At 40.2% G+C, this 276,837-nt stretch overlaps 3 protein-coding genes across 8 annotated transcripts; all 3 read right to left on the reverse strand.

Annotated features, from left to right (window-relative positions):
- Positions 1-1,796: 1,796 nt before the first annotated feature.
- On the reverse strand, positions 1,797-11,539 carry macir (macrophage immunometabolism regulator). Of its 3 annotated transcripts, none has more exons than XM_007893132.1 (2): positions 11,497-11,539; positions 1,797-3,560 (listed from the first exon to the last, which is right to left on the reverse strand). In XM_007893132.1, exon 2 carries the CDS (start codon positions 3,544-3,546, stop codon positions 2,923-2,925), a length of 624 nt encoding a protein of 207 aa, XP_007891323.1. In that variant the 5' UTR covers positions 3,547-3,560; positions 11,497-11,539; the 3' UTR covers positions 1,797-2,922. The 3 variants fall into 3 exon arrangements, with proteins under 3 accessions (XP_007891323.1, XP_042194772.1, XP_007891322.1); XM_042338838.1 differs by lacking the exon at positions 11,497-11,539 and adding an exon at positions 11,415-11,462; XM_007893131.1 differs by lacking the exon at positions 11,497-11,539 and adding an exon at positions 10,004-10,079.
- Positions 11,540-13,598: 2,059 nt separating this feature from the next.
- ppip5k2 (diphosphoinositol pentakisphosphate kinase 2) lies at positions 13,599-85,791 on the reverse strand. 4 transcript variants are annotated; one of them, XM_042334082.1, is made up of 32 exons: positions 85,729-85,791; positions 77,487-77,895; positions 76,589-76,784; positions 74,661-74,751; positions 73,722-73,807; positions 72,725-72,879; positions 71,642-71,743; positions 70,799-70,960; positions 69,935-70,056; positions 68,497-68,598; positions 64,479-64,565; positions 64,184-64,259; positions 62,256-62,365; positions 59,142-59,227; positions 58,460-58,585; positions 56,462-56,583; positions 54,003-54,185; positions 51,233-51,374; positions 50,126-50,349; positions 45,016-45,143; positions 43,146-43,260; positions 40,799-40,906; positions 39,228-39,344; positions 38,046-38,213; positions 33,507-33,680; positions 30,600-30,669; positions 28,527-28,646; positions 27,294-27,356; positions 17,415-17,549; positions 16,957-17,070; positions 15,622-15,744; positions 13,599-13,650 (listed from the first exon to the last, which is right to left on the reverse strand). In XM_042334082.1, exons 2-31 carry the CDS (start codon positions 77,625-77,627, stop codon positions 15,626-15,628), a joined length of 3,744 nt encoding a protein of 1,247 aa, XP_042190016.1. In that variant the 5' UTR covers positions 77,628-77,895; positions 85,729-85,791; the 3' UTR covers positions 13,599-13,650; positions 15,622-15,625. The 4 variants fall into 4 exon arrangements, with proteins under 4 accessions (XP_042190016.1, XP_042190019.1, XP_042190030.1 ...); XM_042334085.1 differs by lacking the exons at positions 13,599-13,650; positions 27,294-27,356; positions 28,527-28,646 and having other exon boundaries at positions 13,990-15,744; XM_042334089.1 differs by lacking the exons at positions 13,599-13,650; positions 27,294-27,356; positions 28,527-28,646 and having other exon boundaries at positions 15,535-15,805.
- A 9,610-nt stretch (positions 85,792-95,401) lies between these two features.
- pam (peptidylglycine alpha-amidating monooxygenase) lies at positions 95,402-212,886 on the reverse strand. Its single transcript, XM_007893118.2, is given in 27 exon segments — positions 95,402-96,286; positions 97,202-97,264; positions 99,309-99,512; positions 99,922-99,981; positions 102,231-102,330; positions 103,027-103,145; positions 105,452-105,661; positions 106,257-106,461; positions 106,741-106,813; positions 108,736-108,852; positions 115,099-115,228; positions 126,389-126,703; positions 137,404-137,418; positions 137,421-137,474; positions 138,345-138,526; positions 146,125-146,228; positions 146,359-146,435; positions 147,348-147,428; positions 151,671-151,738; positions 153,592-153,640; positions 165,150-165,233; positions 174,317-174,408; positions 177,647-177,734; positions 183,787-183,844; positions 201,868-201,982; positions 202,363-202,815; positions 212,855-212,886. Coding segments are annotated over 26 exon segments (2,928 nt in total). The 5' UTR covers positions 202,455-202,815; positions 212,855-212,886; the 3' UTR covers positions 95,402-96,113.
- Between the last annotated feature and the right edge of the window lie 63,951 nt (positions 212,887-276,837).

The following is a 276,837-nucleotide window of genomic DNA, read 5'->3' on the forward strand; positions in this document are numbered from 1 at the left end:
TGCAGTGTCCTTATTCAATATAACCCCTGGTCAGAGGCCTGGGAATAGGAGCATTGGCTTCTGTATTTAATTAAAGAAAATAACTAAATGAAAAACAGGAAATGAATAATCTAGTTTAATCTATGGATATGATTCTCAAAACTGTGATGGTCAGATTTTTTTGTTCGCATTTTACAATAATGGACACTATTTGATTGTTCTTTTGAGATTTCAGGCAGAATTAGCTAATTTAAAGATCTTATTCGACTATTTGGAATAAAGGCAATTCCTCTTAGTGTCCTAGTTAACAAGCCTTCAAACACCTCATAGCTGTTTTTGGCCCTTTCTGGTGCAAATCAGTGCTGTATTTGCTTCCAAAAACAAAGTCTCTACACTTAACAGTAAATACTTTTGAAGCTATTTGAGCCATTTCAATGTGATAATACACTATAGAAGCGCAAACTCATTTAAATTGTTAAAACCTAGCCAGTAGATTTAACAAAATATTGCTGAATGATTACTTTACTATGATTTAATAAATAATTTTGTTTATCTCAATAATTTTACTGATCTTTATAAGAACAGAACCGTAAGAACAGAGGCAATAATAATCCTTAGCTTTGATATAGGTCTTACAATGAAATGACTTAAAGTGCTTCACAGTATATTTCTGTAAAGGGCAGCGATTGTATTTACAACAATTGCGGCAACAAATTGTTGGACAGTAATATCCCACAAACAGCCATGAAGTGAATGACTACATTTTTACCTGGAAGCTTGATGGCTCAGACACCAGGAGAAATTTCCTTGCCTTTTCGAATAGGGTCATGAGATTTTTAATGCCCATCTGAAAGGCAGACAGGACCTTGGTTTAACGTCTCATACCAAGGATGGCGCCTCCTGACAACACAGCACTCCCTATAGCCTGAGCAATGAGATCAACGTCCCAACATAGTGCCTGAACCATCAACTGTCTGACTCAAAAACAGAGTGTTGCCAACTGAGCCAGGCTGACATCAAGCTGATGCACGATATATTTCACCTGTTGTTGCGTTCGCAAAAGCACACACAAAAAAAACACATTGCATTGGTGGTAATGAATGGGCTATAGATCTCCAATGGCCTGAAATACATTTTAATGTTTCTAGAACCACAAAGGACGTTTAAAAATCAAAAAGTAAAAGGATTTTGAGTGAGTTAGTCACACCTCCCCTGTATTTTAATTGGGTCCAGAGTATTTCAAATTCTTTTCATAATTCTTTGCATTTCATTTGCTAATTCCCAGTTCATATTATGTGAATGTAAAAGGTGCAGTATTTTACCCTGTAGTCATCTTTAGAAACCAAAACAAACCTGTGGAGGACACTAAGTTGCCTTAGGAAGCCAAGCTATAAATAATGGACAGTTATTTGCATAAGATAACAACCTTATTTCACTGGACTTTGAACCCAGTTTAAACAAGCTGTGCCAGATAATGGAGGTGTACAAGAATTCAAGATTGTGATGGGCAGTACGTAAATAGAAGACATTCAACTTTTTTCACAAACACAACTTATTGAAAATGAAGAGTGACAGCTAATCCTGATTAATGTGGATCTTCCATAAGTACAACGTAAATGTGAACATTGAATTAATTGATATCAGTGCATCTGAATTCCAAATTTAGATCAGAAACATCTGAAGGTTCCTGATCAAGCCTGTGCACAATACAGGCGACCATTATATTGCACATTGGAAAGTTTCTGGATGAAACAGAATTAATGCAGCCAGCTTTACTGAAACAGCGTTCAAGTTTAAAACTATTTAAAAGTTTAAAGAAACCAGTGAGAAATTTGTTTAATGCTGGTACTTCCTTAAGTTAGTTACAAATATTATATATACTGTACCTGTATTAAGAAGAAACGTTTCATAACATTCAAAAGCTAAAACATACTGCCAAAAAATTGTTGATCTTTAGTTACTCATTCACACACACATACTGACACAGGCTGACTTTGACCTGGTAGGCTTCAAGTTACTTTTGGCTGTCATCCTCCCATTCTACAAATGTCAATCATTTTCATTTGTATATGTATTTCACTGATGTTGGAAAATCCAGGTTTATGAAACATCAGGAATGGACTAGTTCACGTAGTCAGCTTTGCTGAAATTTACTGAAAGTTGAAGCACATTTAGTATTGTTGTTCTCCAAAAAATCTTTAGGATTTCCAGTCAAAAATCTGTTTGTGGCAGCAAATTAGTGGGAACAAGTTCAAATAGCTGTCTTCTGATATATTTCAAATGGTTTAATAGTTCAAGTTTCAAGTGTAAACAAAGTCTTCATATAACTACAAACTATGGCGTCAGTTTAAAATGAGCTTTTGGCATTTACTGATGCCCGAACAGCTAAAGATTACTTAATTGGTGAATAAATACAGGTCTCAGGAACTATGTATGGACACATACAGTATTTTAAATGTTTGCCGATTATAGGAAACATTGGTATTACTTATATATTAATTCTTAAATTAAACAATTGAAAGTGAAATGAAAGTGTCCTAAAGAGGATTTTGATGAGTACATTATTATTGCTACAAGACAAGGGCTAGCAATACTTCAGCCATTTTGTATTACACCTGCCATAACTACAACAGTGAAGACCATTTGCCACATTTACCAGTTACCAGTAACATTGGAGCTTCTATTCTTTCTGGAATGTAAAATAATCCGCCTACACTATCTAATCCACATTAATCCTATCAGAAAGGGCACTGCTTTTGCAACCTGGTGCAGTTTGTATAGAATCAATATTCCATCAGAGAAGTTTAAATATCTACTGTCAAATTATCCAGTTCGTTGACTCCATCAATCACAATGAAAAGCGGGCAAATATCCCACTGATTCTTGCAGATCCAGTGTTGCTCCTTATACCGCTTGGATAAAAGCACCGGATGCTTTTTTATTTCAGGTTTTATTTCTACTGAACACACGTTCCCCTCGGAGCGTGAGATGTTGTAGCTGGTACTGTAGCACTTCTGTGTCTGCAGGTTCCTTGATGTTCATTTTATCCAGGTTTAGGTAATCCAAGGATTTTGACTGGGCCCTCTTACCCTTAATGAGACAAAGTGGCAAAGGGCCCCGCAGACATCTGCTGGGTTCGAAGGACAATGACTTGACGGTTCTCTCTCCTGAACTTGGCATCCTTCGTCGCCTTCTCCCATTCGCGGCTGGGATCTCGTACGGCTGATAGTATTGATTCTTGGTTCTGTATACTCGGGAACTTCGTGTCAATCCCACCTCCCGCTGCTTGGGATGTTGGCTGGGCAGAGCCTCTGCTACACTTCCCTCACTACCTGACCACCTTTGAGCCAACTTTAAAAGCTCTTCACCTGTAGCAAAACCAACTAAGAAGTTGGTGTCCATGTGAAGGATCTGATAGCCGGACACAGTGCGTTTGATGGGCGAGCAGGGAGTGCTGGAGCTGCGAGGCCTCTCAGGCTCAGATTTGCCAGCAGAATTCAGATCCACAGCAGGCGCTGAAAGGACAGACATAGCTGCCCTGGAAATCCCTCCGAGATCCACTTCCATTCCCCAAACGTCAGCTGTTAGACCAAAGTACAACACAAGACTTATTAGGATGCTAACACTGACGAGCACAGTCATTTAACAAGGTTAAAGACATGGACACAATTTGTGCAATTTTGCCTCTTAACAGTACCATATGTTTTAATCAATAACTGGGAAATCTTTAGCTCCTTGCTAAAACAACTCTGAAGAGTCTGAGTGATAATATAACCAGGGGAATGAGCACCTGGATACAATCTCAATGTCAGACACATTATATAAGAACATAAGAAATGCTAGACGAAGAAAGACCAAGGTCCATCTAGTTCCCCTTCCAACTTCCTGGCAGTCACATGCACATATGTCCCAAACTACCTATATACTATATCTCATAAGGTTATTTCCTAAAATAAAACTATCTGTTTGAGAGAATCAACACTTCTTGCTTCAACTGTCTCCCTAAGGACCCTGTTTCATTGGTTCACTGTTCGCTCACTGAAATAGTGTTTGCGTAGATTTGTTCTGAATTTCACCCCCTTCAATCGTAGGCTGTTAAGTATATAAGTCGAACAAAACCAGTTTCAGTATCAAGGCTGCCCTTGAGCTAGATAATAGCCCCATAAATAGGAACTACTAATACTATGGTTTACCTGCACCCAAATGGGGCACAGTAACTTGGGGCGTTCGCCCAACGTGAAAGGTGCATAATCAAATGTAATTTTGTATTGTATTGTAATAACAATAACGAACTCCAAACCCCATCACGCCAGTCCTGCCAGGCTCTCTTGATCCGTCACAGATGGATCCTCACGCTCACCTACAAATCACTTTGTGCTTTCATACCTCTGTACATCTCCAACTTGCTCACATCCCACTCCTCTACCTGCCCCTTTCACTCAACTGCCTTGGGACTTCTGTGCATTCCCTGACTTCTATGCTCCACCATTTGTGGTCGTGTCTTCAGCATCGATTCTCTGAATATCTGGAACTCCCTGTCTCAATTCCTCAGCCTTCCTTCAAATTGAACCTGAAGATTTCTCTTTGACCATGCCTACCATCATCTTCCCTTGGGTCAAACATTGCCATTGATCAGTCTCTGGGAGACTATCCTGCGTGACAGGCACTATATAAATGCAAGTTGTGATAGTTTATGATTTTGCTCCATTCAACTGTAATATATTTTAAATGTACCAAAAATAAACAAAAGGTTCATTCCGTTGTTCCAGGATCATTCAGTTCATCTGTAATTTTTTAACCAGAGATTTTGCCAACGTCCTCTGTCCTGATTGTGTGAAGTTGCTAAAAGCTGTATTTATAATGTGGGCATGTTTGCAAAAGAGAAACAAGCCAATTACAAATAAACCCATCCATTTAAGAGGTGAAAAAGGCAGATGCCATTTGTACAAATTAATTAAGAGGAATTGGGGTGAATCTTGCAGTCTATATTTCGAGATCTCTTTAAGTCTCAAATATGAATTGTCAGGATGTTCTTGAAGTGGACAGGTCCCACCCACCATTCTCAAGGCCAACAGCCTGAACCAGGATCTTGCAATTATCTTTTGGTTCATCGGTTGGTAATCTTTACTTCAGTTTTACTAAACTTTACTAAAACTCAAGAGTAAAGCCGTAATTTTGCGAAGCAACAGTTCAAAACTGTGATCCCCAAGCCAGAAAACAAATACACATCATAATAACAAGAACAATCTTTGCATCTGCTATAGCTCCTTTCATATCAGGAGGACATTTCAAAGCACTTCACAGGATTTGTTGTGAAGTGCATTGACTGTGTATTTTATAGGTGAATACAACAACCAATATTAATACAGCAATGTTCCACAGTATCAAGAATGGTGTCAAGGGGGGAGGCAGGAGGCAACCCCTAGTATATCCAGGTAATCCATTCTGGATGCTTAAAGAATCTCTAAATTTAGGACCACAAATTTGGCCCTACTATTTCAACACTTTGGAACTAAACTCAATAGGATAGGATGCAAGGCTTTAATAATAATAATAATCCTTGCATTTGATATAGCGCTTTTCACGTCGGGAGGACGTCCCAAAGCGCTTCACAGAACACACTGTAAAGTGAATTAACTGTATATTTGTGGGCGAACGCGGCAGCCAATTGCGCACAGCAATGTCCCACAAACAGTCGTAGATTGAAAATGACCAATTTATTATTGTTTTTGGTTTTGGAGGGATTATTATTAGGCGTGTGGAGTAAGGAAACTTGCCCAAGGTTTCGCCCTGCCTGGAATTGAACTCAGGTCTCTCGCTTGCAAAGCGAGTGCTCTAACCACTGAGCTACAGGACTCCACTTTATAATCAGGAAAAAGACTTAATTGGATAATTTTAAAAATGATGAATGAAGTCAAACCCTCCAGAGGAGACTGTATAGACCACGAGAGCTTTGAATAAAGGTGCTTCACCCATTTGATCACAATTCTTTCTGATAACCCATTCCAACTGAGTATTCTGTGTGATGAAATACTTCCCAGTATCTGTCCTAAAAATTGTCCTGCACAACCTTGAAGCCGTGCCTCTTGTCCTGCTGCCTGTGCATGTCCTAAAATATTGTTCTGCGATTACACTCTTTCCAACAAGCACCAAATGACAAACTAACAAATAACTTGTATTTATAAGTTAGCAGGACAGCGTTTCGGAGTGCTTAACAGTGACAAATCTGACCCTGAGCTAGGGAGAGAAGGGATGAGATTGTAGGCACAGTCGAAGAGAAAAGTCTTCGGGTGCAAGGTGAAGACAGGCCAGGAGGGGAGCAAGGCAGAGGGTTTGAGGCAGAAAGTTCCATATTTTCGGGGCATAGTGGCTTGAAGGCACAACCGATGATGATGGAGCAGAGGGGATGAGGGACGTGCAGGAGGCCGGAGCCAGCTGAGCAAAGAGTAGTGAATTTGGGTGAAAGCAGGTCAGAGAGGTAGGGAGGTACCAGGGCATGAAATAATTTGTACACAAATATCTTGAAATTGATTTGTCTGGAATAGGGAGCCAGTGGAGTCTGGACACCGGAAAAATTGAGGCTGGAGATGACGAATGAATGAATAAGGGTTTTGGTTGCATTGGGTGTGAGATAATAATAATAAGCCTTGTATTTGATATAGCTCTTTTCACGTCTTCTAGACATCTCAAAGCCCTTCACAGAACATGCTGTAAAGTGAATTGACTGTATATTTGTGGGCAAAGCGCAGCAGCCAATTGCGCACAGCAGTTTCCTTACTCCACACGCCTAATAATAATAATCCCTCCAAAACAAAACAATAATAAATTGGTCATTTTCAACCCACAGACGCCGTGGATTGAAAATGACCAATTTATTATTGTTTTGTTTTGGAGGGATTATTATTATTAGGCATGTGGAGTAAGGAAACTTGCCCAAAGTTTTGTCCTGCCTGGAATTGAATCCAGGTGTCTCGCTTGCAAGGCGAGTGCACTAACCACTGAGATTCGGTTGCAGGCGGGCAATATGGCAGAGTTGGAGGAAAGCGTTCTTCTACAGAGGCTGGGTGTTGGGTAGGAAGAACAGCTGGGAATTAAGCCTTGGTTGCACATAGGTTCAGTGAGTCTGAACCTGTCCCATTCAGCATCTAATATATCTCTATAAAGTCCCCTCTGAGATGCCTCTTTTCAAGGTTGAAGAATTTTTTATAAAAATGATAATAATCCTTCATTTGATCCGTTCTTTGGAGGAAACGATAAACTGAGGTCCCGTCTGCCTGGATGTTAAAGACCCCGTGCCACTATTCAAAAAGAGAAGGGAGTTTCTCCTGGTGTCTTGCCAACAAATCCCCCAAATACAATTGGTCAGTCAATCCATGGCTGTTTGTGGGACATTGCTGTGTGCAATTGGCTGCTCCATTTCGTCCACAAAATATAGTCAACTCACTTTACAGTATGTTCTGTAAAGCGCTTGAGACTTCTCAAAGATGTGATAAGGCGCTATATCAAACGCAAGGATTATTATTATCATATACAGTAAAGTGGATTGTCTGTGTATTTTGTGGGCAAAATGTGGCAGCCATTTGTGCACAGCAATAATAATAATCCTTGCATTTAATAAAGTGTCTTATCACATCTTCTAGACGTCTCAAAGTGTTTCACAGAATAAACTGTAAAGTGAATTGACTGTATATTTTGTGGGCGAAATGTGGCAGCCAATCGAGCACAGCAGTGTCCCACAAACAGTCGTGGATTGAGTGAAAAAAAATTGTTTTATTTTTTAAAATTTATATTGAAAGAATTATTACTCCCGAAAAAGCGATCCATCAATTGACTAACAACCGGGTTCCTACTTACTGCTCGGTAAACAGATGCGAGTGGAGTAAGGAAACTTGCCCAACATTTCGCTCTGCCTGGGAATCAAGCCCAGGACCTCTCACTTGCGAGGCGAGTGCTGTAACTAATAAGATACAGGGCTCCACAATGTCCCAATAACAGCCATGGAGTGAGTTACTAATTCTATTTGGGGATGGTTGGACAGGACATCGGAAGAAACTCTCTTCTCCTTTCGAATAGTGCCACGCGATCTTTAATGTCAACCTGAACAGGCAGATGGGACCTCAGGTAACGACTCATTGAAGCATCTCTCCAATATTGGGGATCAGCCTTGGTCTCTACTCTGCACTGTCTGTAGGGCCTTTTGTTGCAGTGATCAATTGTACAATTCAAGAATGATTTTGTGGAGTCCTGTAGCTCAGTGGTTAGAGCACTCGCTTTGCAAGCGAGAGAACTGGGTTCGATTCCCGGCAAGATGAAACTTTGGGCAAGTTTCCTTACACCACACGCCTGATAATAATTCCTCAAAAAAAACGATAATAAATTGGTCATTTCAATCCACGATTCTTTATGGGACACTGCTGTGTGCAATTGGCTGCCGCATTTTGCCCACAAATATACTGTCAATTCACTTTACAGTCTATTCTGTGAAGCGCTTTGAGACATTTAGAAGATGTAAAAACGCAATATTAAATGCAAGGATTATTATTATCAAAATCTAATCCTGCTATGTAGTCCAGCATACTTCTTGGTTTGTTTATTGCTGCCATACACTACTTGGACATAGAGTGCAATGACTCACCTAGCAAATTCCTACTTTTTAAGGTCTATTTTTACTTCCTACGTGTAGTGCCCTGAATTTACCTCTGTACTCAATTTCAATAGTCCATAATTAATTCAGGTAGATATCTTGTGGAGCTGTTTCACAAATCTGCCTCCACAGTTCTCCCTGCCTTGCAAATGTAACTATCATGCAGTGAATCTTCAATTCTAGGACATTTGTGTATACGAGGATCATGTGGAGTCCTATGGCTCAGTGGTTAGAGCACTCGCTTTGCAAGCGAGAGACCTGAGTTCAATTCCAGGCAGAGGGCGAAACCTTGGGCAAGTTTCCTTACTCCACACACCTAATAATAATCCCTCCAAAACTAAAAAAAAACAATAATAAATTGGTCATTTTCAATCTATGACTGTTTGTGGGACATTGCTGTGCGCAATTGGCTGCCGTGTTTGCCCACAAATATACAGTCAATTCACTTTAGAGTGTATTCTGTGAAGCGCTTTGGGACGTCCTCCCGACGTGAAAAGCGCTATATCAAATGCAAGGATTATTATTATTATATTATTATTATCAGGAGGTTTCCAGGATTAACTTGAGACATTCCACTCAATCTTTCTCACTTAAGATTTATAATCTCCAAATACAAGTTATATAACAGAAACAACAAGAATTCACGATTTGACAACGTGCCTTATTAATTCAGCAAAGTGATTACATTACAAACGTTTAATATTTTTGCTTTCTAAGAATATTTTTCAAATAAAAATCCAGGCAGATGGACATTGGGGAAAGTACCATGATTAGCAGTTGGAAAAGGATAAGAAAAATGATTGCTTGGGAGACTTCCGCCCAATAAATAAAGTTGTTTTGGGGGGGGGGGGGGGGCGGGGGAGAGAGTCTCCTCAGAGGAACTAACAAAGCTGAAAGAGAACAAAACTAGGTTGATATATGGTCTGCTGGTTTGGGTGGTGCTCACTCTAGACGGGCAATAGTGCTTTAAGGGGCACTTATCCTATTTAAACCCGACACCTCCAAACCAGTCTTTGGTCAATATGTGCGGTCTATTTCATGACCAACTGACTGCCCAGACGGGTGTTATGATTTTTAATACACGTTTTCAATCATTGACATATCTGCTCCATTTTCTGTTTAGCATTGAATAACCAATGATGTCATTCATGCACCGCCTTAGCCAATGCACTTGCTCACTGCTCGGATGAGGAAATCAGCAGCGAGTGAGCGTGCGCTGGAGGAAGAAATAGCAAATAAAAATGTTTTACTTCCTTCCGGCTGTTCTCCTTGCCCAATTTTTTTTTTAAAAAAATCATAACTAGTGGACTCTGGGCTGCGCTTCATTAACTCAAACCACATTTGTGGGCGCTTGACGGGTTCGAACATTGCAATTCTTACCTCTGATTTTGCCTGAATCCTTCTAAACCCAACCCTGGCAGTGACCAGAGGCTTGTGATGAACACTGAGCACACAGCATGCCCTTGTTCAGGCAGGTTTGGGAATGCTGCAGCTCAGCCCTGCATGTCATTGGGAATATCCTGTACAGTGGCTGCACACACAGACCATCAATAGACCACACACATAGCAGGAGAACCAGCCCTACAATAAATGCCTCCAGCACCACCCCCACCCCCCCCCGGTCCAGTCAGCGGCCTCTCCCCCCCCCCCCCCCCCGAGAAGGCTCTGTCCAGTCAGGTCTGAACTCACAAACACTGACCTGGAATATTCATTTCCCATTCTGAGCAACAACAAAACATCCAGACGCCCAAACCCCACCCGAGAGGAGGAGAGGCTGCAGGTACCCCAGCACAGCCCAGCACAGCCCAGCACAGCCCAGCACAGCCCAGCACAGCCCAGCACAGCCCTGCACAGCCCAGCACAGCCCAGCACAGCCCAGCACAGCCCTGCACAGCCCAGCACAGCCCTGCACAGCCCAGCACAGCCCTGCACAATACAGCCCTGCACAGCCCAGCACAGCCCTGCACAATACAGCCCAGCACAATACAGCCCTGCACAGCCCAGCACAGCCCTGCACAGCCCAGCACAGCCCTGCACAATACAGCCCAGCACAATACAGCCCTGCACAGCCCTGCACAATACAGCCCTGCACAGCCCTGCACAGCACAGCACAATACAGCCCAGCACAGCCCTGCACAGCACAATACAGCCCAGCACAGCCCTGCACAGCCCAGCACAATACAGCCCAGCACAGCACAGCACAATACAGCCCAGCACAGCCCTGCACAGCACAATACAGCCCAGCACAGTACAGCCCAGCACAGCACAATACAGCCCTGCACAGCCCAGCACAGCCCTGCACAATACAGCCCAGCACAATACAGCCCTGCACAGCACAGCCCTGCACAGCCCAGCACAGGCCATCCCTGCCCAGCCCTGGGGAGGATGGTCTGTGTCTCAGCCGCTCCCTCCCCCCCTCCCGTATCAAACCTCCTTTTGCTTTTTCAAAACCGGGTGGTGGGGTGTGGGGGTGGGGGTGGGGGGGGGAGAGGTTGGAGGGGGGGAGAGGTTGGGGGGGGGGGGAGAGGTTGGGGGGGGGGGGGGAGAGGTTGGGAGGGGGGGGAGAGGTTGGGGGGGGGGGGAGAGGTTGGGTGGGGGGGGGAGAGGTTGGGGGGGGAGAGGTTGGGGGGGGAGAGGTTGGGGGGGAGAGGTTGGGGGGGAGAGGTTGGGGGGGAGAGGTTGGGGGGGGGGGGAGAGGTTTGGGGCATTTGTGCAAATTGCCCCCAAAATAATAACAACAGCAATCATCGGGCACCACACTCGGGTGCGCGGGGGCAGCGCCGACACCAACCTGCGGTTCAGCTGAATCGCTGAGAGCTGCGGTCTGTGTGTGTGTGTGTGAGAGTGTGTGTGAGAGTGTCTCTGTGTCTTACCTCTGAACCAGTGGCTGCGGAAGTGCAGTGTCTGTGTCTGTGCAGTGGCAGTGGCTGTGGCAGTGCTGAGGGTGTAACAGGGGCTGAGTCCAGCGCAGCGCAGCGCAGCGCGATCTGTCACATGATTCTGATGTAAGCGACATGTCAGCAACTGGGAGCTGCAATCTGTCAGGGACTGAACAGGAGAGCAGCACTGACCCGGGGGGGGAGGGGTTAAACAGGGATTTTCATATTTATTTGGTAGTAAAACCAGGAGCAAATTTATTCCAATGCTTTTTCGTTCCTGTTCCTTCCAAATCAGAAATGCACTGTTCAAATCAATGCCCCCCCTCCCCACTCCCCCCCCCCACCCAAAAAAAAAATTAAATTAAGTCCAAGTTTCATTTTCTGCAAAATAAATTTCGAGCGCTGTTCGCTACAGTCCTCGAGTACATCCCGGGCCGTAAGAATGTTTTGCGTGATGATTTTAGATGTGTATTTGTAAAAACCCTCGATTCCAGGATCACTGACGGACAAATACAACTACTTGGGTTTATATAGCGCCCTTTCACGCAGGGTGGCATCCAGGAGCTCCTGCAAATATCAAGTCCTGGAGTGAGATCTACCCTTCTTCAGTTGAACGTCAGCAAGACTGGGGCTCTCCTTGGCAGGTTAATGTGATCAGCAACTTTTCACCTCATGCAACGACCACATTGGTCTGCACAGATTCTCACTCCACCTTCTTCAACCCCCAAATATTTTCGGACTCTCGGCTTTCCCTCACCTGCACAACTACCATTCGAAACCCCTCCTACTCCTAACAACTACATTCTCGCTCAGCTCAATCTATTCCCGAACTCCTAGCGGATCAAATCGAAGATCATCTTCAAATATCTCCATGGTCTCGCACCACCCTACCTCCTTTAGCTTCTCCAACTCTACCGTCCCAGCTCACAGTAGCCTGCTTTATGTCCCTTAACCAATCTGCCAACTTTCGGCCATTCTGCTCCTGGTCAATGGAACTCCGTCCCACCCAATCTTTGAAACGCATCTTAAGAACTATCTTTTTGAGGCTGCTGTCCTCAGCTTCTCTCCTGCTTGGGGTTACCAATCAGGCATTTGAAGTACTTTGAATCCAGTGACAAACTGGCTCCCTAAAAGGGCTTGGGATTGTGAGATAAAATAGTGAGGGGCAATCAGGAAATTTCCTGTACAGTCCGATGCTGAATGAGCCCCTTCCGAGTGTGGACCAGGTTAATCTGCCACTGCTGATAAATTTCCCACGATTGTCCAGTTAGGATCATCCGGGCCACCAGAGCTTGCAGGGCGCCAGGAGCTGAGGTGGAGCTGTGTAGATTGATGTTATCAGTGCCTGAGGTGAGAAGGCACTGGTAGGAGCCAAGCAGGAGAGCCTGTCAGCTTGACTTTAAACAGGAGACAGTTAGCTCTCATCCAGGCCTTGTTGTCCAACAACCAATCAGTCAGAACTGCAGTGGGCCTGGAATCAGCAGTGGGGGCAGTGACAGCATTGAGCGTCATCTGATTACATATGGAAGTTAACCTCATGCCTACAGATGACATCGTCGCAGGGGAGCGTATAGATATTATAGATGAGGAACAGAGGATGATCACTGCACATGACAGTCCTGAAACATTACTATTTTCACTTTACGGCTGTTTGTGGAACATTGCTGTGTCTAAAGTTAGCTGCCGCATTCACCCACAAAATAGTTAATGCACTTTACAGTATAGTATATCCTGTGAAGCGCATTGGGTTGTCCTATTGATGTTCAAGGCTCTATACCAAATGTAAGGATTGTTATTATTACTACAGACAAAAGAAACCTATCACTTCATTCAAATCTAAAGTCATTGATTAGATCACTGCTATATAATTACGCCTATTATTTTTCATTACAACTATGGAATTGGTGGGGTAGTTTTATTGGGTGGAATCCAATTGTAGCATTTAAAGTACAATCATATCCTTGCATATCATTTGTATTGGATCAGGGTGGATAATAATACACATATTAGATCAGATATGGAAACATTACTCATACAGTAACTTCACACATAAAACAATTTTTGCAAATGTATTTGTATTAATAAGGAGTAAATTCCATCTCTTGTTGGAGTTCAATGTTGTACAAATCAATCTATTAGTATCAATACCTAGAGGAGGGGAAGAAAAATAAAATGAGACAGATGCCCATGGAATTACTGTAGCTTTATCAGTTCACCAGTGAATTTAATCCAAATATTTCCAAAGAAAAGAACAGAGAATCCTACTAAGAATAAGAAGACTAACCTTGTGTAGAAAAAATCCTAATGTAAATGTCATTTTATCAAGAAAGGATATTCTATATAAGAACAGTTTACTTCAACAGCTCAATATATAATTTACTTAGCATAAATTGTTTGTACTATAAAAATAATGTGAGTTTCAAAGCATGTCAAATTGTGGCTGCAGGTCAAATTCATAGAATTTACAAAATAAATACCACAGCTGAATTATTCTTTAATATATTTTTATTTTAAATGGCTATGAACCAATACATTACTGATCAATCTTCAAACACCGAATATACAGATGGCCTTTATTAGAGAGCAACCATAGACTCTAGGTGTGCAGTAAAGTATGTACATTAATTTTGTTCCAGGAACATTTAAAAAACTGGAATAATTCAGGACAGACTACACAGCCAATGTAGAGATGATGTTTTGTGCTTCATAAAATGTATTTGATGTAAACATTAAAAAGCAACTGGGAATAAAACTCAATGCATTATAGAATACTTTTTACAAAAAAGTACCTGTAATCAAGGGGTTATAAAAGCAGATCTAGACAACACAATAATATTCACACAATGGGAGAATATAGCAAGGGCTTAAATAAAATTAGTTTGTAGTCTACACGTGTGATGTAACAGTCTATATTGAGCAGTCCCATAGGATAATGAAACTTTAAAAGATTACTTTACATGCATTTGCTAACAAGAAACAGGAATAATATAAGAGGGCAGGCACACTATATAAATTATACTTGAGAAAAGTAAAAATATTTGTAAATAAACATCTCATGTATTTTGTTTTGGATACTCAAGCTCGGTGATGGTTTCCGCAAACCCTGGCTTTCGTAGCTGTGAACAGGTAGTGAGAAAGGAGGCAGCAATGTTTACCCATCATATTTTGAAGTATATTAAAGTATACAACTGTAAACAATCCTCAACTTGTATTATACAAAGAAATGCTTATTTGTTTTGTAAGAATCTTAAACTTTTTAAACACTCGTAACTCTGTGGGTTGTATAAATAAATCTGCATGTGAGGGAAAAACAAAAACCCTGCACAGGATAAACCATCCAGTAAAATAACAGCTTAATTTGGCAGCAGTTGGTATGTGATAAAAAAAAGTCTTCTGAAGTCCAGAAAGAAATATGGTCAAAAGCAAATGCGATAGCTAGAATTTTATCATTTATGTACTTGCATTTTCATAAAAACACTAGGTTAAGATGTTCTAGGGCACCAAATTAGCAAACCCAATTCTATTATCAGCAGGGAAAAATAGATGGAAGTAGTTTGAATACACCCATATTTTTTGATCGAGTAAAATGTGGTGTAATTTTTCCAACAGAAAAAACTTCAATTTTTGATTTAGTGAACAACTTCTAAAAACTAAAATTGCATTCATTCTCAAAGTTTAAGCATATCAACGAATCCAAACCTAAACTTGTTACCGTTTCTTTCTGAATCAATAAAATTGCTACAGCAACATTTGTTTTGGGTGAAGCTATACCTGTATGTAAAAGGAAAAAAAGACTCTCCTAACCTCAAAAGAATATGAGAATCTCAATAATTAAAGGGAAAAAATAAATCTAAATCATCTATCACAATAGATCCAAATCATCCCATTTTCTGAACTACTAAAACATAAATATCTAACTTCTTCTTCTCTAATTGAAAGCCGTTTATAAAGCTCCAGTACAACTTGCATTAACACAGAAAGTTAAAGGGTACATTTTAAAAGTTTTTATCAAAAGAATACATTATTTAAGGCTCATTTACACTTCAGATTATTTACATTTCTTACAAAGGATTTTTAAAACAGTTTACTTCAAGGGCATTCATTTTGATTCTGGAGCACCTGTTTAGTCATCTTCAGTATTCTGTGGAACTACACATCTGTCACCTAGGCCAATGGAAGGTGAATTTTCTGTTGGTGAAGATGGACCCGCGCTGGACACAGTGCTGGAAGGTCCGCTACTGACTGCATAGCAAAAAAGGCAAGTAAATTCATCTTCAGTGGATTCACACTTATGTTAACTGACCTAAAAGGCAATATCATATTTTTATTGTAGTACTAAAAACATTCACTGCTTGAATAAAGTAAAGTAGCCAACATGGATTCACTACAACATTAATCAAAACAAAGGACCAAATTGGTTCGAGAACACAGGATGAAAATGTTAATAGACAAAATGACAGAATCTAGTGAATAATGTAGTAAATTAGGAAAAATAAATACAGTATAAAACAAACACTAGTCTTTTGATTCCTTTATTTATTCAGACTAATAGCCTACCTAATACAAAGGCTCACCTGGCCCCACCCCCTGAGATCGAACCTCTCCTTTCTCGTTCTCCTTGATCTCCCTGCCATCTTCAACCACTCCCTCTCCACCGTTCAATGGTTTCTCTTCCTGGCCCCTACAGTCACATGGTTCTGTCCTTTGATCCTCTCCTTCTCACCATCTATATCCTCACACAGGTCCATTTCCACATGACACCCAACTCTCTCTCTGCCTCTATCCTCGATTCCAAAACAAATTTTAAAAATATAAAAGCCAGTGTGCTCTACAGTATCAACTAGGTGTCAGCCAGATTCAGTTTGTAGCACTCTCATCTTCAAATCAAATGTGGGGCTCAAGACTCACTTTAAACTCACAATCTTGGATAACACTCCAATACAATGCTGATGGAGCACTGTATTGCTGGAGGTATCATACTTCAGATAAGACATTAAACTGAGGTCTTGTCTGCCTATTGAGGTGGACTTGAAAGATTCCATTGTAGTATTCAAAAAGTGATGGGAGTTTCTCCTGCTGTTCTGTCGCACAATTCCTCAGATAAAATTGTTCATTCACTTCATAGCTGTTTGTGGGAGACTGCTGTGTGAAAATTTGTTGCCTCATTTGCCTATAAAAGTTATTACATTTTACAGTATATCCCATGAAGCAATTTGATATGTCCTCCTGACATGAGACACTATAGAAAATGCAAGGATTATTATTTTTAAAATGCTGATATCATGTACAGAATGTAAATGTCACAAAACTGAAAGTGATATTTATGAAAGGGTTGAATGAAATCAAAATAATTATACAGAAGAATTTTTTTGTATCTTTAAGAAATAAAAATATTACAAGTGTAATTCACCTCTTAGAGAATTGTTTTGTCATATAACATTTCACTCTACTTACAAAAGTTAGTACGGTCACCTGATGGGTTTGATGATAAAGGTAATATTGATGGAAGTATTCTTCTGGGAGTGTATGTATTTAAAAATCTTCTACCCAGATTGTGATGTGCAGAGCCTAAAGGGAAAATAAAAGTATTAATATTAATTCTACACATGACCTTTCATCTTAAAAACACCTGTAATACTCCAGCTAAAACAGTATTTTTGCCAAATAATTTTTTTAAAAATCATAAAAAGCAAAATTTACTTAAACAGATCTAGAATGCAACTTTTTGTTGAACAAAATAAGAATGTATCAGGTATGTACAGATAGACTTACTATCTACCAAATCTTTATTCATGGCTGACCATTCTAAGTATGACTAATAGGGTTAAATATTTGACTAGGTTGTACAATAACTGGTTTTGGTGGTATGTTCTTATAGTGGAAACATTTATAGAAGTGTGTAGTACTCTTACTTAGAGTTCCAGATGGAACCTCGGTAGTGGCTTTGGAAATTGCGGCAAGAAATTCATCCACTTGCTTCAGAGACAGGGAATTGTGAAGGGTTTCAAGAGGGCAAATGGAAGGCACCATAGAATAGAGTTCAAATCCTGTGGAAAAATAAAGCAATTCAATAACTTAAAAATAACAATTCTAAGCATAAATAGTCAAATAAGAAAATTAAAAATGCATGTACATGTAATATGCACAATGTAGACACATGCAGACGGGTTCACAAAATACAGTGTAATGAGACTATATGCCAAATACCTTTACATAAAAAGCATCCAAAAACAAATTGGACACATGCAAGAATTTTCAAATAACACAAAGCCCAAGGCAAATGCACACATTTTTTCTATTTTGCTTGGATTCGTATGCTTTCTCCAGGGTTCGCTGGAAGCCATTGCTAAAGCTCTCCACTTATCCCTCAGTAACCTCAGATTTTGAAATTAGTAATTTCAATGAAACAGCAATTTTGCATTAAGAATTCCCCATAATTTTGGCTGAAGTAAGTCTGAAAACAATTAGGTCAGTTCCATATAACTGCACATTCAATCTCTAAGGCAAAATATTAGCTCTCTGAGAAAGCTATTTCTTCACTAAATTATATTAGATATTCAAAATTAGCTCACATATCAGTTAATATCGGGATCTCAAACATGATATTCACAACCTAGATTTGTTGCATTAATTGTTTTGCCTGGTTTGTAATTATCAAATTGCATTTCATAGCAAGTGAATCATGAATTCCCAATTTTTGCTCGCTGGCTTTTTTGTTTTGAACTTTGTTAACTTGGAATTTGCGATTTAAATTGTCAGAAGATAAGTATTTATCAATGACATATTAAAATAACAAAAAAACATTGAGAATGTGGATGCGATCATTTTGAAATTTGCTATTTATATTAACATATTAGAATAATATTAAATGCTCTATATATATACACCTCAACATACACATTTTAAAAGTACTTTCATTTTAAGAAAGAAAAACTGAAGGGTTGCATTTTAATTGAAGGAATATGGATTTTCAACTTCACGATCAAATCTCAGCTATAATACAATTGTTTTTTTCTATGGAAAAATATCTGATATAGAGTAAAATATTTAAAAAAGGAAAAATATTTTGTTATTATTTAGCTAAAACAAATATTTTATTTTTTATATTGAATTAGCAGATTACCAAATGCCATTTCTAGCTGCTGTTGAAAACTGCTATAGAATCAAATTTTATGCAACCTCTTTCTTTGCATCATATTTAGCTGGTTCTTTTCATCGAAACCCAAGTTCTAGTGGTGGTAGTTCATAGCAATTAGTCTTGGTGAAAACATTCTCTAAAAGTTCTAGAGAATTTTACCAATTCTAAGAAATATAAACAAAACACTTTATGATAAAGGCATTTTTCCATGACAAATATTACAAGAGTTTTCCTGCATCTTAATTATACATTAATAAATCCTATTAATTAATATAAAGAAAATAATTTTGCACTTGGAATCTGGAGCTCTCTTCCCAAAATGGCTGTGGGTGCTGGAACAATTGAAAATGTCAAGACTGATTTTTGTTAGGTAAGGGTATCAAGGGATAAGGAGCAAAGACGGGTAAATGAAGTTGAGATGCAGATCAATCATGATCTGAAAGAATGGCAGAGCAGTCCTGAGGGGCTGAATGGCCTACTCCTGCTCCTATGGAATCAGTAGAATAATATTCCGGGATAAGCTATGATAATTTACAGGGATAAGGGCAAAGGTGAAAGCATGAGTTAAACAGTTCCTTTCACAATTTTTAAAAAAAATTTCAACAAGTGAAATTGAATGTATTTCAAATCTTTCCATCTCCCTCTAACCCCGCAGGTGCTAGTCATGCACTGACTTTAATCAATCCACTTCTTGGCCTCTACCACTGACATTTGTGATGGCCTGCTAGGAGATGCTATCGATTCTCTATGAACGAGGCATCCAAACTCCATTTAATGCTTTCCAACACAAATGCATGAGAACATGGTAAATTACTGGATTAAAATTTTGCAGGATGGGGGGTAAGAAGAGCAGGCAAAAGGCAACTTAAATTTTCTTCATAGCAGTCTGCAGTGTTATGTAATGCTGCAGGACAACTATAATATCAATTTTAGTAATTACTTTGTGTTTTCTCTTTTATCTAACTCTCCCATTGAATACGATGCTCAATGCTGGCCTGATCTAGATATTAGGAAATGCTTAAGAGGATGCTGAAATGACTCCACCTCATAAGTTCACTTCCCCCCAATTTAGTGGTTGCTAAATTTAATTAGTAAGTTATTAATAATAATTCTTGCATTTGATATAATGTGGAAAACATCTCAAAACTGTTCAGGAGCTTGTGTAAAATGTAACTGTATTTGACCATAAAATGACTAAGCTAACACTGCAGGCAACAGCCTTTTTGAAATAACAGGTCAAAAACAACTTTTAAATACATTTCTCTAAAGTACAAAGTGCACAGATATCAGTTCCTTTAATATTATTCACTATTTCTTTATTTTTTCCTTGTTGGGTGCTTCATTCTTCTAATTTGTTTCAGTTTAACAGATTCCAACCAATCAGCATGCAAAAAAAAGTTTCAAGTACAATTTTCATAAGGCAATATAGATCAGTTCATTAAATGAATTTCCATTCCTCAGCCATTTATAATTGGTGACCAATACTGAAGCTAATTTTTAATAGTATTTTTAAAAGTAAAACAATATGAAATGCTGTTCCAGACTTTATTTGGTTTCATAACTGGGCAGAACACAAATATCAAAAATGAACAACAGCTTCATTAATTGTATCTGCCTGTAAACCTTTGAAAGAAGCGAATATGCTCTCATATTTGGTCTCATTCTTGCACTCAGATGCTCTACATAAAAGTGCAATTTCCTCTCGATAAATTTGGAGGAAACAGTTTTACATCTTCATGCTTTACTGAAGAATGTTTAAATATTAAACTTCTCCAATGAGGCAAAAGGTCCCAGTGTCAAATGTACCATGGCCTCCAACTTTTCATATGAAACCCTTATAGCAGGTAGCACAATTATTGAAGCTGGGGGAAAAAAAATTCAATAGGGAGTTATTAAGGGATTTATAAACCCACATGTACAGAGGGAATTACAAATGTCCTTATAATTGTATAATTAACAACGAATGAAAAGGATTGGCAGTTAATTAAATGCTTAATACTTTTTTCTAACCAAATCAATTGAACTTCACTGTTGAAAAGCACAATTTGAGTCACTGCTATGGACAACAAAGTGGTGATCTGAAAATAAAGGATGTTTGCTGTCTGATAAGAAGGTCACAGTTCACCATTTTCTGGCCAGAAGTGGACTTTAAAGATATGCAGTTAAATATTTTCACAATCACTTTGTTATGGAAAGTATGCCCGATGTATAATTTTTGATTTTGTTTTTAAGAATGGGATACATTATGAGAAGACCTCAGTAAAAGGAGGCTTCAAGTTGCTTAGACTCAATACTTCAAAAATTGTAACTTTTTTGTAAGCCAGTTGTCTGACACGTGCGGAAACCCATCTAAATCAAATAAAGTTCCATGCATCCCACCTATACATGGAAATTCAAGAGATTTTTTTTTAGTATTTAATGGGCACTCTCTCCCTGGAGGGACACATTCTGCTTACCTAATTCCATAAAGTATTAGGTGCAGGTTGGCAAGAGCCAAGGCTTGGGGATCGAGGAGTGGGCAAAGGAGATACTGATGGAATCTAACCAGCTAAACCTGCATAGCTTGCCATTGAGAGTACTGCCTGGGAAGCTTTCCCGCGGCTTGGTCCAGCTAGAATCACCCTACCCGTTAAGGCTTTGGGTTGCAGGGTTAACAGGAGTAGAGTGGGAAAATTCCCTATTCCCGGTGAGTGGTCTGCCCTTCCAAGTCCTGCCGATTAGTAGGACGATTAGTCCAGCCTGACTATGTTGTCATCAGCAGTGCCCTGGAGTACTGCGGACCTGGTTGCCTTTGGAAATGAACTACTGAGACAGGCCACAGAGGGTGGGCTCAATTCTGATATTCTGTTGCCAGATATGTCAGCTTCCAATTCAGCTTCAAGGATACCCCCAAGGAGGATAATCACTAGATGGTCATTTGTTGCAAGTTTGAGCCCTCAGTAGTTGGATAGTAGGTACCAGGAACTCCCTGCAAGCTTCCTAGTGGGCAACGCAACTCAGCATAAAGTGTGTGACAGCAATGCTACCATCTTCCTGGTCTGGAGCTTAGACAACATCCCTTCCCACTGAGTGATGTTTCCACCAGTTGGAGGTGCGGAACTGTTTAACTCTGCAAGCCAATCAATGTGGATTCCAGGTGCTGGATGTACGAACGCATGATCACGAACTCGGACTCCATGTAACGCTTTCCAGCAGCTGTCTCCCCAAGCCAGAGTTCCCTAATCAGCTATCTGATGGACATCTGATGCCTTCAGGGTGTGCCCTTCGCTGCTCAGACCTTCAGGCAGTGTCCAGGCAAAAGTTGGTGTCCACCACAATCCCGAGGTACTGATAAGAATCAACAATTCTATACTTCAATCAATACTCTCGATGCTTTCTTTTGAGCCGTGCAGAACCATGATTCCACACCTGAGAGCACCCATCACCATGTTCCACTAGTTGCCCCAGTGCTCAAGATGGCAGGTGCCGTGTAGAAGGTCCCCAGGTGAGTCCAACAGCAGCACAATATCGTCCACAAACAGAAGAACTGCAATCCTGTCAGAAACACCTGGAACAGATACACCAAGTCCATGCCGTCGCTGTCATCCAACACATTGTTGATGAATACATTGAATAGGGTGGGTGACAATTGGTAGCCTTGCCTTCCCCTCCTTTCAAGAGGCTTAATAATAATAAAGATCCTTGCATTTAATTTAGCACTTGCCTTATCACGTCGTCGAGACATCCCAAAGCACTTCACATAATATATTGTAAAGTCAATTGATTGTATATTTTGTGGGTGAAACGTGGCAGCCAATTTCGCACAGCAGTGGCCCACAAATCATCGTGGATTGAGTAACCAAATTATTTTCTATTTATTTTGATGGAATTATTAAATTATTAGAGGGATGGGCTCAGTGAGTTACTATCAACACTTACATGTTATACAAATTCCAGATACACTCCAAGATTTGGCCATCATTTCAACATTCGCAGGAAAATAAGTGCTTTGAATGACTGACTAAATGCAGTCTAATGTAGATAAGCAGACTATTCAGATACTCCAAATAATACAATTATAATTAACATCTAGATGTTGTCATCATGTTGGTCTGGAGCCTGGCTGTTTTCAAAAATAAACGGCCAGTCTCAATGTAGCTATCATGCTGGTGCTTTACTGAGAGAAAATCTAAGAATCTTGCCAAACATACATCAAAATCATGAAGTTATCACATCCATTTCATCAGTCACATCTTGATCATATTTTGAAACATTTACTGGTTCTTGCTCGTCATTAATTTACCACTTAAGAAGTTATGAAAACATCTGCATTTTTTTTTCTTATCCACTCAAGTCGCTGTAGTATAAAAGCTTTACAGTGATCCTTGACTTTTATTTTGCATACAACTCTACTAACATGTACAACAAGCAGAATTTATCATCACATTGTTACTTGCATGGCACAGTGGATTATTCTGATGTTATTACATGTGCAGGTACTCTATTTTAAATTCAGTCATTATAAATGCAGTACTAATTTTAGCTGAAGTTGAAATAGATTCTAGAATATTCTAATCAGCAATGTGTACTATAAAAATATTTCCTCAAAGAATTTAAGAGTACTTGACCCATATTCATGTAGATTACTTAAAACATGTTGGATAAATGTGCATTGACCTAAATTGTAGGATCAATTTTGATTCTGTATTAGGAACATTTTCCAAATTGGGTTCTGGCTATGTAGATAAGTTCATTTCACTAGGATTTCTTTTCTACAGAATTTATTTGTGAAGTATAAATTTATCTTAAATTTTCAAATGATGCATTTTGCAACAAAACTGTTATCAGATAAAACTTCATAATACGAACAGCTGAGGTCTCTGGATAGCCATCAGGATTGGATTATCCTCTCCCAAATGAGTGGTGCTAGAGCTATTCGTAATGCTCCAACTGGAGAGATCAGATACCAGAAAACTCAGTGTAAAGCAAGATTGAACCTGTGAAGTTCGGGTCTTCTGGTATATGATGCACAGTAGGGCCTTAATCTGAAGACAATCAGAAGAATCTATGGCTATTAGTTTCCAAAAATATGTACAAGATAAAGAATTTGCAACTGCTGGAATCCCTCAGGATTCTTTCCTTAGTTGCGTGCACATAATTGTACTTTTTTTTAAAAAAAAGGTAAAGGTTTTAGGTATGTTATTTACATTCATTTATTAATTAATAGAGCCTAACTTTTCTCCAAGATTCAAAGCAATATCTGTTCTCTTCATTTTAAAATAGATTATGAACGTTGCACAATTAATTTTAATTTTCTCTTCCTTCCTCATTTATCAAAACCCTATTATTCATAGAATCATACAGCACAGAAGGAGGCCATTCAGCCCATTGTGTCTGTGCCGGCTCTTTGAAAAGAGCTATCCAATTCAATCCCACTCCCCTGCTCTCTCCCCAAAGCCCTGAAAACTTGTCCTCCCCAAATAATTATCTGCTTCTCTCTTAAAAGATGTTATCATACCGGAGCTTGGGGAAGAATACTTGCCATTATCCATGCACAAATTAACCATGCACACAAATTCATGGATTGCACACACGGAGACTTATATTAACATTCAAACAATATTGTTTCACTCCAGTCACTCCCTTCACAAACTCCTCCAATCGGGTTTCTGTGCCGCTCACAACACAGAAACAGCTTTGGTCAAAGTGACAAATTACATTTTGTCCATCTGTTACCAGGGCTCCCTCTGTCTCCTTGACCTCTCTGCTGCCTCCGATACCGTTGACCACTCTATCCTCCTCCGCCACTTCTCCTCTCACCTCAACCTTCATGGTTCTGTCCTTGAATGGTTCAGATCCTATCTCTCACACCTCGTCTCCACTTCATCTCCACCAACGTCTTCTCCTTTAGTGCCCGCACCGTTGTGCGGTGTTCCTCAGGGCTCTGTCCCCTCCTCTTCAATATCTAAATGCTTCCCCTTGGTGACATCATCCGCAGACACGGGGTCAACTTCCCAACTCTATCTCTCTGCCTCAACCTCAACTCCAGGATCACTGCTGTCCTGACAGAATGTCTGTCAGACATCAAGTCCTGGATGAGAACTAACTTTCTTCAGTTCAATGTCAACAAGACTGAGGTTCTCCTGATTGGCTCAAGTCAACGACTCCACACCTCAGGTACTTATAGCATCACCATCCATGGATGCACACTCCACCTCACTGAGCCAGTCTGGAACCTTGGCGTCTTGTTTGACCCTCAACTATTCTTTCAATCCCACATCCGTGCCATGACCCGTTCTGCCTTCCACCACCAACGCAACATCACCCGGCTCCACCACTGCCTCACCACTCAGGCCACCGAAACCCTCATCCACTCATTCATCACATCTAGGCTTGACTACGCCTTCCCAACTCCTCCCTTCACAAGCTGCAGATCATCGAGAACTCTGCAGCTATTGTCCTCTCCCGCACCAGGCTCTGTGACCCCATCAGCCTCACCCTCACCCAACTCCACCGGCTCCCCATCCCCTGAGGATAGAGTTCAAAATCCTCGCCCTTGTTTTCAAGGCCTTCCATGGCCTTGCCCCTTCCTACTTCTGTGACCTGCTGAACCCATATCAACCTGTCCGCTCCCTCTGCTCAGCAGGCTGCTCCACGTCCCTCGCCCGGCCCACTCCACTAACCGGCAGCTGCCCCCACTCTATGGAACTCCATCCCACATTCCTATCGCCTCACTCCCTCCCTTCTTCGAGCTGCGACTCAAAACCCTCCTTCGGCCACCCTCCTACTTTCCCAGATCCCCAGCTCGGATCCAAATCCCTGACTGTCCAGCGCCTTGGGACACTCCTCCCAACGTGAAAGGCTCTATACAAATACAATTTGCATCATATTGTACGTTAGGAAATTTTTTAAAAACTGGGTGATTACTGGGTGAACGATTAGAATCTTCTAGTGAAAATCTGGAACTTTCTTCCCCAAAAGGCTGTGGATGCTGGATCCGTTCACATCTTCAAGACTGAGATGGATAGCTATTTGTTAGGTCACGGTATTAAGGGACATGGGGCAAGGGAGGGTAATTGGACTTGAGGTACAGATCTTATAGGAACAGGATCGAAGGGCTGAATGGCCTACTCCTGTTTCTACGTTTCCCACTTAAATTGTAAAATTATTGAGTTCAAGGCTCAATTACTATCGTCATAAGATTAGGAAAACTTAAATGGCGTAAAATGACAGCAAGACTAGAGTGAATTTATCATTTCTAATTTCAAAAAATTAAATTGATTTTGATCAAATTACATTTGTATTGTACATACATGGGTGTATGTACAAAGACAAGAGCCAATATATTTGACTGTCTACCCAATATTTATGTTTGCACAATAGGTACTCCACAACAAAATTCTTTTGAATCAGATTTGTTGAATTAGTATGCAGTGAAGTTCCATTTTGTTTCACGTATTTTAAAGAATGCTTACCAGGAGCACCAAAGATTAGTGATTGATCCTGATTGGATTTTTAAAAAGGTTATTTTTGTAACCGTTTAACAAATCTCCAGATTTGTTGAATCCCAGAACATTTTTAAAATATTCATTTAAATATTAAAAATAAACTGTAACATGGTTTTATCTGTAGGCAATTTTAAAGAGGCCTTCTTCTAATGCTAAAATGAAACATTGCTTTTAAGCTCAATTTTGTTCAGCTTTTGTTCACTTCATCAACCTGCGAAGCTTGGAGAAGTTTTGAATGAAATTTTCAACATGTGGACAGATATCTATTCTTTATTAACAGAAGAACTATAACTGAACTTCCACTCTGTCCAGGTTTATTAGTCTACCAAGTGATTTAAAAAAATATTCTGATTATTTTAAGTGGTCAAATAACCATGGTTTCTAATATTTTTTTTCTCAAACAGGCCCATTTATAGCCAACAAATGGTATAAGCTCTATTACAATAAAAAATGAAAACATTAGTTTTTTGCTCCAAATTCAAAGAATGTTTTAAATGCATATATGGTGAAAACAATACGTGTATTACACTTGATGAAAGATAATTTAGAAACTCTGTACAATACAGATACTGTATGTAATCTAGCATTTCTGGAAAACATGATATAAAATTGACATTAAAAAGTGTCAAATGAATTTATATTTAAAGAATTCCTGATATTCATCTTCTTCCAGATGAATAATTATGAGAATGCACTGAAATGTTTTGAAATAGACTCACTCATTCACTAATTTTACCGCGGTTTTGCTAATAGTTATGTTAATATAACAACTGCAGATATAGCTATGGAGTGGCCTCTAAAGGGTAAAAATATCATGCCACAATTAGTAAAGATTTCTGTTAACACTCATTATTAGAGAATTGTTAATATTGAAATGAACCCTCTGTATTTTAATAGTCAAATGATCAATTATATAGGACAAAAACTTTTTCTCATACAACACAAAAATGTTACGTATGATGAATGTATTTTAATGAAAACACGAAAGGGGTTAAAAAAGAGAAGTATTCCAGCAATTCCAGTGTTTATAAACACACTTTCAAGAGATGTATCAGTTTTGAGATTAAGGTGGATGAATGGTTGCACAAGTTTGCACCTGAGATTGAAAAAAAAATGAAGCAAGGGGTAGCATCTTTCCGGGGAGGGAAAACAAAAAGCAAACATACCATTGGTTGGGTGTCGAGCAAATGAGATAGAAAATCTTTTTACAGCAGAACTGCGTGTGGTGTCTGAGAAAGAGAAAAACAGGTACCTGAAATTTGAACAGCTACCAGAACAGAGTTTAAAAGGAAGGGTTAAGTTAGGCTGCATGCAGGGTTATTTAGAGGGAAAAAAGTCAGTGAGGGTAAAACTGTCAGCTGTTACAGATCCCTTTGTTATCAATGAGTGTTAAGAGTACATTGCAAATTAATGTCAAGGAAAAGAATCACAACAACCAGTTAGTGAAAGTATAGAAAGTACTTTGCCACCATTTAGTGACAAATGGTTCCTAAAAAGCCTTCTCCAAATCACCATTCTGCCTCAAATCTCAGCCTTCACAGCGGACTTTGATTGACTACCTAAACTGATAAATTAATGAGGCATTCTTGACCTTATCTTTATTTAACATGTCAATAGTTATGGTCCCAGAAAGTAACCCTCATCTTCTGCCACCATAAATAAATAAATCCTTGCATTTGATATAGCTCTTTTCACATCTTCTAGACATCTCAAAGCGCTTCACAGAATATGCTGTAAAGTGAATTGACCGTATATTTGTGGGTGAAACGCGGCAGCCAATTCCGCACAGCGGTGTCCCACAAAGAGTTGTGGATTGAAAATGACCAATTTATTATTGTTTTTTTATTTTGGAGGGATTATTATCAGGTGTGTGGAGTAAGGAAACTTGCCCAAAGTTTCGCCCTACCTGGAATTGAACTCAGGTGTCTCGCTTGCAAAGCGAGTGCTCCAACCACTGAGCTGCAGGACTCCACACCATTTGTCTTGGAATGTTACAATTTAATACTGGAATGTAATTGTATGCAATTTTATAGCAAAGTCACACAATAAATTTTACAGCTGGTCAACTAGTATATGCATGAAGCATTAAGTTTTCAAAAAAACTCAGATTGGAAATACCAAATGCAGGAAATCGATTACTTAGGAAAAATGATAAAGCTTTGGTAAACATTTTTGAGCTATGTTTGGTGCATATATATGTATCTAATGCAGTTAGAACACTGTGTAAATTTTTTGCCTGCAGCATAAACTGGTGATCCATATGATACAATGAGCGTGGACTGGTCTTCCAGGCTCAGGTTTTGGAAAGGGAGAAATAGGATTCTGCTATTTTCAACACAGAATTCCAATATTTCTGAAAAAAATTGGCTACAGGTTTGCGTAGCGATATGTGCACATACCATCAAAGCAGCCAGATGATGTCAGCTTTTTACGATGCGTACGAGCATAATCCTGTAGGTTAGGCGCACTCGAGGAACCCCCAAGCACAGTAGTGCTAAACAGGCCTGCACAGTGAGACCCTAATGGGAGTTAGAGAAAACACATACAAACCAGGTGTTCTACGTTCCATAGAGGGATACATGCAGCATGCCTTAGAATTACAAAAGATTGTTTACTGGCATGGCACACACAAACAAGTTTAGGCATTCCTTTATGCACACACATCACTTTAAAAAATACGAAGTTTAAACAGTTAAATCTTATATCATCAGCAGATGAACAGTTTCTCTGTTTAAAAGGCTAGAATAATATATTTACAGTCAGGGTATTTAAGCTGGAACAAGGACCTCTCCCTCAAAGAAATAAGAAAAGGGTGATGCTTTGTAAGGCGGTAGGTTTAGCACATCTTATGATGTGCACTTATTTATCTAAATGCACTAAACCTACTACCAGGCATAACATCATCCCTAAATATGTCTGCAAAAAGATCGCTCCAAGGTTTACATTGGTCAATTTACGGAACCAAATATGCTAATATATAGTATACGTCAAATCCCCTTATGCTTGAAATGTTCTTTCAAAACATTTTGGCCGAACATTTTTTGCATCCACATTTTTTTTAAACATTTTTTTTCGAGTCAGCAAGATATCTGTCATGTACAGAAACCCATCTTCGTGCTTAAGAGTTCTCCAAACCAAATTACTGAGAGTTCCACATACATATATGGTTGTCTCAAAGAGCTTCGCAGAATATACTGTAAAGTGAATTGACTGTATATTTGTGGGCGAAACGCAGGAGTCAATTGGGCACAGCAGTGTCCCATAAACAGTCGTGGTTTGAAGGGACCAATTTATTATTTTTTCTTGAGGGATTATTAGCAGGCGTGTGAAGTAAGGAAAGTTGCCCAAGGTTTCACCCTGCCGGGAATCGAACCCAGGTCTCTCGCTTGCGAGGCAAGTGCTCTACCCACTGAGCTACAGGACTCCATATATGATCTGATTCTCCTGATAAAGCTAGGCTTGCTGGTCTTTCATCAACAGTACCTTAAGATACTGTGGACCTGCCTGCCTCAAGAACTGAGCTAGTGAGACCACCACAAAGATTTTATTCAATTCTGATATTGGCATGTACGTCACCTTGGAGCAGCATAGTCTAAATAGACCTGTCTTACATCCCTTCAAGGTTAGTCACTAGTTGGTCATGAGACATCTGATAAGTGCAGGTTTGGGTACTGCTAGGTGAATACCGGGTACTATGAATTACTCACAAGCCATATTTTTAAAAACTGAACTGTTTTCCAACACATTGGAATCTGTGCTAAACATAGGAAATCCAAATACATGATAAACAAAGGAATCGCAGGTGATAAAAGATTTATGCCAATAATTTGCTCTCAAATGCATGTTAACTGTTCAAATGCAGTTACTCAACACAAAAGTACACATTTTAAAACTGATTTCATAATCATGGTTGTCCGTTCGTGCTCCTTTCCATGGGACAAAATAAACATTTGACTGCTTTCTAAAAGAGAATACTTTTTAATCAATCTAAATTTCTGACTGAAGGAATAAAATAAATCAAGATCTTATAACAAATATCAATCATATATAAACAGATGCCAGGGTTTGTTAAAATAAGTTGCTGCACACCATGCTTTTGTAAGTGACCTCAAATCCAGTCACAAGGCAACACATTACTCACGTGGTGATGAATCTTTCAAATGGGGCAGTTTTTAAGAATCAATGTGGGTTTTATAATCAGAAGGATTTAAATTCTGTATTCACACTTTGCATGTGAATTTGCAACTTTCCTAAATATGAAAACAAACCAAAAAGAAACACTAAAAACTATGGTCAAACCCAATAAACCTGTATGTAGATTATTCCTGCAAACTTCCCATGTAGAAATCCTTTTAAAACCTGCACAAATCAATTTACGTCTGGCAACACTCTACTCATTTTCTATTACTAACAATATAAAATGAACAGTGTTGGATTGATTTCACACTCTTCCAAACATATTCAGCACTTACCAAGTCCAGTGTATTTCTGTTCTGTATGTGACCTTCCAGGTCGCAAATGGTTACTGCTGTCTGAGAGAACCTGCAAAGAAGTGGAATGATATTTTGAATATTTGAACAGCAACAAGAAACAGCGTTCATACTGACACCTGCTTCAATCAGTGTTAATAAGCTGCATGATAAATGTTAGTGGAAACATATAGATGCAGACAATGATAATTCATGCAAAATCTCCTACCCTGAATTGAATCAATTCCACCTACAATATTTTTGCAATGGAGTGAACACAACAAACATCAGATTAACACATAGCAGTAAAGTAAACAGATGAGGAAAATATTCAACTATAACAGAATACAGATACCATTCTATTGCTACACCAGTTACCTACACTGAACCCATAGAGGCAAAGTTGCACATAAGAGCTTGCGGAAGAATAATATATCTTAAATACCATGCAGACAGAACAAGAATATATTTTGGATATTGCATATTCTTCGTTAGGTTTAAGTTGCAGTACCTCTTTTCATTTAATTGTGTTTTATTTTAGGAACAAGTAAATATGTAGCCATTTCTACTGATAGAAGAATGAAATGAAAAGTTTCATAGGGTAACTACTTTTCCTGAAGCCCATAATTTCAAGGATGTGGACAATTACAAAAACCTGCATGTACACAGTACCTTTCACGCAGGCTACCACTATAGAGTGGTGCAGTTGGACACCAAGCAAGGGGAAAGGAGAAGTTGACAAAACTGTGGTTAGGGGGTTAGTGTTGAATGGCGCACAGGGGTCAGGAGAATGCACAGTAAGCCGGGGGGGGGGGGGGGGGGGGGGTGGGGGGTATGAAAGGAAGGATGTATAGAAGTGTGGTATGAGCAAGTAAGTTTGGGCATTTGTATGCAAGGGTGAGGGTCTTGAAGTCAATCTAGACAGAGACAGGGATCGGGACTGGAGGAAGAAAAATAGATTTGGGTGTCAACTGCATTCATGTGGAAGTTAACCCATTGTCTGTGGAAGATGTCATCAAGAGGAAGCATTTAGATACGGAAAAGGTCGAGAATGAAGCATTGAGGTACAACCAGGAGACAGGAGGAGGGCAGAAGGAGAAACCGTTGGAGGAAACAAAGCAGAGTCTGTGGGAATTGAACCAGAAGAGTCTGGTCCCACACAGGTGAACAAGGGAGGAGAAGCAACCTAGGGGATCAGTCGAAATCAGCCGTGTCATCTGTGGGACACTGTTGTGCACAATTGGCTGCCACGTTTTGCCCACAAAATATACAGTCAATTAACTTTACAGTATATTCTGTGAAGCGCTTTGAGACATTTCGAAGACGTGATAAGGTGCTATATCAAATTCTAAAATTATTATTATTATTAAAACGACAACATCCTCACCAATATAAGATAATAGCTATCAAACAGGAATGTATGGTTTGATCTGAGCTGTGATAAATTAGCTAATATATGGAGAGAAACTTACACAACTGTAGTTTTCATTGGAGAACAGATGGAGAGAAGCCATAACTTACATTTTTAAAGTACTGAGAGCAATTAATTTATTGACTTTTGAGCACAGAACTGCAGGGCAAAATCAAGATTTGTTCTGAAGGATTTCTCCCAACCCCTGCCCTAAACCTGAGATTACTGGAATTCACTCCCAATGGTGTCATAGATCAACAACTTTTTTAAGAACAGAACTGATTTAGGGTCAATAAAAAGTAACCACAGAAACAGCTAAATGAATGCTTCATGGAACATTATGGTATGAGGTGCTGAGACCATGGAAATGCTACCTCAATTAAGACATCAAGTCAAGGATGTACAATGAAGGAGGTAACATAAAATCAGTATTCTGGTATTTTGATTTGATTTATGGGTTAGTGACGGAGGGTGTAGGAAAGCAGGAAAAAACTCTAAAAAGCATTTTCTTAGAGATTAAATGGGTCAGGTAAAGCTTGTGACTGATTCGTCTATAAATTGTCCATAAGAGCTTAATACTGTACTTTGTTATTACATTCTTGAACGGGATGGATAATATGAGTTTTCCTCTTTGATGAAAAATGTCCCATAATAATGGTGCTCCACTAACCAACTCTGCTAAACATTTATGAAACATTGGTACACAGGAAACTGATAATAATTCCTCAAGAAAAAAACCCCAATAATAAATTAGTCACTTCAATCCACAACTGTTTGCGGGATATTGCTGTGCGCAATTGGCTGCTGCGTTTCATCCACAAATAAACAGTCAATTCACTTTATAGTAAATTCTTTGAAGGGCTTTGAGATGTCTAGAAGATGTGAAAAAACGCTATATTAAATGCAAGGACTATTATTATATTATAATTGCAACTCAAACCTACAAGATTTAGAATACTTAACTTTAAGTGCTAGGATAGCATTTTAAAACTGCTATGTCAAAGCACCTTCAGGTTTTAATTGCAGTATTTAACTGGGATGCATCCAACGAGCAAGTTATGACTGTTTTTAAATATAGTGATAAATGAACTGGGTACTGCAACATTCAAGTTAGAGAACTAGCCTTCCAAAATTCTGTAAAGAATAGCATAAAGAAATGCAAGAGCAGCATCCACATTAAGTTCTTGCATGGATAAGCACCAAAATAGCAAATCTTATTTAAATGTGAATAAAAATAGTGTCATTCATTACAAATAAAGAAACCATATTAGAATTACAATAATTAAGTCTAATATAGCCTAAATAAATAGATTAATTATTTGTAGCAAATAAGTCTACTTAATTGGTCAATTGAAAATACTTAATGTTAATCTTTTTATTATTATGAAGGTCAGCGTTAAAATTAATAAGAGGGGCTTTAAAACAGACTCGATGATTACTGTGAATGTCTGATCAGTGAAAATGGCAGTTTTCATAAGAATGAAGGAAAATTGAAAAACCTGTTGCCATGAGCCAAAAATACTTGATGTGAAAGCCAATGATTTGGGGGAGACAGGGGAAGAAGTGATTTGTTCCCCTGATCTGCGTCTTCGACGCCCAGTACCCACACCACTAGTGTAATGCATCCAGGTACCACTACACTCTGGGCTAGACAAACTCAGGGGGCTCTCTTCCTGGAAATGAGAAAAGGGGGCAAAAACAACAGCAAACCATGCAAGTTAGACACAAGTAAGCCAAATAAATCATAAAATTACTACCAATTGTGCATCATAAATCACTAACCATTCATTATACGACAATCGATCTTTGAAAACATTTCTTTCCCCCTACCCCCATCCATTAAAATGGATTGAAATAGCCAAATTCTTCACTTTTAAAAATCTAAATTTCTGTTGTAAAAATGTGTAATCAAGTACAGAATAAAAGTTACATGTGTAAGATACACAATAAGGATTAACATACATAGGATGGAAATGGTTAAAAACAATGTGTACATGATTAGCAGAGTAGACATCTTGTGACACTGACATTCACTGTCAAAATTGGTGCAAATGCTTCTGCTTTTGGCAATCAATCCATTTTAAACTCAGAGCAAAAAGACATGCTTAAAAATGTTGATGCTGCTTGTTTATTATATTACAAAAATTAAACTCATAGCTACATTGGATGTCCATTACATGCCATGTTTAACTTTACTGTAGATTATAGAAACCAAACAGATGAATTTTAATAAAACATAAAAGTGAAAACTGATGTAGTTCATAGTTTAACAATGAAGATGGCAAATACTAATATCATCTTGAGACTACTCCTGAAGCTAATGGACGATTCACACTTGTGCCTCACCATTATGAAAGCCAGTGTTACTTACTAACAAATAAGGGCCACAATCTCTTGCTCAAGCACTATGCACCCGTGATTCCCCATATAATAATTTCAATCATTTCACAGTGGGTATTTGCGAAGTAGAGGCCAAACAATTCACCACCTTAAGGTGGGAAAAAAAACCTGCAGGTCTGATGCTCTATTAAATATATAGTTTTTATAATTTTAATTAAGTCCTTTAATTTCCTCTGGGCCAACTGGGGTAAGACTGCCCCATCAGAGCATTTTCCTTTCTTTCTCTCTCACTGGACAGCTGAAAAGGGATGATAATGTTGAATACCAGCTCTGGCAACATTCCATGACTGAGCAAGCTATGAATGGAGACCCTGAAAAATAAAACTGCAAGTCACAGATAATAAATAATTTGCAAATATATATTTTAGGATGAAAAGTTTCAGCTGAATTTCTGGTTAACCATGTAGCTAATTGAAGTATATTAACTGTTAAAATAGATTCCACTGGGACGTAAAAGTAGAAAACAAATATTTTAATTATAGTGTACAAAATAGGGTAATATGCATTATATTGCCATGACTGTCCAGTGCCTTGGGACATCCTCCCGACGTGAAAGGCGCTATACAAATGTAATATTGTATTGTACAAAAACAATCCCTAAACTCTAGCAAGGATTAATATTATTAAATATAAAATTTAAACATTTTTGATTTAACTATAAATGTATAGAGACCTGGGTTCAATTCCCGGCAAGGTGAAACCTTGGACAAGTTTCCTTACTCCACACTCCTAATAATAATCTCTCCAAAAACTAAAACAATAATAAATTGGTCATTTTCAATCTACGACTGTTTGTGGGACACTGCTGTGCACAATTGGCTGCCGCGTTTCGCCCACAAATATATGGTCAATTCACTTTACAGTCTATTCTGTGAAGCGCTTTGAGACGTCAAGAAGACGTGAAAAGCACTATATCAAATGCAAGGATTATTATTATTATAAGATTAGCTTTGTGATTTATTAGCATTTGTTATAATTTTAGACTAGGTACTTTCATCCTGATTATACTGGTCTCTGAAAGTTAACCATTTCACACATATAAAGAACGGTTGAGAAATGGGTGATTATGCTTGTGCTCTAATGAACTTGTGGCCAAGGGATGAAGGATAAGGAAAAGGAATGGGAGGAGGGGATGGAATTAATTAAAACTTGACCATTGTTTATAATTGCATTCAGAAAATCAGATTAGTTTGATAAAGTAGGTCTATTAGATCTTATTTCTTTTAATGTACCTCAATTGAAAGACAATGGATGAGGCTTAACTGTAGATTTTTAAGTCAAATTTTATATGACCTTTAAACATTTGTTCTACTTTTTACTCAGATCACTCTGGAGTGATTTGGTCTAACAGCAAAACTTAACACACCCAAACCAAAGGTTGCACATTTGTCAGATTACATATACAATTCTGCACCGCAGCCACGTCAGACCATCATACAGGGTCAGGCTAAAGTTGGGATCAATGAAAAGAAAGAACCCAAATTATAATGGATTGATCAACAAATGGATATGATATGAAAAAAAAGCAGATTAAAATCTCAGACTTAAAACTTCAGTTTAAATTGAACTTTTCAAGTAGGTGTATGTAGGAATATAGCAAGGAACTTTTACACTTGCTAGTACATATGTTTGGTGAATAACGATCTAAAGAATTACATATTTTGCAAATGTTTCACGCACTCAAACAAAACGCAAACAAAATAAAATCAGCAAGTTGTAGCACAATTCCTTGGAAGCAAGCTGAATTGCAAAGTTATTAATTTGGACATACCAATCAGCGTAATTTCATGATATGAAGGGGAAGCATTAAACAAAGCTGACCGTTTTGCAATTTGTGTTGGCAGGATGACTAGATTACGTATGTCTACAATGCCTCTGTAGCAACTAGACTACAATATTTGCAGTGTTAGATATAAAATGTTACATTGAAGCAAATAATTTTCTAGACGTGTTAAAACAAAACATATTCCAGATCTATATTAAACAAAAACACAGGATCAAATATATGATAGATTCCCATTATATACAATTCCTTATCACAGTACATTTCTTTTGCACCTAATTCTGCATTTCTCAGAATTAAACTGTTTAAAACATCATGAAAACTTCTTAATTATTTGCTTGAAAACTCAGTACCGAAAAACTGATTTTAGAGTTTTAATTGCGTCTTTCCGTAGTGCTTATGCCTATAAAAATACGTTCCATGAGTCGTTGTCAAATATGCAGTAACATTAATGATAATTAATATGCAGTAACATTAATGATAACATTACTGACAATTAATGTCCTGCAAATGTACCCACTACAATGCTACTACAATTACTGTCTTCAGCATTTCATGATCAATATATTGAGCACAAGAAAATAATACTTTTAAAACTGTAAAACACCACCTTTTAAAATACTAGTTACATAGATAATAGAAACAGAAGTAGGCTCTTCAGACCGACGAGCTTGTTTCACCATTTTAAAAGGATCATGGCTAATCTGTACCTGAAGTCCAGTTACCCGCCCTTGTCCCATATCCCTCAATACCCTGACATACCAAATATCTATCTACCTCCATCTTGAAAAGATGTAAGTACATCTTACAAAAGGTTTAATAGTAAATTTATTTGGCAACTATTTAATTTGTGTGGTGTTAACAGGTGTGAGATAGAAATGTTCTGTAGAAACACTGCAAATGTTATTCCTCCTTACTGTATAATTGGTTTGTGATTCTACATGGCACTTTTATCTCATCTCTACCTTTTCAACACTGAAAAAGCCTCTGATTAGGCTCTGAATGTGGGAAAATTGGGCATAAGATTACAATTTTGGATTCCCTGGTATTGTACAAAGGTTAAAAAGCAACAGTTTTCTACTAAGTATATATCAAAGTGAGCAGATGATTTCTAGGATCGATGGAATAGGAATGAGGGACTTCAGTTATGAGAGGCTAGAGAAGCTAGGATTATTCTCCTTGGAGCAGAGAAGGTTAAGAGGAGGCTTAATAGAAGTTTCCAAAATGATGAGGGGATTTGGTAAACAAGGAGAAACTATTTCCACTGGCCGGTGGGTCGGTAACCCGAGGACGCCGATTTAAAATAGTTGTTAAAAGAAACAGAGGGCAGGTGAGAACAAATGTTTTCACATAGTGAGTTGTTCGGATCTGGAATGCAATGCCTGAAAGGGTGGTGGAAGCCGATTCAATGACAACTTTTAAAAGAGAAGTAGATAATTATTTGGGGAGGACAAGTTTGCAGGGCTATGGGGAGAGAGAGGGGAAGTGGGATTGATTTGGATAGCTCTTTTAAAAGAGCCGGCACAGACACAATGGGCTGAATGGCCTCCTTCTGTGCTGTATAATTCTGAGACGGCTTGAAAGAAAGTGAGTAAAAATAGAATATAGGAATTATGGACTAACTGTCTATTATTTGTATTATGATGGCTGTCCCCGTTTAATATTATACTTATGCATACTGTTGCATTTATGATGTTAAATCTTTACTTTTTTTGTTTAAACCCTTCTCTCTGGTGGCAGGGAGGCACTACATTCTTTTCTTACTTCATGCAAAATTACAGAATTGTGGTGTCTTTACAAACATCCAAAAAGGTTCTTTCATAACAAACGCACTTCCTTTAAAATGATCACTTACTTCCACCGAGCCTATTTTCTTGGATCGTGGCAGCGGGGATTTTCGGTGTATATAAATGGGGTCAGATACCATGGGCCTGAATAACACCAGGGTCTTTTCAGAATCTTCTCTTCTTGAAGCCAAGTCTTCTTCAGACTCGCTCTGGGAGGATTTCTTTGAACCTTCACTCTATTTAGAAAAAAATAACAAAAGCAATTACCTCTAGGAGCTCATCTTTCCTTAGAAAATAAATTGTTTTACATTTAAATAATTTACTGAGTAGTTTTTTTTAACAACAACAAGATTTCATTTATAGAGCGCCTTTCACGTCGGGAGGACTTCCCAAGGCGCTGGACAGTTGGGTCGGGACCCGAGCAAGGGGGGGAAATGGTCAGGGTGAGGGGAGGGAAGGGAGGGAGGGAGCGAGGAGGGGGTAGAGAGTCGAGAGGGGAGCTGAAGGCACGGTCAAAGAGAAAGGTCTTGAGACCGGCCTTGAAGGAGGAAAGGGAGGAAGAAAGGCGAAGGCACTGGGGGATGGAGTTCTAGAGCCCAGGGGCTAAGAGGCTGAAAGCCCGGCCACCGATGGTAGGGCGGTTGGGGCGGGGGATGTGGAGCAGACCGGAGCCAGAGGAACGGAGGGTACGGGCAGGTAAGTAGGGGGATAGTAGGTCAGAGAGGTAGGAGGGAGCAAGGCCGTGAATGGCCTTGTAGGTGAGGATTAAGCAGGATTCTTACAAAATAAAATTCCATAACACAGAAGAAGGCTATTCAGCTTAAAGTGTCTGCTAGTTCTTTCAAAGAGTAATCCATTGAATCCCTTTTCCTGCCTTTTCCCCACACTCCTGCAAATTACTGCTTTTTAAGATATCTATCTAGTTCTCTCTTGAAAGCTAATATGGATGATGGAAAAATCTTCAATATTTTCACTATTACCTGTAATTTTGTCAAACTTTTTAAATAAATTACACAAAATTTAAGAGTCCATTGCCAAAAACATATATACAACTCCATTTTTAATCAACTCTAAAAATATAATGGTGATTCAGTTTTGGACAATTCTCTAAAATAGAACAGATTGATTGTCTGTGTAAATAATCTTTAAATATATTTTGTTGGTAGGGGTTATGGCCTTTCACATTGAAAAAAGCCAACAAAATTCCTTGACTACACATACAACTCAACATTACACTCATACAAAAATACCTCACGTGAAGCTGGTCTGTATCCAAAACCAGATGGAATATTTTTATCTTCCTCACATCCTTTAGCACCAGGGCTGAAGTGTAATTCAACATGAAAACGTTCCTCTGAAGAAGGGTCCTAAAAGTTAGTTATGAGAAACAATAGACTGCAGGGATCAGATTAAATACTTCGCTTTGCATTTATCTATCTATTATGGGTCATGGGAGAGAGCAAATGAGTGACTTCCTTCAGTCTGAGAAAGCTGCTAAATAACATGCAACATTGACCTGGAGGCATCTCTCCACTGTATAGAACTACATTGTTGACATGTGTTGCCTCTCCAAAGCAATGAGGTTGATGCCATGTCATGCCATGTAACATCACTCTTTTTTGGTCAGCCTAGGTAGGGTCTGACCATGTGAAAACCAACCATCATGCTAAAGTGTATCCAAATCACACAGAATTTGATGCATATTACGTATAGATGAAAATGTTTGTATCTAGGATGCAACACCCACTCTTTCACAGAGGGACGCAGCACACCCGTGCTTATCCAATACTGTAGAGTATTCGGTACAGCTTGGCAAGAGCCAAGGTTTGGAGACCCCAGGGTGTGGGTTGGGGGACTGCTGGAGGTTAACCAGGTAAAACCCCACAGATTGCCACTGAAAGTACTGCTTGGCAAGATTCGCGCTGCTCAACCAACTGGGAACACCCTACCGTTACCCATTAGGCCTTTGGCTTAGAGTTAAATTCAAAAATTGCATAGAGTTTGGTTAAATACTTTACCACATTGGAGGGATGTACTATAATTAAACATACTGAATTTCAAATAAAAAGTTAATGAAATCTATGAATTGAAATCTAGTAATTGCTTTATCACATTGACACAGAGTACAGAATGACCTCACAGAATCTCACCCTCGAGGGGGCGTGCTGGAGCTTGTAAAAGTCACAGAACTTACCAAAAACACTCATATACAACGCAGCATTTGATGTTTTTTGGGAAAGGAGGAAAGAAGCGGGAAAAGACAGACCACGGCCTAATTTAAGCCATAAAATTAGGTATTTGAATGGAACTTTGAAACCCCAAAGAGCTACAGAACGTTGAATTAAAATAGCAGAGGTACTTACTTATATTTCTTACTTCAGGTGAAACTATTCTAAACCATCAAACTTTGGTTTCATCTACACCTAGGGAAATGCTTAAGCCACCATGTAAGTAATGTGACTTGAGCAATAAATGATTATTTTGACAAGTAGTATAATTGGGTGAAGAAAGTTGATGGAGGGAATCGGACATTATTCAAATCTCTGGTGAATAAAATTTGCTTGTACAGTATAAAGAGGATTTGTTAGATTTCATTTGAGCAATATAAAAGAATCAGGTCATGAGAAAAAACAAGTGCAAGTGAATTTACATTTAGTTGAGCTAGACTGAATTACTCACAGGAAATATGAATTAATTATAGCTATTATCCAATACTCCAAATGAAAATAAAATATTTAGTATTAATGAAAGGGTAAGTAACTATGGTATTTTCTCTAGGTGAGAGAAAATGCATTTCTTCAGCGTGCAGAAGATGTAGTACCTTGTTTGGGTCCTCATATAACATGATAACAATCTGAGTCATGTAATTCAGCTCACTAACATAGTTCAGATAATCCATCGCCCTTTTCCACTGATCATCTTTGGTCTCCTGAAGGAAGGAAAGCATGAATAAAACCTCTATTTTTAGAAATATTATTACTTTAGAAGCATTTCATCTGAGAGGTTAGTGATTAAATCAATGTAGTCAGAGAAATTCCTGTTGCAGCAAGACAATCCTACACTGGAGTCCTGTAGCTCAGTGATTAGAGCACTTGCCTTGCAAGCGAGACCTCGGTTCGATTGCTGGCAGGGTGAAATGTTAGGCAAGTTTCCTTACTCCACTCGCCTCCATTTACCTAGCAGTAAGTAGGAACCCAGTTGTTAAGTCGATTTGTCGATCGCTTTTCCAGGGCTAATAATTCCTTAAAAATAATAAATTGGTCACTTCAATCCACGACTGTCTGTGAGACACTGCTGTGCGCAATTGGCTGCCGTGTTTCACCCACAAAATATACTGTCAATTCACTTTACAGTATATTCTGTGAGACGTCTCCAAGACGTGATAAGGCGCTATATCAAATGCATGGATTATTATTATTAGACTTAATAGGATATAAAATTCTTATGTATGCCTGCAGACTGGTCAGTGCACTTTACAGTAAATCCTGAGGAGCACTTTGAAATATTTTCCTGATGTGAAAGGTACTACATCAAATGCAAAAATTATTTTTCTTATGATTATTAAGTAACATTACACTGAGAATGTGAACAAACATTTGCTGACAATGTCAAGGGAGCATTTTATTGATATTATTACTGCTATTTTTACCAGTTCTGAAAAAGTGATATTTCACTTCAGTTTTATTAAAAGGCATGATGGATTGGATTATTAAGAAAGACTCAATTGAATGTCTATTCAGTTTAACATTTAAAAATGTATCTGCGTATTGTAAACTGAGGTTACCTGATTTACAATAAGCCAAATACTGTAAATTAAAAATACTATTTCACATATTGTATTGTACAATATATTGTATTGTATATATTATACGCAATATATCAAACACATTATATTGTATGTTATATACAATTGTTCGGCATATTTAATGTATTAGAAGATCTTACAATGCATTGGATCAGTTGGTAGCACTCTCGCTTCTAATCAGAAGGTTGTGGGTTCAAACCCCCATATCAAGACATTGAGGTCAAGTGCTAGGCCAATACTCCAATATGATACCGGGGGAGCACTGCATTGTGAAGTCATTCGGATGAGATGTTAAACCAAGGTCCCAGCTTCATGTTTGGGTGGATGTTAAAGATCCCACTGCACTATTTCAAAAAGAGAAGGAAATTTCTTCCAGTGCCCTTGTTGTCAATTCCCCAGACTGCAGCATTTGCTTACAAAATACGTGATCACGACAATTTACAGTAAAATTGAGTACCTTTTCGAGATTTCCTCCTGATCAAAGTGCAAAGATTATTATGTTGTTGGGTTTACATTGTACTTCTACAAAGTTCCAAGTATTTTTTTAAAAAATTATGCCGGTTACTTAATGTCACATGAACAATATTACTTTTCTCATAAAATTACATGATGCATACAATATACTAATTGCAGTTAATCAGTACCATAAATGTCCACATACTGCGATTGGACGAATGACCAGCTAATCTGCAGGGAGTGAATGATGGATTTTAATGCAGTACACCAGAAATTCCAGCTCTTTTGAAATATTGTCACTGGAACTTTAACCTGTATCTGTATTGACCAGAACAAGAAGATGGAATGTTAGTAAACATCTTATTTGGATCTGTTAGTTAATGTCTTATTTGAAGGATGGCATCTCCAACAACACAGCACTCCCTCAGAACCGGACTTTAAAACAAACTTTTATTGATGAAAGAGAGTGAATTAAAACCAAATATCTGCATTGTTTCTAGATCCACAATTATAGCAGATTTACGACTAAAATTCCACCTTGCCTTGCATGATGCATATAAAATTATATTCCTGCTTCATTCTAAACCTAATACATATGCATCCAACTGAATTATGCCCCACCCCTCCATTTTGGAGCTCCAAAAATGCGATTTGCAATGAAGACCCTAAGAGGCGACAATAAAGACCCTTGCACACTACATGCTTTGGGCACTTAGAGTCTAGATTTTAACTCATACGGAGTTAAACTCTCAAACTTCCGACAAGGTGAAAGGAATGCTACCAATAGAACCAAAATGTCAGTCCAATCCTACACAATCCCATTCCTCATTCCCAAAAAGTAAGAAATACAGTAAAGGTTTCTGTTTGTGAACTGAAAATAAGTGAATGGTAGTTTTCTGATGCTTACATCACACAAGGCTCCATAGCGCAATAGAGAGAGAAGCGAGTGTACATGGCTCTCACTGGTGAAGTATAACCGTGTACGAACATGCCGCTCTGGAGACATCACTCCCCTGGAGTATCTGAAAAGTATAAAAATGGCAATTATTCTCAATATATTGGAAACAATATACATGTAATCGGATTCTAAACAATTCAATAGCTTTACATGATGCTATACAGGACAAGTGGAGTCCTGTAGCTCAGTAGTTAGAGCACTTGTCTCGCAAGCGAGAAATCTGGGTTTGATTCCTGGCAGGACGAAACCTTAGGCAAGCTTCCTTACTCCACACACTTGTTAATCTAGCAGTAAGTAGGAACCCGGTTGTTAGTCGATTGGCGGATCGCTTTTCCGGGGGTAATAATTCCTTCCAAAAAAAATAATAAATTGGTCACTTCAATCCACGACTGTCTGTGGGATACTGCTGTGCGCAATCAGCTGTCACGTTTCACCCACAAAATATACAGTCAATTCACTTTATTTTGTGAAGTGCTTTGAGACGTCTGGAAGACGTGATAAGGCGCTATATCAAATGCAAGGATTATTATTATAAAATAATATATTCCAATGTAATGCATATTCAGTACACTTATGGAAACTATTCAATAATCATAACTGCAAGTGATACTTTTATGGTTTCTGTACACTTGGGCAATAACATTTTCCCCATCTTTCATGCAAATTGATCAATTACATTTTTACATCATTTCAGATTATTAGACCAAGTGAGGCCTGAAAGCATTCCTGTCTGAGCACTTGTCTTGGAGTGACGAGTTATCAGGAATTCACTTCTGAAAGCTTGTCACTCCAAGGGAAAGTGACGAGTTATCCCAAGTGGCAAGTTAGGCATACATATATATTATACGTATACACACACACACATAAATAAATGTGGCTGGGATATCGACATCATGGTTACTTAAATGGCAATGGCAAGTTAAGCCAGGGTCAAGTTATCATAGTTTACTGTATGTGTCATGTAAATTGCTCTGGCTAATACTAAATTTGTTAAATGCATAATAATAGTAAGTCAGTTATTTCTCACTTACAAAGTCATTTTTAGTATCAAATTGTTGTTGTGCGGCTCCTTTCTATGTTTTAACTTAGTACTTCTTCCAAATATATCTTTATATCTAGGTGTATGGTGTGAAACTATGGTTCATGCTGTTCCAAAGTTAGTATATATGGTGCTTACATTCATCTAAAATAATGCAATGTCCTATCTTAAGAAGCTTCTCAGAACATGAGCAAAGTAAGGCCATTTCCACAAGTGTAACTTCCCAAACACAACTACCCAAAACGCTTGCAAACAGCTTTACTTCATTTTCCAAATCTTACTTCAAGTTTGCTACACAGTGCACATTTTTTTGTGGCTATTGAGTCTATATGCAGAAGAACATTGCGTCAGCTCAGTCTGTAGTACTCTTGCCTGAGTTACAAGGTTGTGGGTTCAAGCCCCACATCAGGCCTTGGATCGTATAGTGTGACACTCGAATGCAGTGCTGGGTATGTGCTGCAATGTCAGAGGTGCTGTCCTTCAGTTAAGACATTAAACGGAGGTCCCATCCATCTGCCTGCTCAGTTGAAAGTTAAAGATCCCATGGCACTCTTTGAAAAGAGAAGGGAGTTTCTCCCAGTGTCTTGGCCAATAATCCCCCAAATGAAATAGGTCATTCAATAAATGGCTGTTTGTGACACTGCTGTGTGCAAATTGGTTGGCAGGTTCACCCACAAAATGTAGTCAATTGAGATGATCTCCCACATAAAAGGCATTATCCCAAACAAAATGATTAGTATCATGCATTAGAAAGTACATTTAGTGTAAATAAAAACTTACAATGGATGTAGTTTGTTAACAGTATCATCATCCTGTGTTCTTTGCAAGTCTGAGCGAATTTTCCTGATCAAAGGAGTGCAATAGCCTTTGGCAATATCCAGTTTTTCATCCTTAGTTATGCCATATTCCTAGAACAAATACATGGTCAACAAAAGAATAAAGTATACAAAATCATTCAAAATATGAGGCTATTTAATTGCATTAATTGAAGGATAATGCCATTTGATTATTCCTTGAAGAATAATTGTAATTTTCAATTGTACCACAATCAGAAGGAAATAGTTGTGATACTACTAAATAATAATACTTGGATTTGACATAGCGCCTTATCACATCTTTGAGACGCGCTTCACAGAATATACTGTAAAGTGAATTGACTGTATATTTTGTGGGCGAAATAATCATACATATTTTGGAAAGCTAATGTTATCCAGAAATATTTCTAAAGAGGCAAAATTATCAACATTGTAAGGTCATCTTCATTGCTGAGATAGAAACACCTTTTGTACACCACTTAGATAACAATGGATGAAGTTGTGATTGTAATGATCACCCAACTGTTTCTTGTGCTGATCTTATCATTGATCTTTGTTTCTTGTGCTGATCTCGCCCCTCAGCACCACCACTAAGTAAACATTTTTTGCAGGATAAGCAAATAATACAACATTCCTAATTAGTATTAAGTACCTTTATTACAGTTCATCAAATACATTGCATAACTAATAGGTAACTTTGGAAGACCCATAAGTGGGCGATGTTTCTGTTTAAGAATGAAGATGACCTCAACAAGGTAGTTAAATTTCCATTCTACATCTTCCACAAAACCCTGGACTCTTGACTGAGCGATACCTTCAATAGGATGCACTGTAGAGGCGAGATGAAATACCTACATTTAAAAAAGATATTTGAAATTTAAGGTGACAAGAACGTAACAGTTCAAAGTAAGTAAGTTGTGAAGAAGTAATTTCAGAACCCAAAGGTATGGAACCGCAGAATCTTTTAAGAGAAATTTACAGCACAAAAGGCCATTCGGCTGATCGTGTCAAAGAAGAATGATTAGAATTTATTCAAGGTTCTCTTTATAGATTAGGAGATGTAATAAAATTGCCTGGAGAACTTTCCACCAGAGAATAAAGAAGATTTGTGTGGTTACAATGTGTAAATCGGACTTCAAACTTAGATTTAGATCATATGGGTAAAAGTACATTTAAATTTGCTGTATTTAGTTAACTTCACTGACTCCAATTCCAAAAGCAAAACTTCTTTGTTTGGGATCATATACATCTTTGGTGGAAATCTTGATGAAAGATAGAGGCTCCACTAATCAAGGCTGAAGAATCATAAATATCAAAGCTAGGACTTCATGTATGTTTTCTCAGCAGGTGGCTGACACGTGGAAAATTATCACCATGTTTAAGAGAATCTAAACCAGCCAGAGTTCCATATTTGCATGCTACCTATGAATGGAAATGTCCACATGTGGAATGGAGTGCCCTCTCTCTTACTGGAGGGCACATCCTGTTTACCTAATTCTGGAAATGTGTCCACATTGGCAAGAAGACTTAATTAAAGGCTCCAAAGGGTACTTTGGGGTACTGCTGGAGTTTGACCAGTTAAAACCACATAGCTTGCCAGTGAAAGAACAATCTGGCATACAAGTTTCCAGGTGCCATTCCAGCTAGGATCACTGAACCTCTTAGGACTTTGGCTTGCAAGAATAAAAGGAGCCAGGTGCGACAAATTTCTGCTCCAATGTCGGTCTGCCTATCTAAATCCTGCCAATGAGTTAGGAAGACTGGTCTGGCATCTGTGTTTTTTGGTCAGCCGGGTAGCTGACACATGTGGAAACCCATTACCATGCTTAAGAATATCCAAACCAAACTGAGAATTCTATGCACTCCCACCTCACATGGAAATTTCAGAGATAGATTGTTAGAATGGAATGCGCACTCTCTCTCTCTCTGGAGGGAAGCATCCTGCTTACCTAATTCCATAAAGTATAGGCGCAGGTTGGCAAGAGTCAGGGCTTGGGGACCACAGAGGTACTGCTGGAGTCTAACCAGTTAAAACCGTATAACTTGCCATTGACAGCAATGCCTGGCAAGCTTTCCCACTGCTCGTCCAGCTAGGACCACTGTGAGGACTTTAGCTTGCAGGGCTAACAGGAGCTGAGTGGGAAGTTTCCCTGCCTGCCCTTCCAGGTCCTGCTGATGAGCGAGGCTGGCTTTGCTGTCATCACCAGTGCCCTGCAGTGCTGAGGACCCACCTGGCTCATGAACCGTACTACCAAGACCACCACAGAGAGCTGGCTCAATTCTGACATTCCGTTGCGAAACAAATCAACTTGGAGACAGTTCAGCTCCAAGTAGACCCCGTTTACCCAACCGGATGCCACTTTCTCTGGCATCTGCATTACCTTAGATTACTGAAAACCTACCTGGCTCAGGAATCGAACTACCAATATCATCACATAGTTAAAAATAGATTCTGACATTATGTTACCAGGCACGTCACCTTGGAGTCAGCTCACTAAAGAGATTGTGGAACTCATTACCTGAAGCAGTGGTTGAATCAGACAGTGTAGATGCATTCAAGAGGAAGCTAGACCCTTCACATGACGAAGAGGTGAATAGAAGAGTACGGGAAGGAATAAAGAAGGGTTGAAGAATCGTGTAGAGTATAATCACCAGCATGGATTGGTTGGGTTGAATAGCCTGCTTCTGTGCTGTACATTCTTTGTAACCCACCACACCAGGGGGAATTAGTCATAAGCTGGTCATTTAACATTCTACAAGCAATCTTCACCTTGTGAGCTCTCATTAGGCTTTGTATGAGCAGCACAATTCAGCATGAAACATACAAGAGCATTAGTACCATCCTCCTGCCCACAGCTCGGACACACATCCCTACACAGTGAGTGATAATTCTACCAGTTGGAAGTCCGGAGCTTCAGTAGCAGCTATTCACCTATCTACAATACAAATTTACATAGCATCGTTCATATCAAGTTTTCCCAAGATGCTAAATAATACTGGGTTGGCACCCGAGCTAGGGGTGGGAGTCGAGGGGCTGGGGAGGGGCAAGATGACAGAAAACATGAGGAAAGTCTTGTGAAAGACCTTGAACGAGGTGGGGTATGATGTGAGTCAGAGGGATGAAGTTCCAGAGTGGGGGCAAAATAAGCTGAAAGCTCGCCAGATGGTGAGGCAGTTAGGGGTCAGTGTATGCACAAATTCAGACTCTATATAATCCTTTCTGTCATCCAAAGCTTTATAAGTTCCTCATTAGCCATTCAATGGACATTTGCCTTCAGCGTATGGGTTAAATTGGAATTTCTCAGGAAGGGATGATAAATGTGGCTTCCATCTGAGATAGAAGGTTCAAAAGATATGTCTAAAATTGGCACAAAAAAGACTCCAAAATCATTTTCAATAATCAAAATAATCATTTTCTTTGCTAGCTTAGGGCAATGAGAATCACCATTCTCAGTCTTCATTTCTGAAGAACTCGGAAGATGAAGGGAAACTGAGAAAAACATCATTGATACTGCTATCCCCATTACAAACATCAAAAAAAATCAAGAAAGTTCTTAATATCAATATGTTACAAACTGATGCATCCTCGATGAGCCTGAATGCTGGAACAATGATCTGATGTAAATGTAATTTATGCAGGTCACAAGTACTTGATTCAGTATTCTGAACTTGTCTAAATGCTGGACCCAAATTGTCTGATTGCAAATAAACCAGCCTTTGTCAAGCAATGATATAATACTCTTTGTGAAGTTCTTTAGCAATGTCTGCCTGCAAAATCTCGGTTTCTATTGAATGAAGACTGCGAAATGTTTGATTTGGTCATGAACAGACATAAGAGGCCATCCTCGTGGAGTCCTGTAGCTCAGTGGTCAAAGCACTCACTTTGCAAGCGAGAGACCTGAGTTCAATTCCAGGCAGGGCGAAACCTTGGGCAAGTTTCCTTACTCCACACGCCTAATAATAATCCCTCCAAAACCAAAAACAATAATAAATTGGTCATTTTCAATCTACGACTGTTTGTGGGACATTGCTGTGCGCAATTGGCTGCTGCGTTCGCCCACAAATATACAATCAATTCACTTTACAGTGTGTTCTGTGAAGCGCTTTGGGACGTCCTCCCGACGTGAAAAGCGCTATATCAAATGCAAGGATTATTATTATTATCCTTCTTGCTTGAGTCCTCAGAGAACGGCTCTTTTGGATCTGCTGAGTTATCATCTGAATCAGGTGGTCTCAAAGCCTTACATTGCAATAGATGTACCTGTACTCCGGCTGCTCAAAGATAGCACTAACAGAAAAGGGTTAATCAGAGAGGTAAACTAAAGTGTTTACCCTGCCAATGATTTAATAGAAGAATTTATGGCAAAGAAATATCAGCTCCAATCCCCAATACTTCCTGGTGAAGAAGTACAATAAGTGACACAACATGGATGGCATCAGCTAAGGACTAAGAATTTTGTTGACTCCAGGGGGAAAAGTCCAAGTCCTAGTGAAACAAAGTGTTTCTAATTCTTTGAAGACATAAAATTCCTAAACCAATTTTTAATATTGAAATATACCTAGAAATACAGTTCAGATCATAACCAGATCTATACACACAAAATTAGTCCCAAAATAATTTAATTCAGTTGCTATAGACCACAACATCTACATAACTATTAACAGAACTGTATGGCTCAAATAAATAAAACTCAGGTGGAGTCTGAACAGATGCTTGGAACCCATTTTTTTCTTTATCATAACTTGGATCATCTTTTTCTAGCCCAGATCAGAAAGTCTGAAAGACATGATGTGTACAGAGGATGTGGTATGAATACAATATAATTATTAGTTGAACAAAGTCTAACTTTGGAAGAAATGGAAAGGCAGCAACTCCAATTGGTCTGCCAGCAAAGCTACCTTTCTTATCCAAGTGTAACAAAGGTGATAGAAGATGAATCGCTTAAAGAAATAGCAAGGACACAAGGAACCAGGAGGGAAGAAAATTGGCCAAGGTTCCCTCCCCCCCACCATACAAAATAATATCCTGCAAAAGGACAAATCTAAATCAGATATTTGAAAATGTAGTTTCTTACCTGAGGTATGACAATGTCAGCCAATGACTTTGATAGTCTATAAAGTTCCATTGTATTGTTCAGGTCTAAAGAACTGTTGTGCTGAACATCATATTTTATACAATCATAAACATCAGGAATTTTACTGATATCATAACGTCCATTCTTCGTTTTGAAGTCCTTTTCTAGTTTTGCCCATCTTCGCAACATCAGTTCGAGTGATTCACTGTGGTAAAGCTGAATATCTGTATACAATAAGGCAAGAATGTTTCCTTTATAAGTACAATAATAATGCTTTCAGTCACCTTTCCTTTCCCCACCTTTTTTTTTGTTAGAGAGTTGCATATCATAGAATTATACAGCACAGGAGGACATTCGGCCCATCCTCTTCGATCGTGCTTAAGTCCACCTCCCCTGGTTCGGAGTCAGGCTCCTCCACTGTTAAGCGGTCTGAGACACTACCCTGCGTGGAGGGCGCTATACAAGTGCAGTTTTTGTTGTTATTGTGTCAGTGCCGGCTCTTTGTCATTATAGTACATTATATTACTGTCTATAACTTGAATATGTCTCAAATAACTCCATAGATAATTACCATCAAGTGCAGCAAACACAACAGCCAATTTGGACATTGTGTGTCATGATATCTAATTTAACTGGAATAGTGTTGATCAGTACTGTTAGTACTGCACTGGAATGTCAGCATAACAGTGAGCTCCAAACTAAATATGGGGCTTAAACCCATAACCTTCTAATCCAGAAGCGAGAGAGAGTGCTATCAGTTGAGTTAAACTGAAAGATATAGGTCTAAATCAAGTGTATTGATAAGAGCTATGCAACATTAACAACCATTTAACCTGGCAGTGGGGTGCAAAGAGAGGACTCCAAGTCAGCATTGAATTTAAGAGTCAATTTGAAACCTAGATTGTGAGTTCAAAGATTCATTTTGGAACTTCAAACTCATAGTCTAGGCTGCCCTGAAGTAAACTAAGGGAGCATGTTTTAGCACATTATTGCTCTCTATAATGCAAGGATTATTTTATTGATTAACTTTTTTTAATGTCATAATAGGGCGAGAATCATTCTCGTGACATTTGTGGATGAATGAATGCTGTACATTCAACAAGTTACCAGCTGATTTGGGGTCTTCCATCCTCTGTTTGATCTGGGAAGTCAAGCTCTGGACCAGGAAGTAAACCATATCACAGGTCTTTACAGGATTTTTGATGAACTGCATTGACTTAATTAGAGAGCTGCTGTTAGTTGGTGCAAGCTGCAAAAGACAGAAACAGTTGAAGGAAACGAAAACTGTCATAGGTTATTACTAAGCCATAATACAAAGATTATTTTTAAAGAATACTCATAAAGGGCAAGCATATATGAATACTACCATGCCACAGAAATATGTACAAACAAATTACAAAAAACATGCTTACTTCTGTCAGGTAGTACACTTCAAACTGAAGAATAGCTGTCAGGAGTGCATTCTAAATAGTCTTGGAGGATATCGATCAATAGTTCAATAGATTAATACATGGGTTGAAGGGGCTTAACTATGATCAGCGGATTGGAAGACTGGGGTTATATTTCTCAGCGCAAAACAGGTTAAGGGGTGATATCAATGAGGTATTTCACTTAATTGATAGGGTAAGTGGTGGATAACTTCGCTCTTTGGAAGAGGAATCCTTTATGAAGGGGCATACCCTTAAAATCAAAATGGTTAGAAGCGAGGTCAGAAAGCATTTCTTCACTTCTTCAGAGTTAAGAAGATGTGGAATGCTCAGCCCCAGAATATTGTAGAGGCAGAATTAATAGGTATATTTATGAGGGATCGAGAGATACTTGAATAGCAGAGATATTAAGGGATATGGCAAAAGGGTGCAGCATTAGGATTAAATGATCTGCCAACTGATGGAACAGACTCGATGGGCTGAACAGCCTTCTCCTATTTCTTTTTTCGATACCGTGAACCACTCCATCCTCCTCCACCGCCTCTCAACCTTGAAGGTTGTGTCCTTGAATGGTTCAGGTCTTATCTCTCACACCGTCTCCAATTTGTCTCTGACAACGGTTTCTCTTCCAACCCCCACACAGTCTTATGTGGTGGTCCTCAGGGCTGTCCTCGGTCCCCTCCTCTTCACCCTCCACATACTCCCCTCCCCGTTGGTGACATTATCCACAGACATGGGGATCAACTTCCACATGTACTCAGATGACACCCAACTCTATCTCTGCTTCCACCCTCGATTCCAGGACAACTGATGTCCTGACAGACATCAAGTCCTGGATGAGAGACAACGTTCCACAGCTGAATGTCAGCAAGACTGAAGCCCTCCCGATTGGCTTGAGCCAGCGCTTCTGCACCTCAGGCAGCATCAACATCCACGGATGCACACTCCACCACAACAAGCCAGTCAGGAACCTGGGAGTCTTTTTCGACCCTCAACTGTCTTTTTTCCCCCCATGTCCATGCACGACCCCCTCTACCTTCCCCCACCTCCGCAACATTGCCCAACTCCACCACTGCCTCACCCCTCAGGCAACCGAAATCCTCATGCAGATATTCGTCACCTCGAGGCTCAACTACAGAAACTCCCTCCTTATGGGCATCCCCAACTCTTCCCTCCACAAGCTGTAGATCCTCCAGAACCCTGCAGCTCATGTCCTCTCCTGCACCAGGCTCCGTGACCTCATCGCACCCACCCTTGCCCGGCTCCACTGGCTCCCCATCCCTCAGAGGATAGAATTCAAAACCCTTGTCCTCACTTTCAAGGCCCTCCACAGCCTTGCCCCTCTTACATCTCTGACCTGCTGACCTTCTATCAACTTGTCCGCTCCCTACACTCAGCAGTCTCCAGCCTGCTACATGTCTCCTGCCCAACCATCGGCGGCCAGGCTTTCAGCCTCTCTGCCCCCAACCTCTGGAACTCACACAATCCCTTTGCCTGATTCCCTCCTTTACCTCCTTCAAGGCATGACTCAAGACGCTCCTTTTCGAGTATGCCTTCAGTCACTCTCCTACCTCTCTGCCCTACCTCATATCAACCCTGCCCCACAACCACGCTCGGGGTGCTGACTGTTCAGCACCTTGGGACGTCCTCCCGACGTGGAAGGTGCTTTACAAATGTAATCTTGTTGTTCCTATGTTGCTAACCTGCATTTGTCCAGTTTTGGTGGATTGTGCACCTTTTATTCCATAGATCTAGTACTGTCACTCACTAGTCAAAAGGACAGCCCCAAATATAGGCCACAACACCAAGAAAGTCTCAAAGCACATCATAACATTTCTGTAGGGGCTCTGTATTTGCAGACAGACATGGCAGCCAATTTTCACACAGCACTGTCCCACAAACAGCTGTGAAGGGAATGACCAATTTTATCTGGAGGATTGTTGGTCATGACACTAAAAAATACCTCTCTTGTCTTTTAGTAAGTGCTATGGAGGCTTTAATATCCACCTGAACAGGCAGCCTGAAGTTTAACATTCAACAGTTTAACGTTCTATCAAAAGATGGCAGCTTGGGGTGTCGGCCTAAACTACGAGCTCAAAGTCCCAATGTGGGGATTGAACCCACGACCTTCCAACCCAGAGGCAGACATGTTATCAACTAAGTTACAAACCTCTCTGCAATCTGAACACTGACCAAATATTAACATGAGGGGAGAATGAAAAGAAATGAATACAGGTAACTCCATCCTCTGAACCTGACAAAATGTGAATCACCATTGCCAAATTTAGACAGAACATTGGGTGAAAAATATAATTAGATTCAACTGATAGAAATGCAGTAGAGAATGAAGCAACAATAATAAACATTTTTAAAAAAATCATTGCTATTGTTAGATGACTATAAAAACAAACTAAGTGCACAATATTAGTTTGAAATTAATAGTTACTCACCTTTTCATATTCTTCAACACTGAAGCCTCGATCTTTCTGTAGGATGTCATGAAGTCTTGCTTTCACTCGCTGCTGGCAACTGCTCAGGGAATCACTGTCACTGTCTAGCAAGCCATTCATGTTGGCACTTTTAACCATCTGAACAAGGATTGGGGTCAGCTCCCCCTCCAAAGCTAGCAATCCCTAGTCATAAATAGTCCAAAGCAATTTTAGACACTATTCTGGTTGCCAATATATTACTAATATAAAAACATACACCTGAACATTATCAGTCCTTGTTTTATTACAGGAAACATAACCTGTAGGAACACACCTAGTTCTGCAAAAAAGTTTTGAACAGCCAATGAGAATTTCTGTTCTTAGTAGTGATAAAATCTGATTTACAAAATTGTGGCAAGATTTCAAATGCATCATAATGTGAAAGTACTATGATAAAAAATTGTTGGGTGCAAGATGATGAATGCATATGCAATCAGATAGCTTTATTTTAAATGTTGTTCTGATCAGAATAATTATTCAATTATTCCATATAAAATAATTATAATCCTTGCATTTGATACAGCACCTAAAATATCAAATTGTCTCAAAGGTGCTTCACCAGTAGATGTTAAACATCATGACTATTTTTAGGCAATGCCTAAAAATTATTTTATATATAGTAAAATTCCACAAACTGCCATGGGGTGAATGCCAAATTTATCTGGGGGATGGCTGACCAGATACTGAGAAAAATTCCCTACTCCTTTTGAATAGTGCTATGGTATATTTTTAGTCTACTTGAAAAAACTTTGGTTTAACATTTAATCCAAAACAACAACAACAAGATTCCATTTATAAAGCGCCTTTCACGTCAGGAGGACGTCCCAAGGCGCTGCACAGTTGGGTCATGACCTGAGCAGGGGGGAAATGGTCAGGGTGAGGGGAGGGAAGGGAGGGAGCGAGGAGGGGGGAAATGGTCAGGGTGAGGGGAGGGAAGGGAGGGAGCGAGGAGGGGGAAGAGAGTCGAGAGGGGAGCTGAAGGCTCGGTCAAAGAGGAAGGTTTTGAGACCGGCCTTGAAGGAGGAGAGAGAGGAAGCAAGGCGAAGGCACTGGGGGATAGAGTTCCAGAGCCTCGGGGCTGAGAAGCTGAAGGTCCGACCGCCGATGGTAGGGCGGTTGGGGCGGGGGATGTGGAGCAGACCGGAGCCAGAGGAACGGAGGGTACGGGCAGGTAGGTAGGGGGATAGTAGGTTGGAGAGGTAGGAGGGAGCAAGGCCGTGAATGGCCTTGTAGGTGAGGATGAGGATCTTGAAATCAATCCTCTGGGGGATGGGGAGCCAGTGGAGGCGAGCGAGGGTGGGAGTGATGTGGTCCCGAAGCCTGGTGCGGGACAGTACATGAGCTGCAGAGTTCTGAATGACCTGCAGTGTGGAGGGAGGTGGCGGGAAGGCCGGCGAGGAGAGAGTTCCCATAGTCCAGCCTTGAGGTGACAAAGGCGTGGACCAGGGTTTCAGCAGCGTGAGGGTTGAGGTAATGCCGTAGTCTGGCGATGTTCCGGAGGTGATGGAAGGCGGTGCCAGTTGTGTTGTGGATGTGAGGGAGAAAGGACAGCTCAGGGTCGAACAAAACGCCGAGGTTCCTGACTGGCTTTGAGAGGTGGAGAGTGCAGCCTTGGATGCTGATGGTGTCGGTGCCTGAGGTGCGGAGGCGCTGACGTGAGCCAATCAGGAGGGCCTCGGTTTTACGCACGTTGAGCTGAAGAAAGTTGTCTCTCGTCCAGGACTCGATGTCGGACAGGCAGGCTGTCAGGACATCGGTGGTCGTGGAGTTGAGGGTAGAGGAGGAAAGGTCGAGTTGGGTATCATCCGCATACATGTGGATAGTATAGCACCTCCAACAATTCAACATTCCCAGAATAAAGCCAGCCTAGATTACGAGTTAAAACCATGAATACCAAACCTCCTGACCCAAAAGTGAATGTGCTACCAACTAAGCCAAACTGACCTCTTAGTTTGTCACAGACATACACCCAAAATTGACTGAAATAAACGTAAGGATACAGAAGGATGCTTGAGATGTAACCAAAGAGTACCATGTGGGAGTATGGTGCATATCGGAGCACCTTCTGAAAGCTGCAACTGTGACTTATCAGGGTGGATGCGGGATGCAGGGTGGATGTGGTGTACCCAGGGGCGACTACCGATTGTTTTAGAGGGAGTATCCCAAAAAACATGTGCACAACCTATGTGTGGTGAAAGAATGCAGTATAAACAACAGATCTGGTATCGGGAGAAAGGAAAAAAATTGTGACAGAAGATGCTGTACATTGCTTTTGGTTGGGATTTCTGTTGTACCAAATATTATATTTATAAATAAATTTATTTAAAAAAAAATGGGGCTGCAATTTGTTAAGAGGCACTTGTTTGCAGAACCAGACATGGCTGGAGTATTTTAAAAAGTATAAATATTATATTGGTAACCTTTGCAAAGGCTGCTGCAGTCATTTGAACTCTACCCTCATCTGAAGCATAGATCTTTAGATCATGGCGATAAGTACTGTGCAATCGGAGTAAGCCACATCCTGGAAAGCCTGCATAATCTCCTGAAAACAATACACAAAAATGAATACAAATTCAAAGCTGGAAAATCCAGTGATACTGGATATTGAACTCTCCAAATCTGAATGAAAATATGTGTTACCAAAGAGCAAACAACCCACCAATAGCCACAACTGAAACTCTGAGATCTAATTAGCAAATACAAAGTTGTGATCTTTTAGCACATAATTCAAGACAGGCATAAATTTGTCATGATAATATCCTAACACTAACAATTCTTGTATTTGATGTAGTGTCTTATATCATTGAGACTTCTCAAAGTGCTTTGTAAGATACAATGCAAAGTGTTTTTGACTGTGTATATTGTGGGCGAAGCACAGCAGCCAGTTGCATGCAGCAATGTCCCACAAACAGCCATGAAGTGAGTGACCAATTGTACTTTGAGGATTGTTGGTCAGGACATCAGGAGAAACTCTCTTCTCTTTTCAAATAGTGCCATGGAATCCCGAATAGGGAGACAGGACCTCGGTTTACTGTCTCATCCAAAGGACGCACTTCCAACAATGCAAAACCGCCCCCCATTCCCCAGCACTGCATTGGAGTGTCAGCTCAGACAATGTGATTCCAAGTCCCAACGTGAGGCTTGAACCCACAACAATTTGACTCTGAGGTGAGAGTGACATTATTGACTACATCTTTGGATTTCCTAAAAATTAGCAATATAACTTGATATAATAATATTAAAGTAAATGTTAGATTTCAGTGATGAGTATTGTGATATTTGTTGTTAAATCTATCCTACTTAACAGTTGTAACAGGATCATATCACATTTGTCATTTGTTTTTACTGGTACAAAACAGAAGTTGCAATGTTCCTATTGGTCACAACATTTTTGGATACAAAAATACTGTACTACAATTATCTCTTAACCTACTGTGATCTCCTTATATAAATCTAAACATAAATCATTATTTTATTCTTGGTAGATGTGTAGTTCTTAAATCTAGTTTCTTTGCAAAATATTTCGCCCACAAATATATGGTCAATTTACAGTATATTCTGTGAAGCACTTTGAGACATCTGGAAGACGTGAAAAGCGCTATATCAAATGCAAGGATTATTACTATATAAAATGTGTATTTTGATATCCAACACTGAACAGTTATGTGTTGTGCACACAACCAGATGAAAACACCTGGTTTAGTTGAAAATAAAGGAAGGACAAAAGGTCCAATATATTTTCTGATCACTTTTTACATCCTCTAATTAGCCACTAATACTAATAATGCAAAGGACCCATGAACAATTCATAATCAAGAAATGAACTATAGAATTGAAAGAAGTGTTCTTCTCATTAGCAAATTCAATTTCTTGACACTAACCAGAACCCTCTGGTGCATTAATGTAGACATGAAAGACCAGTTCACTGTTTGAGTCCCTGTCTATGTTGAGTTTTCTACTCTCAGCTAGACTGCGTGAAGAGGCTAAACTGGATCAGCCTTCTCAGATTTAAGGAGTTTAAAATGGGAGGTTACTGGTCCTAGTCCTTCTTCAACACTTTCTACCTGTAATCATGTGTTTGGTAGCTGGATTGGGAGATGGCGCTCGGCAGTGTTGCCTTCTACACTTCAGTCATCTGCCACTAACTACCAAGGTTCACACATGAACAATGGCCATTTGGGCAGTGTATCAGTGCCTGCAGAACTGCACCCCAGCATAATGAGACTGGGGACCAGAAGCAAAAACATGCCAATGTGAAGAAAATTGGAAAATTCATTAGACATAAATAATACTGAATCTCGACACATTCGCAATACTATCCAAAAAGCTTCCTATATTATTAGGTGCAAAACCCAGAAATACACATAAACAGATAATCAAGAATGGACATAAATGTGCTGTGTTATCTTTTGTTTTACCTTGCCCTCCTGGATACATGCATCTAAAAGCACGGCCTAACTCTTCAGCTTGGACCCTGCCTGCTGGGGTTAATTCTCCTCCCCATTTTAATACCAGGAGCAATGATGGTTCTTCCTTCCTGCTATCTGTAACAATAATTAAATTTTAAAATGACTTAAAAATAACAGTATTAGAATGAACAGAAGTTAACAGAAAACAAAATTACTTAAAACTTAATCTCATCCCTTTTTCAGGATAAAATGCTTTTCATCTTAGGGGTCAGGTACATTGAGTGTCACAGTTAATATGTAATATCTGCCTTTATACAACAATTCTATGAAATGAAGTCAGGTGGTAGCTGGATGTCAATGCAGAACCATAACTCCCTCAACTCATCAACACCAAGCAAAGCAGCCCAAATAAGTAGCGGGAGCACCCCTTCATGTGCTATGCATATGCTTCATTGTTAAAGCAATTATTTTGGACAGGAATCCAGGAAACTGAAAACTGGCTGAAATCACAACCTCAGTGAATCCAGCCAGGCCCAAGCCAACTGATACCATCCTTTAAAGCAAGGGCTTGTAAGTCTCTCATAACTAGCAAGGAGGTAGGTTTACTTCCCCCTCCCAATCCACAAGTTGTTGAAACAGCAATGGACATATCCCAATCATAGTTACATGAGGACTCCGCCCAGAAGCTTACCTTCTTCTTCGCTTGAGGTCTTTGGACATCCTTGCGGAAGATAAGTTAACTGAACTTTGCGGTTTATACCAGAAAAGTGCCCATACCTGATAAACAATTTTAAAAATCGAGAGAGAAACCAAAACAATATTAGAACCATCATGCTTAGAACCACTACAAAGTCATCCGATATCAGAATGAAGTGTTTTCTGGTCCACAGTGTTGTTAGTCCCATTAGAGTGAATGATCCTATTCCTAAACACATCTAGCTCCACCAAGTAATTATCTTCACAGTATGTAAAGGTGGTCTCCCCCTCCCCCGTACTTAGATACAGTGAAAATCAGGTTCAGTTGGTAGCACTGCTCACAAAAGTTTGGGAATTCAAGTTCCACACTGGGACTTGGAACCCATATTGCCGACGCTGATACTCCAATGCAGTTTGGGGGTGTTCTGAATTGTTGGAGATTCCGTCCTTTGGATGAGACGTGAAACAGAGGTCCCACCTGGCTGTTCAGGTGAACGTTAAGGATTCCCAAAATAGAAGGGAGTTTCTTCTGGTATCCTATCCAACTATCCCCCAGTTAAAATTAGTCATTCACCTTGAATTTGTGAGACACTGCTGTGCACAAATTGGCTGCCACATTCACCCACAAAACATGGTTACTGCACTTTATAGTATATCCTGTGAAGTGCTTTGAGACATCCTCGTGTGTGAAGGACACCATACCAAAAGTAAGGATCATTATTAATAATATAGCACACAAATGACATTAGCAAACAGAATAACATTGCTCTCACTTTAGCAGCTTGAGCTCACCAGTCAACTTAGAAACTCTTCAAAAACAGCCACTGTAACTAGAGTATTTGTTGATTTTATGTCTATGCATTAGCGCTTAAAGAAACTATCCAAAGCAACCAAATTTATATTTATAAAGTCGTTCAGAAGAACATCTCAAAGCACTTTCATGAAAGAGCATTTACGAACACACTCTAACATCCAGGGCTTGGTATCTACCTTGATTGGTATAGAGCAGCAGCTGCTGCAAAATTGCCATGATGTTCCATCAATGGATATGGATGTCATGCATTTCATGCTGCTCACCAGGAAGCTCCCAAGAAGTGCTGTCCACCGAGCGAAGGTTCAAATCTGCTTTATTGGACGTCTAATGAGCAATTTATACTCTTTAGGGGAAAGCAAGTGAAATCTCCTTGGAGGCTGAGCTGGTTCTAAGGTAATGTGTCTGGCAATAATAATAATCCTTACATTTGATATAGCGCCTTATCACGTCTTCAAGACGTATCAAAGCACTTCACAGAATATATTGTAAAGTGAACTGATTGTATATTTTGTGGGCAAAACACGGCAGTCAACTGCGCACAGCAGTGTCCCACAAACAGTTGTGGATTGAGTGATTAAAAAAGGATTAAAAAAGGAATTATTACCCCTAGAAAATCAATCCGCCAATTGACTATCAACCTGGTTCCTACTTACTGCTAGGTAAACAGACTTGTGTGGAGTAAGGAAATATGCCCAATGTTTCACCGTGTCGGGAATCAAACCAGATCTCTCACTTGCGAGGCGGTTGCTCTAACCACTGAACTACAGGACTCCATGACAATGGATTATCTGGATGCAGTCAATCCTTTGTGGTGTTCTCAGTAGTCTGGTTCCTGAGCCAGGTAGGTTTGCAACACTCCAAGCACTGTTAATGACAGACCGTCAGGTCTGGCTCGTCTGCAGAATTTGGAGGGCAAAGTAGTCATTGAGGGCAATGATTTTTCTGAAAGGTCCTGTAAATCCTGCAAATTAAAGTCCTAATTGGTGAAGTAAACAAACAGTGGGAAGATTGCCAGATAATGCTCTCAATGGCGAACTGGGCAGTTTTAGCTGGTTAACCTCGCCTACAAGGCCATTCACGGCCTTGCTCCCTCCTACCTTTCTGACTTACTATCCCCCTACTTACCTGCCCGTACCCTCCGTTCCTCTGGCTCCGGTCTGCTCCACATCCCCCGCCCTAACGCCCTACCATCGGTGGCCGGGCCTTCAGCCTCTCAGCCCACAGGCTCTGGAACTCCATCCCCCAGTGCCTTCGCCGCCTCCTCCCTTTCCTGCTTCAAGGCCGGTCTCAAGACCTTTCTCTTTGACCGTGCCTTCAGCTCCCCTCTCGACTCTCTACCCCCTCCTCGCTCTCTCCCTTCCCTCCCCTCACCCTGACCATTTCCCCAATGCTCGGGTCCTGACCCAACTATACAGCGCCTTGGGACGTCCTCCCGACGTGAAAGGCGCTCTATAAATGGAATCTTGTTGTTGTTGTTAACCTGCAGCAATACCCGGTGCACACTCCAGGTTCCCAAGCCTCAAATAGTGCCAATTTGTACTTAATGATTTCTTAAATTAGGAACGCAGGGTGTATCTCATCATGGAGAGTGCACATTTCATTTTCAGACAAATGGGAAATTGCCTTGTGTTGGTGGCATGCTATACAATTTGGATACTCTTCATCAAGGCAATGGGTTTCTGCATGCGTCAGACACCCAGCTGAGCCCCCCGAAAAGTGCTTTACAAATTACAGACTGACATAGTATTTGTTTATTGCATCATGTTCATGTATCCTGTACAATAGCAGGTCATAACTTCAGGTCTAGCCTTTGACTATAATTGAAGGATTAAATTAATGGCAGATTAAATCGTTGTATAACAATTCAATGTACAGGACTGTACCTATTCTATATATTGTTAAATCATAGAGGAAAATTGACTAGGAAGCTAGGAAAACACCCTACTATTCTTCAAGATAGTATCCTGGGATGTTTAACCTTCATCTGAGCCACTATAACGATCAGACATTTGTCTCATCCAAAGAATGACGACTCCAAGAATGCAGTAATTTGAAGCGCTTTGAGACGTCCAGAAGATGTGATAAGGCGCTATATCAAATGCAAGAATTATTATTTTCTGCCATTAATGACAGAATTGTACAGATATTAGTTTTGAAAACAACATTTTATCAACACAGCAGAAAGTATTCTTTGTATGGAATAAGATAACCATTATCAATGGTTACAGAACAATTCTACTTCTGCATTTTTATTGATTTTTACACATTTTATTTTATGTAAACAAGAATACTCACATCTCAAGTACGGATTTCAGTTGTTCAAGTTTTGCTTTACTTTCTTCTATTTCTGAATCAGTCTTTTGGCCCAGCTCTGATAAAAGTTGTCTTGCAGTGTCCAAAACTTCCTAAAAGATTATTTGAAAAAATATGCTTTAACTACCTTAAACCAGAGTCCATTACAAAGACTCTTATGAAACTAAATTTTATTTCAAATTAGTTATATTGGTTTAGATGCTATTGGGAGTACAGCATGCAATTCTGTGTGCACCATTACCAAAAGAAACAGGAAACTTACAGAGAAGATTAGCATTAATACCAAAGATGAGTGTTTATGGTTTTCAGCAACAATTCAAAAAATTAGGTTTTCATCTAAAATTATATCTTTACTACAAATCTGGTTGGTGAAGTCCAAGACTTAGCACTATTTAGTCAGAGTTTGTATAATGAATCTGGGTGACAACTTGACCAAACTGTAGATGTACAAGACCACAAAACCAGAAAAGGCTACTTGACTCATCAAGTCCACTGATGTTCAACTACAAGTTCTACATTGTAGAATTTGCGTACTTTCTCTATCTTGTGGTGAAATAAGTTTCGCAGGGATACTTACTGAATCCTAAAGGCAATCAGGATAAACTGTAGAATCTTCAGCCTTCATCAAATATCCATTATTCAAATCTGATCTTCTTCTCATCCCCAACATGTCCCACCCATCCCAGCATTCAGAGGCACTGGGCTGCTTTACATCCCTGCTCTACCTGCCTTAGCATCGGTGGTTGGACTTTCAGCATATTTTCCCCCATGCTCTGGAGCTCCATCCCTTTGATTCGCACCTTCCCTTACCCACTTCAAGGTTCTCCTCAAATCCTTTCTCTTTGACTTTGTTCAGCCATTTTTCCTCCACCCCCAACCTCCCTTCAGGCTCCATCTCCAGTTCGGGTAAAAACCCTGAACTATCCAGCCCTTTGCGACATTCTCCCAATGTAAAAAGGGTTAAAAAATGTGTACTATATTTGCTTAATTGGTGAAAACTGCCTTGAATGCTGGTTATTTTAGCTGTCTGCCCACATAGTTTGGTATCGTTAGCAAAGGTTATGATTGTTGCATTGGTATCAGAGTTTGCGTACACATTAATTAAAGTTGAACTTATTGAACTGAACTACATTCCCCTTTTTCTATACATAAATGCATCAAATAATCTTGTTTTCCAGAACCATTGAAACTCTCTCCAACTGAACCCAATTAACTTATCTAACATATAATAAATAACAACAATAATCCTTGCATTTGATATAGTGCTTTTCACATCGTCTAGACATCTCAAAGTGCTTCACAGAATATAAAAATATAAAACAAAATAAATTGGTCACTTCAATCCACAACTGTTAATACACAGTCAATTCATTTTACAGTATATTCTGTGAAGCGCTTTGAGACATCTCAAAGACGTGAAAAGCGCTATATGAAATGCAAGGATTATTATTATCATAAAGTGAATTGACTGTATATTTGTGCGTGAAACGCGGGAGCCAATTGTGCACAGCAGTGTCCCACAAACAGTTGTGGATTGAGTAACCAAATTATTTTTTTTTGAAGGACATCCAAGCTTATGATATTTTGGATCCAGCTGATCCAAAACTCTGCTGCCCTCATACTCACCCACACTAACTTCAATCGCACCCATCACATCAATTCTAGCCAGACTCCACTGACTCCATGTTGCTGATTGTATCATTTTTAACATCTTCACATTCATTTTCAAATCCCTTCATGCTGACACTCAAATGCGTGAGTGGTGCTATATAAATGCAAGTTGTTATTTCCGATCTGTTACAGTATTTAACTCAAAGGACTACAAATCACACTGCATAATTATGGGTCTCTGAGACCTGTGAAATGGTGATGCATCACCTTCAGGAAGCTCTAATAAAGCATGATCTTGCCTGTAATTGCTTTGGCTTCTTTAGCTTTATTTTTCCTTCTTTGTATCCATTATATTTTTCAAAGAGGTCAAAAAACCTAACAGATTCAAAGTGGGAAACAACATTAAAATTGTACATTATAACATACAATTACAATACATACATATTTTGAACTGCAGTGAAAATGACAACCACATGATTCAATACTTTAACAGATATGCAATATAAAAACAAATCTACTGAAAAAGCTCAAATGACATATACGTAAAAATATTAAAAACTTACTACTTCTTAATGGGTATAAAGAGTGTCTTACCTCTGATGCCTTACTTCCATTTTCATTTTTTGCTTTGGAGTACGATCCCCATGTCTTATAACTGCTATAACGCATCGAAGCTCCATCCTACTCAGCAACACAGAAAATCAGAAACTGAGCATGCAGGTTTTCAAACCCCAAAATACACTCACTACACTTTTCAGAATATCCTATGAAGCACTTTGAGACGTCTTAACGTGAAATGCGCTGTATCAAATGCAAGGATTACTGTTATTTATTATTATTATTACTTAGGTTCTAGGAAGTAGTACCATTCTGCTTGAATGACTGCTAAAATAAGGCTAGTTTGTTTGGGTGCTTTGGGCAAGTAAACGAATACACTCAATAACAGCCCTCTTTATTGTACATATTTTCCCCATACCCTGAAATGGAGCGCCAGAATGGCCCAGTTGGTAACACTTTCGCTTCTGTGCAGGATGTGGATTCAAGCCCCACATTGAGATTTTAAACTAGGCTGACACTCAAATGGAGTGCTGTGGGTGTGTTGTATTGCTGGATGTACCATCCTTCGACAAGATGTTAAACTGAGGTCCCATCTGTCTGTTTTAGTAGACATTAAAGATCCAATAGCCAACAATCCCACAAATAAAATTGGTCACTCATTACATGGCTATTTGTGGGACACTGGTGTGCATAAATTGGCCTACAAATTACAAAGCCATTTTACTTAAAAGTAAAATACCTGTGCAGTACCTTTGGGACGTTTAGACAAAGTGATAAAAAGCTATATCAAATGCAAGGATTATTATTATTATCATCTATTAGGATGTCTGACTCCTTTTGTTCCACTGCTATATAATGAGCAAAGGGAAGTCTATGGCTATTTTTCAACTTCTAGTACCATGCCAAGTGGTTGTAACTCAACAACAACAAATCTACATTTATAGATTTGCCTACATTTGTAGTGTAAATTTTGCTATCCTTCTGCTACCTTGTCCTCCCTCCTTTCCCTCCTCGTCTCTGGCACCTAAGCCATGATCGCCATCCCCCCTCTCCCACAGCCCGCGGGCTAATGCTGCTCCACTGATTGCAAGCTCCCAGTCTCTACGTGTATGTTTTGGCTGCCGCCCTGACCTGCTCCCTCTCACCCCCACCCGCCCCAACCAAAGTGACGGTGGTGTGGCCCTCATATCCCAAGCTTCCGCTGATCTATCTCCCTTTCCCTCTGGCTGTTTTTCTTCCTTTGAGCACCTCACCCTCTACCATCCCTCCTCTCGCTCCCTCAAAATTCTCCTAATTTACCAAACCCCCTAAACCTCCTCTCTCCTCTCATGCCTGTCCCTCTGCTCATCATGGGTGATTTCAATCTCCATCTTAACTCCCATTGCACCTCCTCCTTGAATTTCACTGCCCTTCTCACCTCCCTAAACCTCACCCTCCACATGAATTTGCTGACCCATAACCATGGCCACCCCCTCGATCTCATCATCACACATGGCCTTGACATTTCCGACCTGTTCATCATGGACAAGGCCACCTCGGACCATTTCCTCATCTCTCTCTCCTCCTGCATCCCCTCCCCTCTTCCAAGCCCACCACCATTTTTTTCCACCCCTGGAAGAAGCGTTTGTCACTTCCCGTTTAGATTACTCCAAAGCACTCCTCGCCAGTCTCCTCAGCTCCACCATTCACAAGATCCAGCTCATTCAAAACTCTGCCGCCCACATACTGACCCAGACCATACTCTGTACCCACATCTCACCAGTTCTGGCTAGTTTCCACTGACTCCCCATCACCAAATGGATTGACTTCAAGATCCTCTCTCATGTTCAAATCCATTCACTCTGATACCTCCCTACCTCTGACCTCCTCACTCCCCAATCCACCACTTGACTGGCAATGACCTCCTGCTCGGCCCTCACATCCTCCACCCCACAATTGGAGGTCATGCTTTCAGCCACTACGTCCCAAGACTCTGGAACACTCTCCCTCAATCCCTCTGCCTTGCCCCTCTTTCAAGTCCCGCCTGAAAACTCTTCAACCGTGCTTACAGCCACCTCCCCCTGGCTTGGAGTCAGGCTCTGCCACTGTTAAGCGCTCTGAGACACTACCCTGCGTGGAGGGCCCTATATATGTGCAAGTTATTGTTGTTATTGTCGTCCTCCTGGATCTCTCTGCTGCATTCGACACAGTCTACCAGCCATCCTCCTCTACCACTTCTCCTCTCATCCACCTTAGTGGGACCGCACTCACATGGTTTGGGTTCTACTTAACCAACTGCCTTCACTGCATCTTGGCAAATGGTTTCTCCTCCCGCTCCCACCCAGTCACTTGCGGGGTACCTAGGGCTCCATCCTTGACCGTTTTCTTTTCTCATTTATATGATCCTGTAATGTCATTCACAGACATGACACACAAATCTACTTTGTCTCCTCCAGCATTGACTCCATGTATACCGATGTTCTAGTAGCTTGTCTGGCAGACATCAGGGCCTGGATGAGCGCAAAGTTCCTGCAGCTGAATGTGGACAAGACGGAAGCCATACTCGACTCCTGTCAATGTCTTCACTCCTGCCAATCTGAACCCCTCTGCCTCCCTGGGTTCTCCTTCAGACTCACCGAACCAGTGCGCAACCTAGCCATCCAGTTCGACCCCCAACTGTGCTTCCTCCCCCACGTCCGGTCCCTGACCAGGACCGCCTTCCTTCACCTCTGCCACATTGCCCGCCTCCGACTGTACCTTACCCCAAATGCAGCTGAAATCCTTGTGTGCGAGTTTGTCACCTCCCTCTTGAATTATTCCAACTCACTCTTCACTCCCCAGCTCCACTAGAACTCTGCTGTCCGCATACTTAACCGGACCAAATTCTGTACCCCCAGCACACCAGTTCTGGCCAGGCTCCACTGGCTCCTCATTACCGAACGGATCAACTACAAGATCCTCACACTTGTGTTCAAATCCATTCACTCCCTGGCACCTCCCTACCTCTCTGACCTCCCCTCACTCTCCAATTCACCACCTAGCCTACGCTCGACTGACACCAGCCTTTTGCTTGTTCCTTCCAATCTCCACCCCACCATTTGAGGTCGCGCTTTCAGCCACTACGCCCCAAAGCTCTGGAACACTCCCTCTCAATCCCTCCGCTTCGCCTGCGCTGTCCTTTTTCAAATTCCGCCTGAAAACCTTCCTTTTCAATCATGCTTCCACCCCACCGCCTCTTCACCTACCTCCCCGCCCCCACCCCCAGCTCGGAGTCAGGCTCCGCATCTGTTAAGCACTCTGAGACGTTGCCCTGTGTGGAGGGCGCTATGTAAGTGCAAGTTATACGGTCAATTCACTTTACAGTCTATTCTGTGAAGCGCTTTGAGACTTCAAGAAGACGTGAAAAGCGCTATATCAAATGCAAGGATTATTATTATTATTAAGTTGTTGTTGATGATATCACCCATAGACATGGGGTAAACTTCCACATGTGTGCGGATGATAGCCAACTCTATCTCTTCGTCTCCACCCTCGACTCCAGGACCACTGCTGCCCTCACAGACTGCTTGTCGGACATGCAGATGACACACAAACTTCCTCCAGTTGAATGTCAACAAGAACGAGGCTCCCGTCAGCGCCTCCATACTTCGGGCGCTGACAGCATCACCCTTCATGGATGCACTCTACACCTCACGGAACCAATACGGAACCTCAGCATCCTGTTCGACCCTCAAGTATCCTTCATCCCCACATCCGTGCCATGACCCGCTCCGCCACTGTCTTTTGCCCCAGGCATCCGAGACCCTAATCCACATATTCATCATATCCAGGCTCGACTACGCAAACTCCCTGCTTGTCGGCCTCCCCAACTCCTCCCTCCACAGGCTGCAGATCATCCACCCCTCCTGATCCCAACCACCAGCTTGGGTGCAGATCCGACTGTCCAGCGCCTTGGGACGTGCTCTTGAAGTGAAAGGGCGCTATATAAATGTAATTTGTTAAATGTAATACTTCATTTAATCCATGACTACTAATCATTGTTGCTTTGTATATTACCCATCTGTAACTGACTTACATTGTGCCAGATGTGGTAGGTACAATAGGAATGTCTTCAGCTTCTGTGGGAACAGACCATGGAATTTGAAACTGTGGAGCTAACTCTCGCATAATAAGATTTCTGTAAAAGAAAAAAGCATTTATATAAAAAGAACCAAAAAATCTGAGAAATATAGTGGACGATTTAGCATACAGAACACACTGTGTTAAGTGATGCATTTGCAATATAGCATTAACCAGCCAACACATTGTTTATATGACGTGTGCAAAATGATTTAGAATTTTTTAAATATTACCACAGACACCATCTAGTGGCCATTATGTGCAAAGTGCCTTTATCTTTCTGAAATACAATTTCTCATTTGATAACAAGAGTTCGGCTGCAGAAGGTCCTTCAACCCATTTAATCTCAACTTTCCAGAACTTCCATCACAATATCAAGCTGCATTTTAAATGAATCTGATTTCCTGGCCTCAACCACCCTCTTGGTAACCTGTTTCAGTCGCTAAAGAAATACTTCCTGGCCTGTCCTAAAATTGCCCATTGCAACCCTAAAACTGTATGCTTTTCACCTGCTATCTGGAAAATCTATTCCGAGTTTGATTTCTGAATTCCACTTAAATTCTTAGATATGTCTATAAGGTCTGCCATGATATGTCTCTTTTCAAAACTGATTTTCAAAAAGAGCCCTAACTTGTCTAATTGTTGATCATAATACATTGCTTTAATTCTGGGGATCATCCTTATTAAGAGAAGGAAAGTGATCTTATCCCAGTGTCCTGGCCAAGAATCCCCAAATAAAATTGGTCACTCAGTCCACGGCTACTTGTGGTTCAATGCTTGCACTTTTTGCTCTTGTATTCACCCACAAATTATACATAGTCACATCACCTTAAAGGATATCCCGTGAAGCGCAATAAGGTGATAAGGCACTATATTAAATGCAAAGATTATTTAAGATTAATATTATTACTCTTCTCTGCACTGCCTTTCGGGCCTGGCAGCTCCCTTAAGTGGTAGACTGCAACCAGTATCCGAGATGCAGCCTGAGCAAAGCAGTAGACAGTTTGAGTGCGACTTGTGGATGGATCTGAACTCAATTGATTTGGCAATATTTGGCCCAGTCTTGTTTATTACTTTATTTATTGCTGCCTCACACTGATAATGACATGGAAGTGATGTCAACTAATATCTTTAGATCTTTTTCATCTTCCCTTTTGGCAAAGATATCATCCAACAAAATCATTCAGAAGTGACATACCAATGGTACCAGCATATTACTGTAGACATATTATATTGAGATGTTTACTGTATAGATATTGAAATTATTAAATTCAATTTGTTAATCTTTGCTTTAGATTCAACAAGCTCAATCTTACTCTAAATTAAAATTGGTAATAATTTTCTAAATCATTCTTCAAAGCAATAGCAGTGCTAGGAATGAACACAAACCTTACCCCAAAATCTTTGCACAATCATCATAATACTTCATAGAATTCTTCACAAAGCTGAAGCCATTGACATCACACACATACGATTGGCCATTGGCACGCAACAAGTCAAAGCCACAAACAGTTTGCTGTCAACAAATAAGTGCAGATACAGTTGAATCAATCCATCAGAACAATGTAAATATGCAGTTTCTTTAAATAACTGTCATGAGAAGATCATAGCTGTAGGTTGTACTACAATATAAAATCAACAGTTTGATGACAGTATTTAGCAAATTCAACAAAATTTGCATCAATGTCTTGGCCATCAAAATTAAAGATTTTACATTTGATTTAAGAACAGTCCGAGATCAATATGAAATTTGCATCAAACCTAATACTAAGCATAAGAAAGTGCTCCTTAAGAAAAATCCATTCACCTTCTGATGACATTTCTTACTTTGGTGGTATTATAATTTTCCGAATTGAACCTCAATAACTTTAAACAAAAGAAAACACCACATAATTTTTAAAAATGTATTAATGAGCCAATTTGAAGAGAGTAAGAAGAACCTTTAGAATGGCAACTCATTTCCAAGGTTAATATTTTGTACTCCAAAATATTAGATAAGGAACGAACATTAACTTTAATTTTATGCCACATTGTAAACTTTTTGGTCTAAATCAGTAATAATTAAATTTCACATTCAATGAGTAAAAATATAACTGCTCTTCATCTTTGAACCTTGATCGTATTCCCGAGAATAACCCTAACAAAGGTTCATTGCTGATGATTGTTAGTACAGCCAAAGAAAACACAACAATTCCAAGCACTTGGCAAAGATGACAATTGAATATATTGAACTGCAATCTTATAATTTATTCTCCTACCTTAAAAGCAAGGCAAACTTTCCAAGCAATTAACTTCTCTCTGGCATTGAGAATAACAGGATACCGAACTTCTTTTCCTTCACTGTCTCGCTCAACCTTGCCATCAAGAGCAGGAGATTTGCGAGCCTCTGCATGAGCATAATCTGGCCCCACTGTGTAAACCTTGACAACAAATTTAAAAATAAACTATGTAACTTTGTTGCAGCTGACAGATGTGTACATTGAAAAGGATGATATGATCTGCTTTCAAATTCAGTTTATCTCTGAGACAGATACAATGACAATACAGTGTATTAAGTTTAAGTTGCCTGGCAACATCTAAGATTTTTAAAAGAAATTCTTGAATCTTACTCGATAAAAACAGCAAAAAATGTGGGCAATAAATTCACTATGTTCACCTAATGCAAGCATTTTTATTGTAATAATAATCCTTGCATTTGATATAGCACTTTTCACGTCTTCCAGACGTCTCAAATTGACTGTATATTTGTGGGCGAAATGCGGCAGCCAATTGCGCACAGCAGGGTCCACAAACGTTCGTGGATTGAAATGACCAATTTATTATTGTTTTTTTTGAGGGATTATTATTAGGCGCGTGTGGAGTAAGGAAACTTGTCCAAGATTTCACCCTGCCGGGAATCGAACCCAGTTGTCCATCTTGCAAAGCGAGTGCTCTAATCTCTGAGCTACAGGACTCCATTCAAAGACTTCTGAAATTTGGATGATTAATCAAAAAATCTGTTGTGCACTTAAAACGCTTTAAGCCTTTTGATATTTGTAAATCGAACATGCACCATAATATGCAGAAAATAGGATTTACAGTAGTCTAATTAATCTCCGTACCTTTACATCTGTCCCATCCGTTGGCATAAACTCCTCATATATATAAGAACCAGTTTTTCTAACATTGCTTTCAGGAGAATAGACACTGCTTCTGCTGCCAATCTGGAAAGAAAGCCAGTAGCATTTCCATTATTTTGTGCCTATAGATTTCAAAAGCATAGCTGAGTGCATAATGTTTAATGTAACTTTGCAAAACATTAGAGTTCTCAACATTCAAACTTTGCAAGAGAAACTTTCGCAACACAATTCAGTCAGAATCATACAAAATAACCAAGGTAGTGCACCAACCAGTTCAGCACTCAGAGAGGTTGATAGAATCAGAATCAGAAACACATAGCTGCTAGCAAGAAATAAACAAGGTGACTTGAATCTTGCTTACATTAATTGTAGAGAGTTACGACTCAGGTGAGACCTGATGTCAGAAAAGCACACATCAGTAACAGCCTTGTAATTGGTTTAGAGGCAGAAATACAGTTCAGCATCATCAGAACACATGAGGAAGTGAAGTCATGATGACAGTGCCAAGGGGTAAAATGTAGATGACACCCTCTGTACACCAGAAACAGCATGGGATTGGAAGCCAATTTGAAAGATGTGAGTCTTTAAAGGATTCAAATATCCACCCAACTAATTTTGTTAACTGCAAGATCTCACTTCTGTAAATTATCTGGATTGCAGCATTTCACAAAATATTGTATTTACAATTTCAAAATGCACTGAAAGAAAATTTAGGCCAATTGTTTTCTTTCCTGTAGCATTCTCTAACTCAGAGCAATCATTCTAAATCTATAGGGGAAAATAATCTCTTATAAGGGGTTAGGACAGCATAAAATGCTTTGCATATACAAAGTTTCATGGGCAGAGAAAAGTTGCTTCCAATGAGTTTCAAATGCTGAATCAGTTGGGCTTAACCAATAGCATCTGAAATACAGTGTGTGCCAAGTTGCATATTGGCATCAATAGCAATTTAAAAACAAGCTCAAGTCATCGTTTCCTGCATTTTTGCATGCTATAATTATCAACAAAATACTACAGAACATCCCTTTCAATGCTGTAATTGTCAGCTAATACAGCAAAACATACTTTTCGGAAAAGTCTTTGGCTCCCTCCTCCAGCAGATGTAGGATAATATATATAAACATTGTGGTCCTCAGCACTCACTGGCTTCTCGACAAATGGCTTTTGAAAATTTTCTCCATTGACTTCAACATGATCTTCACCTTCCACTAAATTACATTCTAAGAAAAGAAAGGCACCCAGATGTGATCAGGATTAGGAGGCTACTGATATGAAGAAATAACAAAGTACAAGAGAGAACAGTCCTCAAGAGCTAGAATACATCTTATTTCTGCATTTTGTTTGGTCAGCCAGCAGTATGATATCTGCGGAAAACCATCACTATGCTTTAAGGGTATACAAACCAGATGAAGTTCAACATACATATGCCAGCTACACCTGTTGAATTTCTGTGTCTGGAATGGAACAAGTACTCTCTCTCTCCTCTAGAGGGAAGTATCCTACATACCTAATTCCAGACAATATTAATCGCAGGTTGGTAAGAACCGAGGACTGGGGATGCAAGAGTATGCATTGGGTACTGCTGAAGTATAACCAGCTAAAACTGAAAGCTTGCCATTTAGAGCCTGTCTGGCAAGATTTCCGCTGATTATCAACTAGCACCACCCTACCCCCAAATCTTGGGCTTGCAGGGTTAATAGGAGTCAAATGGGAAGAATCCCTGCTCCCTTGTCCCTCTAAGTCCTGGCCGATGAACCAGGATGACTGGTCTGTTATCAGCACTGTCCTGGAGTACTGCAGATCTGCCTGGCTCAGGAACCAGCCAACTGAGACTGCCACAGAGATCTGACACAATTATGATATTCAGTTGCCAAGTACATCACCCTGGAGTCAGCTCAATTCTTAAGGAGACGCCGCTTAATGTTCTCTCTTCTTTAAAGTATTTAACAAATTCCAAATATTTGCAATTGCACCCATTGTAATCAGATCATGGTATGTTTGTGTTACCATTATGGAAACCAATAGAATTAACAAATAAAACTTATAACTAGAGAATCGGTACCATCAGGTTTATCTGGATCACGGTTTAGTATTGCATAGCGTGGCAGCTCAATTCCTTCCTCCTGCAAAATATGATAAACTTCTCTCCTGTATATAAAAATGAGATGTTACATCATAAAATAAAGCATTTAAAGATACTTTTTAAACAATTTGATTATTTTTTGTAAGCCAAGACTTATATAGAACAGCAATTAGATAGGCTATCAATTTTCATATCATGTTACTTTTATAATACATAGTTAACTCTTAGAAAATTTCTCATATTGAAGTAGACAATGAGCAAGACAACCGCATTTATCCCAGGTAAGATTATATAATCAGTAAGAAACAAACTACAGTGAACTCCTGATAATTTGGTCCAGTTTAATTTGTCACTGCCACTTAAGTCATCATGCTGTCAATATCCTGGCTGCATTTACTGTATGTATTTATACATATGCCTAATTCACCACTATGGATAACCTGTTACTGAGCCTTTTTCCCTTGGAGTTTACTGTCAATTCACTTCAGTGTGTTCTGTGAAGCGCTTTGGGACGTCCTCCCGACGTGAAAAGCGCTGTATCAAATGCAAGGATTATTATTATTATTATTATTATTACTGTATACATGCAAAACATTGACCATGGAGTTCAAATATTTCAATATACTATATTAGGTTTTACAAACTATACAAATATCTTTTTGAATTTTGTCTGTTAGTCTCAATCTCATAACATAAGTTCTAATTCAAAGTGTTACGAGTGAATGAAAGTTTATTTTGTTGTGGAGCGGGAAATACAGTATAATCATTGTCAGCAAATAAGAAAAATTGTTTTATTTAACCTAATGTTTGACTTACATTTATTGATTCTGTGCTCAATTGTTTTAAACCCTTCAGCTACAGATTATTTAAACAAAGAGAAACCTTTAACTTCAGTAACTCATTGCTGAGAGAACTCACCTGTCTTGAATGTGATACTGCATGTTCAAATCATTAATAACAAATGGCTTCCTGAGTTTTCCATAAGCAACTGCTTTGTCCAATGGAAATCCTTAAAGGAAAAAAAAATGATCATGTAAGACTTTATACTTGAACTTTGACTAAATAAAGTTATTAAAGGACTGAAAAAAGACACAAATATTCTGTTTGTCATGCACATCTAATATGGACTCCTGTAACTTATTGGTAAGAGCACTCGCATTGAAAGCGAGAGGACCTGGGTTCAATTTCCGGGCAGGGCCAAACATTGGACAAGTTTCCTTACTCCACACGCCTCTGTTTACCTAGCAGTAAGTAGGAACCCGGCTATTAATCGATTGGCAGATTGCTTTTCCATGGGTAATAATCCTTTTTAAAAAAAAAATATTTGAAAAGAAAATCACTCAATCCAGACGGTTTGTGAGACACTGCTGTGCACAGTTGACTGCCCTGTTTTGCCCACAAAATATACAGTCAATCCACATTACAGTTTACTCTGTAAAGCGCTTTGAGACAGCTCAAAGACGTGATAAGGCGCTATACCAAATTCAAGGACTATTATTATTAATACTAATAAATACACTTAAGAGATTTGATTCATACAAATAATCCTCAATGCTCCAAGGCACTTTTTCTAAAGAAAATGTAAACTTCAAATTCTGTAACTTCATTTATGGTTTCAGGCCATTGTTGTATGTAAATTGGCTGCCACATTCATCTAAAAATACATATTTATTACATTTTTACCGTCATTACTGTGAAGCACTTTGAGACAATTTGACGTGATAAAGCTCTACAACAAATGCAATGATGCTACCCAATAACAACAACAAAATTACATTTGTATATCGCCTTTCACCTCGGGAGGTCGTCCCAAGACGCTGGACAGACAGAGTTACGGACCCGACCTGGGGGTCAGGGTGGGGGAGGATGCAGGGAAGGAAGCAGGGAGATTGAAAGCACAGTTGAAGCGGAGGTCATTGAGGTGGGTCTTCAAGATGGCTAGGGCGGGCTCGAGATGGAGGGACTGCAGGATGGTTCCAGAGGGTGGGTGCAGAGTGGCGGAAGGCCCGCCCGCCAATAATGGGGCGAGCAAGGCGGGGGGGCGGTAAAGCAGGCCGGAGCCCACTGAGCAGAGCGAGTGAACTGGATGGTAGAGTGTTAGGAGGTCGGAGAGGTAAGAGGTAGCAAGACCGTGGAGGGCTTTGAAGATGAGGACCAGGATCTTGAACTGTATCCTCTGTGTGATGGGAAGCCAGTGGAGTTGGGCAAGGTTGGGGGTGATAGGGTCACGGAGCCTAGTGCAGGAGAGGACACGGGCTACAGAGTTCTGGATGATCTGCAGCCTGTGGAGGGAGGAGTTGGGGAGGACGACAAGCAATGAGTTTGCATAGTCGAGCCTTGATGTAATGAAAGCATGTATGAGAGTTTTGGCGGCATGCGGTGTGAGTCAGTGTCAGAGCCGGGCGATGTTGAGGAGGTGGGGGAAGGCAGAGTGGGTCATGGCGCAGATGTGGGGTAGAAAGGGTAGTTGAGGATCAAACAAGACCCCAAGGTTCCGGACTGGCTCAGTGAGGTGGAGTGTGCACCATGGATGGTGATACTGTCAGCGCCTGAGGTGAGGAGATGCTGACAGGAGCCAATCAGGAGAGCCTCGGTCTTGTTGACGTTCAACTGAAGAAAGTTAGTTCTCATCCAGGACTTGATGTCTGACAGACATTCTGTCAGCACAGCAGTGGTCTTGGTGTCAAGGCTGGAGGCAGAGAGATAGAGTTGGGTATCATCCGCATACATGTGGAAGTTGACCCCATGTCATGCATAACAGAATGCATATGGAAACAATCAAATTAACTTCTGCACTCAAAGGATTAAGTAGTATTATAAACACCTTGAATTTGAATTGCTTCTACCTTTTGAATGGAAAGATATAAGACAGTCACAAAGTGGCCATTTCTCCACTGGCTCATTTAATATAACATCTTCTTCAAATAGCACAGTCGTAATGTACTTGAACAAGCAAAGTCGGCTCAGAATCTCACTCATTGGCTTGGATTTGGATTTCTTGGCCATGGCACAAATTCCAACAACGATCTGCCTTTCTGGTGGCTGTCGGACAAAACAAGTACAATGCAAATAAACAATCAAAACGTTTCCACATAATTCCATTCCCCCAAAAACTAAATAAAAACTTCACCATAGAAAAGTACACAATAAAAAATATGCTGGACTGGAAAATACAAATTATATTTATATAATTATACAATTATAATAGGTGATCAACACAAAGATTTACAGTTCATTTGGAATCCTGTAGTTTAGCAGTTAGGGCACTCGCCTCACAAGCGAGAGGACCTGGGTTCAATTCCCGACAGGGCAAAACGTTGGGCAAGTTTCCTTACTCCACACGCCTCTCTTCACCTAGCAGTAAATAGGAACCCAGCTATTAGTCGATTGGTGGATGGTTTTTCTAGGGGTAGTAATCCGATCAAAAATAACTAAAAATAATAATTTGGTCACTTAATCCACTACTGTTTGTAGGACACTGTTGTGTTCAATTGGCTGCCGCGTTTCACCCACAAAATATCCAGTCAATTCACTTTACAATATATTCTGTGAAGCACTTTGAGACCTCTCGAAGATGTGATAAGACTCTATATCAAATACAAGGATTATTATTAAAATATAAGTTTCATTATTCAGCTCTAAAGTACTGAATTAAAAAAAATATTAAAGTTGTTTCAAACACTGCATATAAACACTGGATTTACACATAAATTTAAAAACCACAGATATATACTCAGTACTCACAGAATCATATTCATCATCATCGCCATCCTCCTCATAACAAAAATGTTCAATCTTCATTTGATCCAAGTGTTCATCGCTTTCTCCATCTTGAGATCCAACGAAGAACCTGGGAGCATCATTCTTTAGGCGATGAATAGACATGACTATTCAGGCCTGCACTTTTGGTCTTTTAGTGTCAGCCAAAGTGCACACAAAGTTTCTGCACAATTATGCAATCAAATGGGATAGTACTTCTTTCTAAAATCTCACTTATTGATGATGTACTATTAGCTGCCAAATGCACTTCAATTTGTTACCGTAACGTCTGTATATTTTAATCCTTGCACATTTTTAAAGATTGTAGATAGTGTTCGTCGTACCAGTCCAGGAACTATTCTTGGAAACACTCAATGGGGTTACATTCTTCCTTCTAAAAATGGAAAGGTTAAAAATTGCACTTCAATTACAGGTAAATACATTTCTAGTCAAACAACTGGACTTTCCATAAACTGCAATGCAATAAATATGCCATTTGTTATTGCAATGTAAAGCTTAATCTGTGTGGTCAAAATCTGAAAATTGGACACAGGTTTACATTTTTTTAAATAAACCCTAAATAAGAAATGATTTGTAACAGTAACATCAACTTGTACTTATGCAGCACCTTTCATGTAGGATGAACATGTCAAATCGCCTTACATACATTATAAAGTGTGCCAAATAGGGAAAAGACAGATTTAAGGATTTGACCAAAATATATAGCAGTAATGACTCTGTTTCAGGGAAGTTCAGTTCATTTTCAACAAGTGGAATGCAGTGCATAGCTGACACTTGCAATAGCCTTCCACAAAAGTAGAAAACAGTTCAATTCTGCATGAAACATGGTCATTCATTACATAGTATAACTTCCTCACCTAAAATGGCAACAGTAATGCAATCTCTTTACAATACAAACTCCATTGATTCTTTTGAAGTCAATAAACAAATGGTTTTGCATGCATAATTGTTTTAGGATAAAACATAAAATATTAAAAATGTTTGAAATATCATACATTATTATCAAACAGCACATCATGTTGTTTACATACAGAATCATTTCTAAGTGGCTTCCATGGTGTACAGTATCGTAATCAATTTTTTTCAGTTTTTTGTTTTAAAACTATAAGGGAGGGCTACTTTTTTTAAAGAAAAACAGGATATATGCAATTCACTTTAATCAGATTACAATCAAAGTATTGTATGCAATCATTATTAAGTTACATATTATTTAATTTGTTCTTATAACATTCCTCTGTATTAAACAGGTTAAATATCTTAAAATCGCGTATGCGACTATATTTCTGATTAAATATCCTTACATAACTGAGATAATTCATATGGGCATAACATCTATCCTCAAGCTGCTGACAGGGAAAGTAATCTTAGATCAGGATCAAGAAAAAAAAGGGCGAATTGAATTTCCTTTTTTAAATGCTGAACACAGAAATTAAAATATTTTCAGCTTTCCTTTCTAACTTAACTCTCAAGGATAATCAAAAAAAAATCACAAAGCAGGCATTTTAAGGTATTTTTTTCTGGGGAAAATGTTTTTTTTGAAAAAATCTACTCGATTTTCTCCTCCCCAAACCACAATGTCGGTTCTGGAAAGGTGCATGCATCCTGAAATCTGCCTTGCTGTGGGCTCTGGATGCATACGCATCATATTTTGCTGGCTTTTCCATGGTTAGAAAAGTCAGTCAGAATTCCTCTGCTGGTTGTGTGTGTGTGTGCATGTGTGGCAAACAGCTGAGGAGAGGTCAGGCTCAGCTGTGATGCCCTCTATAATCGATACGCACTCCCAAGGTTCGCAAGTGAACCATAGCCATTTGGATCGGTTACCAGAAAGAACCAGCGCCTATGGAACTGCACCCAACAAGAAGATGGCCTATTAGCAGGAGAGAGACATATGCCAATAGGAAGAAAAACTAGAATTTTTTTAAAATTTAGACAAAAATAGTTTTTACCGATCGACCTTCACCAAAACAACATGTATTTATTAGTGATATTCAGTTTTTAAAAAAATCCTTATTAATTCTGCTTCCCTGCCTTTTATAATCTGTCTTGATTATTCTCTCTCATCAATTTTGCCCTCGGTGGATTTATCTATCACAACAATGTTTAGATATTCATATATAATATATTAATGTTGAATCAAATCAACTCTCTACGGTGGTGGTCTCAACAGGCCAGCGCCTTGGGACGTCCTCCCGACGTGAAAGGCGCTCAATAAATGGAATCTTGTTGTTGTTGTTGTTCCTGAGCCTTCCTACTTTGCTCCTGTTAACAATGCAAGCCAAAGCCCTAATGAGTAGGTAGTCCTAGCAGGACAAGCAACAGGAAAGCTTGGCAGACGGAGCTTTCAATGGTTCCATCTGCCAAACTATATGGTTTTAGTTGATTAAACTCCAGCAGTACCCCAACACGCCCTCTGGTGTCTCCAAGCCTTGGCTCTTGCAAGCTCCGCCTAAAACTCTGGAATTAAATAGGATGTTTCCCTCTGGGGTGATACTGTGCAGTCTATTCAAATACATTGGAATTTCCATGTGTTGGTGGTATGCATAGAAATTCTCAGTATTTTAGAAATTAGGAAACTGTTTGATTTGGGTAATCTTAAGTATTCTGCAGATGTTAAAGACATCATGCTGACCAAAAAATCATGACATACAGGAAAACTCACACAAATCGTATCAGTAAGGACCATAACATTTAATATGATTTACGCGAAGTCCGAGTTGCAGGCAAACTGTATAAATCGTATACAATCCGACGTAATCAATAATCTACACTGCACATGCTTAGTTCAATGCAGCCAGTAAACACATATGTGTACTTCGTCATTACAGTTGGTAAGCGTATGTGGGGTGACGTGTCCACATGCGCACTTACCAGCAAGCATTGGATTTGCAGGAAATTAATTAGTAAGTGATAAACAAGGTTTATGAATTAAGTGTGCATTCCATTTCAGACACAGGGAAATTTCTACGTGGAGGCAGCATACATACACAATTTCACCCATAAATATACAGTCAATTCACTTTACAGTTTATTCTGTGAAGCGCTTTGAGACGTCTAGAAGACATGAAAAGCACTATATCAAATGCAAGGATTATTATTATACTATCGCTCTAGTTTGAATACTCAGTGATGGATTCTGTGTGCATCGGATATTCAACTGACCAATAAATTAATTTTGTTAGTATGTCTAATAACCATGAAGGGTTAAACAATATTTGAAAGCAGTGATCCCAAAGAGGCAAGTGATCCCACATGTATCTTTACACTTTTACAAATATTATTTGGCTATAGGATTCTGCCAAAATAAGATTTGTTTCAATTGTTAACAACAACAACAAATTACACTTGTAATAGTGCCCTTCAAGTCGGAAAGACGTTGCAACTATTAATTAGTTAGTTTAACTAATTTATTTATTCTTAGGACCAAAATTTTTCATGAATACAATACCAAATGCAAATATTTTCTTCAATTATCTAATTTGAGAAGTAAAAGGAATATTTTACAATGCAATATTTTGGCATAGTTATGTGCAATAGAAAAAAGGATTAAGTTGTAAAACTGTATTCAGCCTTACTGAGATATTAGGTGAAAACAACCTTCTGTTGCAGGAAATACTTGGCACAAAGTTACTCTCATCTGCATCTAGAATTTACGACATCTGTGATAAATATGCTGAGATCAGCCTGGGAACAAAACCAGGTGGGAATGGAAACCAAGATTAAAGAAAAAAATACTAAAAACATTTAAAAGGATTTTTTTTAAATCAGATGGAAATAAGTTAATTAGGAAGATTAAAAGGGAAAGAATGAATACTTAGGAACAGAGAAAATTGTATAAAATCAATATATTTCACTAATTACATCATTCTGGATAAGACAGATGATATCTACGACTTATCAGCTCTCTGTAAACATGATCACTATATATCGTGCTTCGAAATTGCTAGTTAGAAGCACGGTGAGAGAATGCCAATCCAGGTGCTGTAGTCAAGGCAGAAACCGTATTAGCTTTCAAGAAGGAACTGATTAGATACCTTGAAAGGAGTACTTGCAATGGCATGGGGGAAAGGCAGGTAAATGGGATTGTATGGATCACTTTTTCAAATAGCCAACACACACAAGGGCTGTGTGTTGAATGTCTTTCTTCTGCGCCATAGATTTTCAAAACAAGAGGGCATAGTCTTAAAATTAAAGCTAAACCAGATTGAAGTGAGATCAAAATATTGTTCTTCACAAAAGGCTGTGAGAATGAGGAATGTACGATCCAGAAGGGCACAGATACAGTATACATTATAAGGGATGCTTAAAAGGCAGATCGATGGATATCCCATACTGAATATGGGAAGTAAAGATAAAGATGTATATAAAATATAAAAATATATTTTTATAAAACTATACAATTTCTAATCTCATAATTTACAGTTTTTTTTGGAGTTACAGTATGACCCTCTAGAAAGTAGGCATCCAAGGAATGCAAATTAAAAAAAAATTCCAGGGATAGTAATTGAATTAGCATAAAAGGATTTGTGGTAATAACTTCACTTGGTTAAGTTCAATAATTGGATAAAAATATCAACAGTTTAGTGCATCGAGGCTATTCAGGTTACTAAAGTGCGATGGTTTATTTCTGAGAAGGATATACTAACAGATGATGTGTGCATCTATACTTTTGATTCCATATAACCAATGATATTTGGATGGGTAAGTTAAATATCACCTCCAAGTATGGAGGGGGTCAAACGCCTCATTAAGCATAATCAAGTTTTCCAAAGAATTTTCCGGATAAGCATGGTATCCCGAACAAGCATTTCACTTTAGAACGTGCCAAGGAGAAAACTGAAAGAGATGTGGGGCATTAGTCAATTCATCGCTCACTTTGTCAAAACAGAGTGAGGCAGCAATAAACATGGTGATCAGAATACTAGATTGCAAAACCAGTTGAATATGGGTCCATAATCATATAATATTCTGGTCATATCACACATAGAATCATAGAATTATACAGCACAGAAGGAGGCCATTCAGTCCATCGTGTCTGTGCCAGCTCTCTGAAAAGAGCTATAGAATTAATCCCACTCTCCCGCGCTCTCCCCACAGCCCTATAAAAGTGTCCTCCCCAAATATCTATCTACTTCTCTCTTGAAAGTTGTTATTAAATCGGTATCCATCGCTCTTTCAGGCAATACATTCCAGATCCGAACAACTCGCTGTGTGAAAAAATTTCTCCTCACCTCCCCTATGGTTTCTTTTTAACAACTATTTTAAATCGGTGCCCTTGGGTTATCGACCCACCTGCCAATGGAAGTAGTTTCTCCTTGTGTACTGCATACAGCTCTGTTATACAAATGTAATGGTGTTGTTAGTCATTGCAACACAAGGGGGTTGTAGAGGCAGTGCAAAGGACAGCAACAAAGATGATCTCCAATGTCAGAGCAACGATAAGTAAATTAGGATTCCAGTCTTGAGAGAAGACAATTCCAAGGGGATCTCATTGAGGTGCACACATTTTTAAATGGGACTGAAACAGAAAACCCATATCAATACTTTAGAAAGCACCAAGACAATAGAACAAGAGGGGACAGGTTTAAAGTTGTAAAGGGCAATTTCAGGTCAGATACCAGGAAATTTTTCTTTAGTCGGGGGGGGGGGGGGGGATAAATCAACAATTGGAACAGGTTGCCAGGAAAAGTGGACACATTTAAAAAGCAGTTTGATGCTGTGATGAGGGGCTCATAATTTATTCTAGTGTAAAGTAACCTGATGATGGGTCTGTTTCAGCAAAAGTTGTTGCAAATGATTTGTAGTGGTGTGTTTATCTCTGAGTGTCAAAGCAACTGAGATTTAAAAATCAAAATTGTAAGGAAAGCTAAAGGAAGTTGGGTTTGTTTTCCTTAGAAAAAAAAGAATGCAAAGTGATTGGACAGAAGTTTTCAAAATTATAAATAGGATTGACTAATATTAGAACAATAATTTTGCACTTATAACACCTTTTATGTAGGAAGAACATCTCAAATAATTTTTTTTCAAAGATTGAGTAGGAGCCTGAGGTTAGCGGGAGATGGGGGATGTGTGGCTGGAGGTTCAGCCAACGAGATGAGACGTTTTTTTGACAACCAATGACTCTATATCAAATACAAGAACTTTTTTCAAATGAAGCAGATGATCAAGCCCGCAACATATTATTTTCAAAATATAGTAGCCTAAATTACTTTGTGATTCTAAAATATCAGAAACTAAACTTTTGTTGTAGTTCATAAGTCCATGATAAGGTAAAGCAATAAAGCAAATGGGTTGCTTTCACTTATTACAATTAGGCTGGAAAATAAAAAATAAAGAGATACTTGTCCACGTATACAATGCTTGTTAGACCTCATTTGGAGTATTGTGTTCAGTTTTGGCCACATAATCTTCAGAAGGATACACAGTACTAGCTTGGTTCACAAGACTAACAATACCTGAGCTGGGGTAATCCTGCCACTGTATAAGTCATTGGTGAGTTCATACTTAAGAGAACTGTGTACAGTACAAAAAAGGATATTGACAAATTCGAGAAGATACAGAAGACGGCAACCAAAATGATTGACTGGACTGGACTATTAGGAGCGACTAAGTATATTGGGTTTGTTCACGCTGGAAAAGAGAAGATTGAGAGGCGACATGATTGCTGTCTTTAAGATTCTAAAGGAGCAAAACAATATACATCACGACAGACTGTTTCAACTTGTCCAGAACAGCAAAACCAGAGGACACGGCCTGCGGTTGAAGGGGAAGAAATTCAGAACATATCTACGCAAACACTATTTCAGTGAGCGAACAGTGAACCTGTGGAACAGGCTCCCTAGAGAGATGGTTGAAGCAGGAAGTGTTGATTCTTTCAAACACAGATTAAATAGTTTTTTCTTAGGAATAACATTATGGGATATAGTATATAGGTAGTTTGGAACATAGGTGCATGCGACCGCCAGGAAGGTGGAAGGCAAACTAGACGGACTTTGGTCTTTTTTCGTCTCGCATTTCTTACGAACTGAAGGGACTTGCTTATAGCTGTGATACGAGGCTGAATTAGACTGGGGTTATATTCCTCAAGAGTAAAAGAAGTTCATGGGGGGGGGGGATTTGATTGAGGCATTTAAAATATTGAAAGGAAGCGACAGATTAGATAGTAGTCATAAAAGACATCGCAGTTATCTACTTTCGAGGATAGTTCGATGCCGGGTGGAAAACAATCATAGAAAGAGGCAGAAAATTTGAATTTCAGAAAGATCCAGAGATAAAGAGGGACTCCGAGCGAGACGAGAGGGGGAGAGAAAGATGTCGACTGAATCTACCCGGGTTTACTTGTGTCAAAGTTAACCCCCACCCTTTCCCTACTTGTCGACACCAAAAATAGACGCCGAAACAAAAACGAGAGAGAGAGGGGATAAAAAAAGGCCAGGACTTTTTATATTTTGTGGATAAATTTAGAAAAGATGGTTACGGTCTTCAGTGAAGGGAGGAGTGTCACCGATCTGATTTCAATGGGGAGGGGGTGTGTGGGGGTGTGTGTGTGGGGGGTGGAAGCACATCTGCAGCCACGAATGAAGTCAGGTCCCAGTGAAACCCTTTACTGCTGACACAGAATTACACACTCACCGCACATCGTATTCGCACACGAGCACAGCAGCGCCGACCAACAGACGCAAAACGGCGTCCTGAGACCACCGCCATGCGACTGCTGAGGATGCCATCCCCCCCCCTCCCCCCACTCTCTCCCTCCCCCCCCCACCCCCTCTCTCCCTCCCCCCACCCCCACCCCGAATAATACCTCACAACACAGTGCGTGTAGCTGCCACCCCCCGAACAGGCCGTGGCAGACACAAGCCCCACGCGGTGACGGTGACGGGGGGGGGGTTTGCACGATAGCATCGCCGCCCGCCCGCCCGCCTTCAGCGCATGAACGGCGGCTCCACGGCGGGAGGGGGTCCCCTTCCGCCAACGATTAAACCGCCGTCAAGGCACGACGAGCACCTCCATGCATTGCTGTTAAAGAGACCAGCAGTCGGCTGGTTTTTTTTCCCCCCCTTTCCCCGTCCCCTACCCCGCCGCGCGGCTGAGAAAAGGGTGGGGGGGTGTTTAATGGGAGGACGCAACGACAGTCTACCATATGTGTGTGTGTGTTTGACCAGTAACAGCCGCTGACCCCCGCGCCGCACGCGCGCTGACCGTTTACCTGCCTCGCTCGAGCTCCCCTCGCCCCCAACCAACCAACCAACCGCCGCCTCGCGAGACCCGCTCCGGCCAGCTCCGCCCTCAGCCTCACTCTGGCTCGGCAACGGCTTCGCCTCACTCACGTGGGGTGAGGGGGGGGGGGGCGTCAGTCGACGGCTGTTCGTGGGACGTTGCCGCGCGCTCTGCGGCCGTTGCCTTTCGCCCACGAAACATGCAGTCACTACACTTTACAATATCCCCTGTACAAAGCGCTCTGAGACGTCTGGACGACGTGATGAGGCGTTCTTATCAAGTGTGAGGATTGTGTCTGGTATTACGGGGAGCGCTGTCGGATTGAGACGCGTTGCCGGGGCCGGGGCCGGGCGGGGCGGTGGGGGGGGTTTCTGCGGGCGTCAGATATCCAACCGACCAACCCCAGCGCAACTCAGCCGCGGGCATCGGGAATCTCGCCGCCAGAAGGCAACCAAACAGAAGCAGAAAAGCGGCTCCCGGAAACCCTGCAAACCAAAGCCCTGAACCCATAGGGAGGTCCTGACGACGCGCCGCGGGAACGCTTTTGCTGCGCGGCAACATCAGTGGCGAAGCTACGTGGCTCTGAGCTGGTTAGACTCCGGCCAAAACCGGTTACACACGCTCAGGGGGTCCCCCGAGTCTTGGCTCTGGCCAACCTGCGCCTAACACTTTGCGGAATTAGGTAAGCAGGATGCGTCCCTCCAGGGAGAGAGTGCGCTTCCCGTTCCAGCAATGTATCCCTGGGATTTCTGCGTGGAGGTGGGATGCGTGGAAATCTCAACTTGGTTTGGACGCGTTTTGGATGGGTTTCCGCATGTGTCTTGACACCCGTCTGACTGATTTTTGTTAATATAAAAAGCAACGGTCATATAGCGGAAGGAATCCGTTGTGATTATAAAAAGAGACGGTCATGTTTGTGGCAAGGAATGTGCTTCAATACAACAAAGGTAAACCATATGTGATCATGTTAGAGTCTGTAATATTCGGTTTGACTCAACAATAGTAATTGTTGTTCATTTCTAATCAATTTCAATTTGTAAATTGATTCAGGGCATTTTTGTACATCACTAGTTAAGTGATTCAGAGATTGATGGAAATTAAGTTACAGTAGATGAGAATAAATAAAAGCGTTATGTAAAATTTGCATTTTACATAACACTTTATTAGCTTCTCAAAACAATTCACAGAATGAATACTGTAATATACTGTATAGACTCAACGTGTAAACTCAGTGTGAGTCTACTTAATTACCCAAATCCACAAAAAGGCTTCCTGCATTTAATTACTAAAGAGATTGGAGGGTTTTAGATGGGTTTAATTTTATTGTTGAACCTGAAACTAATTTCATTGTTGAACATGAACATTTGCCTATTCGTAGCAGTTGCTACAATTTACATTACCTGTAAAGCACTTTGAGAAATTAATGCCTTTATGGTAAGGCAAATGCAAAGATTATTATTTTGTTAAACTTCGAGGGAAAAAGAGAATTTACATTTAAGATGCTATCACCTATAAACACCATGTGTCCAGCAGATGGAGCTATTGATGAAGATAAACACCTCATATCTTACACAAGATTAATGTAACTGGAAAATAGCAATGAGACTTTGCTATTTGTAGGTCAACTTATAGTGACCTCTTCAATGCTTTCAACAATATTTTGAGTGTAAACAACCAGTAACTGAAAAAATAGTCAAACTGAGCATAAATTGGACATTGACTGCCCAGAGTGCTTTGAGCTCACATAGTTTGGCCACGTTGGCAGCAATAAAGCAAACATTTTAAAATATAAACTTCACAACTTACACAAGGAAGGGAATTGAGGGGAATGGGAGGCTAGGGAAGGGGATCAGGAAGGGTATCGGCTCATTTGGAGTATAAACATTAGCACAGATTATTTGAGCAGAACAGTCTGTTTTCATACTTTAGATTCTACATAATATTTTTAACTATTTAACTAAGAACCCAATTCCAGATAAAAGACACTAGCATTGATCCTCCATTCAAGTCCAATTTGTTTTTTATTTTGTTTTGTTTTGACTTTATTTTATGGAAAACATGTGAAGTGCTTTGAAACATCTCCCTGATGTGAAAGGTACTATAATAATAATAATAATCCTTGCATTTGATATAGCGCTTTTCACGTCGGGAGGACGTCCCAAAGCGCTTCACAGAACACACTGTAAAGTGAATTCACTATATATTTCAGATGGAAGGATTATTGTATTTTTCAGTCAGGCTGAAAACATGATGCAATATGGTAAAGAGTTCAGATGGGAGACTTACAGGTTTGTTTGCATCCCATATGGATAAAATTGGGTTTCTGGCTGTTATCTTCATTAAATACATCTAATGTTTCTTAAACCACTTAAAATTGGTTTATTAATGGATTAGTTTGAGTTACAATCATTTTTCCATTAATATTTCCTTAATGTAGAAAATAGTTCAGTCAATCACTTTCTTCTTTCTGTGTGGAAATTGAAAAATATTGGAAGCCAAGGTGTTTAAGATGAAGTCATAGAAACATTATCAAAGAATAAATTATGCCAAGAATAAATACCAAGCTGCTGCTACACTTGCCAAATATCAAATTCATGAGTTTCACAGTGCTACTTAAGTTTGCCCTTCAGCAGTTAATATAAACATATATTTACCAACACATGGTGAATTCAGCTTCTGTCTATTGCAGTCAAAATAATTTATGAAAAAATAATCACTGAATATCGCCCACAGAGACATATTACTGCCATTTTCAGTGTACAACATCAGGTATGATTTGATTCTTTGCGAATGGCTTCAGCACTTTCTTCAAAATCCTATTAATATTTATTTTCCTGTGAAAATATTCATCAATATGTTTTTGTCCAGGATCTGAACAATGCAGCTACTGGTGTAAAATAATCTTGACAGTTTAGATCTAGTTTGTCCTCACGACCTTGCTATAGTACTGTTCATATTGATCTCTCTACAGTGCCTTCAGCAATATTTTGAGTGTAAACAAATGGTAATTGAAAAAATAAAGCACAAATTTGACATCGACTGCACAAAGTTCTTTGAACTCAAATAGTTTGGCAGCAATAAAGCATATTTTCAAATATAAACTTCACAACGTACACAAGGGTAAAGGGAATAGAGGGAAATGGGAGGCGAGGGAAGGGGATTAGGGAAGGTATAGGCTCAGGATTAAAAAAACAACTATTTGGGCTGAATGGTCTGTTTCTAGGGTGTAGATTCTATAATAAATCTTTGTAATTACAGACCTCAACGGAAAAGAAAAACGAAACCAAGTTGGATGGTTTTAGTTAGTTGAACTCCAGCAGTACCCCCATGCACATACACACAAGCTTCTCTAAATCTTGGCTCTTGCCAACCCGCACCTAAACTCTTAGGAATTTAGGTAAGCAGAGTGCTACCCTCAGGACAAGGTATGCACATCAGACAAATAGAAAACATACATATGTGTAGCTCTTAGGTTTGGTTTGGAGACTCTTAAGTATGGTGATGGGTTTACATGTGTGCTACACACCCAGTTGATCAAAATAAAGTTGACAACATGACTTAGATACAGCATTATATACAGTATTCTAAATGTGTCAACATGTTTTTTTCCGAAGTGGTTTATTCAATCCAGGGTACAAAACGATGGAAAGCTCAGTCATGATTTATTTTGTTCTGTTTTTTTCACTGCTATGATTCCTATGGCATGTATGCTTTATACTTGTAAAAATGAGGGTAAGGCCTTTTTCCATGCCTTTACCCAAATCCTGCTATTGACTGGTTGTTATTCCCAATGTTTAGCTTTCTTTCCATTATTATTTTTATACTGAGAACATTTGCGTTATATAACTGAACCTGTTATGTAAGAAAATGTATGTTAACTCTAGAGCTGCCCAACAAGATAATTTGTTTCAATGTCAAGTGCTTGAAATCCTTGGTATCAGTCCAAACAAATTTGTTTGACCCAATCATTCAAATCAACCTCCTGTTCTGACTCTTTGTTGACTGAAACATCAGCCTTTGAAACCAATGTTCAAACACTAACTTTTGCTCATTCAGCAGAAGCATATGTTTATGGCATCAACACTAAATGCTGAAGAAAGCAAGTGTAACCTAACTATAGAATACAGATAATTATCCTTGCATTTGATATAGTACCTTTATCATGTCATTGAGACAATGCCTCAACCTGTTTCTGTATACTGTAAAGTGATATGACTGTGTGTTTTGTAGGTGAACACGTCAGCTAATTTGCACAGCAATGTCCCACAAACTATAATAATCCTTGCATTTGATATAGCGCCTTATCACGTCTTCTAGACGTCTCAAAGCACTTCACAGAATATACTGTAAAATGAATTGACTGTATTGCTATACCCTCCCCATCTCCCCCTCCTTCCCCAGCCCCTAACCATCCCTCCCTCCACACCTTCGAACCTGTCTCCCACTCCTCTCTCACCACCACTATAACCTGTATGAAACCGGCCACCTGCTCCCTCGACCCCATCCCTATCCCTCTCCTTTCCTCCCAGCTCCACATCCTTGCCCCTCTATTCACAGACATCGTAAACCCTTCCCGGTCCACTGGTACAGTTCTCATCCCATTAAAAACAGCTGTCATCACTCCTATCCTCAAAAACCCCCCCTGACCCATCTATGCTCCATCTCCAACCTCCCTTTCCTCTCCAAGGTCCTTAGTCCCTTCCTTTTCAATATCTATATGCTCCCTCTTAGTGACATTATCCGCAGACATGGAGTCAATTTCCACTTGCATGTGGATTACAACCAACTATACCTGTCTACCTCCACCCTTGACTCCGGGATCACTGCTGTGCTGACAGAATGTCTTACACAAGATTAATATAACTGGAAAATGTCTGTCAGACATCAAGTCCTGGATGAGAGCCAACTTTCTTCAGCTGAACGTCAACAAGACCAAGACCCTCCTGATTGGCTCCTGTCGACGCCTCCACACCTCAGGCACTGACAGCATCACCATCCAAGGATGCACACTGCATCTCACTGAGCCAGTCCAGAACCTGGAGTGTGCATCCGTGGATGGTGATGCTATCACTCTCAACTGTACTTTCTACCCTACATCCGTGCCATGACCCGCTCTGCCTTTCCCCACCTCCGCTATATCATCCGGCTCTGCCACTGTCTCACACCACAGGCCACCGAGACCCTCATACACGCATTCATAACATCCAGGCTTGACTACGCAAACTCCCTACTTGTCGGCTTCCATAGGCTGCAGATCATCCAGAACTCTGCAGCCTGTGTCCTCACCCCCATTCTCGCCTGACTCCATTGGCTTCCCATCAAACAGAGGATACAATTCAAGATCCTGGTCCTCATCTTCAAAGCCATCCAATGCTTCCCCCTACGTCTGTGACCTCCTAACCCCATACCAACCTGCCCCGTCCCTCCACTCAGTGGGCTCTGTCCTGCTTCCCGTACCTCTCCTCGCCCTTCCCACCATTGGCGGGTGGGCCTTCTGCCACTCTGACTCCACCCTCTGGAACTCCATCCTTCAGTTCCCCTGCCTCGCCCCCTCCCTTGCCTCCTTCAAGACCCATGTCAAGACCCTCCTCTTCAACCGTGCCTTCGATCACACTTCTTCCCCTCTGCCCTCCACCCTTCCACCCTCCTTGATCGTGATCCCCAGCTCGGGTCCGAAACATTAATTGTGTAGCGTCTTGTGACGTCCTCCCGACATGAAAGACGCTATACAAAGGTAATTTTGTTGTTGTTTATTTTGTGGGCGAAACACAGCAACCAATTATGCAAGCAGTGTCCCACAAACAGTCGTTGATTGAGTGGCACAATTATTATGATTTTTTTGAAGGGATTATTATCCCAGGAAAAGCAATCCAGCAATCAACTAACAACCGGGTTTCTACTTACTGCTGGGGACACTGAAGCATGTGGAGTAAGGAAACTTGCCTAATCAAACACAGGTCTTCTCACTTGAGAGGCGAGTGCTCTTAATTACTACAAGACTCCACTATGGAGTGAGCGACCATATTTTTATTGGGAGGGTTACTGGTCAAAACACTGGGAGAAACTCCTTTCCTTTTTCGAATAGTGCCATGGGATCTTTAACTTCCACCTGGACAGAAACATAGAAACAGGAATGGCAGGAGGAGGCTCATGTGGAGCATAAGCACCGGCATAGATCAGTTGGGTCGAATGGCATGTTTCTGCGCTGTATATTCTACATTATATCTAGGAGTAGGCCATTCAGCCCCTCGAGCCTGTTCAGCCATTCTATAAGATCATGGTTGATCTGTACCTCAACTCCAATTACCCACCCTTGTCTGTAACCCTTGATACCCTAACCTAACAAATATCTATCCACCTCAGTCCTGATAGGCAGACAAAACCTTGGTTTAACATCTTATCCGAAGGGTGGCACCTCCAACAATGCAACTCACCCCCTGCACTGCATTGGAGTGTCGGCACAAACTGTACGGGTTCTAAGTCCCAACATGGGTCTTGGACTCACAACCTTCTGAGATAAATAGCGTAAAAACAAAGCAAATATGCAAGGAACATGATAGAGTCAAGGTCGTTTTTAGAATTTTTTAAATATTACCTTAATATTAGTTATACATCCACTCAATATGTCAATAATATGATTCATAGAATATGTGGTAACTCATCTGCATCACAAGGTGTAAACTGAAATGTTTAAAAAATTTAGACAGGATGGGTCCAGGGAATACAGAATTTGCTGAAGCTGTCTGCGACATAAAATAATATTAGTAATTGTAGGGCTACACTGTGAGACTAGCCAACACTACACCAACATGTTAACTGATCATCTATGCCCTATTATCTATCTCTTCAAATATTGGCATTCTTCCAAACAGCTGTTTTCCTAGAATTGCACACATATATTCCCACAGTTAGAGACCCACCATCATGTAAATGAGTTTCCTTGATAGGCAGCTCATTAAAACATGCAAATGAATATTAAGTTCTTGTGAAAACATTAAAAAGAGCAATGCACAGAATAATTTATCTTGCAAATATGTTATGGTTCACTGTGAATCCCACAAATTGTTGTTTTGAACATTGAATCTGCTTGATTGTATGCTGAACCAGAATCTTTATGTTACTGAATGTATTTAATGTTGCTGAAGTGGATGTCAATTAAGAATAAACATCAAAACGTTTCTTTATAAGTAGGATTAATTGAATAAAATGAAAAATATGCTTCTTTGGGAAATTAAGCTCTTCAAACAGAATTTAAAGGGTTACCATCTGCATTGTACAAACTTGTTAGAAGTGGTTTTACAGGAAGCTGTCGATTGTATTAAATTGTTTTTCTTTGAAGGTCATCTTTCAATTATATCTCCATACTGTAATGACTTGGTTCATTAACCATTCAGTTAATTCATGTGAAGGTTGAGCAAAGTTTTATCTAAATGTTTCCAATTGGTAATTTCTTTAGTTGTGTTTTTTTTTAGTCCAAGTGGGATAAGAAATATTTTAAACAATAAATACCTGTAAAACTTCATTGTCCTCCACAATAATCAACTTCGGTATTTTTTCACTCATGATTATTAATGATTAAATCTTTTGATTGTATTAATTACACCATTTAAGGGGTATTGCAAAATAATCATATTTTGATACAATAGTATAGCAATATTAACAAATGTATTTCCCACCAGGAAAGTTACTTTCTACATGTATATATTAAGCATATTTGAACCCAAAAGACAAAAATGACACCCTAGAAACAAAACGAGGATCTGTGGTCTGGAAAGGTATGATTGGGCTGTTTGGCCCATTTTGTAGCAATGATTGTCTTGAGGAAAAAATGTATAAAACACTGTCGTCAAGTGATATTTCTTCCCTAGTAGTTTAGTATCCAGGCAAGGGTTTCCAAAGTTGATCATCATTGTCATCACTTCTGCATCTTTGTGTGTGCGTACACTGAAAATTACTTACGGACGTAGAAGTCTCTTCAATTAATCACCTGTTCTCTCAAAATTTGAAAGATGACAACCACATTCTGGTGTGCTGAATTTGGCTGCAGCTCCACTCTGTATCTTTTCATCTTCTCTAAACTACATGTATATTACTATTTGTAGGAAAGTTGATCTAGGTAGATAGCACCACAATTTGTTGATGTTGCATTAAGCAGTTCGTTGAGTGCTTGTATATAAGCCTGTGGCTGTGATTTTACACAGGATGGGTTTAAACTCTTTTCAATGGAAAATTTAAAAAAGTCAACTTTTTTTCTTTGTTGATTTTTCTCCCCGGCCCTCAAATACTTTGCCTACTTGGCCATTATTCATGTCCAAGTTAATGAGAATCTTGACTGGCAAGTAACTTGAGCATAGGAGGGTATCACAGATCTTGTGCTGTTATTGCCCGATGGCCACACGCTTTAGGTGTGTGGGGGGCAAATTAACCCAGTTAATATTCCCCCTGCAAGTTGCAGAGGCCAATTTTGTTCACCTCAACTGCTCATCTGTTCAGATTGGCTAGCCTAGACCACGGATCTATTTTCACTCAGAGTTGTTGGGATGTCCATCTGAACTGGCAAATGGGGCCTCAGTTTAATATTTCATCCAAAGGATGACATGGCATCTCCTTCAACAATGCAACCCACTGCAGCATTGAGTGTCAGCCTAGACTATTTGCATTCAGAGTCCTGACATGGGGCTGGAACCCCACAAAACCTTGTTTCAGAAGTGCAGTTCACTTGTGTGCTTTGGGGGAAACTGGCACTGACGTCAGAGATCCATTTTAAGGGTGTAATTGTTCTGTCCTGCTTATTCGCAAAGTATAATTGTGTGCACAGACAGCACGGTGACTCACAGCTCCAGACAGTGTAATGTCCCAGTGCAACACTACAGATATCTGATATCTGTAATAAACTTGTAATTGGGCTCCCCGACCCTGAAATCTCAATTTGGTGAGAGAACATTTAAAATTCTATCACAAAGGAAGGAAATTGAAAAAAAACTTACAATGTATTACAGACAGTATTGTGAATATTGTAGCAGAGGTAAGTGAATGAACTACAGTGAGTGTATTATGAACAAGGCTGAGATCAGATAGATACGAAGACAAAGAATCTATGAAATATTTAGCATAAATAAGTCTATATAGACAAAACATGGCATATTGGCTGTATCATTCAGCAAGCTATTTTACAGACTTTCTAAATTGCCTAAAAGTTTATTAGCTTTCCAAATGTTGTTCCCCCTTTTAAGAGAGTCTCAACTCTGCTCAGCCCCTCTATTAAAAGCCAAGGTTAGATTAAAATTTATGATGTAGGAAACTACCACAAAGGGCACAAATTCCAAATTATTTTCTACACCATTTTTTTTTCTTATTTTTAGCCATTTCAACCCTGAAGTTAGTCAGCAACTCCCATTCTATCTTCATAAGTCAGAGGGCAGGAAAAGTGCCTTGTGAATAGGTCCATAAACATCAGAGATGCTCTTGAATCAACCCTCCAGGAGATGCAAATGCAAGAATTATTATTAATATTACTGCTGAAGCTCTTAGGAATTTCGATTGCTATTTTTGACAATAAATATGTTTCTTTACCAGACCCATTACAAATTGAACAAACCAATCAATCAGAATATATTTGTACTGAAAACTTGCAAAACCCAAATGAAGGTTACCTGCATGAGTAATGCTTGCGAACACTTTATTACACAAATTACATTCAGTGACCGAAAATAGTGTTCTGACAATATAACAATTTTCCCCCAGATTCAATGTATTTGACATTTACTATGAATACATCAGAAAAAATTGATTTTTGTTGCAAATACAGAAACTTTATCTCTGTATACACATATTTTCTCTGCACCAAATAAAGCAAAAATGACAATTATGGAGAATCTAAGACACAAAGCAGCAGCTTTGTTTCTTTTCTGTGGCACAATTTAATTATACTAAAGTAGGCTGACAATGCTCGATAGAGAAGGCACAATATTACACACTGGAAATATAGACTAAAGTGCCAGACAGGACGGTAGCCAAATGCTACATGTCAAGCAGAGAAAACTTACTGATTCACCAACACAGGTTCATAGCTCTTGCAAAATAAGGCAGTAATAATTAAATAAAGAGTAAGATGGTCTGAAGCAGGAGATGTGCTTGAATTAAAGATAATACCTGGTCCCTAGAGTAAAACAGATTTGACTCTTCAAATATGTTAGCAACAGCATGATATGAAAATCTTCAAAAAAAAATAAATAAAAGTACATGTTGTATATCCAAAACAGACTAATACAAATACAATATAACACATATCCTGAATACATCTGCTTTTAGGGAAAAAGAATGAGAGTTCAACATATGGTCACCCTCATTGGATCAAACTTGAATTAGCATATCTCAGGAGGATGAGGTGGTTGGCGGTGCTGAATATTCTTCTGTTTCTGAGTCTGTGCCCTCCTCATCTTTTTCATGATCACTTCCTTCAGTACTTAGTCTGTCAAAACCCTTTCGACTGTACCCTCTGTGACTTGCAAAGAAGTTGCCCAGGTTAAGTCCTCGGCTGTTTTTTCCTGACGTAAATAAAATAATTTTGTTTTAATGTGGATATTCTGACAAATCCATTGTTTTCTATAAAAAAGGATATTGCACTTTATTGGACATATAATACATCTAACTTTGATTTCCTTCATTTTGAGGCAAAGTTTCAAACCACACCTAGAGAACTGGATACAGTTCTTGTCGCTGCAATAATTGGAGGTTGCATTGAGCCCAGAGACAGTACAGAGGATAGCAAAGTCGATAATCGGCACTGTTAGAGGAATGATTAGACAAGATAGAGTTCTCCAGTCTTGAGAGAAGAAAACTCATGGGGCTCTACAGAGGGGTATAGCATTTCAAATGGGATTAAAAAAGTGAACGCCAAACAATACTTCAGGATGTACCAAGACAATAGAACACAAGCCATATATAAGAACAGATATCAGGATGTCTCTCTTTACCCAGAGGCTAATTAACACCAAAATACCAGGAAGAGTGGTTGAAGCCAGGACACTGGACTCATTTAAAAAACAACCTGATGCTGTGGATGAGAATATGGGAGTTTTGGAAAGATGAGGTCAGATGGGCTGAAGGACCTTCTTTATCCACACAAATCTTGTGATCAGATCTGTTCAATACACTTCATATTTTCACAATTCTGGATTTCCATTTGTAAATTTATCAACATTTTATTGCAGTTATGTCACGAGGAATCAAATATTTCTGAATAAAAATTATGGTTTTAGTTCCAGTCAACATTACCGTAGTATTAGAATAAGAAGTATGAATTATACAAATTAAAGTAAAAAAAAATTGTTATTTACATTGTGTTTGTTATGTAAAATTGTCTTTGAAGTCTTTATGAACAATTACATTAATATGTACATTCTACAAATGCAGGAGAAATTACTTAAACACAATTAAAAATTATGTTCTTGCTTCCTTACCCCTAAATCTTCCCAAGATTCCTCCTGATGATTGTATTGACTCCAATTTGCTGTCAGCATCTTCTGTGTGGACAACATAAAATACAATGTCAGCCTATACACTGTCGTATTCTGTTTCTAATAAATTGGCAATACATTTTGAAAAAAGCACTGCAAGATTCATATAAAAGAGCTGCTCCTTTTGTGCAACTCCTTTATACAATCTTGGTACTGATACCATATCAGCGAAGCCAATATAACAGGAGTTTTATTGGTTTTGCTGATGTGATATAGTACCAAGTTGAAGCTGATACGATATCAGAAGAGATAATATATTTTGGCTCTTCTGATATAGCTTCAACTTCATACAGAATGATCAGCCTGGCTCAGTTGGTAGCACTCACCTCTGAGTCAGAAGGTTGGGGGTTGAAATCCCACGTCAAGACTTTATACTCATAGGATCGATTGACATTCTAACGCAGTGCTGGATTAGCACTGCATTATTGGAGATGTCATCCTTCAGATCAAATATCAAGGCCTCGTCTTCCTGTTCAGGTACATATAATAATAATAATCCTTGCATTTGATATAGCGCGTTTTCACATCTTCCAGAATAGACTGTACAGTGAATGGACTATATTTGTGGGTGAAACGCGGCAGCCAATTGCGCACAGCAGTGTACCACAAACAGTCGTGGATTGAAGTGACTAATTTTATTATTTTTTTAAGGGTATTAGGCGTGTGGAGTAAGGAAACTTGCCCAAGGTTTCGCCCTGCTGGGAATCGAACCCAGGTTTCTCGCTTGTGAGGCGAGTGTTCTAACCACTGAGCTACAGGACTCCTATATTAAAGGTTTCTTCACACTAACAGAAAAGAGAAGGAAGGTTCTCCTTGTGTCCTGGCCATTTATCTCCCTGATAAATTGGTCATTATTCGCTTCCTGGCTGGTTCACTGCTGTGCACAAATTGTCTGCTATAAATACAGTCACTTCACTTTACAGCCATCATTTGTGAAGCAGATGAGTCATATCACATGCAAGGTTTATTATTAATGTAGTGGTGAGAGGTTGGAGTGTGGAGCTATACTATCCATTTGCATTAAGGGAGAAATAATCAAGCTCCACACAATCATACTCAAACAAGTGTACAAAGTGCAATTTGTGCCATCATTTCTACCCAACGGAAGAAGAGTACAAATGCAGCATAATTTTAAAAACAGCTAGTAAATGAGCAGATTTCCAGTGGTAGCATACAGGTTCAAGTTGGCATAAAGAATAAAAAACCCAGTCCAGACCAATTGTAAAGGTGGCCTCATTCAAAATTGGGCTTTTATATTGCACCTTTGATGCTGTCATCAGAAAAGTAACAGCAGGCACTGATGTTCATTAGTGCAGTGTAATAATAGTAAAACATATCTTTAGATGTTTAGGAGTGGCTTATAAGGAATTAAATACCATATTTATAAGGTTCAGATTACATTATACAGTTTGGTATTAGGACAAAAATTAGTGGCTACAATTTCTGTTTGGTCAGCTGGGTATCTGACACCTGCAGTCACCCAACAACGTAAGAGTATCCAAACTATACAGAGCTCCACATATGTATGTCACCTACAAATGGAAATCTCCCTGTGTCTGAAATGGAATGTGCACTCTCCCTGGAGCGACACAACCTGCTTACCTAATTCAGGAGAGTATTAGGCACTGGTTAGGAAGAGTCAGGACTTGGGGACCCTAGAGTGTGCAATGGGGTACTGCTCAACTTTAATCAGCTAAAACCGTCTGCAATTCTTCACAAATAACAATGTGCACCTATATAGTTTCTTTCATGTTGGGGAAACATCTCAAAGCGCTTCACAAAGGAATGGGAGCCTGACCTGGGTGAGAGATAAAGGCAGTGGGGAGTGGGATGCATGAGAGAGATTTTTTGATGGAAGGGGTAACACGAGGCGGGGATTTTGAAAGAGAGTTCCTGAGGGTGTGGTAAATCTGAAAGATCGTCTGCAAAAGTTAGGGCAGAGGAGCATGAGACTGGAGGTGGCAGAGTGGCGGGAGTGGCCAGTAAAATAGGGTTGCCAGAAATCGCAGATAATTAATACAGTATTTGCAATATGAATTATACTGTGTACCTCCATACATCTTGCCCTTTCGCCAGTGGATGAAAACTCCGATGCCTACTAACACCACAACAGGAATAACCAGCAGTAACGTAATAAGGACGGGAGAAACTGCAGTGCTGGCCTGCTTGAGGATATTCTTCCTATTATGCTTCTCAAGCACATCAGGGGCTTTCATCTTGCCTTCTATTTCTGCTTCTAGAAATGTCTCAGTTGCTTTAAAGTTGACAAAAATATATAAAATCAGTTCACACCTCTTTCACTTAAGTCACTGATGGGGACATTTTACAATAATCACTCTTTGATACAGATTTGGTCAAATTAATTTCATGCAAATAAGTATGTTTTGACTTCAAAAACCTTTTACAATTGTTTAAATGTTGCCCACTAATACTGTACATTCTATATAATAATTATTCTTGTGTTCATTTATTTAATACAATAACCATAAATTGCACTATATAGCACCTTTCACATCAGGAGGTCATCCCATTTAAGAAAAATACACACTTGTATGTGAAAAATATGTATTCTTAGACGTTACAAACAACAGTAATTTTTACATTTATATAGAGTCTTTCATGTCGGGAACATTTCACAAAATACAAACACAGAAAATACTAACCATCAATTTCATGTACCTCAATACCGGGCCCCGCTTTCTTTACTGAACGGTGTTCAGCTTCTGAAATAGCAAGTAGAATTTCCGTAAAACAACTTCAATTCGTAAAATAAACTATGAAAAGAAACCCTCAAAAGTGAGCCTACAATATATGGAATTTCCCCTTATTACCTCCATGTTATCAAGGAGATTATTCACTTGCTGGTTGAACTCTTGCAGTTATGTTTTTTATGTTGACAAATCTGAAGGACTTACCTGAAGGACTAAGACCCATAGTACAGGATACCACTATTGCTTGTCGGATGCAGTCTGTGAAAATATATTGTGTACCACTCCCCTTATGCTCTATCATGAACGTGTCACTGGGAGTTGGGATTCTTTCCACTCAGCTCCCATTAACCATGCAAGTTAAAGCCTTAATGTCCTAGCTGGACCAATGACTTGAAGCTTGCCAGACAGTGCTCTGCGGTCCCCAAGCCTCGATGCTTGCCAACCTGCAACTAACACTCTGGAACTAGGTAAGTAGGGTGCATCCCTTTGGAAAGAGAGAGCACATTCTAGACACAGCAAAATTCCCATGCGTAGGTCGCATACATATGTGGAACAAATCATGACTGGGGAATACTGTGCACAGAAAATTATTTTATTCAAACTCATTCAGCTGTCAATACTGGAGGAGTAGCTTACGAAGAGGAGGGGGTGAGAAATAAGGCCAACCTTCCTTCAAAAATATTCCTTTTTCAATCTTTGGGTCATTTTTGTGTTGGGAAACACAACTTGAAGCCCTTTTGGCTCTTGTGGACAAGGCTTCCACTTTATGGATTACGCTGTTTGATGAAGTGGCAGCAAGAAAGCAGCAGCTCAAGATTATTACTTGGAGATTTCTTCTTATGCAGAGTTTAATTAAGCTGTGGATCACGTTACCAGAAGTGGCTATTGAAACTGAGCCAATTGCGATATTTCAAAGAGTGCAATGAGATAAATACATATGTAGCTCCGGAGGGAAGCAAACACAGCACAGGCACAATGGGTCAAATGGCCTCCTTCTGTGCACAGATTTGTTCGATTACAAGTGCCAAACAGCCACCTGTCAGCTGCAAGGAATGTTGGATTGGAGTCAGAGATGGAACAGTGCCCAAACTACAAGCAAAACTCCAAATCCTGTGTCAGTACTAGAAGTCTTAGACCTGATAGAATCAAGGATACTGTAGTTTTTTTTTGGATACACATCTATCCGCACTTGGTGGGTACTGGCCTGCTCCATGTCACCTGCATTGCCATCATCACCAGTTGGGTCTTCAGTCTTTCTGCTGCCACCCTCTGGAACGCCATCCTGGAGCCCCTTCGTCTCGCTCCCTCCCTTGACTCCATCAAGGCTCGTCTCAAGAGCTTTCTCTTTGACCTTGCCTTTGGTCATCCTGACACCTCCACCCCACCTTGTCCTCCACCCTTCTTGACTTCAATCTCCAGCTTGGGTGCAAAAACTTCACTGTCCAGCGCCTTGGGACGTGCTCCCAATATGAAATGCGCTATATAAATGCAATTTGTTGTTATCTGGCATAGTAAAAATGCCCTACTCTTGGTGTTAAGCATTGTCTTAACAAGCATTAACAAACACAGTCTCGCTACACCATTAGCCAGAGAAAGAAAAGGTTGACACCAGTCAGTACTGATGAGGTCTTCAAGTTGTCTTGAACACTTTCCTCTTCAAGCTTGGAGACTTTGACACCCCCATTTTATATAATTCCAGACAGCAGCTGTTCCCTCTAGCTTATGCAAGTGGTCAATTTTTACATCCAAGTCTCAGCAACCTATTTGAACACAAGGGGATTCTAAACTAAGCCGGATCCCAGAGGCTACACAACGTGCTTCCAACCAGCAAGGGTTGCTCGGCAAGGATGCAAACTAAAAATCCTTGGCAGAACTTTTCCTCCTTCTTCCAAGGATACCCAGGCCAATTAAGCTATTGCTTCCACTAGGGAGGTGAAATCAATTAATTGAGCATCGATCAGGAAATCAAACCCCAGACCTTCCTAATGCCACACCTTGCAATATGTTACCAATGGAGCCACTGGGGAGTATTAATTTTCAGAACCGTAACGAAATATAGAAAAGTTGTTCTATGTTCCAGGAGTGAAGAGAGCAATGCCCGTTTACCCAAGCTTCACACTGAACCATTCCACACACCCTTAATACACTGGAAAGAGCTATGTCAGCAAACTAGCAGGTAATAATTCATAGTCTGCAGGAAAAATACAGACAGCAATAAAAGTTAAACAAGAGTGTTGAAAAAAATCAAGTGAAAGGCTTACTTTCTGATGGTATGAATTTCCTCAATCTGCTTGCCTGGACATCCCCAATATAAACAGTCCTATCATCTGCTGCGACAATGTCATGTGGCATCAGGAAATTCTGAAGGAAAATAAATTAATGTTAGCGTACATGGAAAAGTAAAACATTATCTCACTGAAATCTCAAGATTTCTTAGTAGGATCTTCATTCTTTGCACCCAAAGCACATCTCTGTCCATCTCCCACTTGTTCACCATCTCCAATTCAGCTTCCTTCCCCCTTCGTCCTGACAATATCACCAGTAATGATGTTGCATGTAATGAGCATTACATACAATGCTTTGTACTCCAGCCCAAAACACCATTTAAACAACTTTATGAAAGTTTTAAAATGTAATTTTTTTGAGGAAAACACATAATTGAGCCTGATTGACTTCAGCACCTTGGGATGTTCTCCCGACGTGAAAGGCGCTACGTAAATGTAAATGTGTTGTTGTTATTATACAACGTTTTAATTTTTTTTAAGAAATTCAAGATTTCTTCCTCTAGGGCATCAACTGTTAGCATTGCCAGGCAGTTCCCCTGTACTTTGCACTAAAAGAATAGCACCCGAATATACACACCACTATAAATACAGTATTTTAATCACCTCCCAAAGCCAAATGTGGCCTCTAAGTTGAATCAGTGTTCAATTTAACTTGACATTTTTATAAATTTGGAGCTTTTGAAAACAAAAATCAGCTATTATTTTACATCATTATTATATATTAGTTTACACTCCTCTTAGCAAAACCTTATGATTTGTTTATTTCTGATACCTCTTTGGCTGGTTTGAAAATATCCAGTATTTCTCCAGTTGAAAAATTCATTACAAATCCTTGTACTGGAACACTATTGCCAACAAGTGCCTCTCCATTGACTGCATATAATCGACCACCTAAAATATAAAGTGAGTTCATAAAATAATGACATAAGCAATAACAATCAAAGCATGAATTTTAAATTTATTTTTCGGCGATGGAGATTTTTTTCTAATGGGAATATGCGCAAGGGGATTGGGTGGAGGCCATGTAGAGTTTAAACACCAGTATGGACTAGATGGGCAGAATTGCCGGTTTCCGTGATGTAATGTTCTATGCAATTCAAAAATGAGGGTGATTATGACTTCTTTCTTCTCTAATTATTGTAATGAGTTCTGGCAATCTCTGCAGTTTGTTCATGGTCCGATCCACACCAGAATAAAGCATTTCCTCAGAGCTGTTTGTATGACTATTTGCTTTGCGGTGTATGACATTTTAGTTACAAGTTTCAGTGTAGTCTTACTTTCTAAAACTACTATGTTTGTGTTGGTGTATAAAGTATCTCAGATGTTTAATTTATTATAAATCCACCTCCTCCTATTACTTGATGCTAACTTACTCAATGTAGATAAATGTTATAGCCGCACCAGAAATCAGCGACAGATATTTCTGTAGGGTAAGAACACCAAGTGTAGGTTATTTTGACTGAGCTATACACTGATGCATTTACTTTTCTCTATCACTCTAGAGCAGGGTGATCCAATCTTTTGGCTGCCGTGGGCTGGATTCCCTATTTGAGAAAGGTCCCCGAGCCGCATAAGCAATATTTTGTGTTTCCCTTCCAGAAACAACAACATTTTCATAGCGCCTTTTTCATTTTAGAAGGACATCTTGACATTGCTGGCTGGGCATCTGAGATGGGGTTGGGACTGAGAGAGGTGGGATGGGGAGGAGAAAAGATTGACCGAAAGCATAGTCAAGGAGTTAGGTTGTGATGTGCCTTGAAAGAGGAGTGAGGGACTCCAGGAATGGAACTTCAGAGAGTGGGTTGGCAAGAGACACGCTTGCCTTCCTGACACACTGCACCAACCACCAGCTCTTTAGAACTCAAAGGATAATAAAGATGGAATATCTGAAGTGTCACAAAGCATTGGTTGTGAGTTTGGCTAACAGAAAAGTGTGGCCACACTTTTCCTGTGGATTGCGCTACAAACATCATCCCTCCGCTACAAACCTGTAAAAGGACAATGTGCTCATCGCTGGGCCTCTGTGCACTGTTTGCTCAATGCTGCTAATGTGGGTGGAGTGGCTCAGGTCGTGCATGCGTGGGGAGTGTTGGGATCGTGGAAGCGGTGCAAGAGGGAAATCGGCTTCGCCTGCCAGTGAGCTCGACACCCGGCCTAACCCGAGCTCCTGCGACAAATTCTTGGTTTTTAGTATTTTAAACATAACTACATATTCAGGAAATATCTGCCTATAGTTTTAATCTGGGTTGTTTCACCAAAATGCGTCTCTCAATGGCAGCAATTAATCCTCTGCAAATGTACCACCCCTTGCAAGTTCCTGCAAAATTTGTCAAATGCCCTGCATTAGCCGAAGTACTAGCTGCCTTTTTTCTTCAGCAACAAACTTTACTTACAACATCATGATATCTCACACTGGTATTAGAAGTACAGGCTGGTTACTGCGGCTGTTTAAACCATTCATGCAAAGTGAAGTTAAATTAAAGCACACATCTGAAAGTTTAACGCACTTTAACCCAGAATTTGCATCTACTGTACAATTCCATGCAGTTTCAGCTTGTTTATCTCCAGCAGTATCTCAACTTGCACTCTGGGGTCTCTAAGCCGAAACTGCCACCTGCGCCTCATACATTCTGGAATTAGGTAAGTAGGGTGCATCCCTTTAGGGAGAGAGTACTCATTTGATTCCAGACACAAATAAATATTCTTGCATATATGGGATACATATGTGGAACTGTGTCTGGTTTGGGTATTCTTACGCATGATGATGGGTTACTGCATCCTTCATTATCCTTCTTCAATCAATATTCTTATTATTCGGTCACTATTGTTACCCTACCAGCTTCCATCTGTTCTAATCGAATCTGTCTTGCTGTATTTGTTTCTCTCTCCTACAATAGATTTGTTTCTGTCATACACTACAAGACATCCTACTTATAATAATACTTTACATAAATATGAACAGGAATAGTAAATGATTAAATGTGGTTTATGAATAAAGTGTGCATTCCATTCCAGACACAAGGAAATCTCCACGTGTAGGTGCCATACAAATGTGGAACTTTCAGTTTGGTTTGGATACTTTTAAGCATGGGCATGGGTTTCTGCACGTGTCAAGACACCCGACTGACCAAAAAGTTACAATTTCATACAAAGCGGTTTACTCTCACTCGGACACAGTACTTAGTATCCAGCATTACCATTGCCAGGTGTGTAGGAGACTGCAAACAGTCGTCCTCCAAATTCCGGGTGATGAATCTCACGGAGAAATTCTCCCGATTCTGCTACAAAGCACTGAATTCGTCCATTCTCCCTATCTGCGACACACAGCTGCCTCAATCCGGGCACGAACACCAAACTGTGTGGAATGAAGAATTGACCTGGTTTGGGTATCCTGGAAAGTGAACTCTCTGCAAGGCAAAATGTTAATGCTATTGTAACAATCCGTTTAAAAAAAGATGAAAAATGATTATTTCCAAAAGACAAGATTAAACATTAAAAAAAGGCTGACAATAAATTCAAGGCATTAATCCAATATAATTGCTCCACTGACATTCCAAATATAATTTCTCTATATACCCATAGAACTCAACGTTTGTTAATCTTATCAACAGCGAATAATCATTTCATGTGTCAGCCTAGATGTTCATAGCACTCTTGCCTGTGAGTCAGGTGGTTGCAGTTTTAAGACCCACATTGGGATTTTGAACTCATTGTCATTGGCTGACACTAACGCAATGTTGGCTGGGAAAGCACTGTATTGTCAGAGAAGCTGTCTTTTGGATGAGACATTAAACTAGTTCTATTCAGCTTCTGCCAAAACATCAGAACTCAAGGAACAAAGCATTCCAGGTCTATTTCAGTCTTGCTATAATATTCGAGACAGTTTAAATAATGTCATCCAAAATGATCGTTGAACATCAGAAATAAGACAATGAATACAATGAGTACAGTTTTCAGGAAATCAAGTCCTGTAATAACAAGTTTTCTCCAAAGATTATGTACCTTCTCCCCACTGTGTAATGAACTTTCCGTCTGGCGAATATTTAATAATCCTGCTGTTACAGTAGCCATCAGACACGTAGAAATTGCCATTGGCTGGATCTACAGCCACATCAGTGGGCTGACAGAAATGATCCTTGTCACTTCCAGGTTGAAAGGCTTGTCCCAGAATCAATAAATATTCACCTTTAGATCCCAGTTTGAAAACCTTTTTTTTGAACAAGAAAAATAGAAGCATTCAACACATTTTAAATTATAACCTGAAAATACAGAACCTGGTCATTTTACGATATGTTTACCGTCCAATTTCCTCTCAGGCAAGAAGAATAAAATAATTTTACAAAACAGATGTTACTTTACGTAACATGCCCTCTGCAGTTTGTGAAATGTTTAGTTTAATACTTCAGAAGTCAGAAACCTCATTTCAACTTAATCTCAAGAAAATCCTGAGGTAAAACCTGTGACTGTATCAAGTTTAAACTCCTACCTGATGAAGTGCCACATCAGTTACCCAGAAGTTGTCATCTTTATCTGTGCTAATGCCGTGAGGCAAATAGAAACTGTAATGTGAAGAATAGACCTTCAGATAAAATCATCACATATGACTGATTCCAACCACAAACAAACAACAAACATACAGTCTAGGAACCCTGAGTTACCACATTTGCTTTGCAACTTGATGCTAGTGGTCTTGAGTCTCAGGACTATTCATTCTTTAAATGTCGCCCATCATAAATGGTGTGGTTTTCAGCAATTCTGAGAGTGGTGGATTACAATAACATTTGGGTTTGATTTGTAAGATTTGCAACCAGCAAATCCTGAAGGGACCGTGTAGCTGTGACCATCTGGAACTCCACTCAGACATCAATCTGAGTTTCTAAGAAGTCAGCATCTCAGCCACGTTTCCAGAAAGTCAGCACCAAAACAACCAAATTCACTAGCTATAAAATCTTTTGCCACATATTGTTAATTACGCTTCACCAACAAAATATACAGTCGATTCACTTTACAGTATATTCTGTGAAGTGCTTTGAGATGTCTCAAAGACATGATAAGGCATTATATCAAATGTAAGGATTATAATTAAACCCCACGTGGTGAAATAAACAAGTGGCAATTAGAGAATATTTAGCAACATACAATTCCTAGTTTGACATGCATAAAATACTGTAAGGTCATTTTGCCAATTGAACTGGTTTGGGTCCAGCTCCCAGACAGATATTTGGCAAAATGAAGAAAAGGAACAAATTACAGCTAGAAAAGCTGCAACATTACTTTAGGTCAGATTTTATTATTCTGCTTTCCCTCAGTGCTAACTGTTGGAAGTTTTTACACAATAACAATTGTAGTTTCCTGCTGCATCAGCTAATAATATCTAACTAGGCACAGACCAGCCATCATACTTGGGGAATCTGTTATGTCTGCATGGCTCAATTTCACTCCAAGTAATGCCTTTACCAGCTGAGCCACCGGAAGAGCATTTTCATACCTCAGTTATATCATGAGCACTGATTCAACAATACAATCATATGAGCCAGCAGTATGGAGTTAGACTTTTCACTCTCGTCTTGAACTACCAACTACTTCAGTTCATATGTAAATACATGCATGAGCAAAGCACCACTGAACCTGCATTTCAATAATGGCTAATCTTTAATATTGATGAAAAGTCAGTAAGTAGTTTTGCTTGCTCTTTAAGGAATCTAGAGGACCAGCTGAGAACCTTTCTGGTCACAGTTGATTCAAAGACAAAGTATCCCCAGAAGTATTTTATTGAAGTGGCCGCACAATTCACTATGAATATTCTAGATCTGTACCTATTCTGCAGGCTGTGCCAGCTGAACCCAGCAAAAACGGAACTATAATTAGTCTATCATCTGCATCTTCTAATATTAGGGCAGCTCGGTAGCTCCAGCAAAAACACCCATAAAGCAAACAAGCTATTTCCAGGCAGTCCCCTGTATGGCACAAGATAGCTATATTTCAGGTGCAAGCCAACATCTGGTGACTGTGACATAGAAGGGAGAGCATCGAGAAAGTGCTGTTAACATCGTGGGTGCTTTACTGGCCTTCATGCAGCAGTGATGTCACTGGAGCACTAGTTAGAAGCTAACTAACGAGAAAAGCTTGGTGTTTCTGGCAGTGACAATAAACACTTTTGCTATAAGTAGAAAGGATTACCCATGTACTTTGGGCTAGATTTTATTATTTATGATTTCATTATTTACGGTTGTGTGCTAAGGCTTCGAGTGCATTTTGGACTCAAGTAGCTTTTCATGAATAATGTGTCTGTGACACTTTGCCATGAGTTACGTGTAGTCTCTTCCTTTACGTGTAAATGTCACAACGGAGCTAGGGCTGAGGAATGCCTTTCAGCCCATTTTCATTATGACTATAAGTAGAGAAACAAATGTGAAACAATTTAGTAAAAAAAAACTTGTCTTATATTCGGAACAAAAAAGCGTAGGTCATTCATACTTACATATTTCTTCCTACAGCGTTGAGGATTTTTAAATTAACTGGATCCACAGTGAAGATAGTGCTTTGTTGTATTGGTCCAATACCTTGTGGTTGATATATATGCTTTCGATCAAAAGAACTACAGTGGAGACAAATATTGAAAAATTATTAGTCTCAACCACAAAGCATAGAACAACAGCAGCATTTCTCACTTTTGCATAAAAACAACATTGCAATATCTACCATGACTGGTACTGGTAACACCAGATTTCTCCATTTATTAGTATAATGTGTAAGTCATATTTCCTATTAAATACGGAGATAAGTACTTTCAGGTCATTAGGTGTCAGCCTGGTTTAGTTGGTAGCACTCTCATCAGCTTGTGAGTCAGAAAATTGTGGATTCACTGTCAGGACTTTGATCTCGTAGTCTGGACTGGCAAACTAATGCAGTGCTGGGGTAGTCCTCATTGTTGGAGGTGCCATCTTTTGAATGAGACCCTAAATCAAAGTCCTGTCTGCTTGTTCAGATGAACATTAAAAATCCCATGGCACTATTCAAAAAGAGAAAGGAGTTTCTCCCAAGTATCCTGGCCAACAACCTTCCAAATAAAAATGGTCACTCACTTCATGGCTGTGTGTGGGACATTGTTGTGTGCAATTTGGCTGCTATATACACCCACAAAATACACAGCAACTACACTTCAATAGTAGATCCTGTGAGGTATACTAAATGCCTGGATTATTATTATCTCACACCAGGTAGGACGACCATTGACTACAGTATAAATCCTTAACAAAACAGGTAAACAAGTGCAGGTGGTTCTACTGAATCACCCTTCACATTTTAATGTTTGAGCAGAGCTGTCTGTCCTGTCAGCCGTCTGCAATCACTACATATTCAGAACCAGGTGGAAGGGTTAAAGCACAAAATTTATTCATTTACATCTGCAATACATCTCTACACCATTTACATCTCTAACAGATGGAATATGCTGGTTGGCAATGTACCATGTAATTATGTTAAAAAATCCATTTATCATCTTCTGCAAAGAACTACCCCATATTCTCATCAAATATAGACTATAAAAGTATTCAGAAATTTAAGTGCAAAATTAAAACCATGGGCAAGGGCTCCCATTGCACACAAGACAGTCAAAGAATCCAGACGGTATTCAAATTGGTTAAAGCGCTCGCTTTGCAAGCGAGAGACCTGAGTTCAATTCCAGGCAGGTCAGGGCGAAACCTTGGGCAAGTTTCCTTACTCCACACAGAGCCTAATAATAATCCCTCCAAAACCAAAAACAATAATAAATTGGTCATTTTCAATCTACGACTGTTTGTGGGACATTGCTGTGCGCAATTGGCTGCCGCGTTCGTCCACAAATATACAGTCAATTCACTTTACAGTGTGTTCTGTGAAGCGCTTTGGGACGTCCTTCCGACGTGAAAAGCGCTATATCAAATGCAAGGATTATTATTATTATTATTATTAAATATAAGCATCTTAGCAATTTTTATTTCCTATTTCCCAGCTGTTCTAACCGGCTTTGAAAGAACTAAGGCAGAGATTAAGGACCACGTTTTGGAGACCTATAGGAAGACTGTTTCGATAAGGCATTCCAGGAATGGACTTCAGCGTTACTGGAGCTTTCTTTCCCCCAACCCCACCTCTCCATAATTTAAAGAATCTCATTCTTTAAACAAAATTATACCATTCTCCACAAAAATATAGGATGGAGATGGAGATAAATCCTAAATTTGTGTAAGTAAGGTTTGGGACAGTAAGGTTCCACAGCCATGAGGTGAATGAACTATCAATTTGGAGGACTGTTGGTCAATTCATTGGGATTGGGATAAACTCCCTTTTCTTTATTGAATGGTGTCAAACGATCATTAAAGTCCACGTGAAGAGCATACAGACCTACATCAGCTGAATATTTCATTCAAAGTACCGCAGTGCTACCCAGAACTGCACTGTAGTATCAACCTGGACTATAAACTCAAATCCCAATTTGGCTTTGAATTCACAACCATCTGCCCCAGAGACTGACCCAAAGCAAAATGTAGCATCAAATGAACCAGGCTGATAGGTCAAAATCCTTTATTTGCCTAAAGTTACATTTATAATAATAATAATAATAATCCAAATTATATTTTTATTTATTTTGAAGGAATTAGAAAAGCAATCTGCCAATCGACTAACAACTTCTAGGTAAATATTGGTATGTGGAGGAAACTTACTCCATACACCTCTGTTTACCTTGCAGTTGCTGGGAAATGAACCCAATTCCTCTCGCTTGAGAGCTGAGTGCTCTAACCACTAAGCTACAGGATTTATGGATGCTGAAGGTGCATATGGTCAATCTTTACATGTGCTTTACCCAGATTACCCAATTATATTTTGTTATACTGTCCACTTACTGTAAGGTTATTTCAATCTATCACCACATGCATTTCTTGGTATATCTTATTATTTGACCACGAGCATGGTTAGGTTTCTTTCTTAACTATGTACTGGGATTCAAAACAGACTATATACAGTATTTTAATCAGCATAGATTTCAAGCAATATGAAGTTTATAAATATTTATTGAAATTATTTTCACAGGTAAAGTCAGAATGCCTCAATCACTGCTTAATGTGCCTTGGGCAAGTTAATTTGATTCTCTTTCCCACATTCTCTTTGCCACTGGTGTCAGCAGACTAGAGGCTGTGAACCAAGGACATGGCTCAAAATAAATCTGAAGCCCTAAGGCATGCATTTCATCAAAGCATATGGCTATTTTTCAAATGCAATTATTGTAGTCAGCATTAATGTTTTGCCATGCAGCAGAAAATTGAAGACACTAATTTCCATGAGGCAGCAATACATAAGGCAATTAGTCTTCTGATCTAGACATGTTGTCACATACGTAATGGAACGCATCACCTATACAAATGTCTGCTATAAATACTATAAGATACACATCCGGACTGCCTTCCTCCACCTCATTACCTCCATCCATCTTAATCCACCCTCTCTGACCATTCTCACACCCAATGCTGCTGAAACCCTCATCCACACTTTTGTCCCCTCCACCTTGATTTCTCATTCCTCACCGGTCTTCCCAGCTCCACTATTCACAAAGCCCAACTGCTTCAGAAATCCACCACCTGTATCCGTACCCATACAAACTACACCACCCTAATCACCATAGTTCTTGCCAGACTCCATTTGCTCCATGTCACAGGATCCTCATCTACAAATCATTTCATGCCCTAGTACTTCTCCAACGTGCTCACACCCCTCTCGTCCATCCGCCCCCTTCGCTTGACCAGCTTGGGTCTTCTGCATAGCCTCCGCCCCCTGAAATCCACCATCAGTGGCGATGCCTTCACGCACTACACCCTGAACCTCTGGATCTCCTGCCTCAATCTCTCCACCTTGCCCCGTCTTCAAATTGGACCTGAAATAATGTGCAAACACACATGAATAAAAAAGCACGCGCAACATACTCTCACTTGAGAAAGTGATCCCAAATGAGAGAATTATGCCCCATTGCGAGTTCCCAAAATGGTGTTAAAGAAACACAATGCAAGAGTGAATAGCACACACATTATTACACATACTGAGGGGTAGAGAGCATTTGATAAAGGCGACGGTAGAAAAATTAAGATTTCTATCAACAGGACAAGTACGGCAATAGCCATTATAATAAAGCTAATATTCTAGCGAATCCAGAGAGGAAATCCCTCACGACTTGTGCCTAGCCATCAAATAAATCCACAGCAAATTCAACCAAAATATGATAGAGAGCCAGCCATGATTACTCAGGAGCCACTTCCAATTCACTGCATAAACAAGCTCCCTCTCCACTTCAAATACTGCACCACATTGATTAAACAGATGAAAATTTCACAAAGTAATAGTCAAGAATAATAATCCTTGCATTTGATATAGCGCCTTATTATGTCATGAAGACATCGCAAAGCGTTTCACCGGATTACGAATAGCATTGCAACAAGGAGTAGTCTAGAAAAAAGAGGAATTAGATGGAGAAAAAATGCAAAACAGACTAAGTCGGTCTTGGAGTGCATGAGCGTAAATGCACGGAGTGTGACAAATAAGATTAGTGAGCTGCCGGCTCAAGTTGTCACATGGGGTTATGATGCAGTTGCAATAACAGAGACCTGTCTCAAACAAGGGCACTACAATGAATTCAGGAGGGATAGGGAAGGAAAAAAAGAAGGGGGGGGGAGTGGCAATATTGATTAAAGACAGGGACATTTAAGAGAGAAGTAGATATTATCTGGGAAGGACACGTTTGCAGGGCTTTGGGGAGAGAGCAGGAGAGTGGGTTGATTTGGATAGCTCTTTTCAAAGAGCTGGCACAGACACGATGGGCCGAATGGCCTCCTTCTGTGCTGTATGATTCTATGATTGTATATACTGTAGATTAACTGTGCATTTTATGGGCGAATCGTGGTAGCCAGTTGTGCACAGCAATGTCCCACATGGAGTGAGTGATCATTTTTTTTATTTTGGGGGATTGTTGGCCAGGACACCAGGAGAAACTCCCTTCTCTTTTTGAATAGTGCCATGGGATCTTTAACCTGAACAGGCAGATGGGACCTCGGTTTAACGTCTCATCCAAAGGATGGAAGGCGAAGCTTGCAAATAGCACTAGGTTCAAATAAAATGATAGTGTCTTATTTAACCCAAAATAACATGCAAAATACCGTAAATTTTAACATTTATTTAAGAATAATTTTCAAACACCTATTAATAGTGTACATTAAAATTAAACTATCTGCAATTGTTGATTTATGAGAATTCCATGTCTTCTTATGTGGATAATTGGCTGAAAATGATTGGGCTATATGAGCAGAGTATCTGGGTTTAATTCAGCTATTTAACTGTATGCTGGGACAGCACTACCCTAGATAACAAGGATTTAAGATTGCTTTCTCTACTTTCATTAATGTATTGCTAATACTATAATTACTTGCTTTAGTTCCCTGCTAAGTTATATTATGTTGCATAAATTAAATTATACTGTATGACTGTCATCTCATTTTACTAAAGCGTAAGGCTTCCAATTCACTCATGATCCAAACATGAACCTGCATACCTTTACATACACTCGTATACATATGATCAAAGGACTATAACATAAACCTGAATGCGCTGTCTTGTCATTTGTTCTTGATTCAAATCCATCTGACCTTTATCTTTTGAAAAGATATACTGAGAAATTTTAATCAGTAATTCAGAAAGAACATTCATTTTTATAGTGCCTTATCACATAGAAACATCTCTGAGCTCTTGATTGTCAAGTGCCCTTTTGTCAGCGAATGTGGCAGACATTTTACACACAGCAAAGACCACAATCAGTCGTGAGGTGAATACCAATTAATATGGAGAATTATTAACCAGGCCACTGGGAGAAACATCCTTCTCTTTATACGTAATGTCATAGGATCTTTAGATTCCCAAACATGCAGACGAAATCTCTACATAACATCTCATCCGAAGGATAGCACCTTCAACAATGCAGCGCTCCCTCAGCACTGACTGGGATATTATACTCAGCCTAGACAAGGTGCTCAAATCCCACCATGGTTCTTGAACTCACAATACTGTGAATTTAGAAGTCCTTTAGTTAATTCATAGAATTGCATAGAAACTACAGCACAAAAANCTAGTCCATGCCAGAATTTATATTCCACATGAGCCGCCAACCATCCTAATGCATCTATTCACTTCTGTATCATGTATGCTTCATTTCTTCATCATAAATATTCACTGTGAAGTTTCTAGGAAAGTCAACCAATATTCTCTGCAATTGAACTCAAACTATAAATAGCGATAACCTTCAGGTAATCAAAATAATGAACAATTTAAAGACACTTAGGACTTATAATGATCCTTATTCAGTTATGCTTGATTTTTTGCCTAATTATTACGATTGTCTCAGCTTTCAAGAAGCAGAATTCAACAGTCGCAAGTATTAAAACCTTGCTCAAATGAACAGCAAGGCACTGTCACTAAAACAAATTGTTTTTGCCTTGTACTAAAGAAACCTTAAAGGACATTATTCTTTGATAAACTGGTGCTCTGACCCCAAATTATCCAAATACACAATCGATAAAATATGACATCATAAAAAAATGATAAATTTGCCTTGCCCTTGTATTCATGCCAATAGATTTTTTAACAAAATGCCTTAAGACGTATGTACCTCTTTGATCTGACTATCTGGCTTTCGGTCATCATTCCCCTCCCCACCCCCAGTGTCCCACAAACAGTCGAAGATTAAGTGACCAAATTACTAACTTTTTTTTTAGAAAATAAGAAATTAATTCCTCCAGAAAGCTTTGATATAATGAAATGGATCACATACTTCTCATCCCAGACATGGTTTCCTCTGTGGAAAATGATTAGGTTATCTTTGGAATCCAGAGCAACTCCAGAAACTTGGCCCAGTTGTAGTTCCTCCACAGGCCAGTCAATAACTTCTTCCAAGTGAGAAGCTATATACATACATTGGAAAGAATAATTGATTAGCATCAGTTTTCAAAAATATTTTCTTAAATATAAAGTACATCAATGTTCAATTGCATGCATCTCTTTATTCAAGCATATTAATAAACAATTTCCTTGATGGGGAGGGCAGTAAATCCCTCCATTTCAGCATGCAAAATAATCCATTATTTTATGAAGCCATGCATCACTGTCTGAATCAGACACATCAAAAGCATTTAAAATCCACTGCCAACACACTGGTAACATGGATGTATTTCAAAGCTGAAACAAAACAAAATCCCCAATTTTAAATATTTCCGTCAGTATCTGAAATAGTTATAACAAAATCAATCAAGCTCAAAAATGTGTTTTAATTTCTCATAACCACTTAGCTGCTTGAGAGCAAACAAGCAGAGTTTTGAGCCTCCAATAAAAGTAGGTGTGTTCCCCTCATACTGGAATTTCCTTCTCTGGCCAAACAATAGACAGAATCATGCCATGAAACATCATATGTCCCGTTCCATTCATTACATGCTTAGCATCCACTTACCATTGACCTTGAAGAAGATATTTTAATTTCCTATTCTAATATCAAAGTTGTAACAGTTTAAACAGGTTTCATATTAAGGTCGAGGATCAGAAATCCAATTTTTTTTATGTGCAATCCACTAAATAGGATAATGAACAAGATATGAGATCACAAAGCTTTGATAGAAAAATGGTTAATAGTTTTCCTACTGTGCAGCGTAAAGTGAGATGCCGCTTGTCAAGTACAGCAACACAGACAAGATTGGTGTAAGATTTCACTTGATTGAACAATAATTAATTCTATGGAACTTTTTGCTTGGAAGTTGATTTACTGATTTTTTTTGTTCTCGTTAAGAGATTCTTAAAACAATTTTCAAAAACAGTATTTCAACCTCTCCTGACTACAGATCATTTATTAGAATTCAGGAAATTTCATTTTATCAAGTATAACTTGTTCAGATTTTCTATGTTAAATATTTATTGTTCAGATTAACTTTAAATCAGGTGTGGTATAGCAAAGCACTATGCAAAGATTCTTTGACAGTTGCTTGGTTACTTGCAGTATATCTTGCAGCAATATGAACTGGAACCATAAAATGGTCCTAATTGAGAGCTTGGTTTATAGCTCAGATGCAATCTCTGAAGTCCCTGTAGCAGGATCCTTACAGGAGCTACATTTGAACGTGAATCAAAAGCAAACAACTTCTTGTGATAACCTTTGTTGAATGGCAGCTGTGATTGTGAATCACAATTCTCTTCAGAGAACTGATCTGAACAGCATCAGGCTGAACCCCATTTATCCATGGAAAGAACTTTTATTTCTAATTGAAATGTTTTCTTTTATGATCTACCTGAGTGAATCTTCAAGAGAAAAATCCCTTTTGCTCTGTTTGCAGGTTTCGTACCCAGCTATCAATGTGATAGCTATCAATGCGATATCACAGTAAAGGGAAAATGTGTATCAATGTGATATCACAGTAAAGGGAAAATGTGTTTTGTGTTTTTTTTGGCCCTGCCTGAATGTAATGGTTACCCACAAAAACACAAAACACATTTTCCCATTAATCTGGAACAGAATTTTCCAACCATCGTCAGCTGCTTTTTTTTACATGACCTTATTAACAAGGGAATATAGATCAATTCTCATTCATTCTCCCAAAGTGTATCAAAATAACCCGTAGTAGCTTAGTGGATCATCAGCCATGCAATCATAAATTTCCAAGCCTCAAATTAGAAAATCTATCATCCACTTTGATACAAATAATAAAACATGCCCAAGGCAGTTTTTGTATATTATGTTTAATGACGTCTTTCATTGCAGCTTGGCAATATAAATGTTTGAAATGAGCTGCTAGAATGATTTCAGCAGTGTGAAACTGAGCATATAAATGAGAAAGAGCTGAGTTTCCATCTAACATCTACAGAATTTGCTGGGAACACTCAGCAGGTCAGGCAGCATCTATGGAGAAAGGAAAGTGAGTCAATGTTTCAAATCCACGACCCTTCATCAGAACTGGGGCATGTTGGGAGGGAGACGCTTTTAAGTGCTAACAGAGAGGGGGAGACAGGGCAAGGAAGACAAAGGAGAAAATGGGGTAGAGGGTGATGGGTAGAGGATGATGGGTTTAAAAGGTGTTAATGATGCAAAACAAAGGGGGGATTGCAACAAAACAGGGGAATAGAGGTGGTAATACTGCAGAAGGGGGGGGAATTGCAACAAAATAGACAGGTCAGAGAGAAAAAGGTGTGTCTGAGACCCAGATGATGTGGTAATGGTCACAGAAGAGGGGGAGGGAGAAGGTGACCTGTTATGGTCTGACATTATTGAAATCAATATTGAAGCCAGAGGGCTGTAAGGTCCCTAGCAGATAAATGAGGTGCTGCTTCTCGAGCTTGTCCTGTGGCTCATTGGAACAGTGTAACAGACCATGGATGGAGAGGTCAGAGTGCGAGTGGGAGGGAGAGTTAAAGTGGCAAGAAACCGGAAGCTCAGGGTTGTGCTTGTGGACAGAACGGAGTTGTTCGACAAATCGGTCACCCAATCTGTGTTTTGTCTCCCCAATGTAGAGACCACATTGTGAGCAGTGAATGCAGTCAACTACATTGGTGGTAGTACACGTAAATCACTGTCTCACTTGAAATCTATGTTTGGGATCCGTTCTCTCCGCAAGTCCAACCCCGAGATTCCAGTTCCTATCCTCTACCCCATTTTCTCCTTTGTCTTCCTGCTATGCCTCCCACCTCTCTGTTAGCCCTTAAAAGCCTCTCCCTCCCAACATGCCCCAGTTTTGACGAAGTGTCCTGGACCCAAACATTGACTTAATTTCCTTTCTCCATAGATGCTGCCTGACCTGCTGAGTGTTCCCATTGGCTTCTGTCTTTGTTTCAGTTTTCCAGCATTTGCAGTATTTTGCGTTTTGTCCATCTAACGTGTATATTGGATTAGCTGATTAGCTGATCACAGCTAAGAAAGCACTGAGAGTGTTATTATTGACTTAGCATCTCCAGGCTGTGTGAATACTAGCCAGGGTGCTGCTTCTCTTTGACCGAGCCTTCAGCTCCCCTCTCGACTCTCTTCCCCCTCCTCGCTCCCTCCCTTCCCTCCCCTCACCCTGACCATTTCCCCCCTCCTCGCTCCCTCCCTTCCCTCCCCTCACCCTGACCATTTCCTCCCCTGCTCGGGTCCTGACCCAACTGTGTAGCGCCTTGGGACGTCCTCCTGACGTGAAAGGCACTTTATAAATGGAATCTTGTTGTTGTTGTTGTTGCTATTCATTCCTATCCAGCCATGCGTATGCATGTGTGAATGCCAGGTGATGACAAAAGATCCCAAGGTTGAACAGCCCTCTGGAACACAATGTCCAGGCTCACACATGACACAAACGTGGGCAATGATACCAATGATAAGAGGCCAGCAACATCAATGGAACTGGGCTCTCAGTATGAATCACCTGCTTCAGCACAATAGGAGTTTAATGGAGGAGGAGAAACACCAATTATAACCATCACAAGGCATTGTAGACTTGAATGTGAGTTGATGGACACTTAGCAATTGCATGCCAAACCACTGATTGCCTCCAGAGGTACTTTTTATCTTTAATTACAAACAAAACACCTAATACAAAAAAGAAACCAACTGTCCGACTGAGAATTACTGGCTCTATCATTTCCGAGCTGAATAAACAACACTTGGTCATGCTGAAACAAATGCATTTATACTGCACATTGGTAATTCACTGTGAAAACTAGTTATATGGCGGGGTGAATGCAACAACAACAACAACTTGGATTTATATAGCACCCTCCATGCCGGACGGCGTCTCAGCAACACATATGGCTGAAGAGTCTCATTCCTCCCACCACTGGATTGAGTTAGGTTAGACAAAATGCAATTCATAACAGTCGTAATCTAAACCTGCCAGGCATGAATCTCACCAAACTCCATCCCATTCCCAAAATCTCTTGGGAGACCATATAATCACCCAGAAGCTGTCAAAGGAACTTTTTAAATGTTGTAAAGAGTCAGTTGCCAATCGGCTCATTGTAATGTTAAGAAGACATTAGGACATCCTCTCGATGTGAAAGGTGCTATACAAATGTAATTTGTTGTAAATTACACGATTTTCGAATTCCCAATTTTTACAGCTCCAATGAGATGCAGAACGGGGAGGTATAAATCAAGCTTCTCGTTCCTTTGTACATTAGCTCACAGCAGTATAATAAATACAGCAAAAGATTAGGTTGAGGATTTGGCAGAAGCAGTTACATATTTTAGTTTTAGTTATTACACATTGCTTTTATTTTGATTGATATATTTAAATAGGTTCAGAATTTTTAGATCTCATAGTGAATGAGAATATAATGAACTTTGTGGAGCACAGTGACCAGCAGAAGAGAAGTGGGTGTTTATGGAACAAGTAGTTCCACCAATACATCAAGGATTTCCTATAGATTCGAATTGATTTGGGAAGCATCTGCCTATTTGACCAACGCAACACTTGTGAACCTTTGCAATCACATCAGTGTTTTATTTTGTTATTCTTAAAATATGGCATTCACTCTGAACCTAATCTATAACAATTAAATGCAAACTATATGCCATAAAGGTTATGAACTGATCTACCACTTAGAGGCAGAGTGCTTGGTGTACTCTTGGTTCCTTTCATAACAAATGGAATTGAGCGTAATCAAATATTTATGTAAAGCGAATGAATGTGACAGCTGATATTGATTGTCTGGGATAAGACACTGGATCATTTCTTTCCATTAAAATTCTAGCTGAATGAAACCAGCTGAGGCAGATCTTTCCTTATAAATTATGTGGCTGTGCTGAAATACATCATTTCTCCTTCATGAATGCCTTGATGACTAGTGCTTTCAAATGCTTATTTACAACTTTCTGCTTTAACAGATTTATCTATCAATTGTTTTTCACAGCTATTTAAATTAACAAGTCAAAAAACAGTGTACTGCAAGTACTTCACAATATAAATTGCTTAAAAATACATATCCATTTTGATGGCTGTTATGAGAAATTATGAAAATATTTTATGCATTTTTTAATACAGAACAGATCGTTAACTGCAATTAGGGAAGCAGTGTGAATTTTATAATACAATCTGATTAGATAAAAGCATGTGAATTATACATTAGTACATATTTTAAAACCAATTATACGCACAAAAATCATCAGTCTTTTCAGATTTTGTGTTGCAATTTGGGTAAATTTGTGCTCATCAAGGTGTATGATATGTTGGCACCCAATATCAATATTGAGCATCTCTATAGTGCTTAATTTCCAATCTCAGAAAAAATAGCATCTAGTCCACTAATGTAACATTTCCACGCTCTACATCAACCAATATAGCGCTGTATCATTAAGAGCTTTGAGTTGTGGGTTGCTATCAGTTGATTGAGATGAATCAGGTTAATTATGCTTAGTACACATGTTAGAAAGCAAAGAATCACTCCATCAGTCTTGAATCACCATCACTCCATCAGTCTTGGTTCAACGTAAATCTCAGAACTGATAGGACAGTGTTCTGACAGTTGTACATTGTCAAATGTTTAACCCTTGTAGCAAAAATAAGGTCCGTGTATTCAATCTAAACTGCAAAATGATGATATAAAGTCACAAGAACACTGCATGCCCATTCCATGAGGGTTTAAATGTCAGGAAAAATTGCAACTTTCTTGATTTTTATTTTTAAACTTCTCCTTTCCACCAGCAGCTCTCCATCCTTCGCCTACACTGTCCCACAGACTGCAGGAACAAAACCGTTCCTTTTTCTTCACCATGCTTCAGCTCAAAGCTTGAAAATCACCTTTAACGTTAAGCCATAAGTATTTCCTTCCTTAATTCACCATCATGTTTTTCTTCTTTCCTTTGATTAAGCTGCACTGGTTCAGTTTCACTTCTGACGAGCAGTCCAACTTGAGACATTAATGTACCTTCTTCCTCTAAGTGCTGTTTCACTAGTTTTGGATTTCCAGCTATTTCCATTTCTATTCCTTTGGGACCACCTAACAGGGAATAACCTCAGTGAAATAAATTGCATCTATTTGAGGCCTTTTTTATTGGATTGACAGTATTATTCAATTTGCAATAAACTGAATTATAATTGTTTCACTTCATGCATTATCTCAGTTTAACACCCAGAAACTGGGAAATCATCCCATTTTAATGGGATGCAATAACCTGAGGGAATAGCATAATCAATTACCATAGAAAATCAATTTTAGTTTGCTTTCTGAGAATTTGCAGATGGGGACTTATTCTTGAGAGAAAGGTTGCCTTCTAAATTCCATGGGACCTCAAGAATTCAGTGCAAAGAAGCTTGTTACAGAAACAGTTGTGAGATATGTGGATAATAATAATAATAAACAGGGGTATGATGTGCTAATTGAATACACGCGTTCTACACAAGGAAATTAACTATGCGACGAACAACCAATGAAAAGAACTGCTAATTATATAATTAAGGGCGCCTGTAGTTTCCCATTTACCTATGTGTTTATACATGGTGCATAATACAGCTAAGTTTACACATGGTGCACAATCGATCTGTCTACTCCAAATATTTTGCTTTCACAAGGAAAGCAAAACACTGTCAATTCTTCTAACCTCAAGAAACAACCTTTCAGTGAAGCGTGTCTTTAGTTTCCTTGAAACAGATTATGTTAGAAAGACTGTTCTGTAATAAAAGACCTTTTCACTGAAAATAGAGCAATGAACTGAACTTCTTTTTAAAAAAAACATTTCTTTTTCCTCATGATGACATCTGATGATGTTGGCAATATTCGTTCACAAGCAGCTTTTAATCTGAGCACAAAAGGACATATTTCATACTCAACTTCAAAGGATTTGTGTCTGCAGGGTTTTTCATCAAGCAAATCCAATGCAGTTTACATAAGAAAAAGTCCCAGCCTCAGGCACTAGGCATTCTCCAAATCCATAAATGTGCATTTTCCACCAATTTGCATTTTACTGCCGGAAGCAAGTCAGACCATTAAATATCAGTTCCAAGTATTTTTACTGGACTCCTGCATGTGGTCTTGTTTTTTAGATCACTTTTCTTTTTGGGACAGGCTACTTTTCTTAACAGATTCTATAAATCTCAGTGCATTGGAGAAATGAAAAGATATTGAACGATAGCACAAATTACTAAAATCTTGGCGATTTGATATTTAGATTTTGAGACAATTATTTTCCAAGATTTTTTTAAGAAGCTAATTTGATCTTACTGGTCTTTTATCTTCCCAATACTGCTAAGCTTTTGAAATTTAAGCTTTGAATAGCTAGGTTATCTTATCTCATAATTGAAATATCCTTGCATTTGATTATTATCAATTGTTAAAAAAAATCTTGCTGCTTGAAGGAGAATCTAACTTCAGTTTAAACGTTTTTAGACAAATTTGTAGCACCTTTAAATCTCATGAAGTAGCGGACTTATAACAGGCTAGTGATTACTGACTGGGAATTTGGTTTAAAGGGGGTCATATAGGTAGGATAAAGAGAATTGAAAATTCGATCTGCTGGGAGATGGGGAGCCAGTGGGGTCAAGTGACTTCTAATTTAATATAAATCTCAACAAAATTACTGTGATGAGGTAAATGGTTCTGCATTATAGCAGCTGCTAAACTCAAGTGCCTAAGTGATTTTAAAATCATATAATTCGGTGTGTTCTTCTGATGAGTGTGGATTTAACCAGTGAGTAAGTTTCTATGTGAGCAGTTAACTAAATGCAATATTATAAAGCAAGACTAGACATGAATGTCATTGACTAACAATACTTTTTGTGAAACAGTGAAGTTCCATCATTTGAAATATAACACAGTTTACTCCTGTAATGGGAATACAATAGAATAAATTCTGTAAGGAAAAGATTATGGATGAGGTGTAAGCCTGGCTCAGTTGGTAGCACTGGGTCAGAAAGTTTTGGGTTCAAGCCCTATCTTGGTACTGTGAACTCAGTTTAGATGGATACTTTAGTGCTCCATTGCCGGAAGTGCTGTCCTTCAGATGAAACTGATTATTCACCTGTTTTGATTAACATTGAAGATCCCATTACACTATTGAAAAACACAAGTGAGTTTCCCCCAGTGTCCCGTTTATTAATTAAATTGTTCATTCACTTCATGGCAGTTTACAGGACATTGTTGCGTGCGGATTGTCTGTATTTGTCCACAAATAATCACTGAACTTGATAACAATTACCTGTGAAGCTCTTTGAGATGGTTCAACCTTGTAAGAAAATGCAACAATCCTTGGTTAAATAAAAAGCAAAACAGTGAAGGGAAAATAAAGCAAAAATAAATGATCCAGAGTGAAATCCTGCTCACTGTTATTCCTTAGAATTCCTGTTAGATGGGTTTATTGTAGAATATAAATTTAGTTAATGTAATCAATTATTCCAAATTTAAATACGTTAATACATTTTGGTATGCTAATGAATGTGCTATTAAGCTACCGACAGGAGTGAAAGGCTTATGATTTTATAAGTGTTTTTTTTACAATAGAATAACTAAAACAAAGTATAAAACAACAACCCGCTGAGGGTTTTGACCTAAAAATACCTATTAATTCAGTTGTTTGATAACATACTAAGTGGTTCCACAGAGTATACTAAAACACAAATGGCACAAATTATTTGCATAAATATTTCTGCATACTTGCATCCCACAAGCTCTTAAAAAACACTTGAACTCAAACCATACAAGTTCCTTTATCTTGTCTTCTACTTCCATCTACCAGCTACCAGGAGGTAATGAAGATTGTTTCACTTTACAGTACAGAACCATGACATTATTCAAAAAGCCAGGTGCTTTGAGATGTCTAGAAGACATGATAAGACACTATATCAAATGCAAGGATTATTATAGTGCAGGTGGACTTGCTCTCCAACATTCTGAGGAACGTTACTTCCATTTGCTAACTCCACCAGACGGTGCAGTTGAGACTCATTCATTGCACATTGCGACTGCATTGTGTGGCCCCCCCATAACCATAAACTTAATAATAACCCTCTTGACATTTTTTGTTCACAAAATCTACTATGCGTTAGGCATAAATATTTAACTAATGAGCCTAACCCCTGAATGCTTGGGTTAAGATTTGTAACTGTTTAAAAACGTTTTTGTTGTGATGATGATGTGGGGGAGTTTTAAAAATCTTTGTTGAAAGTTATAACAAAGCTCCTTTTTATTGTCAGTACAAATATGAACCCAAGGGCGATTATAGTCGTACTATTTTCAGAAGTTAGGAAGAAATGTGTTCAATTGCTGATCAGTTAATGAATAAATGATAAACTCTATCCCCCCACCCCGGGGCCTCAGTTAATAGAGGGCCGACTGGGATTGTGTCGTCCAGTCAGGCCACAAAGAACACTTGTTGGTGCTATTGGGCTGGGTGCTGGCCAGAGAGTCTTGGGGACAGGCCGTACAAGGAAAACCTCTATGTGCCTCAGCCGATCAACCAACAGTACCCTCCACAAGTTAGCAGTCTCTGCTCCTCAGTCACCCAACTCTTCCCCATTGAGTGACACAAGAGAGGGACCTAAGAGCTATAAGAAGCAATCCTGTGCAGAGGAGCAAAGTGCTTCACAGCTAATTGGTGTCAAGTGCAGTGTCTGTGTATACGTAAGTGAATATAGCAACCAATCAGTCTCACAAACATCTGTGAATTTTGATAAATTAAGATAAGATTTCTGCTAGAAAATAATATCTCGGCATACGTGTTAAGCAACTATCAGGATGGTAGGAGATGAACAAGATGGACCTTAGCATTCTTTCGCCTAGCTGAGTCTTATTTTCTTATAAGTGAATGAACAATTTATCTGGAGGATTGCTGACCAGGACACTGGTGGGGAAATTTGCTTGACTTTTTGATAATGTCATGGATCTTTAATGTCCACCTGAACGCACAGACAAGATCTCAATTTAACATCTCATCTGAATGATGGCACCTGCAACAGTACTGCACTACAGGAGTAGCAGTAGCCTGAACTGTGAGCTCACATCCTGACTTCCGCCTTGAACCAATAAGCTTCTGTCTCAGAGGTAAGAATGCTACCAACTGGTATTTGATTAACAACATTATTTTTCTTACTATTTTATCCTAACCATATTAATTCTTCACAATCTCAATTTCAATATCTCAAAACCTCAAACAATTCAAAGGTAAATGACAGAATTCCAAAGAATATTTGACTTGTAAACACTTCAATGTTAATTGATTGTTTTAAAAAGAACTTTCAGTGAGATGAAAACTCTCTTTGTTTTTCTCTTTATTTTCTTTCTCTGATCTTCCCAAGTTATGCACAACTATGGGCTAACCATGATGACTCAATCAATGCCACGGTAAACCAGCTGTCAAGAATGACCCCAGTTCAGTGTTGCCCCAAATGAATTAGGATCGCTTCATCGTGGGAGAATGAAATGCATTCTAGCACTCAGTGTTGGGACACTTTACTTAGCCATCCATTGTATTTCCAGACACAAAGAAGCACGTACTGTAAATCAACCACTGCTAAGCAGGCAAAAGACATTCCAGTAGAGCATGGTTTGTTTGTTAAGTGTATAGATCAGTCACTTTTAAAAGATGCTTTATCAATGCTGCTACAGTCAGTAAGCTATTAGAGGACAACACTAACAGCAACACCACAGAAACACAACACATCACAATATGACACCATCAAACCTGGCCTCCATAGAAACCTGAAGGGAACAGGTTATTGATCCACTAACTGGGTAGTCATTATGTGGATATAGGTAAGTTTTTGGAATCTTCATATATGAATCCATTTCAAATCAATTAAAATTATATACTGTTTGTAATTGGAGGAGTTGCCAAGAAACTATTAAACTTTTCTTAAACTTAGTAAATTAACACCAAAAAAATTCAGAATTGCAAAATTCATGATTATTTTTAAATTTCAGGACCAAGTAACACTGTACAAACCATATGGTAAAATGTACCTACTCTTTTGATCTACCTGCAATAGCACTGTACTGTAATTAGCATTAATTCCCCCCAAAAAGCAACATGCAGTAAAAATAATCATTCATCCCTTCAGATTTTGATGATGAAGAGGAAATGCGGGATTGCAGCACATCACAGTTTTACAGAAGACCTGACCCACCTCCTTTATGTTCAGTGTCTCTGCTGGCTACCTCAGGTCTATGCTCCAGAGTTGACAGAAGCTTATTGACAGAAGGCCTTACAGTAGACTCTAGCCTGTGGAATTTGTGAACTCTGTCTCGTACTAGGGCAGGATCAAATCTCTCATCAAATTCCAAAAATTCCCTTGTACCAGAAGCAAGGTCCTTCTTTTGTACCACATTAGCAATCTCAGCAACTAGATCTGATTCTGCCTTCTGGGTAGGGTTGTACTTATGCACGTGAACCACGTCTTCTCTTTCTCCAAGGAGCTTGGAAATGAGTGCATAAAAATTACCTGCAGAGAGATTGCAAAAGAATAGGGAAAACAAAATGACAGAGCTTGTGAGAAGAGGTTAAGCATGTGAAGCTGTTAATAAGCTATTATGGGCATAGAATGTAACAATAGAACAAGATAAAAATGGTGAACAGGCTAGAGGTACAATCCCACTTGTAGGAGGTCACCTGAACCATATAGCAATATCAAAGAACAATCTGGAAAGAGACATCAGAATGCAATTTTTGATCTCATATACCAATTAGGATTTTAGTTAGTTTTGTTCTTACAACTAGTACCTAGATATTTTAAAAATACCAACTAAACTTAAAATTGTTTCTTAAAAAAGTTTTTGATTGTTAACCACAGTCTAGTGTTTAAAGAAGGACGCAGCATTCCTCTAATACTAGCAAACGGCTGTTGGGAATGATTACAAATGTGTGTGATGTTTGACACCAACATCCAACATGGTCAATGTGTGATGATGCTGAACGGTCAACGACTGCAATGTGATGGGTTTACGAAGTGATATTCAAGTGTTACAGAGGAATAATGTCAGTAGATATTAGAATTTGTTTTTGGTCAGACGGGTGCCTGACATGCAGAAAGCTTAAGAGCATATCAGAGTTCCACGTATGACACTCACATGGATATTTCCCTGTGCCTGGAATGTAAAGTATACACCTTTTATAATTCTGCAGAGTATTAGACACATGTTGGCAAGAGACGAGGCTTGGGGACCCCCGATTGTATCTTGGGGGTAGTAGTGTGTCCCTCGTACATGAGGATGATGTTGCAGACAATGAAGAGAGTATACGTTCATTGTTGATGGTGAGTTGATGACTAAGCAGGCCAATACGTGACAGACATTATCCACAGCCTCACATGACCATGTCCCATGGAGGGGGGGGGGGCTTCTCCTGTTGATCCCGCTGATGTTGCCGATCCTTCCATCTCTTGGGTCTTGTTTCCACACTAACACGGCATTGTTCCTCAAAGCACTTCACTCCTTTTCTCACTTCAACATGCCACTGCCGTTTGTCGGTGGCTGGGGTTTTGTATGTTGGGGGGAATACTGGAGCTTGACCGGTTAAAACCTCAAAGTTAAAGATGCCAAGTAGGCACGTCAATCCCTTCAAGTCCTGCCAATGAGCCAGGCTGGCTGGTGCGTACTCAGCAGTGACATGGCATACGGCAGCAGAACCGGCTACTGAGACGGCCACCGAAAATTAACTTGATTCAGACATTCAGTTGTAAGAACATCATCTTGGAACCAGCTCAGCTCCAAGGGCCCCCTTCTTACCCTGCCTCCCCTACCCAGGGAAGTATATCCTATAAATGAAGCATATGTCTTATAATAGATTATTATATCAACATAATAATCTATCAGTAATATTTTGTAATACTAGGAAATACAGCTAATTGGTACAACAGTTTTTTTGGGGGAAAAAATACCTTTTTTCTACAATGTTTGACCTTTTGTTTTCTGCCTACACAGGGTCAATGCCTTCAAACACTGGATGGTGCACGGAAGTGGGCCGTGACATGCTTCATGGCTGCCTCTCCCTCTCCTCTCATGGGCAAACGCTTGTTTTTCCCCAATGCTCAGAAAATTATTAGTATTAAAGAGGTTATGAAAGGATTGACAAAGCTGTGAAGGAAATCAGTAAATATAAGGATTAAAAGAAGGTAAGATGAAAAATAATAATGCATGCACGTCCAATACTTTGGTAAAGTCCCAAATTATTTCATGTTAAATTTTCAAAAATATATTCACACGATTCATAAGTTCTATGAATAACTAGATGATTAACAGAATAAGTGGAAAATAGTTTGTATCTCCAGAAGCAACAAAGTCCTCGGTTTCACGCCTTTAAACACTGTCTTAAAATCTTAAAAAGGAGGCATGTGGGCACACATGGAGCTGCAATTCTTTCACTTTTTGTTGAATTCTATGAATTTTGTGACAATAAATAGATCAAGGCATATATTCAAGGAAGCCATTTTCCATTTCAGTAAGACCCGCAGTGTTATTTTAATTCTCACTTCCATATTCCACAAATATTAGCAAAGTAGAAACACCAACTAATGTTGTCTCTGTGACCACTTGGAGAAATTCATCAATTAGTCGACTAGACTATGTGTGAAATAAAATCTCTTTTGATTCAACAACAGCCCTCAGCATTTGTGTCATGTTTATAAACATCTTCATTCGCTGTTTTTTGAACCCCAACAGCATACTGGCCTATGGGATCATTATATCTCTGATTTCTTGTCAGGATGTATTTAACAAATATAGGGCAACCTGCCAAGAAATGAACTATGCAATTTGTAAGTGCTAATAATCTGGTTCCTATTTATTCTTCAAGGCTGCCAGCTGCTTGAAACCAAATTATTTTTACCGCACTGTAATTGTCTTCACAAATAAGATTATTTTCTGAAGATCATATTATTAAAGTGTCACAATTCACTAATTACAAAAGTTAATTTCCTTCTTAAAAATCTCACTAGAGTTGGACTTGTGAGTTGATAATGTCACTGAAATCTAACAACATTCTAAATTGCGTATTATCACAGATTTTCTCCATCCACTATTTTCTTTACATTGCTCGTTTTCATACAAGTTATAGGTGATGGAAATAAAAAGAAAAACTATGAATGTTGGACTATGACCTGTGAAAGCAGAAACAGAGAATTCCAGAAATGCACAACAGGCTGGCCAATCAGTAACTGATAGCCGCTTTGAGAGACGTCTCAAAGCGTTTCACAGAATATACTGTGAAGTGAAGTGACTGTATGTTTTGTGGGTGAAACACGGCAGCCAATTGTGCACAACAGTGTCCCACAATCAGTCGTGGATTGAATGACCAAATTGTAAAAAAAAATGTTTTGAAGGAATTATTATCCCCAGTCGATTAACAACTAGGTTCCAACTTACTGCTAGGTATACAGAGGTGTGTGAGTAAAGAAACTTGGCCAACGTTTCGCCCCACCTAGGAATCGAACCCAGGTCGTGAGGTCGCTTGTGAGGTGAGTGCTCTAACCATTAAGCTGCAGGACTTCACGAGAAACTCCTTTCTCTTTTCGAAAAGTGCCATGACATCTTTAAAGTCTCCCTGCACAGGCAGACGGGACCTTACCTCTAACAATGCTACGCACCCCCAGCACTTTCATCATTTCAGTGATTGCAGTGTCAGGTTAGACTATGTGAGTTCAAGTCCTGACGTTGGACTTGAATCCACAACTTTCTGACTCAGAGATGAGAGTGCTAGCCCTGTGCCAGGCTGACACACAAATTTGGATTAAGGGTTCCACCTAAAATATTAACCCATTTTTATTTTTCAGATCTGATTGAGCTGTTGTGCATTTCCAACTCTTTCTGTCTTTATTTGTGAAAACAACAACAAGAAGATTACATTTGTATAGCGCCTTTCACGTCAAGGCGCTGGTTAATGATATAGCTCCTGCTTTTCTAGCGAATAGATTACATAAACCAATTTGTTATCCTCTGTTGGACAAAGAACAATTAAAAGTGTAATGTATATTGCCTTTCATGAGAAAGAAAATTAACCTGTGGAATAAAGCGATTATACAATAGCCAACAAATCATTACCAAAACTTGTTGTAGAAGTAGTTTTTAATGTCCTGATTAATAACACAGATATGCGAGCAGACTTTCACAGAATAGTTATTCATTGAATTAAATAAAAACTAAGAGCACAATATATGTATTATATAGTTACACAAATCCCAGGCAACCTATTGTATAATCCCAAGAGGATAACAAATTGGTTTATGTATTCTATTCGCTAGAAAAGCAGGAGCTACGTCATTAACCTATTTAAAATACATTTTAACCTACTATCACAGGATAATATTTCAAAATATTTAAGCAGGTCATCAGGATATAAATTGAATAAAAATTGTTCAATATCCTTCAGCACTGTTGTGCAATGTGTGATTTTACTGAATATTTTCTTTCACCCCTCCCCCCTGACAGATGTGCAGTTTGTGAAAAATAAACACATTAAAGAATTATATTTTAATTAAAATTCTCTATGCATTTGCAGAAGGCAGTACATATTTTCTGACCAGCCAAATATATCCGCAAGGCTCCTTGCTTAATTTTTGGTTCAAGCAGAACATTCTTCAAAAGCTACAGTTTTGTCAATCAATGACTGATGTTTCCAAGTTTTCTGCAACATTTGACATTTGAATAGGCTTTCCCTTCATTTGGGTATTAACACACTCATCAATCTTTGTATTCGGCTTTTTTTGTCTTAAAACCTACACTCTGAAATGTAGAAAAGTGCAAATGGGCATGGAAAATGAAATTCAAAAGGAAGCATTATCATTAACTCTCAGGGGCTGCACCATCAAATGAGATATAGGTTGGGCAAGTTTCTTTACTCCACATCTCTCTGTTTACCTGGCAGTAAGAAGGTACCCGGTTGTTAGTTGATTGGAGGATTGCTTTTCTGGAGGTAATAATCCCTCAATTTTTTTTTAAAAAATGCAGTCACTCAATCGACGACTGTTTGTGGGACATTGCTGTGGGCAATTGGCTTAGAGTGGACCAAGACAGTGGAACGAGAGGACATAGGTTCAGAGTTGCAGATATCAGGAGGCTTTTCTTTACCAACAGGAACAGGTTACCATGAACCTGACACTGGACTCATTTATAAAACAGTGATAGGAAGATGGTAGCATGGGTATTTTGGAAAGATAAGATCATATGGGGTTATGTGCTGAAGGGCCTTCTTTATCCAGATTAATCTTGTGATTTAAAACTGCCTCAAATGTGAGGCTTGGAATTGCTCGTGGTCTTAGTCTTAAAACCATTGTCTTAAAGTATAAATTATGCAGAATTTTAGAAAACTCTTATTTTCAATCTTAATCTGAAAGCTGCTTTTTCTCAATAGATTTGGCTTATTTGAAGAATAAAGATAGTATGGAGAAAGAGCAGGGGTATGGTATTAGGGTAGATAGCTCCATTTGGAAAGCTAGTCTGGCACATACTTCTTTCTATTCTGTGATTTCTATGACTACAACCAGAAGTACTTTAAAAACTGGCACATTTAGAGCTAACAATCACATGCTAAAAAGCTCAATGATGATCACAGTTAATAAATAAGAAAGCCCGTACCTTATCTTGCAGCAAATAAGATAGACTCTCAACTCAGAATAAGCAAAGTGCAACCTTCTGTGATATACAAGCCATATTATGTCTTCATGTATTGAACTCATTTATCACTACTGGTGCTAAATGTTGCAAGAAAACCCAAAAGTCACTGATTTGATAGTCAGTGAATCTGTTCCTTAATAATGGCAAAGACGGATGCAGGTAGTGATTTATCAAACAGCCATGGCCTGAGCCAGAGATCTCAGAATTTCTTCTCAAAATAAATCAACCCCTTGATAACTGCATCAGTAGACAACATGAAAATCATAATAAATTAGAACTGATGTGATATTCCTGAAACTGGTGAGGTTGCTACTTGAATACAGAAGGCTATTTGGCCAATACGCAATGACTTATCCTTTGCACTAATTATTGTCGTGCCACTCCCTTCGCGAGCCCCTCCAATCAGGTTCTGTCACAGCACAGAAACTGCTCTGGTCAAGGTGACAAACGACATCCTGTCCATGGCTCCCTCTGGCTCCTCGTCCTCCTTGACCTCTCTGCTGCCTTTGATACCGTGGACAACTCCATCCTCCTCCACCAACTCTCCCTTCAAGGTCTTATCTCTCACACCGTCTCCAATTTGTCTCCGCCAATAGTTTCTCTTCCAGCCCCCGCACAGTCTTGTGCGGTGTTCCTCAGGGTTCTGTCCTCAGTCCCCTCCTCTTCAACCTCTACATGCTCCCCATTGGTGACCTTATCCGCAGACATGAGCTCAACTTCCACATGTATGCGGATGACATGCAACTCTATCTCTCTATCTCAACCTCGATTCCAGAACAACTGATGTCCTGACAGACTGTCTGTCAGACAAGTTCTGGATGGGAGACAACTTTTACAGCTGAATGTCAGCAAGACCGAGGCCTTCCTGATTGGCTTGCGCCAGCACCTCTGCACCTCAGGCACGGATGCACACTCCACCGCACCAAGCCAGTCAGGAACCTGGGTGTCTTGTTCGATCCTCAACTATCCTTTCTCCCCCGTATCCGTGCCATGACCCGCTCTGCCTTCCCCCACCTCCACAACACTGCCTGACTCCACCACTGCCTCACCCCTCAGGCCGCCGATACCCTCATACACGCATTCATCACCTCAAGGCTTGACTACGGAAACTTCCTCCTTGTCGGCAATAATTCAAACAGTTTGTTAAAATAAGAATAACATAAAAATCTATGTGCCATCCCACCCCCTATAGCCTTTTTAATAATTAAAATCAATTAGCTGCACAAAAGTGCAGCTTACTCCTGGGTGAAGTAAGCATGTGCAGTCTGCAGGGCAGACCCGACCCAGAACTCAATCTTATACAGATAACGCTGCACAAACTAGAAGCAATATAACTGGCCTAAGTGTTCTTGGTATAAGGAGAAGATGTAAATGTGTGGTCTTTATCGAGGACCAGGTTTGGCCCGACTGTGTTGCTCCAATGTCTGCCGTCACTGACTGATGGGCCCAACATGAACAATGGTCACTGTGGCAATTTGTGGCCACTAACTGTATCTGTAGCTAGAGAATGTGTTTTTCAATATTGTCACACACACGCACATGCACACACATACATGTGAACCCACAGTTACTTTTGAGGTGGTTCTGGCACAAACCGATCTGCTCCCGCACTAAAAAAAGGTAGATTTCCTGATCGTCATGTCACCATCACCACTTCCTATGCGATGTGTAGAAAGGACTATTCATATCACTTCACAAAGGAATTATGGCAGCGATGCTTCTTGCACATGTACAGCGCACAGGATGACATTAACATCAACTGAACAATCCGGAAGTCAGACATTTTTGCAAGCTCTATTTTACTTCGTGAGCTGAGATATTGGAGCTAAACAACCACACTAATTGGAGTTTCCTGTATTTGCATATACAGTATAAATAAGCCTGTGACACTTGTATTGTTTCAAAATAGTGTATAAGATCATAAAAGGAAAAATATGTTTTTTTGCATTACTAGTAATCAGCAGTTAAGCAAAGTTAAACTAACTATATCAAAATGTGAACTAAAGTTAAATTTGCCAATGAATGAAAAATGACTCATAACCTTTAGTAATACTTGAATGGGTTTTTCCTTGTCTATCATTAGCCCTTTCAAAAAAAAATTCTGGATTCTATTTTTCTATTAACTGGTGTGTAAGTTCCTATTCCTCTTAGGTTTCTTCTCATTTTAAAATTCACTTTTATGTAACTTTTTTCTTCATTTAATCTTAACTTTGTGATACTTAAAAGTCTCTTTCATGCAGGATCTAAGTTAAAATACCACCATTTTTTTTGATGTGCTAAACAAGCTAAGCTTGTTGGTTAAAGTCTGAGAGAATTAAACAGAAGCAAAATCATCAAACTAATTAATCCAGAGGAAATTTTACTGCTGCTTTTTGTCACCGTAATTATAATTATCATTAACCAAAAAGATGCAAGGAACTAGAATTATTATTAATCCACTTTTAAAATGGTCAAACGGTGGAATGGTTCAGTGGTACAAATTTTAATGGCTTTCCATAACACGGTATATAGAAATTGCTGACAGGTTTAATTATTTTTCATGCTCGTGATTTTTATGTTCTTTTTAGACCTTTCTTCTGAACCTTAACATGCACACAAATATCAGATCTGCAATCAGAGTGCAATTACACATTTGTGGAGAAAAATTGCACCTGGGTCTATATTTATCCAGTAATACAGAGGATCCAGAAATTGGCAAATAACTTGCACTTAAATAACTTGCCTTAAAACATTTTTTTTTTTAAAAATTGTAAATATTTTATACAAAAATGATTGATGTAAATATCTGATAGGAATTGCTAACTCTGATGCAGGATGCTAAATAAGTGAAACATATAATACCAATTAACTTTTAGATGTCCTCCCAACATGAAAGGCGCTTTACCAATGTAATTTTGTTGTTGTATTTTTTGTTGTTGGGTTCTTCAGCAATTGTATTATTTCAACTAAGTGCAATAATTCACTTCTTGACTCTTCATCTGTCATATCAGAATCTAATACCAATAATCCTTGGATTTGATATAGCGCCTTATCACCTCTTCAAAACGTCTCAAAGCACTTCACAGAATATACGGTAAAGTGAATTGACTGCATATTTTATGGGCAAAGCTATTCTCTACCAAGACGAATTGGGGAGGAAGTGGCCAAAGGTGGCTGAAAGCATGGTTGAAAAGATGCCACTTAAGGAGGGTTTTGAAGGCGAGGAGGGACGGGAAGGCAGAAGATGGATGGATGAAAGCTTGCCCACCGATTGAGGGACAAATTGGGCTGGAGACATGAAGTATCGGGCCAGGCTGTGGAGGGATTTGAAAGTGAGGACAAGCCTCTTGAATTTGATCCTCTGCGGTTGTGGAGCCAATGGAGCCAAATGAAGATGGAAGATAAGATCTGATGCAGGAGAAGATGTGGGCTGCAGAGTTCCAGATGGTCTGCAGTTTTGTTATAGGGAGGAGCTGGGGAGGAGGGGCATCACACAGTTGAGCCTGGACATGCTGAAGAATCTACTGATAAAGATTATTCCTCCTCCAAAAATGTCAAGAATTCTATTCTCTTTTCAAGATTATTCTATTTTGTTTAAAACAAGGTGGTATTTCAATGGTTTACTCCCAACCTTAATATGTTTGGTCAGCCGGATGTCTGATACATGCGGAAACCCATTGCCATGCTAAAGATTATCCAAATCAGACTGAGGTCCACAAATACATGTCACCTATGCATGGAAATTTCTATGTGTCTTGGATTGAAATGCATAAAGGTCAAGGTTTAGGCATCTCAGAGTGCTTTGAGAGTACTGCTGGAGTTTAACCAGATAAAACTGCAAACCTTGCCATTGAGCCACTGTATGGTCTGTTATTAGCACAGGTTTCAGGTACCAGGAACTCACTGTGAACTTCTAAGTAAGCAGCACAACTCAGCATGACATACTTCAGATCAATGCCACCATCCTCCTGCCCACAGCTCAGACACACATCCCACTGAATGATGGCTCCACCAGCTCGAAGTGCAGAGATTAGGCAGGAGCTGCTTACATCTCTGCTAACCAATCAAGGTAGACACCAAACCCTGGATAGAATACGTGTGTGTTTATTAACCCAAACTTCAGGTAATGCCGTTCAGAAGCTGTCGTCCCAAACCTCGTAGTTTCCTCATCAGCTACTTGATGGATTTCTGCCTTCCGCATGGTAGAAGGACTAGGACAGCACAGCTTGTGAATTAACCTTGATGCTCTGGAGGTTCAATTCCAATCTTGTGTACCAGCCTTACTCAACGACACTCTGCTTAATCCAGGTTCTCACGTGAAGTCAAACAAACTGTAAAGCCAACCAAATTTGTAAAGCACCTTTCTTTGCTGTGAAAGATGCTAGTGCAAGATGTTGCTGTCGTTGAGTTCTGGAAATATTCAGGTTATGTATCTCATGGAGTCCTGTACCTTTGCGGTTAGAGCACTCTCCACGGAAGTGAGAGGACCCGGGTTTGATTCCCAGGGAGGGCGAAACGTTGGGCAAGTTTCCTTAATCTACACATCTCTGTTCACCTAGCAGTAAGTAGGAACCCGGTTGTTATCGATTGCCGGATCGTTTTTCCAGTGGTAATAATTAATCCCTTCAAAATAAATACATTAAAACATTTTTTGTTAAATGTGGGCACTTAATCCATGACTGTTTATGGGACACTGCTGTGGGCAATTGGCTGTCACGTTTCGCCCACACAATATACAGTCAGTCAATTCACTTTACAGTATATCCTGGATTTAGGATCATTTTCATTACAGAATCTTGCCACAGGTAGGAAAATGCCATAAAATGGGGGAAACTGCAACATAAAAGCACCCCCTAAGAGAACAGAATATATACTTTGCAAATGTGTGGGTGAAAATTATTAAAATGTCTTTTTTTAATCTGAGAGAAAAAACGTTCAAAAATGTTTGTTTTTGCCATTTTGCTACCGATCATCTTTTCGTATTGTTCTATTCGCATACTTTCCTTACCTATTATGGCATCACCATACTTTTAAGTATGCATTATCCGTACAAACATACAGACCAAAGGTTGTTGCATAAACAGAACTGATAGGATTTTGCTCTTTATTCAAATCTATATGTGGCTCATCCCCAGCACAAGGAAGATAAATTGCAGGATGATTAAATAACTGTATAGGGAATGAAAAATTCTAATGAGGTCACTTTGTAAGTAATGAGTTTTACCTGCACAGCTTCAGACCAGTAATTGATTGATCGTTCATGAATTATTTATTGCAAACAACAGCACTTGTGCGAATGCATTCACTCCTTTCATGGAATGGATGACGGCATCAAGTGAATATGAATGACTTGTTGTGTTACACCGGGAGTGGAATGAAATTAATAACATGTTATATTTAGGTATCAGAAAAAAATATATTTTATCACAATACACTTTATAAGCATAAAATCCTTTTTTAATAAAATACCAATAGTCTACTGTTATGAATTCTAGGTCAGAGAACAGAAATTACCTTTTAAAGTATAACATTTCCAAATTATGTGAATTGTACATACCTTGATCAAGGACCACTCCTCCTCACGTTTTGGTTGCTGGAGTGCAACACTTTTATCTGCTGCTTCTTTACCTAGAACATCAATTTACATTGATATAAGACATTTATCTTGGGAGAGCATCTCAAAGTGTTTCACACAGCTGACTGGAAGCCCGAGTGGTGGGGGAAGGGGGAAGGAGGAAGAGAGAGGTAACCGAAAGCACAATCAAAAGCAAAAGGCCTGAAGGCAGGATTTGAAGGCAGGGACAGAGAGAGGCAAAGGCACGTCAGAGGGTCTCCAGGATGGAGTTCCACAGAGCAGGGCAAAATGGCCGAAAGCTAGCACACCCAAGATGGGTGAATCTGGCGGGGAACACAAAGCCTGCCAGTGTTAAGAACGGAAGGGTAACCAGGGCAGGAGGGTCATGGGAGGTACAGAGTTACAGTGGTGCAAAACCCTGTGGAGGGATTGGAAAGTGAAGTCGTGTCTCAAACTTGATCTTTTGTAGGGAGGAGCTGGGTATCTGGCCTGGAGAGCGATCGCATAATTGAGCTCATATATGATTAAAGCTTGAATGAAGGTCTTGGCACAACCCGGGGGGGTGCAGAGATAGTAGTGAAGGAAGGTGATGTTGTGGAAATGAGGGAAAGCTGAATGAATGAAAGTCTGGATGCAGGGTTTGAAAGACAGTTGGGGCGTTGAACAAACCCTGAACCAGCTCCATTAGGTGGAGGAAACATCCATGTAAATTGATGTGGTCAGTGCCTGAGGTGAGAAGATGCTGACAAGAGAAAAGCAGGAGAGCCTTGGTCTTGAAAGTAAGAACTCATCCAGGATGGCACTGCTATTCAAAGAGGTCTTTAAATTACTGTGATAGCGTCAATGTATTAAGTGGACTGTGCTATAAAATGCATATGTAGCAGTTTGTAACAGAACGGTACCAATGCATTTGCTATAATCACCTGGGTGATGTCCATGCATGGCCATATCAGGGCTGACAGGAATCGGGATGTTTGCTTCTGGTGGAATATGTTTAAATAATTTTGGACTCCCATCCTTTGTGCAAAACATGTAAGGCTTGGCATACTGAGCGTCCATGTAATACATAATATACAAGTTGCACATTTCATCTTGAGATGTTCCTCTGTAAAAAAAAAGACAAAAGTAAGAGTTACTATTCAATAAGCTATTTTATGACATTTGTGCTAAATGACAAATACTTCACATGAGATCAAGGACAGGTGTTTTCTCATTCCCTTTACCAGAGATATGTTGCAGGACAAAAGAAGAATGTTTGTCACATATGATGTATAATAATAATAATCCTTGCATTTGATATAACGCCTGATCACGTCTTCGAGATGTCTCAATGCGCTTCACAGTATATACTGTAAAGTGTAGTGACTGTGTATTTTGTGGTCAATAATCTGAAAAAAAACAGATCATCAGAGTTCCCTCTTTCAGATATGCTATTGTGGAAAAGCAACAACAACTTACATTCATATAGCATGCTTCACTTTGGGTAGCATCTTGGAATGCTTAACAGTAGCAAACTTCCTGCAGCTGAATGTGGACAAGACGGAAGTCATATTTCTTGGCTCTCTTCAACGACTTCACTCCTGCAGATCTAAACTCCTCAACCCTCCTGGGCTCTCCCTTAGACTCACTGAACCAGTGCGCAATCTGGATGTCCAGTTCGACCCCCATCTGGTCCCTGTCCAGGATCGCCTTCCTCCACCTCTGCCACATTGCCCTCCTCCAACTGTACCTTAACCCAAATGCAGCTGAAACCCTCGTACATGTTTGTCACCTCCTGCCTTTTTTACTCAAACACATACCTCGCCGGTTTCCCCAGCTTACCTACTCAAAAAATCCAGCTCATTCAGAACTCTGCCACCTGCATACACCAAACTCCGTACCCACATCACAGCAGTTTGGGCCAGTCTCCACTGGCTCCCCCATCATCAAACAGATCGACTACAAGATCCTCACACTTGTTTTCGCTCCCTGGCACCTCCCTACCTCTCTGACCTCCTCACTCCACCAGCCAGTGTTTCTGCTCAACTGGCACCGGCCTCCAGCTTGTCCCTTGCACCTTCCGGACCACCAATGGAGGTCGCACTTTCAGCCACTACGCCCAGAAATGCTGGAACACTCTCCCTTAATCCTTCTGCCTTACCCTCTCTCCCCTTTTTCAAGTCCCACCTGAAAACGTTCCTTTTCGACCATGCTCATGGTCACCTCTCCCACCCCCTTTAATTAGTTGGTGAATTTTTTTTCATTAGTTGCTGCTAAATAATGTGTGCCCTCAGGTGCCTGACTCGATTGGTAGCACTCTTGCCTCAGAGATTTCTCCTGGTGTCCATACAATCATCCAGATAAACTTATCTCGATGATTGCTGTGGGATACTGATGAGAGCAAATTAGCTGTTACATTCGACTTCAAAGTACAGTAAATCTTGTGAGCACTTCAAAAATGTGAAAAACATTATAAAAAATGTAAGGATTATTATAATTAAGTAATAGCGAAAAAGCCCAACTCACAATAAGCCTAAACAAGACCATTTCAGGTAAAATGTAATAAATTATCTAGCATACTGAGCCTAACAAATTATATTAAGAAGAAAGTTTACATTAAATACTATGCAAATGATATAATCCCGAAAGGTACTGAAACCCTTGTGCTGATTTCACTAGAAATTCTCCATAAATAAAATCAAAAGAATAAATGTACATTTTGAGGATATAATTAATTTTCTTTCTGGCTAATTTTCAGTAGGCATATTTGCTTTGTGAAAATATAGCAATGGACAACTAAATTGATAGCTGCAATTTATAACAACAAGGCATGCATTTATATAGCACCCTTCACTCGAGGTTGCATCTTGGAGCGCTAAACAATGATGTAGGTCGACGCAGAGCTGGGAAAGAAGGTGAGGTAACCATAGGCGCAGTTGAAGAAGAAAATCTTCAGGTTTGATCTGTAGTCAGGCAAAAAGGTGGCAAAGCAAAGGAATTGAAACAGGGAGTTCCAAATGGTTGAGGCATAGTGATTCATAGAACAGCCAAAGATGGTGGAGCGTAGGCGTCAAGGGAGGTACAGAAGACTGGAGCCGAACTGAGCAAAGTGGTTAGATAGAGGAGTGGGGTATGATCAGGTTTGAGAGATAAAATCGATCTGTTCTACGACAGGGAGCCAGTGGACCCTAGCAAGGTCTGGGATGATGGGGGTACAGAATTTGGTGGATGCAGGTGACAGAGTTTTTAATTAGTTGGACTAGCTGGATTAATTCAATTTGTTGAATTAAATTATCTGAGGAGGAGTTACATAAACTAGGAATGTATATATTATAATAATAATAATCCTTGCATTTAATATAGCGCTTTTCACGTCTTCTAGACGTCTCAAAGCGCTTCACAGAACATACTGTAAAGTGATTTGACTCTATGTTTGTGGGCGAAATGCGGCAGCCAAATTGCGCACAGCAGTGTCCCACAAACAGTCGTAGATTGAAGTGAACAATTTATGATTGTTTTTTTCTTGAGAGATTATAATTAGGTGTGTGGAGTAAGGAAACTTGCCCAAGATTTTGCCTTGCTGGGAATCGAACCCAGGTTTCTTGCTTGAGAGACGAGTGCTCTAACCACTGAGCTAGACTAATTTTACAGAATGGAGAATATGTGGAATTGGTTACCCAGGGAGATAGTTGACATATGCATGAGCCAATTCATGAAGAAGAAGAAAGGAATTTGGTAAATAAATTAATTCAGAGGTTTAAAAGGTTTGCTGTATTAGTTTTCACTTTCACCTGATGGATCACAATGTTCTTTTCCTTCCCTGCATGTTCCTGTATTCTTACAAACCATTTTGATTTCCATTCATAGAAATGCCGCAAATCCTCATCGTTAATTCTAATTATCCAACATTTACATTTTATTATTTTAAAAAAACTTTTTGTAAACACAAGGACTGAAGCACAAAAAAGACTCATGCTAAGCATATAAATCAAAACAATAGTTCATACAAATATATATAGTACAATTAATAGTCCTTATATTTTGTATAGCACCTATTTATGCCATTGAAACATCTCAAAGCCCCTTACAGGATTTTACTGTAAAGTGTAGTTACTATATAGTTATAGGCGAATATGGTAGCCAATTTGCACACAAAGAGCAAAGTGAATGGCCAATTTTATATGGAAGATTGTTGGCCAGGACACCGGGAACAGCTCCCTAATAGAAACAGCAGTAAAATTATTGAGCTGAGCAGAGAAAGTGTGGGTGAGATTGAGTCTGTGATAGAGTAAGTTTTGCTTGGTATATCAAAGAAAACTTGAGCTGAGTAATTTTTTCTTATTCCACAAATTCTTGCAAAGTGATCATGAAACTGTTCTACACATTTATGAGACTGTGTACTTTCTATAATCAATGAAACAAAACAGCTTCCAAATGAGAACAAATCACACAGAATAAGTTTATTGGCACATTTAATTGTATTTAAAGTTGTTTCTTCAGTCCCTTCCCTCACCCCAAAGAAAAACAGGACAAGTCTACGGATGATGTTTTTCTGATGGTACCTTAATTACTTTTGATCTAGCAAACAACTTGAATTTCTCAAGCATATGTGGAAAGGCAGAATTTAAGTGAAACTTGTCCCCAGGGGTAGGAGAATACTTGAACAATTTGTGTGGAACAAATCCATCGAAAAAAACATCTGTTAAGTAAAAAAAACTAACAAACCGCTGAAATTGAGAACATGTACGGTGAAGTAACTTTTGGCTAGAATATGCCCTTTGTCAGTCTCCCAAGCATTGAGTGGTATATATTGCCATAAAGCAACCATACTAATGAAGCAGATACCAGAGTACAATCTTGAACATGGCTACTTAGAAACTGGAATAAATTAAATTCTCCAGCATTTATTCAACCAGAAACAAAACAGTCTGCATAAAAAGTGTGCAATAATTATCGCTCAGGGGCATTTTGCTAAAACATACATTGCTCAAACAACAGCTAGAAGGTATTTACTATCAGCAGATTCAAATCATCAATTATTAAAAGGAGTATATAAAAAAAATTGGCGTGTTAAAGAAAATTACAGCAGAAGCCGTGAAAGACAGATGGTGGAGAGGAAGAAATTCACAGCAGGATTCTAGGCATCAGTACACAAGAACAATTTAGCTGTTGTATTTAATTAATGTTTTCATCTCATGGATTTAGATTTTTTTTTACTATTTAACAGATGTGTTCAGGGGATTCTTTTACTTGCATCTGCCAAGCACTGGCATGTACAGGAGAGCTCCTACCTTTTGGGAGTAAGCTTCACTTAATTTATGGTTCTTCAATGTATCCCAATTTTAATTGGCAACTGTGGCACTGTAGCAAGTACCCATTAAAGCTGCGGAGGAAGATTGTTTATCTCTTGGTAAATACATCAAAGGTGTCTTTCAGTCTGGTGTCACACTGCATTAATTTATTCACCATGGCAATAATAATGACACAATGCATATCTTTAACCAATGCACAGGCATAGAGAAAGCCAGATTATTCATGCCAAGGAACCAGGCCTTTGCATGCCAAACTGAAATGCATCTAAACACTGGAAAGAAAGTAATGAGACACATCCTGTGATACCTACTCATACAACCATCAAGGACACCATGAACATTATTAAATAGTCAGGTGGACAAGGGTATTTCAACAACTCTCATAACCAGGTGCCAACTTGGCTCCGTTGGTAGCACACTTTCCTCTGAGTCAGAAGATTGTGGGTTCAAGTCCCATGTTGGGACTTTGAACTCACATTATCTAAGGCGACACTCCAATGCAGACCTGGGGGAGTTTTCTTGACAAAAGAATTCTTTTCATTTTGTAGTCTTTTGACAAACAAAGTCTCAAACAAAGAAAATGTTATTGTACACAGGAATTGTGACTCGTCACATGATTGATCAGTGACCATAACTACTATAAACCAATAGTGTGAAATTAGTTTTGTGGAAGAAATCAACCTCATTTGCTATAAAAAACCTCCAAATATTAGTCATTTCATGATCGTCAATGCAAAACGACTGTTACAGATGTTGCTCATGATGATGGTGTCACTAGGAATATAATTAATTATCTCACTTGTGGATGATTCTGCCTGTACATCCCATGTGAATATTAATATTTGGATGACACTTCTACATTCATTCAAATCCCACTTATTCAATCCAAAGAGTCTTGGCACCTATTACATGAATACTAAATAATTCTAAAACCAAAGGCATGAAACATTCTGCATGACTAACTTGAGCTTTTTTGATTACCCTGCAAAAAATGAATTTTGTTTTTCTATTGAATTTTCTATGGAATTAAATTCTTGGTAAACATGCTTTAAAGAATGTTATAAACATTTTGACTGAAGCCGCAAAATTTGGACTATGCAATTTTTTAAGAGCAGAAACAAAAATCTGCAATTGATACCAATAATCTGACAAAAGTAAAATGTACAGAAAAAAATCATGCAGCAAGGATCACCCATCTTACAGTGGTTGCTTTCAGACAAAAATAAATTCATCATCAGACAGCCATCACTAGTGCATGCGTGCTTTTAGACTTTCTTTTACGTGGCAGATGTTATAAGATTGCAAGTTGTTGCTTTTGATGTAATCCTCTGTTTTTTTCGTGGTAGAGGAAGAAGAGATTTAGATTGGAGACTAGGAACAAGACAACTTGTTGAGGCAAATGCATAGATGTATTTAAGGGAAAGCTAGATAGATACATAAGGGAGAAAGGAATAGAAGGTTATGCTTGAAGGCTTAGTTGAGGAAGGGCAGGAGGAGGCTCATGTGGAGCATAAACACCGGCATAAACCAGTTGGGCCGAATAGCCTGTTTCTGTGCTGTTTATTCTAATGTAATGTATTCGATTGCATTCTAATGTAACTTCAACTTTTTCAATAAAAATCCCCAAAAAATTGGTTATTCAGAATAGAATGGAAATCAGGAGTTTCTAGGTTTTAATAGAAGAGATGTAGGGATAATCTGAAAACCTTTGCTTCATCAGCTTTAGTATCAGAGAGGAGATCCAAGGAACATATTTCAGGAGAAAGAGTGGGTCGGTAAAATCTACAATAAGATCAATTTTGTTTTCTCTCTGGTAGGATAGAGTCTAATGCACTGAATGACCTTTTCATTTTTCATAATTTGTTTTGTTTTTATTATGTAACTTGCTAAATACAGCATCAATTTGACGGACTTCAAAAAGTTTTAAATTCAGTCAAGTGATTTTCTAATTGTAAAACTAAAACTTATTATTTGCATGTTTTGTATATAGATTATATTCAACTTACTTTGTTGCAATTAAATAACTCTATCAATGTCCTAACGTGTATAGATCACACCTTTTCAGTAACAGGAAATCAATTTTGCATGCACTGAGAGTAACTGTGTGTTATCATCCATTTCAATCAATGTGCTCCATAAAATCAAAAGCTTGAAAATAGAGCACTCCTCAGTTATTAACCAGACACACAACTAAATGCTAAGGGTTTTATTGAAATAGCAGCATTAGCATAGGCTTGTGCGTGTTGTGCTATGTGTTATTCATCTCCATGTGTGGAACCTGGTGCAGCATTTTGGAGAAAGAAAGATTGCTCTGTGTTTTCAGGCAGTAAATTCTGACCACACTCCAAGGGATTAGATTTAAACTCATAAATAAGTACAGACTGAAGACAGATAACACTGCTCTATTCGGGAGCCCTACAGTGGTGGAATCAAAACACAGTCAATTTGGAATTGGTGACTCTATAAATATATAGTGCACTCTATAATAATAGTAATAATAATCCTTGCATTTCATATAGCGCTTTATCATGTGGTTGAGACGTCTCAAAGCTCTTCACAGAATATATTGTAAAGTGGAGTGACAGTGCATCTGTACAATTGGATGGAGTCAGGACTGTGGAGTCAAAGGACAGTGAGGTGAGAAGCTGTGGGATCATGTGGGCTGCACAGCACGTTGGAGCGCACTAACAGAGTTGGAGCGCACTAACAGAGTTGGAGCGCACTAACAGAGTTGGAGCGCACTAACAGAGTTGGAGCGCACTAACAGAGTTGGAGCGCACTAACACAGTTGGAGCGCATTAACAGAGTTGGAGCGCACTAACAGAGTTGGAGCGCACTAACAGAGTTGGAGCGCACTAACACAGTTGGAGCGCACTAACACAGTTGGAGCGCACTAACACAGTTGGAGCGCACTAACACAGTTGGAGCGCACTAACACAGTTGGAGCGCACTAACACAGTTGGAGCGCACTAACACAGTTGGAGCGCACTAACACAGTTGGAGTGCACTAACACAGTTGGAGCGCACTAACAGTTGGACCAGGGGGAGTCTACACACTGGCTCACAGAAATCTTTGGTCTGAGGAAATGTTTTAAAAATGTCCCTGGTTTTGGGCCCGATCCAGATAGGCTCGAATTCCAGATACCCTTATTTACCAGACATATTTAGTATCCATTGGCTTCTGCAAGGGATAGAAAGCCTGAAAATAACAAACTCATGTGCAAAATGTTTCAAAGCTAATTGGTTTAGGAGTTGAGTGTGAGTTTGACTTCCGGATAGCAGAGTCTAGTAAGCTGGAGGGTTACTGTATACTATTGTTCGTAAACAGCAGCACATCTCCAAAATAATACTCACATTTTGTAAAGAAATATCATTATTACAGTCAAGAAAATAGCTTCGGTCTGAGACTTACCCTATCTGTGTTACTGTTGTCCTCCCCTTGCCTGTAAAAACACATCGCGCTGCAATAGTATCACCATATTTAATATCCATTGGCTTCTCCACAGGATAGAAAGCCTGAAAAGAACAAATGCACAAGGAAAACGTTGTGATGGCAATTTTCAGTGAAGGAGTTACAGAAATAATTGAAGTAGGTAAATTTAATGGACAATCTTTGTAGATTATTTTAATTCAGGAACAAACCTACCTGTGGCAGCTGTGGACTCTGCCTCCCAATTTGCGTCCATTGTCCATCCCTGATTCTGTATCCACTAACCACCTGACCTAAAATTACAGAAATGAAGATCAAATGTAGTATTACTCGCACAGTCCAATAAACACACCCTTTTAAAAACAATAATTCAGCATACATTACAATACTTCAAATCACATTACTGAAACGGGCTAAAGGCCACAGAGTTACAAATTACACGGCTAGTTAACATGTGCAATCAGATGAGATGAAAACAATAATTGTACCACAAGGCGAAAATACGTTATATTGATTAAAATATAATACTATTTGTAGAACCCAGTTAGCATGTGCTGTAAACCTGGAATCCAATATTAACATGTTTATGCTCTTTCTGTCTTCAAGAGATTGAGATAAGTTACAACAGCACAGAGATGTTATCTATTATAATAATAATCCTTGCATTTGATATAGAGCCTTATCATGTCTTCTAGACGTCTCAAAGCGCTTCACAGAATATACTGTAAAGTGAATTGACTATATATTTTGTGGGTGAAACATGGCAGGCCAATTGCGCACAGCAGTGTCCCATAGACAGTCGTGACCAAATTATTATTTTTTTTGTTGAAGGGATTATTACCTCCAGAAAAGCGATTCACCAATTGACTAACAACTACTAATGAGTATTAAGAGACAATGTAACATATATTTTTAATGCAGGTTGCCTTTAATACCATCAATGTTGAAGGTTTCTGAATTTAAATGGAATATGAATGTGCATCACAAACCAATATTTCTGCTGCACGAAATCCTGATGTAAAAAATGTCTCAGCAAGAACTAAAATACTCCTCCCCCTCTTTCAGTTTTACCCGGAGGTAAACAATCTTTTCTGATGTTAATTGCCTCTTTTCGTAAAGTTTGCTGCTAAAGCATTCTGATATAGCATTGTGGGCCTTTCAGGACAGATAAATGCAATCCTGGTCCGAGCACAAATTATTCTTACCGAGCTGATGAGTATGGGTTCTAAAGGCAAATGGGTGGATTACAGCCTCCTCGTAAGGGCACGCAATATCTCCATTCACCACTGTAATAAAATACAGAAAATTAAGTTTACAAACACTGCATCATCACTATATTTTCCGTTCCATCCAAACTAGTCCTTAATGCAAGAGCTTTACAAACTGTCAAGCTCATAATGTGAAAAGCTTTTGTGCTTGTATACCGTTTCAAGGGACTCAATACCAAACCACCACAGCACACTATTAAACATGCATTTCCTGGAGGTTTATAAAAGCCCTTTTGATAAAAGTAGCATATAAGAGTCTCCTGTACATAAATGGACTTACAGATAAGGTAGTTAAATTTACAGGGGTGGGCAGGAAGAGGTGAAGGAAAAGTTGTGGATTCAGAAGAGGCAGACAAAAACTATTCATGGCTTGGGTCAGCAGGTGGTCTGATTAATGGCAAATGAAGTTCAACTCTAATAGGTATAAGGTACGAAATACTAAATAAAAGTAGGAAGAGCATGTACTCCAATGGGTGGCCTATAAATTGACAGGGCAATATTCAAAGAGACTAGGACTGTTAATTGATTCCTCACATTTTTGTAAACTGCTATTAAATGTAATCTGGCATAGGTTGAGTTTATTTCATGAATGCTCAACCCATAGAAAAAGGTTCTTAACAGTAAAGTGGTGTTCAATTTTGCTTATTTTTGTGACAATAAATCTTTAGAATGGGGAAAGGGGGAAATCACAATTTTCAGAACTATTCTTTTTGAAATGAACAATGTAAGTCAATAGGAATCGATGTAAAACTGAATGCAGAACCAAGCATTATCTACGCGAGTATAATCCTGAAATCTGTGGACAATATAGTGAGAATCTAAATTCATTGATATTAATCTTCAAAAAAAAGGTGATTGAATTAAAAGGTGATTGACTGCCATGGTGGTGCAACGTATTTGAAGATCAAAAGCATGACAAGGAGTACTTTCTAACTTTAGCCATGCTACACTCACTGGAGACCAAGCTGCCTGCCTGACTCTAAACGACACTAACAATTTGGAAGTGGTCGCTCGAGCACATTGACCCTGTGACTAAGGATGATCATAGAACTGAGAGAATATAATAATTTCCATCTAAAAAGACACAGAAGCGTTTATTATACACACACACATTTCCACACTTAAACACAAACCCTATATTTCCCATTCCAACTGTTCCATGTAGCTTTACAGCAGGAAAAAATGTTACACAAAATTAAAGTTGGCACAATTGCTAGTTACTAAAAAAAATTAGGAACAATGTGTCATGTACCTGCATCAACATGAGATTAAAACTCTGCTAGCAAAAACTAAATCCCACAGATGCGGGGTTCAAAATCATTGCACAAATTGTTATTTCTTATTTATTAATGGTTTTAATATTAATATTAATCGAGTTTTCAGATTTGCTGTTGTTTTGGGGTCAATCTTTTTAAAAAATGCTAATTGGTTCATATTTTGTAATTTAAACCTAACATCCTTAACAGGTCAATAAATTGTTGGAAGAGAAATTGCTAAATTAAATTAGTTGCTAATTAATTACTGAATCAATTTGCAGCAAGATCACAGAAAGCTTCCTTTGTTCGGATCAAAAAATGTCATACCTATTCTAGTCTTGGGAACAAGATGGATTTGAAGGAGATTACGAGTTAATGGAACAGAAATCTGACTTATGTGACTATGCATTTATGCCCAGAGTTTTAAAATGTGTGCACATTGAAGGACAGTAATAGCTGATGATGGATTTGTCCCTAATGCAAATGAGAACTGAATTTTCCAGAAACCTCTGTTCAACCATACTGAATTGTTCCCCCAATAATTTCTATGCAGTAGCATCACTGATCTAAATACTTTCACAAATCTTGCCTATAACTTCTTGTATCTCCTGCTCCTTTTATTTTTGTGGCAACAGATTTGACCATTTTAACAGTTAGTATTTGTGCCCAAGATTTGCGTACAATAGGAACAATCCAATACTGGATTTCATTCAACAATTCCCAACAATCTGACCAAAATCGTACACAGTTTAAGATTACTTGCTGTTTCCTATTGTTTTACAATCACTTTCTTTTCAATCATGCTTTCTAACCAGGATTTCGACTGCTTCCCTTAAAACTTCAGCAAAAGCTTCTGAAACATACTCAAAGAGAGGTTTGTTGGGCATGATTCTAAATCTATGCTAATTGTTTCTTAAGTTATTATTGGATAAGTATTTTTCCAACTTCCCCCATAGAATTTTATCTTATTATATTGCTATTAATCTAACGGGCATGTAATTGCTTATGTCAGCGCCAACAAACTTTTAAATTACAGGTGAAAGATTTCCCCCAGTATTGCGATGTCCTCTCAATGTGAAAAGTGCTATATAAATGTAAATTTATATTGTATTTGTGGTTTCCAATCCTGTACACATCTATTGCTACCCCCACTCCCCAAGAATCTATCAATTAATCCTATACATCTATGCTATTCTGGATAAATGTATTCTAAAATTCCAACAACTCATTGTGTGAAGAAATTTTTTNCTTTTCCTTTCAGCTACCTTAGATCTTCCATTAAGATTATGCCCTGTTCAGTATATACTGTACTTATTGCGCTTGGATGATCAACTTTATTCAATGTTTCCTCACATGTGTAATAAAGCCAGAGTACACATTACCTCTTACCAGAACATTAAAAAAGCAGTGCACTGAAGTCACTAAGTATTCAACTTGCAAGGAAGATATTAATACTTATGATTCTATAGATCTGCACAGATCTGTGCAACCAAACTGATCTTTCTAAAACAGCAGTCTTAAAATCATCACAAGTTGGGTTGAGAGGATCAGATTTCATCTTCTCCTGAGGCATTCGATCACTTTATACGTTCTACAAGAGTCGTGGTTCCAGAAGTGCCAATCATCCTCCAGTATTTATTTCACCCAAGTGTGCATTATTCATGTGTAAGTCTTGAAAATGATAATCGGGTTATTTGACAACAACGGGCATCACGATTGAGCCAGAATCTGTCCTGACTCACTTACAACAACAATAACAACTTGTACTTACATTTCACCTTCCACGCAGTGTATCGTCTCAGTGCGCTTGAAACTTACACAGAGCACTTACACAAACTTCCGGCAAAAGGTATTGGACAGCAATCAGATGCAGAAGAAATTCTAGCTGATTTTGACCCTCTCCTTCTCAGAGGCACTGAATTGTAGGGCACCTGCTGTCTCCCTGATTGAGATCAGTTAACTCAGTAAACCTGGGATCTTCCCAGTCTTTTATCACTCAGCTGTTTTTATTTGGGGTTGGTGGTGACTGAAAAAGGCCTCAGACTGAGCAAATGATGTTGGTATATAATATGTGAAGCTAACACATGTTAATTTGATGAAAGCATTTGACTACATGACAGTAATTATACCTATTTTAATAATATTAATTTGATAATCCTTTTCAGCACCATTCTACAGGATCCCTGGCATCACTTTCTATTCAATCACTGCACAATCATTGGATGGAAAGTATTGATACACACCAGTTTTCATGTTATCAACTTATCATTCAACCACAGGGGCAACGATTCTGGGGCCCCTAATAGTGTTGCCAGTGGGTCCCCGGGCAACCAAACCTAATGGACAGATATCCCTCCTCAGCTGTGCAACTATTAGCTGAAGGATGGCCAGTGTGGGCACGAAGAGGCTGCAGATTGGGTGTGGTGAGATGTGCATCATGCTGGCTGCCCCCCCCACTCCCCTACCCCCAGCAGGTTAGGTTGGTGAGGAGGGGATTTCAATGGGTTTTCAAAATGGCAGCCCTCTCGCTGCATTGGGGCTTCATGCATTTAGGGTTGTCTGTGCCTAACACAGCCACTGTTCATCCATCATCAATGACTAGGCAGCATGATGAATGGATTTTGGGTGGTGGGTATTTCTCACAAACAGTAAGAGTAAGCTCAATTGGTTTATCAACATTACCCCAGTTCTGAGATGCAATTACTGCCTCCAATCCATGCCACAATTTATACAAAAAAAAGCGATTTTTCACTCTTAGCATTTTTAGAGATGATGCAGTGACCTGTGAAAGGAAAGTTGTGGTATCAGATTAATTTTACTGGTTGTCAATAGCTTCTTCAAATTATCAAGAAATGATCTACTGTTCCCCATTTCAAACTTGGCTCCTTTCACTCCTTTTGGGGGGGAAGGGGGGGGAAATGCCCCAAAAGTCAAAAATAATTAGTATTTCCGAGCAATTTTCAACAAAGAATGCAATTGTATGAAAATAATGGTTGAAACTCACCTTTTGCTCCTGGTGGTATTACAGTATTTTCAGACATGAGGAGATATATGCCAGCAATCAGAGGCTGTCTGCAGAAGGAGGCAACACAATTGCTCTTCAAATCCAGCAATGAAATATCATCATAAAACTTTCAGCCAACCTGACAGATCTTTAGGATCCCAATCATATTGCCTCTACAGCTGATATTTAAAGTATTGATTCTAACCTGTGGCTTCACAGTGGGCTCAAATCAATATGAGTCTATCGTATTCAATAGAAATAAACAGGAAAAAAGATGAATCGGATTTAACTCATATCCCTCTGCTTTATTTCTCTCTTCCCATGCCCAAAGATATCAGTGAGTTCTCATTTCCAGTTTGTGTTAATTATATGTAAATTATAACCTCTCTCAAAACATTCTTAAGTCTGTATGTCTCTTAGTTCATTTTAGACACCAATATAAGGTTGGGGAGACATTTTGATTTAACAGCTTACATTTTGCTTCTGCAGATAGGACACAATCTAAACCCTAAACTGCTTGCGATTCATCGTGACTGGTAAATTCAGTATCCAATGGCAACCCACAATTTTAATCATTAGATTTTCCACTATCATTGAAACTACAGTAGATTAGACTTGTTCTTGGTGAAAGTTCTTGGTGCAATGAAAAATTGAAGGCAAACTAAACATTCAATGAGTCTACAGGCTAAGTAAATCCCAGAGTCTTTGGAATATCTTTAGTTCAGAAATAACAGAATTGATTTTTTTTCAATGATACCCAAATAACAGCAACCAAAATAGAGTAGTCAAGCATAGAGCATCTATAGTGAGCTGTAATTTTGGGTTCAGTTTTCACAGTGCAGCTAATGAGCAATATGTCCAGGCTATAACAGGCAGAATTCTTTTTGAAGTGTGTGCACTGCCTTAGTGCATCAGGATTCTTGTTCTATTTGGCACAGTACCAAGCATCACCCAATTAACATCCATTTCCTATGTGCTTTTGTGTCAGCACAGAGAGAAATTCCAGAGAGGCACAAGAGAGAAAATTACCTCATACAGTCCAGTCACTTAAAGCATTCCTTTTCCTGTTTTTAAAAAATATATATATTTTGACACATTCCCTTCCAGCCCTAAAAATTATACTTAAAGGACTGCGCATGCTCACAGCCACACAGCCACTCACTTCCCATATGCTAGTCAGCTCTTATGCTTAAAATAGCCAAATGTCCAGGTCATTAAGACACCACCAACAACGCTTCCTGTGGGTTTACGCCCAGGAGGTGATGTCGACAGAGACTTGATAACCCAGATCGTTGTCCATATGTGGAATATACAACAACAATTTATATTTTATACAGCGCCTTTAACATTGGGAGGATGTCTCAAAGCGCTTCACCAGCTGAATGGGATCCGCAACCTACTGGGGAGAGAAGCTGAGGAGGGTGGGCCTGGAGGAAAGGTGATCAAAAGCACAGTTGAACAGATGGGTTTAAGGCAGGCTTTAAAGGTGGGAGGTAATAAGCAATGGAGAGGGACACAAGAATGTAGTTCCAAAGAGAGGAGGCAAAATGGCTGAAAGCTTGCCCAGTGATGGTGGGGTAGACCGGGCAAAGGACAAGGGTTACAGGAGGTCGAAGAGGTAGCGAGTGGCGAGGCCGTGGAGGGATTGGATTGTGAGGACAAGGAACTTGGATTCGATCCACTGGTGGATGGGCAGTCAGTGAAGCTGAGCTAAGACGGAGTTAAATGCTTGAGGTGTTTGGTGTGGAAGAGGACACGGACTACAGACTTCTGGATTGTCTAAAGATTGTATAAGAAGGAGTTGTTGTTCTAAATGATTCTCACACAATCATTTCATCTGGTTCATCCTTGTCTGAAGTTACTGAAGTTACACAATAATGGTAACACAAGGTAACCAATGCAAGTTAGTTTCAATACTTACGGCACAAGTGTCATTTGTAGCGTTACACCAGAGCAATCCTTGTGGTTATCTGAAAGAAAAATACAGTATATGAAGCTCAGACTAAATGTATTCATTATCTAGTCATAATTACATTTTCATAAATGTAAAGGTCTCATAATTGGAACCTATGTTAGATTAACTCTGAATCTCATTCATTAAGACAGAGTGTTTCAATGGTTTATATTTGTAACTTGACATTTATAACTTCCAATGATTTGTATTGTAACTTGACACGAGTGTTAATTCAAGATCAGTAACTTTTCAAAGAGAATGTCTCATTGATTTTCAACAATCCTTAATGTTTACTTATTTAGTGTCCTTATGGTGAAGCGTATGTGAGCTATGTGCAATGAGGGATGTGAATTCATCATCGATCATGTTTGTTTAGCAAGCTTGATAAAAACGTGGTTACATTTTGCATTTAAATAAAAATAAAGGAGAATAATAATAATAATCCTTGCATTTGATATAGCGCTTTTCACGTCAGGAGGACGTCCCAAAGCGCTGCACAGAACACACTGTAAAGTGAATTGATTGTATATTTGTGGGCGAACGCGGCAGCCAATTGCGCACAGCAATGTCCCACAAACAGTCGTAGATTGAAAATGACCAATTTATTATTGATTTTGGTTTTGGAGGGATTATTATTAGGCTCTGTGTGGAGTAAGGAAACTTGCCCAAGGTTTCGACCTCTGCCTGGAATTGATCTCAGGTCTCTCGCTTGCAAAGCGAGTGCTCTAACCACTGAGTTACAGGACTCCACATAAGGAATCACATAAGCAAGAATTATACTCAGTGTACTTTCTCATATTGAGAATACCAAAATGGGGTCTAATATACAGTGTTTTTTAACTTTTTTTTACAATTAAATCTAATTTGCACAAACAAAGACTACTTCTGTTATCCACACAATGCCCCCTGTAAATTCTATTTCGGAGAAAATTTCTTCCAGAGCAGTTTTTCTAGGTTGATGGAAATAATGGAATTTCTTAAACCTGAAAATTAGATGCCATTGTGTTAAAATTATAACTTGCAGGGATATTTTTTACACCTTGTGGAAATCCCATCTTTTCCCGTTTCCTCTGAACTCGGGAGCTACTTTAAAGAGTTATGCAAACGTGCAATAAGAAGTAGCTATATAGGGAAACCCAGAAATAGGCATTCAGAGTTGGCCTTGAAGCAAATCCATAGGTGCTCAAACCATGAGAAATCAAAAGTTTCCAGCATAGGAAACCTGCCCAACTGATTTCTAGGCTGTACCTATACATCTATTTGAAATAGGGCTAAGTTAGAAGTGCTGTTCCCCCACTTTTGCTACAGTGATATTTGAGATAACCAACCCTGGTTTTAACCCATGAGGGTGGTGGCCCTTAGTGAGAGCCAACAGGGGAACAAATGGAAAAGGAATGGCAGGAACCCAAGGAAATGTGAAGGAATAGGCAAAGGAATTATATTGTGAAGCAGTATTGGTAGTGGAGGATTCTGCAGTCACAATCATTGAATCAGCTAGTCCACAACACAGAAGTCATCAATGGATTATTCTGTTACATCTCCAGGTACATTAAATTCCATACAAATGAACAATACCAAAATGTGAAGCCGACTGCCAAGAGTATATTTTCTTACATTCAAAGGAAAGGTACAGATATAGGGAATAATTGACAGCAAACACAATGCTCTGAGTGCTCTGATCAGAAATTCTGCATCTTCCATTAAACGTTGTCCTTGTGAAGGTGTGTCTGGCAAATGAACCTCAAGTATTCTGGAGGATATGGCCAATGTTTTTAATCTAAGAGCTCCTGCAATGACTTTTGAGAACTTTTATCTTTTGCATACTAAGATGCTTGTCACTGTGCAGCTAAAGCTAATAGTGCTTCTAGGCTTCTACTGGAAAACTTTCTAATATAATAATCCTTGCATTTGATATAGCGCTTTTCACATCTTCTAGACGTCTTAAAGCGCTTCATAGAATCGACTGTAAAGTGAATTGACTGCATATTTGTGTGTGAAATGCAGCAGCCAATTGTGCACAGCAGTGTCCCCCAAACAGTCGTAGATTGAAATGACCAATTTATTATTGATTTTTTTTTAGAGATTATTATCAGGCGTGTGGAGTAAGGAAACTTGCTCAAGGTTTCACCCTGCTGGGAATCAAACCCTGTTCTCTTACTTGCAAAGCGAATGCTCTAACCACTGAGCTACAGGACTCCACAATATGCTCCTCAAAGGTACTGAATAGAAATTATATGCTGCATGATCCAAAACAGAGCAACTGAAAGGCGACGTTTCCTTTTGACAAAGAGAACATTAGGTTCCACTGGAATGATGAGCTAGCTGCAGATCCACTGCTGCAAGGAACGTCACAAGTAGAAAAATCACTGTCCACAATAATAACATTATGCAACAACTTTAAGTCTCCCCAATGTAGAAGCTTCTTTTACTGACGCCAATAGTCCATCAGCTCTAAAGCTTTTAAAAGAAGCATTATACAAGCGAGGGTCTATTATGCATCATGGGTAAACCATGTGTAAACATAGCTGTATTATGCTTTATGTATAAAGAGGGAATTACGGAATTAATTAATCAATGAAAAGGATTTATTATTTATTAATCCTTTCACTGGTTGTTGACAAGACCACAAGAAAGGTTCCAATGATGAAGGCCATTTAATCTGATCCTTCTATAGTGCCCATTCTACAGTCTTCCCATTATAGCAGCCAAATATTTCTTAAATAAATTCAACATCATGGACTAAAGCACTTTTCTGGTTGTCTGTTCCAGCAGTTAATTATACTCTGGGTAAAGAAATACTTATTGGTGTCTGTCCTGAGATTGCCCTTCATAACCCTAAACCTGTGCTCTCTTACCTAAACTCTAACCCTTGGCATATCGTAAGATCTTATGTGTAGTGGAAACTGAGGCTACAGCCATATCCAGTGCTAGCTTCCTGGCGTCATGATGATACCACAGAACACAATCATTGTAAAGGTTGAGGACATTTTTACTATAACCTAAATAATAATAAATAATACTTTGCATTTGCCTTATCCCCTCAACAAGAGATCAAGAGGATATAATATAAAGTGGAATGGCTGTATGTAATTTCTGGGTGAACGTAGCAACCAAGTTGCACACAACAATATCCTACAACAGCCATGGAAAGACTACTAATTGTATTTGGGGAAGTGTTAGCCAAGACAATGGAATAACCTTGTCTTTCTCGAATAGTGCCAAGGGATCTTTAATGTGCACATGGACAGACAGAAAGAACTTCGGTTTAACATCTCATCTGATAATGCAGCACACAACTGCATTGGCGTGTTATCATAGACTACATGGGTTCCAAGTCCCAATTGACTCAGAGGCAAGAGTGCTAACAACTGAGCCAGGCAGGTACGCCGGTGTACAGCTAATTTCGACATATGGTACTTGGCATTCCTGAGAAATGGCAGACCAGCATCCTGCAGGACACTGCAGGCAGGACTCATCTAGCTTTAATGTTCAGACATCAGCACCATCACAGATCTCCAGTATTAGGACTGTCAGCAATTACTGTCATCACATGTGGATTCCAGCTTTTACTGACTGCATTTCTTCATTGATGGCCTCAATGGGCTTCCAAGATTTTTGCCCAAGATTACTGGGGCAGATGAGTGACTCCTCACATAATTCTTTAATTCTAATGTTTCTCAAAGTGACCTATTGTTATAGTGGTCGACCATTTCAGCCCAAAATGCAAGTTAGTATGCAGGAAACGATTGGGCCAGCTGCAAGAATATGCAATTCATGGGTCTATTGTGCAAGCATGTTATACACTAATTCACACTATAGTAAAGCATGTTATAATAGGGCTGCAAAGTATTTTAAAGCCAAATATCCTCATTTACAAGCTTCATCAATTAAGCGGTCCCGAGACACTACCCAGGTAAAGTTATTATCAATTATAAAGTCCATTATCAATGTGTGGGGTTTTGTAGTTTATTTAAAAAAGGGCACATAGTGAAATTTCATACAACTATTTTATAAAAGAGCATATAATTCATCATTCTGAGAATCAGAAAATATTGGAAATAAAACCTTTAATGCTTTGGATTTAATGCAAGTTGCTGTCTGCATCTGGGGAGGAATAAAATTACTACTGTACTCTCAAAAAAAGTAAGGAGTGATCCTTCTTTTCAACTGAGGATGCTTCAAGACAATTTATTTAATCTCTGAAATACAGGACTTAATCACCGGCCCCAAATCTCAATTGTGGTTAGGCCATAAAAAGGTCACAAAATACAGTCATATCATATTACAGTACACTGTTTCTCTTGACACAAAAATGATGCCTTATGAGAATATACATTATTGCTAAGTTTTGGCAGCATGAAACATATACTCGCAATCACTTTTAATCATTGTAGATTGATGACATTTTGTAAAATGACTATTATGTTGTTGTATTACTATAAAAATAAATAAAAATAATAATCCCTGCGTTTGATATAGCGCCTTTCACGTCTTCTAGATGTCTCAAAACGTTTCACAGAATATACTGTAAAGTGAATTGTATATTTGTGGGTAAAACAAGGCAGCCAATTGAGCACAGCAGTGTCCCATAAACAGTCGTGGATTGAAGTGACAAATATTTTTTTTTCTTGAGGGATTATTATCAAGAGTGTACAGTAAGGAAACTTGCCCAAGGTTTTGCCCTACCAGGAATTGAACCCAGGTCTCTCGCTTGCGAGGCAAGTGCTCTCACCAATGAGCTACAGGACTCCAACCACTGACCACTGCTCTTACCACTGAGCTACATTACTATACATTTTTACTACAATTGAAAATTATTGAACATTTGTACTGCTGTACCTTTAAATGAGGGATTGCTGATGATTGTACTTGTGTAACTTGTTAACTTGCTAGTAATGCAAAGTGTTGCATTTTGGTAGGAAGAATGAGGAGAGGCAATACAAGCTGATGGTACAATCTTAAAGGGGGCAAATGAACAGAGAGACCTGGGGGTCCACATAAGCAAATCTCTGAAGGTGGCAGGACAGGTAGATAAAGCTGTTAAAAAAACTATACGGGATACTAGGGTTTATAAATAGGGGCATAGAATTCAAAAGTCAGGAGGTTATGTTGAATATTTATAAAATGTTGGTTAGGGCTTAGGAGTACTGCGTTCAGTTCTGGGCACCGCACTTTAGGAAAGATGTTAAAGCATTGGAGAGGGTACAAAGGAGGTTCACCAGGATGGTACAAGGAATGAAGGAGCTTAGTTATGAGGAGAGGTTAGCAAAACTAGGATTATTCTCCCAAGAGCAGAGAAGATTAAGAGGGGATTTAATAGAGGTTTTCAAGATCATGAGAGGATGTGATAGGTTGAACTGGGAAAAACTGTTTCCACTGGCATGTGGGTCAGTAACCGGAGGACACTGATTTAAGATAGTTGTTAAAAGAAACAGAGGGAAGGTTAGGAAACATTTTTTCACCAGTGAGTTGTTCGGATCTGGAATGCATTACTTGAAAGGGTAGTGGAAGCTGATTCAATAACAACTTTTAAGAGAGAAGTAGATGGGTATTTGGGGAGGACAAGGTTACAGGGCTATGGAGAGAAAGCAGGCCAGTGGGATTGAGTTGGTTTGCTCCTTTAGGAGCCGGCGCAGACGCGATGGGACGAATGGCCTCTTTCTGTGCTGTATAATCATACTATGATTCTATGATTCTAAATGAATAGGGTCTGCCTTTTCTTTATCTAATGTCCTTGCTCTGTCTGATATAGTTCATGGGAAAAGGAATGTGCAACAGGTAGACCGTGTTAAGTGAGAAGTAAGACAAAGAAGTGGTGTCTGTGTGTGTGATAATTAGTCAGCCTTGCAAATAGATGTTTTTTGTAATGTGAGGAGTGAAAACAAGAAAATGGTATCTGTGAGCCAAACCAGACAGTTTTGAAGGTCACAAAAATATGTTTGCTCCTGTGTATAAATATGGGGCATTAACTAGCCAAAAGTTGGAACAGACACAGGCAGAAAAGAAAGAAGAAATTACAAAGAAGAAAACTCCTGTCATACTGCCATAAAGGTTGAAAAGTTGATTTTCACCTATCTGCGTGAGCTTGATTGTCTCAAGATCCCGAACCACAAAGACTCAAAATTTTGGTCAACAATTTCATTTAAATGAAATACAATTAAATAAAATTGAATTATAGTGACGGTTTGAGTCAACAATTCTGTGACACTCTTAGCTATCTCGACGAGACAGTAAATCAATTGCAAAGATGATGATTATTATTATTGTTATTATTATAATAAGTGAATGGTGATCACTGCTGATATGTTATATCAGGAAACCCACAACAGTTAAAATCTGTTCCTACTGCTCTGTTGACTTCCTGTTCTGGATTGGTCAGATTAACCTCAAGTCCCTGAAGCTGTTTCACAGTTTGCACATTATCCATCAGGAGAAATTAATCATTTTATTTGCCAATATTTTGGTCCTTTTGGATTTGAACCGCATGATTCAGTGCAGACATGTGGAGAATATTTTCTATTACTCTCAGCCATGGAAAGATCTTGAGGTTTTATATTTATAGAATACTTCTATGGAGCGGAGTATACAAATCTGTAAAAATGAGATATATACAAACATTAAATGAAGGAGTAAATATTTCATGTTAACAAGTTACATAACACGTTGCATACGCTGGCCAACAATCTCCCAGATAAAGTTGGTCATTCACTTCATAGTTGTTTGTAGGACATTGCTGTGCGCAAACTGCCTGCCGCGTTCGCCTACAAAATTTATAGTTAGTACACTTTACAGTAAATCCTGTGAAGCATTTTAAGGCATCCTCCTGACGTGAAAAGCGCTATATCAAATGCGCTTAGGATTAATTATTATTAATTCTTCATAATGCACACACTGTTTGAACACAGACACGAATAAGCACTAAAATCTTCTATATGATCAAAAATATTTAAAGGTTTCTTCTAACATGGTTTTCTTTATTGAAAATGCTTAATACCTATAGAGGGAATATTTGCCAAGTGGAAAATTCAACAGATCACTGTGTATCCTGTTTTTGGTCAGTCGGTGACTGATAAATTCGGAAACTCATCATCATGCTTAAGAGTATCCAAACCAAACCATTGCAAGTTCAAAATATGTAAGGGGATTTGTTTGTCTCGAATAGAGTGCACACTCTCCCCTCAAAGGAACTCACTGTGCTCACCTAATCTTGAAAAATATTTAGTGTAGATTGGCAAGAGCCCAGGCTTGGAGACCTCAGAATATGCACTGGGATACTGCTGGAGTTTAACTAGTTAAAACGACACAGCTTGTCATTTTGAACATTGACTAACAAAATTCTCCACTGCCTCTTCAGCTAGGATCACGCTTCCCATTAGGGCAATGACTTGCATGGTTAGTAGGAGCCAAGTGGAAAAAATCCCTAAACCCAGTAACTGGTCTGCTACTCCAATAGGTGGCCATGTGATGAGCAATTTTAATGACAATGCCCTTCATTAGTGTCAAACTCAATAAATTAAATTGGAACAAGTTTGCATCAGAACAGACGGCCGCTATTTTTATCAGGTTCCCAGAGCGAGTACAATCTCCTATCTGTACATCAGTAAACACAAAACAGATGTAAATCACAAACATTTTACAGAACACTGTTGAAAATCAACCAACAAGAATATCATGGTGGTTCCATGAGCATCATAGAGGAGATGCAGGAATAACATTTCCATGACATAAACAATGATCGTCTGAAATCAACTGTTTATTTTTCCAAAATATATCTACCGCCATCTGTTTTTACAATACAACCTTTATCAACTGGATGGGAATACTTGATGAAACCTGAAAACTTCCCGTCTGCGATTTCCACACATGGAAGAATACATAAAATTAACCTTTTAAAAATAGCACAAAACCAGAATGACTGGGGTTCTATTTCAAAATGTCTTTCTTGCATCAAATATTTTTCCTACATCTGTTTTTCAGGTTAAAGTCTATTCCCTAATTCTTACTGCCCATATTTTTCAAGTCAAGTCAAAGATGAGTGGGTGTGGGGTGAGGGGGTTGAGTAAATGCAGAGAAGACAGAAGGAGCATCCTAATACAAAGGAGGAGAACGAAAAGCCCACAAAATAGACAAACAGCATAGCACGAAGGAGAGTAAAGACAATAAGACCATAGCACCTGGCAATTGTGGTTGAGCTCGCGTCAGGTCATAGAAGTAGCCTCTGGGATCTCCCTCTGAAATTTAATTTCCAGAAGGACAATTGCATTCCATGAATCCATTTAATGTCCAGTAATCTGGTACTGTCAGTTTTGAGTAAGAAGAACTCAGCATGCTCAACGCACAGGAAGTGACATCGGTGGTAACCTGATTTGGTTTTGAATCACCATCTTTCTGCGCACATCCAAATTGTGATTTTATGAACCACAACTATTGCATTATAATGGGGCTCCAAGAATAGGGCAAAACTACATACAATAATGTCGCAAAATAGATGTGCATTTACAGATCCACCAAATAAACAAACATATTCAGCTATATCAATCACAGTAATGGATTACTATGCTTTTGGATTCATTCAACAACATTTCTCTCAGGTACACATCATGCTCTTTGACTGCAAAGATTATTGTGGGGATAAGAAGTGGTCCATGTATTTTACTCTCACATAAAAGTTAAAATTGAAAAACATTTCTTCATTGCAGATGACACCAAGTTAATGGTAGATTGCAAAGCTGAACAAGATAGGTTACAGGAGGATTTGAACATAGTTAGGAATTGGGCAGACCGGTGCCAGATGAAATTCAACATAGATAAATGTAAAGTACTTCACATGGGGACAAAAAATCCAGGAAGGGACTATTAATTGAACGGAAGGAAAATAATATGTTTGGGAAATGAAAAGGACTTGGGGGTCCTGATGGACAATAAATTGAACCTCTCGCAACAATGCTGTGGCAGTGAGTGAAGCAAACCAGATGTTGGGATGTATCAAAACATCAATAGCAAGCCAAAATAGTGGGGTAATCCTGCCACTATATAAATCATTGGTGAGATATACAGTTGTGTACAGTTCTGGTTGTCGCAGTACAAAAAGGATATGGGAGAAATCGAGAGGATACAGAGGAGGGCAACCAGAACGATTGAGGGAATGGAGGGACTGGACTATGAGGAGCGACTAAATAAATTGGGCATGTTCACGCTGGAAAGAGAAGATTGAGAGGAGGTATGATTGCTGGGTTTAAGATTCTGAAGGGGTGAGACAATGTAGATCATGACAGGCTGTTTCAACTCGTCAAGAATAGTAAAACCAGAGGACACAGCCTGCGATTTAAGGAGGGTAAATTCAGAACGAGTCTACGGAAACACTATTTCAATGAGAGAATAGTAAACCTGTAGAACAGGCTCCCTAGGGAGATGGTTGAAGCAGGAAGTGTTGATTCTTTCAAATACAAATTAGATAGTTTTATGAAATAATATTCTGGGATATCGTACATAGGTAGTTCAGGACATACGTGCATGCGACCGCCAAGAAGGTGGAAGGAGAACTGGATGGAGGTAAGTCTTTTTTTTTGTCTAGCATTTCTTGTGTTCTCATGTTCATGCAGAAATCTCACTTTTTGGTAGTAAAAAGATATCCTGTTGAAATGACCTCTCCCCCCATTCCCATTTCAGATCTTCCAGCCAGAGGAATAGTGCTCCACTGATGCACATAAAGAGTCAGTATTTCTTGTTTTGCGCAGAGCAAATGCATCCTTCCCAATGCTCCAACTGTATTAAAAAATTCAAGATCCACTGAGTATTTGCCTCTGTTCTCGCACGTTTTTGAAGAACTACTTACAGGATAAAAAAAAACTGTGAGAAATGCACAGGAAAGCTAGTGGCACACAAATCATTTGAGGCACCAGGGGTCAACTGTATAAATTGTCATCTGACCTGGAACTGAATTATTTCAGTTTGAAGCACAAAAACTTGCAAATAAACTTGGAACCAGTAATATTGGATGCAAGGTGCAAGCAGAAATGGTATGTATGCAAGGCAAAATATGCAACAAAAATGAAGCCAACTCCCATCAATTATTTTTAATATTTATGTATATGCATAGGTGAGGAAATGCTATGTACTGGAAGAATTCCCTTCCCTCTCCATCAGCAAATTCCCTTTACAGATTAGATAAATAAGGAATAATTTAGGGTGTAATTACTTACGCTCCCTACATCAAAAGTCCTTTCAAAATAACAGCACAACAACGATTGTTGCCAGACCAATATTTCTTTTAAAAGCAGTTGAGTGGTTCCATTCAGTGAAAAGAAAGAAAATCATAGAAATTACAGCCCACAAGGAGGCTATTTGGCCTATTGAGTCTGTGCTATTTTGCCTTTAAAGCTGCAGAGCGTTTTGAAATCATCAGACCAATTAGTAGGTAGAAAATAAAGATCACAATCCTTGATTTCTAATAGTTATTGCTATCTTGCATTATGTAAAAGTGATATATTGTACTCCCAGGCCATAAGCCATCAATTAGTTCCAAAAGCATTATTAAATCTTCAATTTCAGCTTCATCACACAAATCTCTGGGTTATTTTATTTGGACCCAAATAGTATATTGTTATTTGCATACTTCTTCGAATAATGTCTGCACAGAAATTCCATCAGGTTGGCTCTCGTTATCTCTTGAAGGTTTATATTGGTTTCTATGAGAAATGATTCCTCAATACACCCCATGCTACATGTCATGAATATTTTATCAGAAGTGCTTTTCTTGAGATTAGATCAAAGCATCTGGATTTTGCTGAGCTGTTTAATATAAACATTCTCTGAACCATGTTAATCTTAATGTATTTTTTAAAATTTGCATGTGGAATTTTATATCATGTGATATGACCTTGTTAACAGTTCTCCAGATAAAATTAAGCTTTACTTCATAGCTGTTGTGGGACTGTGCTGTGGTGCACACTGACTGCCTCGTGTGTGTACACAATCATTATACTTGACAGCAATTATTTGGAAAATGCTTTGAGCCATTTCAAGGTTACAGCCACTGTATCAAGTGCAAGAATTATTTCATTGTTACCACTTTTCCCCTAGCATATTTAAATACAGATTTCACAACGGAGGCTCTGTTTTTTGGTCTCTACCATCCCTCTAACCTCTCCCTTAAAATTCTCATCATATAGCAACCTCCCAAACCTCCCAATCAGTGGGTTTCTTGTCAAAATCTTCTCCTTCCTATTTTTTATGACCTTCTGAACTGAGCGCCCCATCATGGCCAACTTCAACCTCCACTTCACCTTGTTTCTTCAATCTCCACCCTCCTCTCCACCCTCCATATAAGTTCCCCTAACATCTTCTAAAAATCCCTCTGCCTCGTTCCTTCCTCTCTGCTTTCAAAACCTGCCCTGAAGACCCATCTCTTTGATTGTGTTTTCAACCACCCCCAAAAGCTCAGGCTTCTAGTCAGTCTCTGCAAAGTGAATTGGAGGCATTCTCCCTGTGTGAAAAGTGGTATTTGTGTGAACTGTTGTTCTTACCTCTAAATGCATGGATGTCGCCGTAGTGGACCTGAAGCACAATGTAGTTTATTCCAGAGTTTCCGCCAACTCTAAATCCAACTCCTGGAAAAGGAATAAGATGAAATACACATCTGGTTAGTTCAGTTACTGGTTAATGATTGCAGAAATGTGTCCTGCAGGGTACACACTTGCAATGAAAACTAATTGAAATCTAGGCACAAATAGTTAATCTAAAATATTTAGGTCTTGATTTAAAGAACGCACATGCATTTTGATGACAATTGTTCTACTCAGCATTGTCAGCCTTATCCTAGGTCTACAGAGAAGGTGTGATTGGTATAGGCAGGCCTCACCTCACCACACCACACCGCAAATCCATTCCATAGCAGTCATCATTCAACCAAGGCGAACCCAACCATTACATTTTTTCCTCTCGTCTTCTCCTCCCCAATCCTCCTCCCCCACTCCTTCAATCTTAGAAATAGGCAAAACTAAACAGGCTGAAGTGGGATTCAAGCTGGCGATTTCCAAATTGGGAAGCAAGCCTTCTGTCAAGCATTCCAAGAATCTATCTCTGGAATTTCCATGTGTAAGTGGGATGCATGGAATTCTCAGTTTGATTTGGATACTCTTAAGCATGTTGATGGTTTTCCGCATGTGTCAGACACCCACCTGACCAAAATTAGATGCTATGCTGCTCCTAAAAAGAATGATTTCTAAATACAGGACACACCTCACATGTTGTTCAGTAAAACTGATTGGTCTAATTTGTGGCAATTTATAATGCAATTCTATTCCCGTTGACCCAAGGGAACTCCACTTTAGATGTAGATCATGTTGAAATTGAATTCCCATGTGTAGACATCACGCAGTTACCAAGAACTCTTACCTGAATTCCTTATTTTGGAATCATATTAAGAAGTACAACAAATTAGACCCCAATATCATAAAAGATCTAAATGTCATAGTGAAACTGCTAACCAGCTTACCAGCTGACACAGTATTTGATTCAACTTGTCTATCTGCACTGTGCAAATAATTCGCCATAAATCCTCAACCCTTTTCGATTCATACCTTGTCCTACAGCATATCATCTGCAATCCACACTGACAGCCTATCACTGCAATTTCATTCTTTTGCACTGACAAGCTTCCTCACCTTCAGTCTAGTGACCTGTGAAAACCCACGAATATTGAATCCAGGGAGAGATGATTGACATGAAACACTTGATTCTCTTATCTTACAGAAGTCACATTCTTAACAGCACTAATCAACAACATAACAAGGAAGGATTTGGACACCCAGCCTACTTATACAATCTAACCTTGCCCTATATTCCAGCACACATTCTATGTTCTTCTGACTCTGGTCCACAACTTGCTCTCTACTCCCTTCACTTCATCTCTCCCACTGTGCACTTTGGTCAGTATTTTTTATATCTCTCATTTCCGTGCTCAGTGTACATGACTACATTTGTCAAGGGCTTCAAGATATTGTGTCGTAATAGCTTATTAATTCACGTGATTAAATAATCACATGCACTTGATCAAGTTGTTGTTGCTGTGTGAAAATGTGTGAAAACTAAGCATGTAAAAAAAATGGCACTGACGTTTCACCGATGAGTACTTTCATTCATCCATTTCATAATCTTGTAATATTTTGTAGTCATTTATTTTGATAAATCTTTTGATGTTATACAAGTAATATTACAATACTACATTTTATATGGTGAACTCTTGAAATAGGTTTGAAAAGAACATTGACAATGTAAATTATAATAATTGCATGATTGTACGTGACTGTCAGAAACCAGTCAGAGGTACTACATCTGAAAATGTATTATAATATAAATACAAATGTCGGTAGGCTGAGATGGTAGGATTCTTGCTTCTGAGTCAGAAGGTTGTAGGTTCAAGCCCCACGTTGGAAACAATGAAGGCCTACACTGCAATATAGTGAAGGGAGTGAGAAGGGAGAGTTGCATTGTTGGAGGTAGCATCATTCGGTTCAAATGTTAACCCGAGGACCCATCTGCCTTTTAGGCGGTGATTAGATTCTAAAGCCTAATTCAGAAAGAGAAAGGAGTTTATCCCAGTGTCCTGGCTAACAATCCCCCAAATAAAACTGGTCATTCACTTCATGACTGTTTGTGGGACATTACTGTGTGCAAATTGGCTGCTATATTGCCTAGAAACTGGTTAATCATTACCATTTACAGTAACTACATTTTATAGAAGTGCTTCAAGGCATCCTCTTGATATGAAAGGCAAGGAGTAGTATTGTTATTTCACAGTAATATTCTGTGAAAAGCTTTGAGACCCTGACAATGATAAAGCACTATATTAAATGCAAAGATTATTATTTTCTGATACAAGCAATGTTTTCTTAAAAAAATGTTTTTCTCCCTTTATGTCGCAAGATTTTATACAATCCTTCTGTTCCTATTATAATTAGTTGAATCCATTATTTCTAACAGGACTTAAACAAATACATCTTTCAGCAACTGTATTATGTTGGTGAAAAACAGACATAGGAGGAACACTGGTAAATCATCCTCAAACACTGATGTTATAGAAAACAATCAATTTCACCACAAAGACTTGAGTTGTGTAAATATTTGTCAACTAATAGGACTTAGGTATTAAATCTTTAAATACATATTAGTACCATGTTAAGTGCAAAACTTGTTTGTGTTCTTTTCAAATGTGCATTCTATGGCAACATTACGTATTGATGTATTCCCGGCAGGCTGCAAAGTTGATGTGATGTTTGTGGCTAAAGGTCATAATCATTCAGAAAAGTGGGTAGCATACAAAAGCATGACGTATTTAAGAGGAAACTTAATGTATACATAATGAAGGGAATAGATCGGCATGGGAGAGGGCATCAGGAGGGGTGGAGGCACTTAGGTTTGGGGTCAAATGATTCCGTTTCAGCGCTTTAATAATAATAATCCTTGCATTTGATATAGTGCTTTTCATGTTTTCTAGACATCTCAAAGCACTTCACAGAAAAGACTGTAATGTGAATTGACTGTATATTGGTGGGCAAAACGCAGCAGCCAATTGCGCACAGCAGTGTTCCACAAACATTCATGGAATGAAGTGACCAATTTATTATTGGGTTTTTTTCTTGAGGGATTATTATCAGGTGTGTGGAGTAAGGAAACTTGCCCAAGGTTTCACCCTGCTGGGAATCAAACCCAGGTCTCTCGCGCAAAGTGAGTGCTCAATCCACTGAGCTACAAGACTCCACGCTATTGTAGTGCCGGGGGTGTACAGCATTGTCAGAGGTGCCATCCTTCAGTTGAGATCCTGTCTGCTTGTTCAGGTGGACGTTATTAAAGATACATAGCACTATTCAAAAAAGGCAGTTTCTTGTCCTGGACAACAATCCCCCAATAAAATTGGCCAGTGCATTTCACAGTAAATGCATTGAAATGCTGTACACTGTCCAGCGCCTTGGAACGTCCTCCCGACATGAAAGGCGCTATACAAGTGTAATCTTGTTGTTTTTGTTGTAATTCCTGTGAAGCACTGTGAGACATTTTGACAACAGGCAAGGATTACTATTTTTATATCAATTTCAACTAGCAAACTATTCTAGGGCATTATTCCTCTTCTTTGAGATGTCAACAATGTGATAAGGCACTATATCAAATGGAAGGTTTATTATTACTATAATATATACAATAATTTTAAAAAATCAATGATCAGAGGGCATCACTTCTACATTTGCTTAAAATCTAACGATGAGTTTTTAAACTTACTGATAGCATTTATCTAGAATACACATACGCAGGCAGAGTTTCTGCTCATTCTGAAATAAATCAAGTCAAAGGTGGTTGAAAAAAATTGTTTAAAAAAAAATTAGGAATTTAAAGGAAAACACAAAATTCTTGACACTGATGTAGTGTCAATAATTTACAATGTATCTAAGTTTAATACTAGCCAAGCTACTGAAACAGAATTCCCTCTGTGACAAGGGGTTTTAACAAGCACACAAACACATAGCAAGATATTTAAAAGCCAAAGGTGACTTATGATTGACTGAACACTACATTCAATATATTGCAGTGATATGGCTGTATTGTAATGGAATATTAGTTATTATTCTATGCAAGTAATGCAATTCAAACCTTCCCAACAACTGTGATTTGTTTATTGCAAATAAAGAATGTTTTGTTGCTTATTTACATGAAGAAAATGTTTTAACTACCTTTAAATAAGTCATAATCTTTGGTAATTTGGCAACTTTAATGATTTCTATGCCAACCTATGCACACTTCCTTTAGAAAATAGTAAATAAAAATAGTACAGTAGTCAGCCATCTATTTTCTTTCCCATTGTGAGCATCGACTGCACCATTCCCTGACCAAGAGGATGGGTAGGTAAATGGACAATCTATTCCTCAGTCTCCCTCACTGTCATTGTTCAGGTAGTTCCTATGAAGTTCGCGACAGGAGCTGAGGTTGCTCATCTTCATACTTACCTTCCCTTTCTCTGATGCAAGGATTTGGGTGGATAGAATTATTTGCACCTGAAATCCTTCAATTTTTTTTATTATTGAGGTGATAAGATCCCCTTTGAATTTCAAGATTGAAAAGCCGTAGCTTATCTTGTAAATTCTCCCTAGTTCATCCCTATAACACTGGGGATCAGCAACATTTCTCCACTGTGCTGCCTCTTAGAGCCTGGGCAAGCTCTTTATGTCATAGCAACCAGGTTCCAGAGTACTGCACAGCTTAAGCATATGCTGCTCATAGGAAGTGACATTGGTGGCAACCTGATAGCCCAGAAATCACCCATTTCTTTGCTAGCGGAGCATTGACCACCGTTTTAAAGCAAGCCTGCTGGTCCTCTGCCCCCATTTTGGATTTTTTGTTGAGTAAATGTCGGGGGGTGGTTGACACCATAGCATGTTACACTAAGATTCTATTCTGTTGTATTTGTGTTTTTGAAACAATCTCAATAATTTGGTTGAAAAGTAATTAATTATTGTCACTGGCCAGCCTTTCAAAGTTTTAACATTAAGCAAACAGAAATTAATTAAGCAATTTTATTTAATGTAAATACAATTAAGCAATTTAAAGTATACGAAAGATCAAAATCCCTTCCAAATATCAATGTATTCTTCCTTGTTGGATAAGAGCATCGACATAGCATCTGAAAGAAAACTTTCGATAGAAATTGCTGAACAGCTTCAATTATTCACACATCCTTTAAAATTTTGATGACCAATTTTGTGAAAGGCTGAGGCTGATGTCTTTGTAGTAAGAAATGAGAAGCGACTGCACACAGGCACCAAACGAATCCCTGAGGCATACGGCTTTCTGATTTAGGAATGGTAAACCCTGGAAGAGCCTCACTGGCTTTTTAAAGATTTTACAGTTATTAAAAATAATGGGATTATCCATTGCAAAAATAGATGAAGAATGAACTATTTACATATTCACCATGATCTGCTGCAAATAGCATTTACCCATTTACAATTTCAGTTCAGACAGAACGAGATAGAATCAATCAAATTAACTGCAGCAAGAGCCAACTTAATCACTGGTTTAATTGAATGCTTTGAAGGTCTACCTCAAATAATAAAAAAAATCTGCATTTGATAATAGTACTTTTCACATTGGGAGGGAGTATCAAAGCTCTTCACAGTATTTACTGTAAAGTGTGGTGACTGTGTTTTGCAGGCAAAAAAACAAATAGGACAACCGATTACACTCTTCCAAAAGAGGACTAAGATATTCTTCATCATAAATGTAATGAATTTATGTATCCAGAGGCTAATCAGCTGGAAAAGGTTACCAAGAAAGCTGGCTGAGGCTAGGACATTAAACTAATTTAACAGAAAGCCTGCTGCTGGAAAATGAAGATAATAGGGAAGGTATCTGAAAGGATTAAATCAAATGAACCGAAGGGTATCCCTCTTGGGGGTCTTGTGAACTCTTGTGACCTAGAAACTGAAGTATCCATCATCACAAAAAGGCTGTTATAACACAGGGGTATGGATCCTTAACATCAAACCTCAAGATAAAAGTGTCGGCCTGACTCAGTTAACTAAATAATAAAGTAATGATATGTCACTATTTGAAAAGAGAAGGGAGTTTCTCCTGGTCTCGTGGCCAACAATCCTCTAAATACAATTGTTCATTTACTTCACAGCTGTTTGAGGGACATTGCTGTGCGCAAATTGGCCCCCTCTGCCATGGTGAGCAAGCCTTCAGCCTCGCCTTGAAAAATCTCCTGAACAACAAGAACAACAAAATTGCATTTAGAGAGCGCCTTTCACGTCGGGAGTATGTCCCAAGGCGCTGGACAATCAGGGGTAAGGACCCGAGCATGGGGAAGAGGTGGGGTAGGGGTGAGGGAAGGCAGAGAGGTGGGAGGGCGACTGAAGGCACGATCGAAGAGGATGGTCTTGAGACCGGCCTTGAAGGAGGCAAGGGAGGAAGCGAGGTGAAGGGACTATGGGATGGAGTTACAGAGTATGGGGGCAGAGAGGCTGAAAGCCCGGCCACCGATGGTAGGGCAGGTCAGGTGGGAGACATGGAGCAGGCCGGAGCCCGCTGAACGGAGGGAGTGGGCAGGTTGGTAGGGAGTCAGCAGGTCAGAGAGGTAGGAGAGGGCAAGGCCATGGATGAACTTGAAAGTGAGGATGAGGATCTTGAATTCGATCCTCTGGAGGATGGGGAGCCAGTGGAGTAGCGAGTGTGGGATTGATGGAGTCACGGAGCCTGGTGTGCAAGAGTACACGAGCTGCAGAGCTTTGGATGATCTGCAGCCTGTGAAGGGAAAAGTAGGGAAGGCCGATGAGGAGGGAGTTTCCATAATCGAGCCTTGATGTGATGAATGAGTGGGTGAGGGTTTCAGCAGCCTAATGGGTGAGGCAGTGGCAGAGTCTGGCAATGTTGGTGGTGGCAGGCAGTGTCGGTCATGGCTTGAATGTGGGGAAGAAAGGACAGTTCAGGGTCAAACAAGACACCCAGGTTCCTGACTGGCTTAGTGCAGTCTGAAATCCCTCTGCCTCACTCATTTTCAACTGCAAATTCACAGTCAATGCACTTTACAATAAATCCTGTGAAGCGCTTTGAGACATGCTCCTAACATGAAAGGCGCTATACAAAATGTAAGGGTTATGATTAGTAGTATTATTCTCTCTGCTTTTAAATCCCACCTGAAGATTTACTTCTTAGGCTGCATTTTTGGTCATCCACCTCCACCCTTTTCCCCAACTCAGGCTGCCACTCAGTCTGTAAAGCGCATTGAAACATTATCCCAATTTGAAAGGAGCTACATAACTATAACTTTTTGTTGCTGAACTGGGTGTGTTAAGCGCTCCGGACGCAACCTCGCATGAAGGTCTCTATAGAAATGCAAGTTGTTGTTGTGTGGCACCAGAAAAGTGAATGAGTACCTAAGTTCCCAGCGTGCCCACTGATGCCACAAAGCATAGACCACTGTTAAAACGACAACGAGAAATAGAATGAAAACAAGCTACTAATTACGGGCTAAGTTTTTTTAAAAACTTTTCCCCCTTCCTACGAGAGTCTCAGAAGGAAAAGACATTCCCTATAATTTTACTTATCTTACCCTCCCCCCCACCTCCCCATTCAAAAGGGTGTATGGAGTTGTACAGATTAAAATAGCTTTTTGCCCAAGCAAATTGTTTTACATTAAATTGAATAGCCTTAAACAACTCTAGCAACAAGTGTCCAACCGCTCTAATAAATGTACATGAATATTAACACATTTGTCCTATGTGACTCAACAATACGAAGAGGAACTCTCATTGATACAACTTCAATGGCTTCCTCTGCTGCCTGCTTGCTGATTTAAAGTACCACAAAGGAGTAACTAAATTCAACAGTACAAGTGTGTTTAATTGATATGAGTGGATCCATGCATTAACCCATTCCAGTGACCTTATTTCAGCAATATGTTAATTCTGCACTCCACACTGGTTTGGCTCAGTTCCTTAAATGCAGTCATAAGTACTTCCAGTTGAACACAAAATAGAAATAACATACAATTCTCTTTAAACAATTTATACATTTGAAAGAGGCATTGATGGCAGGACTCCCTCTTACAAACTGTTTGGCTCGATAAACGTGTATATCCTCCGCCACCACCACATTCATAAATGCACAGCCACACACATTACTATTCAATATCATGTTTATGTGAACCAGTTTAGACCTGCATGAATTTTAATTCCTCTAGCTAACTTCAAATCAATATCCTCTCTTCATATTCGCAATGCAAACGGCTATTTACACAAATTAAATCTACAACAAAATACAATTTTCTACCACATACTTTCGTATTAAAACACCCGATACAGTAACCAAACAAAGATTCCCATTCCTATCTTTCCTGCTTTAAGAGGGATGTGGGGTCTTCAATTAGCAAGCCGTATGTTTCGCCCACAAAGTATACAGTCAATTCACTTTAAGGTATATTCTGTGAAGCGCTTTGAGATGCCTCGAAGATGCGATAAGGCGCTATATCAAATGCAAGGATTATTATTATTATTACTTTGTCTTTCAAGTAGCAGCATAGGACAATTATTGCCAGGGCTTCTCCAATATAGTCACTGCATATGACAAGCAGCCAGACTAGTCTTTTTCCTGTGTTTGCTCTCTCCAGCCCGTCATGGAAGCTAAATTACTGCAAAGCACTCCATCCCGAAGCCTAGCCAAGATAAGCCAAATTCAACACCTATGCATAAAAAGAGAAACTTCCTACCTCATACAGTACCTCTAATTTCACTATTGATTTTCATCCTCTTGGAGATTCATTGAAGATGAAGGTCATGCGTGAAATTCCCTAAAGACCTACAGATCACCACACCAACATCTACTGTCACCAGAAACAGCTTCTTGATGGAAAAAAAGAACTAAAATGATATTATTTCACTGAACTAAGCACCTATATTGCAATGCAGCCCATTTATCATTAGATTTTAGTAAGAATTGTTTTTAGTGTGTGTGGTGGGAGCAGGGGAAGAGAAGTATTTCATATTGTGAAAGTACTCTTCCCTACACAATCCATTTGCAATTCAAACTCATAAATCTCCAATTGGCAGTGCAATGATAATACCTGAAGTAACAAATCTACAACCGACTCTCAATATTTAGTGCCGCTAAATGTGAGAAAAGAATATATGGTATAAATACATACCAGCAGGTAATCTAGTTGGTGGAGCATTCCTAGCCCAGGCATACATAATTTTTGCTTCATCCAAGCAAGTTCCGTATCGATTTCCACAGGCCCTAGAAAAGAAAGAGAGATGCAATCAATATAATAGCACAATTCATGGAAGTTTGGTTACTGTATAAATTTATAAATCACCGAATTCATCACATTTATTTCATTCTATGATGAATTTGACTCAAGAACAATAAGCCTTCATTTTCAAAATAAAACTGCTTTTTTCAAGAGCTATCATGGATTTTAAAACATTAAATTATCAGAATTATGGTTCACTTTTCACTAGAATTGTTAAAAGTCAAGGGATGATCCGATTGCAATCTTCAAGATTATGAAGGGTTACGATTGTGTATCTAGTAATAGAAACGGCAGGGCAAAAATTTAAGATAAATCACATTGAAGAGGAGGTTAGACCCTGAGCTGTCCTTTCTTCCTCATATCCGCGCCACAACTGGCACCGCCTTCCATCACCTCCGAAACATCACCAGACTACGGCACTACCTCACCCCTCACGCTGCTGAAACTCTGGTCCACGCCTTTATCACCTCAAGGCTGGACTATGGGAACTCTCTCCTCGGCGGCCTTCCTGGCACCTCCCTCCACAAGCTGCAGGTCATTCAGAACTCTGCAGCTCGTGTACTGTCCCGCACCAGGCTTCGGGACCACATCACTCCCACCCTCGCTCACCTCCACTGGCTCCCCATCCCCCAGAGGATCGAATTCAAGATCCTCATCCTCACCTACAAGGCCATTAACGGCCTTGCTCCCTCCTACCTCTCTGATCTACTATCCCCCTACCTAACTGACCCAACTGTCCAGCGCCTTGGGACGTCCTCCTGACGTGAAAGGCACTCTATAAATGGAATCTTGTTGTTGTTGTATCTTGTTGTTGATGTAAGAGTCATAATTCAATGTTTTAAGCTTGAACAGAAAGTTTAAAGCAAATATATGCAATTCACAAGACAGATATCCAGTTTTACAAAACATATGCCCATTTTTACTTACGCAGTTGTCTTTTATCACTGGTTAGCAGAAATCTATTCATACTGTTTATTTCTTGACCCTTGACGCAAGCTTGCTGCTAAATCGTCTTGAAAATAATTAGTGTTGACTTCTTTTTGAATATTTATGCTCATTTTACAGCAAATATGGTCATTTTTGCCTCATCTTCTGATTTCATTTAAAATTATTCAGAAATCTTTTACTATTGTGAGCTTCATATTACAAGATGGACTTTGGTATATCTATTTGTACACAAGTAGTATGAATAATGTATTTCAGTGTAGCGTCAATACATGTGCATGTGCTGCTTATGAATTTACATGTTAAATCCTTTGTCAGTTCCATTTGATTTTCATTGCAGACATTTTGTATAACTGAGATCCGTTTCCTGCAAATTCATCATCTGATTCAAACCTTTGATGATTAAACAAATGAAAGGTACAATAGAAAATCCTATCTAAACCTTATTTCATTATACCTCAGAATACTTCAAACACTTATTTTCCAACCATTGATGTAGTAATTTATGTAAATTGGAATAAGGCTCTTCTATCAGCCTCAATTGGGAATGATTCAAACAACCTCATTCTTCAGTTTCTGATAATTTATGAATGACTACTTCAAGATTGAGAGAAGTCCAATTGATATTGAGAAGGAAAGGCATTATGGGTTCTTGAGAAAAGGTAGAGAAATAGAATCTGACACGATCTAATGAAATGGTAGAATAGGCCGGATGGGTTCAATAGTGGAGTCCTGCAGCTCAGTGGTTAGAGCACTCGCTTTGCAAGTGAGACCTGAGTTCAATTCCAGGCAGGGCGAAACCTTGGGCAAGTTTCTTTACTCCACACGCCTAATAATAATCCCTCCAAAACCAAAAACAATAATAAATTGGCCATTTTCAATCTACGACTGTTTGTGGGACATTGCTGTGCGCAATTGGCTGCCGCGTTCACCCACAAATATACAGTCAATTCACTTTACAGTGTGTTCTGTGAAGCGCTTTGGGACTTCCTCCCAACGTGAAAAGCGCTATATCAAATGCAAGGATTATTATTATTATTAATAGCCTCTTCCTGCTTATATGATCCCATGTTGTGAAAACAACAGACATACTCAGATCACTGGATACCATGGCATATCTCTAAGGCACAATTCAAGGATAAGTTAATCCTTATATTCGACCTTATATATGCTCCAGCCAAGATGGAATGAAAGGAGATTCTTCTGAAACAACTGGGTATAAGTAGAAATGTCTCACCCCACCATTTCCAATACAGCTAGTGGGAGTTTATTTAAACTCTGAAGGCTCAGCTAAAGATAGGTCTGACCTTAAGACCTTCAACGTGATTGAACTTCCAAATGTTAGAAATAGCACCTCAGTGTCAGTTCAGTGATTTACATTCTCAATACATTGAATATGACTTTTTAAAATGCGGAGAATTTCAATTTCTTTGCACAGCAAGCTTTTTCTGTCACCACACTGCTTGAGGATCTACTTTGAGTTACTAAGCTGGATCTTCAGGAAGTGAAGTTACAGTTGCGGACTTTGATGATCAGCAGAGTCTCTTTAGAGGATCACGGATGGAATTTAGAACTACAGGCTGGCATAAAAGAGAAATGTTCAAAGGTGATGAAGAAACAAATCTTTGAGCTGTTGCCATTAAAGGGAGAAAAATTGAGACTGGTAGGAGGGCATTACAAATGCATGGAAAGAAGTAAAAAGCTCATAAGTCATATTAAAAAGAGACAAGGCACACAATAAAGAAATATCTCTCCCTCCAGTCTGGTTTGTTCAAAAGAGGGGGAAAGAAATTTTAATATACATACAGCATAATATGTATGACATTTCCTGAAAATGTGAAGAGTGAAGATATTAAACATTTATATCTGTAAAATTGCAAATATAAGATAACCAGGTTGCAACTTAAACTCTGAACTTCCGATAATGTTTATAAAACAGCTCAAGTTTTCCTTTCACAGTTTATGGCATCTTGCAAAATCAATTTATTCAGGTTATAGCCTTGTAACTGACTCCAAGTTGCTATTTTTTTCCATGACATAAACAATCTACCTCAAATTTAAGCACTGATCAAACATCAAGCACTGATAAAACTTCAAGCACAAAAAACAGTTTAAAGGGTCAAAATCTAACTCCACATTTTACAAAAGCCCCAACAAATTAAAATGCCGCACATTTTACTTCAAATGGTAATGTACAGTTCACACATCAATGAAACCAGTTTTTACTACAGTCTAGTTTATTTTAAAACTATTTTGAATTATGTGCTAAATAATTACCAGTAATTATCGTTAGTGGCGGGCAGTTTGCATCCAAACAGTAACATATGATGGGCAGTATCCATGTTTGCATGAGGTTGAAAGTCAACTGCAAGATAAAAGCAAAATAAATTATATTAGCTCACCTTTTTAACACCTTTCAGCAATTATGTTACCCGGTAACCACGATCTAATCTTGGAACTGTGGAGGTGACTGGTATGTAAAAAGAATCTTGCAAAGGTCTCATAAGCAGCTATGTAAATGGCATCAGTTGCCCAGTGTCGAGATGAAACAATGCCCTGCCCAGTCTGGAAGTGACCACCAGAGAGGGGCATAGCCCTCTTTCACAGTCCATATCTCACAAAAGCATTTTATTATATTTTGTGGTATCTTCTGAATGTCCTGAATGCGATCCTAACTGAAGACTCCTCCACCACAGGTGAGGCAGAGACTTAGAGACATGGTTGAATGGCAGAGGAAGAGGCAAGAGGAGGCGCTTTTCTTTTCCTTGCACACTACTGGCCATGCCATCAGGAGTGCTGAGATTCTCCTGGCCGAGCACCTCTGGCCGGTCACTGCACCTCCCGAACAAGACTTTTATTGGCCATTCCCAAGGTTGTGTGTAATATCAGCTGGCACTCTCTCTCGAGATTGATTGGAGTGTCCAGTAAGTGCCAAATTGTCAGCTAATACCAGCCATCAATCAGCCTTTTCTGCAGGTGAGCTTCTATTGTAAAGGCTATTATTTATTTTTTCCAACTAGTAAATCTGTATCAATACCATACTTTCTAAGACAGTAAACTTTTAAAGATCTTGGCGATTTTAAAGATTTTAAAGGTCAATCCCTCGACTACCGAAGTATATAATCGTATATTGGAGTCCTGTAGCTCAGTGGTTAGAGCACTCGCTTTGCAAGTGAGAGACCGGAGTTCAATTCCAGGCAGGTCAGGGCGAAACCTTGGGCAAGTTTCCTTACTCCACACAGAGCCTAATAATAATCCCTCCAAAAACAAAAACAATAATAAATTGGTCATTTTCAATCTACGACTGGTTGTGGGACATTGCTGTGCACGATTGGCTGCCGCGTTTGCCCACAAATATACAGTCAATTCACTTTACAAGGTGTTCTGTGAAGCGCTTTGGGACGTCCTCCTGACGTGAAAAGCGCTATATCAAATGCAAGGTTATTATTATTATATTGTTTATATTGAAATTTCTTAGGAACCATATTTTCTAATATCTCTGCCTTATTTTCTGCAATGTTTAGCAGGAATCTACTTGCACGGCGTAATGTTTCTTTAATGGTCAGTAGTGTGAGTAAAGATGGGATATGATTCAGGCAGTCCCATTTACTGGTTCACTTACTTTCCGTCAGGCTCAATTCCTCTCAGTGCAGGTGTACATTAAAGCAATTTTTGTATGTAAGGTGCCATAGCTTTATATCATGGTTTTGTGACATTAATTAGCTCTTTCAAAGAGCCAACATGGACACAATGGGCCGAATGGCCTCCTTCTATGCTGTGTAATTCTATGATTCTAATGCAAACTCAAAATGCAAATGGTATGACTTTGACTCGAGAACGACTTCCTTTAAGAGTTTGAAGGTTCAAAATGACTGGAAGCAACAGTTATGATGCAACTAAAAAGTACTGGACTCATATTCTAGTCCTATCGAGATAATTCAAAAAGATTTTTATATGGTTTCTGGAATTTTTCACTCAAATCCATACACTATGGTTACTTGAATTGCTTGCACCATTGCTACCTTGTCATCTCTAAACAGCTTGAATAAACAAATTAATCATCAGCAGACAGGAAAAATCATATTGTACTCTTCACTGACTGCAAAAAGTGAAGGATTTATGGGCTTTGCTAGTTGGTAAATAAACAATCTGTTCAATGGAGCAGGATAAAGTATCCAACCTCAGACAGAAAGCCAATATAATACAAAATGGATGTTTGAGGTGTGCTGTAGCAATTTGCATACAGGACTGCAGCAGACATGCTTATGTACTTATCTTCTCTCCACCTCTCCCTCCACATCCACTCTGCTATCCACACCCACTCGGTCACCCGCTCGACTTGGTGATCACCCGGGGCCTCAGCGTCTCGGATGTCACCATCACTGACAAGGTCATCTCTGACCATCATTTCATCTCCCTCAACTCCCATATTGCTCTCCCCACTGCCTCCAAACCTACCACCATCTTCTACCGCCCGTGGAAAAGATCTTCCCGCAATCCCTCTCCGCTGCCCTGGAGTCCTCTGAACTCCTCTGGCCATCGTTCTCGCTCCCACCCACTCGCTGCACTCACTCTTCTCCACAGCACCCTCTCCACCACACTCAATGCCCTTGCCTCCCTCACCTCCCAAACTGCCTCCTATTCCCGATCCTCACCCTGGTTCACCAGCCACCTCCGCTTGCTTAAGGGCCAGATGCGGTCTGCCGCATGCACTTGGCTCAAATCCAGCCTAACAGTTCACCACCACATCTGGCTGGACCTCATCAAGACCTACCGCTCCACTCTCGCCTCAGCCAAATTGTCCTCTATTCCAGGTTAATCCTGGAGGCACCACTAACCGGCTCCTCCGCCCTCCCCGCCACGCTTCGCAGATTCTTTCCTCTGACTCTCACTGCGAGAAAATGCTGGATTTCCTCGAGTCTAAAAATCGAGGGAATCCGCTCAGCTGCCACTGCCTTCCCAAATCCCACTCCCTCCCTACCCCACACTCCAACAATTACCCATCCTTCCTTCCACACCTATGAACCTCCTCTGTCTTCACCACCATATCCTCCATGAAGCCCACCACCTGCTCCCTTGATCCCATCCCCACCCCTCTCCTTAAATCCCAGCTCCACCTCCTTGCCCCACTACTCGCCGACATCATTAACCTCTCCCTGTCATCTGGCACTGTTCCTTTCCCCCTCAAAACAGCCATTATCACCCCCATCTTGAAGAAACCTTTCCTTGAACCCATCACAGCTATCCAGCTACAGGCCCATCTCAAACCTCCCTTTCCTATCCAAGATCCTTGAGAGAGCCATTGCCTCCCAGCTTCGCTCTTTCCTCTCCTCCCACTCCCTCCATGAACCTCTCCAATCGGGTTTCTGTGCTGCCTACAGCACAGAAACCGCTCTGGTCAAGGTCACAAACGACATCCTGNACCATGTGCGACCAGGGCTCCCTCTGCCGTCTCGTCCTCTTTCCGCTGCCTTTGACACCGTGGACTATTCAATCCTCCTCCACAGTCTCTCCTTCCACCTCAACCTTCAAGGTTCTCTCCTTGACTGGTTCAGGTCCTACCTTTCACACTGACTTCACTTCGTCGCAGCAAACGGCTTCTCCTCCAGCCCCTGTACCATCTCGTGCGGTGTTCCTCAGAGCTCTGTCCTCGGTCCCTCCTCTTCACCCTCTATATGCTCTCCGTTGGTGACATCATCCGCAGACATGGGGTAAATTTCCACATGTATGCGGATGACACCCAACTCTACCTCTCTGCCTCCACCCTGAACTCCAGGACTACCGGCATCCTGACCGACTGCCTGTCCGACATCAAGTCCTGCACGAGGGACAACTTTCTCCAACTCAACGTCAGCAAGACTGAGGCCCTCCTGATTGGCTCGCACCAGCACCTCCGTACCTCGGGCGCTGACAGCATCAGCCTTCACGGCTGCACACTCAAACTCACTAAGCCAGTCAGGAATCTGGGTGTCTTGACTCTGAACTGTCCTTTCTCCCCCACATCCGCACCATGACCGGCACTGCCTACCACCACCTCCTCAACACTGCCAGCCTCCGCCACTGCCTTACCCCTCAGGCTGCCGAAACCCTTATCCATGCATTCTTCACATCAAGGCTCAATTACGGAAACTCCCTCCTCATCGGCCTTCCCAACTCTTCCCTTCACAAGATGCAGATCATCCAAAACTCGGCAGCTCATGTACTCTCGCGCAACAGACTCCATGACCCCATCACTCCCCCCTCGCCCGACTTCAAGATCCTCGTCCTTACCTTTAAGGCCATCCATGGCCTTGCCCCCTTCTACCTCTCTGACCTGCTGACTCCCTACCAACCTGCCGGCTCCCTCCGTTCAGCAGACTCCGGTCTGCTCCATGTCTCCCGCCCGACCCACCCTACCATCAGTAGTTGGGATTTCAGCCTCTCTGCCTCCGCTCTGGAATTCCATCCCACTGTCCCTTCACTCACTTCCTCTCTTGCCTCCTTCAAGGCCGGTCTCAAGACCCTTCTCTTCGATCGTGCCTTTGGTCGCCCTCCCACCTCTCTGCTTTCCCTCACCCCTACACCACCACTCCCCAATACTCGGGTCCTAACACCTCATTGTTCAGCGTTTTGGGATGTCCTCCCGACGTGAAAGGCGCTCTATAAATGTAATTTTGTTGTTGTTGTACTCCTCATTCCAATTCCTGTGAGTTCATGTTAGTCAATGTCTGTTAGGAATTTATACCAGAAGTTAGCTTAGCTTTTATGGCTGATACTCATAAGATGCAAAGCCAGGACAGAAACTTAAAACATTTTAATGATTGTGCATTGTGAACATAGATATTTGCTAACATTTCTCTGGAAGATCTATGCTGAATTGATGATTACACTTTTTTAAAAAAATAACGACCTGTCATTTTCCCTTTTTAAATATCATGCTTCACAGAATATATTATAAAGTGGATTGACTGTGTATGTGGGCAAAATTTCATGTTGTAGAAATTGACACAAACATAGGTTTTGCACAAAAGTAAATGTTCATGTATTTTCTGCACATCAATGCTATTCACTGCAAGATAAGAATGGGAGCAGCCAAATGGACCATAATGGTCTTATTGAGTCCTATGTAAGAAATGGATTGACAAGGTAATGCTTAAGTAAATATTTTAAAAATCTACACTATTCTTATTTCCCAGACTCTTCCAATTGAATTATTACAAAAAGCTATTGAATTTCCTCTTGAATTTGCCGATACAATCTGCCTCCATCACCTTCCTGGATAGTCAGTTCATATATTCAGCATTCTCTATGTAAAATAAGTGCATCTGAACTATCTTCTACAATTTCATACAAAAACACAGATAATACAGCGGTGCATTACTCCAGCTCTCAGCAGGGTAAAATATATATAAATAATTCTTGCATTGATATAGTTCCTAATATCAAAATGCCTTAAAGCATGTCAGAGTTTTCTGTAAGTGTAGTGACTATGCATTTGGTAGGCAAACTTATCACACTGTTGACACATCTCAAAGCGCTTCACAGAATATATTGTAAAGTGGATTGGCTGTCTATTTGTGGGAGAAATTGTATCTTGTAGAAATGGACACAAACTAACATTTTACTCAAAAATGTTCATTTATTTTCTGCACTTCAATGCTGTTCACTGCAAGGTAAGAATGGCACTAGCCAAATGGAACACAATGGTTTTTTTGGGTCCCACATAGGATATGGATTGAAATGTAACATCAAGATGATTCTTTAATAAAATTTAAATGCACACAGCAATGAACCACACACATCCATGACCATTTTTTTTTAATCTGGTAGACTGTGGCCACTGAGAGAAACACCCTTCCCTTTTTGATGCTGCAAGGAATCACAATGCAGTGATAGGATAAGAAAATACAGCGTAAGGAAATACATACCAAAACCATAAATCAGATTACTGGTAGTAACCTCAGTTATTTATAACTTTTGACAAGTGAGGTTTTCCCAGCATAAACAACCTGATGGGATTTATGAATTTGTACCATTCCAATTTTTTTTACAAAATGTTCAAAGCATTTGAAATATTTGCAACTCCGCCAAAGATTTTAAATGAGCATAACGGTAGATGAGTTCACAATTCAACTTTATTTTTATAAAATGTAGACTCATGTCCTGTGAATCTTGCTGACCACGGATGGATCTTTTACAACAACAACTTGCATTTATATAGCGCCCCTCATGCAGGATAGCATCCCAGAGCGCATGCATTCATGAAATAAATGCATGGCTACTGCTACGATATACTAATTTTCCCAATACAAATTCTTATTTGAAGATATAAAAACTGTGAGACCACCATATGCTCTTATAGAGAAAAGTATTACAGGAAAACATGCACTTCGTATCAGACTAAAGGAGCTGACACCTTTTCAATACTGAGTACTTACCTATATAGGATTTCTGTCCAAATGGCACAGGAACTGACATGCAGAAGTAGCTATCTGACTGTAAAAGAAAATGGAATAAGAAAAAAATTAAAACACTGAATAATTGTAACATTGAATGTCTGTTTAATAATTAGGCATACATATGACTTCACTTAGGTTAGAAGTTTCCCAACAAAAGTTGAGCAACTTAATGCATTGCTATATCCCGATATGCAAACGTATGGTTCACAATTTATAAAATGGTGAGCTCATAATTTTCCCCAGATTGTCAGATAGAAGTGGCGAGAGATGCACTTTGACAGAAAGAGAATTTTGTTGTAAAAAAAAGTCCAAGTCAATCTGCCACTAAATGATTACAGAACTCTGGAAGAGATTCAGGAGCTACATAAGCACTGGATGGCCAAATGAAACACACAAAGATACTGAGATTGAGTATCTGAGATCAAGACTGAGATTGATAGATTTCTAAAGGATAGAGAGATTAACGGATATGGGGATAAGGCGGACAGATGGAGTTAGCTTAGAAGATCAGCCATGATCTTATTGAATGGCGGGGCAGGCTCGAGGGACCGAATGGCCTACTCCTGCTCCTAATTCCGATGTTCTTATGTTCCTATACCAGAAATCAAGTCACTCGCTAGTAGAACAAGGAAATATAAATAGATTCAAAAACAAACTAGACAAGTCCTTTGAAGTTAAAAGGATTCAGGGTTGTGATTTGATGATTGATTGTTGAAGGAATCTTTTGGGAAATGTACCAATGACCTACGCTTGCCTGAAAAGATTACTGTGCTACCAGCTGCTGTGTGATTTTCATGGAACAAAGCCAAAATTATAAGATCATGTGAGGAAATATCAGATAAGACATTTCCTTTAACTTAGAGACGGTCTCCACAAATCACATTTGTAATTTTTTTCCTCAGCCAAAAAATCATCTGCCAGACTGAAGCAGTACATGCAGAGATGGATCAGCGATGACAACAATAGAACTGATCTGACCTGTCACTACACTCACTGCACTGTGCTCCCACGTGTACACACGTTTACTTTTCATCATGTTGGCAAATTAGAAGTTTTACTGCAGATGGGTAACCTTTTGTATCTTAAATGTTCAGCTTTGGTTATTCAATTTGACTCACATTTATCTTAAAAACCGAAAGCAACAAGCTTTATAAACTTTTGCAAAACCGAGCAGCTTTGATAATCTTGTGATCCTACTCTGAGCCATTACTGCAAATAAATAAAATGGCCAATTGGGTGTCAATTAATGTCAGATTAGAAGCAGGCTTTGTCCTTTTTTTCTCCCACACCCAATAACTGTATATTAATAATCCCTCCAAAAATACAAAACAATAATAAATTGGTCATTTTTAATCTATATGACTGTTTGTGGGACATTGCTGTGCGCAATTGGCTGCTGCGTTCGCCCACAAATATAGTCAATTCACTTTACAGTGTGTTCTGTGAAGCGCTTTGGGATGTCCTCCTGACGTGAAAAGCGCTATATCAAATGCAAGGATTATTATTATTATAACTGGGGCGAGACTGATCAAAATTATTTCAAGAGAATTTTTAAAGCCAGAAAAGTTAATGTCGCGGAGGCCAAAACAACACATTAATAGGGGCCTGAGGTGGATGTGAAAACAGTGCAAATAACAGGGTATTAGACAAAATACAATCTGCAGTACTTCTTTTCCAATCTTGCATAAATTGAATTTTTTTTTGGTAAACTGACTATCTTGATGCAAACAGAAACCTCTCACCATACTTAAGAACACCAAATCAGACTGTAATTGTTGAGACTTGGGCACTGAAAGAAACTTCCTTCTGTTTTCGAATAATGCCATGGCACGTTTAACATCCACCAAAACAGGCAACAGGAACTCAGTTTAACATCTCCTAGAAAGGACGGCACCTCCGGAACTATTAGCTTAGGCTGTGAGCTCAAAATCCAAACATGGGACTTGAGCCCAGAACCTTCTATTTGTTCAAGCTTTGGTTCACAGATTTAATAGGAGTCAATTGGGACGAGTCCCTTCCAAGTTTTGCCGACTAGCCGGCTTGACATCAGCAGTGCCCTGCAGTTCTGCGGAGCCGCCTGGCTCATAACCGGACAACTGAGAATGTTACTTGATTCTGACATTTCGCTGCCAAGCACAACATCTCAGCTCCAAGGAGATTCTTTGTACCTCTGCCTCCCAAGGAGCATAGTCAATAGACTTTTTATTTTTCTGACAAGTACAGGTTTGAGGCCTCACTAGATAGATAGCAAGTACCAGGAACTTGCTGCAAGTTTTCTGTTGAGGAACTCAGCTCAGCATGCAATGTATGAAGGCACTGCCAACATCCTCCTGCTGACAGCTTGGACATACACATCACCCATGAGCTTGAACATCAGCTGCTTACCTCTCTGCATACCAATCAAGCCCTGGATATAGGAACGTGCATTCATGAAAGGCCCTTCCAATAGATGTTGTCCCAAGTTTCAGAATAGCCAATACAAGTACAATAAGTGAGCCAGTTCAAATGTGTAACTGACTTGCTTAGTGCTACCCATCGACAGGACAAAGTAAAAAAGGTGTTTACAGGCATGGCAAAAATCTAGTTTTTCAAAATTGATCAAATTCAGTGCAGCCTATTTAGAAAAGTTATTTCCAGTGAATACAACTGTATTTCCAATATCTGAATTCAGCATTATTGTAACGTTTAAACACCTCGCACACCAGGAAGAATTACATGTTTAATGTAATCAGATGGTTAATGAATGAGGCCTTCTGAGAAGTTAACTCATGCTCCATGGCTACTAGGGAACAAGCTCCTATCAATCAATGAAGCCAACTGAAAACCATCCCTCCAATCAATGAATGTATCCACCAGCTGTTGAGAAGTACTGGTTTAACTATCGTGTAATACCATTTAGATTATACAGCCTTCATTAGACGCTAAATTTGTTTTATAAAGACTTACAATAAAAGCTCCCAATGTAGAATTATTAGACAATGCTACTGGGAAATTGCTGTATTTGCTTAAATTGCAGTCCAGCTTCTGTGCAGCTCCATTCATAATGGATTTTTAGCTTGATAAATTAGTCCTCGTGATATGCAGTGTTCAACATGCTATGTTTTCTAATCATTGAAAAAAAAATGAATGTTTACAAGTGACACCTAGCAAGATGGTTAGGCTTTTATTTTTTCCTCCCAATGTTCAACAAACATTGTCCTCAATTGAATGTATTTACCTCCGTTTCTCTTTCTGCAGAGAGAAGGAAGGGAGGGAGTTCATGGGTAATGTTTCCCCTCAGGTAGCTCACCCACCTAAGAGAACATTTAGTTTTGAGTCTCAACAGTGTATGTCACAAGCTAATCGATCGAGGAGAGAGAACGATGATGTGATGTTATAGCTAACCCCTATCCTTATTATGATTATTATTATTATTCAACATACTATGTTTTCTAATCATTGAAAAAGAAAGCTGAGTGTTTACAAGCGACACCTAGCAAGGTGGTTAGGCTTTTATTTTTTCCTCCCAATGTTTATTATTATTATTATTTGGGGATCAAATATGGGTCCTTCTCATCCAGATAATAATAAAAATAATAATCCTTACATTTAGTTTTGCGCCATCAGGAGGACGTTCCAAAGCGCTTCACAAGATATACTGTAAAATGTGGTGACCTTGTGTTTTGTGGACGGAACATGGCTGCCAGACTGCAAACAGCAACCGTCCACAAACAGCCGTGAAGTGATAAACCAAACACTTCCTGGCTGCTGGCTCAGCCATTCACCGAATAACCTCACTGAATCACCACAGAGCCATATATTAAGATTTTTAAAGAGTTTCAAGGAACCATGATTGAAACTTTCCAATACCACCAATCTTTTTTTTGTGTCAAATATTTGTCCAGATTTCTGTCAGGAATGTGGACAATTTAAAATATATTTAAAATTTAACCCAAACCCAAAATACATTTAAGAGTTCAAAGTAAATGTAACTCACGATTTCCTCACTTTCCTGCATTTCATTATGTGACAGTATTGCCTATTACATCCAAAGAGGGCCTAAAGTGTCGTGAATATTTTCTGCAGCAGTCTCAGGCACTTTCAAGACCGAACATTCCAATACTGGGGATATTCATTAAATACATATAATTAGAAATAACAACCATGTGCATTTATCTTTTCAAGAGCCTCCTCTTTGACCGTGCTTTCGATCTCCCTGCTTCCCCCCCCGCCCTGACCCTCAGCTCGGGTATGTAACTCTGTCTGTCCAGCACCTTGGGACGTCCTCCTGACATGAAAGGTGCTATACAAGTATAATTTTGTTGTTGCTGCTGTTGAAGAGCTTTAAAATCTATGTTTTAAAGCAACACCCCTCCAATTCCACTGGTCTGTGAAATGAGAGCTGAGCCATATCTACAGAGCAGAAACTGACTTCACAATTCACAAGATAGCTAGTCTTAAATGAGTGCTTGCTACAGCACAGAAAGGCACACAGCGTGTAAGAAATAAATGTTATGATGCAGAGGTTTCTTTATTTTCTGGCAGCTCATTGCAGTGTAGTACAGATACAACGTACTGGCAAGCTGTACAGATGGGAGTCCACTTGCCAAATGTGAAAAATTACTTAAAGATCACTGCAGCAAACCAAGGCTGACAAAAACAGCCTTGGTTTGCATTCCAACAAATCTGCAAGCAGTGAACATTGGATTAAATCTTTTTTGTTACCCTCTAAGTAAAGAAAAACTTCCTGTATCTATCCTGAAATTGCCCTTTACAACTCTAAGCGTTCCGAGATGCTACCCTGCATGAAGGGCACTATATAAACGCAAGTTGTTGTTGTAAACTTTAGGTCCTTCTGTCTGGTGAATAATTTGTCATTTGAGCTTTCATTATGATGATATTCTTTGCTATTAAATTCAAAGTGGTGGTTACAAACAACACAAAGTAAAAAAACAATTTAACACTTTTTTGGCACTCGACTAGAATGAATTTTTGATGTCCTGAATAAATCTCTAGAAGTCTTATCAGGTTTAATGGACAAAACTGATAGGGATAAGATCCTTCTTAAATAATTTGCGTTACCATCTAGCGCTGCAATCTCAAACCATTTAGAAGATACTTTCTGATCTGACTGGCAGAGATTGAGATTTAAAATATGTACTTCAAACTATTGATCTACACTGCAGTATTGATTAATTCTCCATGTATACCCTCAGTGTCTAATCCTTCAAATATTACCATTCATATCTTGCAGTTCATCTATTGTATTAAGTGTTTTGTGTAGCCCCGTTAAAATCTTCCTTGTTGTAGCACTAATTTGCGCAAATCAAGTGTGGACGCCATTCACTGCGCAAATTAGCTGCTATGGTTGTACATAAAGCACACTATTGCTGCACTTTATCCTGTGAAGCAATTTGAAACATCCTCCTAACATGAAAGACACAATACCAAATGTAAGGATTGTGCACCCAGCCAGTTGAATCGGTTCCTGTACTAAAAGTGACCATTATGCTGCAAACGTCATTCTTGCACGTTCAAAGCACACAGGAAACATTGAAGGGATCTGATGGCACAGAAGTAACCTATTAAACACTGGAATCAGCTGGTACATAAGAACCGAGTTGGCTGCTTATGTGCATGCGCACATGCAACTATCGTGGTCTCGCTGTAAGGGGGATTGGAATTTAATGGATGTCAACTACCACCTCTAATAACAAGCCTCCAATGTACAATGTAGCATGGTAACTTTGACAAACATTCACAATAAAGTTTGCTGTTAAAGGCTAAGATTGCTAAATTTACAACAAATAATTAATGTATTTAGCAATCAGAATGTATTAATTGCAAAGAATACTTCACATTGCAATTTATTTATCTAAAGGAACTATATGTTTTCACAATACCGGACAGGACTTGGTGGCAGGCCTGTCAAACACTTGTGGTTATAAATTAAAACGGTGTGGAAGACTGTGAAAGGTAAGAAACTACAACAAGTTTCTATCTATAATGTACATCACAATTCATGCATTCAATCCCAGAAACAGAAAAATCTAAATCTTCTACTCAATTGATTTTTTTTGTTAAAAATACCAGATAATACCAGATTTGCTATAAATCCTACATACATGTATTACTGCAGATTAGGTGCAGTCCAACTAAAAGCTTTTCAAAAGCACCAGATACAATGGAACAAAATGCAAATCCTTTGCAATGCTACATTTTGGGATTATTCAGCACGGCTCCAAAGTATACTACATTGCTAATTTACAGCAATAATTTAAGCGCACTTCTCTGCAATTGAACTCTATTGCAAATTTCTTTAAAAATCTTTTATTTATGAATGTCGATCGTTGGTAATAATATGTGTCATCCTGGGGTGTGTTGTATTGTCAGAGATGTTGTCCTTCGGATGAGACATTAAATTGAGGTCCCGTCTGCCTACTCAGGTAAGCTTTAAAGATCCCAGGGCACTATTCGAGAAGAGAAGGGAGTTTCTCACGGTGCCAACAATCCCCCAAATAAATTTGGTTATTCATTTCATGACTCTTTGACAGACAATGCTGTGTGCAAATCGGCTGCCACGTTCGTCCACAGATGCAGTCTTTCCCCTGTACTCTGTCTGATCCGGCCCACCATCACTGGGTGAATTTTCAGTTATTTTGCCCCTTCCTTTTGGACCTTCATCCTCATGTCCCTCTGCCTTGCTCCCTACCTCCCACCTTTAAAACCTACCTTAAGCCCATCTGTTCGACCATGCTTTCGATCACCTTTACCCCGCCGCCACCCGCCTCAGCTTCCCTCCCCAACAAGATCAGGCTCCTGATGCCAGAGTATGAAGCTCTTTGAGACATCCTCCCAACTTTAAAGGTGCTACATAAATATAAATTATGATATTTTGGGATCAGGTTGTAATGATCTGGGATCATTAAAAATTCTACAATAATAATTAGACAATAATCAGTCATTAATACTTCATTAGAAATCTGCCTCTGGTCAAGTATGTGTTTGTCTGTAGTCTATTGAATTAAGTCTACCTTATTTGTATGGATGACAATTGTGCAAACATTTACAAGAAAAAGTAGATACCTCTACTGTATCCGGCTAGACCTTGATCTCATTTCTTTACCCAGAGGTAATTAACAACTGGAACAGGTTATGAGAAATGATGGTGAAGGCCAGTACATTTGATTGTTTAAAAAAAAAACAGCTTGATGCTGTGATGGGAGAACTGAAAGAATACGATCAATTGGGCCAAAGGGCATTCTTCATCCAAACTAATCTTGTGAGATGTGCATTGTAGTTGTATATATGAATGAATCAATATATATGTTTAAATGGATAAAACATGAAACTCTGGGTTTTAACAGCATTTCTGCTGCCCTCTTTACACGTTCTGCAATTTTACATTAGAATCACTATTACACAAACTCTGGGAGTGGTTGCTAAATAAAAAGGTGACTCAAACATATAGCTTTGTATTGTATAACAAGCTATCTGTTCCAGTTTATTTTACTGTATCTAACAAACCTTCTCAATAACTCAAAAATTGCTAAAATTAAAAGGACATTTGTTGCAGCTCATTAACTATAATTGGGTAAAACAAAATGCTTCCGAATATATCAATTTAAATCCAACGTAGTACTCTATTTTTGTACCTCCTGTGGGAGATTAGCTCACTGACTTTGACACAAAGATTGAGAAGTCTTGGGTACTACTGTAAGCAGGCAACTAATGTTGGAGCAGCATTCATTAAAAATCAATGGTGATGTTATAATCTCTATACACATCTTACAACTGTGTCAAAGAAACAATGTGCAAAAGTTTAAATAATCTATAGAAATTTACAGTGCAGAAAGCTAATTGGCCCATCAAGTCTGCACCACATCTCAGAGCAACCTGTACTTTCAATCCCACTGCCCTGTCCGGTCCCCATAACCTTTCAAGCCTCTATCTTTCATGTATGTGTTCATTTCCCTCCTGAATCCCAACAATGGACTCTGTCTCAACCAATTTATTTGGCGGAGGATTCCACATCCTAACAACTCTGAGTGAAAAAATTCCCCTAAGATCTTCTTGTGACTATCTTATATTGTTGTCCTCCAGTCACTAATTCCCCTACTGGTAAAAACAGCCTCTCCCTATTTACCCAGCCAAAACACTTCATAATTTTGTACACTTGTCAGGTCCCCTCTCAACCTCTTCTGCTCCAATGAAAACAGATCCAATTTCTCCAATCACTCCTCATGACTAAAGTCCCTCATCCCTGGAAAAAATGAAAATAGTTGAATAGGAGAGTAGTGGAAACAACTAAGACAACATATTTTTTAAAATGAGGCTCCTTGAACGAAGGCAGGACAAGAAAAGGAGTAGAAGCAATAAGCTTGAAAAGACCACACAGGTTCTCAAACGCAATCTTTGACAAACTTACCTTATTGGCAAACTTTACTCCAAACCAATCTACCTCTGAGGAAAAGGATTCCGTAAATACTGCTCAATACCCAAAAGGTAATCAAGCTAAATCCATAGAATATTCAGCCACTCCTCATATTTCTTCTATTTAAGCACTCCGAGATGCTATCCCATGTAAAAGCGAATTGTTATTGTTGCTGTTGTTAAACCTGGCCTCCTAATCTGGACACATGATTAAGAGAGTATAAAATTGATGGATATGGGGAAAAGATAGGATATGGGATTAGGGATAAGATTGGATCTAGGATAGACATCAAAATCAAAATGTGAAGGATAACAGCTAGTCAACAGTGTGGAGTATAAACACCAGCTGGGCTGAGCTGTACTTTCTATGAATCTAGGAAACCTTCACATGTGTACTTTCTCCTCGTTATTATATATACACACACAAAGATACACAGGATTCTAATTAAATGTGGTTTCAACCAATTATTTTTTCAAGGTTAGATAAATCTCCTTTCTAGTTTAATAACTTCAATAAATTACATAAAACTAAATCAAATGGGTAATGAAAGGAAAATAAAACTCAATTGACCAAGAAATGTTTTAGCAAACTGTACAACAACAACAAAATCACATTTGTATAGCGCCTTTCACGTCGGGAGGACGTCCCAAGGCGCTGGACAGTCAGTGTTTCGGCCTCCATAAGGGGGAGGTTAGGGGAAAAAAAACAAAATAAATGCTATTGTTCTCACGAGTTATTAACTACCTTCCATTTTGTTGCAAACTCTGATCAGTCTGAAGATTGTATTTTCCATTTGACAAGTATAAGAGAAAGTGATTCACACAATGTTTTGACAAGGAGTGAACTAACAGGAATAACCATTTGGGGGGTTTTAGGATTTTTACACTATCGACCAGTTGTTATCTTTCATATCGTAATGTCCAGACACTGCTACAACAACAACAACTTGGATTTATATAGCGCCTCCACACCGGACGGCATCTCAGAGCGCTTCACAGTTACGGATCCTGGGGTCGAGCCAGGGGGGAGGGGAGGAAGGTGACCAACGGCTCAGTCGAAAAGAAAGGTCTTCAGCAGGGACCTGAAAATAGGAAGAGAGGGAGCGAGACGAAGGGAGTGAGGAAGGGAGTTCCAAAGCCTTGGGGCATAGTGACTTTCACAAGCGCAGTCTCTGTAATGTGGGCAGGACGTAAACTGGATTGGAGGGGTTTGAAGAAGGAGTGGAAGGAGAGGTGTGCGCAAAGTTGTTAAGACAACTTGTTAAAGTGAAGTGAAGCTACATGTTCTTCCAAGACAGACCTCTACCTCTATGCCCATATTTCTACATCTGAGTGCTCACATAACCTGGCGTGCAGCTTCCTCTCAGCTCCTCCAATGTAGTTGGCTACATATCCGATATGGATCATGAAGTGCATTGCCAGTGGGACAGTAATTCATTCAAGTGAATGTCATTCAGATGATCCAGATGGGCAAAGATACACTGTTAACGTTAACCTCCTTTTAACAGGCAATCCACAAGGAAGGAGGCAGAATCAGATGCATTATGTCTTCATATATGACAGGCACGCCTTTTTGCTCCATCAATGAGAGATGAATAAAACAACTGCTCACATTTTCATTTTTAAGAATACTTTTGTATGATTAAGTACATCCTCTTTTAAGAGGGATGTACGTGAAAGACAGATGGATCCAGATATTGAAAGTAGATGCATTAACCCTTCCAATTTTCATACAAGCATGAAAAGCTGAACTGACGCTTCACAGATGGAACAGATTTTATGTAAAGTAAGGCTAACTGGGAGCCCATGTCTTGGGAGTGTGCTTTGATTGTCTGTTAAAGAATTAAAACGCACAGGCACCTGTTTCCTGCAAGGTTTGGGAGAGTACCAAAGTCACGGAACTACTGTAGTCATCTCATCAGTGCTGGGGAGGCTTTGTTTGATTGTGTATATTCTGGGTTTTGATTTCAAACTGAGAAAATTTTAAATAACCAAATAAACAAGTCATTAGCTTAGTACTGTACAATTCACAGATGCTTTATATTGAATTTGGGAATATTTTAAATATTCATCTATCACTGTCGTTTTACAAACTTTAAAATAAAGAGAGTGCAATAATTTTACTCTCTTGTCATTCATCAACAATTTGATTAACATATTATTAAGTTATCAATTTATTTTAACAAGTTGTGTTAACAAGAATACATATTTTTTAATGGAATATATGTATAGATTTTCTACATTCAGTATTGCAAGCAGTATTGCAAGCAAACCATGACAACGCACAGAAGATATTTTAGTAATATCAACCTGACCTACTGTGAGTTGCACTTTTGACATAAACCTATTTTGGGCAATCATTAAAAGAAACTGAAGAAATAAGACATGTAGCAGAATATTAACCGATAGTCAATACAGATTGTCAACAGGATTTCTAAAACAAGAGAGACATCAAGGTTACCCAACAAAAACAGAGAGAGCTGGGAAAACTCAGCAGGTCAGGCAGGATCTATGGAGAAAGGAAAGTGAGTCAATGTTTCAGGTCCATGACCCTTCGTCAGAACTCAATTTCATTTTCTATTGTCATTTTCTATCAACCACAAAATACAGTCACTAATACTTCACAGCAAATCCTGTGAAACACTTTGAGATATCCTCTTAACATGAAATGTTAATATCAAATGCAAGGATCATTGTTATTATAGAACTTATTTTAAGTCTTGTAATTTTACATCTTGACTCACTAAGGCAAAACAAGATAAAGTATTTAGCTTGGCAACCTAAAAATGAAAATCATAGCCATTGGAGGATCCGTCTGCCGATTCAAGTTGGACATTAAAGAACTTATGGAACCATTGGAAAAGAGAAAAACATTTACTCTGAAGTCCTGCCAACAATCCTCCAGATACTTTTTTATATATTCTTTTCATGACTGTTTGTAGCACATTGCTGTGTGCAAATTGGCTGCTGTATCCACTTCCAAAATATACAGTCACTACACTTTACAATGAATCTATAATATAATTATATATTATATTATAAATTATATACTATATATAGTAAATCTAGTGCAGTAGATCGAGAAATTTCAACACTTTGAGGTGTGGAGGCGCTGACGGGAGTCAATCAGGAGAGCCTCGGTCTTGTTGACGTTCAACTGGAGATAATTAGCTCTAATCCAGGACTTGATGTCTCACAGACATTCTGTCAGCACAGCAGTGGTCCTGGAGTCAAGGGTGGAGGCAGAGAGGTAGAGTTGGGTATCATCCGCATACATGTGGAAGTTGACACCATGTATGCGGATGAGTATGTGCTTATTGAAGAAGAGAGGTCCAAGGACAGAGCCCTCGGAAACGCTGCACCAAGGCTGTTTCTGTGCTGTGGGCAGCACGGAAACATGATTGGTGGGGTTCATAGAGGGAGTAGCAATGAAGCTGATCATGAAGAGCAAAATAGCAGCGTGTGGGTGAATTTTTCAGTACACGGAAAGCTGGTGGGGTTTGATCTCTTTGAAGAAGTTGACTGTGAGCGAGCAGGGGGCAGGCAGAGAAGAATTTGGTTGGATGATGTGATGTATTGGGGGCACGTACAAACATGAGTGGTTAATGCAATCTCCTGGTTTGCAGCATGTGAAAGTAAATGTGGAAATTTACCTGTGGATGACATAGTCAAGCAGGAGCATCTATAGATTGAAGAGTAGGGGACTGAGGACAGAGGGACGCAACACGTGACAGTGTGGGGGCTAGAGGAGAAGTAGTTGGTGGCCATGAATTGCAGACGGTGGGAAAGTAGGAATGGAACCAGGCAAGAACAGAACCATTGAGGTGGAGGTGAGAGGAGGCGATGGAGAAAAATAGAGGGGTCAACAGTATTGAAAGTGGCGAGAGGTCGAGAAGGATGAGGAGACAGAGAGCGTCCTGGTCCCAGGTAGACAGAATGTCATTTGTCATTTTGACCACGTGTGTCTCTATGCTGTGAGCAGCATGAAAGCCAGATTGGAGGGGTTCATGGAGGGAATGCTGGGAGAGGAAACAGCAAAGCTGGGAAGCGACGACTTATTCCATGAGTCTTTAATAGAAAAGGAAGGTTTGAAATGGGGTGGTAGTTGGAGAGCAGAGATGGATCAACAGAAGGTTTTTTGAGGGTAGGGATGATGACGGCTGTCTTTCGGGGAATGGGTACGGTACCAATGGACAGGGAGAGGTTAACGAGGTAGGGGGCCAAGGAGGTGGAGCTGGGAGGTGAAGAGAGGGGTAGGGATCCCCTTGGGGTCAAAGGAGCAAGTGGTGGGTTTCATAAGGGAAATAATGGAGGTGAGCAAAGAGGGTGAGACAACGTCAGAAGTGTGGCAGGAGTGATAGGGGGGGATGGAAAGGGAGCAAGAGGTGGGGATGGGGTGCCGGTAGAGAGACAACTTTCTTCAGCTCAACGTGCGTAAAACTGAGGCCCTCCTGATTGGCTCACGTCAGCACCTCCGCACCTCAGGCGCTGACAGCATCAGCATCCAAGGCTGCACTCTCCACCTCTCAAAGCCAGTCAGGAACCTCGGGGTTCTGTTCGACCCTGAGCTGTCCTTTCTTCCTCATATCCGCACCACAACAGGCACCGCCTTCCATTACCTCCGGAATATCGCCAGACTACGGCACTACCTCACCCCTCACGCTGCTGAAACTCTGGTCCACGCCTTTATCACCTCAAGGCTGGACTATGGGAACTCTCTCCTCGCCGGCCTTCCCGGCACCTCCTTCCACAAGCTGCAGATCAGTCAGAACTCTGCAGCTCGTGTACTGTCCCGCACCAGACTTCGCGACCACATCACTCCCACCCTCGCTCGCCTCCACTGGCTCCCCATCCCCCAGAGGATCGAATTCAAGATCCTCATCCTCACCTACAAGGCCATTCATGGCCTCGCTCCCTCCTACCTCTCTGACCTACTATCCCCCTACCTACCTGCCCGTATCCTCCGTTCCTCTGGCTCCGGTCTGCTCCAAATCCCCCGCCCCAACCGCCCTACCATCGGTGGCCGGGCTTTCAGCCTCTCAGCCCCGAGGCTCTGGAACTCTATCCCCCAGTGCCTTCGCCGCCTCCTCCCTTTCCTCCTTCAAGGCCGGTCTCAAGACCTTTCTCTTTGACCGTGCCTTCAGCTCCCCTGTCGACTCTCTACCCCCTCCTCACTCCCTCCCTTCCCTCCCCTCACCCTGACCATTTCCCCCCTGCTCAGGTCCTGACCCAACTGTCCAGCGCCTTGGGACGTCATCCCGACGTGAAAGGCGCTCTATAAATGGAATCTTGTTGTTGTTGTAGAGGGGCTAGAGGGGGCAGAGTGGATCCCCTTGACTTTGGAGAAATCCATCATCTCCTCACATTTGGTGTTGGAGTAGAGGATGGCAGAGGCATGGGAGAGTGGACGGAGGAGTTGGTTTATGGTAGAAAAGAGGAGCCTGGGGTTGTCCTGAGCTTCCAAGATGATTTGGGAATAAAAGGATGACTTAGCTGAGGCCAGGATTTTTAAGGAGAGATTGGAGGGATGGTAAAGAGTGAGGTGTTCAAATGAGGGGAAGGCTCCAGAGGAGTAAGGGAGAATAGACCCAGTGAGGACCTGGAGATGAGGGCTATACCACCGCCACGACGGTTGGGTCGCGGAGCATGATGGAAGGTATAGGCCAGGTGGCGTGGCCTCAATAAGGGGGAAGATGTCGCCTTGAGTGATCCAGGTTTTAGTGAGAGCAAGGATGTCGATTTGTTCGTACACAATTGGTTTGTGGACAGTGAGGCTTTATTGGATAGGGAGTGTACATTTTGAAGGCCTATGCAGAGGGGACAGACAGCAGAGGAGTTTGCAGGATGCGGGGATTTATACCTAGATTTCCTTACAAGAAAGATTGGCAGGAAGGGTGGGAACGTGAATGAGAGAGAAAAGGTTCATTCCCAGGTGTTGGAACCGATGGGGCTTGCGGTGAAAATGGAGGATGGGACAGTCAGAGTGACTGCTGTTGGACAAGATGTACAACAACATGCTGGCTCCTCAGCCCTAGTTGTTACTGTCCAGTGCCATCTTGACCACTCACTTCTCCTCAATTGGCTACATCCTTTAAGATCAGAAGCCAATTTTATTTGCCTCATTTTATAATATTGTGCACCTCTTCAACATCATTTACAAATAGGTTCAACAAAAGTATATCCCCACAGAAGGCTCAGTAGTGCCTCCACATCACCTCCCACCCACTCCCCTTCCCGGTTTTTACCATCTATTGTTACCTTCTGCTTTCTATTGCTAAACCATTTTTCAATCCAATTAGCTAATCTGCCATTAATTCCTTAAACCTTATGCATTCTGGATGCATTCTGCTTGCCTAATTCCTAGAGGAATAGAGTATGAACATAGTCAAATGATGTTAAACATATATAAAACCTTGGCTAGACCACATTTGGAATACTGTGTGCGATTATGGTTATCATAGGAAGGGCATTATATCAATTGGAGAGAGTGTATCATAGATTTATTCGGACGTTACTATGGATGACTAGATACAGCCATCAATAATGTTTGGACAGGTTAGAGCTTCTCACTCTGGAAATGAAATAATTGAAGAGACATGTTAGAGATATTGAAAATTATGAAAGGATTCAATAAAGTGGATATTAATAGGATTTTTCTACTTGTTGGCAAATCCAAAACAAAGGCATACATGTAAGATAGGCGGTATCTGATATAAAAAGGAGTTTAGGAAGAACTTCTTTACGCAGAGGTTGATGAAAATGTGGAACTCACTGTGGTTTAAGCAGAAATGTACTTAAGAGGAAACTTGATGCATACATGAAGGAGAAGGGAATAAAGGGTTTTGAAAAAGGGGATTAGGAATGGTGGAGGCTCACGTGGAGTATAAGCAACAGATTGTGTATTTTTGCAGTTGAGCTGTGACATTCTATGTAATTTTAAATAATTGCTCAAGTATTTTTCTCAGTCCATGGTTTTCAGTTTCTGTTTGGCACTGTTTTAGAGTTTTTCCAGATACAGCTCATGTATTAATTGACCTCCTAAAATAATCCCAAGACTCTTTGCCCATTTTTTGTCTTTGGCTTCACAAAAATCTGTCCAAAAATCACACGAATATGTGATTATGGGTTTGCTATTTTTATACAAACATTTTGTCGCCACACTGTCTTTATACCTAGATTTCCTTACTTTCTTTCTTCCCTTCTCTAATTCCACCATCCATTTTGTTGGCGAAAGGTAGTTTGGAAATTATTTGCCTATGAAACAATCAGATTTATTCTGTAAAATCAAAAAAAGCAAGGGCTGCTACAGGACAAATTACTTTGCCTCAGATAATAATAATTTTTGCATTTGATATAGCGGCTTATTACGTCGTTGAGAAGTCTCAAAATGCTTCACAGAATATACTGTGAGTATGTATTTTGTGGACTATGATATCTGGTTGAGCATGAACAACAAAACTCATTCATGACATAGGAAGGGTTAAAGATAAACAAATATGCAAAATAAGTTTCTCATCTCACCAATGAAGGACATTATTTTACATGTTCCTTCAAATAGGGCAAATTCTAACAATCACCAGCTTTAAAATATATGTCACAGCATTTATTTGTTTGCTGTCTCTTCCAGTTTGTTTCTAATTTCTAATTGTATTTAACTGTGCTTTGAACTTCACTTTTTCTCCTATCTTTGAAAATCTGAAATGAAGCTCGCTAGCTCAGAAGAGGTTAATCAGCCTCAAAAAAGAAAAGCTGGGAGGGTGCTGGTGTGCAATTTTGCCTTTCACAACCTGTTAATCCAGGAGCTGCCTCTTATATATGCATTTAGTGGACTGATATTTCTGACTTCCTAATGCATTTACTTTCTCTGTCTGAAACATTTTAAAACAGGGATGAGAAAATAAACACAAAATAATGTTTCCATATATGCCAAGACAGCAAAACAAGAGAGCACAGGTTCAGTTCAGGTTTGGGCAACTGAGGATAGAAAGCAGGAAGTATTACTTTACCTTCAGAGGTAATGACTGGAACAGGTTTCCTACCGACAAAGGAGTCGAGTCAGAAAACTTGCTCATTTGATAAACAAGTTGATGGTGTGATGGGAGGATGGTAAGTGAGGTGGGTGTTTTTGAAGGATGAAATGCCTTTTTTATCTGAATCTGCTTTGCAATAGTCCTACTTGCCTGCCTTAATCCTGTATTAGTGCCAACCTCAGTTGAAGCATTCTCACCTATGAGTCAGAAGACTGTCGGTTGAATATCACATTGGGACTTTGAACTCACATCATCTTAACTGACACTCCAATATATTTTGAGAAGTATGCTGCATTTTGAGAAGTACAGTCCTTTGGATGAGGTGTTACCATTTTTCTGATAACCTGTTCTAATCATTAATTCCACTGAGGGTAAAGTAATACTTCCTGCTTTCTGTCCTCAGTTGTCCATACCCTGAACCTGTGCTCTCTTGCTTTGGTTTCTGGGCATATCTGGAAGCATTGTTCTAGGTTTATTTTCTCACTTGTGTTTAAACCTAGGTCTAATTTGCCTGTTCAAGTCGGCTTTAAAAATCACTATTCAAAAAGATAAGGGAGTTTCTCCGGGTTTCCTGGCCAACAATCCCCTAAATAAAAATGGTCATTCATGGCTGTTTGTGGGACACCCCTGTATGCAAATTGGCTGCCACATAGCAGCCACAAATTGGCTGCCACATTGATTGCCACATACACAGTCACTACACTTTACAGTGAATCCTATGAAGCACTTTGAGAAGTCTTCCAGAGGTGAAAGATGCTACATCAAATGTAAGGATTATTTTTACTTATTATTATTATAGGAGCTGCTTCAACCCAACCATTTTCAATTCAGATGGAAGAATATCTCAACATCAACCCATCTTTCTCTTTCAGATGCTAATCAAACTGTGCACACTTCTAGAATTTTCTGGGTTTATTTCATTTTATAACACAAATAGGTTCACCCACATTTAATCAGTTTTTCCTTCCCACTTTTGCTAAGCTCAGTAAAGTAATGAATGCTATCCGCAAATATGAGTCATCCTCTTCTGCAGAGCAACTCCCATTAAGTCGTACAATTCTGCCCATGTTGCTGCAGTCTCTCAAGGTTTAGGTATAATTTGCAATTGCTATTTCTAAAGCCTCCTGATTGTCTTGAGTTTATGAAAACTAACTAGTTAGAAGATTCATGGAATACACAGTTTTGTAAAATATGGCTATAGCAACCTGCAAACTTGTGCAAAAAATAGATAAAGGTAAGCAAACTAATCCTATAGCAGCAACTTTCTCGATACAGTAAACAAAGGATAATATTTAGAATCCATCTCGTTTTGCAGCATTTCTCCATTACAATATTTTGGACAACTGGACTCAATACCAATTCCATTCTGAGAACAACAGATCACTGGCCAATTGCCAAAAAAACTCTCAATGTCTTCTATACTGTATTTAGATACTGGTTTGATGAAGTTTTTTTTAAAAACAAGTAATTATATTAAGACAAATTTATTTCACAATGAAATCCACAATATAAATTCGAAACAGAAAAGGGTAGAGGTATTTCAACACATTACAATTATCTAACTGTGTGCATAATTGAGATCTTATATATAACAGATATATTGTTATTCAGTACCTACCACTACTGGTGTTACCCCAGGCATCCGAACGTCAAGGTTAAAAGAATTGTGGGAAATCACTGGATGTCTGTTTCTGGGACAATCAGAGGGATATGCCCATGCACTTTGCCGATATCTAGACAAAAACAACCCCAAAAAAATCAATCCATTTCTGCATTTTCCCCCTACAAAATCACAATTGAAAAGCATGCAGAAAAGAGGACAAGTAATCAAGAAAAAGTGATTGCAATCAAAGATTTTCCATCTGATAACAGAAGCGTGTGAGAAAACCAAAAGTTGTTAAGATGACTTGCATCATAATTCTTACTCCAAGTTCTCTTAAAATTGTAAATCTGTAAATAATTGTTGGACCACATATTTTACGTATCTTTACAATAAGCAAAAAGCATAGGGAAATAGCTCATCAGAGGTTGTCTGAAATTTTGCATGCAACCGAACACAGTAAAAATGTGATATAAACATACTAAAAACGTGAAGACACAATTTGATACATACCTCTTTAAGAGAGAGAGTGTACTTTCATGACCCATACAGTTATTCTGAAGGATCAGAAAGACTAACACCAATTTGTTAATGAGACCAGCCATGTCCACATTTGCTCTTTCTGTCCAGATCTTGGGTGAGAAGCAGTGCAGCTCTATAAGATGTAAACCTGAGAATTATTCAGCAGCATTGAATTCAGAGCTGGATTATCATCAGCACTGCAGACATAGCAATTGCCAGTCCATCAGTGAGAAAGGTGACGCACTGTAAATCAGCCAGCCGTATGAATCTCAACAGTTCTTCATTCTTGGTGTGGCCAGTTGCAAACCAGTGACAAAATAAATCTGAGTTTTCCCAGTGGGTCTGCCCCGATTTAAACACTCAGCTTCAGACCATCATTCTCCTCACAGCACAATCTCTGATTGGCAACCTGCAGTTCAGCATCAGTCTTCATTCTGAAGGAACCTGCGAAAAGAAAAACAGATAGCCTATGACTAATGCATTACAGCATTAGACCTCAGCAAATCCCCATTGAGGATCTTTATTACATTTAGGATTTTATTTTCAGAAGCTGCAGCTCAGTCCCGGTTCGTGCTTAACGTGATCTGATGGCTCTCATTCTGACCAGTCTTTTGATGCGAGTGACAACAACCACTGAATGTCACCAGAGTCCTTTCAAACAACATCCAATCTAATGGCAAAGATAACAGCTCACTATGCCTGCAGAAATTGCACAGTGATCTAGAAAGATCACTGTACAAATGGCATTTCTCAACCAATTCCTCATCAATTTGTTCAGGCTTTCACTGACATAAAACTGAGACTGGGCAAGATGTCAGAACACTTCTCATTCTGCACAATGCTGATTGCAGCACAAGTTCAATGCCTGTAACCTGCAGTGTCCAGTGCTTAAAGCAAAGCATTTACAAGAGAACTGCGCGTTTCATTCCCATTTTAGAAAACCATCATTAGTCGAGACAATAATTCTTAACTAGACAGCTGCAACACCCACGCCTCTCTCTCCCATAATTATTTTATTTAAATGCCACCTTCTCGATTTTCATAAGACCAAAACAAACTTAAAAAGCAAAGCTTATAACATCCTGTCTGACGCCAAAGGAATATTAATTCTAGACTTCAAAGTCTTGTTTCAGAATTCACTTGTTTCACAAACACCAAGGTTTTCCACATACAAATCCAGAGCTTTCAACAGCAGGGAAATGTTGGGATGGATGTTTATAATTCGCAAAAAGTGACAAAGATTGGAAACCCATTGAAAGAAATGGAGGTATAGTTTTTTTTTAAAACAGCGACTTGCATCAGAAACATTAGTGTAAAACCAAAATGAATGACACCTGGCAGATCTGGAAGTTGAACTATAATTTAAACATTTATGAGCAGTGTGTTTCTGAGACCTTCAAAACTGAAATGATTGACCATATGTAAACTGAATTAAGCACTTTGGTACTGAAGGTAAGCAATCAAAAATCAATTAGATTGCATGTTTCTAGCTCAGTTGCTAGCACTCTTGCCTTCGAGTCAGATGTTTGTGGGTTCAAGATCCACACTGGGACATTGAGCTGACACTACAATGTATTGCTAGAGGGAGCAGGGAATGATTGCTGCATTGCCAGTGATATTGTTCTTTGGATGAAATGTTAAGCAGGGGGTCCCATATGGTCTTTAAATAATAAACAGGCCTAGCGTGTTGTAATGATACTTGAAACAACCCATCATTCAGTGCTGATCAACCCGTTCTCCTTTTCCAGTAATTTAATTTCAGATTTCCGACATTCTTAGCAGTGTGTTTCTGAGACCTTCAAAACTGAAATGATTGACCATATGTAAACTGAATTAAGCACTTTGGTACTGAAGGTAAGCAATTAAAAATCAATTAGATTGCATGTTTCAGATGTTAGCCTAGCTCAGTTGCTAGCACTCTTGCCTTTATTTTTCACCAAATTCATAATGTGCAGGTTTTAAAAATCATCTTTTTACTTAAAAAAAATCTTTGATAAGAATGAGGTATAACAGCTGATAGCTGGCAGGATAGGAATCTTTCCAAGAGAAGCAGGGACGTGACCCTATGAATGGAGGAATGAAATCCAATCAGTGTGTGAAATGGACTCTTCACACAGTTAGGATGGTAGAATTTCAGATTTAGTCATCTTTAACATAAGTCCACTTATTGCGCAGACAATGTGTGCAATGCGAAGAGAACTACTTCTGGGGTTGGGGAACAAGGGTGAACCACACTCAGGGCACTTGGCTCACTGCAGTCACTTTATGCAGAGCACTTTATGTTGTCCCTTCACCTTGCCCTCTCCTCTTTTAGATCATGATTGAAGACCCTCCTCTTCGACTGTGTGTACAGTCACCTGCTCCCACTCCCCGGCTCGGCGTCAGGCTCCGACACTGTTAAGCGCTCGGAGATGCTGCCCCACATGAAGGGCGCTATATAAATGCTATTGTTGTTGTCCTCACTAGTTTTAGGCTAGGGACAGAGAGGGAGAAAATATTTGTACTAAATTTGATCACTATCACTGGTCCTGTAACTCAGTGGTTAGGGCACTCTCCTTGCAAGTGAGAGACCTGGGTTTGATTCCCGGCAGGGCGAAACCTTGGGCAAGTTTCCTTACTCCACACCCCTCTGTTTACCTAGGAGTAAATAGGAACCCATTTGATTGGCCGACCGCTTTTCTGGGGGTAATAATTCCTTCAAAAAAATTATAATAATTTGATCACTTCAATCCACGACTGTTTGTGGGACACTGCTGTGCGCAATTGGCCACAGCGTTTCGTCCACAAATATACAGTCATTTCATTTTACAATATATTCTGTGAAGCGCTTTGAGAAGTCTAGAAGACATAAAAAGAGCTATATCAAATGCAAAGATTATTATTATTTATCCAACAATACTGGGCACTGATACCATTTGTACTGCTGACCGTTCACTAAACTTTGCTCTTTTGTCTGAAAATTAATTTAAAACATCATTCATTAAGCAATAAAGTGAATGTCCTGGAAAATCTCAAAGAATTAAATATCTACAAGGCAAGTGAGCCAGATGGCATCTGCCCTTGAATTCTTAAGGGAATGAAAGAGGAAATGATAAGAAGCCTGTTTTTTTTTTAGCAGCACCATACCACTGGAGCTGTACTTGAGGAATGGAACAGAGCAAATATTACCCCACACAATTTTAACAAAAAGGAGAGAGAGACATGAACCTGGAAGGTATAGACCTATTAGTCCACTTTCCTACATTCTCTAATGGTCTCCTTCCCAGCTCAAACCAATATAAACTGCAGATCATCCAAACCTCTGCAATCTATATCCTTTTCTTTACCAAGCTCCATGAAACCATCATCACCATTCTCACCAGGCTCCACCGACTCCTTATTCCTCAGACCATTCACTGGAGGCAGGAAGTCCTCCCATTCAGCTCCTGTTAACCCCGGGAAGAGAGCTGCACATTCCATTCCAATAAATATCTCTGGAAGTTCCATGTGTAGATGGGATACTCTGAAGCATGGTGAAGGGTTTCCGCATGTGTTAGATGGGCTGACCCTCAAAAAATCCTCAGCAAAAAAAATTCAGGAGAACCATTCCCACCAGAAAACATAAACCATTATTACAGATAATACATTGAACTGTGTGGGCTATTATTATTATTCATAACAACTCACAATCCTTGTATTTGATATAGCTGCTTATCACGTCATTAACATGTCTCAAAGCGCTTCACAGGATATAGTGTGAAAAGGCTTGACTATGTATTTTGTGGGTTAGTATTAATCTTTCCCTACAAACTCTTCCCACTGGGGTACAGTTCTATTTTGCAATGTTCAAATACAGTGAGTATAGTTTATTAATAATCTTAAATTTAACCTTAAGCCGTATTAATCTCAAGTAACCACATTGCTGTCACCCTGCATATCTCGCACTATACATGCAAACTTTCTTCCCTTTTTTTTTACAAACTCTCCCATGACCTATCACTTTTTTTATATAAATAAAACAGAAAAGTCACAAAGCTGAAGTCTCCTACAATGAAGGAGCATTAATTTTTCAATAAGGGACAACATACTTGTGAAATTAAATGATTGGGCACGGTGATACACAAAGGGCTGAAAACAACAACAACAACTTGGATTTATATAGCGCCCTCCACGCCGAAAACAATAAACCAGTTACACAGAATTTTGAGAAGTGAAGCAGGACGGAACCCCACATCATTGCACAGACGACCTAATCCACTCACTACATTACATACTAATCACTGATATTATGGCGTTCAACCAAATACGTGTATCGCAACATGTATCGACCGGTTGCATTGAATCGCGGGAAGTGGCATAAGTCGTATCAGTCGTGGGCTGATAATGACTTGCACAAAGTCCGAGTTGTAGGCAAACTGTATACATCGTACAAAATCCAATTAAATCAATATTCTACAGTGCGCATGAGTAAATTCAGTGTAGCCAGTAAACGCCACGTGATAGTTTGTCACTTTAGTCGTTAAAGTGCCATGCAATGATGGGTCAAGACTTTGTTGCCCGCGATTCAATGCAACTGGCCAATAAGCGTGCGTGCGTCGACTGGTCAGGCATCATTTCACATGATTCAATGCAGCCGGTAAGTGTAGGAGTAATGGACGATAGGGGAGTGGCGTTATGAGTTAAGAGGTCATTAATACGGCTAGTACAAATAAATCTGAATGGATTTGATAGCAAACTATTGCCCGACTCTGCCACCGCTTCACCACTCAGGCCGCCGAAACCCTCATAGATGTATTCATTACAACCAGGCTCGACTACACTAACGCCCATGCCTCAGAGGATTGAGTTCACAATTCTCATTCTCACCTTCAAAGCCCTCCATGGGCTCAGCCCTTCTACCTCTCTGGCCTGCTAACCCTTAATCAACCTATCCGCTCCCTCCGCTCAGCAGCCTCCGGCCTGCTCCATGTCCCCCGCCCGGCCTGCCTCACCATTAGTGGTCGGGCCTTCAGCCTCTCTGCCCCCACCTTCTGGAATTCCATCCCACATTTCCTCCACCTCGCTCCCTCACGTGCCTCCTTCAAGGCACGCCTCAAGAACCTCCTCTTCAACTGTGCCTTCAAACATTCCCCTACCCTTCCAGCCCTCCACCCTCCCTGATCCCAAACCACCCCCTTGCATGGTCATGTATGAGGGAGTGTCATGGGCATATTTGTTTGGAGATCTCCTATAGTTGATGAGCTATATTAAAAAATGCTTTAATTAAGCCCCAAAGTATGAGGTATGCATGGCATTCTGCAACAACGTAGCGACAGAGGAGATCACACACCCTTCTAGAGAGATACATCTATACTAATAAAGACAAAATGTCTGTCTGTGTGTCTGCCAATAACGCAATAACCGATTGACGTAGAGACATGATTTATACCTCATCGGAAAGGTCTTGCATGAGGGAGTGTCATGGACATATTGTCGATGTGCTATAACTAATCAAGCTCATCACATATGTATGGCAGTTTTGCTTAAGGTTTGACTACACCAACACCCTGTTTGTCAGCCTTCCCAATTCTTCCTTCCACAAGCTGCAGATTATTCATAACTCTGCAGCTTGTGTCTTCTCCCACACCAGGCTCTGTGATCCCATCACCCCTACCCTCGCCTGGCTTCACTGGCTCCCCATCCCTCAGAGGACTGAGTTCAAAATTCTTGTCGTCACCTTCAAAGCCCTCCACGGGCTCAGTCCTTATACTTCTCCGGCCTGCTCACCCCTTATCAACCTGTCCGTTCCTTCCGCTCCACACCGTATTTATGGCATGTTAAATGGTTTGTGAGTGGTATCACTGAAATCTACATTCCATATTGGATCTTTTGGTTACAAGTGTAGCTGCAACAGCTACTGCTAGTTTTTAATATAGTGCCTTATCAGGTCATTGAGACATCTCAAAGCGCTTCACAGAATCTTCTATCCATCTTCTTCTACCTATATATATATATAGAGAGAGAGAGAGAGGGAGACACTAACAAAATGACAATGTCTGTCTGTGCTTCAAGAAGGTTCTAAATAACCGAATGACATAGAGACATGATTTATACCTCATCGTAAAGGTCTTGCACCTAGGAGTGATGTGGGCATATTTATTTTTGGATATCTCCTCTCGTTCAGCATCAAAGTGGCGCTATGGCATAGTGCGTAACAGAGTACCTACGTATGTACGCACGCACTGCAATTACACCTGGTGGCCGCACCAGCTGACCGTGGTGCTGTACATCCTGCAGCACAGAGCACGCACGTAGCCAAGCGGTAGCGGGAATAAAATAAAGAACACAGATGAAGCTAAGCCGCGGCAACAACAACAAAATTATTTTAAAGCGCCTTTCACGTCGGGAGGACGTCCCAGTGAATCTCGATAATACACTTATATTTATCATTATAAAGCTGCCTAAGCGAAAATCAAACCTTTCAAGGTTAAGTAAAAATGCTAGACAAAAGAGAGAAGCCCATTACATGAAACTGAAGAAAAAAGAACAGAGCAGCTGCACTTCAATGCTAAAAGGGCTGCAACAGCGTGGCAAAATGAGTTGCCCACTCAAAGAACAGCACGGCCAAAATAAGTCCTCCCAAAGGAGTCCTCCCAGATGAGTATAGATAAAGATGAAATATCTGTCTGTGTGTCTCTGTGTGTGTTAATCTACATTCCATATTGGATCCTTTGGTTGCAAGCGAAGCTGTAATGGGTAGAGGTAGTGAATATAAAGTGGATGACTGTGTATTTTGTGGATAAAATGAGGCTGCCAGTTTGCACTCAGCAGTGTTCCACAGACAGCCATGGAGTGATTAGCTAATTTTATTTGTGGGATTTGTTGGCCAGGATACCAGGAGAAACTCCCTTCTCTTTTCCAATAGTGATAATAATAATGCTTGCATTTGATATAGCACCTTATCATGTCTTCTAGACATCTCAAAGCGAGCGCTTCATGGAATATACTCTAAAGTGAATTGACTGTATGTTTTGTGGGTGAAACATTTCACTCTGCCATGGGATCTTTAATATCCACCTGAACAGGCAGACAGAACCTTGGTTTAAAGTCTCATCTGAAAGTTAAGCATCGAAAAGATGATCACAGAGTTTTAAATTTAACAAAGCAGTTTTGAATTTCAGGAAGTAGTTCAATCTTGAGAATTCTTCTGATGTTCCTAAGCAGTTTGAAGTTTACAAATCCACCACCTTGCAACATACTGAAGGCCATCTGTTCTCACGTTAGAAAGCTCACATCTATAAACTGCGCAATTGTGAAATTACATGAACTCAACTTAACATGTGTTTATTGATTATTCAGAAGCAGTAGTTTGCACCCCAGGAGCATGCCAGCTCTCGGTGATTTAGTTTATCCAAAACAATTGCTGCAATGAAGCGCTGCTTATGTAGCTACAGTACTGAAAATGTCATAATTTTCAACCAATGACATAACATTGTAAACTGCCGTTGCCAGTATTGAGGCCACTGTCCTACACTGTTGAGAAATAGAAAAAGAAAATGATACATTGATGTCTGTGTTAATACTGCACACTGTATCTTGCCAAACTAAATACATTTGACAACATGACAAAACCAGCTTTAAAACGCATAATGTCACTTAATACCCAGAACTCTGGTAAAAATGCTCCACATTAAATGTCACAGAATCATGACACATTTGCAGCACAGAAGGAGGTCAGTCAGTTATGTGCTGGTGATGGCTCCCCTCTCCCATTGCACTAATCTAATGCCGGTCTTTTGTTATTTCTCCAAAAAGATGATGCATATACAATCCGTAGGATTAAGGATTAAGTCTCAAATTACTTAAAAAACTTAAAGCATACATTATTTTTTATCATAGAACATTTAGGGTTATAAAAAAAACTTATTCTCCAAACTAATTATCACCTAGCAAGATTTCAAAACATTTTTCACAGATATTCAGCTGCACTGCACGTTCCAATAACCATTAATTGTGGCGAATTTTTTTTACAAAAATGACTGCAAAATATTCATAGTCCCCATTTCTTCCTACTTCGGCCATCTACAGTATTCCTCTAAAGTCTGTTCCATACAACTCAAAAAAAGGCTTTGGCCTGATACTGTAAACAAGCACTGCAATTGTATTAATCCAGTTTATGAGGCTATAGATCAAGAAGGAAGAGATTTATGCACATTTAATGAGCATGAAAGGGAAGAAAGTCTTTTCAACAAAACCAATATTTTAGAAAACGCTGCATACCGAACATTTTTGCCATTGCTACAATCAATAGCTCGCAGCCTTGAAGGACAATAATGAAATCCCAGTCATGTGATTACATTCAGTGTACCATCAGTTTCTATACCAATAGAATACAGTAAATTCAGCAGCAGTGGCATATTCCACAATGAATTCTGAATGCTGAATCTCATTAGAACACCCTAGTGACATTATAGCATTGAGCACACTTCGGTTTGTTCGGCTGCTCATACGAAATGGTAAATTCGTCTGCGTCATCCACCTTAATTATTCATCCAGTACTTGTTTTCCATAGGGAACCTAAAGGTCGCTGTCTACATAGTATCACAGATATCACAGAGAAATACATGGGGCATGAAGAGTTGTGCAGAGGATTACAACCTAAACAGAAAAGAACAATGAAAAACAAACTGAATTGCTGGGTGGTGTTCAGAGCTTCTTAGTTTACCAAACTCAATCACTCTAATCTAAAATTTGGTCCTTGCAAACTGCACTCAGTTTGTCAAAATGATTAATTGACAGAACATTCTGAAGATGTTGAAATCGCACAAATCCTTTGCCTTGGAAAGTATTCAAGAGCGAGGGAGTTCGTAAACACGGTTCGCAATGTTCAACCGAATGCCATAGATAAAGGTTAATTGAGACAATAATTTTTCTTCTCATTTGCACAAAATGGCAGAATACCTCAGGGAGCTGCTAAGCAGACTGTACTTGTTACGATTAGCCTACTCTGCTAAAATTGCTAAGATTAACATTAAAGTGAAAAAGAGATTATAATTTCGTTTTAATGGGATCCCTTTTGGACCTTGCAGCTTATAAATTGAGCTACCATAATATTTGGAGAAATGCATCAGTTATTGTCATTTAATTCTCCAGTATGTACAAATCATCTTCTCTGTCAAAACACTTATTACGCCAGAGCCTTTTACGGTTACGACTAACAGCACTGCAGGCTTACTGCCTAAAAATAATAATTTTTTTGTGCGAGTGAATTTGAATCTTTAAATCCCACCTGAATGCTGCTTAAAAACAATTTGAGTTATAGTTTAAAAAAGTCCTGAAGTGGCCCCCTTAGTTGATCAAGTGAGTGCCTGAGACAGAGGGGAATTTGGTACTGCAGGACTCGCGGTCTGCGTTGAAGTGTTGATGTATGAACGAGGCTGAGATCAGGTTTGGCTGTTGGAACCCCACCTCTCTTCCCCATCCCTAGTCTTTGTCAACCGTTGTGCTGACATTCACCATCAAAGCTCCCACATGAATAATGGTCAATTGGACAAGACACCAGAAGCTAATTGGCACCCAGTGTAACTGTGTCCCTGCAGGCAGCAAGCAAAAGCAACAAGAAAACAGGAGAGCTGGAGAAAAGTGGAGAAATCTGCTTGGAAAATAAATTCCTAGAGGCTGGATCAAAAGGGTTAAAATCAGATCACCACTAAACCTGCAGGCAATGTTATCAGTGTGAAGCACTGAAGCTATCCACAGATTTTGTAAGATTTTGTGTGTACACTAAAACATCATGATTGCTTTGAGTCTCAATTTTCCACACATCACCCTCCCCGTGCCCACACACACAAAAATAATTTTCACCATTAAAAAACAAGAATTTCCATGTCCCCACCCGAAGGTAGATAACTATCAATCATTAAATCTCTCTCTCCCCCTGTCCCCCATAAAAAAAACAATTTGGACCTGAAAAGCAAGTAGTTAGACAGATCAAGTTGCTCACGACCTGAATTGGTGCTTAGATTGTTGCTAATAAGGAAGCTGGTGTGACTGTACCAATCCAGTCGTGAAAATATAGCACTGTAAGAAAGCACACGGTGTAACTCAGTGAGCAATACAGAGCAAAACAAACTTGCTTTTTAAAAAAATATTTTTTTCCCATCCAATGGAATGTGACAGTACGTTTTTGCAATAAGTGATCCAGAGTGAAAAATTAAAACTAATTTAACATGACTGGCGCTAGTGTCAAAGGGCTCTGTGCCACGCTTTCTGCTCGAGATTCCTCACCAGATTGTCAATGGCCCACAATCCTCAGAGCAGGCACGTCCCAAGGGAAGTGGGGGGAGTGGGGGAGAGGGGGCATGTAAAAAGGCAGATAGATCAGCCCTTCCCTACACATCCCGGGAGACAGTTTCAGGACATCACAGAGAGGTCAAAGGCTAATGAATGATTTGTGGTGAATGGAGAATGACAAAAGACAAGTAAAAGCGAGTCACAATATAATGTTGGCACTTTCAATACTTACAGTACGCAGCACATAATTAATGCCTTGCTATTGGTAGCATTCTTCCACAGGAAAATGTGTTTAAGCAAGCGTCAATTCCTCCTAAGTACATGTAATCCTTGTGGGGGTGTTCCTACTAAGACACTTCTGCTGCATAAGGAGGTCAGGTCACAACCAGCAATTTCATTGGTCTGTGCTGAACGAACTTCAGGAAGCCTGCAAGAAGAACGCTGTGTCTTGATTTGCATGCAACTGGGTACTTTTGCAGCAAAAAAAAAGCATTCGACAGAGAAGCTTGTGTAAAATCTGAAAAAACTCATGCCAGCCTCTGACAGCACCTGCTCCCACCTACAGCGAATGGCTTAGAGTTTGGGAATTGTCAGTCACTCAAAGCATAATTCACAGTTAGGATCAGCTGGGATCAGATTAGCCGGGCTGCTACAAAAGCAATGCTGTCTCACAGCAGTGGAATACTCCACCCCAAGCGAGGTGAATAAATACAGGCAGCAACAGCCTCTTATCATTAAATCATCTCTCCCAAAACTTTTTAAGTCTACTTTTCAAAACCTTTTGAAATCTACCTTTACGTTAAAGACTCAACTGTAGTATTTATTATAGATGACAAGACTGCAGAACACAGTCATAATTCCAAAACACAAAGCAACAACAAACGCATATTGTTTTGTTTCAATGCCTTGTGACGTCCTCCCGACATGAAAGGCACTATACCAATGGAATTTACTGTTGTTGTTTTAAAATGGTATAATTGTACTGTTTAACAGCAACTGCGAGATGCAATTTCTGACAAGTCAGTGGACTTGCGACATCAACATACAAAACAAAAGGTTTGTATACTATCCCTACCCCTTGAAATCATTCAATTTTTTTACATCCTCTGCAATCTCTACTTGCTTGTAACTAAGGCACGTTGGGAGGGAACTAACGGTTCTGTCAAAAAGTCTTAAAGCTGATGTCGAATTAGAGAAGATAAACACTTTGTCTGAGCAGTTCTGTTGTCTGGGCAGGCGTTCGCTGAAGTTAATCTTGGAATAAGATTCTTTTGTATCATTGCTGAATTTCCTTGCCATAGACTAACATCTCTTGTTCCATATTAAAATCTATACAAATTTCCTTTTTTTGAAAAAAATCCATAAATGGGTCAACATGCATTATAATGAAACTAACTGGATTTACACAAGCCTTATTGTGAGACTCAGTCTCATGGGCCCATTCTTTGCTTGTGCTCTTTGTTAATCCTTCAATTTCCTCCGATCTATAAAGTTCAGGAATAAATTTACCACAAGACTGCTCAGTTATAGACCAACCAGAAACACTATTGCAACTATAGCACAACAAAAACAGGAACAGTCAACCTGTTAAAGAAACCATCTCCATTTGGCAACCATCTGTTATCAACAACTACCCCCCCACCCCCACCAACCAATTATCCATAACAAACCACCTCTATTCAGCAACCACATGCCTAATGCAACCAATGGCCATTTTTTTTAGCCTCGTCGGTGTACAGACATCATATTCAGTGGCCAGTTCTAAGTGAAGCAAATCAGAACAGGCAGACGGGGCCCCAGTTTAATGTCTCATCCAAAGGACAGCACCTCCAACAAGGTACCCCACCTCCGACACCACCCCACCCACCCCCAACACTGAGGCAAGAGTGCTACCGACTGAACCACCCTGACACAGAAGAGATTCAACCACTAATGATGGGATGGAGTGAGACACAAGCAATGGTACTGCTCTATGTAGTTTAAGTTGCTGTGTTCCATTTTTACATTAGCAATGACTGAGAACGACCACAAATTGTTACCTTGCTCCAAGGGAGTTTCATGCCAATTATTTTCTTTATGCACAAGTGATCTGAACCTAAATTGACAGATCGGAGGAACAGTTCAGGTTATTGTCCTTTCCATCCAAGCTCACAAAACAAAAGTGACAATGTCCATGAAATAATGTACGCATTGAACTATTGTGTTTTTAAACAGCATTCTTTTAAATAGACTTTATTCCATGTTAAAAAAAGACTTGCTAAATTCCTGGGTCGTTGAATCTTGAAAGGAGCTCAGAGGTTGTTCGGCAACTGTTCTCAGTCATTCAAAATCCTCTCAAATTAAACTTTAACAGAAAAACACATACAACCAAAATGTCAACCTAATAATGTAAAAGATATAGTGTTTATCAGGCTCACCCTCTCAGTTGCACCTCACTGCTGTGTTTTATGCTATGCTACAGTGGGCAAGCAGATGCCTGGGAACAGGCATCCTGTGGCAGAGTGGTGGCGAATCAGTCGGCAATATAACAAGACAAACATGACTCCTATTTCATTTCATCATTGAGGAACCAGTGCAGAAAAGGTCTTTTTTTCCAGGTAGTCTCTTACATTTACCCATGTTAAAATCCAACTGTCATTCCTTAGCACTGGTGCCACTGTTTAGCAAGTCAAAAACACACCCTCTCTGGAGCAAGAAACACTTACAGATGGAGAAAAAAACACTTATCTTCAAATGCTCGTTTTTCATAACTTGAAACTAGGAAAGAGTTGATCCTAGCAAGAACGGACTGTATTGTAGTTTATCCCTCTGCATCTCCTCATTCCCCCTTTGGCCACTGACTGACGCTCTATCTTATCAGTGTTGAGTTAGTTAGTTCGCTACATTAAACTAAAAAGGTGACTGTTGCCAAGTGAAGAATGATTTGATCCCTTGTTGCCAAGACAGAACAATCACAATCTTATGAATATCAAGTGTACAAAACATCTTATAATGCAGAAGTAGATACTCAAGTATTTTCAATCCACAAGCTACTTAAATACTAGTCAGATATTTATAATATTTAGTTTACTGTACATACATAAAATACACTTCACAGTTGTCTTACTATATACAATGTAGCATAAAAATAACGTACAAGCTCAAAGCGCTTTGAAATTATCCGCCTGATGTGAAAGGTGCCATACAAATGTAAATTCTATTGTACTGTGTCAATACCAGTTGGAGGTTTTTTTTGGTAACTCAAGGTATCATTTAACACATTAAGTAAGCTACGCAAATCTTTAAAACCAACAATTACTCCACACGATCCCAATAGACATTTCTGGCAGGTAAAGTAAATCACATCTGCATTTGGTTACTGAGTAAATGACAGTCCATTATTACTAAACCGGTCACAAAGCCAATCAAAAGACAACTTCATGTAAATTAGTTCTATTCCTATTCAAAAAAAAATTCTGAAAGGTGTGGTAGTTAATGTCGCCTCTGGTTAACAGCCTGCAAAGCGCTGGATCAAAAAGCATATGGTACCTTTGCTAATTGTAAATGATTCTGTCATTCTTTCCCTACACATAAACTCCCCCACTCACAGTCACGGCCACCCACTCGATTTGGTGATCACCCGGGGCCTCAGTGTCTCGGATGTCACTATTACCGACAAGGCCATCTCCGACCACTACTTCATCTCCTTCACCACCTCCACCCCCCTCCCCACCTCCACCAGACCCACCACCATCTTCTACCGCCCTTGGAAGAAGTTACCCCCACAATCCCTAACCGATGCCTTGGAGTCCTCTGAACTCCTCTCCCTCTGGCCTTCAACCCTCACCGACCCCTCTTCTCCTCTCTCCCTCCTCCACAATATCCTCTCCTCCACACTCGATACTCTTGCCCCCATCACTTCCCGCACTGTCTCCTACTCCCGCTCCTCCCCCTGGTACACCACCCACCTCCGCTCACTGAAATGCCAGGTGCGGGCTGCTGAGCGCACCTTTGTCAAATCCGGCTTAACGGTCCACCGACAAATCTGGCTGGACCTCCTCAAAATTTACCGCTCCACTCTAGCCTCGGCCAAGTCGTCCTTCTACTCCAGGATAATCCTGGAGGCGAAGAACAACCCCAGGCTACTGTTTTCCACCACATCCCGACTCCTCCGTCCCCCCCGCCACCCCGCGCAGGTCATCTCCTCCAACCTTCACTGCGAGGAGATGCTGGATTTCCTTGAATCCAAGATCAAGGGAATCCGCTCCGCGGTCACTTCCCCTCCAACTTCCACCCACCACCCACCCCTTCCCTCCCACACTCCGACTCCTACCCATCCTCCCCTACACACCTTCGTACCCGTTTCCCCACCCTCTGTCACTGAACTCATCCTATCCCTAAAACCAACCACCTGCTCCCTTGACCCCATCCCCACTCCACTCCTTATCTCCCAGCTCCATTTTCTTGCCCCACACATCACTGACATCATAAACCTGTCCCTCTCCTCTGGCTCTGTCCCCATTCCATTAAAAACTGCCATCATCACGCCCACCCTGAAAAAACCCTCCCTTGATGCGTCGCAGCTATCAAGCTACCGGCCCATCTCCAACCTCCCCTTTCTCTCCAAGGTCTTGGAAAGAGTTGTCGCCTCCCAACTGCGCTCTTTCCTCTCCACCCATTCTCTTTTTGAACCCCTTCAGTCAGGTTTCCGTGCTGCTCATAGCACAGAAACTGCCCTGGTCAAGGTCACCAATGATATCCTGACCATCTGTGACCAGGGCTCCCTCTGTCTCCTCGTCCTCCTCGACCTATCGGCAGCATTCGATACGGTCGACCACGCTATCCTACTCCACCGCTTGTCCTCCCACCTCAACCTTCAAGGCACTGTCCTTGAATGGTTTAGGTCGTACCTTTCTCACCGTCTTCACTTCGTCTCAACGAATGGCTTCTCCTCCACCCCCCGTACTGTCTCATGTGGTGTCCCTCAGGGCTCTGTCCTCGGTCCCCTCCTCTTCACCCTCTATATGCTCCCCCTTGGTGACATCATCCGCAAACATGGGGTTAACTTCCACATGTATGCGGATGACACCCAACTCTACCTTTCCTCCTCTACTCTCAACTCCACGACCACCGATGTCCTGACAGCCTGCCTGTCCGACATCGAGTCCTGGACGAGAGACAACTTTCTTCAGCTCAACGTGCAAAAAACCGAGGCCCTCCTGATTGGCTCACGTCAGCGCCTCCGCACCTCAGGCGCTGACACCATCAGCATCCAAGGCTGCACTCTCCACCTCTCAAAGCCAGTCAGGAACCTCGGCGTTTTGTTCGACCCTGAGCTGTCCTTTCTCCCTCACATCCGCACCACAACTGGCACCGCCTTCCATCACCTCCGGAATATCGCCAGATTACGGCACTACCTCACCCCTCACGCTGCTGAAACCCTGGTTCACGCCTTTGTCACCTCAAGGCTGGACTATGGGAACTCTCTCCTCGCCGGCCTTCCCGCCACCTCCCTCCACAAGCTGCAGGTCATTCAGAACTCTGCAGCTCGTGTACTGTCCCGCACCAGGCTTCGGGACCACATCACTCCCACCCTCGCTCGCCTCCACTGGCTCCCCATCCCCCAGAGGATTGATTTCAAGATCCTCATCCTCACCTACAAGGCCATTCACGGCCTTGCTCCCTCCTACCTCTCCAACCTACTATCCCCCTACCTACCTGCCCGTACCCTCCGTTCCTCTGGCTCCGGTCTGCTCCACGTCCCCCGCCCCAACCGCCCTACTATCGGTGGTCGGGCCTTCAGCCTCTCAGCCCCGAGGCTCTGGAACTCCATCCCCCAGTGCCTTCGCCGCTTCCTCCCTTTCCTCCTTCAAGGCCGGTCTCAAAACCTTTCTCTTTGACCGTGCCTTCAGCTCCCCTCTCGACTCTCTTCCTCCTCCTCGCTCCCTCCCTTCCCTCCCCTCACCCTGACCATTTCCCCCTCCTCTCTCCCTCCCTTCCCTCCCCTCACCCTGACCATTTCCCCCCTGCTCGGGTCATGACCCAACTGTGCAGCGCCTTGGGACGTCCTCCTGACGTGAAAGGCGCTCTATAAATGGAATCTTGTTGTTGTTGTATTCTTCACCTATCAGAAAGTATCTCTGGGATTCGAGACAACAATCTCAAATCGCTGAGATAAACCTCTGCCCCACACAATTAATTGTAACTGCAGCTTTTGTTAAACTGAAAGCATATTTGAATTAAGAACTTTTGGAAGAAGTGGGAGACATAAGCCATAAAGACCAAAAGTGTACTCAGACGCTGTTGAATGAGACCAAAACCGAAATCCCGTCTGCCTGTTCACGTGAATGTTAAAGATCCCATGGCACAATTCGAAAAGTGAAGGGAATTTGTTCCAGCGTCCTGGCCAACAACTCCCCAAACACAGTGCCAACCCTTCCCTCGCTGGCTCCCCCACACACTGTCAAATCCTCCTTTCCTGCTCCTCAAACACAGTGCCAACCTCTCCCTCCCTGCGCGGCTCCCCACTCTCCCCACACACACACACACACACACACAAAGTACCAACCTCTCCCTCCCTGCGCGGCTCCCCACTCTCCCCACTCTCCCCACACACACACACACACACACAAAGTACCAACCTCTCCCTCCCTGCGCGGCTCCCCACTCTCCCCACACACACACACACACACACACACACACACAAAGTACCAACCTCTCCCTCCCTGCGCGGCTCCCCACTCTCCCCACACACACACACACACACACACACACACAAAGTACCAACCTCTCCCTCCCTGCGCGGCTCCCCACTCTCCCCACTCTCCCCACACACACACACACACACACAAAGTACCAACCTCTCCCTCCCTGCGCGGCTCCCCACTCTCCCCACACACACACACACACACACACACACACACACAAAGTACCAACCTCTCCCTCCCTGCGCGGCTCCCCACTCTCCCCACTCTCCCCACACACACACACACACACACACACAAAGTACCAACCTCTCCCTCTTTGTTTAATATAATAATCCTTTCATTTGATATGGTGCCTTATCGTGTCTTTGAAATGTTTAAAAGTGCTTCCCAGGATTTTCCTGTAAACCGCAGTGACTGTCTATTTCTAGGCAAATACTGCAACCAATTTGTACATAGCAAAATCCCAGAAACAGCCATGAAGTGAATATCCAACTTTATCTGGAGAATTGTTGGCCAGGGCACCAGGAGAACACCCCTTCTCTTTTTGAATTGTGCCCTGGGATCTTTTAACATCCACCTGAAGTGGCAAATGAGACCATGGTTTAACGTCTCATCCAAATATAGCACCTGAAGAACAGCACTTGTTGACAGAAGTTTTGTTTTTAAATCAATATAACTGTTTGGGCAGAGTCTCAAACTACATTCTTACTGAGCAGAAAAATCCCTTCCACGGAGGTGTAATTAAACAAAATTACATGAGAATGCAGTGGAAAATGATATTGTGGTTCCTCTTCTGTGTGAAATTGTGCAACCATGAAGAAACAGGATTTACACCATATAATAAAGATACCCCTTACTAATGCTTTTCCGGCTGCAATTATTTTGGCTGCTATTTGTGCTAATTATATAAACACTATTTTGCTATCATCAGGGCTGGAATTTAGATAATACAAACCCACAGGAAAAGCCCCACCAGTGGTAACATAGTAAACCACACAGAAAAAGAGTAGAAGCCACAAAACTGAATGTTTTTGTAAGAATGTACATGCAAGTTTATCAGGCGCTGACAGCATCAGCATCCAAGGCTGCACTCTCCACCTCTCAAAGCCAGTCAGGAACCTCGGGGTTCTGTTCGACCCTGAGCTGTCCTTTCTTTCTCATATCTGCGCCACAACTGGCACCGCCTTCCATCACCTCCGGAACATCGCCAGACTACGGCATTACCTCACCCCTCACGCTGCTGAAACTCTGGTCCACGCCTTTATCACCTCAAGGCTGGACTATGGGAACTCTCTCCTCGCCGGCCTTCCCGCCACCTCCCTCCACACTGCAGGTCATCCAGAACTCTGCAGCTCGTGTACTGTCCCGCACCAGGACCACATCACTCCCACCCTCGCTCGCCTCCACTGGCTCCCATCCCCCAGAGGATCGAATTCAAGATCCTCATCCTCACCTACAAGGCCATTCACGGCCTCGCTCCCTCCTACCTCTCCGACCTACTATCCCCCTACTTACCTGCCCGTACCCTCCGTTCCTCCGGCTCCGGTCTGCTCCACATCCCCCGCCCTAACCGCCCTACCATCGGTGGCCGGGCCTTCAGCCTCTCAGCCCCGAGGCTCTGGACCTCTATCCCCCAGTGCCTTCGCCGCCTCCTCCCTTTCCTCCTTCAAGGCCGGTCTCAAGACCTTTCTCTTTGACCGAGCCTTCAGCTCTCCTCTCGACTCTCTACCCCCTCCTCGCTCCCTCCCCTCACCCTGATCATTTCCCCTCTGCTCAGGTCCCAACTGTACAGCGCCTTGGGACGTCCTCCCGATGTGAAAGACGCTCTATAAATGCAATCTTGTTGTTGTTGACTGAGTTCTGATGATTGTGTTGATGACCATCAGGGCAAGTTTACTCTATGACAAAGTTACATCACATTATCATGATTTTCCAATATAATATTGTGGATTCAGTCAATGGATGCATTCACTGTCACTCCAGGCCTTGCAGCAATGGGGTGAGTCAGTCATCAGTCATCGATATCCTCATGTAGTAATCTCAGGCCACTCAGAATCCCACGGAGACGGAGTCTATCACCTTCCTCAATACGAAGCTGAGAATTTATAGTAAATCTGGAATTGTGGAGGTGGTTAAACAAATGTTTCTCTCGGTGTTCTGATAAAAAATGGTCATTCACCTCATGGTTGTTTGAAGGACATTGCTGTTTGCAAATTGGCTGCCGTTTTGCCTACAAAATACAGTTCCTAAACTTTCCAATAAATCCTGTGAAGTGCTTCAAGACTTTTTGGCGACATGACAAGGCGCTTTATTAAAACCAAGGATAATTATTATTATTAATAATCACCATGGTCAAGACCAACATTGATTTATGAGCAAAACGTTCCAGGTGAGAGGACTGGATTGAAGCCTGAAGGAAGAACTGTGATTTTGAAACAGGTTTGGACCAGCATACAGTCAAATTGTTATGAGAGACAAGCGGAAAGAGAGGAACGTGAAGCCTCCTCAGAGCTAAAATTCTTAAAAGAGAAAAGTAGAAAAAAGGAAACATTTCAATCACTGGAAATCTGTAATAAAACCAGACAATGCTGGAAAATGGACAACAGAACAATCAACACAAACATCAACTTGCATTTAGATCGCGCCCTTCACGTGGAGTAGTATCCCAAAGTGTTTCACAGTGGTGGAGTCTGCCAACGTGCCAGGAGAGGGAGGGAGGAGGTGACCGTAAGCATGATCAAAAAGGAAGGCTTTAGGCAGGAGTTGAAGGTGGGGAGGGAGGGATTGAGGAGAGAATTCCAGAATTTCTGGGTGGTTCAGGGACTTATCTTGAATTGGCTTAGGATAAAGGCCCTGAGGAAATCTCAATTTATGGTTCAAAAGAATGGAAGCAGTGGAGGGAAAATGTATCTGTTGCTGGCTGGGATTATGGGATCATTTTAGAAGTCTGCAAAATAATAAATAATAATACTTGCATTTAATATAGTGCCTTCACATTGCTCAAACGTGTTTTACTGTGAAGTGTAGCACAGTATAATTGTGCATTTTTGTAGCAAAACTAATTCGACAAGATGAGGAAACTGGTGCAATGGAAGGTGAGCACAAGGGTGACTGTCAGGGTTGTGAGTAGGGATACAAAAAAATCATTAAAGGTGCCAAAAATAAGGAGGCCCCAAATAAGCCATTTTTGGCTACAGAAGCTCTGGTTCGGGAAGTGGAGTTACCCGAGCAGGTACAGCAATAAAGGAGAGACCAAGAGAAAGAGATGGAATCTTTGCAGGATGAAAGGAAATGATAATAGTAATAATAATAATAGCATTTGACATAGCTCCTAATCGCATCGTTGAGACGTCTCAAAGCGCTTCACAAAATACACTGTAAATTGAATTGATTGTATATTTTGTGGATAAAATGCGGCAGCCAATTGGGCAAATGGATTGAATGACTAATCCTTTTTTAAAAAAGGGATTGTTACCCCAGAAAGCGATCTGTCAATCGACTAGCAACCGGGTTCCTACTTACTGCTAGGTAAACAGAGGTAAACTTGCCCAAGGGTTCGCTCCAGCCGGGAATTAAACCCGGATCGTTTCGCTTGCAATGCGCTACACTAAGTACTGCAACTGAAGGAAAACTTGGGCAAAATCACTTCCCCCAGCCAGTGAGGAAAATCAAGCGGCATCACGATGGTTTAATGAAAACATCCACATAAAAATGTAATTACTGTCGAAATCTCAAATTATTCCAATTGGAAGATTGTAATGCTGTATCCAATTCCATTAATGGTTACTTTATAATACATTTAATAATCCTTTATTAACAAACAAATTCATGTGTTTGAATTAGAAACAAGACTTATTTAAATTAGCCTTACACAGATATACGTGTATAGTTAGCTCAATATTAGACTGATCTCAAAATTTAAAACAAGTTACACTGATTCACAATCTGATTTTATTTGTTGCATTCTCACACAACCAACTTACGTAGAGTATGAAAAAGTGAATTTTAAAACAGTACTTTGTAATAATCTTTTCATTATATCATTTTGCCAAGATATCTTAAAGTGCTTCACATGATCTACTATTAAGTGCAGTGACAGTGTAAGCAAACACAGCAGCCAATTTGTGCAAAACAACATCCCACAAATAGCTATGAAGTGAATGACCAATTTTATCTGGGTTTGTTGGCCAGGAAACTATGACAGCTATGGCAAACTCCCTTCTCTATTCGAATAGTGCCATGAGATCTTTAACATCCACCTGAACAAGCAGATGGGACCTTAGTTTAACATCTCATTCAAAGGACAGCACGTCAGACAATGCAGCACACTCCCACCACTGTGTTGGAGTATCAGCCGAGATTATGAGCTCAAAGTCCCGACACAAATAATAATAATAATAATAATAATCCTTGCATTTGATATAGCGCTTTTCACGTCGGGAGGACGTCCCAAAGCGCTTCACAGAACACACTGTAAAGTGAATTGACTGTATATTTGTGGGCGAACGCGGCAGCCAATTGCGCACAGCAATGTCCCACAAACAGTCATAGATTGAAAATCACCAATTTATTATTGTTTTTGGTTTTGGAGGGATTATTATTAGGCTCTGTCTCTCATCCTCACCTACAAGGCTATTCACGGCCTTGCTCCCTCCTACCTCTCCGACCTACTATCCCCCTACCTACCTGCCGGTACCCTCCGCTCCTCCGGCTCCGGTCTGCTCCACATCCCCCGCCCCAACCGCCCTACCATCGGTGGTCGGGCCTTCAGCCTCTCAGCCCCCAGGCTCTGGAACTCCATCCCCCAGTGCCTTCGCCGCCTCCTCCCTTTCCTCCTTCAAGGCCGGTCTCAAGACCTTTCTCTTTGACCGTGCCTTCAGCTCCCCTCTCGACTCTCTACCCCCTCCTCGCTCCCTCCCTCCCCTCACCCTGACCATTTCCCCCCAATGCTCGGGTCCCGACCCAACTGTACAGCGCCTTGGGACGTCCTCCCGACGTGAAAGCTTGAATCCACAACTTTCTCAGAGAACGCTACCAACTGAGCCAGGTTGACACCTCATTTATTAATTCATTATTAAACTTCATTAACTCAATTTAACTTCAATTATTCATTCACTCTATAATTGAATTGAAAACTATAAAGTGATAGTTATTAAATAGTTTTGAAGTGAGCAAGAGCATAATGTTCTGCATTGTAGACTCTGTGTAATACAGAATTATTGATTGTTTTTATTTTGCAATTCACAGCTAATCTCCAAGGTCAGCAACAAATCACTCCCTATTGCACTTAGTTAAGACATGTATAAAAGTAAAGCATTGAAATATGATAGGATCTAAATCTACACACACAGTTCATATTTGTTAGAACATCTAAAATCTTTGATTCTGACGAAGGGTCACTTTCCTTTCTCCATAGGTGCTGCCTGACCTGCTGAGTATTCGCAGCGACTTCTGTTTTTGTTTTAAAATCTTTGACTTGGTAACTGTTTTACAACTCCCTCCAATACCAAACAAGGGAGTAGAAATAAGATAACCAGTAGTAGATCGAAAATTAGGAATTACTTAATGAGGAATTACTTAAGGAGAAACTTCTCTTTGCAGAGTGCAGTGAAAATGTGGAACTCACTGGCGGAAGCTGTGGCTGAAGCAGCAGAATGCATTAACTTATTTGAGAGGAAACTGGATACATACATGAGGAAGAAGGGAATAAAAGGGATATACGAGGGGGGTTTAGGAGGGGTGGGGAGCTGATATGGATTATAAACTAAACTAGTTGGACCAAATGGTCTGTTTCCTTGTTGGAACAGTTCTATGTAATTCTACGTAAGCTTTACAGGCACATGGAAAACAAAATCGATTGCAAGGACAATGCAGGGAATTACCACCAGCATTGGCATTGGCAAAATAATGATTGATGGATTATGATGTACACACAATCTGCAAGACCTTTGCTCAATTTATATGTCATTTTCCCAATTGCAAGAGTATAAAGCACCCAAGGGACTATGGTTCACTGTACTGTACACAATGGCCAAGAGAGTTTAACAATAGAATTGCTGATCCACATAGGCTATTTCTATGGTAAATGGATTTGACTGGGTATACAGGCTTCTCTCGTTCATCCATTTGTACTCCTTCTGTGGTCTGCGGATTTGTGTGGCACTTTGTTACACAGGTTTCTCTCATTCCATACTACAGCCCACTGAATAATTGATCCAAATATGCTTTACACTGCTAACTCAATAACATCTTCACTCAGTGACTTTTTTTCCTGATCAGAAATAACATCAAGGCTTTATTTTCACAATTGAGAACTTTCTGCATTGGCCCATCAAAGTTTCAATGGCTAGAAAAATAGGCAAAGCAACTAAGAATGTAACTGTAAACAGAGCCGTCCATTATACTGTACTTTATTTGCAAATATCTCACACCCATGGAACTTTTTGCAAAATATCTTGCATTGTAAGTTTCAGACTGCTTTTGGCAGAAAAATGGACTGCTGAGGTTAGCGTATAAAACTCACACTAACTGCACAGTTACACACAAAAGCACACAGTTCTGGCTTGGCCTCCACAAAGGATCAACCCAAACCATTCCACCAATTCAAAAGAGTACTTTGCATGTAAAGTAAATGAAAAGACTCCCAAACAACAGCAGGACAGGAGGCCAAATCAAATGATCCTTAGCAGGACAGAAGTTCAAATGAAGTTGAACATAATCAAGAACCATGGTCTGTCTCGACCATGTTCATTTTAAAAATTATTATTTTTTTGTCACTTTTTTAAAATTATTATTTTTTAAAGGTTAAGACTCAAACAAGGTGGTGTTTGCCTACTTCAAGATTTTTAAAACAGGCTTAGAATATATTAATGAAGCTCAATTCCAGTTGCCATTGAAAATATAGCGCTGTAGCACATAAGTATGTCACTGTACAATTCTAACAATGTATTATTTTATAAGCAACTCAAACTATGTCTAAAGACAAAGACTATCCTTTTCATAATTAGATAATACCATTGTGCTTATTCCAAATATATGTGCCACCATTCATATAAATGTAAAATGGTATCATCAAGAAACCCACATCATTCATAATCCTTTTTTTCTGCTTTTGATCTTCCTTCAATGTCCCTTTAAATTACCATGAAGAGGATCAGCACCATATTGCGGATAGAGGTTGAACAGAAGAGCTGAGCATCACATTTCAGGAGGATATCACGCACAAATGACACAGTAACATTTTTTGATTATAAAATAAAGTTAACATGTTGCCACATTTATAGAACATAGAAAGTTTTCCCAACTACATTTGGGCTAATCATACTCAAACTGATTAATGGCATTCAACCATCTCTGTTCATATATAATATACACAGCTAGGACTTGTTTAAGTGCTCTGAGATGCTACTACCATGAAGGGTGCAAATATAAATGCAAGTTGTTGTTGTAGATCTGGACCAACAATACCAGACACTGAAACAGAATTACTCGGGATCTGACTGACTGCATTGTTTCTGTACAAAAACAAGCTGCATAAAATTGTGCTATTTAAAAGAAAGGTTATTAAAAGGATTCCTTGCATTAGTGGATATATTTGGCCATATGATTCATTGCAATTCCGCAGATTTGGAAATAATGCAATCTATTGTATTCAAAAAAACACCATGTACAGCGATTGGAAACAGCCAAAATCTATTTGGTTATATTGCTGCTTTGGCTTTGTAAAACGTGTAGTTATCAGCACTGATTCCAAAAGATGACTGAACTACAATATCAATTACAATTATAAAAAACTTTTCCAAGCATTATTCATTTTGTTCATTCCATTCCAGTTTCAGATCACAAAAGTCTGATCAATACCCAATTCTCAATATCTGATTTTTCTTTCTGTGCGACCATTTTGGTATTGCAAATTCCTGGGCTGGATTTTGCCCTGATAGTCTAGGCATTCAACATCCTCCCCTTCACCAATGTAGCATGGAGACCTACAAGTTTGCAGGTTCAAACCACAGTATGTGCTGAGTAATTTGGTACCCAGTCAATAGTACAATAGAGTTGCCACAATTACACTAAATTGGCTCACTGCCCTTGGGTTAGAGGAGAAACTCAACCTGGGTTAATGTTCTCCCTTTCACACACTTCAATTTAAGTAGACGTCTGGCTGAGTTTCTCCTGGTGTCCTGGCCGACAGCCCTCCAGATAAAATCAGTCATTAACTTCATGAATGTCTGTAGGGCAATGCTGTGTGCAAATTGGCTGCTGGTTTTACCTAGAAATGCAGTGACTACACCTAATAGGATATTTCTGTGAAGTGCAAAGAGACATTTTAGGGACGTGATAAGGCGGTATATGAAGTGCAAGGATTATGAAGAAATTAGAAAACTGGAGAATTTTTCTAATACATCTTCCAATTTGAGAGGTACTTTATGATCCTGATTCGTGGAAATGTTAACAAAATCACATCAGTAATTGCAATGGCATTCAATTCTAGGCACAGGGAGATTTCCGTGTGTATCTGGCATACTTACATGGAACGTTTGGTTTGGATACTCTTACGCATGGTGATGCGTTTCTGAATGACATCCAGTTGATCAAAAAAATAATCTGTTTAAAACAAACTGTTGTGGTATAAAATTATAGCAGGAAGAATCATCAAAGTAATGCTAATTTAGCTATTTATAGAAGATATAAAAAGAAACATTTTAGATTTAGTCACTTGGGGGTTTGGGTGGTAGGTAGATGTTCATTCAACCTGATTCCTAAAGTGAGAATTCCCAGGAGCTCTAAGTGCCCATTACAATGCCTTATGCAAACATGCTGTCTGCTTGCTCAGATGGACATCAAAGATCCCATGGTACTGTTCAAAAAGATAAGTGAGTTTCTCCCAGTGTCCTAGTCAATAAAATACACAGTCACTACACTTTACGATAAATCCTGTAAAGTGCTTTTATACATGCTATATCGAAATGTAAGAATTACTGTAATAATAAAAATAATAATCCCTGCATTTGATGTAACATGGTCAAGACGTCGCAAAGCACTTCACTGGATACACTGTAAATGGCTGTGTGTAATTTGTGGCCAAATTATTATGATACATTACTTGCTCTTCCCAATTAACAAGCTAGTGTAAAAACCGAAACAGTCTCAAGTATTAAGCATATACAGTATATGTTCCATACTTAAATGAAAGATTTTCAATGAAGAAAATGAATGGACTAAGCACAGAGCAATTTTCAGAAGGCAATTCTGAATGGAAAATAAGGGTTCAGTCAGCCATAGGGGGCAATTACTATTGAAAACGTTATTTTAATTGCAATGATATTGATATATTTTGCTTTCCAGAAATTGCAACTTGTAAAATTAAATGTCAATCATGACTCATTTTATACAATTGTCACTTCTATAAGAAGCTTTATTTCAGGAGTCAGCCCGCCTCAGTCCGAGTCAGAAGGTTGTGGGTTCAAACCCGGTGTTGGGACATTTTGAGCTCACAGTTGAGGCTGACTATGCAGTGTGCCGGAGCGATTCATCGTCAGAGACGTTCGGATGAGACGTTAAACCGAGATCCCATCTTCCTGTTCAGGTGGACATTAAAGATCCCATGGCACTATTTGAAAAGAGGAGAGTGTCCCAAAGTCCTGGCCAACAATGCCCCGTTTACAAAAACAGTCATTTACTTCCTGGCTGCTAGTTGGACTCTGCCTTGTGCAAACCGGCTGCCACATTCACCTACAAATACACAGGCAGTGCCACTTCACAGGAAATTCTGTGAAGCGTTTTAAGACATTTTAATGTGATAAGTTGCTATATCAATGCAAGGATTATTATCATCATTGAACAGTAGTTTATTAACACCAGTACATTAAATTCTGTGAAGTGCGTTTAGACATTGTGCTGGCGTAAAATGTGCTATATCAAAAAGTAAAACCCAAAGTACCCTGGTCTAGAACCTGAGGCAAAAAAGTTATGATAATTATGAAATGTCCAACTAGTTTTGAAGTGCTGCTCCAGTCAAGAAACTCGCAGATCATCAATTTCATTCTAAAATAATTTTCCGGCAAAGACTTCACAGTCCATGTCACAAAGTACTGAATGCGTCCTCCACACCTGGTGAACAATAGTGAAGGTCAGGTCTGACGTAAAGCTTTTATTCCCAGGCAAACACGACTGCCTTTATATATTGGAACGAATAAAAAAAAGGCTGCATTCATTAACCAAACCCAGTCAAAGCTTTCTTGTTACAGAATATTACAAAAAGGAAAAAGCTTAAGAAAACATTCATTTGGATTTGTCAGACCTGCCTTAAACAGCCTGCAACTCTTACCTGAAATTAGTTCCCAGAACAAATTTATGCAGCTTTGGCAGCAGGTTTAGTTTTAAAAATCTTCAGTTGCATAAAGATTTAGTTAAAACATGTAATAAATTGCTTGTAAAAGGAGAGAAAAAAAACTTAAAGAGGTCTCTCAACATCAAAACCCTTTTCAAAAATAAATTCTGAAGCATCATAATCCTACTTCTTTTATTAAATTGACTTGGATTTTTTTAAAAAATGTTAACAATGATTGTTGTTGCGACTAAGCCTGACAATCCGAGGAAAGGGAACCATTAGCAGAGATTGTTATATGCCCAAAGATGACTCAAGATCAACTGTGCATGTTTAATTTGATGGCCTTGTAATGTCAATGTCACTTCCAATAACCTTTCCAACCTAGCGCCCCACATCACCCAGGCCATCACCACTATGTTAGTTTATATAAAAGTATTTTGATAGCTATATCAAAAGGACGCAGAATGACATACCTATATTTTCTACAGGAAAATCATTAAATAAGGAAGTGCAAACTTGGTGCTCACAGGAAGCAAAATATATTCAGTTGATGAAATACCAACAGAAAGCTGATAGTGTCAGAGTTTATTGCAATGTTACACTATACCAATGATTTCCCAATCTCAGCCTCATGGTTGTGGGGAACATCTACAAAACTAAGTGAAGGCTACAGGGAAGGAGGGTGGGGCAAAAAATATCAGAGGGAGAGTGACCTTGTGGGCACGCTCATACATCTCCTTAAGCAGCAAACCTCAAAGTCAAGTTGGAGCAAGTTACCTTGGGTGTGGTGGCACAGAAAACAATCACAAAAGTTCAGAGGTATGTGAACTAGCAATGCTAAACTGTGGAGATGAGTTCACAACTCTCCCTATCCAGGAAACTACTGAAGAAATTAAACTTTGCCCACACTACTCTACGTGGTACTGAAAGTGCATTGCTTGTAACATATTGTAGTAGTGTAACCCAAACATAAAGCTTTAATGATAAGTTCAGGTGACTGTTAAAGATCCTATGGCACTATTCAAAAGAGAAGGGGGTTTCTCTCTCCCATTATCTTAGCCAACAATCCCCCAAATAAAATTTGTCACTCATTCCTTGGCTGTTGGTGGGATATTGCTGTGCACAAACTGGCTGCCATGTTTCACCCACAAAATATGCAGTCAAAATCCACTTTAAATATATCCTATAAACCTATATGCAAGGAGTATTGTAATGTACCCAAACAAACAATAATTTACATTTATAAAACATCTTCACATAAGGTAATGTCTTGGAGAGCTTTACAATGACAGGGTCAGACATTGAGTAAGGGAGAGGGAGAAAGGGGAATCCAAGAATAAGTGTGGTTGAAGAGGTAGGTTTTTAGGCAGATTTAAAAAGAGCCAAATTGAGGGCAAGACAGTTAGGGACTCAGGAGCTGAAGTCTCAGCCACCGATGGTGGTGTAAAGGTGGCAGGGAATGAATGGCAGGAAGCCACGTGTTGTGAGATTGAATTACAGCCTTTAAAGGGTTAGTATACACTGATAAGTGTTATAAAAGGACAGTACCTGCACACTAACACATCTCGCATTCCCCCTTGATAATGTTTCATGCTTTAAAACCGTAACGTGAGAACAGATATTTTAGGTGTAATTCAGCCAATTGTAACAAGACATTCCACTCCAGTGACATTGCATCCTGCTCCTGGTGCTCACAATCTTCACTCATGTCAACATTGCAATAGAGCTTCAAGTCACATCAGGGGAAAACTACAGAAAACATCTGCTCCCAGACAGTCTCTAAACAACAGTTTGAAAGCATAAAACATGATAGCAAGGGCAGACCGAGACACATGAACAGGTGTGGAGATAGAGACATTGCCCTTGATACCATTTGATATTATTATTATTAATTAAAATTGTAAAAATTTGTTAGTACCGTATCTATTTCTTTAAATTAGCAGGGAGCAATTTGGTTTTGCACACAAGAGCCGCCAAATGATTGTCAGGACAAAACACTGCTCTACTTCCTCCCAGAAAATGTTCTGAAACCAGGAACTCTGCAGTTCTATCACCTGAGGCACAAGAATGTACAGCAATTATCCAGAGTGCTAGAAGACAGAAGTTAGGTGCTATGAAATACAGTAATAATGAACCGAGGGTTTACTTGACTGGGGGAAGGGGAGTGGAAAAAACATGATTACATTGCAGAGGAAAGAAAACAAATCAGTATTTTCTCTGCAGTTCACCTATGAAACGCATCAATAAGTTATAGCATTGTTAATGGTGGTAGATCATCTGGTCCTTCAACAGATAAGAAGCAAATCATCAAGGTGTTATTGGGTGAGAAGGTAGAGTTGTCATGAGTTGACAAAAGTTGTCTTGCTGGTCGATTGCTCACAACAGTATACTGGACAACAACAACAACAGTTACATTTATGTAGCCCTTTTCACATTGGGAGGACGTCCCAAGGCGTTGGACAAGCCTTTTACAGCAGTATCATTGCACACAACGAACATAACATTGCTAGCCACCTTATTTCATGTCTGAGTAAAGCTCTTCCCGATTACTGATGACATAACACTTGACTGAAGCTAGTATGAGCAGACCCAAACTTCTTGACATAAAGAAATTTGTGCTCTCATTTCGACTTGCTGAGGTCTGTCCACTGGGTAGCATTAAGGAAGATGTCTGCATGCTAGTGTCAGAAAATTTAAGTTGATAATATCTAATTGGCTGAAATTCTTGAGATACAATGCTGACAAAATAATGTGTACAAGTAAATCACTCTTCTATTCAGTTCTTTCAGTTCTTCCAAGATGACGTGAACAAAAGGTTCCCAGTTATATGTGTAGTCTGACTGTCAGCTGGTTTATTGTCCTGGAATGATTGAAAGCAGTGCACAACTTCAACAAGTACTGCAGGTGCATTTGCAATATTTTCTGAAGTATGCCAGAGGCGTATTATGTGAAAGAACAGAAGGGCTTTTTGTTTTATTTGGTCAGCCTGACACAGTCTGACATTTTGTCTGACACATGCGGAAATGCATCACCATGCTTAAGATTACTTAAACAAAACACAATTCTATGCATCCCACCTACCAATAGATTATTTTCCTTTAATACCTGCATACCAGAGTTCCCCGATTGTCTGGTGCATAAGGGTAAGGATGATGTTTGAGAGAACTGTACTGGCTCAGAAAACAAGACGACAGGAGTTACAGTTGAAAGCCTACAACTGACACAGGCAATTGATATGCAAACATGCACTTCCACTAGTTCCTCCTTTTTAAATGACATCATACCGTAGTAATTGATGCACTTTGTGGAAGCGAATAACTTCACAACCCTGACCCGCCCCAGATACTCATTATCAAAAATGATAAATGCAGCGAGACACCAACTGACAGAAAACAACCTTGAACTGTAGTACAAAACACTTAGAATCCGAGCACTTAACAACAACAACAACAGGATTACATTTGTATAGCGCCTTTCACGTTGGGAGGACGTCCCAAAACATATCTCTGTCAGTTATATTAATAATAATAATAACCCTTGCATTTGATATAGCGCTTTTCACATCGGGAGGACGTCCCAAAGTGCTTCACAGAATATACTGCAAAGTGAATTGACTGTATATTTGTGGGCGAACGCGGCAGCCAATTGCGCACAGCAATGTCCCACAAACAGTCGTAGATTGAAAATGACCAACTTATTATTGTTTTGTTTTTTTGGAGGGATTATTAAGACTTTTAACTTTTCCTTTTCAATTCTGGTTTGTTTCTCACGTTACATTTTTTTTACTGTCATGCAGTTAGTCTTACTTTTCTTTCATAATTTCTAGTGTTTTTCTTTCCTCTACTATTATTTTGTTAAACAGGTAATGCAAAGAAAATCTATTGTTAATCAGACTACAAAATGCACATTCCAATTGGTATTCTTTATCCCTTCCTTGGAATTTAGGGAATTGTTGAATACAAGAGTACATTTCCATTTAAAACTCCCCAGATAAAATAATATTTTCCTTTCACCCCCAGGAATCACAATGTATGAAGGGGCAGTTCGGATGTATCATGTGCATGAAATCAGTCAACTATCTCCTCTATCACCAGCGATTCTCTATAACTGAATTATATCAAATTAAAATGGTAGCATTAGATATCTTCCAAGTATGCTAACCCACTCATTTGAAATTATTTTTGGTTAATATTTAAGAATACGATAATAATATATCTTTATATAGCAAAGCAACAAATATCAAATGCAAGGATTATTTATTCAGCTTGAAAGAGTCTTCTCTGCTTAGCAATTTAATTTTGCTGGGGTGAAGTTCCCAAGATCCTATGTCTATGGAGGAGCGGTAAAATCCTCCCCTGAGGACTTCACTTCTTGATCAGCGGGCACCCCCCAGGCTCCAGAGGAAGTCACAAACGATAAGTTTGTGACTTCCTCCCCAGAAATCTAGACTCAAATAAACCCTCCAGAGTTCAGTGTGTTCTTTGAGGCACAACTTGTTAATGTTTTAAACAATTAAGGAGAAATGTAGGAATGGAGTATCAAGACTCAAAGAGTTCCTGTGCCTTCACCAGTCAAATGAACTCCTATATTTCATGGCTTTCAATTCCCTCTCTCTAGGAGCTCCAATTTGGTTCAAGTTCAACTGAAATTGAGCCCAAATATTTGACACTCACAAATAAAACAGAATAAAACTGATATGTGCCCGTACCTGCACAAGCAAAGAAGGCTCTGCACTTGTCCATGTAGCTTTTTTCAAGTCTCTGTCATCCCTTCAGCTCTGAGGCTTGTGTAAACCTTGACCTGGAAGCCCATCACTGTGCTTAACAGTATCCAAACTGAGAATCCCATGCATCCCACCTCCGTGTGAAGATTCCAGAGATAGATTGCTGGAATGTAAGGTGCACTCCCTACCTGGAGGGATGCTTACCTAGTTCCGGAAAGTATTAGGCGCAGGTTGGCAGGACCCAAGGCTTAGCGATCCTATGGTGTGCGTTGGGGCACTGCTGGAGTCTAAAACCGCACAGCTTGCCATTGATAGCACTGTCTGTCAAGCGTTCCTGCTTCTTGTCCAGCTGGGACCACGCTACCCATTAGGCTTTGGCTTGCAGGATTAACAGGAGCTGAGTGGGAGGATGCCCTGCCCCCAGTGCTTGGTCTGCCCTTCCAGGTCCTGCCGTTGAGCCTCGCTGTGCTTTCATCAGCAGTGCCCTGGAATATTGCAGACCCGCCTGGTTCAGGCACCGCACTACCGAGACCGCCACAAAAGGCTGACTCAATTCTGATATTCCGTTGCCAAACACGTCACCTTGGAAGCAGTTCAGCTCCAAGGAGACCCCGCTTACCTGCCCCCCCATGGAGGATAAGAGATAGTGAGCTCGGGTACACAGAGAACATAGTAATGTATTGCATTTGGTCTACAGTAATTATTATTATTATTATTGGTAAAGAATTAAATTCAGCCATTTTTAACATTTCAAAATCGTTCTACAATTTTCATAATAACTAGATCACCCCTGACCAACCCTTTTTAAATAATAATAATAATCCTTGCATTTGATATAGCGCTTTTCACGTCTTCTCGACGTCTCAAAGCGCTTCACAGAATAGACTGTAAAGTGGATTGACCGTATATTTGTGGGCGAAACGCGGCAGCCAATAACGCACCGCAATGTCCCACAAACAGTCGTGGATTGAAAATGACCAATTTATTTTTGTTTTGTAGAGATTATTATTAGGCGTGCGGAGTAAGGAAACTTGCCCAAGGTTTCACCCTGCCTAGAATTGAACCCAGGTGTCTCGCTTGCAAGGCAAGTGCTCTAACCACTGGGCTACAAATTTGTTAACAAATGATGTTAAACAACTTCTGCCGATTTTTCAGAATAATAGCGACCACAGAATAGTTACAGGGAATATCTGCCATTTAGTTGAAGTCAATATAACTCCGATTATATTTTTGCAATAAACCAGTCTGAAAAATGTAAATCTAGAGACAAAGAGAAAAAATGGAAAAAACAGAGAATGTAAATAAAAATACAGTACCAGAGGAAAGAAAAATTCTGAAATTCTGAAAGAAAAATAAGATTAACTAGGCAGCAGGCAGCAAAAAGATGAAAGGTGAGAAACAAACCAGAATGGAAAAGTTAAAAGTAATTGAAAGCAGGGGATTAAAATCCCCCAAAACAACAATTTGCATTTATTCAGCGCCCTTCAAGCGGGGTAGAGTCTCAAATATATGTAAAAATGATATTTAGAAAGCTAAAGAAAGTTGGGGGGAAAAGAGAGGGGTGTAATTATTGCATCAGGAAAACAAACCTGGCATTAGAAGAAAACGGCTTTTGTCTTTTGGTAGCCAGAGATAAAGGAACAATTCAGGTACTGTGATTCCGCAACCTAATTTGAGGTATGGTACTGCATTATCAGATAGATCTAATGGCCAGTGAATTCTCAAGATCATTCTCTTCCACGAACAGAATTCAGACAATTGGTGATGAATAATATTAGATAAATCCGTTATCAGAATTCAATGCAAAATGAGATTCACACTTCACCTGATAGCATTATGTCAGACATCTCCCGCTCAGCAGGTGCTGTAAATTAACAGGAATCATAAAAGGAAAGCAAGATGAACTGAAAGAGCAGAAAGATGGAACGTGGAACGTGGGAGAGGAAGGGCAAGCCAAATGAAAAAAAACATTAAAAAGGAAAAGGTAAGATGTGAAAGGCAGCCAGGAATCACCAGGGTGGGATGGGGCGGGGGGGCTATTTCTACCATAATACCACAATGCTTGTTCAGGGAAATACCCAGTTTGTTCCACTAATGAGGGAGATCTCTCTAATTTGCTCTGTCGTCTCCAAATTATTAACTGTTCTTCACATACGAAACTGGATAGTTTCAATAAGCGCTCCGGGACGCTGCCCCACATGAAGGGCGCTATATAAATGCAAGTTATTGTTTTGTTGCTGTTGGATCTTATTGCCATCCACTGTACACACTCCATAACCATACTGGTGATGGAGAGGTCGACATGTACTAACTTGTGTGTAAGTAAAGCATTCTAATGGTACTGAGGAATAATGGGCTTATTCTCTCTCATTCATGAGAATAGCAAAAGCTGACCATTACTAGCCATTGCAATTAAACATTGTTACCAAATCCACTGGACAGGTTGTCTCATGAATAGGAGACTCAACTCTTCACTGCCTGGGGCAGTTCAGGCCAATTCAGAGAGCAATAATGTACAAGCTGATAGAGGGCCTCATTCACACTGCCCTGGTTGTGGTGAATGCCTAGCCAAGACCAGTGGTTCTCAAACAATTTTTTTTGGTGGCCGCAGTGTGCAGTCGCCAACACTTACTGATGCCCGCAGTGCAAACTGTCGTAATCTGCATTACTTTCCCCCTTCTCGAGCCAAGCGGTCGAGGAAAGCTTCTATGATTTAAAAACATTTAAAAATATGTAGCAAAGTAAAGTGAGGATCTCTCCTTCCTGAGAAATAATCTATCGATTTATTCTATTTTTAAGTTGAGTGAGAAGGGGAATGAGAAGCAAACAGTTAAAATGTGATAATTACCAAATGCCTGGATATATTCATATACTGTATTGCTGCACGCTGAAAATCAATTGCAATGCAATGTAATGCAAAAGGCAGTGAAAATTGGTTTCCTTTCACTCTGTGCAAATCAAGCCCAATGGTCACTGATCCAGAACTATTAATGAAAACATCTTCGACACCAGTCTGTTCTGCAGACACAATGATCCTAGCTAAGCTTTTCAAAGTGTAGTGTGCATTCCTCTTTATGTGCAACACAAATTAACTTCAGAGATTTTCATAAAATAAAACATGATTTTGGCACCCATTATGTAAATGTACAAGCTATATACCAGAACCAGAAAAAAAAATCAAAATTCACTTGTCTTTAATTCCATCATTCCATTCAATTTCCGTGCAGTGAACACTTGGGTATGTGGTGGCATTTGAGATCTAAGGAGCGCCTGGTTAAAATAAAGGGCTTTAATTGTAGAGCTTATTCTAAAGTTGCAACAGGCTTCTACAGCAAATTGGATAACTAACTAGGTATTAAATACTCTATCAATATTAAAATGTCTTGACTTTTCAAAATAATCTTTATATTGTCATTTTTCAGCTGTATCCATTTCTATATAAGGTGCAGTACGAAATCAACCTTCTGCCAGGAGATCAATAACACCAGACTCTTCTCAACAACAACAGCTGTCATTTATATAGCAACCTTCATGCCGGACAGCGTCTTGGAATGCTTTTCATATATACCTGGAGCTTCTGAGTTACAAGGCCTCGCTCTTGTGCCTGTGTCTCGGCCAGCGTTTCTCAAATGTGGCCACACATATCATGTTATGCGGCCACGACAGCCCCCTGAGATGGTGGGTAGGGAGGAAAAGGAGAGTGTGTGGAGAGTACAACAGATGCCGGTCGGTTCCTGTAGTTCGAGTGCCCGTTGGGCTCAGCAGAGAGGTCAGCCAGAATATAGTTCTCCATCTGCCCCTGTGTGCCAGCTGGCTCGAGAAGCGGGGCAAGTCACGCAGATCACGGCAGGTCGCATTGCAGCCACCAGTAAGTGTTGGTGGCTGCACACTGAAACTACCAAAAAAAATTGTTTGACAACCACTGGTCTAGACTAGGCACTCACCACAGGTCTGCTGCTGCACTGAGGCAGTCTGAATGAGGTCCTCGATCAGCTTGTACATATTACTCCCTGAATTGACCTGAGCTGCCCCAGCCATTAAAGAGTTGAATCCCCCCATTGATAGGACAACATACCCAGTGGAATTGTATAGCACCCTTCATGCCCAGAACATCTACATTTTCAATCCAGTCATTTGGATTCTCCCCTCAGATAGAAGAAAGATATTTTGAATCCTACTTTACACATCAAAACATCCCCAAAGGCTTGGAGATAATTATTGTGAAGTGCAGATGACATTTTTTTGTAGGCAATCCTGTGCAGTTACCTTGCTAATTAGATAACGTTTGAAAAACGTCTGCTGAATCAAATGCTCCTCTGAGGTATGATGAATCCTATAGAATTTCTCTCGTCTGGCTGCGACTCAGGACTGATTATGTAATTCCACCCAGACACCCTTGGCTGATTCCCACAGAAAGGACTGATCCCGCAAAAACTTCCAGAATGGATTTTTTTTGTGAAGTATAGAATCTATTGCTGCTGCAATTTGAAATGGATAGTTTTGACTGCCAATTAACCTGACACCGAAAGCATTGATTATCCTCACTGTCAATCATTCACTTCTTGGTCAATAGTCAGCAGAAGTCTTGAACCTCCTCCTCAAACTCCCAGGAGCATTCTGAAGCCAAGCTGTATTCGAAGCTAACTATTGACTATAACTAACTTGAAGTCCCCAATGCTGACAACACTAGGTGCCAAAAGCCAAAGAAATATTTTGATTCATCAGCAGCATCTGCAACTGCAAAGAGCTCCAAAAATCACTTGCTTGACTAATTTTACCATATTAATTAGCAGGTATTGAAAACGTACACTAAGTTCTAAGTTAGGCACAAATACACTTAAATTCACTGATCTTGTGAAAACATAAGTTTTAATATTCATTTTAAAACTCTTGCATACTATCCGTGATTTTCCTTTGTAACAAGAGCTGTGATGCTGGAGTAAAGATTTAGAGGCAGAATACCACTGTGCAGAATTACAATACCGATTCACTGAGTGAATTTTTTCACTTTACAATTTCTTGTTACAATCACTGTGACAAGATGCTGCCTGACATAAGGCCTGAAGGTGTAAAGATTCCACAGTACAGTATCTGCAGCATTATTGGATTTTTTCTGGGCAATGAGAAACAGGAACATTCATTCATTGAAAAAAGGATTTAAAAAAAAAATTGACATTAATATTCAGTGCTGCCCTGCAATCTTGTTCTCACAGAAAACATTAGGAAATAATTTCAACCCTGTTGTGTTTTCCAATAATTTTATAATCATCAGGGGGAAAAACGCACATTTTCCTCCATGCATTCAGATGGGGACATCTTTAGCACTTAGTTTTACTCGAAGCCAGAACAATATACTTATAAAAACTGTCAAACTATAAATTAGTGCAACATTGCCACAGCACTTGCACTGGATTTCAGTCGCGTGTGCTCAACAAAGCATGGGCTATATTTACCAAGTAAAGAAGAAATGCTGTCTATTTATTGGTAATTAAATGAACTTTACACAATGCTGACACAAAGCAAATAATCTATTAAGGTACATGAAAACTATTCACTCTGTCTTCTGGGTGCACAGAATGAGGCACCCCTGACATGTTTAAAAAATGCAGACTTAAAATTAAACCTTGTTTCAGAATTATTGACTTTTGATTTTGTTTTTATTGAAATACCCTCAAAGACTCCAGTGTTTCACAAATATTTTCTTCTCCCCTATAGGGAAAGTGCAGACTGCCAGAGAACCTGGTGCTTCATTTAATAAGTGAAGAGCAACATGTGAGACACATTCTTTTGTTCAGCATTAATTTAGATTGATTTTTTGTGCTATTTAATCTCTTCTACAGTAACACTTTGGCATCATACTGATATAAAAAATTGCCAGAGATATAAAATTTATGACATGGATAAATAATAATATACACATTTGAATATAAATACTTCACAAAGATACTTCACAAAAGGTACTTTACAAAAGGTACTTTATGGAATGCACAAATTTGCAAGAGATAAATAATACACCTGTCCCCATTTAAAAAACAAAATTAACACACAGCAACCTACAAAAACTCCAGCTGCATTGAAACATCAGTAAGGGAACTCAAGTCACATTGATTCTGTCACCAACTCCACGTCTCTGCTTTGCTAACAAAAGAACCTGATGCCCCAAAAGCCAATTCTGCTTTTTCACCAGTTACGAGGTCTCCGGGTTGTAAAGCGCACACAAAACATTTCTCTGTGCCTTTTAATGCTCTCCTTTATGCATCAGCAAGTAGAATGGAGAATTGTATCCAAGAGCTACATACAATTACTGTATTTAAAAAACAAATTCTCAGAAAGGAATTATGCATAAAGCACTTACACTGTGAAAAGGATGCATTCTGTTCAGAAAGAAGCAACACCCAAGTGTGATAGAGATGGCTGTGGAACTGTCGCATCCTTTGAGGCGAGTGAGTCATTGTAGTGTGGATGCTGTGCATCAGACCTACATTCTCACTGACATCATCACCGCAGACTTAGCTGCAGAAGCAGCTATGGCAACCGTGCACTGTGAGACAGAAGCCTTTAATTGTTTTAACAACTTCCCAGGTCTTCAGTCATTGAACTCCAATTCGCTGTGCAGGAAACGAAGCCCCAGCCTCGCTGTCTTCCAGTCTGTGGATGTGACACTGAGCAGGCTTGATTCAATAAAACTTGGCTGTATTAATTACAGGCTAACAAATGACTGATAAAAGTCATGACTAATACATATCAGTGTAATTCTTCTGAGATGAAAAAGTGTCATTGAAGAACAAGGTAACTGTCTAAATGCGCATTAACCCTGCAGTTTATGAATTAGTCCTTCAACAAATGATCCCAGGCTTACATTTTCAGTTTTAATATCTTATCTGACATTCAATGCCCACAAATACATAGTGACTACACGTCACCGTAAAATCCTGTGAAGGGCTTTGAGACGTTCTGGAGGCATGATAACAACACCTTGCACTTATATAGCGCCTTCCATGCAGGGTAACGTCTCAGAGCATTTAACAGTGGTGGAGCCTGACATCAAGCCATGGAGGAGGGAGGTCACCATAAGCACAGTCGAAGAGGAAGGTTTTCAGGCAGGACTTGGAAAATGGGAGAGAGGGGGCAAGGAGGAGGGATTGAGAGAAAGTGTTCCAGTGTTTCGGGGCGTGGCTGAAAGTGTGACCGGAGGTGGAAGAAGGTGGTCCTGGTCAGGGACCAGGTGTGGGGGAGGAAGGACAGCTGAGAGTCGAACCGGACGCCTAGATTGCGGATTGGTTCGGTGAGTGTGAGAGAGAGCCCAGTGACAAGTTTACACCAATGATAAGGCGCTATACCAGATGCAAGGGTTATTTTTTATTATTTAGTAATTTCACTTGCCTCCAATTCAGTTGATACAACTTTGTGAAATGTTAACCAGTGAATTTTCTTTTGAAAGTGAACGGTTTAATAATAATAATTCTTACATTTGGCACAACGCCTTTCATGTAGTTAATACATCTCAAAGCGCTTCACGGGATGTATTGTAGAGTGGATTGACTGTGTAGTTTGTGGGTGAAATGCAGCAGCCAGTTGTGTACAGCAATGCCTCAGAAACAGCCATGGAGCGAGTAATCAATTTTATTTGCTGAAATTGTTGACCAGGACACTGGGAGAAACTCCTTTTTCTTTTTGAATAGTGCCATGGGATCTTTAGCAGCCACCTGAACAGGCAGACAGAACCTCGATCTCATCCAAATGATGGCACGTCTGATAATGCAACACACACCCAGTACTGCATAATGTCAACTTAGACTATGCGATTCCAAGTCCCGCCATATGTCTTGAAGCCACAGACTTCTGACTCAGAGGTGAGAGTCCTGCCACTACGCCGGGCTGACACACAATATCACCAGTGTTAATGTAATTTTTCACAGATCAAATCAGTACTGCGCACAAGGTTATACCAGTGATTCCCATTAAAGCAAACTCTCATTTATCTTTGAATGTTCACTTGAAGGTTAACATTTTTGAAATCCTGAGGGTAACTACTTTGACTCCCGATTAAAGATCCCTCGAATCACCTACACCAGTATTTCACAACCAGTCTAAGAACAGCAGCAGTACGTGGGTGGACGCCAGTGTGCGATAACCTTATGGCCAGTGCATGCCAAAAAACGCTTTAGATTTAGTGATTTGGCAGGCTCATTTACTGAGATCTACTGATAGGGTTGATTCATTTCCCAACTTTAATGAAAGATATACTATTCTAACATACAGTACACGTAATTGGCATATACTACGGTACTTAAATTTTGTAATTGATTTCATTCAAATGGTTAATTTTATGATTGATTCAATTTCCTATTTCTGCTTTGCATTATTTTGCAAGAAAAGCATGCCAATATCATAGGATGAGTAGAAAAACAATAGGTGAACTTTTGAGCACGTGAATTAACCCAATTATAGGGGATTGTTAGCCACTGGAAGAACTTCAGTTTTCAAGTAGTGACATGAGTTTCTACTCGTTTTCAAATCCCTTCATGCCCTCACACCTCCCCACCTATTCGATTTTACCCCCCACCCACCACCAGCTGCCTCCAATCGGCTGGCTCCAGCCTCCCGTTCGTCCCTCGTCCCCTTCCACGTGGCTTCAACTACTGTGCCCTGAAATTCTGGAACTCTCTCTCGCTCAATCCCTCCGCCTTGCCCCCTCCCACCCCACCTTCAAAGCCCGCCTAAAGACCTTCCTTTTTGATCGTATTTACGGTAATTTGCCCCTCCCTCTCCCCCTAGCTCGTTGTCAGACTCCGCCACTGTTAAGCACTACCTTAGTGAAGGGCGCTATATAAATGCAAGTTGTTGATCTTGTACAAGTTCTTTCACATTCACGTGAACAAGCAGACGGGACCTTGATTTAATGTCTCATTCAAAGGACATCTCACGCTCCACTGGCATTGCATGAAATATCAGCCTAGACTAGGAGCTAAAAATCTCAGCATGGTACTTGAACCCACAAGCTTCTCACTCAAAGGTAAGAGTACTACACGTTTCAAGCCCCAAGTAGGTACAAAGAAGACTATGGGGAAGTGGTCAGTCTAGGCTGACATAAGGTGCTGGAGGAACGCTGCATCGTCAGGTGTCAAACTTCCGATGAGAAAATAAACCCAGTTCCTGTCTGCCTGTTCAGCTGGACATTGAAGATCCCATGGCATTATTTGAAAAGAGGGCATTTCTCCCGTGTATCCTGACCAACTATCGCCAGATTTAAAAAAGGTCACTTATTTTGTGGCTGCTTGTGGGGCATTCCAGTACGCAAACCGGCTGCCTCATTTTCCCACAAATGCACTTTACAGAAAAACTGCAGCGCATTGAGGTCATTTGGATTATTATTCAGACATTTTCTTGATCACAGCAGCACAGGAAATGTGTCCCACTGCGTTACCTGATGATCTGTGTAAAGTGATTTCTATTGATCTTAATCTGAATCAAAAATGCATCTTCTTTTTTAAACTATATTTGTTCTGTATTTTAAAACAGGGAAACATGGTGGAACCAACTAATCAATGCTGGGTCAAAATGCTGTGGGTTCAAGTCACAGATCAAGACTTAAAGTCATAGTTCAGACAGACACTCCAATGTAGTATTCAGCGAGCACTGTAGTATCAGAGGTGGCACCTTTCAGGTGAGCTGATAGTCTACGCTGATATTTCAGTGCAATCCTGATGGATTCCTGATGCAATCTTTGGATGAGACATTAAATCAAGTTCCCGTCTGCATATTTTTCAGGTGAACTAACAATGCCATGACAGAATTCAATAAGCGAATGGAGTTTCTCCCAGTGTCCTGCCAGCAATCCTCTGGATGAATTAACCATTCACATCATGGCTGTTTGTGTGTGCTTGCTGGTGCGAATGGCTGTCATGTTCTCTACAAAAACAGTCACTAAACTGAATATTAATTACATGTGAAGCAGTCAGACATTCCAACATAGTATGAAACCATAAAAGTGCAAACACTTTATTTTTTCCCTTTAATATTTAGACAATGGGAAGACCTAATATGGTGGATATGTGATATTGGTTCAACTAATGGATTCTATTCTGCTAGTTTAGGAGAAATACCGTATCCAACAGGTTATCTATATTGTGTAATGAATTGTAACTTAATATCCTGCCATGAATGAATTTCATTTTCAAAATACTGCATAAATATTTACTCTCCACAAACTAAGGAAGAAAATTAATTGTTATCTGGGTCCCCACTACTTCCCCTCCAGAATATTTGACTAGTATATCAGGACTGCCGAGTAATGGATATACTGTATACATTTCAGCATTTAAACTAAACTGCGCTATGTAAACATCAGCACATACAATAATTAGATTTAAGAAAATACAAATCATAGGAGGAGTTTAAAATTAAAAGCACTGAAAATGTACTCTTGGCAGCTCAGAAATTATTTGTTCCTGGTATTAGCTTAAATTGGGGCTATTATATACATTATGTTGGCTTTGTAAGTAAAAAAGAAAACTTTAGATTACAAATGGCACTGGAATTGTGATAAGACCAAAACAAAAGCATTTCCCAAAATACACATAAACTGTCGGATGATGTCCCCTTGATGACATCATCCGCAGACGTGGGGTTAACTTCCACATGTATGTGGATGACACTCAACTCTATGTTTCTGCCTCCACCCTCAACTCCAGGACCACTGCTGTCCTGACAGTCTGTCTGTCGGACATCAAGTCCTGGATGAGGGCAAACTTCCTACAGTTGAATGTGAACAAGACTGAGGCTCTCCTGATTGGCTCCCACCAGCGCCTCTGCACCTCAGGCTCTGGCAGCATCAACCTCCATGGTTGCACAATTCAACTCACCGCCAGTCAGGAACCTGGGTGTCTTCTTTGACCCTCAACTGTCTTTTCTTCTCCACATTCAAGCCATAACCTGCTCTGCCTTCCCTCACCTCTGTAACATCGCCCGACTCCGCCATTACCTCACCCCTCAGGCCACTGAAACTCTTGTTCATGCCTTCATCACCTCCAGGGTCAACTATGCAAACTCCCTGCTTGTCAACCTTCCCAACTCCTCCCTCCACAGGCTGCAGATAATCCAGACCTCTGTAGCCCGTGTCCTCTCCCGCAACAAACTCCGTGACCCCATCTCCCCCACTCTCGCCCGGCTCTGGCCTGCTCCACGTCCCCCGACCCACCCGCCACACCATTGGTGGGAGAGCCTTCAGCCACTTTGCCCCCAACCTCTGGAATTCCATCCCTCAGTCACTCCGCCTCGCCCCCTCCTTAGCCTCCTTCAAGTCCCGCCTCAAGACCCTCCTCTTCGACCATCCCATTGGCCACCGCCTTCCCCTCCTCCCGACCCCAGCTCGGGTCTGAAATGCTTACTCTGTCCAGCGCCTTGGGACGTCCTCCCGATGTTAAAGGTGCTATACACATGTAATCTTGTTGTTATTGTAAACAATGCTAGGAATTTTGAAACTTGACTTCAGTACTTCTAAGTCATTAGGGCTCAGCTAAACCCTTTAAGTATGACAAGATGATAAATTTTGTATGTTCATATGATGAACAGTTGTCCAGAGACAACAGATGAAAACTGCATAAATACCCTCTACAACTACAATGCAAAAGGATTTTTACAGTAAATGAAACTGTGAAAGTTTAAAATTAAAATGTCTCCGGCCTTTTCAATCTACGAAGTACTGCACTGAAATGACTCGTTTACCAAAAAAATGGACCAAACCCATAAAGTAGCACAGCAGGAACAGCTGCAAAAATTAAATGACTTTTTAAAGGTAAGATTCCAATATTGGATTATTCTTTATACAAGGACTCTGTTGCCAGTTTCCCTTTGTGGCAGTGTACACGCACAAGAGCAAGAACAGCACTGCAGGGGAAAAACAAACTGAAATGCTGTGTGTGGGTGGATGACGACTTTTAATGGAGAGACAGCTCTCTTAAAGGAGGCATTTTTTTTCAAAAAAGCGACATCTCTCCAGAAGCTACGGTTTTCATTATACCTTCTTAGGAGGGGCTCGATCAACACTCCTTAAACTGGCTGATTCCATCTCCCCATTTCCATTAATGACGTGACATTAGTCATTCTACTGGTATAGAGGCTGAGCTTGAGCAAGTAAACACAGCAATTTTCCACTGAGATTGATAGGAGGATAATCTATTTTTAAATCTTGTGTTTTTAAACAAAGGAAAAATATACGGAACAGCTGCATTCAATGAGACAAAAATTAACAACAAAGTGCAAAGTGCAGATAGATGTGACATGAATATGATCAAACACATTGCTGAATGCAAACAAACTGTTGCAGATGGCATTAAATCGTATAACATTAAATATGCTGGCTCACAACTTCCCCTGACCTGGTGTGTAAAGGTAAAACGTTAGGCCACGCTAACCAGAAGCTCACTCGTTTAAATCGCAGCTGAATTAGCGACCTCAAACAGGCACTACAGTGGGAAACTGTAGGGGAAATCAGCTAAGCTCCACTCGTGATCGCTACGTGCAACCCCCTGGTAGTAGCTGTGCGTGTCTGGACAGGTTTGGGATTGACTGTGATGGCCCTACAGTTGATTCGCCCACTAACACTCACTGTCACAGCTCACACAGTGGAATAGCAGCCACTTGGATGAGGGATCAGAACACGCAGAACAGAACAGAACCAAACCCCCGGTAGAAAGGAAAAAAAGTCAAACACCTTCAGGTGAGAAGGGAAATGGGAAAATTGGTGGGATGCAGGGGGAGGAGAAACATGCTGTAGGGGGGGGGAAGAGGGAAAGAGAGAAAGCTAAGCAGAGCCACTCCAGGGTTACGACTGGAAAATGGGGAGCAAAAGCGAGTCAACTCTGTAATGAGCTTGTGATCTAATAGCTGAGCCACGCAGGTCACACAGTACATCAATGGGACTTGGGAGTGTATGGATTGACCTCCACACAGGTCCCAATAAGGTAATGAAGTTAAACTACTCGAGGACCATTCTGTTGTTGTTGAAGCAGAAATTTATTTGGGAGGAACTTTGGCAACGGGACTGAAGGGAACTCCTTTCTCTTTTTGAATGTTGTCACGGAAAATGAACAGGACCCTCAGTTAAAGGTCTAATATGAAAAACACATCCGTCAACACAGGGCTGTCATACCACTGCAGTGCGATCATCTTAGGAACACAAGACCTGACTTGAGGTTGGAATGTGATAAGGTACGAGAAAAATGAAAAAAAATTGCATTCATCTTATTTTTCTTAACACATGCAGAAAAGGGCGTAAATGAAAAAGACCAGAGGAGAATACGACTTTAAATGCCCTACACTGTTCCTGAATTTTTTGCAAAATTAGAAAACATTTAAACAAGGAGGAATAAGTAAAATCAGTATTTTTACTTTTTTAATACCAACTTTTTACTCCACTTTTCACCACAGATATACAGACAAAATAAATGAGTTTAATCAGTGATTCAATAATTCTAGTCCAAAAAACCACACTGTTTATCACCAATATCTGAATTCTGAGAATGGAAGCTTAATAGCACCTATCAATGTTTAAACTGCTCTATAATAATAATGCAGTTAATATAGTTCCTTATCACGTCATTGAGATGTTTATGACAGGAAAGCAGGTATTATATATAAATACACTTGCGAGTGGACTATATTTCAGATGAGTTATGGCTAAAGGAACAACTTGGACGACATGTTGTTAGATTATACTCAAGTTGAAGATTGTCTATCAGAAATCAACAGAATATTATTATTATTAAGAGGCAAAGCAGAACTTCACCAGCTCAGTAATTGTATACTCAGTTAGCATACTCAGTATACCAGCCCTGCTCACACTTAACTATCTCTAAACATGAGCTCTTGCTTGGCTGCTCCCTGGATAAAACAATCCACTCACTCTTACACTGTGATCAACAGGCAACACTTTCAGTATTTAAGGAAGCAAAAAATAGTATGTTGGAAATTAGAAATGTATTTCCCAAAGAGCACAATAGAGGGAAAGATCAATTTAAGATGTTTTTCATTCAGTACTACATCACATATCTAAAAAACACAATTCAGCTTTGAAACAAGATAGAATTTCTCAAAAGAATCAAAATGTGAGTATCCGAGCATGGAAGATTTGCACCGTGGGTTACTGTGTTGCATCAACATCTAACAGTAGTGCCAGACACAGTTCTCCAATCCCTGAGACCCACGTCGATCTTACATTTTCAACCTCTATAAAGCAATAGCACGCTCTGTCACCTGGCAACTGCAACCATAAAGAAGAATTCACAGGCTGCTCAAAACTGAAATGCTCAAATAAGCAGGAACACTGTGGAGCAAATCAAAGATATGCTGATGCACACACTCGCTCCATGCTTCTGACCCAATATTGTACAATACACCCTTTCGATATGAATGCTTGGCAACCATATCTGACATCAAGGAATTTTAGATACCCACAAAGCCGATTCTAGCCATCCCAAGAAATATCCAGCTGATACAGGATATGATCAGGATGCTGGTAAGACTTCAGAGTGTAGTTGCTCAAATAGTTGGCAAATAAATGTAGCCTTCCAGCATTTACTGAGTTGCAACTCTTGTAATTACTACTGTGCTAGGAAGCAAATCATGGTTAGTTCTCAATCAGCCGGCAAATATCATACTTCTATTACACTATTGTTTTCGAATTGCAAATAAAGCAGGTGGAAAGCTGTTAATTAATGTCTTAGCCTTAATTCAAAAATCACCTATTACTATCCTGATAATGTTTGATGCTTTTTCCCTCAACCTCTCACTAAACTGTGTGCACTCTCACTCCAGCACTTAAAGTCCAATGTAATGCATTACAATTACTTAATTTGACCACCATGGGCAAGTTGTATGAAATTCCACATACATTATATAGTTATAAATTCCACTTTAGAATCAATAAAAATGTAATTGCTTTTCCTGCTGCCTTCGTGTCCTAAATTGTTTTTAAGACTTTACGAGCAATTATGAAAGCTTGATAAGATAAACCGAAGGTACTTAGCATCACACTGATATCATATTTTCTTGGCTTTTGTAATAAAACACTGGATCACACTCTGTAGTTTTGGTGCTCCAGAGGAAACATTACTAAGTGTTTTACAAAACTGAAAAGCGATAGATATCAGCAGATATATAAACAGTTCACTCGTTTCACTGCATCCACAAGTGATAAACTTGACACAACAGAAAGAAAATACCTAAAACTTACTCAAAGAATCAGCAAGATTCCCAGAATTCTCAAATAACTCCACATTTGTCAAATCAGTGCAATTTCTATAGTCATAAATACTGAAATTTTTGCATCTTTTCAGTCTCTAGCTGTAATGCTCCAAAACTTTCAGTCCAAGACTGGACAAAATACATAAATTACAGGAAACTATATAAAAATGATCATTGTAATCATGTTAATATTATTAGGTGGAATAGCTTTCCTACTTGTGCCAATCCGTTCAATGATAAAACTGATCATCTCACCAAAAAAAACGTATAAAATATGTAAGCTACAAAATGGTGATACCAATAGGCTTAAGCAACAAAAACAACAACAATTTGCAATTACATAGTGCCCTTTGCGTTGGATAGGGCCTCAGAGGGCTTAACAGTGGCAGAGTTTGAAGGAACCTAAAGATAGGAAAATTCAGGTAATAAAAGGCCTTTCACACAAATCAAAGGACAAACATTCGAAGCTCCATCTGGCAGTGACCCTAATTGATTCAGTGTCTGACCCACCTGCGAGTCAATACAACAATCCAGTGATAACAGTGACAAGTAAATGTAGTTCACACATTTAACTAATGCAGTAACTTAGTGATATTGTTAACAAGTAGTTGCAGCTCAGGCTGGCACATGGATCAGCTACAACACAGTGACAATAACAAGCAGTTGTATCTCAGTCTCACACATCCATCAAACACCAAGCAGCACAGTAATTTGGTGATATCAATGGCAGGTAGTGTCTTGGACACACATTAGCCAAAGCCACAGAGAAGAGGGCGCTGTTGGGGACAGTACAGGGATAGTGTCACTGACAATGTCATGTACAGTATCAGTGTCTGTATCAGTGTGAGGGACAGTGTCAATGTTAGTGTTATTGTCAGTTTAAGTATAAGTGTTAATAATAATATAATAATCCTTACATTTGATATAGCGCCTTTCACGTCTTCTAGATGTATCAGGGTTATTGTCAATATCAGTGCTAGGGACATTGTTATAAATAAAATATAAAAATAAATAACACTGATACTGACATTGACACTGTAAATAACACTGATATTGACAATGTCAGTTAATGTCAGTATCAGTGTTATTTAGTGTTAACGTCAGCATCAGTGTTATTTAGTGTTAATGTCAGTCTTAGTTTTATTTAAAGTGTTGGTGGTAGTATCAGTGTTATTTACAGTGTTATTGTTAGTATCGGTGTTATTTAAAGTGTTATTGTCAATATCAGTGTTATTTACAGTGTCAATGTCAGTATCAGTGTTATTTACAGTGTTAATGTCAGTATCAATGCTATTTAATGTTGTTGTTGATACAATACTGACACTAACACTGATGCTAACACTGACACAAAATAACATTGATACTGACATTAACACTGTAAATAACACATTTTGTTGTTGTTGTTGTACCTGTGCTGGGCACAGTGTCAGTTAGTATCAGTGTTACTTGGTGTCAGTGCTGTATCAGTGCTAGGCACGGTGTTATTGTTAGTATTAGTGTTAGTATCAGTGCTGTAACAGCGTTGGGGACAGTGTCAGTTAGTATCAGTGTTAGTGCTAGTGTCAGCACTGTATCAGTGCTGGGCACAGTGTTAGTATTAGTGTAGTTTTAGTGTTAATACTGTATTAGTGCTGGGCACAATATTAGTGTTAGCATTAGAATTAGTGCTGTATCAGTGTTGGGCAATGTTAGTATTACTTAGTATTAGTGCTGTATCAGTGCTGGACGCAGTGTTAGTGTTAGTATTAGTGCAGTATTAGTATTCGTACTGTATCGGTGCTGGGCACAGTATTAGTTTGTTGTTAGTACTGTGCCAGTGCTGCACAGTATTAGTACAGTATTAGTGCACTATTAGTGTCAGTACTGTATCAGTGCTGGGCACAGTATTAGTGTAGTATTAGTATCAGTGCTGTATCAGTGCTGGGCAGTCTAACTGTGAGTATTAGTGTTAGTATTAGTGTAGTATTTGTGTTAGTGCTGTATCAATGTTGGGCACAGTATTAGTGTTAGTGCTGTATCAGTGTTGGGCACAGTATTAGTGTATTAGTGTAGTATTAGTGTTAGTGCTATATCAGTGTTGGGCACAGTATTAGTTCAGTATTAGTGCAGTATTAGTATCAGTGCTGTATCAGTGTTGGGCACAGTATTAGTTCAGTATTAGTGCAGTATTAGTATCAGTGCTGTATCAGTGTTGGGCGCAGTATTAGTGCAGTATTAGTGCAGTATTAGTGTCAGTGCTGTATCAGTGTTGGGCGCAGTATTAGTGCAGTATTAGTGTCAGTGCTGTATCAGTGTTGGGCACAGTATTAGTGCAGTATTAGTGTCAGTGCTGTATCAGTGTTGGGCACAGTATTAGTGCAGTATTAGTGTCAGTGCTGTATCAGTGTTGGGCACAGTATTAGTGTAGTATTAGTGTCAGTGCTGTATCAGTGTTGGGCACAGTATTAGTGTAGTATTAGTATCAGTGTTGTATCAGTGTTGGGCACAGTATTAGTGCAGTATTAGTGAGTGTTGTATCAGTGTTGGGCGCAGTATTACTGCAGTATTACTGCAGTATTAGTGTAGTATTAGTGTTACAGAGCTGCTTCAGGCTCTTCACGCAACTTGTTTCCTGGTGAAGTTTAGGGGAAGCCGCGCATGCGCACTGCCTGAGGAGCGGCTGAGGATGAAGTTATAAACAGTTTTTGATTCCCGACCCCGACATTCCCGCCCACACCCCCCCACACCCCCCTGACTGTCTGTCTGACTGTCTGTCTGACTGACCTCTCTCAGCCGCCAACAGTCGCCCCCACACACTCACCTCCTCCCCCTCGGGCCGCCTCGCGCTGCTCTGACGATCATCCCAACCGCGGGGCCGCGCACACAGCGCCGTGATTGGCAGGTCGTGCCCGGGGGCGGGGCCAGAGCTCTTGATTGGCAGGTCGTGCCCGGGGGCGGGGCCAGAGCTCTTGATTGGCAGGTCGTGCCCGGGGGCGGGGCCAGAGCTCTTGATTGGCAGGTCGTGCCCGGGGGCGGGGCCAGAGCTCTTGATTGGCAGGTCGTGCCCGGGGGCGGGGCCAGAGCTCTTGATTGGCAGGTCGTGCCCAGGGGCGGGGCCAGAGCTCTTGATTGGCAGGTCATGCCCAGGGGCGGGGCCAGAGCTCTTGATTGGCAGGTCATGCCCAGGGGCGGGGCCAGAGCTCTTGATTGGTAGGTCATGCCCAGGGGCGGGGCCAGAGCTCTTGATTGGCAGGTCATGCCCAGGGGCGGGGCCAGAGCTCTTGATTGGCAGGTCGTGCCCGGGGGCGGGGCCAGAGCTCTTGATTGGCAGGTCGTGCCCGGGGGCGGGGCCAGAGCTCTTGATTGGCAGGTCGTGCCCGGGGGCGGGGCCAGAGCTCTTGATTGGCAGGCCGTGCCCGGGGGCGTGAGACAGGGAGGGGAGGAGCGTGGAGTGAGGGATGGTGTCGGGGCTGGGCCGGGTCCTCGTGTACTTGTTACTTGTGTGTGTGAACTGCAGAGGGCCCAGTGTGCACATCAATATACGATGTACAGGCTATGTACACGGGGTCCAGCAACTGCTCAGATGTGGTCCGGTGTATACACTACTGATGTATTGTGTACTGTGCACCGTGACTGGTTTGCAGAGAGGGAAGCAGCTGCGGCTTGAATTCCATGCCCACAACTGGTGTAACCACCTCTCAAAGGGAGGGGACGTATGCTCGAGCTGTGGACCATTAAGATGGTTTCCGAGGCACCGTCGGGTGTGAAAGCGCTATATAAATGCAAGTTGTTGTTGTTGGTTCATTTCATGCTGAGATGTGTTGGCCACCGGGAAGTTTGCAGGGAGTTCCTGGCACCTATCATCCACCTTGTCAGGGCTCAAACCCACTCTTGACGGATGTTGGAACGACCAACTAGTAACTATGCTTCTTGGGGTTGCTAGTAAGCAGGGTCTCCTTGGAGCCGAATTGGCTCTTAGGTGACATGCCAGGCAACAGAATGTCAGAATCAACCCAGCCCTTTGTGGTGGCCTCGGTAGTCCAGGTCTGAGCCAGTCGGGTATGCAGTATTTCAGGGAATTGCTGATGACAGCCTGGCTCATAGGCAGAACTTGGAAGGGCAGACCAGTCACTGGGAGCAGGGAATCCTCCCACTCAGCTCCTGCAAGTCATATCTCTAACCGGTAGGTTGGTGCTGGCTGGACAAGCAGCAAGAAAGCTTGCCAGACAGCGATATCAATGGCAAGCGATGCGGTTTTAGCTGGTTAGACTCCAGCAGTACCCCAACACACACTCTGGGGTCACCAAGCCTTGACTCTTGCCAACCTGCACCTCATACTTTCCGGAATTAGGTAAGCAGGATGTGTGCCTCCAGGGAGAGAGTGCGCATTCCATTCCAATGATCTATCTATCTCTGGAATTTCCATGAGTAAGGAATGCATGGAATTCTCGGTTTGGTTTGGATACTCCTATGCATGGTGATGCTTAATATTGTAATCGGCATCATAAACACACTGCTTGTATTTATTGTAGAGAGTGGCAGTGTGCATGCAGTAACTAATAAGTTGCAATTATATAGCACCTTTCACGTACTTCACGTGTCAGGGCTCTTTACAGAGAATTGGCTTCAGGAATGATTAGGGCAGCAGAGTTTTGGACAAACTAGAGCTTGTGAATAGTGAACAGAGAAAGCCAATGCGGAAGTCATTTGAAAATTGAGAAGTGACGTACTCTACAATATGGACTGTGAATATATTGTATACAGTTTGATAAACTGCGTGGAGGAAACGTCCTCCCAATGTGCAAGGTGCTATTTAAATGTAAATTGTTGCTATTTAATAGTACAAATTGGTACACTTAACTATTTAAAACAATTCACTTTTAAAGATTTTGAATGGATTTGCTGATATTTTGAATCACAGGATTAAACGTTTCAGCAAATACTGAAAGTAAAGATGACTTCCAAGCGTGCAGATTAACCTTCACTCGGTAAACTTGAAAGTGATTCTGCTGTCACGGTAAAGTGAATTTATTATGTGTTTATGCAAAAGAATTCAATGATGACATAAATAACTCACTGTGTCTGAGCACAATTGTCCATTATAATGAAACACTTTATCATAACATAACATGTAGGAGCAGGCCATTCGGCCCTTCGAGCCTGCCCCGCCATTCAATCATGGCTGATCTTCTAATCTAACTCCAACTAATAACCTAACCCTGCCTTATCCCCATATCCCTTAATCCCTTTTGCAATAAGAAATCTATCTATCTCAGTCTTGAATATGTTCAAGGACTGAGCGTCAACAGCCCTTTGGGGTAGTGAGTTCCCTACATTCACCACCCTTTGGGTGAAGAAGTTCTTCCTCAACTCAGTGCGAAAGGGCTGGCCTTTGATCTTAGTTTTAATATGTGAAAAACATACAATAAAACAACACTGTTTCTTTTCTAATATCTGATGTAGGATAATAATAATAATAATCCTTGCATTTGATATAGTGCTTTTCACGTCGGGAGGACGTCCTAAAGCGCTTCACAGAACACACTGTAAAGTGAATTGATTGTATATTTGTGGGCGAACGCGGCAGCCAATTGCTCACAGCAATGTCCCACAAACAGTCGTAGGTTGAAAATGACCAATTTTTATTACTGTTTTTGGTTTTTGGAGGGATTATTATTAGGCGTGTGGAGTAAGGAAACTTGCCCAAGGTTTCGCCCTGCCTGGAATGAACTCAGGTCTCTCGCTTGCAAAGCGAGTGCTCTAACCACTGAACTCCAGGACTCCACTATGGCAGCCACAAGATGAATGTGCCCTGGCAGGCAAAGGGATGAACCAAAGTTTTCTGATGGAGCTGTTCCGCAAACTGATTTTATCCAGAATAAAGCAAGTGAAGGTAAAATGAAAAACTTCCTCTTCCTTTTTAGGGCCTGGAAAGTTGTAGTCACGTTCTCATAATAATATTTATTTCTACTACACTTCTGTTTCTTCCCGTGTCTGGCAGTGCCATGAGACCTGCACAGATGTGATGCAAGATGCGGATGGCTGCCTGAGGATTGGATCTAAAGACTGTTCTTTTACAATCTCTGGGACAAAGCCAGCTCCCAATTACTGTCACTCACCAGTAGTTCACAGAGATGTAAGCCCGCAGGTCTCTTTTCATTTGAAAGTGAAACACTGGTTAGAAATTTATGTTTTTTCAATTATAGAATATTTGGACAAATAGTAATTTCTGGTCAGTCTATCAATTAATTGAATGAGCTGGGCTTTGAAAAGAACATTTGTGGAATATTTAATTTTGCAATTTTGAAGTTGTCTGAAACGAATGCGCTGTGCCCCTCGGCTTTCAGTGAATAATGGGTTGTGCGTCTTTTTTTTGCACCACTCCAGATGTGTATTCAGCTCAAGGGCTTTCCAGAAAATAGCAAATACTCACATTGGTCCATGTTTAACATTCAAAAGCTACATTGTATTGGGTATGAAAGTAATGTTTAAATAGGTGGTGAGCCAAAGATTAAGACAGATCTGTTCACTTTATTTTAGGTCAGCCAGGCATCTGAGTCATGGGAAAACCCATTTCCATACGTAAGAGTATTTAAACCAAACTGAGTGTTCCATGCATCCCACCTACACATGGAAATGCCAGAGATGTTTATTGGAATTGAATATGCACTCTCTCTCACTCTTTCTTTGCAGGTAGAGTATTGCAGTTTAGCAATAGCCAAGGCTAAGTGTGAAATGGTGTGTTGCTGGAGTCGAGCCAATGTTATGTGATGTGATGTCATTATACTGCAATGGTACAACAAACTGAGAAAAAGAGAATTGTAGACATATTGCAAAATATATGAGAAAGGATTAATACAAACTATGGACTATTCAAACCCATGTTATTCATTAGGCTCATCTCAGGAGAATTCCAAAAAGCTAACTACCATTTCAAGTGTCTGCTTGGCTTGGTTAGGAGCACATGGCTGACACTCCAATATGTGTGGAGAGCTTGTTGGAGATGCAGACCTTTAGATGAGATATTAAACCAAGGTCCAACGTTAAACTCCCATGGCACAATTTACAATTTGAAAAGAGAGGGAGTTTCTCCTGGTCCTGGCCAACAATCTTCCAGATAAAATTTGTTTATTTTGTGTCTGTTTGTGGGACATCGCTGTGTATAAAATTGATGGCCATGTTGGCCTACAAAATATACGGTCACTATACTTAACAGTAAAATCTTATGAAGTGCTTTGAGGCTTCTTCCCAACGTGAAAGGCACTATAACAAATAATAATAATAATAATCCTTGCATTTGATATAGCGCTTTTCACTTCTTCTCGACATCTCAAAACACTTCACAGAATAGACTGTAAAGTGAATTGACCGTATATTTGTGGGTGAAACGCGGCAGCCAATAGTGCACAGCAGTGTCCCACAAACAGTCGTGGATTGAAAATGACCAATTTATTATTGTTTTGTTTCGGAGGGATTATTATTAGGTGTGTGGAGTAAGGAAACTTGCCTAAGGTTTTGCCATGCCTGGAATTGAACCCAGGTGTCTCGCAAGGCGAATATTCTAACCACTGAGCTACAGGACAAATAATCCTTGCACTATAACAAATCCAAGGATTATTATTATTATTTTCACATTAAGTTTAATTACTTACATTAATGTATTTCTTTGGATTAAAAATAATTTAAATTGACACCTTTCATTGTAAATAGATCAGGCAGGACAGTCCCCTACATATTTTTGCAAGATGAGATTTCAAAATATGTTTCTTTCGTTTTTGAAGGGTTATTGATACAACAACAATTCACATTTATATAGAGCCTTTCACGTAGGGAGGATGACTCAAAGAAATTCATGCAACTGACTGGGTGCCCAAGGGTCATTTGCAACCGACCATCTGTGGTCCTTCCATATACAGACTAAACAGGAGTCCCGTAGCTCAGTGGTTAGAGCACTCGCCTTGCAAGCGAGAGACTTGGGTTCGATTTCCAGCAGGGCCAAACCTTGGGCAAGTTTCCTTACACCACGTGCCTGATAATAATCCCTCAAGAAAAAAAACAATAATCATTTGGTCACTCAATCCACGACTGTTTGTGGGACACAGCTGTGCACAATTGTCTTCTGCGTTTCACCCACAAAATATACAGTAAATTCCCTTTACAGTATATTTTATGAAGGGGTTTGAGACGTCTAGAAAACGTGAAAAGTACTATATCAAATGCAAGGATTATTATAAATAAATCAAAAGGTAATCTTGCACGTGCTGTAGACATGGGCTCAGCAGAGCAACTACAAAGCTTCCTATATACACCAGCAATTTCAGAGGCTTGCTAATGTGCAAAGCCACTTCCACATTGAGGAAAGCCTTTGGCAAGCTAATTTAAAGATGCTGTAAAATGGTTATCTCACAACATACCTTTCTGTGAGCCCATGTAGGGGCTTCTCCAGGTGCAAAACATATATACGATAGTAGACAGCTTATATACTATCAAACCTTACAACACAAACCTTACAACACAAACCTTTTTTTCATCAACCGGGTGTCTGACGCACATTGTACCCATCGTCATGCTAAACAGTATACAAACGAGACTGAGATTTCCACATCTGTATGCCACCTGGACATGGAAATTTCCCTTTGTCTGGAATGGAGACTACAATCTCCTCTACTGAATTCCAGAAAATATTAGGCATAGATTGACAAGAGCTGAAACATGGGCACTTCAGAGTTTGCATTAGAGTACTGTTTGTTAATAATTTGACAAGCGGTGGTAAGACTATGGAGTTTATTGCATAAGATGAAACATAAGGTTTAACAATCTGTAGTCAAATTATGCTACATATAACAACACAATAACAATACAACACATTATACTACATATAACAACACAATGACAATACAACACATTATACTACATAACAACACAATAACAATACATCACATCTATGTTAGCGAAACATTTATCACACGGCATGCACACAGGGGTTGCTTAGCATTCCAGACAAACAATACACCTCAAAATACACAGCAGAGATCAGCCCCTGGAAATCCCTCATGGACAACTGATTCGGTAATACAAAACTTCGGAAGACAGACAATCCCCAATACTGTCTTTTAACTGGCACCGGTACGGAGTTCAGCCTCTGGAATAGCTGATCCTCACAGTACCTTGCAGCTCTTAGTACTGATGAAATTGGGATGACAACACGTATCCAGACACTGTTTCATACTCCAGACTAAACAGTAGACCTGGGATCATCGGAACATAGGAATTGGAGCAAGAGTAGGCCATTCGGCCCTCGAGCCTACCCTGCAATTCAATAAGATCATGGCTGATCTTCTAACCTAACTCCATCTGCCCGCCTTATCCCCATATCCCTTAATCCCAACAGAAACAATCAGCTCTTAGCCCAGCACCTCACTCGTACTGTCTAAGCTGACTTCTGTGCTTCCAGCAGACCAACCACTACAACTGTTACTACTTCTATGCCTAGCAGACGGAACCGAAAACATATTACCCACTACTCCTTTCACTTTTAATGGTCACTTTCTTACTGGAGGTAAATTCCCTCACCCCTGTATATATACATTGATACAGAAGAATCAATATCGATTCCACTGGGAAGTGCGCTGGTCTTCTGCACAACTCCAACTATTCCAAAGTTACATTTTTTATGTGTTTCTAACTCCACCTTCCCTGGTCACAGAGATACCCCCACCCTTCAAGGCTGCTTTGCACAGAGAGAGATTTGGACAACTTCTGGGCAGCCTTCCACAGTCTGCTTGTTTCTCAGCCTTGAGATAGGCAGGTGTCTGAGGCTGCAGTCTTTCCTTTCTGTGGTCCATTGTTCTTACAACTATACTTAAGGACCCGATTGCTCATTACCTCAGAGGAGTGAACATCTTCCCAGGAAAACATGAAATGTAATCAAAAACTAACCTCAGCACATCCAGTAAAGCTACTTTTAACCATTTAACTCTCAAACCTTCTGGAACATTTGATTGCTGTTTGAAATATACCAAGGCACTCTGAGGTGATAGTCGGTATATTTCAACATGTTGAAGTTTAACCAGCTAAAACCATATAGTTTGCTATTGCTAACACTGATCTTGGAGCTGCAATACACATCGCTGATGACCAATATTTGGCTATGAACAGCTTCCACCTTCTTTCAAGAGGACTTCACAAGGCACTAAGTCAAAATTCTTACAAAAGTCGCAGAATGCAACACTGGTAATGCAAAGCAATGTCATTATTCACCCCTCCGAATGATGGATGGAAACTGTGATTGTAGTTACGCACATCCTGTCTGTAGGTGGTAGTATCTTCCTTTGGAACAATCTCAGTTTCTACTGCTTTTATACAAAGACTTGCTTATAATATAAATTGTTACTGTAATTGCCTAAAGATCTTTATTCAGAATTCAAACTATGACCTCTGTTAAGGAGAAAATACACAAAGTTCTTTATTCTCTTACCTTCTACAGGATTTGTAGCTTAAGCATGTCATCACCTGATCAGTCCTTGCCAAATTGAATCTTTAATTTAATCTGGTGGAGAATAGGGAGCCAAATGAGGGTGGGGGTGATAGGCTCCCAAAGCTTGGTGTGGAGAGCACATAGACTGCAGAGCTTCAGATAATTTGCAGCTTCTATAGGGAGGAGGTGGGAAGTCAGAAAGCACACTAAATATTGTGAGCAATTGCAGCAGCCAATTTACATACAGCAACAGCCATGAAGTGAATGACCAATTTTATCTGGGGGTTTTGAACAGGACACAGGGAGAAACTCTCTTCTCTTTTAGAATAGTGCCATGGGATCTTTAACGTCCATCCGAGCGAACAAATGGGACCTTGGTTTAACATCTCATCTGAAAGATGACACCTCTGACAATGTAGTGCCTTGGGACGTACTCCTGATGTGAAAGGCGCTATACAAATATAATTTTTGTGGTGTTGTTGTAGTGCTCCCCAGTAACTTTAGGCATCTTAAGGCTTTTCCTCCTCCTCTTTACTTACCTTTGACCCCACTACATGCCAAGACTCCAGTCGTGTTTTATTTATTTCTCAATTTTTCGTCTCCGGGATAAAAGAAAGATTTTTATTGCTGAAAATGTAATTGGATCGGATTACAGAACCTGGAAAAAAAAATGTCAATGTTTACCAACTTTTAATGCAGGTGTACCTAGTAACAATTTAGTTAAAGGACACAAATAATGTTTCATCCATTCATTCAGCTGGAATTCTATTTAATTCTAATCAAACATTTTGTTCTGACTTGGGCAAAGCCTTGGTCTCACTAGGTTTTAATACTGCCATCTGTCATAGCTGGTGGGGCACTAGGGTTTTGCAATATGGCATGCAACATTAGAATGCATGCTATTATGTTACTGCCCAAAACTTGATGTTGTTTTCCTTTTTCTCTGTAGTTATTGTTTTATTTTCCAGTGAACTAAATAATATTATAGTGCACTGCAGTACAGTTTGGCGCTATCCTAAACAAGGGTAGAGAGAATTAATTGTTAATTCATTGATGATTCTGAAAACAGCTTTCAGCATTAGAGCAATGAGCAATAGGGAATTTGATTTAAGCTTCACAGCCTTAGGGGCTGTTTAAATGATAACACCAAATTTTAGAGGTCGTGCAAATCTCTGAATTTGGACGTTGGATGTTTTAACATTGTTAGGAAGCCTGCTGCACAGCTAACTCTTTCACAGCATTTACAAAAGGATTGCTGGCCACAGACCACTGCACAAGTAGAGAATTACTGTACACAGCATAAATAGTTCTACGTTTACAGCCAAATCTGGAATGGCAGCTTCATGCACAATTGCCATCGCTCACTAAATATGGAGATGGAAGAGATATTGAGCACACACTCTAACTCACCAGCACCATCTGAGGCCTGCTTGCTCTCAATGGTGGGATATGTTGCATTGGAAAGTGGGCACAGGAGAAAAGTATTCAGCCCATCAAGCTGTTCTACCAATTTATTAGATCTCAGCAGATTTTTAATCCCAATGTTCTTTCACCATAGTCATCAATATGTCTAATACCCAAGTACCAGTCTATCTCTCTTTTAAATATCCCTATTGATTCTGCCTTTACAGCTTTCTCAGCAGATCAAATCTGTGTGAAAAAATGCTTCCTGACCTCAGTCTTAGTTCTGAATTTAAGGCTATGCTCTCCCTTGTAAGGGATCCCTCTTCCAATGGAAAGAGTCGTCCACTAATTAAGTCTGTCAGTTCTTTTCTTTTAAATACCCCAATCTAATCGTGCTTTAGCCACTGCTGCTCTGAGGAATATAATCCCAGTCTATCAGGTTTCTCATCGTAGCTAATGTGTGCGTGATATACATAGACCCAAGGAAAAGAAAACACCTGCAGTTCATTCAGTGAACCGAGATGAAACCAGAATTAGTAAAAGTCGACAGTTATCCGATAATATACTACAGTATAAGAAATAAGTACATCTAAGAAGAATAAATTCACTGTGTGCTGTTATAGCATTTGATGCTCATGAAACATTTGAGTTTTTTTAAATAAGTACATAAAAATAAATTGTACTTTACTTCAGATTTAGAATATAATTTGCTGAATAATTAACATCTATAGTAGATAGAATCTTAGTTAAGATTTTGTGTTGATTACAGAACAGTGATATTTGGTGATAAGAGGTTTGGTCCGTATAGTAATCTTTGTATTTGATGTATCGCTTTATCACTTCGTTGAGACTTTTTGTAGCGCTTTGTAGAATATATTGTAAAGTGGATTGTCTGTGTATTTTGTGGGCGTCTGAACTCAATTTCTTGGGATTGCAGCTCCTTGTTTGCAATCGTGTTCCTGAAAATAGTGTTTGTCATTGGAATAGGTACCCTTCTGCAGTGTGGCTTCAGAATCTGGTTTATTTAAACCAGCTTTAAATAACTAAAAGAAGCACAAGTACAGAAACAGGCAATTTATTCACTTTGTATCTATTGGACCAATTCCCCTCAGAATACATTGGCTTTTCCTTTTGCATCACCACATAATTCACTGTAATATTATCTACACTCCTGACAGCCCCAGATTTCCCAATTTGGAATAGTCACAGAATAAGAGGAAACTACAAAATATAATAAATGTTTGACTAATGCTGTATAGAGCATTAGTCGGATGCCATCTGGAGTACTGCATTCAGTTTTGGGCACCACACCCTGAAGGGGGTGCAGCGCAGGTTCACCAGAATGTTACCAGGCCTAAAAGGATTAAGTTACGAGGAAAGGCTGCGTAAACTTGGATTGTATGCCCTTGAGTTTAGAAGGTTGGGAGGTGATTTGATTGAGGTATTTAAGATGATAAAGGGATTTGATAGGGTAGATACAGAGAAGCACTTTCCTCTGATGGGGGAATCCAAAACAAAGGGGGATAATCTTAAAATTAGAACCAGGCCGTTTAAAAGTGAAATCAGGAAGCATTTTTTCACTCAAAGGGTGGTAGAAATCTGGAATTCTCGCCCCCAAAAGCTGGGGATCCATCCACACTTCAAACGTGAGGTTGATAGATTTTTGTAGGTCAGGGTATTAAGGGATATGGGGAGAAAGCGGGAAATTGGAATTGAAAGAATTAGTTGAGGTACAGATCAGCCATGATCTAATTAAATGGTGGAACAGGCTTGAAGGCTGAATGGCCTACTCCTGTTCCTGTGTTCCTATAACTGGCTGTGCATCTGAGCCTAGCAATCTGGCTTCATTAGCTAGCCTGGGGGGCAGGGTTCTTCCCATTCGGCTCCTGTTAACCCTGCAAGCCAAAGCTTTAATAAGTAGAGTGATCTGAGTTGGACAAGCAGCAGAAAGATTACCAGACATTTTTCTCAATGGCAACCTATGTGTTTTTAGCTGGTTAAACTCCAGCAGTACCCTATTGCACACTCTTGGGTACCCAAGTCTTGGCTCTTGCCGACCTGCACCTAATACTCAAACAAAAACAGAAGTCGCTGGGAACACTCAGCAGGTCAGGCAGCATCCATGGAGTTTCGAGTCCACAAACTGTTCTGACAAAGGGTCATCAGAACTGAAACGTTGACTCACTTTCCTTTCTCCAGAGATGCTGCCTGACCTGCTGAGTGTTCCCAGCGACTTCTGTTTTTGTTTCAATTTCCAGCGTCTGCATTATTTTGCATTTTGAACCAAATACTCTGCAGGATTATCTCTGAAATTTCCATGTATAGGTGTGGAATTCTCAGTTTGATTTGGACACACATAAGCACGGTGATGGATTTTTGCATGTGTCAAACACTTGGCTAACCAAAAAAAGGCAATGTTTGGCAAGCGTCCCACTGCTTGACCAGCATGGACCACCCTACCCATTACAGCCATGGCTTGCATGGTTAACAAGAGCTGAGTAGGAATTATCCCTGCCCCATGAACCATTCGGACTCTTCAAGTCTTACTCATGAGCCAGACTGGCTGGTCTGTCATCAGCAGTGCTCTGAAGTACTGAGAAGCCACCCGGCTCAGGAACCAGACTACTGAGACTACCACAGATGGTTGATTCTATTCCAACATTCAACAACAACAAATTGTATTTATATAGCTTCGACTGTCAAGCATGTCACCTTGGAGTTGATTCATCTGCAACGAGACCCTTTTAACCTCCAACTCCTGCCCCCCAAACCCCCACCCTCCCCACTTGCCCCTGATACTCCAGGGCATTATTGGTAATGGAAATGTTTAGATGTGGAGTCCTGTAGCTCAGTGGTTAGAGCACTCGCTTCCAGGTAGGGCGAAACCTTGGGCAAGTTTTCTTACTCCACACGCCTAATAATAATCCCTCCAAAACCCAAAACAATAACAAATTGGTCATTTTCAATCTACGACTGTTTGTGGGACATTGCTGTGCGCAATTGGCTGCCGCGTTCGTCCACAAATATACAGTCAATTCACTTTACAGTGTGTTCTGTGAAGCGCTTTGGGACGTCTTCCCGATGAGAAAAGCGCTATATCAAATGCAAGGATTATTATTATTATCTTTATCCCTTCCAATTTTCAATAATCCAAATCTAAATATGATTGTGTAGCAATGTAAATCAGCATATAATTTTAAAATAGTAATAAATGGAGTGCTTCAAATTCTTAAAAGTGTAAAGTGTTCAGATTTTACTCAGGAGAGGGAAATGATGGGTTTTCTGAAGCGATTATGGATGGACTAATTGTCCAATTAGCAGATTCTGAGAAAAACAAAGGAGCTTCAGAGGCAATGATAAGTAATGAGGGATTTAAATGTGTCCAATTGTTCTTGGCATTTCACTGCCTCAAGAGAAACTTGTTCTGTTACATAAGAACTTAAGAAATAGGAGCAGGAGTAGGCCATTCAGCCGCTCGAGCCTGCCCCGCCATTTAAGTAGTGCCTTGAGCCACTAGGCCCCGAGGCTCTGGAACTCCCTTCTTCACTCCTTCGCCTCGCCCCCTCTCTTCCCACCTTCAGGTCTCGGCTGAAGACCTTTCTTTTTGACCGCGCCTTTGGTCACCTTCCTCCCCCTCCCCCTGGCTCGGCCCCGGGATCCATTACTGTGAAGTGCTCTGAGACACTGTCCAGTGTGGAGGGTGCTATATAAATCCAAGTTGTTGTTGTTAATAAGATCATAGCTGATCTTCTAACCTAATTCCATTTACCTGCCCTATCCCCATATCCCTTAATCACTTTAGTTTTTAAAAATCTATCGATCTCAGTCTTGAATATGTTCAGAGACTGAGCATTCCCAGCCTTCTGGGATAGAGAATTCCATAAATTCACTACCCTCTGAGTGAAGAAATGTTTTCTTAACTCAGTTTAAAAGGCTGTCCTTTAATCCTGAGACTATGACCCCTAGTTTTAGATTCTCCAACCAGGGGAAACAGTCTCACAATATCTACCCTGTCAAGACCCTTAAGAATCTTACAGGTTTCTGTAAGATTACCTCTAATTCTTCTATATTCTAGAAAATATGCTCCTCGTAGATCAACTCCCTCATCCCAGGATCCAACCTATTGAACCTATGTTGCACCCCCTCTAAGGCGAGAATATCCTTTCTTAGATAAGGAAACCAAAACTGCACACAATATTCTAGGTGCGGTCTCACCAAGGCCCTATACAATTGCAGCAAGACTTCCCTACTCTTGGAATCTAACCCCTTTGCAATAAACGCTAACATGCTATTAGCCTTTCTAGTTGCTTGCTGTACCTGCATACTAACTTTCTGTGATTTAGTGCACAAGGACACCTAAATCCCTCTGAATACTAACATTATATAGTCTCTCCCCCTCTAGAAAATAATCTGCTTTCTATTTTTTCTACCTAGGTGAATAACTTCACACTTCCCCACATTATACTCCATCTGCCACCTTCTTGCTCATCACTTAACCTGTCTATATCCCTTTGCATCCTCCTTGTGTCCTCCTCACAGCTTACTTTCCCACCTGGCTTTGTATTGAACGCAAATTTAGATACATTAATAATAATAATAATATAATAATAATAATTAAGCTTTATTTCCTCATCTAAGTCATTGATGTAGACTGTAAACACTCGAGGCCCAAGCACTGATCCTTGCAGCACTTCACTAGTCACAACCTGCCAATCTGAGAAGGACTCGTTTATCTCTACTCTCTGTTTTCTGCTTGTTAACCACTCTTTGATCCACGCTAATATATTATTCTTAATTCCATGAGATTTCCACAAGTGTCAGACAACACAACAAAAAAATCTGAGGGATGTGTAACAACATTGGTTGTCTATGTGATCGCGTCACTTTTTTCGTGCAAGCATGGAAGAGACCTCAAATCCCAGGAACAAACCTATACCTTATCGAAAAATTTATAGACAACCTTATTGCCAGGATGAGTCCAGATTAGGAGCAGAGCAAAGTTCTTTGTGTACTGACCTAACACTGCACCTCATCAACTAGCTCAGTTGGAACACAATTTGCTAATCAATAGAAACAGCTTCTACAGTGAAGTGGGAAGGATTTTCAAATCCCTGGTTGCCTCTTGCACAAGCAGACGAGAGGAGGTGAATCAGAATGCAATCACTGAAATAGCTCTGCTACCGGCAGCCTCCATTTTTAACCCTTAAATTACGTGTAACAAAAGTAATGAGGTAAGTTAACAGTGGGATTGAACTTGTGGTGTAAAGTAGAAATACCGTATGATTGAACACGGTGGTTTGATTTGCAGTTACTCAGCGACTTGTGGGAACTCTGCTCTGAAAGCAGATTGCTTCAGCATGGAGATCTCGCAGGCTTGACGTATATTTATTACTAGAAGGCGAAGGCAACTTCGATTCGTTATTATGAAATATTGCAACAGCAGAGATATGGAAGCCAATACGGATGTACATTGTCAGAAAAGTCTTTCAAGTGTCATGCAGTTTCTGCTTTCTAATGCAAAAACTCCTATATACTGGTGCTACATACGGTTGTGAAAACGACTGGCAATAAATAAGTGGCTGCAGCATTTGTCTGCTAATACAATTCGTCCGCTTAACTGTATTGCCTGTGAGGCAGCACTTTGATACATTTTATTGGTATTATTTTCATGATATAAAATCCAATGCATTATTTTACCATCATAAAGGTTATACCTGGCTTTGATACTAGATTGTAACTTACGCAATGATGTGAGAGACATCTCTGTCATCAGCTGGGTTGCCTTGTATCTCTGTTGCAGATGAAGGTTTTATACTGGTGTGATTGATACCTATGTCAATTTTACATGTGTGTGTGTGTATATATATACTAGAATAATATAACAACTTGTATTTATATACAGGTGTATAGATATTTATAATTAGTTGGAATGCTAGCTTGTGCCCATTCAAACTAGCAGCCAGCAGAGTCCTGTGACAAGAGTCACACTTGAACTGTTAGGCTGTGCTTTGCCAAGTTTTTGAGTTTGCCCCCTTCCCTGCTCCCTTCCTTGGCATCAATCCCCTTCATTGTAAAGCGCACCAAGACATCAACCTACAATATGAAGGGTCCTTTATAAATGCAAGTTGTTGTTGATATATAACAAACATTTTGTTGCTGTAGTGAGTATGTAACACAATGAATGATAGTGATGATAAACGAACAATAAACAATTTCACTATTTCTTCTGCATTGTACCATTTAAATACAGTGTGGGAAAATATGTACAGAATTTATCGCTTTATTATAATAATAATCCTTGCATTTATAAAAGTCCAGTCAATTCCCTCTTTTCATTGTTGAAGCATCCTTCGTACAATCCATTCTAATATATAAATTTGTTCAGTCTTAACCTTGTAAAACTGGATGAAGTTGCAAATGAACTCCTGGTCATATCAGCAGTTGTAAAAAAATGTATCTCATCGGTTGCAAACAAACACCCCACTTAGGCTTCTTGCTCTGCATCGTCTCTTTATTTGAGTTTCTATGTGTGTGTCATTCACAATATCCTCTTTGTTTATCTGAATTGCTCTCCTGCTTTTAATTCTTCCAAGTTTGCAATCTTTTCTCCCAGTGAAGGAACCAATAACAGTCAACAGATAAAATTGGTCATTCACTTCATCACTGTTGAGCGGGACATTGCTGTGCGCAAATCATCAAAATATACACACTACACCATAAATCCTGTGAAGCTCTTTGAGATGTCTTGATTACAAAGAGTACAGCACAGAAACAGGCCACGAGACCCAACTAGTCCATGCTTGTGTTTATATTCTACACAAGTTTCCACCCACTCCTTACTCCCTCCCATTATCTTCTATTGCCCTCTCCTTTGTGTGAAGGTCTAGCTTTCTCTTAAATGCACCTACACTATCTGATTCAACCACTGCATCCGACAATCTCCACAATCCAGTGAGTTCCACAGTCTCCCCCCGCTGTGCAAAGAAGTTCATCCTAACTTCTCACTTAGATCTTTTAGTCGCTATATTTTATTTGTGTCCCCTGATTATGGACTCCCCAACCAGTGGAAACAGCCTATCGAACCTATCCAATCCTTTTAGAATTTTAAACACTTCCATTAGATTCTCCCCTAAATGGATCTTCTCTAGCAAAAAAAAGTAATCCAGTCCAACCTGTTTGCAATTACCTGCCAGCCCTGGTAAACCTTTGCTTGATTTGAATGAGAGCCTTCAGCCACTCTGCCCCCAACCTCTGGAATTCCATCCCCCAATCACTCCGCCTCGCCCCCTCCTTTGCCTCCTTCAAGTCCTGCCAATTTTGGGGCGAGTGAGTTGGGGGACGTGGAGCAGGCCAGAGCCGGCTGAGCGGAGGGAACGGGGGGGTTGGTAGGAGGTTAGGAGGTCGCAGAGGTAGGGTGGAGCAAGGGTTTTGAGGTGAGGATCAGGATCTTGAACTGGATCCTCTGAAGGATAGGGAGCCAATGGAGTCGGGCAAGAATGGGGGAGATGGGGTCATGGAATTTGGTGCGGGAGAGGACACGGGCTGCAGAGTTCTGGATTATCTGCAGCCTGTGGAGGAAGGAGTTGGGAAGGTTGACAAGCAGGGCATTTGCATAGTTGAGCCTGGAGGTGATGAAGGCATGAACAAGAGTTTCAGTGGCCTGAGGGGTGAGGTAGTGGCGGAGTTGGGCGATGTTACGGAGGTGAGGGAAGGCAGAGCGGGTCATGGCTTGGATGTGGGGAAGAAAAGACAGTTGAGGGTCAAAGAAGACACCTAGGTTCCTGACTGGCTGGTGAGTTGAATTGTGCAACCATGGAGGTTGATGCTGCCAGAGCCTGAGGTGCTGAGGCGCTGGCCCGAGCCAATCAGGAGGGCCTCAGTCTTGTTCACATTCAACTGTAGGAAATTTGCCTTCATCCAGGACTATGTAGCTACAAATATTGGGGTAAACCTTGCAGCCTTCCTTATTCAACATCAATGCAAACTAATGCCCACCAGATAGCAGTAAACCCCTCTCGGTAAGTGGGTACTTTTCAGGTTCAGAGTCCAGTTTGATGGACTAAATAGCTTGAACCAGGATGTAAACCATGCAGTCTGTAATTTGTAGATTAAATCAAACTAATTTGATTTCAGAATAAATTGATACTTGGCAAGCCTCACTGACAGTTATCTGTTCCGTCACGTTCGGCTGAATCGAGACCTTGCGTAGGAGCTAAATGTGAAGGCGGAGTCTCACACAACATTGAGGCTAGTGTGCCATGTACAATAGCAATGATTGTTGTGTTGCATTAATGCAGAATGGAATGACCCCTTCGCATGAGAAACATCAGTTTACTCCCTGTACAAGTATATATTCCATACACAAACAACACAGTCATTGTTTTAGTGTAGTTCAAGTTCAAACACAGTGGAGCAACACACGAAAGAGTCAAGCACCTTATGAATCTCCTCATAATCCTCTACCTTGTACGTCTGCACAACAATTTTTTTTTTTTGGGTGGGGGGAGTCAGCCGAGTGTCTGACTCTTGGGAAAACGTATCACCATACTTAAGATTATCCAAACCAAACTGAGAAATCATCCCACTTACACATGGAAATTTCAGAGATAGATGGATAGAATAGAATGTGCACTCTGTCCCTGGAGGGATGCATACCCGGCACAACAATTGATAAAGCAAATAGGAATGCAATGTTTCATCTTTAAAGCAGTAAATCAGAGGTGTAACACAAAAGGTATTTAATCTTGAGGTGACATTAAAAAAATCCTCACCTGGTACTTATCCAAACTCTGCCTCGCCCTTCCATCCCCACCTTTACAACCTGCCTTAAAACATTTCTTTTCAACCATGTTTTCAGGCTCGCTCTCTTACTCTATCCCACAAGGCAGGATGTTCCCCGTACTGGCCACAGATTCAACACAGTTATTGTCGCAAAGGATTTTTTTCTGTGACAAGGTTGCGACATTTACTGCAACATAGTTGTTATGATCCCAAAGCTGGGTCCCAGTTTCAAACAACTAGATCTTTGTCCTCACATTCAAATCCCTGCATGGCCTCACCCCAGGTGACCTCTGAGACCTCCAGCAGCTCTATCATTGTTCTCTCCACTCAGCTAATTCTAGCCTCCTTCCTGCCCCTGCCATATCTGCCCTACCATCAGTTGGCAAACTTTCAGGCATTCTTACCCACTCCCTGAAACTACATTCTAGAGTCCCTACTATCCCCCTACCTACCTGCCCGTACTCTCCGTTCCTCTGGCTCCGGTCTGCTCCACATCCCCCACCCTAACCGCCCTACCCTCGGTAGTCGGGCCTTCAGCCTCTCAGCCCCGAGGCTCTGGAACTCCATCCCCCAGTGCCTTCGCCGCCTCCTCCCTTTCCTCCTTCAAGGCCAGTCTCAAGATCTTTCTCTTCAACCGTGCCTTCAGCTCCCCTCTTGACTCTCTACCCCCTCCTCGCTCCCTCCCTTCCCTCCCCTCACCTGACCATTTCCCCCCTGCTCGGGTCCCGACCCAACTGTCCAGCGCCTTGGGACAACCTCCCGACGTGAAAGACGCTATATAAATGCAATCTTGTTGTTGTTGTTGTTGTTGGAGGCTAAACACAATCCTAAAATCCTTTTTTCCACAACACACTACCTCCTCCGTGCTCCCCCCCAGGCCTCCTCAAACTTTGTATCAAATGCCAAGTGCGAGGAGGTCATGGACTTCTTTTCATCTAAAATACTTAACATCCGCCAGGCAGCCTCATCCACCTGCCCCTTGTCACCCACCACCTGTCTCTGTCTCCCTCACCTTCCTTTTCATCTGCTCCTACCACCACCTGCATTCTACATTCGTTCCTCCCCATCTCTCCCTCCTCCCTCTTACCCACCATCACCTCCATGAAACCCACCACCTGCTGTCTCGACCCCCTCCTCACCAACTTACTGGTCACCCAGCTCCCCCTCCTCTGCCCACTACTGGCTGACATCATCAACCAATCCCTCTCCTCCGGATCACTGCCTCCCTCAAAACTGCTGTCAACACCCCCCTCCTGAAAAAACCCTCCCTAGATCCCTCAAACCCCAGCCACTACCGCCCTATTTCTAACCTGCCCTTCCTCTCAAAAGTGCTAGAACGCGTTGTTGCCAACCAACACCTCTCCTCCCACTCCCTCTTCGAACCCCTCCAGTCCGGTTTCCGCCCTGCCCACAGTACAGAGACTGCGCTTGTGAAAGTCACAAATGACATCCTCTCTATCTGTGACCAGGGCTCCCTCTGCCTCCTTGTCCTCCTGGACCTCTCCGCCGTGTTCAACACAGTCGATCACGCCATCCTCCTCCACCGCCTTTCCTCCGTCATCCACCGCAGTGGGACCGCACTCACCTGGTTCAAGTCCTGCCTCACAAACCACCAGCAGTACATCTGCACAAACGGCTTCTCCTCCCGCTCCCACCCGGTCACCTGTGAGGTACCCCAAGGATCCATCTTTGGCCCCCTCCTCTTTCTGATCTATATGCTCCCTCATGGGGATGTCATCCGCAGACATGGGGTACACTTCCACATGTATGCAGATGACACCCAACTCTATTTTTCCACCTCTCTTTGCGACCCCCAGTCCCCTGATGTTCTGTCAGCCTGCCTGTCAGATCTCAAGAGCTGGATGAGCGCAAATTTCCTTCAGCTGAACGTTGACAAGACAGAAGCCATACTCTTTGGCTCTCATCAACGTCTAAAATCTCACGGTTCTCACCTCCTCCACCTATCCGATCTCCCCCTAAATCTCTCCAAACCCGTACGCAACCTAGGCATCAGGTTCAACCCCCAATTATCCTTCCTCCCCCACATCCAGTCCCTCACCAGCACTGCTTTGTTCAATCTCCGACGCATCACCTGTCTCCGCCAATACCTCTCTCCGAAAGCCGCTGAAACCCTGGTCCATGCCTTTGTCACCTCTCGGCTGGACTACTCTAATGCCTTCCTCACCCGTCTCCCATCCACAACCATCCATAAAATCCAAATCATTCAAAACTCTGCCGCCCGCATTCTCACCCGCATGAAACTCCGCTCCCCGATCACCCCAGTCCTTGCCAGACTGCACTGGCTGCCTATCCCAGAGAGGATCGATTTCAAGATCCTCACCCTTGTATTCAAGTCCCTGCACTTCTCTGCACCCCCCTACCTCTCTGACCTCTCTCCTCAAAATAGAACCCATTGCCCTCATTCCTCTGGCTCTGGCCTCCTCCTCGTCCCCTGAGTCCTCCACTTCACCCTCGGCGGCCGTGCGTTTAGCCACTATGCCCCGAGGCTCTGGAACTCCCTTCCTCACTCCCTTCGTCTCACTCCCTCCCTTCCCATTTTCAGGTCTCTGCTGAAGACCTTTCTTTTCGACCGCGCCTTTGGTCACCTTCCTCCCCCTCCCCCTGGCTCGGCCCCGGGATCCGTTACTGTAAGCGCTCTGAGATGCTGTCCGGTGTGGAGGGCGCTATATAAATCCAAGTTGTTGTTGTTCACCTCAGCTCTCTCCCCACCTACAAAGCCTGCTTTAAGACTTATCTTTTCAACCATACTTTCTGTACCTTTCCTTTCTTCAACCTCTTGCAGCTCGGCTTCCATTCAGCTGCGTGGAACACTTTGAGATGTCAATGTGATGCTACTCGAACCGCAATAATACCTTGCCTTGCTGGGCTTGACTTGACACAGGAGCATTGTAATCATGAAAGCCTTGGTCCCATAAAAGGCATCACTCCCAATTCGCTATCTCACAGAAGGTTTGTAATTATCTTAGTGACAAATTGTCTCGATTATATCTTAATTTGTTGCTATCTGGTGAAGCCGCTCTGCTCCCAGCATTCTGGCTTAGGAAACAGGAGACTGGATTTCTGCAGCTCACTCCGTATCACATCGCATCAAAACAGGGCTGTCAAAATACAAACTGCTGATTTTAAAGTTCTGTGCATGTTTGAATTTTTTATGTTAAATATTTGGTTATGTGATTGACTTTTAGGAAGGTTTTTAATGGAAGGAGATTTTAATGGATCGCTAGAGAGCCCAGAGTGACTTGCACTGCAAAAGTGGCAAATCACACTTAGTCTGAAACCGCTTCCTTCTTATGTGAAGTGCATTAGCTCAGCCCTGATTTATACAGTATAACACATTAGTAAGCACATCATCTAAATGTGAGTCACTGCCCAACCTACAGCAATTCTTCACCAAATGTGCATTATAAATGCAACATGAGCTACAAGCTTCAAAAGGAGGAGAAAAAGATTTAAAAGTACATTTATGGAACTCCTCATTACTGCTGATATCTCCAATAAAATACTATGTGCCACACCTCTCTTGCTGAAACAAAACCACAGCACAGAAATATTGTTGGAACTTGTTGCGAAGGAAAACAAAATTATTTCACCAAGTTTAATATTTTGTGATAAAATCTGGTGTGAACCTTAAAACAATTTGAGTGTCCAATGATTTCCACTGTTCTTTCCTTTGTTCCTTCATCCTGTCTTTCAGGTTAACACCGTTCACTCTTGGTATTTCCTCTACCCCTCTTCTTACTACCTACAGCAACAGGAACTGCCTTTTGTAGGTGCTCCACATGTCTATACATTGTATTACCCATATAGTTTCTAGTTGCCATGACACAAAGGGCTGCACAGGCTCAAGAGGCTATGCAAAGGAGAGTAATGAGTTTGATCCCAGTGTTAGCAGAATGAGCTGTGAGCAGCGATTAGAAAGGCTAGGGCTACCTAAAGTTATATAAAGTGATACGACATGGAAATAGACCATTTGGCCATGTCAGTGTTTATACTCCACATGAACCTCCAGCCATCGCATTCCCCTCTATTTCCCTCTCCCTCATATGTGTAACAACATTTTTGCTTCAACCAGATTCCGGCAATGAGTTCCAAATTACCACCAACTTCTGCCTGAACTTCCTCCTAAACTACTTAATACTAGTACTATTAACTACTACTCAATTTACTCGTTTTTCTATATTTATACTCTCTGTTTTGGACTCACCAACAAGTGGAAACAAACTATCAATGATCACTTTATTGCATTCTTTCATAACCATAAATAGCTCGATCAGGTCCTGTCTGAATCATTTGTAGTTCTGCAGCTTAGTGGTTAGAACACTCGCCTCACAAGTAAAAGGACCTGGGTTTGATTCCTGGGCAGGGCGAAATGTTGGGCATGTTTCCTTGCTCCACACACCTCTGTTTACCTAGCAGAAAGTAGGAACCCATTATTAGTTGATTGGCGGATTGCTTTTCCGAGGTAATAAACCCTTAAAAAAAATTTGATCACTCAATCTGTGACTGTTTGTGGGACACTGCTGTGCACAATTGGCTGGTAAAATGGGCAGACACATGGCAGATGAAGTTTAATGTGGAGAAATGCAAAGTGATGCATGTTTGGAGGAAGAATGAGGAGAGGCAATATAAGCTGATGGTACAATCTTAAAGGGGGAGAAAGAACAGAGAGACCTGGGGGTTCAGATAAGTAAATCTGTGAAGGTGGCAGGACAGGTAGATAAAGCTTTATAAAGAGGGGCATAGAATACAAAAGTCAGGAAGTTATGATAACCCTTTTTAAAACACTGGTTAGGCCTCAGCTGGAGTACTGTGTTCAGTTCTGGGCACCACACTTTAGGAAGGATATCAAGGCATTGGAGAGGGTCAAAGGAGATTTACCAGGATGGTACCAGGAATGAGGGATTTCAGTTATCAGGAGAGGCTAGAGAAACTAGGATTATTCTCCTTGGAGCAGAGAAGGTTAAGAGGAGACTTAAGAGAAATTTTGAAAATTATGAGGGGATTCGATAGAGTGAACAAGGAGAAAATATTTCCACTGGCGGGTGGGTCGGTAACCTGAGGACACTGATTTAAAATAGTCGTTAAAAGAAACAGAGAGGAGGTGAGGAGAAATTTTTTCACGCAGCGAGTTGTTCGGAATTGGAATGCTTTGACTGAGAGGGTGGTGGAAGCCGATTCAATAATAACTTTTAAGATAGAAGCAGGTAATTATTTGGGGAGGACACGTTTGCAGGGTTATGGGGAGAGAACAGGAGAGTGGGATTGAATTGGATAGCTCTTTTCAAAGAGCCGGCACAGACACGATGGGCCGAATGGCCTCCTTCTGTGCTGTACAATTCTATGATTTTATGAAACACCTGAGTGGCCAATTTTACCTGGTGGATTGCTGGCCAGGATACCAGGAGAAACTTCCCTTTCTTTTCGATCAGTGCTATGTGATCTCTAACATCCATTTGGACAGGCAGTCTCATCCAAAAGATGGCACCTCTGACAATGTAGCATACCCCCTGCACTGCTTTAAATTGGGGCTTGATGCACACAATGGCAATATTGCACAATGGATATCACCGTCCATAGGCAGGGACACTCAGTAATCCTACTTGGACTTATCAGACACGTTAAGCACTCTGAGACGCAGTCCGGCATGGAGGGCGCTATATAAATCCAAGTTGTTGTTCTTATATATTTTTAATTTCATTATTTCATGTTCCTTTTTGTTGTTGACTTCATGTTGTGCTTTTTTCCTTAGGTCTCTTTCTCTCCTGTGTTCTATTGTTAGTAAGTAAAGCGGATATGTTTCATTAATGGAGGAATGTTTTTAATTCTTACTTGTTACTTTGTCACTAAGAGTTTCTGATTTCACTTCCTTTTATTTTAAAATGATTGTTCATCCATCAATTATTTTCTGCTCCAGTCTCCTTTTTCAACTAATATATTTATGATTTTTCCTTCAGTTCCTTTTCTCATGATTTCACCCCTCCACTTTTATTTGTACGTGGTGGGTTGTAATGGAGGAGTGGGGGGGCGGGAATCGTTTTGGGAGGGAGATTGTGCCGGGTGCATGTGGGGATATTGGGGGTTGTGGTGTCTGTGGGGAGGTTGTTATGGGTGGTGGTGGATTGTTAATATGTGTTGGGAGGGTGTGTTGGTGAAGGGGTGAAGTTGTGCGAGGTTGTGATGTGTATGGGGGTGAGGTTGATGGGAAAGTTGTGGTATAGGTAGATGAGGCTGTGTGTGGGGTGTTGGTGTCAGGTCTATATATGTGGGTGTGAGGTTGATGGAGAGTGGTGGTGTGTTGGTGTGTGTGGGGGATATTGATATATGTATGGGAAGGATGTTGATGTGTGTGTATGGCGGTGTTTATCTGTATGTTGGGGCTGTTGATGTGTGTAAGGTAGGGTGACCACATTTTGTAAACCAAATCTGGGGACACATATAAAAGAAATTGAACTCACCACAATTCCTGATGCTAGCAGTACTGGAAAGCTGGCAGAACTGGAGAAGCTTGTAGGTGTGTGTCGTGTGTAGGTTGTGTTGATGTGTGTACGTGGGGGGGACGTTGTGTGTA

Source organism: Callorhinchus milii, unplaced genomic scaffold (assembly GCF_018977255.1).
Source record: "Callorhinchus milii isolate IMCB2004 unplaced genomic scaffold, IMCB_Cmil_1.0 Scaffold1, whole genome shotgun sequence".
In the NCBI taxonomy this organism is placed as follows: domain Eukaryota; kingdom Metazoa; phylum Chordata; class Chondrichthyes; order Chimaeriformes; family Callorhinchidae; genus Callorhinchus; species Callorhinchus milii.

Bases quoted from the DNA above. Each gene is read 5' to 3' on its own strand.
- macir (XM_007893132.1), bottom strand. From the start codon at position 3,546: ATGGAAGTGGATCTCGGAGGGATTTCCAGGGCAGCTATGTCTGTCCTT.
- ppip5k2 (XM_042334082.1), bottom strand. From the start codon at position 77,627: ATGTCTATTCATCGCCTAAAGAATGATGCTCCCAGGTTCTTCGTTGGA. The intron at 76,785-77,486 runs GTGAGTACTGAG...TTTGTCCGACAG, and splicing joins ATGATGATGAATATGATTCT to CCACCAGAAAGGCAGATCGT. The intron at 50,350-51,232 runs GTAACTTGTTGA...TATTGTATACAG, and splicing joins GGAAGACCCCAAATCAGCTG to ATATTCAGCTTTACCACAGT.